The 288,358-nt window shown below is 40.7% G+C and overlaps 2 protein-coding genes across 5 annotated transcripts; one reads left to right on the top strand and one right to left on the bottom strand.

Annotated features, from left to right (window-relative positions):
* The first annotated feature begins 1,497 nt into the window (after positions 1–1,497).
* Positions 1,498–21,914, top strand: LOC132133198 (uncharacterized). Of its 2 annotated transcripts, XM_059545972.1 has the most exons (6): positions 1,498–1,830; positions 18,891–19,046; positions 19,159–20,126; positions 20,279–20,436; positions 20,635–20,730; positions 21,012–21,914. In XM_059545972.1, the coding sequence occupies exons 3-6, from the start codon at positions 19,163–19,165 to the stop codon at positions 21,324–21,326; spliced, it is 1,533 nt and encodes a 510-aa protein (XP_059401955.1). In that variant the 5' UTR covers positions 1,498–1,830; positions 18,891–19,046; positions 19,159–19,162; the 3' UTR covers positions 21,327–21,914. The 2 variants fall into 2 exon arrangements, with proteins under 2 accessions (XP_059401955.1, XP_059401947.1); XM_059545964.1 differs by lacking the exon at positions 1,498–1,830 and having other exon boundaries at positions 18,426–19,046.
* A 69,111-nt stretch (positions 21,915–91,025) lies between these two features.
* On the bottom strand, positions 91,026–213,191 carry LOC132133162 (integrin alpha-X-like). 3 transcript variants are annotated; one of them, XM_059545913.1, is made up of 30 exons: positions 212,989–213,191; positions 212,415–212,535; positions 211,976–212,070; positions 210,498–210,553; positions 171,126–171,240; positions 161,972–162,105; positions 161,679–161,824; positions 161,126–161,279; positions 157,044–157,176; positions 156,885–156,958; positions 150,843–150,978; positions 147,180–147,328; positions 146,892–147,017; positions 145,431–145,637; positions 143,705–143,835; positions 121,223–121,383; positions 120,931–121,097; positions 120,596–120,724; positions 120,075–120,148; positions 119,716–119,848; positions 104,847–104,948; positions 104,224–104,303; positions 97,926–98,012; positions 97,700–97,760; positions 97,081–97,182; positions 96,315–96,359; positions 96,119–96,223; positions 95,890–95,988; positions 95,581–95,695; positions 91,026–91,665 (listed from the first exon to the last, which is right to left on the bottom strand). In XM_059545913.1, the coding sequence occupies exons 1-30, from the start codon at positions 213,095–213,097 to the stop codon at positions 91,655–91,657; spliced, it is 3,357 nt and encodes a 1,118-aa protein (XP_059401896.1). In that variant the 5' UTR covers positions 213,098–213,191; the 3' UTR covers positions 91,026–91,654. The 3 variants fall into 3 exon arrangements, with proteins under 3 accessions (XP_059401896.1, XP_059401888.1, XP_059401904.1); XM_059545905.1 differs by having other exon boundaries at positions 91,026–91,668; positions 95,585–95,695; XM_059545921.1 differs by lacking the exon at positions 97,926–98,012 and having other exon boundaries at positions 91,026–91,668; positions 95,585–95,695.
* Positions 213,192–288,358: the final 75,167 nt, after the last annotated feature.

Here is a 288,358-nt window from a genome sequence, read left to right as displayed (position 1 = left end):
CGGTGCGACCTCAGAGTTTTTTTAGTCGCACTATTGAGAAATTGTTTGAGGCTTTGAATAAACTGGAGCAAGTTTTGTACAAGAAGTCAACCCCAGACCGATATAATAATAATAATAATAGGCCTATTGATGTCACCATTTTACTTGGAACTTCATAAAACAAGATTTCAGTGTAAAATTATGCACCATCATTTAGAGCAGATTCTCCTGATTAAAAAGAGCCCAAAACTATCTGTCAAATCTGTCATTTATATCTAAAGATTTTCCTCATAAATTTATAACACATAAAACTGCACAGAGAGCATGTAGTTTAGCCAAAAATCTATGGTAGCTGTCATGTAGGCTTTTCACTCATAACTTAATGAAAAAAGCATAGGCTATATCATAAAAAAGACACGTCACTATTTGCAGATTAAAAACGGTCAAAACTCACCATAAAACATCATTTAGATCTAAATATACATTTCATAAAGCTAGCAAGAGAGAAAAATTAGAGAAAATTTTTCTCTACAGAGAGAAAAATTAGGTAATGTATCTTAGCAAAAAAAAAAAAAAAAAAAGTGGTTTCAGTCCCGTGCCCTTTTAGCTCTTAACTACACCAAACATGCATAGATCCTTTGATCAGATCGAAAGATTTCGTTCATAGAGCTGTGACACATGAAAGCAGACTGGCGCACTGAGGCTGCAAAGAAAAACAGCTCGATACTTCACGTTTGTTTTGATTCATAGCTTCAGGAATCATGCATAGATCATTATTTTCAGAAAATTATCCCAATTAAAATGAGCCCAGAGATACTGTAATTCATGGATGAGATCCAAATATATTGCTCATATTGCTATAACACATAAAACCCAACAGGCACAGCACGACAAATAACTTTAGTTTCACTTTGCGCTTTTCATTTAGATTTGAAGATATTAGTTGAATTATAAAAAAAAAAAAAACTCCAAATGCGCACATGCTGCAATATTCTCATGGTTTTACCTTTATAACTTCATGAAACATGCTCTGATTGTGAAAAATTGCATATCATTATTTACAGCAGATTCTTAAGATTGAAATCAGTCCAAAACCAAAACAATCCATTACGATCTTTCAAATGTAAATAATACCTAAACCCATGAATCAGTTGGAGAGCTCTTTTAAACATTTGACAGAACGTAGTGTTACAACCCCTTGGCTCAAGGAGTAGCAGCATGAATGGAGAGTCCATACAACATAATCAAATTTGCACAAATATTTATTTTAATCAGAAAACAGACATGTGCCTTGAAACCCTCTGAACACTTTCATATATTTTAAGTCTAATATGGCAAAATGATATAGACCTGTTACGCGTTCAAGTTTTGACTGATGACATCTGTTTTGACATATAAACACTGTGGTCCACAACTATCACATTCCGGCTTAATATTTAACAGCTGCAACTGTCTATTATATAGTAGTCCCCTTTATGTTTGGTGTTACATCAACATAACTTATTTTTTCAGTTTACATGTTTCATTACTGGATAAATAATTCCAATCTCTCACAAATTATTCAGTGAGAATTCCTATTTAATGGTTACTTGTCGGCACCTATTGGCGTAACAACGTAATTGTTCCATGCAAATTGTGATCTTTCAGAATATAGATTGCAGTTTCAATCGAGATCTTTTAACAATTAATCGTGCAGCTCAAGTGGTAGCTGTATTCTCTGGTCATGATCATGTAACCTGTTTGTTGAATTGTACTCGGATAATTAAACTTTTTTTTTTTTTGGAGCTATACACTTTCTAACATTAATTTTGTTTTTCTTTCAGGTTGTTGGCTTCAATATGATTTGGCAGTGTAAGTTGTGTTCAGCTTCTTTTACTGACAGACTGCAAATATTTAAGCACTACAGACTGCAGCAGTAGTATATATTCTACTGCTTATGTCATGATGATTTATGACTTTGACCTTTGACCTTTTGACAGGTTGAACTTCCGGTGACCTTATGATGGATGGTTTGAACTTCCAGAATGAGTTCAGGGGCTAACCTATGACCGTTTCCCACGCATCGATGATGTGGTTTTGACAGAAAGTTTTACCCTATTGATCTAGTTAGTACTAAATTATAGTTTTTGACGGCTAGTTTAAACGGTAAAGGAAACACTCCCCACGCATCGATCAAGTGGTTTTGACAGAAAGTTTTACCCTATTGACCTAGTTAGTACTAAATTATAGTTTTTGACGGCTAGTTTAAACGGTAAAGGAAACACTCCCCACGCATCGATCAAGTGGTTTTGACAGAAAGTTTTACCCTATTGACCTAGTTAGTTCTAAATCATGGTTTTAGGAAACCCTCCCGATGCATCGATCATGTGGTTTTGACAGAAGCTGTTTGAACTTTGTGTCAGTTAGCTTGTTTGAAGTTTGTGCCAGCTAACTTGTTTGAACTTTATCCCAGTTATTACGGCTTCTCCCCCCTCCCATCACATTCCTGAGCAGTGTATAAATGGGATCGGTGTGTTCTACGTTTATATATAAAACATCCTATAATTTATGTAATATTTATATAATTTATATAATATCATTAATTATCATGCTAAGGTTGAAAAACATTTCTGTTATTTCACATTCATATATAAAACATTATATCATTTATATAATATAATTAATTATCATGCTAAGGTTGAAAAACATTTTAGTTATTTCATATATGTGACATTTTAGTTATTTCACATTTATATATAAAACATTCTATAATTTATATAATATTTATATAATTTATATACTATAATAATTATCATGCTAAAGTTGAAAACATTTTAGTTATTTCACATTTATATATATATATATATATATATATATATATATATATATATAAAACATTATATAATTTATATATAAAACATTATATAATTTACTAAAACAATTAAAGGTTTAAAACACATTTTAGTTATTTCATATATGAGACATTCAGTTATTTCACATTTATATATATAACATTCTATAATTTATATAATATAATTAAAGGTTTAAAAACATTTTAGTTATTTCATATATGTGACATTCAGTTATCTCACATTTATATATAAAACATTCTATAATTTATATAATAGAATTGTCATGCTAAAGTTGAAAACATTTTAGTTATTTCATATATGTGACATTGTTATTTCACATATATATATATAAATTATTATATAATTTATATGATATAATTAATTATGCTAAGGTTGAAAAACATTTCAGTTATTTCACATTTATATATAAAACAGCCTATAATTGATATAATATAATAATTATCATGCTAAAGTTGAAAACATTTTAGTTATTTCACATTTATATATAAAACATGCCGTTCTTTATATTCTATCTTTTATATAATATACATAATCTGAAATCAATTTAAATAAGGTTGAAAAACATTGTGTTCTTTTAAAAAGGTTATACATGAAACGTTTATAAAAAATATACCGAAACCGACTGTTTCAGATAAAACAAGATCCATTTTTAGGGGGCAGAAGAAGCTGTTTTCATATCAGCTTTGATCCTGACCCTCTGTGTCCCACTGTCTACGTCTGCACACTACAGTGCACACTCGTCCGAATTTACTACAAAATCACAATATCTTCAAAGCCATTGCTAATTAAAACTAACGTATCTCACGCAGGAGTACCGTGTTTTGACAGTTTTCTGACGGTTCACCTATGAATTACGGTTGGTGCGCGGCTAGCATCTCTTGTACCCCTCTCTCTCTCTCTCTCTCTCTCCCTCTCATACATTCATTCGTCTCCAAGTCTTATTTTCTTCTTTTAATGAATATAAACACATTATACATTTGCAAACAATATAAAACAAAACATTTACATTAGTTTTAGTCATCACTAAAAATATACATTTTACCAGGGAAAAAATATATAATTAAACAGAACAAAGAATATGGTCTATTGAGGAACCCGGATGTGTCGTTGACACAATTCAGTTAAATTCATTTCACATTAATCGTTGCAAAACATTTTCTATATTATATTTAAAACCTTTTATATCCATCTTTATATCATATCTTTTTCAAAAAGCTGTTTAATTATTTATTTTAACCGTACACCTACAGTATCACCACACACTAAAATGCTGCATGCACGTACATTTTTTTAATTAAATTTAGTTTTTAAGCGATCTGAATTATGACTACCCTATACATTTAATCATAAACCACACGTACCCTGATATATCACTATAATATCCATTCCACTATACAATTTTGTATTCTGATAAACCAAATAAACAAGCGGACATACGCATGAACAAATCAAGCTAAAAAGAGCCTTATCTCTATTTTAAAAAATATGAAAAAATAAATAAATACAATTATATATGACAACGTGTTACTAAACCAGAACACACGTTTTAAACAAGTATTCATCATGTTTATAAAACACATCGCAGTAACAGACATGTTACTAAACCAATCCAAATCATTTATCATACATTTTTAATCATGTATTCAACATATACTTATAACACCAATGTCTGGGGGAGGCCAAAATACCTCCAGTCACCCCAAACCCACTCAGACTCCAGGGGTTAAAGAATATGGAAATAAATAATTATATAATGACATCATCATCCTAAAGCAATTCATTAAACAAAAAAAGTATAACTTAAAAAAAAAGATTACTTATTTTAAATGTGATAGCATAGTATATAAAATAAACATTTCTGATGATACATATAAAAAATATCCCTTACATTTTTTTAGACCGGGGAGAGATGTCCAAACATGAATGAAATATCCCAAAATAAAATAATACGACTTAAAAAAATAAAGTAAAATGTTTAAATCATAAACAGAATCTCACAGGTCCAAGTTGGGGTATTCTCCTGTTTGTGAGACCTGAAGGGGTGCTTCACACACCCCGCGCGCAGCGAGGGTGGAGTTCCAAACCGCATGATCTAAGCCAGAGGGGTACATTATTTCAAAGTTAACATTAATGTAATGTTTGAATAATCAGTACCCTCACTACATCTGATGTAATTCATTACATCTGTTTAAATGTTTCTTAATTCAACAAAATGATGATATATATAAAATATTTAGATTTTTATATAATATTATATAATAATTATTTATATCATATCATATATATAATTATATTATATTAGATGCGTTATGCATTAATCACTTTAGATTCTTTAAAGTTCTTATTTTTTGCATGATCTTCAAAGTTTTTAATACCATCTTTCTGTCTCCCTCTCCCTCTCTCACACGGACACACACACACACACACACACACACACACACACACACACACACACACACACACACACACACACACACACACAGACAATGAAACATGATGCCAAAGTCTTTCTGTATGTTTTAAAAATAAAGCTAAAAATATTGATTTTGCTTTAAATGTATGCTGCATTTGTTTGTCGCAGCATAGACTGTGAAGTTTAGATGAAGTTGATTGATCTTTTAGAAGAATTCTTTCAGAGAAAGACCCTCGATCGTATTCACCCATTAAAGATGGTTCAGGAGAGATGGGCTTCTGGACCCACGCATCCTAGAGATGTAATTTATGTGCGTTGCTACGGTCGTAAACCTTTCACATATCTACGGTACTTTCAGACAAAGAGCAGGAAAGACATTTGCAGGGCCTCTGTTTAACCGTTCCAAAATACCTCCATTTAAAAGCAAAATTAAAATATAAAAATGACCGCCTGTACAGCTGTAGTTCTATTTTATATTAAAAGTATCCTTACTATCCATATTATATTCTTTATTTAAAACGATATATTTAACCGGCAGTATCCCCCCAACGTGTTTTCCATCAGTTGTTTGGCCTTCGGGCTTTTTACGTAGTGCTTTTCAGTTACTGTAAGATCGCTTTACACTAGTGTAATGAAAGTTAACTTTTCTTAAAGTTTATAGTTGTATTTTACTGTATCCGCATCCTTCTATCCTGTAGATTGTATGCGTACTGTAAAATAACAAATATACATTTTGCTTAAAGTCAGTAAAATAATTACACCTACAATTTGAAACGTGTTTAAACACATTGTGTGTCACTAAAGCAAGGCACGCCGTCTATCGTCTTATTTTTTTTAAATAACCTGATGACCAGCATTGTTTCTTCATATAATTTATGCCCCCGAGTGCTTTTCTCACACGAGTAGAAAACTCTTTCTCTTTGGATGTGTTTGGCAGAAACATAATTTCTACATCAGAAAATTTTTTAAATGTACGACTGAACTTTTCTCATTCGACAGAAATACTATTTTCAAATTATTTACCCGGCCTATGACACTCGGTGTAAATGTTCTTACCTAGAACAGAAAACATCCACTTTGATTATTTTGTAGCCATCGTGTAATGTTAAATGGTTTACTAAAAAAATTAAAGCACCGGCAGCTGTGATTTTCAAAATGAAAGACATGTACGAGCTAAGGATGTGTCAACTATTATCATCATTTCCTTTTGACCCGGATAATACGGTAATTAATTTTCTATGCGAGTGACACAATATACAGTTCTCATACTATTGGTGTAAATAGCAGTGCTAAAACATTTATGACTATTTTTGCAGGCCAGCAGATCATGTCAAGGGTGTTTCACATCTAAGAATCACAATGTTTTGTAAATGACATTTTTCTTACACCTCGAGATTTAACCGTATCAAGATTTTGGATGGCCGTTCGCAATTTGTTTGTCGGAACGTACGTTTTTAGGCAATCTTTGTGCGGCGTCATCGTAATAGGAATAAATGAAAATTAAGAAATTAAGTTACAGTTTTTCTCTTCGAGATATTTCTTTTAGCGCAACTTCGTGTCTGTCCAAAAAGTGTGATCGCATGAAACATCGACGCAAAAATGAAGTCTAGCTGTTTTACACTTAAAACTATTACAACATCAAACGTTACACTCGTTTAAGTTTCCACACTCTTGTTGAGATACATTTTTTTATCCATAACCTTTCGTGTATTCGAGCGACCAAATCACTAAGAAAGACAGTATAGCAAGAAAACTAACGTTTACAACGCATATAGAATTCAGAATACAATCGTTAAAGTATTTATTTATTTTTTTTGATTTGTAAATGATATTTTTATTACTCCGTTAGATTTAGTCATCGTGTTCGGATAGCCGATGACACAATTCACATTCTGTTTTAAGACTCCTGTAAGTTCATGCTAACTCTCGCGTGGGAAAGAGAGTGGGGTGAACGCATTCTATTCATTTAAGAAAAATTATTAAACATTTGCCCAAACTTTTTTATTATTTTGACAAAACACAACACGACGACATTAAAGAATGTTATCAGTTCCTACGGCCATCTTCTTTGATTCAAATAAAGCAACATCAACAATGATATAACGTAAGAGATAAAATATTTTATGAAATCAAGCACATTCACAGAGATATCGCTGCGTATGAACAAAGGGGTTGATGGCAAAACTAGAAAAACAATCCGCGAGGCCTAGGAAATTACACTTAGTTGGTGAAAATAAGAATGTGAAAGTCCGTTTAAACAAATTTAAACAGAAAGAATGAGCAAAGTCCTGGAAGCGTACGATTGTACTTGTTTAGATTAGATTAGATTCGACTTTATTGTCATTATGCAGAGTACAAGTACAGAGCTAATGAAATGCAGTTAGCATCTAACCAGAAGCGTGAGAATATAGTGTTTTATATTCATAAAAGTGCAGAGTAAGTAAAGCTATGACATACAGAAAGTACAGTGTAGTTGCTATATACGTACAATATCGATCGGAGTATATACAGTATATAAATATGAATGCATTGAAGGATTATATATACATTATGAACAGCAGGAACGTGAGAACGGTGGTAATAAATACAGTCGAATGAGTGTGCAAAAGTATTGTTGAACGATGTATCATACGCAAAAAAAACAAAAAACTGTAGTGCAATGATATTTTTTGTAGAAATAGCTTACTCGGCTTGTACATTAACAACTTTAGACAGTTTATGGTGTAATAGCTTTAACCATGTGCAGTTTCTTAGCGTAATGCGATGAGAAAGTGTGTGGTTTACAGTTCGCTGCGGCGTGATGAGATCTAGAGTCCGTTAAACACGGCAAAGTCAAGAAATCTCGCAATTTTAGGGCGAAAGAGTTAGAACAAACATTTGTCTATGCGGTGTTAGGCTATACTAAACTCGCGGTCATTATAAAGTTTTGTATGTTTATTTTCATTTCAACATATTAATGAACGCTGTTACAGATTTTGTCTTAGTAACGCGCAATACAATAGTTTGTTAAAAGATAATGGTATGGGCTGTTTGAGTAACACCGTCGTCTACGATGCTTGAAGTTTTCACCGCTTACAGGCGCCACACTAACCTAAACCTGTAACTCTATCATAATTATTTAAAATAACTATAAACTTCATGCGTGATGCCTATGTAACTGACTAAAACTAATATGTATGCAAAACAAAACATTTGCGGTTGTGAAAAAATGAAGTGAATTAATAGATGTCAGAAACTGCTCGCCTCGTGTTTTCTTAAAGAACAACGGGTTATTTAGACGTGACAGAGCGCAGTTCCAGTCGTAGCGCGGTTTCCGGATCAGACCTTAAACACGATGAATGACTGAAACAGTCAAAATCATCCCGTCTCTCACTTAAATGAACGACTTATCAACAGTGGTTTATTGATTGAAGTACCGTACAAAGACAACCAAACAATAATGTATACAGTAGTAGAAAAAAAAAGCTATTTACAGAGTTGCATTAAAACTTTCACAATAGTTTAGAATACTGGATTTCACTATTAGGTATTTGTTATTCTGATACGCATTTCCTGTATAAAAGATTATGTCTATAACCTTTTCAGGTGAATGTAGTGCAATCTTATGGATCTTAAACGTAATCACGTTACAACGAGGTGACATAGTCCCTCTAGCAAATCCGTCAAAAGTGGACAAAGCAGAAAAATCTCAGCACGCGGTAGATGATAATGCTTACGACCGAAGGGGCGTACGCATAGGTCTACTCTTTAATGTCAAGCGGAAATGTTGAAACGAGTACGACGAGTAAAATGCGAACGTCGTCATCGGCTATATGAACAAGAGCTCTAGATGTAGGGGTGATATTTTTATGCTGTAAAATTCCTATGAACAGGCAGTGTATGTTTGACCGCGGTCAGAGAAAACTCTTCATCAGAAAACTGCAAAACAACGTGTCAACAGATCGGTCGACTATCTCTGGTAAAAATAAATAAATAAATAAAATTATTCATGTTTACGAGTCACACATTGACAATTTTTGTCTCATGTGCTCATTACAGCTAAAATCACTGAATTATGAAATGCAAAAGTGTGTATGGCATTTTTCTATAACCGTTACAAAAGTGAGAACATCGTAGTTCTCAAATGTGTTTGTATTACAACAGTAGCCCATCTAACAAATCTGTCAGAAGTGGAAAAGCAAAGATGTTTAGCGCATACACACGTACACCAGAGATGTTGCTTTATTTGAATCAAAGAAGATGGCCGTAGGAACTGATAACATTCTTTAATGTCGTCGTGTTGTGTTTTGTCAAAATAATAAAAAAGTTTGGGCAAATGTTTAATAATTTTTCTTAAATGAATAGAATGCGCTCACCCCACTCTCTTTCCCACGCGAGAGTTAGCATGAACTTACAGGAGTCTTAAAACAGAATGTGAATTGTGTCATCGGCTATCCGAACACGATGACTAAATCTAACGGAGTAATAAAAATATCATTTACAAATCAAAAAAAATAAATAAATACTTTAACGATTGTATTCTGAATTCTATATGCGTTGTAAACGTTAGTTTTCTTGCTATACTGTCTTTCTTAGTGATTTGGTCGCTCGAATACACGAAAGGTTATGGATAAAAAAATGTATCTCAACAAGAGTGTGGAAACTTAAACGAGTGTAACGTTTGATGTTGTAATAGTTTTAAGTGTAAAACAGCTAGACTTCATTTTTGCGTCGATGTTTCATGCGATCACACTTTTTGGACAGACACGAAGTTGCGCTAAAAGAAATATCTCGAAGAGAAAAACTGTAACTTAATTTCTTAATTTTCATTTATTCCTATTACGATGACGCCGCACAAAGATTGCCTAAAAACATACGGTCCGACAAACAAATTGCGAACGGCCATCCAAAATCTTGATACGGTTAAATCTCGAGGTGTAAGAAAAATGTCATTTACAAAACATTGTGATTCTTAGATGTGAAACACCCTTGACATGATCTGCTGGCCTGCAAAAATAGTCATAAATGTTCTAGCACGGCTATTTACACCAATAGTATGAGAACTGTATATTGTGTCACTCGCATAGAAAATTAATTACCGTATTATCCGGGTCAAAAGGAAATGGTGATAATAGTTGACATCCTTAGCTCGTACATGTCTTTCATTTTGAAAATCACAGCTGCCGGTGCTTTAATTTTTTTAGTAAACCATTTAACATTACACGATGGCTACAAAATAATCAAAGCGGATGTTTTCTGTTCTAGGTAAGAACATTTACACCGAGTGTCATAGGCCGGGTAAATAATTTGAAAATAGTATTTCTGTCGAATGAGAAAAGTTCAGTCGTACATTTAAAAAATTTTCTGATGTAGAAATTATGTTTCTGCCAAACACATCCAAAGAGAAAGAGTTTTCTACTCGTGTGAGAAAAGCACTCGGGGGCATAAATTATATGAAGAAACAATGCTGGTCATCAGGTTATTTAAAAAAAATAAGACGATAGACGGCGTGCCTTGCTTTAGTGACACACAATGTGTTTAAACACGTTTCAAATTGTAGGTGTAATTATTTTACTGACTTTAAGCAAAATGTATATTTGTTATTTTACAGTACGCATACAATCTACAGGATAGAAGGATACGGATACAGTAAAATACAACTATAAACTTTAAGAAAAGTTAACTTTCATTACACTAGTGTAAAGCGATCTTACAGTAACTGAAAAGCACTACGTAAAAAGCCCGAAGGCCAAACAACTGATGGAAAACACGTTGGGGGGATACTGCCGGTTAAATATATCGTTTTAAATAAAGAATATAATATGGATAGTAAGGATACTTTTAATATAAAATAGAACTACAGCTGTACAGGCGGTCATTTTTATATTTTAATTTTGCTTTTAAATGGAGGTATTTTGGAACGGTTAAACAGAGGCCCTGCAAATGTCTTTCCTGCTCTTTGTCTGAAAGTACCGTAGATATGTGAAAGGTTTACGACCGTAGCAACGCACATAAATTACATCTCTAGGATGCGTGGGTCCAGAAGCCCATCTCTCCTGAACCATCTTTAATGGGTGAATACGATCGAGGGTCTTTCTCTGAAAGAATTCTTCTAAAAGATCAATCAACTTCATCTAAACTTCACAGTCTATGCTGCGACAAACAAATGTAGCATACATTTAAAGCAAAATCAATATTTTTAGCTTTATTTTTTAAAACATACAGAAAGACTTTGGCATCATGTTTCATTGTCTGTGTGTGTGTGTGTGTGTGTGTGTGTGTGTGTGTGTGTGTGTGTGTGTGTGTGTGTGTGTCCGTGTGAGAGAGGGAGAGGGAGACAGAAAGATGGTATTAAAAACTTTGAAGATCATGCAAAAAATAAGAACTTTAAAGAATCTAAAGTGATTAATGCATAACGCATCTAATATAATATAATTATATATATGATATGATATAAATAATTATTATATAATATTATATAAAAATCTAAATATTTTATATATATCATCATTTTGTTGAATTAAGAAACATTTAAACAGATGTAATGAATTACATCAGATGTAGTGAGGGTACTGATTATTCAAACATTACATTAATGTTAACTTTGAAATAATGTACCCCTCTGGCTTAGATCATGCGGTTTGGAACTCCACCCTCGCTGCGCGCGGGGTGTGTGAAGCACCCCTTCAGGTCTCACATACAGGAGAATACCCCAACTTGGACCTGTGAGATTCTGTTTATGATTTAAACATTTTACTTTATTTTTTTAAGTCGTATTATTTTATTTTGGGATATTTCATTCATGTTTGGACATCTCTCCCCGGTCTAAAAAAATGTAAGGGATATTTTTTATATGTATCATCAGAAATGTTTATTTTATATACTATGCTATCACATTTAAAATAAGTAATCTTTTTTTTTAAGTTATACTTTTTTTGTTTAATGAATTGCTTTAGGATGATGATGTCATTATATAATTATTTATTTCCATATTCTTTAACCCCTGGAGTCTGAGTGGGTTTGGGGTGACTGGAGGTATTTTGGCCTCCCCCAGACATTGGTGTTATAAGTATATGTTGAATACATGATTAAAAATGTATGATAAATGATTTGGTTTGGTTTAGTAACATGTCTGTTACTGCGATGTGTTTTATAAACATGATGAATACTTGTTTAAAACGTGTGTTCTGGTTTAGTAACACGTTGTCATATATAATTGTATTTATTTATTTTTTCATATTTTTTAAAATAGAGATAAGGCTCTTTTTAACTTGATATGTTCATGCGTATGTCCGCTTGTTTATTTGGTTTATCAGAATACAAAATTGTATAGTGGAATGGATATTATAGTGATATATCAGGGTCCGTGTGGTTTATGATTAAATGTATAGGGTAGTCATAATTCAGATCGCTTAAAAACTAAATTTAATTAAAAAAATGTACGTGCATGCAGCATTTTAGTGTGTGGTGGTACTGTAGGTGTTCGGTTAAAATAAATAATTAAACAGCTTTTTGAAAAAGATATGATATAAAGATGGATATAAAAGGTTTTAAATATAATATAGAAAATGTTTTGCAACGATTAATGTGAAATGAATTTAACTGAATTGTGTCAACGACACATCCGGGTTCCTCAATAGACCATATTCTTTGTTCTGTTTAATTATATATTTTTTCCCTGGTAAAATGTATATTTTTAGTGATGACTAAAACTAATGTAAATGTTTTGTTTTATATTGTTTGCAAATGTATAATGTGTTTATATTCATTAAAAGAAGAAAATAAGACTTGGAGACGAATGAATGTATGAGAGGGAGAGAGAGAGAGAGAGAGAGGGGTACAAGAGATGCTAGCCGCGCACCAACCGTAATTCATAGGTGAACCGTCAGAAAACTGTCAAAACACGGTACTCCTGCGTGAGATACGTTAGTTTTAATTAGCAATGGCTTTGAAGATATTGTGATTTTGTAGTAAATTCGGACGAGTGTGCACTGTAGTGTGCAGACGTAGACAATGGGACACAGAGGGTCAGGATCAAAGCTGATATGAAAACAGCTTCTTCTGCCCCCTAAAAATGGATCTTGTTTTATCTGAAACAGTCGGTTTCGGTATATTTTTTATAAACGTTTCATGTATAACCTTTTTAAAAGAACACAATGTTTTTCAACCTTATTTAAATTGCTTTCAGATTATGTATATTATATAAAAGATAGAATATAAAGAACGGCATGTTTTATATATAAATGTGAAATAACTAAAATGTTTTCAACTTTAGCATGATACTTATTATATTATATCAATTATAGGCTGTTTTATATATAAATGTGAAATAACTGAAATGTTTTTCAACCTTAGCATAATTAATTATATCATATAAATTATATAATAATTTATATATATATATATGTGAAATAACAATGTCACATATATGAAATAACTAAAATGTTTTCAACTTTAGCATGATAATTATTATATTATATAAATTATAGAATGTTTTATATATAAATGTGAAATAACTTAAATGTTTTTCTTTTTCAACTTTAGCATGATAATTCTATTATATAAATTATAGAATGTTTTATATATAAATGTGAGATAACTGAATGTCACATATATGAAATAACTAAAATGTTTTTTAAACGTTTAATTAATTATATTATATAAATTATAGAATGTTATATATATAAATGTGAAATAACTGAATGTCTCATATATGAAATAACTAAAATGTGTTTTAAACCTTTAATTGTTTTAGTAAATTATATAATGTTTTATATATAAATTATATAATGTTTCATATATATATATATATATATATATATATATATATATAAATGTGAAATAACTAAAATGTTTTCAACTTTAGCATGATAATTATTATAGTATATAAATTATATAAATATTATATAAATTATAGAATGTTTTATATATAAATGTGAAATAACTAAAATGTCACATATATGAAATAACTAAAATGTTTTTCAACCTTATTATGATAATTAATTATATTATATAAATTATATAATGTTTTATATATGAATGTGAAATAACAGAAATGTTTTTCAACCTTAGCATGATAATTAATTATATTATATAAATTATATAAATATTACATAAATTATAGGATGTTTTATATATAAACGTAGAACACACCGATCCCATTTATACACTACTCAGGAATGTGATGGGAGGGGGGAGAAGCCATAATAACTGGGATAAAGTTCAAACAAGTTAGCTGGCACAAACTTCAAACAAGCTAACTGACACAAAGTTCAAACAGCTTCTGTCAAAACCACATGATCGATGCATCGGGAGGGTTTCCTAAAACCATGATTTAGAACTAACTAGGTCAATAGGGTAAAACTTTCTGTCAAAACCACTTGATCGATGCGTGGGGAGTGTTTCCTTTACCGTTTAAACTAGCCGTCAAAAACTATAATTTAGTACTAACTAGGTCAATAGGGTAAAACTTTCTGTCAAAACCACTTGATCGATGCGTGGGGAGTGTTTCCTTTACCGTTTAAACTAGCCGTCAAAAACTATAATTTAGTACTAACTAGGTCAATAGGGTAAAACTTTCTGTCAAAACCACATGATCGATGCGTGGGAAACGGTCATAGGTTAGCCCCTGAACTCATTCCGGAAGTTCAAACCATCCATCATAAGGTCACCGGAAGTTCAACCTGTCAAAAGGTCAAAGGTCAAAGTTATAAATCATCATGACATAAGCAGTAGAATATATACTACTTGCAGCAATGCCACTTTTCCAGTGTATCCCCCCTTCCATGCATCTACAATTATTGCATGTGTACATTTAAGACATTTAATAGTCTTAGAACTCATTTGGCAAGATGTCACACTCACCAATTTGGCAGTAGTGCAGAACACTGTCAGCAGTCTCTGTTGTTTAAATGCCCTTTATGCCCATTTCAGCAGCATTTTTCTGAATCTGTTGTCTTCTGCCATCTTAGAAGGCATTTAAAGGAGTCATAACGTCGTATTACCTTGGATACCTACTGCTGTATTATAGTCTTTCAGGCCCTTCTAAAAAAGAAAAGTGGAAAAAAATAAGCACAGAGCTCCTCAGACCCTTATTTCTGAAGGCATTATTGTCTCGCGAGATCTGATGCGATATTTTGGCTGTCGTGGACGGTCATTATAATAATGCAAATGAGGGGCGCGTTGATTGGTTGCAGGAAGGGGGGGGGGTTGACAACGCAGGTAACGCTTTAGCATATCATTACAAACTGACATCATGGCGCAAGTTGTGAATGAACGCGACCGGCTTCCCGGCCAGTGTATAAGTATGAGGCGCCGTTTAGGGCTTAAATCAAACTTCATTCACGCACACTTATGAAACACGCTTGCATATATACTAAGTACTAGTCACACATAAATGTATATGAACTATCCACGCACATAAAGTTACTCATATGAGACGTGAGCACAGCACACACACCCAAATATAAGACGTGAGCACACACACAAACTAGACGGCGCCTCTAAAGCGTTAGGCAATAAATAAACAATAACCGAATTCATGATGATCTCAGTCATTTGTTTTGTGCAAAGTACTTTAGCAGCCATTCCCCATACCTCGAAGCTAATACTCCCGCCAGAGTTGTGCCTGGACGCGTTCATTGAACGATAGTATGTCTGACTCCCTTGTTCGATCTTTTTTCCAAGTCATTTCGTTCATTTAAGGGGCTTTAAATGTTACTATTAACTGGCAAATTCCCCGAACACATCAACCTACGCAATCTTGATCATATTCTGAATTAAGAAATCATTATAATGCAGTTAAAAGTTCGTTTTTGCAGTCCGTTTACAGGGAACATAAACAATTACTTCACCTCAAGTCTTTCGTTTATTTGTCTAGTGACAGACGCAATAGCATACAATAGCTGCAGATGCTGTTTGTTACACACAGTAGAGCAATAAAAACACAGTCTTACCGTTTCAATTGCCGGCAATTTTGTTGGAATGGCGCTTTTCCAGAGATTCGATGCCAACTTCGCCTGATATTGCCCCAAATTTGTGAAGGATTTCGGCCTACAATGTTTAGCACAAACACGTAACGATAAGCCAGTGGGAAGGGTTGAAGGAACCGCTTCATTAAAAATGAATTTAATCCACTGGTCTCTGATAGCTAGGTCCGTTCTTGGTAGAGAAAACACATTTACATGTTGATTCTGGCAGTCAACCACAGAGCAACTCTTTCTAGACTGAATATGAGGGGGAGAGGGGAAGGGCAAGCTTCCTGCTGCGAGGAAGAAGACGAGGAAGAAATCAAAATCTCGTATTTGAGTGCGCGTGCACGTGGGCTATTTTACAAACCCTGAGGTAAACAAACGCTTCACTTTTAAATATCGGCTTCCCGTCCAGTGTATAATCGTTAGGCAATCATAACATACATTGATTCTCGTGGAAAAGTGAAAATTGTGGGTCATGACTCCTTTAAGAAATCATGAAACAGTGGCTTGCCCATATAAGGATTGTAGCTTTACCACTAATGTGTACTCTACATTCAATTCTCATAAAAGTAGATCACACCAAGCAAGTGTTTCGTCAGACTTTCAAAATGACATTGTCAGTGAAGTTGTTCAACCCAGTATTCCTGCAGTTGATGGTGATTTGAATGAAGAACTTTCAGGCATAGATGAGGATCCAATGGGGGATGATGGTGTGTGTGACACTGACAAACTAAAACAACATCTCAGAATGAATTTATCTTTCTTATTTCTGAAAATGCAGGCAATCCTCCATGTCTCAAACACAGCTACCCAGGAAATAGTGGAGCATTTAAATCAGGTCTGCTTCTTATCTCAGCGTTTGATCAAAGAGGAAATTAAAGATATTTTGCAGAGAAATGGTTGCAATTTGGCAGAATCTGCACTGGATGAGGTTGTAAGTGGAGTTATGGACTCTAATGTTATATTTACTAGTACTTCTAATGCTGCAGAGTTATCCACATCGAAGCGCAGAAAAGTATTTTTTGAGCTATCCATGTGTAATGCCAGTTGAGTATCAGCTGGAGCAACTTGGACATTCCATAATGTATGTTCCTATCCTTCGAATGATTCAGGAGTAGTTTAAGAACATAGACATTTTAAAAATAATTACTGATCTAAATACCAATTCTGGTCAATATGCACCATGCTGCAATAGCTCTTATTTCCTTGAAAATGAATTATTTTCAACCGGTGATCTCATTTTACCACTCCAGCTATATATTGATGATCTTGAAATTGCCAACCCACTTGGCACATCACGTAAAATTCACCAACTTTGTGCTGTTTACTGGGCATTTGCCAATATGCCACCAAAACACAGATCAACTTTACACAATATAAAGCTAGCATTGCTTGCAAAAGTGACAGACATCCATAAGCATGGGTATGCAGCTGTACTTGCTCCATTATTACGTGATGTTCATATTCTTGAACAGGATGGTGTCTTTATTGAAAGAGCTGGTCGCAATGTCAAAGGTACCATCTTTTGTGTTTCTGCTGACAATCTAGCCGCCCATGGATTAAGTGGCTTTGTGGAGTCATTTAAAGAAGGCTATGTTTGAAGATTCTGCTTGGCCACAAGAGAACAGTTTAAAGCAACTGAAGCCAGGCAGTTTTCTCAAAGAACCAAAGACAGCCATGACCTTCATGTACAAAACCTTCTGGAAAGTGACACTTGCTCCAACCACTTTGGTATTAAAGCTAGTTGTGTCTTGCGTGACTCCCTGGATTACTTTCATCCAATCACAGGCTTTCCTCCAGATGTACTTCATGATCTTCTGGAAGGAATAGTTCCTGTGGAGCTTTCTCTCTGCATTAAGACTATGATCCGGATGAAGTACTTCACTTAAGAGTATTTGAACCAAAAGATTGCATCATTCCCATATCAGCACACTGATAAAGTGGATAGACCTCATCCAATTCCCAAAACATTTTTGTCTCGAGGAACGATAGGAGGGAATGGACATGAAAATGCTACTCTGCTCCGACTGCTTCCATTACTTGTAGGCAGTGTAGAACCTGAAGGTGATGGTGAATGGACAGTTTTGATGGAACTGAAAGAGGTAGTGCAGTTAGCAGTATGCCCATCATTTACTGATGAAACCTTAGACTATTTTCAGTCCAAAATCAGTGATAATAAGTAAATACTGCTGAAAACGTTCCCAGAGTTTAACGTTTATCCTTAACATCACTACGTGGAGCATTACCCCACCATGATCAAGTGCTTTGGGCCCCTGGTGCATGTTTGGACAATGCGATTAGAGGCCAAACACCGTTTTTTTAAACGAGTGGTGCATGACGCTCAAAACTTCAAAAATATTTTGAAGACAATGGCAGTCAGACACCAACACATGATGGCATACCATCTTGCTGCCCCATCATTTTTCAACCCTGAAACACAAGCGTCCAGTGTTGACTCTGTTCTGGTTTCAGCTCTACCAGAAGTAGCTCAGCTACACATCAGAAGACTAACAACTAGTGACACAATCTACCAGACATCAAAGGTTACCATCAATGGCACAGACTATGTCTGTGGAATGTTTTTGTCTGTCGGAGAGAGTGGTGGGCTACCTAGGTTTTGCAGAGTAGAACACATCTACCTTGTCAATAGCACCATTTCATTCCTTTGTTCTGATTGTGAGTCCTGGTTTTTAGAACATCTTGGATCCTATGAGCTGTCACCTTCACAGACAAGTCTATCAATCCACCTAACGTCTGACTTAAACGATTCAGTCCCTCTCTCTGCATACGAGGTAGAAGGCTCGCTTCTGTTGACAGCCAAGAGATTCATACAAATAAAACAAGCCAGTGGTGAGTATTTTTCATGAATCAATTACTATTTTTATTACTGTGTTATCTAGCAGTATATAATCTGTGTATTTTAATAAGTATTTATACATGCCAATCTTTTGATTTCCATCAGCATAATGGCAGCTGTATCTCCACAATCCATGATCCTTCGTGTTGTTGAGCCAGACCGGGCTAGAAAATTAAAACTCAGTTCACGACCAGCCTCTGTTGATGCACTGATTGCTGTTATAAAAGAACAGCTGGAAATAGACCTTGACTTCAGTTTAAAATATGAAGACCCCGACTTTGATGGAAAACCTACTTCCCTCTCTGACATTGATGAGTTGCCACAGAAAGCTGTTGTGCATGTGTCATTTGAGCAAGATTCCAGCTCTGTTGCATCAACAGAAACAATGTCAAGTGTATCATCCTCAGAACGTGGGAGAAGATGGCCTTCACATATTTTTCCAATTCCCACATTCTCTTTTGACGTTGAACTGAAACTTCGGGAAGGTAATGCCGATTTTGAGAAGAACAACAAGCACCTTCAGTTAACAAGAGACATCAAACATGACATTTTAGAAAAGCTAGCATCTGTGATGTATGGCTACAAGGCTTATCCCAGTGATAAGGAGATAACAATGGTAGCTGAGGCTCTTGTGGTAAAATATCCTTGCTTGAAAGAAGCAGGATCTCAGACTGGGTGGAATGGGTGGAAAAATAGCCTCAAATTTAAGATGGGGAACTATAGGAGCAAGATGAGAAGGGCTGGATGTCCAGAGATCACTGTAAATGCTGGAAAAAGAAGTGCAATGAATCCTGACAATGAATCTTCACATTCAAATATTAAAAGACCCAAACGAGCAGAAGTAAACTTTTTGCCCAACTTTCCCCAAGGAGAAAATCCCTCAACTCTTGAACAGTTGAGACAGAAAATTATTGATGAAATGAAGAAAGCTGAGAAGAACTTACCACTTATAAAAAAGATGATGCAAACCACCTTTGCTCTGCAGCGACAGACCATAGTGAAGACATGCCCACCAGTAAAAGAGCTAATGGAACTCTGGCCTGCACTCAAAATGGAATCTGAGTTAATGTGGGGTAACACTGTTTGTCCTGTTATTGCTTTCTTGATAACATGTACCACATTCAGGGGCTGTTTTCTGTGAGGGGGTAGTAGATTAACCAGGTTCACATAATGAACATGGCTGTGTTCTCTGTCTGTCATGGTTTTAAAATGTAGGTGTATGCAGAGTTCCAACGGATTACAAACGAGAACCTGCCCAACACATTCTACTCTGAGCTTGACCGACATCTTCCTAGACTGATGACCCTGTTCAGACAGAAAGCATCCAGAACCGGGAAGACATCAGACACTTTAACTGAAATCCTAAGAATCCATGATGACCAGGTAAAAATATTGTTGTACATTTTATAGGCTAAAACTTAATTAAAATATTAAAGTTTGAAAATGTTAGAAAATGTTGATGATTCAAATGAGCTTTGAACACTACAACTTGTTTTTTTTTTTATTTGGTATTTGTATATCTGATTGCATTGTTTAAAATTTACAGTTTAGTTATGTACAGTTCTGTTTTTATCATTATAGGAGTTTCATGACATACACACCAAACGTGTCACTGTTCTTCATGCTCTTCCCGTGTATCTATGTGAGGACGTCTCTGGGTTTTTAAGGACCTGCATGGTGAGTATTTAAAAAAAGAAATCTCACACTACCACACTAAACAGTTCATATAAATACATACATGCTTACTCTTGTTCAGTCTTTCCAACCAAATAGTTTGTGCGATTTGTTTTCTTTGACCCCACTGTAAAATAGTTTTAGTACTAGATTTTTTTTTTTTTTTTTTTTTTTTACGTTTTTATTTGAGCATAGTATCAATCTCTTGCAACTTTTGTTTACTGTTAGCTTGGCTGGCTTGACAGATCTTCGGTTTTTGCTTTAATATCCATTTTATTTTACAGGACACATCTGATGAGCCAGAGCTTTTAGATGTTGCAGTGGCCCTCCTCACAGTCATCAAAGATAATGACACAAGTCCAGTTCACTTCCAGCCTGTAAAAATCTCTGTTGTCATCGAAAGTGAGATTGTGGGCAGCCTCTCCAGATTTGCTGATGCCTTCCTGGTAATGTTTGGACTGATCTATGCACTACACCTCAACTATCCCAGGGGACTGACCAACAATTTTGAATTCATTCAAAAGATTTTACTTGGTCTTGATGAGGGTAAACTGTCACCCATGTTACAGAGTCTCAAAAATGACTTGATGTGTATGTAGAAATGTATTGGAAAAATTACTAAGGCCTGGCAGTTTCTCAGTAGTTCAATGTAAATTATTTTTGTGAAAATAATGGTTGAAAGGTTTCTGCACTTTTTTCCCCCCACAATGTGCACAGTGTGCATTTATTAATGGGCACAATTTTCATTTATTAATGTTATTTGTGATTAATACAGCTCTTGTTCTTTACAGTTGTTAAGTACAGCTGGGTAGTACTTGGTAACAATACATGTAATATAGTTTTAAATGGTTCATGTTTTTCTAAAAGTTCATGCAGGTTCGTGAATTTGTAATGTCAGAGATGTGGTCTTAATCTGCTTTTCAGGTTTTATCATAGTGCATCTTTTTTTTGTTTTTGTTTCTGTCTTTTAAATGAAGTGTTAAATAGGAAAGGGCAAGAACTCGGCACACTGTAATTTTAAACCGTTTAAGTTTGTTGAACTTAAAATATTTGAGGCAACGAGTTACATCAAAAAATTTAGTTTTGATTCATATGATTTTGAGTCTTGTGTTTTAAAAGGTTTGAGTAACTTGTACTTAAAACACAAAGACAAAAATTATAATAAATATTGAGTTCATTCAACTTAAGTGGCTCTTTGTGAATTTTAAAAAAAAATGTATTTTTAACTAAATGTCTTGAGTATGGGAAAGCTAAATTTTAAGTCACTGTAACTAAAACTATTTCAGTTGATTTCATAACATGTTTTAATTTAACTGAAATGAAAAGGTTTATGTAGTATGTAATATAGATATTTAATTTTTGAAAAATTAATTCATTAACTTAAAAAATTTGAGGCAATGAGTTTCATCAAATATTTTGAGTTCTGCTTACTAATTTGGGTTTACAGTGAAGGTATTTATAGTTGTCTATATGATGTAGCATATGTCTATATGTTTGCAACTACTGTGCCTCTACCATGACTGTGTGGCTCTTTTAATTGTACCATTTACTAATAAAGTGTCTTATTTTTTTACTGAAAGCACATCTCTGTTCAGTTCATCTTTGGTGTATATCTATGAACCTGCTTGCCTTAGGTTAGGTATTCAGCAGTTAATAAGCAAAGTATATCTTGGTGTGAGAGGCACCAGGTGGCGTAGTCAAGAACCGTTAAGCCTAGATCTGGTTAAAGTTCTCTAAGGTCACATGGACAACCTTGTCAAATGCCCCTCTTTACTTCTATAGGAGTACTCAAACCACCCAGCCATTCCAATCATACAAGTAGCATCATTATAAAGTAACTGAATCATTGAACAAATATTTTTACCAAACCCAAAAGATTGCAAAGTTTTAAAAAGAAATCAGTGATCTACCCAATCAAAAGCTTTTTCTTGATCTAGTGACAACATACCTACATTACTGTTATTATAATGGCCATAATCTAAAAGATCTCATTAAATGTAAATTATCTGTACTAGATCTACCTTTTACACAATATGACTGGTCTTTATGTATACTTTCATAGAGTACCTTATTCAACCTATTAGCTATACACTTCCAATTTTTACAGTCCTACAGTCCTCCAATTTTTTTTTAACACTGTTAAATCATACTTCTTAGGTAGCAATGCAAATACTGGCCTTTGGCAACTCTTAGGAAGAACTCCTTCATAAATACAGTTGTAACAAGGATCTGGATTCTGAAGTAGAATCCATTTGCAGAGGATTTATTGAGCAGCAACAGCAACAAACAGATATCGTATGCAGTGGGTCAATACCAGAAAATCAGTCCAATCTGTGAACATAAGAAAGGGAGAATCCAAAGGCAAAGTGGCAGGCAGGGAATAGGTCCAAACACCGAGATCCATCCAATCAGGCAGCCAAATCAGAAGGGATAATGCAGACAATCAAAGTCAAACAGGCAGAATCATACATGTGGTCAGCAAACAGGAAAACAAGGAAAACGTTTGGTAAGGCAGTGTAACTGGCAATACTTCAGTGTAACTGGCAATAATGGCGTGGTGTTACAGAACCCCCTTTGGAAGCCTAGGACACACTAGGAAGTGAATTTGGTGCCTCTATCACTGACTATGTCATCAGGTAGACCATAGACTCGGAAGACATGATGAAATAAGGCTTGGGTGGTCTCCATGGCTGTGGGGAGTCCCTTTAACGGTACCAGATGGCAAGATTTGGAGAAGCGGTCAATGATGACTAGAATATTGGTGAATCTATTTGAAGGGGGTAGATCAGTGACAAAATCTATGGAGAGGTGAGACCAGGGACGTTGGGGGTCAGTTATGATCTGGAATGGATGTGCTGCACCTTCTAGCCAGTGTCTCCATTCTTCAAGGGCAGATTTCATTGAAAGAAGTTCCTTGTTTCCCACATCATAGTTTCTTTCGGCTGCCGTTAATTTCCGAGAGAAGAATGCACAAGGATACACTTTGCTGGTGTAGCCCAGTGGTAAACTTGGGTATATAGTGTAATGGGAACAGGGTGGGTTATGATTAATCTCTCTTACTCTCAAAAACAAGTCACATGACTATTAAAAAAAGTAAACATTTATTTACTTTAAATAAATAATAGGGGACATCTGATTTCTAAATAAGGAAATATCAGTTCATTTTACATAAAAGGAGATAAATATTTGGTAATTTTTTCATGACAGTAATTAAAACTAAAGTTTAAAGTTCATATTATTTAGCTGAATAATATTACCAGAGGTTATATTAGCCTTTTATTACTTTATTCTTGCTGTTTTTATGTTACTATTTTATTGGTCATTTGGTATTCATGCTGAATAGTCCACCTATTCTTAACCATAGAATAGTTAAGAATATTCTATGCCGTGAACGCCACCTGGGCCGTGAACGCCACCTGGAGGGCAGCAAAACACTTTAAGTTTTTCTCCCGTGGGACGCAAGGGCCACAGGACCAAACAAGTTACAGACACTAGAATGACCACTGTTATCCATGAGACAGTTACAATACACCATCCCACTACTAGTGGCTGTAATGCCTCAGTTGTTTAACAAGCACTAATAAGCAGAAGACACTCAGTCAACCGTAGCCTGTAGCAAAAGTTACGCCTGTTTCACCTGATTTCCACTGCACACGAATGCGTCTCGTTACGGCTCCGGCGCGGCTCCCGGAGCTGATCGCGGTCACTCTAGTCTATGCTTGTGTTTACACCAGACGCTCCGCGCATCCCAGAAGTAGCTCTCCGCATCGCTTCACTAAAAATAGGCGCCTAGTCTATTTCTGACGCACCCCGCGTCCAAACCGCACAGCAAATACAAAATAGAAGTAAAAAAATAATGTGCATTTCAAAATAAACACCCTGCGCAGACTCCCAATCATATTTCACATTATTATATTCATGCTAGGAGGCCAGAAATAGATGACAAGAGGTTCATCTTTAAAGTTGAAAAACCTCACATTATTATATGACACCACAGATCCCTTTTACAAGGACAATAAAAAAAAGGAAGTGGTGTGGAGTTTAATTGCAGGAGTTGCATGACTGGAATAAACATAATTAAACCGGATAAAACATTAACATTTAGCCAACCATGTTAGAACAAAAAGAAATCAAGAAAAGCTATGTTGGACCATAGACTGTAGTGTTGGACAGGCAAATCATGTGGTCTCGCGAATCCTACCGCTGTGCTTCTGATCCGCCTGTACCGAGTCTATTTTTGCTGTCCTGCACGCGCTGAATTAAAGTGACAGCGCATTGTTCACAGTAAAAATGAACATGGATTGACACGGAAATGCAGTCATTTCACAATACATTTATAGAATTGAAGCCTACTGTGTTTCGCAGACAACATACGGCTTTTTGGCTAGGTTTAAAACAAGAAAAAGAGCACCTTTAGGCAAACAAGGAAATGCAATATCTGCACTTTTATGGAGGCAGAAAAACAAAGCTCATTAATACCTGTGGGATTGCGTGTAATAAAGATTTAAATGCACAAGCCATGAGAGCCGACTGTTTCTGTCAGTGGTGAATTTTAATTTTAAATGTGTGTGATTGTCTAACAAGAAAATTAGGCTAAATGTTGTATTTAAATGTGTTGCCGCTTGCTTGAGCAACTTATTATACAAACCTAGAAGTCAAGTGCATGAATAATACGTTGTTTATATTTGAGTTTATACTAATGTCTATGAAAGATTGTTACTGTACTGTTTCAGTTGCTTTGACGCAATGTATTTTGTTTAAAGCGCTATATAAATAAAGGTGACTTGACTTGACTGTGATAAGAGTATCACAATCATGAAAAAGCTTTTTTTTTGTTTGTTTTAATTTATTTTTTACATGATTTTAAATATAAAATAATGAACAAATGTTGTGCTTGTGGACTAAACAGCCACGGATCAGTAGCGGACTGCAAACGCGTCCTGTGTGAAAGCACAATGAGTATGTGCTACTTCTGCACCACATACGAAACGCACACGGACTGCATACGCACTGCAGACGGAGTATGTTTAAAACAGGCAGAGACATTTTTAAAGTGGAAAAGGGGAAACCAAATTGTATCGCGGTTGTAATATGCCTGACTTGAGCCTTTTTATTTTGTTCTTGATGCTGATTGACTTGTTCCCTGAACTGTTGTGTGTTTGGTATCTTGTTGTATGTGCAGGTTTATATACACAATAATAATGAACTGTTGAACTGCAAGTGAATTTCATGTAGTTATTGAATACAAATCAAACCAAGGGTGAGATCAATAAACCAATACAGTGCTAATATTTGATTGGGCCCTGGGCCACTTTCTAATGTAAAATTTGGGCCCCGACATCAAAAAGGTTAAGAACCCCTGGTATAGTCAATAGTGTTTTGCTGCAGGTATGTAAAACATGTATATCCACGTGACCTGGTGAGAGACGTGTGAGAAAGTGCTGGAAGTTTTTTTTTTCCCTTCCTGCTGGACTCGTGTGGAGCACGGGATGCTGGCATGTTGAGAAGAAAAAAAGAACGCTAGAAAGTGCAAGTAAAGCTGATGTAACTGATCAGGATGCTCAGAGAAGAGGACCGTGGACTCGGGATGTTTGTGAGCATAGAGACTGAGTGAGAAACGAAGCCGGAGACCCATCTGACGGAGCGGGAGAGAAGGAGCGGAAGCCATGAACGGAGGTAGCCGAGATAGCCATGGTGGGCATATGCTGGGCGGAACTGTCGTATAATCGCACCGCACCTGATCATCCGGACCAAAGTCTTTCCACGCTCTCAATTTGTTGCAAGTGTCCGTTCAGCGCACTCAATGTTTTGCAAGACCAAAACAGGCCTGCAACGTGTTTTTTTTTCTTCGTTCAAAACGTTACCGTGAGTTAACTTTAACGTGTGTGAATGTGTGTGTGAGTGGGCCCACCACTGCATTGGCTAAGACTTGCTTCAGGACACTTGGCTCGTTTTTTTTTTTTTTTTTTTGTTATGGTAAAGTTCTCTGTGTTTTCTCGATTGTTAGGAAAAAACTAAGGGAGGGGGACTTTTGGACCACTTATTCTGGTGTAACGTGTGATTGAAACTATTGGGGTTTCAAGCTAAATTTTAAAGGGGTTATTGTTTAAGTGTTTGGGGAATCTTTTGGTTATTTATTTTTTTATAATTTCTTTAATATTGAGTTTTGGGGAAAGCTTTTATATTCTATTTGCCAAATTCTTTTATTCAATTAAACAAGGGCGTTACCCTATTTTTGCTAAAATAAAAATCATCTCTGGGTTAATTATTTTTAAATATTTTATTGTCAAAAGGTTTTACAACTCATTAGACACTTATTAGGTGCACCTTCGTGGTATCCACCTGAACTACACCGAACCCAAGCACCCCCATTCTAACGTAAGTAACTCACATTGTCATTGTCATTGTACGGGTCATTGTACGGGTGCTACACTTGGTTGACCATGTCGTTAAGAAAGTACTGCCCCGATTCCACTATTGGATGCGTCTATCTCCAGATCGGGGTCTGGATGTTTCAAGATGGGTGCTGTGGAGAATCTTTCTTTCAGTGAGTTGAATGCGTTGTTGGCTTCATCTGTCCACCTTAATTTTGTAGGTTTTCCCTTCAGGAGAGAAGTCAGAGGTGATGCTATCATGATATAGTTTTTGAAAAAGATCAGTTATACTACTGTTTACTGTGTTGGTAGGTTTAGGGGGCGATACAATAATCATTAATATGATGTGCATATGAATATAAAAGGTTTTAAATATAATATAAAAAATGTTTTGCAACAATTAACGTGATTTGATTTTAACTGAATTGTGTCGATGACATGTCCGGGTTCCTCAATAGACCATAATCTTCGTTCTGTTCAATTATATATTTTTACCCCGATCCTGGTAAAATGTATATTTTTAGTGATGACTAAAACTATTGTAAATGTTTTGTTTTATATTGTTTATGAATGTATAATGTGTTTATATTCATTTAAAAGAAGAAAATAAGACTTGGAGACGAATGAATGTGTACACATGCATGAGAGAGAGAGAGAGAGAGAGAGAGAGAGATGAATGCAATGTAATACCCGCGCCACGTGGTCCACAGATGCGTCTTCGGATAGAGAGCGCTACGGATAACATTGACGAATCACCGACAATAACCCGGAAAAAACGACAAGCTAAAGCTATGCACGTCAACAGGATGTCGTCGCCTTTTCAAAATAAAATTATTTTTTCATACAAAACAGTCTGGCGATGATTGCGCAATAGATGCGCCGATATTAAGTCAAATAAAACATCGCGGCATAATCATAATTTGTGATAAATATAATATAGAAAATGTTTTGCAACAATTAATGTGAATTGAATTTAACTGAATTGTGTCGATGACATGTCCGGGTTCCTCAATAGACCATATTCTTCGTTCTGTTCAATTATATTTTTTTTTCCCCGATCCTGTTAAAAATTTATATTTTTAGTGATGACTACAACTATTGTAAGTGTAAATGTGCTCACTTATCTCTACTCTCATCATCTTCAGCTGTTCCTCGTTATCTTCCGCTAACCTGCTCTCTATCTCCTATCATTAGGCTCTCTATTTTTAGCTCTGTCTCTTTCCATTCCCTGTTGGATTATTACTAACCACTTCGGATGTTTCTGACGTTTTTGTGCTTTTCCTACAGACCATTAGTCCTGTCCTGTCTAGTCTAGTCAAGTCGTTTGGAGAGTCTTGTGTGGACTGTTTGTTACCTGTCTTGTTCTCCGCCCAGTTTTCTGCCGTGAGGAGTAACGAAGGGTCCGCCGCCTCACCAGTACCCTGTCTCGCTGATCACAGGCTTCCCGGACCAGCCACTTAGGCTTTATTGTTTCGACCAGGAATTATCCCTGTACTCTGCCTTTGTTTTTCGGCTGTTGCGGCTTTGCCTTAATTTCTATTAAAAGAGAATTAACCTGCCATTTGCCTCCTGGGTTCTCTCTCTCTCTGTTCCATGACATGAACACGTCAAATTGCATTTTTATAAACGTGTCCGTATGAAAGAAATCGGTGTTGAGTGACCAGTAGGTGTCATCCTTGTTCTATGAATGGATCTGTACAATTCGTGGAAACAGAGCTGGGATAAGCCGTGTCACCATAAATTCGTGGGCACAAGAGATGCATAGATGCGGACCGACCGTAATTCATAGATGGAACCGTCAGAAAACTGTCAGAAACATGGTACTCCTGCATGAGATACGATGGTTTTAATTAATAACATCTTTAAAGATATTATGATTTTGTAGTAAATTCAGACGAGAGTGAGCTGTGGCGTGCAAACACAGACACAGGGGACTACCGCGGGTCAGAAAAGGTGAAGTGAAAACACCTCCTTCGGCTCTCTAAAAAATGTAGAATGGATTTTGTTTATCTGAAACAATCGGTTTCAGTATATTTTTTATAACCGTTTCATTTATAACCTTTTAAAAGAATAGAATGTTTTTCAAACTTTCGTTCCACTGTACTGAGGGATGAAAAAGGAGGGGGTGTCAGACAGAGAGAACACGAATGCAGGCACGCGCACGGCTCAGTATGTTTTCAGACAGAAAGAGTCCGACAGATGGAGCTGCGAGCCCGTTTCACAAGCTGTAGGTTCTCTCTAAAATAAGGTAAGCCGATTTTATTTTATATTCTTTTAAAGAACAGAATGTTTTTCAACTTTAGTTAAATCGCTTTAGATTATGTATATTATATAAAGGATAGAATATAAAGAACGTAAAGAACAGCAGGGCTGTGACACGAACCATATAACCACACACACACCACACAACCCATATAACTGGGACAAAGTTCAAACAACCGGCAAAAAAACATCTGTTCTCTTCATATAGGGCAAAACTACCCTCGCTGATTCAGAGAGAGTCCGACAGATGGAGCTGTGAGCCCGTTTCACATGCTGTAGGTTCTCTCTAAAATAAGGTAGGCCATTGGTTTTAGTAAGCTTTTTTATTTTATATTCTTTTAAAGAACAGAATGTTTTTCAACCTTAGATAAATTGCTTTAGATTATGTATATTATATAAAGGATAGAATATAAAGAACATATGTTTTCAACTTTAGCATGATAATTATTATATTATATAAATTATATAAAGGATAGGATGATTTACATACGAATGTGAAATAACTAAATGTTTTTTCAACCTTTAATTGTTTTAGATTATATAAATTATAGAATGTTTTATATATAAATGTTGCATCTTTGAAATAACCGACCCATTTATATACTGCTCAGGAGGGGTGCGCAGGCTTGTGACACGAGCCATATAACCACACACGCACACACATAACCATACACAAACCCTTATAACTGGGACAAAGTTCAAACAACCGGCAAAAAACATCTGTTCTCTTCATATAGCGCAAAACTACCCGTCAAAACTATGATTTAGGACTAACTAGGTCAATAGGGCAAAAGCTTCTGTCAAAACCACATGATCGATGCATGGGAGGGTTCATATAGGGCAAAACTACCCGTCAAAACTATGATTTAGGGCTAACTAGGTCAATAGGGCAAAAGCTTCTGTCAAAACCACATGATCGATGCGTGGGAAGGGGTCAATAGGTTAACCCCATGAACTCATTCGGAAAGTTCAACCCATCCATCATAAGGTCACCGGAAGTTCAACCTGTCAAAGGTCAAAGTCGTAAATCATCTTGACACATAGTGTAGTATAAGCACTACTGTCAAGGTAGAAGCAGCAGAGGGAGTTGATCTCAGTCAGAATTCAGGGGATGGCTCCCTCCGCTGGTGTGGCGTTACAACAGTCTTTCACCACTTCAAAATAATCAGAACCTATGATTTTCCAGAAAGTTCTGTAAAATTCTCTGGGGAGACCATTAATACCAGCCGAACGACCTAATGAAAGACTCATAACTGTAGCAGTTAGTTCTTCAGTCTCTAGAGCTTCTTAATGCACTGAAGAAATGCTAGGAAGATGTTTCAACAATTCATATCTATTCTGTTCATCTGTATTGTCCATGGCATAAAGATTGGAATAGGAATCCACAGCAATTTGACTCATTTTGATCGGATCCTCTGTATAATGTAAATTATTGTCTTTTAACCGATACATTTAATTTTTTTGTCCAACTTTATGCTCCAAATAAAAAAAAATACTGTTGGACCATCCATATCCCCTACAGACAAAAATCTGCTTCTCACAAGGGCCACTTTTTCCAGAGTGCGAATTACCCTACCACCATAATTGTGGGGTACTGCTCCTTCACTTCTTCTATGACCATGATGGTCCACTACCATATCAATCCCCACCATGATCGCCAAGTGCAACATTTGTTGTGCAACACACATACAAGTTGTAAACATGCGACAAACCAATAATCAGTAGGCTGCAGAATTTCTCATTGTTATTATATATCCAAAAGAGATCTCAAAAGATCAACTCAAAAGTTAGAAGTTAAGTGCTCTGAAATACCATTCTAATTACTAGTAAAAGTAATACATTTACAAGAAGCCTATTGCCTATTTCATGAAATATTGATTTGGTTTATTTTTAGATTTCATAAGACCTGGAGGTAAGACCCAACCCTCTCATATACTGTATAAACAGAAACCAATTTTCCTTTATAGTCTATGGTAGTCAATGTCAAATCAACACAATTACTTGGAAATATGTGAAACCTGAGCAATCTTTAATGTGATCAAGGAGCATACTATGAAAAACCATACTACCACAGAAGAAATACATAGCAGTAACATACAAGAGCAGGGAATGGAAACGCAGCTGAACGAATATGCTGCGTGTTTTAAATAGCATTAAAAATGAAAGACCTTGACAAAGACGAAAACGAAGGACATTTACTCTATAATTTTGTTTTATTTTAGTTAGTTTTGCCAAACACACATTACAGTTTAAGTTAGCTATTGTTTTTTTTTTTGTAACATATGCCTCATTTTTATTTTTATTTCAGTTAAAGACAATGTTTTTTTTTCACCTAGTTTTAGTTTAGTTTTTTTCATTTGTTTTTGTTAATCATTATAACATTGGACCCCCCCCCCCCCAACTGATATTTCTATCCCTGTAATTCGAACTATGGTTTTTACTTTTACATTTAAAACTGAACACAATTCTTGTTTCAAATCAGTCATACTGATTTATCTATTTATCTAGTTATGTGCTTTTTTAAGACAGAAACGTTTTTGCTGTGATATTTCTTTGTAAGAACAATTTTTCCTTATCCATGCCACAGACGCTTTCAGCTGTTTGTTTTGATGACTGCAACATTTGATCATTAATTTGTTTATGCTGACAAAAAATAAGTTTGTGTCCTAAATCGACACAGTCAAAGCATCTTAAATTATCAGTGCTTGCATAGACCATGTATGAGCTCTCACCATGATTAACATGGGAAGAGATTTCCCATGATTATCTGGTGTGGTCAAAAACTTCTAAAACAAAACATGCTTCAGTATGCTGTTTTTACATCCTAAAGGAATTTATTTCATTGGGCTCGCAATTTTTCCATATCTTATGAGTTCTTTCATAATTACTTCAGAGACTTCCTCAGAGACAGTAATTCTAGTTGCAGGAGCTGATAATGGAGTCACAGAAACAAAAGTTTCCTTCACCCAAATTCCATTTACAGTTAACTCATTAACCAACGCTTCACTTTTAAAAAACACCAGTACCTCTTTTTTCAAACGTGATGCAGAAACGGTATGATCAAATACTAATTGTTCTCCTACTACTTAAAGCCGACTTCAACAGTTACACCAGGTTCAGGCACACACCTGCACCCATTCCGGAGTGATAATGGTGGCGTTCCTTGAACTGAAGGAAACGCCATATCAGCAAACCACGCCACACGGCGAGTCCACTCTCCTAAGTTAAAAATCTACTGACTAGCAAGGGGGAAAAAAACAACAAATAAACCATAAAGAACCTAGAAAATTTAATTGAACAAAAAGCCTAGAAGAGTCACAGTCATTCTAACACGTGCAATCTCACGCAACAACCCACTCCAGAGAGAGAGAGAGAGAGAGAGAGAGAGAGTAAAGTTTTCCGAAAGTAAAAGTAAATGCAAAAACTCTGGGAACTCCTCTCAGTCTGCCTGTGTGCTATTCAGCTCCCCCTCTTACCTCCAATTTCACTGAGAAGGTGAAAATCTCTGCATTCTGAATTCAGCTTATATTATCAACCGGCATTGTGTATGACATAATATAAAATACCAACCCGTGAAAAATGTAAGACATTTTTTCATTAAACTCAAAGTTTCTTATTTTTATTCATCAAGCTAAATGTTTTTATTTCTTTATTTTCAATTCAGTATACAATTGTCAGGGATCTGGCAAGCCCGGTCCCCACCAATCACCAACGCTCACAGTCACCTGATTACTAACCAGCCACACCTGCCATGCATCATGGAACCAATCAAGAACACCATAAAAGCACTCACCTGTACCTCAGTTCCCCGTCAAGCCTCCAACAGGAATGTCCTCCTCAAAGTTGTCTCCAAGCTCCTGCAAGCCAGACGTAACATATACTCACCTTAGTGTTACGCTAACCTGTGCTATTGTTCTGCTGTTCCCAGGACCGTGGATCACCAGGCAACGTCAAGTGATTCGACGGTCGCTGTAGTCTACCTGACAGATGGCTTGACCGATACAACTACAAGGATGAATTCAGCGCAGCCAGAGGACATCGCTTCAGCTAGTCCCACTCCCACGTTGGTGTACATGGCAAGCTCGATTTCCCGACCAGTGCCCTTCTACGGCAGGGAGGAAGATTGCAATGGGTTTCTGCTACAATGTTCACTTGCACTCGAGCAGCACGCACACCAGTACACTACGGAAAGATCAAAGATCTCGTTCATCATACAGCAATTGTCTGGAGCCAGCACTGAGATGGGCCGAAGCACTCTGGTTCCAAGAATCCACAATCACCTCCTCCTTACAGAATTTCATCGGCCATTTCAAGGAAGTGTTTGGACATCAGGTGGGGGATTCCTCGGTCAGTGATCAACTCTTAAATCTGTGACAGGGTAAGAGGGCCGTCTCCGAGTATTCCCTTGAGTTTCGCACTTTGGCCACAGCAAGTGGATGGAATGAAAAGGCCCTACTTACTGTGTATCGATGAGGACTAAATCCCGCACTTCGACTCCAGCTCGCCATATATGATAAAAATTTGAGATTGGAAAAAGTCATGCAGCAGAGGTCACATTCTTGCTATCAAAAAGCAAACCAAGCGATAATGTCCCTCGCTCAAGCATGCCAGAGAAAACTCCTGAACCATCCCCAGAAAATATGCAAGTGGATTCCCAAAGACTATCTCAAGAGGAATGAAATCGGTGTAAAGAACAGAGACTATGCCTGTACTGCGGGAGAGGAGACCATTCCATATGTACCTGTCCATCTCGTCCTCCATGGTTACAGTGGAGACCAGGACAACTAGAGCCCCAGATACAGATCCCCTGTAAAGACCTTGTCTCAGAGGAGCACCAGGACAAGACCACAGGAAACAGATGATTCTTCTGCACAATCTGACTTTGCTGCAGCCTGGAATTGAACTACTGGTTTCGTCTGGTCAGAGGAGAACTGGCCCCCCAACTGAGCCTGGTTTCTCCCAAGGTTTTTTTCTCCATTCTGTCACCGATGGAGTTTCGGTTCCTTGCCGCTGTCGCCTCTGGCTTGCTTAGTTGGGGACAATTCATCTACAGCGATATCGTTGACTTGATTGCAAATAAATGCACAGACACTATTTAACTGAACAGAGATGACATAACTGAATCCAATGATGAACTGCCTTTAACTATCATTTTTGCATTATTGACACTGTTTTCCTAATGAATGTTGTTCAGTTGCTTTGACGCAATGTTTTTTGTTTAAAGCGCTATATAAATAAAGGTGACTTTGACTTTAGTGGTGAGTTCGGTATATCCTCAATCCTTTGTTTCGACACCACTAACTAACCATCTCTGTGAATATAAAGTTTAGAGGCCTCGATGTCGAGGCTACTGCCATTGTTGATTCAGGATCAGCTGGAAATTTAATTTCAGGGAAGTTCGTTAAGACCCATCGTCTCCAAAGGACAAGAACTTCAACTCCCTACTCCATCTATGCAGTCACAAGAGAAGTGATAAACAAGGGGTACGTAACATCTCAGATTGCACCTATTCTCCCTCTCTCTAAGTATTCTCCCCGTTTATACTTCCCAATAGTCATGCAGAACTGATACTAGGCCGCCCTTGGCTAATTCAGCACCAGCCCTTTATAGATTGGAAGACAGGAAAAATACTTAATTGGGGTTGTAACTGTCAAAACGCCCAAGTAAGTCATCCCATGTCCAAGGCTGATAATCAGTCTGTCACTATGCCAGTTAATTCCACGTCCATTGAAAGTCCTAAGGAGAACCAGTCTGTCAATGTCCCACCTTGTTATGCCTCATTTGCAGATGTTTTCAACCCCCTAGCAGCTTCCAAGCTTCAGCCACACCGCCCATGGGATTGTGCTATTAATCTGGTTCCAGGAGAGACCATCCCTAAGGGGAGAATTTATTCCCTATCCATCCCTGAACAAGAGCCTATGAAGGAGTATGTGGAGGAAGCTCTAAGACAAGGTTACATCCGGCCATCCACCTCTCCAGCAGCGGCCAGTTTCTTCTTTGTTCCAAAAAAGGATGGAGGATTGAGACCATGCATCGACTACAGATCCCTTAATAAAATAACGGTAAAGTTCAGCTATCCTCTTCCATTAATCCCATCTTCCCTTGAACAGCTACGGGATGCCCGTATCTTCACAAAATTGGACTTACGGAGCGCATACAACCTGGTTGTAGAATAAGAGAGGGAGATGAGTGCATTCATGAATCCCAGGGCTGTCCCACTCCAGCTGTGGTTCTTTCGTTGGATGCAGAGAAGGCGTTTGACAGGCTGGAGTGGGACTCATTGAATTCAGTGATGTCATCTCTGTTCAGTTAAATAGTGTCTGTGCATTTATTTGCAATCAAGTCAACGATATCGCTGTAGATGAAGTGACCCAAACTAAGCAAGCCAGAGGCGACAGCGGCAAGGAACCGAATGGAGAAAAAAACCTTGGGAGAAACCAGGCTCAGTTGGGGGGCCAGTTCTCCTCTGAACAGACAAAACCAGTAGTTCAATTCCAGGCTGCATCGAAGTCAGATTGTGCAGAAGAATCATCTGTTTCCTGTGGTCTTGTCCTGGTGCTCCTCTGAGACAAGGTCTTTACAGGGGATCTGTATCTGGGGCTCTAGTTGTCCTGGTCTCCGCTGGGCAGTAGAGGTCCATTCTAGGTGCTGATCCACCATCTGATCTGGATACAGACTGGATCTGGTGGCTACGGTGACCTCGGAATAAGAGAGAAACAGACAAATATTAGCGTAGATGCCATTCTTCTAATGATGTAGCAAGTACATAGGGTGTTATGGGAAGTGTTCCCGGTTCCGGTTTACCTAATTAATGCAGCCTAAAAATCCTTTAACGGATTTGGATATTAAAAGCATATTAGTATGTTATGTGTAAGCCAGGTTACAGAGATGGGTCTTTAATCTAGATTTAAACTGCAAGAGTCAAGTCAAGTCAACTTTATTTATATAGTGCTTTAAACAAAATACATTGCCCCAAAGCAACTTAACAACATTCATTAGGAAAACAGTGTGTCAATAATGCAAAATTATAGTTAAAGTCAGTTCATCATTGAATTCAGTGATGTCATCTCGGTTCAGTTAAATAGTGTCTGAGTGTGTCTGCCTCCCGAACAATGTTAGGTAGGTTATTCCAGAGTTTAGGTGCCAAATAGGAAAAGGATCTGCCGCCCGCAGTTGATTTTGATATTCTATATTATCAAATTGCCTGAGTTTTGAGAACGTAGCGGACGTAGAGGATTATAATGTAAAAGGAGCTCATTCAAATACTGAGGTGCTTAACCATTCAGGGCTTTATAAGTAATAAGCAATATATTAAAATCTATACGATGTTTGATAGGGAGACAGTGCAGTGTTGACAGGACCGGGCTAATGTGGTCATACATCCTGGTTCTAGTAAGAACTCTTGCTGCTGCATTTTGGACTAGCTGTAGTTTGTTTACTAAGCGTGCAGAACAACCACCCAATAAAGCATTACAATAATCTAACCTTGAGGTCATAAATGCATGAATTAACATTTCTGCATTTGACATTGAGAGCATAGGCCATAAATTAGATATATTTTTGAGATGGAAAAATGCAGTTTTACAAATGCTAGAAACGTGGCTTTCTAAGGAAAGATTGCGATCAAATAGCACACCTAGGTTCCTAAATGATGACAAAGAATTGACAGAGCAACCATCAAGTCTTAGACAGTGTTCTAGGTTATTACATGCAGAGTTTTTAGGTCCTATAATTAACACCTCTTTTTTTTCAGAATTTAGCAGTAAGAAATTACTCGTCATTCAGTTTTTTATATCGACTATGCATTCTATTAGTTTTTCAAATTGGTGTGTTTCACCGGGCCGCAAAGAAATATAGAGCTGAGTATCATCAGCATCGTGTACGTATCATCGTGCTCTGCTTTTAACCCATCCAAAGTGCACACACACTCATTGTGAACACACACCCGGAGCAGTGGGCAGCCATTTATGCTGTGGCCTCCGGGGAGCAGTTGGGGGTTCGGTGCCTTGCTCAAGGGCACCTCAGTCATGGTATTCAGGGTGGAGAGAGCACTGTACATGTACTCTCCCCACCTACAATTCCTGCCAGCCAGAGACTCAAACTTACAACCCTTGGATTGCAAGTCAGACTCTCTAACCATTAGGCCATGACTTCCCCATAATTGAGGTACTCCATACTTCACTTGTGATCGATATGATACCTCTTCATTCACTGATACAAACTGATGGCGGTCATCAGGGGCGGATTAAGGTTGTCAGGGGCCCCTAGGCTGCTCTTTGTGTGAGCCACCCCCCACTAAAAATGTATATGGTCCATACGCAACTACGGTGATTACAGTGTTTTCTTTACATTCCTTCAAGTGGTGGGCCACAACGGTAAGACAATTACCACCACACCACATAGGTAAAATGAAAAATTTAACATTACAAACAAACCACAAATACAAAAAAGGCTCAGTGTTTAGAATCAACCATTTAATTATGATCAAGAAACACTGGCAGTACAACAAAAACATAAACAGAGGTGTAAGTGGAAAGAATATCAGATAGTATTATCTGCCACAACAGCCCCCAAACAAATGTAACTATAAACATCAAAGCAACAAAATACCTTCACATTTCAACTCTCTTCACTTGCTGTTGTCTCTTTCTCATCACTTGCTGTTGTCTCTCTCTCATCACTTGCTGTTGTGTCTCTCTCTCATCACTTGCTGTTGTCTCTCTCTCTCATCACTTGCTGTTGTCTCTCTCTCTCATCACTTGCTGTTGTCTCTCTCTCATCACTTGCTGTTGTCTCTCTCTCTCTCATCACTTGCTGTTGTCTCTCTCTCTCTCATCACTTGCTGTTGTCTCTCTCTCTCTCATCACTTGCTGTTGTCTCTCTCTCTCTCATCACTTGCTGTTGTCTCTCTCTCTCATCACTTGCTGTTGTCTCTCTCTCTCTCATCACTTGCTGTTGTCTCTCTCTCTCTCATCACTTGCTGTTGTCTCTCTCTCTCTCATCAATTGCTGTTGTCTCTCTCTCTCTCATCACTTGCTGTTGTCTCTCTCTCTCTCTCATCACTTGCTGTTGTCTCTCTCTCATCACTTGCTGTTGTCTCTCTCTCATCACTTGCTGTTGTCTCTCTCTCTCTCATCACTTGCTGTTGTCTCTCTCTCTCTCTCATCACTTGCTGTTGTCTCTCTCTCTCTCTCATCAATTGCTGTTGTCTCTCTCTCTCTCTCATCAATTGCTGTTGTCTCTCTCTCTCTCTCATCAATTGCTGTTGTCTCTCTCTCTCTCATCACTTGCTGTTGTCTCTCTCTCTCTCTCTCTCATCACTTGCTGTTGTCTCTCTCTCTCTCATCACTTGCTGTTGTCTCTCTCTCTCTCATCACTTGCTGTTGTCTCTCTCTCTCTCATCACTTGCTGTTGTGTCTCTCTCTCATCACTTGCTGTTGTCTCTCTCTCATCACTTGCTGTTGTCTCTCTCTCTCATCACTTGCTGTTGTCTCTCTCTCTCATCACTTGCTCACTTGCTGTTGTCTCTCTCTCATCACTTGCTGTTGTCTCTCTCTCTCTCTCTCTCTCATCACTTGCTGTTGTCTCTCTCTCTCTCTCATCACTTGCTGTTGTCTCTCTCTCTCTCTCTCATCACTTGCTGTTGTCTCTCTCTCTCTCTCTCTCATCACTTGCTGTTGTCTCTCTCTCTCTCTCTCTCATCACTTGCTGTTGTCTCTCTCTCTCTCTCTCTCATCACTTGCTGTTGTCTCTCTCTCTCTCTCTCTCATCACTTGCTGTTGTCTCTCTCTCTCTCTCTCTCATCACTTGCTGTTGTCTCTCTCTCTCTCTCTCATCACTTGCTGTTGTCTCTCTCTCTCTCTCTCTCTCATCACTTGCTGTTGTCTCTCTCTCTCTCTCTCTCATCACTTGCTGTTGTCTCTCTCTCTCTCTCTCTCATCACTTGCTGTTGTCTCTCTCTCTCTCTCTCTCATCACTTGCTGTTGTCTCTCTCTCTCTCTCTCTCTCTCATCACTTGCTGTTGTCTCTCTTTCTCTCTCTCATCACTTGCTGTTGTCTCTCTCTCTCTCTCTCATCACTTGCTGTTGTCTCTCTCTCTCTCTCTCATCACTTGCTGTCGTCTCTCTCTCTCTCTCTCATCACTTGCTGTCGTCTCTCTCTCTCTCTCTCTCATCACTTGCTGTCGTCTCTCTCTCTCTCTCTCTCATCACTTGCTGTCGTCTCTCTCTCTCTCTCATCACTTGCTGTCGTCTCTCTCTCTCTCTCTCTCTCATCACTTGCTGATGTCTCTCTCTCTCTCTCTCTCTCTCTCTCATCACTTGCTTTTGTCTCTCTCTCTCTCTCATCACTTGCTGTTGTCTCTCTCTCTCTCTCTCTCTCTCTCTCTCTCTCTCTCTCTCTCTCATCACTTGCTGTTGTCTCTCTCTCTCTCTCTCTCTCTCTTCCTCTTCCGGTGCACGCTGGGGGTGTTTGAGGTGTGAGGTGTGATCACTTGCTGTTGTCTCTCTCTCTCTCTCTCATCACTTGCTGTTGTCTCTCTCTCTCTCTCATCACTTGCTGTTGTCTCTCTCTCTCTCTTTCATCACTTGCTGTTGTCTCTCTCTCTCTCTCTCTCTCTCATCACTTGCTGTTGTCTCTCTCTCTCTCTCTCTCTCTCTCTCATCACTTGCTGTTGTCTCTCTCTCTCTCTCTCTCTTCCTCTTCCGGTGCACGCTGGGGGTGTTTGAGGTGTGTGTGAGGGTTTCAGGAGGAGTACAGGAGTTTTTTTTTCCGTATTTCTATTTTCTACTGCACATAGATTAAAATGTATTAGAAGAAGGAATAATTTTTGAACAAACAAGCAAAGACTTAGTTTATTTGTAAAAGTTTCGCGGCACTGAGATGGCGTCTCACCCCGCGGCCGCGGAGGTGCTGGGGTCACCTGTGTCGCTCCGTCACGGCATCAGGTGTGTGCCTGCTCAAGGCGTGACGGTGGAGGATGTGTTACTGGTGGTTGGAGAAATGATCGGATACGAAAACATTTCCTCGGCGTCGAGGATGAACAAGGCGGTAGTGGTGTTTGTAAAGGAGGAGGGACTGGCAAATCGGCTGATAAGGGAAGGAATTGTGGTAGGTGGAGATTTTCTTACCATTTCACCGCTGGTGACGCCAATGACCAGTATAACCGTGTCTAACGTTCCCCCCTTCATTCATAATGATGAAATTGAAAGAGCGTTAGCGAGATATGGAAAGCTTGCGAGTGGGATTAGAACTATTCCACTGAGATGCAGAAACGAAGCTTTGAAGCACGTTATGTCTTTTAGGAGGCAAGTGTTTATGTTTTTGAATCAACCGGAATTGGACGTGTCGTTTAGAGTTGGCCACGAGGGGAAAACGTATATGGTTTACGCTAACACTGGCAGCATGAGATGCTTTGAGTGTGGGGATATAAATCACAAACGGATTGCGTGCCCTCATAAGGCCCAGGATAGACAGGAAGAGGCAGCTGAACATAGTGCTTCTGCTGAGCATGTTCAGGAACAAGATGAGCATGTTCAGAGTAATACTGATGAAACAAATCATGAGAAAGTATTAGCTCAGGTTATAGAGGAAAGGAACGTTGTTAATGATGAGTTAATTGATAGTAATGATCAGAACGATGATATTGAGGAAAAGAAGATTTCTATTGGACAAAACGATGTATCTAAAATGGAGGAAAGTAGTGTGATGACTGATGATGTCACCAAAGGAAAAATAAATGTTGAAATGATTCAAACTGATAATTCTGAAGTATTTAACAGTGTTGAAGTGTGTACTGGTTCTGAAATGGGAGATGATGATAATGTCTCTGACATTTCAGATATTGGTTCACAAGTCATGGAGGACACATATACACTGCAAGAAATAAATGACTTTCTAGATGCAACTTTTGGAAAGACTGTGGAAGTCAAAGATTTCTTCCCAGACATAAGGAAATGTATAGTGTCTGTGACTTTGTTACAAAGAAACGTTAGTCATGAGGTTCTTAGCAAGCAGAAAAGATTTCGGTTAAGGAAGATCTTAACGAAGTTAAGAAAGAGTAAAGCGAACGCTTCACAAAATTATTAAACACACAGGGTGTCAGCTTTTCTTTGTCCTTTCACTCTTTTTCTGTCATGTTTATTTTTTTCCCTTTTTATGGAGTTTTTGAGAGCAGGCTCCTTAAATATAAATGGGGGTAGGGATGGAAATAAGTTGGCAATGGTGTCAGAATTATTTAGAATTAAGAAGGTGGATATTGTTTTTTTACAAGAGACACATTCTACTACAGAAAATGAGTCGGAATGGGATAGATGGTGGGAAGGAAAGTGTGTGCTAAGCCATGGGACAAACTTGAGTTCTGGTGTAGCCATATTATTCTCAAAAAATATAAATGTAAATATTTTAGTTGTAGAAGAAGTTGTAAAGGGAAGAATTTTATTAGTGCATATAGAATATAAGGGAACTGTGTTTGTGCTTGTGAATGTATATGCACCAAATATTGGGCTTGAGCGGGTGGAGGTCTTTATGAAACTAAAAAATGCTATTCAAAAAATTGGAGATCAGGTGTGTGTTTTCATTGGAGGGGACTGGAATTGTACTGTTGATTTTATAATTGATAGGAATGGGGAGGAACCTCATAATGAGTCAAGTGTGGTATTATTAAAAATAATAAAAGAGCTTAATTTGATTGATATTTGGAGGAAAAGAAATATAGGGATTAGACAATATACATGGGTTAAAGCATCTGATAATAGGGTTAGTGGGGCAAGACTAGACAGATTTTATATTGATAAAGCATGGAATAATAAGGTGATGAATGCTGTTATTTTACCTGTTGGGTTTTCAGATCACCATTTGGTTTTATTTGATTTAAATATGAAAACAATTAAAAAGCCGAATTATTTTTGGCATCTTAATGTTAAATTATTACAAGATGCGTTTTTTTGTGATAGTTTTAAACTATTCTGGAATAGATGGAAAATGCAGAAAGATTCTTTTAAAAACATGTGTCAGTGGTGGGATGTTGGTAAAGTAAATATAAGAATATTTTGTCAAAATTACAGTTCATATAATACATCAAGGGTGAAGTTTGCAGTAGAAAGCTTGGAGAAAGATATTCAAAGAATGGAAAGTACTATTTTTAATAATAATGGAACTGGGCAGAGTGAGCTGTTGAACAAGAAAAAGAAAGAACTTGGCTCGTTATTACAGGAGCAGGTGAAAGGAGCAATTGTAAGGGCGAGGATCTGTTCTATTAAAGACATGGACGCTCCTACATCATTCTTTTTCAACCTTGAAAAGAAAAGCTCCCAACAAAAGCAAATATATCATCTTCAACGGCTTGATGGGACTATAACGTCAGACCCGGTGGAAAAAAAGAAGCTGGCAGCTAACTTTTATAAAAACGTGTATGACGCTGAGAACTGTGACGTTGAGAGTGTTTCTGATTTGCTGAGTGATTTACCTCAGGTGGAAGAAGAGGGGAGAAAATCACTAGACAGTCAAATAACTTTTCAGGAGATTACAGAAGCAATGAAACAGCTATCAAGAGGACGTTCTCCGGGTATTGATGGACTGCCAGTTGAGTTTTACCAAGCTTTTTGGAATATATTAGGACATGATTTGTATGAAGTACTCATTCAAAGCATCAAAAGTGGAACCCTTCCTATAAGCTGCCGAAGAGCTGTACTGTCTTTGCTTCCGAAAAAAGGAAATCTAGGTCTTCTAAAGAATTGGAGACCAGTTTCTCTATTATGCTTGGACTACAAAATACTGTCAAAGTGTTTAGCGAATAGGTTAAAGTGTTATCTAGATTTATTGGTTCAAAATGATCAGACGTATTGCATTCCCAAAAGGTCAATCATGGACAATCTCTTTTTATTAAGGGATGTAATTGATTTGAACCAATTTAATAATTCAAACCTGGGTATTCTTTGTTTAGACCAAGAGAAAGCATTCGATCGGGTTGACCATGTGTATCTTTTTAAGGTTTTAAAAAAATTTGGATTTGGAGATAATTTTATATCTTATATTAAGTTGTTGTATTCAAATGTTTTTGTGATGGTTAAAGCAGGTGGAGGATTAAGTGCACCGATACCGGTCTCAAGGGGGATTAGGCAGGGTTGCCCACTCTCTGGACGGTTGTATAGTCTGGCTATTGAGCCATTGTTGTGTAGGATAAGGAGGGATCTGAATGGAATTTTACTTCCTGGTATAAATAGTAATAGTAGGGTGTCATTATCTGCCCATGCAGATGATATCACAGTTTTTATCACAAATCAAAATGACGTTGACATTTTAACGGGAATTATTAAAAAATATGAGAGGGCATCTTCAGCAAAATTGAACTGGGAGAAAAGTGAAGGACTTATTATTGGTCAGTGGGGAGGGTTAGGACCTCCAAAATTACCGGGTGGATTGATGTGGGTAAGAGAAGGGTTAAAATTTTTAGGTGTTTTTTTAGGAAATACAACATTTAAAGGAAAAAATTGGGAGGGAATGCTAGAAAAGGTGAATGCTCGATTGTCTAAATGGAAATGTCTATTACCACAATTGACACAAGACTCATGGTACTGGAGCCTCCTGATGAGCTGATCTGCAGGATACAAAGGACTTTTGTGAACTTCTTCTGGAGTGGAGAACACTGGATTCGCGCAGCAGCACTATATCTTCCAGTTGAAGAAGGAGGCCAAGGTCTGGTGGATGTGAGGAGCAGAATCTGTGCTTTCAGAATCCAAGCAGCACAGAGACTTCTCTACCATAAGAACTTGGTTTGGTCTCAGACAGCAAAGGCATTTCTTCAAAAAACTGGCGGTCTTGGATTGGATATACATTTATTTTTAATGAACTTGGAGAAGATAAACATGTCTGAGCTTTCGCATTTTTACCGGACAATGTTGCTTTCATGGAGAACTGTTTTTAAAGTTGAAAGACAGTTTGATGAAGCTGGGAGCTGGATTCTAGAGGAACCATTGTTTTTTAATTCAATGTTTCAAACAAGACTTTTGTCTTCTGTAAGTGTGAGTGCATGCCTACAGAGAAATGGCATTGTCAAGCTGGGACACCTCTTGAATAGAGATGGATGGAAGTCATTGGAGGAGCTTAAAGAACTGACTGGCTTAAGATCTTCACGCTTGACAGAAAAGTTGATGGAGGAGATTGTCAGTACCTTACCAAGTAGTTACAGAAAGTACATTGGGAGAGGAACTTTGATGGACATGACGAATGAACAGGAACTCCCAGGAATTAAAATCTCTCATCTTATAAAGACCGAAAATGAAGTGGGGTCAATTCTATCTTTTAAAACCCCGCAGCTAGAATATTTTGAGTCTGCATCAAAAAAAGCAATATATCACTCCACAGTCAAAGTGTTACACCAGAACTCTCTTAAAGGACAGAAAGCCTCCAGTTGGCCAGGTTTGTTGAAGCCAGACTTCCTTGTGAGGGACAGGTGGAGAGCCCTGTATAAGCCTCCCATAGAGAAGTGCACTGCTGATCTGCAGTGGAGGCTTATTCACGGGGCGATAGCTACAGACAGACACGTGGCACACCTGAATGAACAGTGGGTGAACAGTGTAGGTTTTGTGGAATGGTAGAAGATTTGGAACATTTGTTTTTAAGATGTAATAGGTTGAGAGGTCTTTTTAATCTTCTTGATAGATGGTTTCAAGCATTTGATGAGATATTGTTAGAGGAAGTGTTTACTGGGAGTGTGATGTACAGATTATTAATCAGAAGGAAAGCGTGTTTGTTAAACTACTTGATCGGCACTGCGAAATTAGCAATTTGGAAGACGAGAAAGAATGAAGGGCTGAATCTTCTTAGTACTGATGCTGAATTAATGTTCAAGAACCTTGTAGCTGGAAGGTTGAACAGAGTTTGTATATTACAATCTTATAAAAAATGAGGGCTGTTTTGATGATATTTGGTGTCTTAAAAATGTTTTGTGTGAAATTCATGAGGGCCAGTTGGTTCTGAATTTTTTAATTTGATCAACGAGTATTTGATGTTGTGAATAATGATTGTATTATGTAAATAATAAAGTCTTGTTAAACCTCTCTCTCTCTCTCTCATCACTTGCTGTTGTCTCTCTCTCTCTCTCTCTCATCACTTGCTGTTGTCTCTCTCTCTCTCTCTCTCTCATCACTTGCTGTTGTCTCTCTCTCTCTCTCATCACTTGCTGTTGTCTCTCTCTCTCTCATCACTTGCTGTTGTCTCTCTCTCTCTCTCTCTCTCTCTCATCACTTGCTGTTGTCTCTCTCTCTCTCTCTCTCTCTCATCACTTGCTGTTGTCTCTCTCTCATCACTTGCTGTTGTCTCTCTCTCTCTCTCTCATCACTTGCTGTTCTCTCTCTCTCTCTCTCTCTCTCTCTCTCTCTCTCTCATCACTTGCTGTTGTCTCTCTCTCTCTCTCTCTCTCTCTCTCTCTCTCTCTCTCTCTCTCTCATCACTTGCTGTTGTCTCTCTCTCTCTCTCATCACTTGCTGTTGTCTCTCTCTCTCTCTCTCATCACTTGCTGTTGTCTCTCTCTCTCTCTCTCATCACTTGCTGTTGTCTCTCTCTCTCTATCTCTCTCTCTCTCTCATCACTTGCTGTTGTCTCTCTCTCTCTCTCTCTCATCACTTGCTGTTGTCTCTCTCTCTCTCTCTCTCATCACTTGCTGTTGTCTCTCTCTCTCTCTCTCATCACTTGCTGTTGTCTCTCTCTCTCTCTCTCTCTCTCTCATCACTTGCTGTTGTCTCTCTCTCTCTCTCTCTCTCTCTCATCACTTGCTGTTGTCTCTCTCTCTCTCTCTCATCACTTGCTGTTGTCTCTGTCTCTCTCATCACTTGCTGTTGTCTCTCTCTCTCTCTCTCTCATCACTTGCTGTTGTCTCTCCCTCTCTTTCTCATCACTTGCTGTTGTCTCTCTCTCTCTCTCTCATCACTTGCTGTTGTCTCTCTCTCTCTCTCATCACTTGCTGTTGTCTCTCTCTCTCTCTCTCTCTCTCTCTCTCTCTCTCTCTCTCTCTCATCACTTGCTGTTGTCTCTCTCTCTCTCATCACTTGCTGTTGTCTCTCTCTCTCTCTCATCACTTGCTGTTGTCTCTCTCTCTCTCTCTCTCTCATCACTTGCTGTTGTCTCTCTCTCTCTCTCTCTGTGCGCGCATGTGCTGCTGATTGACTGGGCGGAGTTGGCGTCTGAGCAAGCGAGGTTCCAACGGTGTGTGTGTGTGTGAGTGTTTTTTCGAACTTTTCTTATTGTTTTTTTGTTTATGGGTATTTGCTTTATTGTGGTTTATGGTTGATTAAGGAAAGGTTAGTTTGAGAACAGTAGTTTTTTTGATACGCGGCCGCCTGCTTTTGCTGGCTGGCATGGCGGTACCGGCGTTGTCAGCTTTTGATAAGCTGAGTAGACAGCATGGGATTAAAGTACTCTCTGAGACACAATGCTCAGTGGAGCAGTGTAGTTTAGCGGTGGCAGATGTGGTGGGATGTGAGAGTATAATATCTGCGTCTCGGATGAACAGCGCTGTTGTGTTGTTTTTAGACAGCATTGATAAAGTGAATTTAGTGGTAGAAAATGGCATTGTGATCAATGATACTTTCACGCCGGTGATGCCGCTTGTGCAACCGGCGAAGAGAGTAACGCTTTCAAATGTGCCTCCATTCATTAAAGATGAAACATTTGAGAGAGAACTGACAGACCGTTCTCATCCCAAGGCGTCATATACTGACACTCTTGACATTTCGTCAACGTCCTACGCACATGGCACCCTCTAGCGTCAATATTAGAAGCAGATAAAAATGGGCCAGAAGGCGCCTCCTAGCGGTCTAACCCTAACCCTAACCTTAACCCATAATCTGTGTCTCATATTGATGAGGCATGGTAAAATCATGTCGAAGATTAAAAAAGTCCCAATGCGGTGTAATTCTCCCATGTTGCAGCATGTGGTATCTTTCAGAAGACATGTGTACATGATTCTAAATAATGAAAATGAAGAATTAAACCTGGTTATGAAATTCAAAGTTGATAATTTTGGTTATGTGATTTTTGCGACCTCTAGCATGATGAAATGCTTCGGCTGCGGGATGGAAGGTCACACTATTAGAGCATGTCCAGAAAAAGAGATACAAAGTGCAGCTCAGGATAACGTGGCAACGGAAGGGACGAGCGCTGACAGTGTGAGAGCGCGTAATCCCAAACCCACTGCGGAGAGTAATGGTAGTGAAGTTGTGGAGACGATGGGGGTGAATACTATGGTAATCGATGATACAACGGTGGTAAATGGAGATGTAAATAACGTGGTAAATGCTGTCGTAAATATTGTTTCAAACGGTGGTGAAGGAAAAGATGATTCGGTACAGAAAAATGAAGTTGCTGCTGTTATGTCTGAGGCGGGTAGTGATGGTTTGGATATGGCGGAGGATGAATCTATGTTCAAAACCCCTGCAATGAAAAGAAAGACAAGCAAAAGAGGGAGAAAGAAAAAAGCTAAGAAAATAGTGGAGGGTAACGGCTTAAACGTTGAGGAAGATGAAGTTGATTCAGACACTAGTTGTTTTAATGAATCCGCTCAGGGAAGTGAGTGTGAGTCTTCAGACTCTTCTGTGGCTGTGAGGAGGTCAGAAAGAATTGCTTATACTTTGGAGAAAATTAAGATGTTTCTGCAGAATACTAAAGGAATGAAAGGGGTGAAAGTAGAGGAATTTTTCCCGGATAGGCAAAGATTCTTGGATTCAGCTAAAATATTGATAGGAGACAGGGGAGTGTGGATTTACAGATCAAGAAATTTTCAGATTAAAGAAAATACTGCATAAAATCAAACTAAATATGCTTAATGAAGAATTTGAGATGGCTTGAATTTTTTTCCCTTTTGTCTTTCTTATCTTTGTTTGTTGTCCTGCACAGACGTTTTTTCCCCACTATAATGAGCAGAATTAAAATAGGTACTTTGAATTTAAATGGAGCAAGGGATGTTTATAAAAGGGCCACTCTTTTTCAATTGATAAAGAGAAATAAAATTGATGTTATGATGATACAGGAAACCCATAGTGACTGTGCTAATGAAATTGAATGGAAGAAGGAGTGGGAAGGTGAAATTATATTGAACCACAAAAGTGCGGTTAGTGGAGGAGTGGCTCTTCTTTTTCAGAAGAATTTTTTACCAATATCCTACGAAGTTGAAAATGTGGTGGATGGACATTTAATGATTGTAAAGGCACAGTTTGAGAAATTAAAATTAGTCTTTATTAACGTTTATGCTCCTACTTTAGGGGTAAATAGAGTGGCTCTTTTAAATAAAATTGATATTTTATTGTCTAATTGTCTGACTGAAGATTACATGTTTATGGGTGGGGATTTTAATTGTACCGAAAATTACAATTTAGATCGAAATCTTTCAGAGCCACATATGGCGTCACAGAGAGCGATTGTTAAGCTTAGTAATGCACATGACTTGTGCGATATTTGGAGAGCTTTGAATGGAAATGAGAAACAATATACTTGGGCTCAGACAAGAGAGAAGTCTATCTCATTGGCTAGACTTGATAGATTTTATTGTTTTAAACACCAATTTATTTAGTTTGATGCTCTTAAATCCAAGAAAAGAGTAATGAATGATCTGTTAGGTATTCAAGCGCAGGGAGCGTTGATTCGTTCATGCTTTCAAAGTGTTGTACAAATGGATTCCCCTACAAAGTATTTTTTCTGTTTAGAGAAAAAAAGTGGCCAAAGTAGGTATATTCATACCCTCCTTTCAGATAGTGGACAAGAACTCACAGTTTTGAGTGAGATTAGAAAAAGGGCTAGGCTATTTTATGCCGATTTATATAAAAGTGAGGTCAAAGAAGAGGAAGATTTGAATAAAGTTTTCCTTGAAGACCTGCCTAAAGTTTCAAAAGGTGCGAACACTAAATTAAAGAAGCCTTTATCTAAAGGAGAACTTTATGCAGCTCTAAAAAGTATGGAAAATGGTAAAACACCTGGGATTGATGGTCTCCCGGTGGACTTTTATAAAACTTTTTGGGGTGTGTTAGGAGATGATTTACTGGAAGTGTTTGATAATAGTCTAGCTAAAGGTCACCTGCCGATAAGTTGCAGGAGGGCCGTCATTACGCTACTGTCAAAAAAAGGTGATCTAAGAGAGATTAAAAATTGGAGGCCTATTTCACTATTATGTGCTGATTTTAAGATTCTCTCAAAGACTTTGGCGAATAGAGTTAAAGAAGTAATTGGGGACATTATCCATGTTGATCAGACATACTGTATACCTAACAGATCTATATTTGATAATGTTTATTTGATTAAGAATATTTTGGATGTTTCTAGTCTTTTGAACATAGATACTGGATTGATTTCTTTAGATCAGGAAAAAGCGTTCGATAGGGTTGAGCATATTTACCTTTGGAATATGCTGGAAGGATTTGGTTTTGATAAAAACTTTATTGATATTATTAAAGTGTTGTACCAGGACATTGAAAGTGTTTTAAAGGTTAATGGTGGTTTGAGCGGGCCTTTTAAAATTTCACGTGGAATTAGACAGGGTTGTGCTTTGTCAGGCATGTTATATGCTATGTCAATTGAACCTCTTTTAGTAAGGATAAGAAATAAAATTGAGGGGTGGGATTTGCCTTTTTCTGGAATATCCTTTAAATTATGTGCCTATGCAGATGATATTGTTGTTTTAATAAAGGGCCAAAAAGATTTAGAAGTTTTACAGTCAATTATTAAAGATTTTAGTTTGATTTCATCTGCTAAAATAAATTGGACAAAAAGTGAGACAGCTGCGTTTGGAAATTGGGAAAAAGGTTTACCCACATTACCTGGTGGACTATTATGGAATAAAAAAGGTTTAAAATACCTTGGAGTTTATTTAGGTAACAGTGAAATGTTGCAAAAAAACTGGGAAGGTTCTTTGGAGAAAGTGCAAGGTCGACTTAAAAATGGAGGTGGCTCCTTCCGAAACTGTCTTACAGAGGAAGAACTTTAATAATAAATAATTAAGTAGCTTCTGCTTTGTGGCATCGGCTGGCTTGTGTTGACCCCCCTGCTGGTTTTTTTGGAAAACTGCAGTCAATTCTGGTTAATTTCTTTTGGGACAAACTGCATTGGACTCCACAAAGTGTGCTGTTCCTTCAAAAGGAAGAAGGAGGACAAGGACTAGTTCACCTGGCTAGTAGAGGTGCAACGTTTCGTCTTCAATATATCCAAAGATATTAAAACTGGACCAAAAAACCTTGTTTGGAGAGAGGTAACCAGCACAATTTTAAAGCAGGCTGGAGGACTCGGATTGGATTCTACGTTGTTTTTAATGGACTGCAATAAAGTGCCAGTAAATGGATTACCTCCTTTTTATAAAGGACTTTTTAAAGTCTGGAGCTTCTTTATGAAGCAGAGGTTGGAAACAAATGATTCACTCTTTTGGTTATTAGAAGAGCCTTTAATAGGCGGAGCTCGTTTAGATGTGTCTTGTGAAACCATACCTGGAATAAGTTACATGTTGAGGGATAAAAAAGTTATAAAGTTAAAACAACTTGTTGATATTAGTGGAGTTGATTTTAATAATGTTAAAGAGTTAGCCTCACATGTGGGTATGGTTTCTCTTCGAAAAATCAATGTGTTTGTGGATCTGATTAAGCAGAGATTGAATGTGAAGGAAAGAGCACTTCTTAGGAGTTATTGGAGTGGGCAAAGTACTCCTATAGGGATGGACTCATATCCTGATATGTATATCATACCGGATTTGCAAGGATTTTCTGGACCTTTATTACTGTTGAATGGATTACATGATTTAAAACTATATGAAGTGAAATGGGGACAGTTATATAAATGTTTTGTCAAGGTTTTTAATAAAAAAGTGTTAAATGGAAGAGTGGATAATGTATGGAAATCTAAATTGGTAGTAGATGAAGATTGTAAACCAAATTGGAGAGTGTTATACAAACCACCATTAACAAAAAAAGCAGGAGATATTCAGTGGAAGGTTTTACATGGCACAGTTGCTGTCAATGCCTTTGTTTCTGTCATTAATCCTAATGTGCAGAGTGGGTGTCCTTTTTGTGATATGAGAGAGACTGTTTTTCATTGTTTCTTGGAATGTGACAGATTGGTTGACTTATTTAGTGTACTTAAGGGGTTGTTTTTTAAATTTGGAGAAGAGTTCTCGTTTAGGAGTTTTATTTTTGGACCAAAGTATTATTTTTCAATCAGAAAGAAAAGTCAGCTTTTAAATTTTTGGTGGGTCAAGCTAAACTGGCCATTTATATTAGTAGGAAGAATAAAATTGAAAGTAAAGCAGGACCAGAAGTACTGTTAATGTTTAAAGAATTTGTGAAGGCAAGAATTTTAGTTGACTATAAATTTTATAAAGCTATGAATAATTGTGAGTTTTTTCTGGATCAGTGGTGCTATAATGAGACTCTCTGTACACTATCTGAAGACAACCTAATCTTTATACCAACATTGGAATGATCATTGTGTTTTAGTATAGCCTAATAGTTTTTTTTCTGTCATTGCTGTCATGTGAATACTATAATATGCTGCTAATATTTTATGAAAATGTAAGTGTGTAAATTTCTTTCTTTGGATGATTAAGTGAATAAATACAGTTATGTTGAAAATCAAAATCTCTCTCATCACTTGATGTTGTCTCTCTCTCTCTCATCACTTGCTGTTGTCTCTCTCTCTCTCATCACTTGCTGTTGTCTCTCTCTCTCTAATCACTTGCTGTTGTCTCTCTCTCTCATCACTTGCTGTTGTCTCTCTCTCTCTCATCACTTGCTGTTGTCTCTCTCTCATCACTTGCTCACTTGCTGTTGTCTCTCTCTCTCTCATCACTTGCTGTTGTCTCTCTCTCTCTCATCACTTGCTGTTGTCTCTCTCTCTCTCTCATCACTTGCTGTTGTCTCTCTCTCTCTCATCACTTGCTGTTGTCTCTCTCTCTCTCATCACTTGCTGTTGTCTCTCTCTCTCTCATCACTTGCTGTTGTCTCTCTCTCTCTCATCACTTGCTGTTGTCTCTCTCTCATCACTTGCTCACTTGCTGTTGTCTCTCTCTCATCACTTGCTGTTGTCTCTCTTTCTCTCATCACTTGCTGTTGTCTCTCTCTCTCTCATCACTTGCTGTTGTCTCTCTCTCTCTCATCACTTGCTGTTGTCTCTCTCTCTCTCATCACTTGCTGTTGTCTCTCTCTCTCTCATCACTTGCTGTTGTCTCTCTCTCTCTCTCTCTCTCTCTCTCTCTCTCTGTGCGCGTGCGCGAGTGCGAGTGTGGGGCGAGTGGAGCGTGGCTGTGAGAGCGTGGTGGGTGCGTTGGAGATAGAGCGCGTGGTAGTGTGAGTGAGTTTTCTAAACTTTTCTCTTTCTTATTATTTTGTTTTTGATCGTTGTTTTTGTTTGAACTTTAGTGTAGGTTATTGTGAGTTGTTTAGAGCGGCGGCTGCAGCATGGTTGCGGGCGATCAGCTCCGTTTGTTTAACCTCACGTGCCGGCACGCTATTAAGCTGTCTCCGCCGCCTGGTTGTTCGGTGGAGGATTGCAGTTTAGCGGTCGGAAAAGAGGTCGGTTATGGAAGCATCAAATCTGCTTCGCGGATGAACAGCGCGGTTGTGATTTTTTTGGATGATATAGACAAAGCAAATCAGCTAATTGAGAATGGAGTTGTAATTCAGGATACTTTCATACCTGTTCTTTCTTTAGTGAATCCTGCAAAAAAGGTAATTATCTCTAATGTTCCTCCTTTTTTCAAAAATGAAGTTTTGGCTAAAGAGTTACAAAGACACGGACAGTTAGTGTCCCCGATTAAATTGATCCCCATGAGCTGTAAATCCCCTCATTTAAAACACGTCATGTCTTTTAGGAGGCAGGTGCTCATGGTGCTCAAAAACAATGATGAAGAGCTGAACTTGGTGTTTAAGTTTAAGATTGATGGATATGATTACACCGTACATGCCACATCAGAGATGATGAAGTGTTTCGGCTGCGGAACTGTGGGTCACCTGGTCCGGAGGTTAGCGGCGTCAACCGCTGACGTGGTGGAACAACCGAGCACAAGCGGAGCCGCCGTTTCAGTTACAACAGAGGGAAATAAATGAACTGCAAGTGAGGAAAGTGACTTTAGAAACCCTGTGAAGGAATTAACGAGCAAGCAAAGAGAGGTGGAAGTTCAACGAGATCCAAAGGTAGGCGCTAATAGTGTTCATATCGTTACTAGAATAGCTGAATCAGCGCTTCTTGATGAAGAGGATGTTGTGTGTGATAGCGAGCTGGCTAAACAGTCTATCAAAAGAAAGGAGCTAGATAACACGATGAACGTAGATCAGGCCAGTAAAGTATCAAAGCTGACTCTAGCGCAGGGCTCGCAGTCTGAAGAGAAGTCGATGGACTCGCAGGAGAGTGTGTGTGAGTTTAGTGCTGACACACAGGTGGAAGCGGACAGCGTTTACTCTTTCAGTAGACTCCATTCATTCTTACAGGACACTAAAGGCATGAGATCACTTAGAGTTGAGGATTTCTTCCCGGATTTAAAGATGTTTCTTGATTCAGTTAAACTGTGCATGAAAAATACTGATCGGAATGATCAGTTTATTTTCAGTGATCAGGAAATCTATCGTCTTAAGAAATTGATGCTCAAAGTTAGATCGCAAATAGCTAATTATGGTTGATTTTCTTTTGTACTTCTCTTTTCTCTGTGTTCATTTTTCTGGGTTGTTTTACTCTTCATCTAACGTGTGAAGTAAAGCTTGGATCATTAAACATTAATGGTGCAAGGGAGGATGTGAAGAGGGCTGCTCTTTTTAAAGTGAGAAAATGTAATGTTGTATTTCTGCAAGAAACACATAGCTCAGTAGAGAATGAAGCAGATTGGAAGAAGGAATGGGATGGGGAAGTTCATCTTAGTCATAAGAGCAATAACAGTGGTGGAGTTGGCATCCTGTTTTCTAAAGATTTTATACCAATATCTGTTGTTACTGAGGAAATTATTAAAGGGCGGTTATTAAAGCTACATGCTGTCTTTGAACATGTAAATTTTTTTTTTTTTAATGTTTTTTATTAATGTGTATGCTCCAACTGTGGGAACTGAAAGGGTGTTATTTTTAAACACTTTAAATAATGTCATAAGAAATTGTCCTGATGATTGTTATATGATTCTAGGGGGTTATTTCAACTGCACTGCTGCATGTGCTGATAGAAATCACATAGAACCTCATGGTCCTAGCAAAAAGTGTTTAATCAAATTAATTGAATCCAATAGTTTATGTGATGTTTGGAGGTTTTTTCATCCTTCCCAGCATCAATATACCTGGACTCATGCTAAAGATAATTCTCTGTCTTTAGCTAGACTGGATCGATTTTATTGTTTCAAACATCAAACCAATGTTCTGAGAAATTGTTCAATACATCCTGTTGGTATTTCTGATCATTCTTTTGTTCAGTGTTCAATTTTTATCAAAGACGTGAAATGTAATAGTGCTTTTTGGCATTTTAATGTAGCTTTGCTTGATGACATTGTTTTTAGAGATACGTTTAAGTTTTTTTGGGATGGTTTTAAAAATACAAAATCTGAATATGTTTCTTTGCAGCAGTGGTGGGACATAGGAAAGAGTAAAATTAAACAGCTTTGTTTACAATACACTCTAAATGTGACAAAAGATATGGCCAGATCTATGAAAACATTAGAGAATGAAATAGCGGAGCTGCAAGAGTTGGCTGACTCCACGGGAGAAAAATAACATTTTACAGTTCTCAAAGGGAAAAAAACAACTCTGTCCAACCTGTTAGGTTTTTCTGCTCAAGGTGCTTTGGTCCGTTCACGTTTTCAAAATGTGGTTAAAATGGATGCTCCTTCTCATTTTTTCTTTGCCCTGGAACGAAAGAATGGGCAAAAGAGACTCATCCATTCTTTGCGAAGCAATAACGGACAACTACTGCATGAATCTGCAGAGATTCGTAAATGTGCTGTTGACTTTTATGAAAAATTGTTCAGGAAAGAGTCTCAAGACATACAAGAAGAAGCACAGTGCTTTTATGAGGGCGTACCACAGGTATCAGAGGAGACAAATGTGGAGCTGGGTGGTCCAATCACCGAAGCTGAAATGTACGCTGCATTGCAGAGCCTAGAGAGTGGCAAGTCTCCAGGTATTGATGGGATTCCCGTGGACTTTTATAAAGTTTTTTGGAATGAAATTGGCAAAGACTTGTTGCTTGTGCTAATGGACAGTCTTGAAAAAGGATTTTTACCACTAAGCTGCAGGAGGGCGATCCTTACTCTTCTTCCTAAGAAAGGTGACCTGCAAGAGATTAAAAACTGGCGACCAGTGGCTTTATTGTCAACTGATTACAAGCTGCTTTCAAAAATATTAGCTATGAGACTGAAAAAAGCAATGGAGCAAATTATACATGAGGACCAGACCTACTGCATGCCTAACAGGCTGATATCGGACAACATTATTTTAATTCGCGATGTTTTGGACTTCTCCAGTTTTTTGGGTTGTGAACTTGGTTTAATTTCAATAGACCAAGAAAAGGCGTTTGACAGAGTTGAACATCAATACTTATGGCAAACGTTGGAAGTGTTTGGTTTTAGTCCAGGTTTTATAGCCATGATCCAGGTTTTATACAGAGACATTGAGAGTTTACTAAAGATTAATGGGGGATTAAGTGCTCCTTTTAAGGTTCAGAGAGGAATTAGGCAGGGCTGTCCTCTCTCTGGAATGCTTTACTCACTAGCCATCGAGCCTTTCCTACATAAACTAAGAAGGCTCCTTCCAGGTGTATCTCTTCCTGGCTGCAATTCAGTTTTTAAATTATCTGCTTATGCTGATGATGTGGTTATTTTTGTCAAGAATCAAGATGACATTAATGTTCTTGTTGAATGTATAAATGATTTCAGTGTTTTGTCATCTGCAAAAATCAACTGGGGGAAAAGTGAATCCATCGCTTTTGGTGTTGAGTTAGTTAAAAAGGCTGTATTGCCAAATGGGTTGTCTTGGGTTAAGGGTGGTTTTAAGTATCTTGGTGTGTTTTAGGATACCATTCTTTTGTGTGTAAAAATTGGGACAATGTTTTAGAAAAAATTGTAGGATGTCTCAAGAAATGGAAGTGGATTTTACCACACATGTCTTTTAGGGGGCGTGTATTAGTGATTAACAACCTAGTGTCATCTATTTTGTGGCATCGCCTGATGTGTGTCGATCCTCCTGCGCAGTTGCTGGCAAAAATACAAGCAGTGTTAGTAAACTTTTTCTGGGATCATTTACATTGGGTCCCACAGTGTCTCTTGTTTTTGCCAAAGGAAGAAGGAGGTCAAGGACTTGTTCATCTCGCTAGTAGAGGTGCTACTTTCAGACTTCAATTTATACAAAGACTTTTGTTTGGACCAGAAAACCTTGTCTGGAGACCCTTAGCCCATACCATATTGAGCCAAGGTGGTAATTTGGGCCTAGCTCAGTCGTTGTTCTTAATGGATCTGAAGACTCACAAACTTTGCAATCTTCCTAAGTTTTATCATGGGGTGTTTACTGTGTGGGGGATGTTCCAGAAATTGAGGACAAGCAGTGATTCACTGTTTTGGTTGTTGAAAGAGCCAGTGCTGTATGGGACAAGATTCAACATAGAGCTCTTAGCTGGGCCGTTTATGGCACAGCGTTTCATTTCAGCGGGAATTGTTACTTTGAAACATGTCTTTGATATGACTGGGCCAGACTTGTCTAACACTGAAAAACTGGCCTCTCATATAGGAGTCCGATCTATTAGGACTGTAAATCATTTACTAAACAGTTGGAAATGTGAACTCACACAGACTGAACTCTCCTTGTGCAATGAATATTGCAATGGACATTGTCAACCTAATAGTAATGATGTCTTCCCCTCACTAACTCTAGCTCCTGATTTTAAAAACTGCACTGGTCCATTGCTGGAGTTAACTGAAACTCTCACAAACAATGTGGTCACAATGACAGGGAAATCCATGTATACGTCTTTTGTCAAGATCTTAAATAAAGACAAATTGAATGGTCGAGTTGATACTCCCTGGAGAGCAAATTTTCGGGCTTGACGATGAGGTCAAACCTGAGTGGAGAACTCTTTATAAACACCGTTAACGAAAAAAGTGGGGGATTTACAGTGGAGAGTGTTACATGGAATTGTGGCTGTCAATGCTTTTGTTTGTGTTATCAATTCTAATGTAAATGAAAATTGTCCTTTCTGTTTGCAAAGGGAAACAGTGTATCATTGTTTTTCAGAGTGTAGCAGACTTTGTAATTTCTTTACATTGTTACAACAATTGTTCATAATGTTTGGAGAAGTCTTTACTAAAGAGATGTTTATTCTGGGATATAGATACAGTCAAAAATGCAGACAGAAATGTCAGCTTTTTAATTTTGTTTTAGGTCAAGCAAAAATGGCTATCTATATTAGCAGGAGAAATAAAGTAGATGGATCTCTTGATTGTGATGCAAGCACTTTGTTTGTCAGAATGATGAAAGCCAGATTGAAGGTTGATTTTTATTTTTATTCTTCTATTAATAATATAGAAGAATTCATTTTCATCTGGTGTTATAAAGATGTGTTGTGCTCTGTTGTAGACAATATGTGGTACTGTGGAATGGGTTTGAGTTAAATGTTTTTATGAAATCACTCATACATTTTATGTTTTTTAAATTTTTTTATTGTATCTTGTAAAGAAATCTTGTTTGTATAAATAAAGATGTTAAAAATCAAAAAATCATCACTTGCTGTTGTCTCTCTCTCATCACTTGCTGTTGTCTCTCTCTCTCTCATCACTTGCTCACTTGCTGTTGTCACTCTCTCATCACTTGCTGTTGTCTCTCTCTCTCTCTCTCTCTCATCACTTGCCGTTGTCTCTCTCTCATCACTTGCTGTTGTCTCTCTCTCATCACTTGCTGTTGTCCCTCTCTCTGTGCGCATGTGCCGGTTGAGTGGGCGGAGCGATTGTGAGCGAGCGTTTGGCTGCTGTGTGAGGTACGAGTGGTCTATACTTCTCTATCTTTTTCTTTGTCTTTTTTTTTCCCTTTCTTGTTTGTTTTTGTAGAATTAATTTGTGAAGGAGGGAAGTGAGTGTTGTGTCAGACGGGGTGTCGGCTTCCACGTGTTGTCAAATGTGCCACCATTTATCCCAAATGAAGTGTTGATTGGATTACTTGCTCGTTATGGTAAAACAGTTTGACCTATAAAGATGATTCCGATTGGCACCAAGTCTCCTCTTTTGAAACATGTAGTGTCGTTAAGACGTTATGTTTATATTATCCTGCAAGATAATATTGATGAACTGGATTTGTCCTTAAGTTACGACATGAGGAATTTAATTACGTCATTTTTGCCACAACAAATAACATGAAGTGTTTTAATTGCGGCCTTTTGGGGCATATGGTCCGTGCGTGTCCAGGTAGACAGGATAAGTCAAATGAGAGACCTTCACAGGTTTTAAAGGACGGGAACATGGTAAATGAAAATGTAAATCAGAATGCCGCTGTGATAGTCGCGGATGCTGAGGTGCCTGGACAGCTCAGTACAGACAGCGGCTGTCACAGTCACAGTGGACGAGGAGCGGGCAGATAGTTCTGAGGAAGATGAAATGATGATGGTTACGGTGGGTGAAAATAATGAGGTGGAGAATAGAGGCTGTGTTGTGGACACAGTAGACAAACCTCCTGTTAATTTTGAAAGTGTGACTGAGACTGAGTTAGAAGATTGTGCTTTTAAAACGCCACTGAAGCGAAGGCTAGAACAGCGTCCTTCAGATCAGCAAGCGAAAAAAGGGTTAGTTTGCGATTTAAGTCAAACGGACACAGGAAGTGAAAGTGATTTCTCGGAATGTAGTGTGGAGTGCAGTGTTCCGCTAAGTGGTTTTTCCAGTAAAAGTTATAGTTCAGATGACATTAAATCTTTTTTGAAAGCAACTAAAAATGCGAGAAAAGTTCGTATTGAAGAGCATTTTCCGGACGTGCTGCAGTTCATTGATAAAGCAAAAATTTATAGGAGTGTTTTAATGTGTTTTAACAATCAAGAAATATATCGTCTGAAGAAAATACTTGCCAAGCTTAATGCCCAACCAGAGTCCAATAGTTGTAATGAAAAATGAAAAGTACATTTATGGGGGTTTGTGTTTTAGTCTAATCAGCTTTTTTCTTTTCTCATTTATGGGAGAAATATGCATTGCTTCTCTGAATATGAATGGGGCAAGAGAAGGGAAAAAGCGGTTTCATCTTTTTGAAACAATTAGACAGAAAAAAGTGCATGTTTTATTTGCTCAAGAGACTCATAGTGATGAGATAAATGTGAGTGATTGGGCAAGAGAGTTTGATGGATTGTCTATTTTAAGTCATTTGAGTTCTACCAGTGGAGGGGTTGCTATTTTATTTTCAAATAGTTTCATTCCTTGTTCATATCAAGTAGAAGAGGTTTTAAAGGGTAGACTGCTAAAAGTCAGAGCCCGTTTTGAGAATTGTTTTTTTGTTTTTATTTCTGTGTATGTTCCTACGAGAGTAATCGAAAGAATGTGTTTTTTAGATACCTTGAGTCAGGTATTAGCTAATTGTAACACAGAGGATGTTTTAATTTTTTAATCAGGGGGGATTTTAATTGCACGGAAAGTTTAACAGACAGAAATCATGTCGAGCCTCATATGCCATCACGAAAGAGACTCATTGAGTTGATGAAGTCTAATGAGATTGTTGATGTGTGGAAAAATTTTCATCTTACGCAAAAGCAGTATACTTGGACGCATGTTCGAGATAATCTGGTATCTCTAGCAAGGTTGGATAGATTTTATGGATATAAACACCAACTTAATCTTTTTAGGGGATGTTCTATTATCCCAGTTGGTTTTTCTGACCATAGTCTAGTAAAATGTGATGTGACAGTGGGCTCTATTAAGCCAAAAAGTGCTTATTGGCACTTGAATAAAAAACTGTTATGTGATCTTTTTTTTAAAGGTATTTTTAAAGATTTCTGGATTGATTTTAGATCAAAAAATCTTCCTTTCAATCTGTATAGCAGTGGTGGGATTTTGCAAAAACACAAGTGAGACAGTTATGCCAACATTATACCTTTAATGCCACACGAGAAAGAAAGGGTGCAATTGAAATGTTAGAAAAAGAACTAAAAGAGTTACAAGAACTTGCTGATGTCACTGGAGAGTTGACTGCTATCAAGTGTTTTAGAGAGAAAAAGAATGTTTTAAATGACTTGTTAGATGTAACTGCACAAGGAGCTCTCGTCAGGTCAAGATTTCAGAATATTGAGTTGATGGATGCACCTTCTAAGTTCTTCTTCAATTTAGAAAAGAAAAATGGGCAAAAAAGGCTTATACATGCTTTACGTTCTGAGACCGGAGATGTGTTGTCAGATCCTATTGAAATCAGAAACAGGGCAGTTAGTTTTTATGGAAAATTATATGAGAGTGAATTAACACTTGATGAAATGCAGTATGAGAGTTTTTTTGAAAATCTGCCTCAAGTATCTAAAGAAGTAAATGTTGAACTTAGTAAAGCTGTCACTTTAGAGGAATTATAAAAGTATGGAAGTGGTAAAGTACCTGGATTAGATGGGGTACCAGTAGAATTCTATAAGACGTTTTGGACAGAGGTGAGCCCAGATTTATTGCACGTAATAAATGATAGTTTGGTCAATGGACAACTTCCTTTAAGTTGTAGAAGAAGTATTCTCACATTATTGCCAAAGAAAGGTGATCTAAATGAGATAATAAATTGGAGACCTGTGAGCTTGTTATGTACAGATTATAAATCACTTTCCAAAGTTCTGGCTAGTAGATTAAGTGAAGTTATAAATCAAATTATTCATCCCGATCAGACGTACTGTGTTCCAGGGAGACAAATTTGTCATAATATTTCCTTTATTAGGGATATTTTAGATATAGGTAAAAACCTAAAACTGAACTTTGTGTTTTGTGTCCATCGACCAAGAAAAAGCGTTTGACAGAGTGGAACACTTGTACTTTTATTTTTTTTAAACTAATATTTAGAGTATTTTAGCAAAAATTATGAGCTTATTGCCGATTTTTTATAATTCTTGACAAAATTAGAACATTGGTGTCAGTATTTTTTGTTTTTTGTGATTGCACACCATTGATCAAAAAGTATTTCCTTATCAAGTGCAAACTCAGTGTAAGTTTGACCCTTAGTATAGTATCTGAAGCGTTGTCTGTATGCCTCAGGCACCAACTCATAAGCTTTTAAAATAGCAGCCTTTTGTAGCCGCACTGGGTTGTACATTATAATTAACTCAAATGATATATAGGGAATTTTAATAATTAATCAGGAATATAATTAATATATATATCTCATATGACATTAAAATTATTGAAGATGAAAAAAAGGGGTCAATTGTATATATAAATAATTCATAACAAGGGACTGTAATTTACTCATTAATATGTCAATATTCCATTCTTCATATCAATTATAGTGATATCTATTACTGTGAATTACCGCAAATCAAACAGTGGTTTATCCAGAAAACGGCCGTAAGATTAACTTATCAACTTTCAATAAAGTTATCACTTCTTATAATTCAAGGAGAAATAATCTGGCCATGAAAACATTCTTCTACCCTTATGAAATTTCGGTTACTGAAAAGTAACGAGCTTGTAGCTAAGATCAAACATTTCATTGACTCGTGATGTGAGCATTTTAGGCAGAAGCAATCATGAATATATATTGGGTTTTAATAATTGAACTAATAATACATCAAACTACGATTTACACAGAGTAAATATGCGTACGACAATACAGACAGTAAACAAATACAAAACATAACGGAATCCAAATGAGGGAGAGAGAGAGAATGAGTGAGAGAGGATGAGAGAGAGAGGTGAGAGAATAGGCGCGATCACAGAATAATCGCTCAGTTACGGAAATATCACAGACAGTAACCTTTTGAAAGACAATAAGGAATCACATCACCTTGAAAAGGTAATAGACAAACTTTAAGCAGCATTTAAATCTCTCTAGAAAATAATACACGGATGTCGTGGTCTGCGCCGCCCTGGTGGGCTTCTGTCTCAACCGCACGGATGTGGTGGTCTTCTGCGCCGCCCTGGTGGGCTTCTGTCTCGACGGCATGGCTCCAATTCCACCTTGCTCCTCTCTGGATTCCTGCCCTGTCGGTTTGGCCCTGGGCCACTGAACTTTCTGTTCCTTCCTGGACTTGTGTTTTGTTGTTGTTTTGTTTTAGTTTTTTTTTTTTTGCTTTTCTCTCTGTCTCCCTTTATGGACCTGGCCCTCCATCCCTCCCCCTGATCCTCCGCCGGTCCACCTCCCTCCTGGGCTCGTTGTTTTGTTTTGCACTTCTTGTCTCTGTTTCCCCTATTACCTGGCCCTCCGTTCCTCCCCCTGGTCCTCCGACTTCGTCTCTGATTCCCCTATAACTTGGCCCTCCGTCCATCCCCCTGGTCCTCCGCCGTTCCACCTCCCTCCTGGTATCTGTGTTCCTTAGTCTGTTCTTGTGTTCGGTTGGAGCATCTGGTAGCTGCTCCGTGGAGGAGGGGGTAATGTCATGCTGTCTGGTCTCTGTTTCCCTGAGTCTCCACTAGTGTTCTCACTTCCCCATAGGCACCTCACCGCAGGCACTACAGTTCCCACAAAGACTTGTCCCTTCATCACAGTAATTGCACTCCTGTTAATTGCACTCAGGTGTCTTCACTTGATAGTCATTACCCTGCCTATATTAACCGGTCTGTTTCTGTTTGTTTTCATGGAGTCCTTTCTCTCCATCCCCCAGTTTCCTCGCCTTCCGAGTTTCTTGTTCCTATTCCTGTTCCTGTTCCATTCCCTGTTTGTTTGTTGGATTGATTTTTGGTTTTGACCCCTGCTTGTTGGATTCTGATTTGGATTACCCATTAAAACCCACACTGCGTTTGGATCTCTCATCTACTGTGTTTCCCTGGGTTCCCGAACGTAACAGGAACTTAGTACAGAAAACAAAAGAAAGCGGAGATGGAAGCTCCCGAAGGAGCCATGAGAACGGGCTGTTCTCTCAGCCGTCGTGCTGAGATCAGAGACGATAGAAGAGCCGAACAAGAGGACAAGAGAAGAGGACCAAGAGAGGGAGGAACTTCCTGGTTTCAGTTCTTATGCCTTGACTGGTTCACGCCTCTGTTTGCATGAACAACCAATGAACGTCCGCAATCTGAAGTGGGAAAAAATTCCTTTGTCTCTGAGGAAACACCCACTCTGATAAGTTATGGCTTATCAGAATTCAGCAGTTATATTCTAGCAAGGTAATTCCAGATTAATATATTTTACAAACCTTTCCTATAAGTGGATAGTTCAGACACAACATGACGATTACACAGATACCAAAATGACATATATAACTGATAGAAACACGACGTTACATTCATATGCAGAATTACACACATTTAAAGTTTGATTAACACACAATAAACATTATACTCCAATTTGATTATAGAAAACATCTAATGCACAGCTAAAGGCAACACAGTCAATATGTTTAGAAATACATTTGACAAAAGGTACCAGTGAGCTGGCTTTGCTGTTCTGTGAGTTGGGTCCTAAAGTTTTATGACCTGGTCAAGGGTTAGGGTTACAGAATCATGACTCTATTTGAGAACATTAATTAGGAGAAACATTTCCAAGTTATAAATCAGAAAATCATAACCATCGCATAACTAGTTAACTCTGTTAACCCAGCACAAACCTATCAACATACATCTTATTAAGGACTTACATAAAGAGCGTAAAGAAAAGTTTGTGTGTGTGTTTAGGAATGTGGGTGTTTCGTTTCTCCTTTGAGGCTGCTCACGTGACTGTGGAATTTATCACCCCAGAGTGTCATAAATATTTTAAATCCAGCCAGGCTGGCGCCAGGCCAGGCATTTAGTTTAAAGAGAGTTGGGTTTATATGCTTGAATTCAAAATCTACAAGCTTTGGGTTTGCATTGTTTTAGATTCAACAAACCATGATTCATTAGTTCAGAACCAATGAATAGATGAACTGATCATCCGTTACATCCCCCCTTTCCATCAGATGAAGTGCCTGTGTGGACATCATCAGACGGCAATCATCACGATGGGCAGATGACAGGTGTATCGTGATGGTCGTGTAGCAGGTGGATCATGATGGCAGGTGGTTCCTGGAGCTGAGGATTCAGCTTGATGAGGTTCGGTGTGGTCTTTGACTTGGCACCCCCTTTCCGGGGATTCCATCGGAGACCTCCAGCCACGACTGTCATGAGTTTTGAAAAAAGATGTGGGAAGTGTGTCAAGATAGCAGGTTGACGAATTTAGGTGCTGCACTATGTCTTCCAGAATTTTGCTATCAATTGCTTCAAAAATAGACATAGTATCTTTTTGATATTGTGGCCTAATCTGTCTGATATCTGCATTTCTTGAGGATGTGCCAATCGCCTTCCTGATATTGATGATCTTCTCAGAAAAGAAGGATGTAAACTCATTGCATTTGCTGCCTGAGAGCATTTCACTGGGAATCTGACTTGGGGGGTTTGTCAGTCTCTCAACAGTGGCAAAAAGAGTACGAGTGTTAAGTTAGTGTTTATAAGGTTTGAGAAGAAATTCTGTCTAGCTGTGGCTAGTTTCACATTAAAAGCATGAAGGCTGTCTTTATAGATGCTATAGTGAATTCCAAGTTTTTCTTCCACCACATCCGCTCTGCTTTTCTCCATTGTCTTTTCATAGTCTGAACTGCTGTTGATCTTCTCCAAACTGATACCCGTTTGTTTTCTTACTGACTATTATTGGAGCAATATCATCAATAACATTCTTAACTTTTGAGTAAAAAGGAATCAAGGAGAGTATCAACAGAGTCTGCAGAAATGCTTGGTGTTAAAGATATTGTCACGGCTTACGCTGCTGGAAGGAACACGGAGCCGAGGGATAAACGAAACAAGGATTTATTAAATCAAACATAGGCAAGGTAAGTAGCAAATAACAGGTGGCAAGTGGCAAGTGGCAAGTAACAGGTAACAAGTGGACAAGTAGACAAGTTGACAAGTAACAAGTAGACGAGTAGACCCGACCCAACAGAACTGAAAGGACAAGGCTTTTATACAAGGGATAATAGGGAAAACACAGGTGGATGGAATGACTAAATTAACAGGGACATGGAACACATGCGGAAATGACTAGACACACCTGGGAACTAATCAAACCACACACGGAAGACAGAAACTGGGTCACAGGGGCAAAAACACACAAAATGAGTCCAGGTGTGTGACAGTACTCTCCCCTCCCGGTAGGTGCGTCCTCGCACCGTAGAAACAACAAAGGGAGGCCAGCAGACAGGGACCACAGAGGAAGGAGCCAGGGAGGAGATGACGGAGGGAGGAGCCAGGGAGGAGACAGGAAGGATCTGAAGCAGGAGGCACCCAGCAGGACCCAGGCCACAGCCATAACGGCCCAAGGTGGGGCCGACGGAGGAAGGAGCCATGGAGGAGGAATGGTCACCGACTCCAGGGACTCGACCCACGGCAACGGAGCAAGTGGAGGAGGAGCCCGAGGCGGAGACGGAGAGCCGAAGAGCCAGGGTGACGGGGAGGAGCCGGAGGTCCTAGGCGGAACTGATGGCTCTGGTGACTGACGCGGCGATGTGGATCCAGAAGGCCGCGGTGAGGCCAGAGTGACCGAGGACTGAGGTGTAGCCGAGGGGATGAAGGAGCCTGACGGAGCCGGAGGGACGGAGGGATGAGGCGAAGCCGGAGGAGTGGAGTCCCGAGGCATAGGATGGACGACGCCAGACCAAGGCGGAGCCGGAGGGACGAGGGAGCCAGGCAGAGCCTGCGGACTGCCGGGCCACGGCGGAGAGGAAGGAGCTAGGAGCCATGGTGGAGATGACGGGTCAACGGGCCGAGGCGGAGTCCAGGCCTCAGAGGCTGGAGGCGGAGGTGAGGGAGACGCCGACCAAGGCATCGCTGGAGGATGGCGGTCCCGCTGAGCTCGCACCACAATGATGGTAGGCTGAGGGCGAGCAGAGGGGCAGCCAGACGACAGCGGAGGAGGAGGCAGGAGTGGGTGGGAGGGTGGGAATTTTGGAGGAGCAGGCATTGGAGTAAGCTCTTGGGCTGGAGCCCTTCCTGGGCTAAACGGAGGATCAGGAGCCCGTCCTGGGCTTAACAGAGGATCAGGAGCCCGTCCTGGGCTTAACGGGGGTTCAGGAGCCCGTCCTGGGCTTAACGGGGGTTCAGGAGCCCGTCCTCGGCTTAACGGGGGATCAGGAGCCCGTCCTGGGCTTAAAGGAGGATCAGGAGCCCGTCCTGGGCTTAACGGAAGATCAGGAGCCCTTCCTGGGCTTAACGGGGGTTCAGGAGCCCGTCCTGGGCTTAACGGGGGTTCAGGAGCCCGTCCTGGGCTTAACGGGGGTTCAGGAGCCCGTCCTGGGCTTAAAGGAGGATCAGGAGCCCGTCCTGGGCTTAACGGAAGATCAGGAGCCCTTCCTGGGCTTAACGGAAGATCAGGAGCCCGTCCTGGGCTTAACGGAGGATCAGGAGCCCGTCCTGGGCTTAAAGGAGGATCAGGAGCCCGTCCTGGGCTTAACGGAAGATCAGGAGCCCTTCCTGGGTTTAACAGAGGATCAGGAGCCCGTCCTGGGCTTACAGGAGGATCAGGAGCCCGTCCTGGGCTTAACGGAAGATCAGGAGCCCGTCCTGGGCTTAACGGAGGATCAGGAGCCCGTCCTGGGCTTAACGGAGGATCAGGAGCCCGTCCTGGCCTTAAAGGAGGATCAGGAGCCCGTCCTGGGCTTAACGGAAGATCAGGAGCCCTTCCTGGGCTTAACAGAGGATCAGGAGCCCGTCCTGGGCTTACAGGAGGATCAGGAGCCCGTCCTGGGCTTAACGGAAGATCAGGAGCCCTTCCTGGGCTTAACAGAGGATCTGGCATAGGTGAATTGGAAACCCCCTCATTTTGACCCATTTGGCGCTCCACATTTTGCTCCCTCGTGGTGGGCAGTGTCGCCGGCTCTCGCACCTGGTCTGACGGGTTGCTCTCTGGCTCTCCGTCATCGGTGGGCTCGGGCTTATGCCTCGTATCGTGGGGAGATTGTAGGCTGGGCTCTGGGTCCAGAGTGGACCTGGCGAGATCCTCCATTGGGCCGACCGTGAGAGGTGACCCATTTCTCACCAGATTCCACTCTATGAATGCGGCGAAATCCTCCCGAGGACCATCTTCGGGCAACAACGCTCTGCACCTGGAGTTCAGGCTGGCGTGACAAAAGCTGCAGAGCGCGTGGTCCGGGTAGCTGGTGGCATTAGCTATCAAGAGAAACCGTCTGGTATGGTCCTCGAGAGACAGTCCCTCCTGCTCCAGCAGGAGGAGGAGGTATTCGGGGCGATAGAGGGGATCCATGACACACTACGGAAAGAAAAAGACTGTGAAAAAACGGAAAACAAAACGGAGAGAAAACATGCAGTTTTTAACTTTTTAGGTCGGGTCTTCTGTCACGGCTTACGCTGCTGGAAGGAACACGGAGCCGAGGGATAAACGAAACAAGGATTTATTAAATCAAACATAGGCAAGGTAAGTAGCAAATAACAGGTGGCAAGTGGCAAGTGGCAAGTAACAGGTAACAAGTGGACAAGTTGACAAGTAACAAGTAGACGAGTAGACCCGACCCAACAGAACTGAAAGGACAAGGCTTTTATACAAGGGATAATAGGGAAAACACAGGTGGATGGAATGACTAAATTAACAGGGACATGGAACACATGCGGAAATGACTAGACACACCTGGGAACTAATCAAACCACACACGGAAGACAGAAACTGGGTCACAGGGGCAAAAACACACAAAATGAGTCCAGGTGTGTGACAGATATAGCCTCCATAAATAGTACACTTGTGTTCTCGTAAATGAATCTTCTTCTGAAAGAGACCGATCTAGATTCAGTTGTAGCAGACATCAAAATATCAAAGAAAATACAGAAGTGATCAGATAGTGCTATGTCCTTAATAACAATGGATGAAATGTTTAGACCCCTAATGATGATTAAGTCTAGAGTGTGTCCACCTTTGTGTGTGGGTCCATGCACATGCTGAGTCAAGTCTACAAAACTACAAGTTTTGTAGTTTTGTTTCCTGCATTATCTATGTGAATATTAAAATCCCCTGCAATAGCAAAACAGTCAAACTCTGAGGAAATCATTGATAACATTTCTGTGACCTCTTCAGTCAAACAGAATGTGTGGAGCACCTTTCAGCACAATCCCTAGATATTAAAAAGACAAGTACTGACCAAATGACACTTGCTTGCATTGATAGACATCTTTAAATAGAGCAGCTACACCCCCACCTCTCCTAACAGTCCTGCAGACACTCATGTAAGTGAAGTTAGGAGGGGCTGCTTCATTAAGGACTGTTGCATTGCAGCTGTCTTCAAGCCATGTTTCGTTTAGAAACATAAAATCCAGATTGTTTGTGGTTATAAAGTCATTGATTAGAAATTATTTATTTTTTGCGAGCGAATGTTTAAAGATGCTAACTTGATGGCTGTGCTTTGTGTCTTTACATCAATCTTAGTTTGATGCATAATAGGCCGCAGATCAGATGAGTTTGCCCTTCGGCTTGAGATGGCCTTAGACTTTCTATCACTTGATAAAACTGAAATAGAGAAAGCTACAGGCACACTGGGTTCCCGCTTGTTCTGTAGGCATTTGTGAATGTTGCTGTTATTATAGCGGGGACCCGACACATATCACTGAGAGCTGCTATCAGTTGTTTTTGGTTCACCTTCAGCAGAAAGAGGTTTTGGGCCCTGGCGTTGAGGCAGTGGTCAAAGAGCTCTCGCAGGAGCAGGGACCACAGGCTTTGGTGGTTGTGGGGCCCGCCGTTTTTTTGTTGATATCTGCGGGCTTGCAGCAAATGAGTGAGAGAGTTTAGTCCTAGCATACACCAATTCCTCCATTTTCTGTGAAAAGCACAGAAGTGGAGATGCTGGAGAGAGGGATAATGTGTCTGGTGAGATGGGCTGTGTCTCTGGTGTTTCCGGTGGCTGTGATATTTTGTCCTGGCTTCACTGGCTGTTTTCCAGAAAGTCATCCCTGGGTGCTGAATCTTGTAGCTGTTTTGATCCATCACAGTCAGTCTGTGAGGAGCTCTGTGGGCAGCCGGGACAGTGTCTATCAGCAGTGCTTGTTTTGGCTGCATGGTGTTATCAGTGTCCTTGTGGGATATGTCAACCACATGATGTCTCGGACCCGGTGTGTGTGCTGAATGGAATGACACACTCTGCTGAAGGATGACGGAGGGAAAAGTAGATATTGTCCTTAAACACTCTAGCACCAAGTTTGTTTGGGTGGAGGCCATCCGGTTTAAACAATTGTCTATGGCCCCAGAAAAGATTGAAGTTGTCAAAGAAATTCACTCCTTTTATATTACAAGATCTTTGTAGCCATGTGTTCAGCCCAAGCAACCGTGAAAACATATTTGTTCCCCTTGCTGGGAGTGGTCCACCGATGAACGACTGAACTTTGAGTCTTTGAAGTGTTTCAAAGAGTTCACTGAAGCCCTTCTTAAGGAGTTCTGACTGCTCTTTCTGAATATCATTCTTCCCCACATGGATGATTATTCGATTTGCAGTCTTGTGCTTCATCAGAATGCAGTAGGATGGCGCTATCCAGAGAGTTGGCCAGGTGTATTTGTAGCAGGTCAGCTGGTGTGGTGATGGCGTAAAGCCAGCACAGTTAGCACAAGTCTTAAAGGTATCATGTACGATGGGGTTCTACCCGTGGTTAGGCTGTCATTGGAGGAGCTGACCTGCCACAGCATGTCTGTCGTTAACGCTGTAAACAGCTGAGTCTGGGAAAAGTCATTCTGGAAGACAGTAAACAGCGGTTTCATGGAGTTCACGGTCTGGTTCGCTGCATTGACACTGGACATACCAATGTTAAACGTTCTGGCGGCAGCAGCGGCTCTGAGCAAAGCTCCTGGGAACTGTTTGGAGCGGTGGTGGTGTCCACCTAACTCCATTTGTGTAACAGTCACTTTCTCCTGTTGGCTGAACATGTGTTTGACATCGGCCTCAGTGTGAGTGAGGGAGTCCTCTCTCCATCGGACACCTGTCCAGCTGTATTGGGTTACGGTGCTGGGGTAGTGTGCTCTGTCATCGGTGATCTGGAGTCTCAGTGGTTCTCTCTGTGGCAGCTGTCCTCTCGTTAGCTGACAGCACAGCATGGCAAACCACAGCAGCATCCTGGTACAGATAACAGGGAGAGAGAGAGAGAAATGGGAGGAAGAAACAAGGGAGGGTTGTCTTTGGTTGGACAGGGCAGTCTCTTTGCTTCGTGGGCGGCGACTGGGTTTAGCTCGCCTTGGCCCATGTTTTGCCACATCTTGCTGCTGGCATGACGCTTGCTTCAGTGTCTCGTCAGTGGCTCTGGTGCTGCGTTGTGGAGCACATGACGCGTCATGGAAATATATTGGCATTTTCCCCCTTTTGCTCCGTGGCATTACAAGCCCTGGCATTGTGATGTCAGACGGTGCACAACCCACAATGTAGTTCTGTGCACGCAGCATGTGCTTTGTATCATGCAGTGGTCTGGGGCATTGGTTGTCAGTGACTGTAGACTGGTTGCCAGGGTGGATGGAGGGTCTGAGAGGTGGTTAAGCAAAGTCATTATGGAGGTTTCAGAATCCCGCATGTCCGCTATGTTGGTCTTTGTAGACAGCGGAGCCAGCGTAAGCGGTTCTGAGGTAGGCAGTTTAGCTAATAAAGTTCTTATGCTGTGTGTAATCACTTTAACCTTGAAAGTGGGTGGGTGGGTTGGGAGTGACCACAGCCTGTTGTTTAGTGTGCCAGTTTTGGCAAGAGTGTCAGTTTGATCTTTTAAGTCCTTGTCTAGACCTGGTAGCTTCGAGTGTCCTTTTACCTTCTTCCAGTACACAGTCACATTGTGTGTTTTTGTGATGTTATCACATTGCTGGGACAGGTGTTGGTTTTTGACTGGCTTGTTGTTTGCAGTTTTAAAACCATCCTGTTTCCTGTTTGGAAGATGGCACACAAAACTGAGTCTAGCATAGTTAGAGTCTGTACAGGCTTTGTTCAAACAGATGTTGAATTCAGCTGGTGAGTCGGCGTAGTCGAATGGACACCTGTTGAAGGTGAACTGTCGGTTGCCAAGTGTGAATGCCAGCTTGTGTTGGTTTTCCGGGTGCACCAGAATGGTCCAGAATCCAGAGGCCACATCAAGTGTAGAGAAGATTGTGGCTCCTCTGGTTCGGGGCATTTCTTGTTCTAGTTGAGTCCTGGGCCATCGTGACAGCGGCACCTGTTGATTCAGTTTCCTGTAGTCAATGATGGGTCGCCACTCGCCGTTAGGTTTGAGGACGGGCCAGATGGGGGCTGAGTAGGTGCTGTTGCGTGGACGGATGACACCTTTCTCAAGCATAGATTCAATGATCTCCTGCACTGTTTCGTGTGAGGCGATGGGAATCTGGTACTGTTTGACAAAAGTGGGAGGAGCATCATGGTGCATAGGAATGTGCACCATGTGTAGGTAGGTAAGGCCACAGTCTAAAGATTATTTGGCACAGGATTCTTTGAGCTTATACAGAACTTGTCTGAGTCTTTGGCGTTCTGTATTGCTCTGAAGTGCATGAGCGTCTTGTAGAATTTGCTGCACTTGAGATTGAAAACCTGTGTAAAGCTCCTCCATCTGTGTGTCATCAGTCAGTTTGGTATTGAGAGGTGTAGCAGCTTCATCAGTCTCCCTGATGTTCTGGTGGGAGACTGTGTATACTGCGAGGTGTTGGTCCTCTGTCAGATCCATTCTGCACACCTGGTCTTTGGTCACAGACATGACAGATGTGATGACGATGGATTTGAAGGGTGCAGTGAACAATGTGTTGTTTGTACTCCCTTCGTGTATCAGTGCAGGTGGAATGGGCCCAATGACAGGTGGTACAAGTTCAAAGTCATTAAAGTCATGGCTCACTAGCCATCCCAGCCGGTAGGCCTTGGGAATGTTGATGTCAGTTGCCGTGCAGTTGTTGAAAAGGATGTAGACTACACGAGATGACACTTCATGTGAGGGGTGTGGCTTCAAGTGTGAGTCCGAGTTCCACACATTCAGGTGAGGGTTGGAAGAAACCCAGCGTGTGGTTTAAGGTTTGACCACATTGCATGTTGAGCCGAATAGCGACCCCTTTGGTGTAAGCTGGTACCACCGTACCCTGTTCGTTGACTAAGGTGCAGAGAAGTGAACTTGAGCTTTGGTCTGCCGTTGGGGCTGTGTACCCATGGCTGGCTGCTGGGGTTCCCGTGACCTCTGTGACCTGGCAGTCTGGCTCTGTGGGAGTTCCCGTGACCTCTGTGACCTGACAGTCTGGCTCTGGCAACCTGTGTGCCTGGAGGTGAAGAGGTTCTCACACTTGAGCAAAGACTTTTAGCTGTTTGAAGTTCAGTAAAGGGTCAAAGTGGTCTAGCAGGTCTTTGCCGATGAGAAATGTATGAGTGTTCATTGGTGAGACATAAATAGGATGTACTAGACTCATCGGACCGATTGTCAGGTGAATTAAAAAAAAACCTGTTCAAACCTGATGTCATTCTGGCTCTACGACTGTACATTCAGTTCACAAGTTTGAGGTGTAAGAGTTTGATCTTGTCTCTTAACATCAAATTTAAGTCTTTTGAAAAGGTGAGATGAGATCACCGTAAGGTCTGATCAGGTCTTCCATGCTCACTCCTTTTCGGCCCACCCCTTTTTCAACAAGATTGCCCAGGAATGTTGGCATCAGGGCAGGTGTGACGATCGATGGGTGGTTAGGACCAGTCTCGTGTAGCTCGCTTTTTCAGCACCCTCAGGATCTCTGCTGTCTCAGACGTGGCTGCCCTGTGTTTTTCTGATGTGGGCTCAGGATTGAGCTTACCAGTGTCTTTGTCGAGAGTGGTTCCACTGCCGGTTGTCGGGGCTTTGTGTCCTGGATGGTGGGGATCGGCTCTTTTTGGGTCACTGGTCCCAGAATATTTTAGAGCGCTCACTCTGGTGCTTTGGACGAGCACCACCATGATTGTGTTGCCCTCTGCTGGCTTGGAACGGTATTGACTCTCTGTAAAAAGGTCTGTGACTGTTGTGTTGTGAGGCGCCCTCTAGGGTTAACTCCGAGCAGTGCTCAGAGACAGAGATTGTGGGGTTTTTCACAGTCTTTTCAGAAATAGTCTTTTGCTTGGTGTAAGCTTTGTGGGCTAAGTTCCGTAACTCTTGTGTAGTCATGTTACGCGGACACACTGGGACTCTAACTCCAACTGGCATGTAGGTTTCGGAGGAAGTTTTTAAGTCGACATCCTGTTCTATACTTGGTTCGTTGCATGCTCCGAAGTAGGCTTTTCGTAGCTGACTGTAGAAAGTCTGTGGGTTTTCAAGTCGGCCCTGTTTGAGGTCCATAGCAATAAGGAGCCCATGGTCTGAGTCTGGGTCAGAGAATTCAAGAATCAAAGGTTCTCGCAGATGCTGGTAGTCCGCTTTGACAGTCTCTGGTTGACGATCCAGAAATTTATGCACATCATGGCTGGACGTGATTTTTAACAGGTACAATGTGTCCAAAGCTGTCACGTTGGTGACAGTTTGCAAGTGAAAGTCAATGTCTTGTAAATAAGCGTGAACGTCATGTCCTCCAGCAGGATCTGGATTGAACATAGGGATGCTTCTGGCTAGCTTGTCAAGTTCTCGGTGAGCCGTGAAGGGTTTAGTGGCATGCGTTCTCTGGAAGGGCTCTCCCCCCTCCGTTGTTGACAGGTGTTCTTGTAAGCTGGCTGGTGATTTCTTTAGCCTTGGGCTTACACCCCCTTTTTCAGCTCTGGTTTCTTGGCTGAAAGGGTTGGAGTGCGGGCCGGGAGAAACTCTGTGCTGTGCATTTCTCTGATCCAGCCACTCTGTAATCTGTGAGAATGTTTCAGTTCTGCGTGAACAGTGTCAAGTTCATCTTGGAGCTCGTCTCTCTGCAGAGTAAGCTCGTTGATTTTAGCTCGGGCCGCTTGCAAGTGTGTTTCGCAGGCCCAGGTTTTAGAGTCTCTTTCTTTCAGTTCAGTCTCTGCTCTTTTTAGGAGAGCGTCACCTTGCTGGAGTTTTTTGTTGAGTTCTTTTCTGGCTTCTCTCTCCATCTGTTCTCTTTGGTCTGTGTCGAGGCAAAGATCTTGCAGGGCATTGTGAAGTCTTTCTACTTCTTTCTGTAGCTCTGGATCTGTGTCGTCCTCTTTCTCGCACTGGTTCTGGGTCTCGAGGAGGAGCTGATCAAGGCGAATCTGGGTTCGGGCCTGGTCCTCCCAGGCCTCCTCCGCTTGAAGCTTAAGCGCTGCTGCTTGCTGTTCAAGGTCGATGTTGCTCCGTTCGCTGAGCCATGCCTGGGCGACGAGAATGTGAACTAGGCTTCCGAGGATCCTGGCGAGTTCTTTGTAGTAGTCGCTTTGGGTTGGATCGTGTGCCATCAGTTCATCTAGCTCGGTGTCTAGTTGCTCTTGGTGCTGCAGGTTACTGGCGTCCTTGGGCAGGAAGGGGATCGTCACTGCTTTCAACCATGTCGAGAGGTGGCCCCCGTGGGCTGCTGGACTGGATGACTGGAACATCCTGGCTCACTGTAGGTGAGAGAAACACAGTACACACACAAAAAGACCAATGCAAGTTTGTTCTAAGGTTAACGAGCTATATTCATACGGACTGTGCCGTTTATGAGAATTTTGGGGCTAACTGATGCAAACAGTCAGACAGTTCAGTAGCCAATTTACTTGGGTCAACGAAGGACCTGAAATGGAGATTTGACAGGCAGTAGCCTAGCGGGTCGCGTGATGACACCGGCTGCTGGTTGTCGCTCTACTATTTAGCTTCTTTGTTGGCTCTCACAGGTTACTGTCTCTATGTGAAATGAAAGAAACAAATCACAACAGAACAGAGGAAAGAAAAAGATCAAAGTTAAACACAACACTTGAAATGAGATAAAAACAATAGTAACACGATGTGTTAGTGAGAATAAGGAGGCCTAAGCCTACTGCTAGATTTTAAGATAGGGCTAACAGGTGAGTGGGGCTATCTGGGTAGGAAACCTAGAAAGATGGTGTGGCTTGAAGAAGCAATGGGTCATACACTTAAAATGTACCCGGGGGAATATCTAATATTCTGTGGCTTATAATAAGTGGATGGGTTTTATCACATTTGGTTCACCTGGGTGAATTGAAGCCATTCAGGTGGAAACCAGTGGCTTGGTCAACCTCTCCGGCGCTCCCCAAACACTCAACTGCAGTGTCCCCGGCCCTCCGTTACTCTGGCGTTGCGCCCTCTCAAACAGCTTTTGACTTTTAACACAACCTGGCAACACCAAGATGTCAACCGCCAGACAGCACTGAAAAATTGAGCCATTCCCTAGAACCCTCTCTTAAAAGAAAGTGGCCCCCATTTTAGGCCCCGTATTAGGTACTGGTCCCAGAGATTGCGTTGTTTGTGTCGGCTGGACTGATTGACTACCTTTGGAGTGCCAAATTGCTGATGTCTCCACTGCGTGCTGCAACGGACAGAGATAAGAGGAACCGAGTTTCACTCACAGCCAGTGTTGGTAACGCTGGTCGGCCCCCTTGCTGACTGGAAGCCTGAGATGACTGTCCAATCACCAAGGGAGTTCTACAATCAAATACACAAAGGATGAACAAAGGAAACTTAAAGTTAATTAAGGTTTGGTTTGTTTTACATCAACTGAGTAAATATATATGTAGAAATGAGAGGTAACAGCTTTACCTAATAATGATAAAACAAAAAAAGGAATTATGATAATGATGGTAATTATCAAAATAACCTAAGCCAAAAGAGAGAAGAAAAAGAATAAAAATCAAAATAACAAAAGACAGGAATGAAACATGGAAGAAGAAGTAGCTGGTTTTCACCACAAGGGGGCGTACTCCCTCTCTGTGCTTAACCTGGTGAGCAGAAAACTTAATTCAAATTAAAAATTCAAAACTGGTTTAAATTGAAATTTAAAATAAGCTTGTAAGAAAAATCAAAAGGAAAATTAGAATAACATCCTCTAATAACCAATGATAACAGTAAGGTATCATTAATAATTATGAAATTAATCAAAAAGGGAAAAAAATAGAAATATGCAATTCAAAACAGAATTGAAAAGAGATCAAAGAGAGCGGAGAGCTGTGAGTCGATTTAACAGGAGACTGCCACTAGATGGCTTACTTCCTTCTAAGTGGTCAATCAGTGGTTGACCTGAAACGTCTAGATTTACACTATTAAACAATTAAATTTTAATTAAAATCATGTTTGAACCAAACTCAAAGTAAATGTAAACAGTCAAAGGAAGGAAAATTGTCTAACCTGAAATAATATTTGGCCGAGCAAAGCTGTAAATGCAAATAATTATTGAGAACTTTGACAGCTCATTCAATAAATCACAGGGGAATAGAGATTAGAAGTAAGCGAGCATTATCTGAAATGGCCACGAGATGGCGTAATTGCACTCATGAAGGCTGAAATTAGAAGGCAGGGCGTAATTTTGAACTTCTAAACAAAGGACGCTCTCTGGTGTTTAGTCAGCGGAATTACAGCCGACTTCAATGTGATTTAAACTCTGTGCGCTCGTCAGCGCTGATTTGGTGCTACTGCACAAGAGCGCGAGGCAGGATTCTTTTTGATGCACAAACACACAAATGTGAACAATAGGAATTTGTCTGTCTGTTGTACTCCCATAAACATTTATCAAAATAGCACTTATGATTTAAATGTTTTAGGTTTAAAATTGGGTAGCTAAGCCAATTTTTTTATACCAGGAGCTTTATCGTTCATTTTTGAATATAACTGTGGTTCACCACGAATTCAATAACGATATTTAATAAGGCCTTTTTTAACTGAATCAGAGGAACATCGCTCTGTCCAAGTTCATGTCTTCGCAACTAAAAAAAAAGAGTTCTTCCTCTTTTTAATAGGCGGCTTATTAATAGTAAAATGTTCTCACTGCAGAGAGATCTTGGTCTTCTCTTACAGGGCTTTAATATTAAACTGCAATGTACTTTCAGCAAAATAACAGTGACTATACTGTTAGGTATTTCTAGAAACTTAACATGCTGACTGATCAGCTTTTTGCCTCAGTCAGTTAGGAGTGAGTTCGCGTCTTGCGACTTATCTCACGATTACATAATTTTAAATAGCGCACGTGAATAAATTATTAATAACCATATAAACAGATTGAACTGGATTGCTCACAAAACGAAGTTTGAAATGCGCGCGGGTTCCTCCACCAAATAATGTAGCCGCACTGGGTTGTACATTATAATTAACTCAAATGATATATAGGGAATTTTAATAATTAATCAGGAATATGATTAATATATATATATATATCTCATATGACAGTTACATTAAAATTATTGAAGATGAAAAATAGGTCAATTGTATATATCAATAACTCATTACAAGGCACTGTAATTTACTCATTAATATGTCAATATTCCATTCTTCATATCAATTATAGTGATATCTATTACTGTGAATTACCGCAAATCAAACAGTGGTTTGTCCAGCAAACGGCCGTAAGATTAACTTATCAGCTTTCAATAAAGTTATCACTTCTTATAATTCAAGGAGAAATAGTTTCTGGCCATGAAAATATTCTCCTATCCTTATGAAATTTCAGTTACTGAAAAGTAACGAGCTTGTAGCTAAGATCAAACATTTCATTGACTCGTGATGTGAGCATTTTAGATAGAAGCAATCACGAATATATAATGGGTTTTAATAATTGAACTAATAATACATCAAACTATGATTCACACAGAGTAAATATGCGTACAATAATACAAACAGCAAACAAATACAAAACATAACGGAATCCAAATGAGGGAGAGAGAGAGAATGAGTGAGAGATGATGAGAGAGAGAGGTGAGAGAATAGGCGCGATCACAGAATAATCGCTCAGTTAAGGGCAAAAACACAGACAGTAACCTTTTGAAAGACAACAAGGAATCAAATCACCTTGAAAAGGTAATAGATAAACTTTAAGCAGCATTTAAATCTCTCTAGAAAATAATACTTGCATGTGGTTTCTTTGTGATTGGTCCTCTTCTCTTGTGTCTTCCGGGGCTGCTGCGGACTCTCGCGATGTTTGAAAGGTCCAACGAACGTAATGATTCAGAGTTCGTTTTCCTCGTGTAGAGAGGAACTTAGTACAGAAAACAAAAGAAAACGGAGATGGAAGCTCCCGAAGGAGCCATGAGAACGGGCTGTTCTCTCAGCCATCGTGCTGAGATCAGAGACAATAGAAGAACGGAACAAGAGGACAAGAGAAGAGGACCAAGAGAGGGAGGAACTTTCTGGTTTCAGTTCTTATGGCTTGACTGGTTCACGCCTCTGTTTGCGTGAACAACCATTGAATGTCCGCGATCTAAAGCGGGAAAAAGTTCCTTTGTCTCTGAGGAAACACCCACTCTGATAAGTTATGGCTTATCAGAATTCAGCTGTTTTATTCTAGCAAATGGGTAATTCCAGATTAATATATTTTACAAAACTTTCCTATAGGTGGATAGTCCAGTCACAACATGACGATTACACAGATACCAAAATTGACATATATAACTGATAGAAACACGATGTTACATTCATATGCAGAATTACACACATTGCAAAGTTTGATTAACACACGATAAACATTATACTCCAATTTGATTATAGAAAACATCTAATGCACCAAAAAGGCAACAGAGTCAATATGATTAGAAATACGTTTTAAAAAAAGGTACCAGTGAGCTGGCTTTGCTGTTCTGTGAGTTGGGTCATAAAGTTTTATGACCTGGTCAAGGGGTAGGTTTACAGAATCATGACTCTATTTGAGAACATTAATTAGTCAAGTCAAGTCACCTTTATTTATATAGCGCTTTAAACAAAATACATTGCATCAAAGCAACTGAACAACATTCATTAGGAAAACTGTGTGTCAATAATGCAAAATGATAGTTAAAGGCAGTTCATCATTGAATTCAGTGATGTCATCTCTGTTCAGTTAAATAGTGTCTGTGCATTTATTTGCAATCAAGTCAACGATATTGCTGTAGATGAAGTGACTCCAACTAAGCAAGCCAGAGGCGACAGCGGCAAGGAACCGAAACTCCATCGGTGACAGAATGGAGAAAAAAACCTTGGGAGAAACCAGGCTCAGTTGGGGGGCCAGTTGTCCTCTGACCAGACGAAACCAGTAGTTCAATTCCAGGCTGCAGCAAAGTCAGATTGTGCAGAAGAATCATCTGTTTCCTGTGGTATTGACCTGGTGGTCGTCTGAGACAAGGTCTTTACAGGGGTGTTATGGGAAGTGTTTCCGGTTCCGGTTTACCTAAATAATGCAGCCTAAAAATCCTTTGACGGATTTGGATATTAAAAGCATATTAGTATGTTATGTGTAAGCCAGGTTAAAGAGATGGGTCTTTAATCTAGATTTAAACTGCAAGAGTGTGTCTGCCTCCCGAACAATGTTCGGTAGGTTATACCAGAGTTTAGGCGCCAAATAGGAAAAGGTTTTATCAAATTGCCTGAGTTTTGAGAATGTAGCGGACGTAGAGGATTATAATGTAAAAGGAGCTCATTCAAATACTGAGGTGCAAAACCATTCAGGGCTTTATAAGTAATAAGCAATATTTTAAAATCTATACGATGTTTGATAGGGAGCCAGTGCAGTGTTGACAGGACCGGGCTAATATGGTCATACTTCCTGGTTCTAGTAAGAACTCTTGCTCCTGCATTTTGGACTAGCTGTAGTTTGTTTACTAAGCGTGCAGAACAACCACCCAATAAAGCATTACAATAATCTAACCTTGAGGTCATAAATGCATGGATTAACATTTCTGCATTTGACATTGAGAAACATAATATTACACTATATTGCTGTTTGGGAATTTTAATATTTCATATTTTTACCTTGTATATTACTATGATCGCTATTATTAATTTTGTGACATCCGTTAATATACACACAATCTATGCCAATAAAGTACATTAAACTGAATAGAAAATCAGACTTAAAACCCTCACATCATGTATTGCATTGTTTGTTCTAATTATTTTTATAAAGAACAAGTCAACCAATAAAGAGTTAGTGTATAAAGTATACAGTCTATAAGAGAAATGCAACAGATAGACACATGTAACTGAATCATAATAAATTATTACAGATATGACAAAGAGAAGTACCACTGTAGTCCAAATGACGATGCATTGCAGTTGCAGTCCACTCTGGCAGAGTATAATATTAGTGCGAGGAGCAGGGCATAATTTAAGTTGTAAAACACTGAAAATACTATCCCGATCCACTCCCTCAAGGCGCGTGTTTCTCATTCAAAACACAAATCACCGGAAACACGGCATGTCGCAATCTCTGACGAAACTGACGAGAGCCAATGAGTGTTTGATATCGCTGCCGTAAAACTTGTTGTAAAACTTCTTAACGGCATGTTTTTAAATAGTTACTATAGCTACAGAGGAAGGAGAAACATATCGCCAATGAATGCGGTTTGAATTTGGATCTGTTCCTCACACCAAGCATCACATGGATACAGGATTTTAATAAAAATAAAATACTTTCATGATCATTTTATTTAATGCTTGTGCATGACAGCATACTAATAAAAATTATATTATATTATATTATATTATATTATATTATAGATCAGTGTGTGTCCCATTGTAAACCAAATAAATAGTACATGATAACAGTTAAATACTCTCTCTCTCTTTCTTTTCATGTAAGATTATTTGTACCAAGAATACTAATATAAAATTTTATAAAATTATAATTAAGTGCAGTTTAATGCACTTGACTGATTTGCTTAATTTTTAAATGATAATGTTACATTCTGTTTTGACTTGCCATTTCAAAGACTACATTTTAACAATACTACACTGTACATTAAAATGTATCTGATCATTTAACTACGGTGGCTGAGAGAGCTCAACGCGCTGCAATTTCAGAAAACACATGCAAATTGAAAAAACACCAGCAAATTAAAAAAAAAAAATCTTCATCAGTTTGACAACACTAGTGTTGCAAATCCTCACAGCACATGCATATAACGAAACACACTGCAAAATCTCACAACACATGAATATAACGAAACACGCTGCAAATCCTTCACAACACATGTGAAAGAAAACGCTGCAAATACTCACAACACATGCATTAACGAAATGCGCTACAAATCCTCACAACACATGCAAATTGACAAATGCGCTGCAAATAGTACTGACCACAATGGAAATGTTTCAAGGAGACCCCAAAAAGTGTCGGACCTGGCTGGGATTTGCTTATCGTGCAGTGGCTACTGGTCAGTGGAGTTGTTGGTGAACTGAAAGGTGACTTTATTTTTTTACGCCCTGATTGCATGATTAAATGTAAAACGTTACTAAAGTATAAACATATAATGCTAAACGTAAATACAGTAAGATTGTTATTCATGTCGGCGCTAATGATGTTAGACTTCGCCAGTCGGAGATCACTAAAAACAGCATTAAAGAGGTGTGTGAACTTGCAAGCACGATGTCAGACACTATAATATGCTCTGGTCCCCTCCCTGCTTACCGTGGTGACGAGATGCATAGCAGATTGTCATCACTCAATGGCTGGATGTCTAAGTGGTGCCCATAAAATAACATAGGTTTCATAGACAATTGGACAAGCTTTTGGGGCAGACCTGACCTGTTGAAAAGAGATGGTCTTCATCCATCCTGGGGTGGCGCCACTCTTCTCTCTAGAAATATGGCAAATAGTTTTAGTGTTTATACTTGACTAACTGGGGCCCAGGTCAGGAAGTAGACAGACTGGCTAAACCGACCGTCTGCTAGCTGCCCCCGGGGCGGGACACGAGGAGGGCCGGGTGGACGAGACCTAGGGAGAGGGACAGGGCGAGGGAGAGAAGGGGAAGAGAGAGAAGGAGAGAGAGAGTTAGTAGGTGGGGGTGCGCCAACCCCTGGGCACGCCACCATGTGGTCCTCCGCCAGGTGGATGGCCGAGTCCAGCGACGTGGGGCGGTGGCACTGTACCCACTCGGCCGTCTTTTTGGGAAGCCGAGCGATGAACTGCTCCAGCATCACCAGGTCGACGACATGCTCCACGTTGCTTCCCTCGGCTAGTAGCCACTTGCGGCAGGAGTCCCGGAGCTGTTGGGCCATCGCGAAGGGCCGACCAGCTTCGCCCAAGTCCAGGGACCGGAAACGCTGGCGATGTTGCTCGGGCGACCGGCCGACCCGCTGAATGACGGCCCTCTTTAGGTCGTCAAAGACCAGGAGGTTCGCCACCGGAAGTTGTTGGGCGGCCACCTGGGCCTCTCCGGAGAGCTGGGGAATGAGGCGCACCGGCCACTGCTCCCGGGGCTACCCGCACGCCTCCGCCGACTTCTCAAACAGCTTCAGGAAGGCCTCCGGGTCGTCCTGGGGCCCCATCTTGTGCAGCGGTAGATGCATGGGCGCGGCGGGCAGCCCGGCGGCCTCGGCGCGAACCTCCCGATCGATCCAGCTCCGGAACCTCTCGCGGTCCTCCTGCTGGGCCTCGACAATGGCCTGGAAACGCCTCTCCTGATCAGTCCTCAGGTCCAGCAGGGCCTGGTGTTGTTTACGGACTTTGCATGGCGGCGGCGACAGTCCTTCTTCCTCCCGGGTTTCGGCAAAGTTCGTGGGATGAAAGGAAGAGGACAAAGGGGTCGGCTGGACTGCTGACAGGTTTATTACTAACAAAAATAACTAAAAGGTTACAAACACCCAAACGGTGACTTTTATTCTGACACGGTCGTCTAATACTTTCGGTTTACTCCTTCCGGTTTCCGTTTCCGGCTTGGGTCAGCAGTCTGTCTCTCTCTCGCTTGCTTCCGTCTCTCCTGGTGTTTTATACTCTCTCCACGCCAATTACTGGAACAAGAAACAGGTGATGATCATTTTTGCCCAAACCACTCACTTACCGCTCGTCTCCTGATTCTCTCTCCTGCTGCAGACTCCGCTAAACCACGCCCCCCCTGCCACACTCGTTTGAAGTAATGGTGCTTCATATAACATTATCCAGAGAAACAAATGTTAATGATAAATCCCCTGTTATGTTTGTACTGACTACTGTATACAGGCCACCATACAGACTTTATATTAAAGAGTTTGGTGATTTTACATCCGAGTTAGTTCTGGCTGCAGATAAAGTTTTAATAGTTGGTGATTTTAATATCCATGTTGATAATGAAAAAGATGCATTGGGATCAGCATTTATAGACATTCTGAACTCTATTGGGGTTAGACAACACGTTTCAGGACCTGCTCATTGTTGAAATCATACTCTAGATTTAATAATTTCACATGGAATTGATGTTGATAGTGTTGAAATTATGCAGCCAAGTAATGATATCTTAGATCATTATTTAGTTTTGTGCAAACTTCATATAGCCAAAATTGTAAATTCTACTTCTTGTTACAAGTATGGAAGAACCATCACTTCTACCACAAAAGACTGCTTTATCTTCCTGATGTATCCAAATTCCTTAGCATATCCAAAACCTCAGAACAACTTGATGATGTAACAGAAACTATGGACACTCTCTTTTCTAGCACTTTAAATACAGTTGCTCCTTTACGCTTAAGTGACAGTGACACCCTAAAGAGAGCAGCCCGAAAAATGGAGCGTAGCTGGAGGAAAACAAAACTAGAGGTTTTTCGTATTGCTTGGCGGGAAAGTAACATATACTACAGAAAAGCATTAAAACTGCTAGATCCAATTACTTTTCTTCTCTTTTAGAAGAAAACAAACATAACCCCAGGTATTTATTAAATACAGTGGCTAAATTAACGAAAAATAAAGCCTCAGCAAGTGTTGACATTTCCCAACACCACAGCAGTAATGACTTTATGAACTACTTTACTTCTAAAATCGATACTATTAGAGATAAAATTGCAACCATTCAGCCGTCAGCTACAGTATCGCATCAGACAGTGCACTATAGACACCCTGAGGAACAGTTCCACTCATTCTCTACTATAGGAGAGGAAGAATTATATAAACTTGTTAAATCATCTAAACCAACAACATGTATGTTAGACCCTATACCATCTAAGCTCCTAAAAGAGGTGCTTCCAGAAGTCATAGATCCTCTTCTGACTATTATTAATGCCTCATTGTCATTAGGATATGTCCCCAAAACCTTCAAACTGGCTGTTATTAAGCCTCTCATCAAAAAACCACAACTTGACCCCAAAGAACTAGTTAATTATAGACTAATCTCGATTCTCCCTTGTCTGTCCAAGATACTAGAAAAGGTGGTATCCTCACAATTATATTCCTTCTTAGAGAAAAATGGTATATGTGAGGATTTCCAGTCAGGATTTAGACCGTATCATAGTACTGAGACTGCTCTCCTTAGAGTTACAAATGATCTGCTCTTATCATCTGATTGTGGATGTATCTCTCTATTAGTTTTATTGGATCTTAGTGGTGCGTTTGACACAATTGACCACAACATTCTTTTGCATAGACTTGAACACTTTGTTGGCATTAATGGAAGTGCATTAGCATGGTTCTTATATATCTTATATATTAAATCGTTCTTATATGACCGCAATCAGTTCGTAGCAGTGAATGAAGATGTATCATATCGATCACAAGTGCAGTATGGAGTACCTCAAGACTCTGTACTAGGGCCGCTACTCTTCACGCTTTATATGTTACCCTTGGGAGATATCATCAGGAAACATGGTGTCAGCTTTCACTGTTATGCTGATGATACTCAGCTCTATATTTCTTCGCGGCCCGGTGAAACACACCAATTTGAAAAACTAATGGAATGCATAGTCGATATAAAAAACTGGATGACGAGTAATTTCTTCCTGCTAAATTCTGAAAAAAACAGGTGTTAATTATAGGACCTAAAAACTCTGCTTGTAATAACCTAGAACACTGTCTAAGACTTGATGGTTGCTCTGTCAATTCTTCGTCATCAGTTAGGAACCTAGGTGTGCTATTTGATCGCAATCTTTCCTTAGAAAGCCACGTTTCTAGCATTTTTCCATCTCAAAAATATATCTAAATAACGGCCTATGCTCTCAATGTCAAATGCAGAAATGTTAATCCATGCATTTATGACCTCAAGGTTAGATTATTGTAATGCTTTATTGGGTGGTTGTCCTGCACACTTAGTAAACAAACTACAGCTAGTCCAAAATGCAGCAGCAAGAGTTCTTACTAGAACCAGGAAGTATGACCATATTAGCCCGGTCCTGTCAACACTGCTCTGGCTCCCTATCAAAACATTGTATAGATTTTAAAATATTGCTTATTACTTATAAAGCCCTGAATGGTTTAGCACCTCAGTATTTGAATGAGCTCCTTTTACATTATAATCCTCTACGTCCGCTACGTTCTCAAAACTATTTGATAATACCTAGAATATCAAAATCAACTGCGGATGGCAGATCCTTTTCCTATTTGGCGCCTAAACTCTGGAATAACCTACCTAACATTGTTCAGGAGGCAGACACACTATTGCAGTTTAAATCTAGATTTAAGACCCATCTCTTTAACCTGGCTTACACATAACATACTAATATGCTTTTAATATCCAAATCCGTTAAAGGATTTTTAGGCTGCATTAATTAGGTAAACCGGAACCAGAAACACTTCCCATAACACCCTATGTACTTGCTACATCATTAGAAGAATGGCATCTACGCTAATATTTGTCTGTTTCTCTCTTATTCCGAGGTCACCGTAGCCACCAGATCTAGTCTGTATCCAGATCAGAGGGTCACTGCAGTCACTCGGATCCAGTACGTATCCAGACCAGATGGTGGATCAGCACCTAGAAAGGACCTCTACATCCCTGAAAGACAGCGGAGACCTGGACAACTAGAGCCCCAGATACAGATCCCCTGTAAAGACCTTGTCTCAGAGGACCACCAGGACAAGACCACAGGAAACAGATGATTCTTCTGCACAATCTGACTTTGCTGCAGCCTGGAATTGAACTACTGGTTTCGTGTGGTCAAAGGAGAACTGGCCCCCCAACTGAGCCTGGTCATTCTGTCACCGATGGAGTTTCGGTTCCTTGCCGCTGTCGCCTCTGGCTTGCTTAGTTGGGGTCACTTCATCTACAGCGATATTGTTGACTTGATTGCAAATAAATGCACAGACACTATTTAAACTGAACAGAGATGACATCACTGAATTCAATGATGAACTTTATTGAACATTATTGACACACTGTTTTCCTAATGAATGTTGTTCAGTTGCTTTGACGCAATGTATTTTGTTTAAAGCGCTATATAAATAAAGGTGACTTGACTTGACTTGTTGTCAAACTGATAAAGATGTTTTCTTCATTTGCTGGTGTTTTTTCAATTTGCATGTGTTTTCTTAAGTTGCAGTGTGTTGAGCTATCTCGGCCACCGTATTTAACCATTATCATGCAATATTGTATTTATCTTGTTTATGGTTCTTGTCTTATTTGTGAAGAACAGTCATCGTCTGTAAGAGTTGATGAAGGAGGAGGTGGAGGCGGACAAAGAAGAGAAGAAAAAGTTTTTAAAAGTGTGCGAGTCAGAACAGTTGTTAATTTTTTTGTGGCAGTATGATGTTTTAGCAGTGAAGACATTTGCACAGAAGGAAGAGAGGAGAGACTGATACACATTGTGGTCAGCAGAGTTTCTTGATTTATGCCATTTCCTCTCTGCAGCCCTAAGATTAGAGCGATGTTCACAGAGAACACTGGACAGGCAGGGGGCAGATGGGGTGATGCATGCTGGTCTATTCTATGACATTATCGATGTAATTTACTAGGGCTGTAGTCAACCAAAGAAATGCTTAGTCGACCAAAGTCCTGTCCTGCTCAACGATCAGTCGACTAAAAAAAAAAAAAAAAAAAAAAAAAAAAACACAATGTTTTGCGTTTTGATTTAACATTTATAAAAAAATTGTCATAGAGCATTTATAAAACTACAACAAAAAAACATCAATAATACATAAAACTAATAATAATACAATTCTTTGAAAATTAAGTGATTTTTTTTTACTGCAAATTGAGGAGCTCTGTCCTAGGTCTATAGAGACAGTCACAATTGTGCACCTGACCACACCACACGCTACAAAAAATATAAGGCAGCATTTACGCACAGCTGCAGGGTGTGGCCTGCACACCTAACCAACTCCACGTCTGGCCACTGACAGGATCCCTTCAGTAATTCCACAGAGAGAACCGTGTTGGCAGCGTTGTCCGTTACCATTTGACACCCGCTTCTATGGTGGAATGTGGTAAGCGTTCGCGACTTGAGTGAGTCGCGCAGTAACATTTTCTCCCGTGTGCACTTCATCCATCTGCTTTCTTTCTAACACAACGCTATTCATTTTCCAGTCTGCATCGATACAACAGGCCATAACTGTCATGTATGCCTCCATTCTAAGGGAAGCCCACAAAACAGTTGTGAGGCCTACAGCCTCCAAGGATTGGAGTAACGTTAACTGGTTTACATTTAAGTTACTTTAAGTCCATCAAACCACGAACGCAGCGCACGCATGACAGTCTCCCGTGCTGGCACAGTATATCTTGGCTCGACGATTTTAAACATGTTATTAAAGATTTCTTGGACATTTTGTTGACTAAAGCCAAAACAAGTGGTGTTCTGATTGAATACAGCAAATCTACCTATATTCCTTACTGAGCGCGAAGCAGCAGTGCAGCCAGCCACAGGTGCGGTTCCCGAGTGTTCACGTGGTGCGCTAAACTGTGGCGCTGTTATAAAATAGCCTAAAATAAAGCATTTAAAGTTTGGGATAAAACATAGGCTAATTATATTTAAAATACAGTAATATATAACTGCCAATAAAGGAATAAATATCAAGGAGTTAATCAATGAAAATTTCTTTATTGGTGGAAAAAAAATTATGCAACTGGTCGACCAATGAGAATGTCAGTCGACCAAGACGGCATAGACCAGGGATCAGCAACCTTTTCGGCATGACGTGCCATTTTTTATTTTTATGGTTAACCACTGTGCCAAGTGTGCACAGCCCCCCCCCCCCCCCCCACACCCCGATATAATTCTGTATTTAAACGGTACATACACAATTTTTTATTATACGATAAAAAAAGTTTTTTTAACGTTTAATCAACGTTAATGCACTGCTTTAATTGATGAACGTGCACACACAGACACACACACACACAACACACACCACTCGCACACAGAGATCTGAGATCGTGCTGTGCAAAAAGTAGCATTCAGAAGCTCATAAACCTATGAGTGTTGTCACGCTACTTTTATTAATCGATACTGAATCGCTACATTATATTTCTCAACAACAAAGGGGCAAAATTGCTTCATTGTCTGCAGAGAGAGACAATTTACCCCCCCCCCCACTTTCTTTCTCTCAAAATGGCCATATTTCAGAAAATTTTTCATCACTGGATATAGCTTTAGGTCATTTAACATTTCTATGGTAAAACGTATTATTAAAAGTTGACTAATGTTAATTGATTTGCAGCTTCATCTTACCTCACTCTCTTTAACGTTAAACTGACGCTTCGCGCTCTGCTTCTGTGAACAGTAAACACCGCCTACTTTGATCTGATTGGCCATCTCAGTCATTTTGACATTGACGAGTGCTGTTAGACCGAGGCTTTGATCTGAAGCACCTAGTATGTGCAGTGTTTGCACGTGCATCCATGCAAGTTAATTCTCACACTTTAATAGTATTTGTAGCTCCTAACAGGCTGTGTGACTATGAGAAGTTATTACATCAAACTGTTCGTCATTATACAGTTTTCCTTATTGCTTGCGTGCCAGCGATTATCCCTCTGCGTGCCACTGTTGGCACGCGTGCCGTAGGTTGCCAACCCCTGGCATAGACCGATAAGTCGACTAAATGACTAAAGTTGACATGCCTAAAATTTACACTATTTACTTTAATGAATTTTAACGGGAAACAACAAGAAACAGGTGAAGACAGACAGTCAATGTTTGGAAATTATTATTTCAAGAAATATAAAGCATTTTTGCACATTTATGTGGGCCGTCCCGAGCATGGTTGCAGTGTGTTCATTGTCAAACTCCAAAATCTGATTTTATATATATATGTATATGTATATTTATATACAGTGCTCAGCATAAATGAGTACACCCCACTACATTTGTCAGAAAACCTTTAGTTTCCTTTCAGAATCAACATTTTCTATGAGATACTATAATACAAAATACTCCCACAAGTGTGGGCCATTGATTGCAAACAAGATTTGTTAAGTTGCACACACAAAAAAAAATATTTTCCTAACAAATTCATTCAAGCCCATGTTGCAAAAATGAGTACACCACAATTATAGTCTTAGGAGAAAAGCTACACTTAAGACTACAAAATTCTAATTAACAGGCATTCAACCACAGGTGAGTCTAATGATTCATTTAAGAGGTGTCCAGCAGACAGGTGACTATAAAAGCACATTACTTAAAGAAAAGCCCTTCCCATTTCATGCTGTCAGCAATGGCTCCCCATGGAAGAGAAATGTCACAAAATCTAAGAAAGGAAGTAATTTCTTTACACAAAAAAATTCTTTACACAGTCAAAATACTGTAGCAAAAGTGATCCAAAAATTTAAGAAAGATGGAAGTGCAACCATCTTACAGAGACGTCCAGGCCGTCCATGGAAGTTAACATCTCGACAGGAGCGTCTTCTGATGAGAAGGGTTGAAGAAAATCGCCATGCAAATTCGCTGCAGTTAGCTAAAGCAGTAGAAAGCCAAACTGGACTGACCGTTTCCCGTGACACCATACGACGCACACTGCAGGGGAATGGCATGCATGGGTATTGTCCACAAAGGAAGCCTCTCCTAAAGCCCATGCACAAAAAAGCACGCCTAGAATTTGCTAGGGCCCATGCTGAAAAAGATGAAGACTACTGGGACTCTATACTCTGGAGTGATGAGACAAAGATCACTGTTTTTGGAACTAATGGTTTAAAACTGTATGGCATCGTAACGGTGAGGATTTCAAAGAAAAATGCATGGTGCCTACAGTGAAACATGGTGGTGGCAGTGTCCTTATGTGGGGCTGCAGGAGTGCTGCTAGTGTTGGGGAGCTGCATTTCATTGATGGTATCATGAACTCAAAAATGTACTGCTCTATACTGAAGGAGAAGATGCTGCCATCACTCCGTGCACTTGGTCGTCGTGCACTTTTCCAACACGACAATGATCCAAAACACACATCTAAAGCTACTGTTGCATTTCTGAAGAAGAACCGGGTGAAGGTGATTGAATGGCCAAGATGTCTCCTGATCTGAACCCAATCGAACACCTGTGGGGAATTCTGAAGCGACAAGTTGAGAATCACTCTCCATCCAGCATCCAGGCTCTAAAAGAGGTTATTCTTGAAGAATGGAAAAAGATAGATGTTGCAATATGTCGCCAACTTGTTCGTTCCATGCCCAGAAGACTTGGTGCTGTCCTTAAAAATCACAGTGCTCATACAAAATACTGGATTTAGAAGTTTTTGTTGTCGGGTGTATTCATTTTTGCTTCAACTAATTTGAGTAAAACTGAAGATTTTGTGATCTAAGTTAGATTATTAACCTTTAATTTCATGTTATGGAGTTAAATAAGTGTTCAATAAAACTCAGCCTTGTGAAAAGTTCGGAAATTGTTCTTTTGTTCATTGAGCTACTGATTGAATTTGTACTTTTTAAAGGGGGTGTACTCATTTATGCTGAGCACTGTGTATATATATATTATAAACAAAATATTTTAGTTTAGTCTTGCCTATTTTTCACATTCGATCAGATAACATTTTATGCTGTCATATGATCATGTTACAACCCTCAAATTTTACAATGTACCCCACCTACGGGGCATGTTGTCACATTTCACTTCAATTTTTTTTTAGGGTAAATAAAGAAAAATGTATACACTGTATTTATGAAACAAAGCAAAACATTTGTACTAGACAAGTGTAAAATTACTGTGGATAAAAATACAAATAAAAGTTTATTCTGAACCCCATGTGGATTTACACAAACTAAGAAAGTCAAAAAGTGTTACCTTGTGCCCTGCTCTCCCCTACCAAAACATCAGAACTGGTTGATCTAGCATAAAACTTACATATTCTTGTAGTTTTTTTTTGCTTTTTGTAAGTTAGGAAAAAGTGAACTACAGGGTTGATATCTCTTCATTTATGTGTCCAGGTTGTCCATTAGATGCAGTACTCTCACCAGGGGTTCCTGCTGCAGTTTGGTCACTGCTGTAGGCCTATTGGACTGTAGTCAAATCAACTTCACCGGCGGATGGTAATGCTGGGTTGTCTTGGTCATCAGAAGAAGTTGCTTTAAAAAAGCCCTTCTGGAAAATCCAGCAGTGCAAATAAAAAAAAAAAAGATTAATGAATAATAGTAAATTAACAACAACAGATCCACAGGACAAAAAATGCCAGTAGTTTAAGATGAAGTGTGTACTTTCTATGGCACAAAGTAGAATTGTAAAAACAAGAAAATACTTAAAACTGGTTTCCTAGATCACCAACTTCATACCACTGGAAAAGACTGTGTTGCTGTGTTGAGCTGGTTGTCATGGTTGTCATGTTTAATAAATGCTCTTGGGGAGCTACTAACACTAAACAAACATACTTGAACCCGCTAATCAGTGTGTTAAGGATTATCCGAAAATAACAAATGTGTGGAACATGGTTGGAATTGAAGTCTACAGGAAGGAAGCTCTCCGAAAACAGAGTTGACTACCCCCGTTTACACTCTTTAGGGAAATTAACCTTACACCAGGGCTCTTCAACTCCAGTCCTGGAGGTTCAATGTCCTGGAGACATACACCAATTTAACCCATTAAAGCCTGTATATTGTCACAATATCAGAAGATGATGACATAATGAGAACAACTAGAGATTTATTGAAAGGCAGCCCAGAAAAGCAACAATGTAAGTATGAAGTACAAAATGGTCTTGACCACTTATCTCAAACAGTTTTTTGTTTCTGCAATTAGCTTAGCAGATGAGCTGGGTGAAGACTGGAACAGCCAACAGGATGAAAGTAGGTAAGTGTCCAGGGTGAGTACTAAGTTATGTCCTTGTTTCTTAGGCATAACATATGGCATTGACAAGACCAGACAAAGAGAGGACTATGGGAAATGGAGTCTGGGGTGAACAGGTGATAAGACCTCTGGTGACGAGCGGGAGGAAAAGCAGGGGCCAGACATATAACAGAACCACACCCCCTACACCCCACCTCGAAGGAGCAGGTTCCAGATTTTCTAAAAACAAAACAGGAGCAAAGAAGACAGATCCAAAGACCACCAGGGTTGAGCTGACGAGCACCAGGGTGAAGCAGATAACCACCACAGTCAAACAGACGGGTAAGCAGAAGTCCACCAACAATGAGGCAGGTGACCACCACGGCAGATCAAGCAGGACTGAAAAAGGGTTAATGACTGCCTTTGTGGTCATGACAGGAGCCGAGTCTGTCCTGATTTATTGTCTGGGAGGAATTCTCATAAGGACTTAAGGACTGTAGGTAAACAGAGTTAATTCACTGGTACAAATGTGCACTGATAAAGATGTAGGGGTTAGAGTGGGTTCTGGTGCAGACTCAGAATTCTGGGATTGGACAAGACTCTTGATTACGATTGATAAAATGAGTGAACTCAGGGGCTGGAGCCGACACTTGAGTGCACTCAGGGGCTGGAACCAACACTAGAATGGACTCAGGGGTTGGAGCTGACATTGGAACAAATTCATGGCCAAACATACACAGGGGTGATGGTGGCTGAGTGGTGGTGGTGTTTTCATCAACCTCACCAACTATGAGGGAAATACCACCCAGCCACAACACATGGTTTATATACTGAGGGAGGGAACATGTGGTAGCTGTTACAGGTACTTGGCAGAAAAGATGATCATTGAGTCTGAGCCAGAAAAGAGTCTTTAGTGTGCCATTACTCCAGAGTACAAGATGAGTGAGTTCAATAAACTCCATTGCAAATTGGGCTGCCATCTGCACACTGGAATTCACTTTCAGTTAGCTCTGGTCTTCTGCCACAATATCAGAAGAGGATGACACAGGGGTAATGAGAACAGCTAGAGGTTTAATGAAAGGGAAGCCAGAAAAGCAACAATGCAAGCATGTAAGTATGAAGGTCAATGATGGCCTTCAGTACTGAAATGATAACAATTCATTGTTTCTGCAGGTACTGGTTAGTTTAGCAGATGAACTGGGTGAAGACTGACACAGCCAATAGGATGAAGGTGGGTAAGTGTCCAGCGTGAGTACTCGGATAGCTCCTTGTGTCTTAGGCATAGACGAGACCAGATGAAGAGGGTGTGTTTGGTATTGGCTTTCGTAGAGAGGTGCTGATGAAGGTAATCAAATGCATGTTGTAGTGATCATGGAGTGTTAACTGGTGTGAACCAGAGAGGACTATATGTTTGTTAAGTTGGACGTAAGAAATGCTGTTTCCAGTCCAAGCCTAAACTTGTTTCACTTTAGAATACTCAACAGCTGTTTATGAACACTGTTTATTCATATTACACATTTAAGCTAAACATTTAAAAACTTAAGGTGTATACTACAGTCTCAGGTGATAAGACCTCTGGTGACAAGCAGGAGGAACAGCAGGGACCGGACACGTGAAATATATAATATGCAAGTAATTCTGGCCACCATAATTTTGGGTATGTTTGATTTGGGTCAGAGCTCCAGCAACCCACAATCTAAGCAGGATTCAACTGGAGTTAAAGAGCTCTGTCTTGCAGTTTTGAAAATGAATAATACATTTTAGGATAAAAAAAGGACCTTTGAACTAGAGTTGTTCCGATTCCGATACTAGTATCGGAAATATCTCCGATACCACAACAAATTCTGGCATCGGCATCGGCGAGTACATGAACCCATATACCGATCCGATACCATTTTCAAGACCTAGTTATGAACGCTAGCTTTGCCTAACCGCTGCACGGTTCTTCTTCGCTGCTCAGAATGCATTGCAAACACAGGACGATGTGCTGTAATGCCACAAGCAACCCCTGTTTAGAGCAGCGAAGAAGAAATGAAAACGCGTTAGCAGCACTGATCTATATATGACTGGATCGCTCACCGCGTTCTAAACTGCCAACAGACAGTGAAGCCGCTTCTATATTACAGATCAGTGGTTAGCAGTATGTCCGCTGTTTAGCAGTATTTCAGACTGGACCAACCAGACAGTAAAACGGCGACTAGGGATGCCACAAGTACTGGCACTTCACTACCAAGACGGTGCTGAAAATTTTAAAATGTGATGATACCAGCGTCTCTGTAGAACCGGTAGTAAGTTTGAGTATATTCGTTACCCGCAGCTGCGTTCAGTCGCTTCCGTGTTAGTCTAAGCGCAGGGCTCCAGACTGTAGCCGAATATATATACTAGTGTCTGTGAATATTAAACTGCAAAATACTATTTAAATATTACTCCTGCAAAGTCTACATCTCTGTGGGAGACGGGCGCAGATTCACGGGAGCTCGCTGTTTTGTGGCCTCTGCCGTGTGTCACTATATGAGGACACGAACGCATAAACCGTCACTTCATGAGAATTTAACGTTTCATTTGAGAAAACTGTCATATCATAAACACAGACACTCAAAGATCTTCATGGCGAGTAAATTGACAATATATTAAGCTACTGTTGTAGCCTACAGTAGATTTAGCTACGTCTCTATGTAGTAATAATACGTCTCTATTAATAATAATAATTATGCCTAGATGGTTGCTTGTTTTTTACTTGTTTTGTTGTAAAGAGATTATCTGATTAATATAGAATTTTTTATATTCCTAGACTTATTTGTTGCAGTTTTTTATACACTAATATTGTAAAACTAAAATACTAAAATACCTTTTTTACTTTGCGGTGTTAGATTTTTGGCTGCATTTGAAGTTCTTTTTCGCTTAAGAAATTAAATAATATTACTGTCAAATTCATGTCAGATAATAAAAATACTGTAATAAATACAGTAGTTAACCATGTATTTGTTCATGTTTTATCAAGGGATAAGTCTGGAGCACACCATAAAATAATTCTAGAAATTTACACAGGGCTAGTAGTATATACAGCTGTATATACAGATACACACCCAGGTATCGGATCAGTACTCGGTATCGGCCGATACCCTGAGCCCAGGTATCGGAATCGGTATCGGGAAGAGAAAAAGGGTATCGGAACATCTCTACTTTGAACTTCAACACAATAGCTGTCAGTTGTACATATTTTGTGTTATGAACTGACTTTATACAGCAGTACAAAGATGATCGTCATAGCGATGAGTCCAAAAATGACCGACAGTGAGGCAATAAGCATTGCGAGAGTCTGAGATGGGACCTCCAGCTCTGTCACAATCTGCAGAACACAGAGATACAGAGCAGATGAAAATTTACTCCCATTAGGTCAAACATGCCTTCCATAGGTCCCTTTAAAGTGGAAAGATGTGTGTACATTTCCTATTTTACAACATCATCAATGCTCATCCATTTAGATTTTAGAGTAAGAACTTAAGTTTTTATAATCAGTGTAAAATGTTTTATTTTTCTTACAGAGAGCTGGTGAGAGTCATCAGAGGGATACTGGATGTACCTCTCATTGTCAAATGAGAGAAACGCCCAGCTGATGATCCTAACCTGTGAACCAGATCCCTGCAAAACAAAATTAGAAGTCAATGAGAGTCACCTTGCATATCAGAATGTAAAAATAAGCTACTTTGGAGACTATAAGAAAAATAGGTTAGTACCAATGCATTTGATATATCATAATACAGTATTTTACCTGCTTGCCTGAATTGACATTCCCAGTAAACCTGAATCTGATTAGTCCACCAGTCAACAGCTGGATAGAGCAAACAATGAGATGACACACAGAAGCACTGCAATGCTGCAAAAGAGAAAGATACAACTGTAGTTACACAAAAAAACTTGTACAGTGGAGTTAAGGTCTTAAAGATAAGAAAAAAAGCTTATCTCACATTTGTGGAAGAAACTTGGTTTTCACAAGTCGTACTGGTTCCATTCTAGTTTACACAAAAAGGGGAAAATGGTAGTGAGTATTTCACAACACAAACAATTATAGCTTTTCTTTCAGTATGACTTTTAAAGACTCATTCACTTCAGATAGCAGTTTCTACACTTGAAACAAACTTTTGGTTCTTTTAAAATTAAATTGCCAAAGGGAAGTTTAAACAAAGTCTATCAGGGAAAGTTGATGATTTCATCAGGAAGGCATCTGCTTCTTGATGTTTGTGAGGCGTTGTTTCCTGTCCCCTGACAGTTTCAAATAACATTGTGTGATATTTGTGGCTGGTCATGAGGGTATAGTGAAGGTTATAACCATGTTACCCTATGTCTGAGCAATACTAAGCTTCTCAAAAAAAAAAAAAAAAACTGAGAAAAAAAAAAGAATTATATGGATATCTTTTGAAGTTAAAGAATATTTAAATCTTTAAGATCCATGTTTTAATACAAACACTTTGTGTAAATAGAGTAGGTTATTTGCTATTGTTTGAGATGCACAAGGACACATTAATGTTCACACTCCAAATTAGATGAATAAGCCACTGTATGCATCCCTGATCACCTCTGACGGTATTCTGAATGTACGGAATTGAAATCAGTTTATAAGATACCAAATAGGAATTTAATGCTGTGCACTTGTGATCAGATCACTTGACACAGTTTTTGATACCAAGTGTAAACTGACTAAAATGTCTGTAAATGGCCTGTCACAAAACTCACTATTTCAAGAACAGACACACTCCATGAGAATCCTAACGCCATCTTCACTGGAAACACAAAGGAAATATTCACAGGTACAGAATGTTTTCCAATGTTCTCCACCTATTTTTTTTTTTTTTTGAGGATAGAGAAAGTAAAAGGTTATCAATTATTAAAAGACAGGAAATGGATGTATGGAGGGAAAAAAAAGTAAATATGAAACATTTGCCACATATTTTTATTATTATTAAATTTTTTTAAAGTGTGAAATATTTTGCATAGTGAAACAAACAAAAAAATTGACTTGAATGTATTTGCAGTGAATTGCGGAAGAATGTCCTAGCACCCTATAACAGGTACACAAAACAAATTAAAAACAAAGTCTAACTAACGATGTGGCTTTAGTCAACATTATTTTCTCTGCCTGTGTGGCCAGGTTAACATGAGAATATAAAGAGGAAACAGAAAAACTATTCCTTAGGTAGAGGAGCTTATTACTTTCGGATGAAAGATTACAAAAGACAAGGATTTGGAATAATATAGACTGATGAATAATGCACAATAAGACTAAGGGTCATTTTTTATTTTATGCTTCACTTAAAAAAAAAAAAAAACATATATTATGGAATGAATGTTTTACCGTATACACATGCTCAAGTTGTGCACTGTTAGGATATTCAACAAACCGAGTTGACCCTCCACTGAAACATCAAATAAGGGACATTATTAAGAATATGCACACTAAGCCAAAAACACAAGTTACTACACTAAACTTTTAAGATCTGGAAAATGTTAACTAGGAAACACTTGCTCCACAAACTTTAAACTGTAAACACTCATAGTGATAAATTAAATTTGACACTTACTCATTTATCACAACATTAACAGGTAGTTTAACTACCACAGATGTAGTTGCACAATTATCTTGGGTTGTGTCATTGTTCTCATTTTTACTGTGTTGGGCAGAAAAATCTCAGGTTAGTTCTGAAGAAACAGCAAATGAAGCAGGATTTTTATTAAGGTAATTAAAGTTGAAGTGTGTAAAACTTTTAAACTCTGTGGCACTATCAAAAAGTTGATCTATTTGATCAGTCTGGCTCAGCAACCAATGGCAATTGGATTGTGTGAACAATGTTGGAGAGCACATTTTGAAAATAATTTTGGTAACACTTTCTATGAAGCCCATGCTTATAACAAATTATAAATATATTCTTAATTATATATATATATATATATATATATATATATATACTCACTGGCCACTTTATTAGGTACACCTTGCTAGGACCGAGTTGGACCCCCTTTTGCCTTCCGAACTGCCTTAATTCTTTATGGCATAGATTCACTGTTCATGGCTCTGTGCGTTCATCTTGCGTCTCTGTCTGATTGTGTGCATCTGTTAACTAGCGCGCAGCTTTGGTCTATCTATGAGCGCCAGCTGCAACTCATTTGCGCTGCCTTTATGTTTGGCTGGCAATCCTGGTTGTGTTGTCGGTTCGTTAATTCTTGTCCTGTCTCTCTGTCTAGTTGTTGTTCTCATCTCATCTCACCCAATTGGTATTTTGTTGGTTATTTCTCACACACCTTGAATTCACCTGTGCTGGGTTGGAGTATTACGGCGGCTAAACTTTATTCCGCTGGAGTTTATGCGATCGTCTTTCTAACTTATCTCATTTCTTGCTATATTATCAAATAAACCCTTTTTTTTGCCCTCGCACTTGGATCTCGAGACTCGATCATTATGACAGAATGAACCGACCAGGATGGATCTAGCGAGCTCGGCAGAATTACGAGACCTTTTGACCAGCTGTAACTCGTGCATGGAGCACCAGGAAGAGAAGATGATGGCCACGTGCTGATGCCAGGAACTTTAAATAAATCATCTTTTTCAGTCACCCATCTTCCGGTAAGGCTGATATTGCATTAATGTTGCTAAAAGACTTAAAATACCCATGGTGGTGCTCTCTCAGCCCATCTCTGTGGTGGCGCTTAATGGTCAGCCTTTTCCCTCCATCACGCATGCCACGGTCTCATTAAGACTCATGACCTCTGGACAATACTCTGTGAACATTGACTTTCTCTTGACTGACACTCCTGCTGCTCCTGTGGTTTTGGAGCAACACATTATCCCCATTTGAACTGGGGAATGAATGCTGTCTTGGCTTGGAGCGAATATTGTCATGCTTCATGTCTGTTGTCTGCATGCTCTCCTGTGTCTTGCTCTGTGTTTCAGGATGATCACACTGGCCTGTCTAATGTGCCATGTAAGTACCTCAACCTGAAGGGAGTGTTCAGTAAGTCTCAGGGCTGCCTCTCTACCTCCACATCGTCCCTATGACTGTGCTATAGACTTATTATCAAGTATGTCTCCGCCTGAGCATCTGCAGGGGGAGTAATTTTTCACAAAATTTTATCTCCATAATGCTTATCATTTGGTTTGCATAAGAGAGGGGGATGAATGGAAGACCACTTTTAGTACCCCCAGGGGGCACTTTGTCAAGTAAAGTCACCTTTATTTATATAGCGCTTTAAACGAAATACATTGCGTCAAAGCAACTGAACAACATTCATTAGGAAAACTTTGAATATCTTGTTCTTCCTTTTGACCTTTGTAACACCCCTGCGGTATTCCAAGCACTCGTCAACGATGTGTTGAGAGATATGGTAGGGTAGATCAGTTCATTTTTGTCTACCTGGATGACATACTGATATTTTCTCATTCTCTCCAGGAACATGTTCAACACGTCAGGCAAGTACTTCAGAGGCTGTTAGAGAATGGGCTTTTTGTCAAGGCGGAGAAATGGGTTTTCCATGCACAATCTGTTCCATTTTTGGGATATATCGTCTCGGCCGAGGGGGTGCGCATGGATTACGACAAGATTCATGCTGTGGTGAATTGGCCAACTCCAGATTCTCATAAGGCCCTACAGAGGTTTAGCCAGTTTGCTGCTCCTTTGACTTCCTTAACCTCCATCAAGACTGCTTTCAGATGGTCTAGTGCGGCAGATGCTGCATTTTCCAAACTCTAAAGCTATTATGTTTCAGCTCCCATGTTTCAGCTCCCATCCTTATTGCCCCTGATCCCTCCCGGCAGTTTGTGGTGGAGGTTGATGCATCAGATTTGGGGGTTGGCACGGTTCTATCCCAGCATTCCCTCAGGGACCGTAGGGTGCATCCTTGCACATATTTTTTTTTCTATTTTTCATTGCTTTGGAAGATTGGCATCATTGGTTGGAGGGTTCGGGGGATCCTTTTGTCATTTGGACCGATCACAAGTGGGCTCAGTGGGCTCTTTATTTCGGTCGTTTTGATTTTTCTATTTCTTATCATCCAGGTTCTAAGAATATCAAACCGGACATGTTATCCCGTATTTTTGATAATTCAGAGCGCCCGTATTTTTCCGAACCAATTGTGCCGCAGAGAGTGTTTATTTCTGTAGTCGCGTGGGAGTTCAAGTTGAAGGTTCGCACAGCCTCTCAATGGGTAACACGCCCGGCCGGATGCCCACCGGGTCGGTTGTTTGTGCCAGAGGATTTAAGGTCCAAAGTTATCCGATGGGGTCATTATTTCAAGGTAGCTTGCCATCCTGGGGTTAATCGTACCAAGTTCCTTGTTAAACAATGGTTTTGGTGGCCAGCCATTGCTTGCTCGGTCTGTGCTGTTTCGAAGTCTTCTAATCGACCCCCTGCTGGACTCTTTCAGCCGTTGTTAGTACCTCCGAGACCCTGGTCCCAGATTTCATTAGAATTAGGTCCCACATTATTTTGTTTCGGGTATCCCACCCTCACAGGGAAACATGGTGGTTTTGACGTGGTGGATCAGTTTTCGAAAGCAACTTATTTCATTCCTCTGCCTAAATTACCATCTTCCAGATAAACAGCGGTTGCTGTCATGGATCACGTTTATCGCTTACATGGACTTCCGATGGACGTGGTCTCTGACAGGGGGCCTCAGTTTGTTTCAAAATTTTGGAGAGAATTTTGTAAATTACTGGGGGCGACTGTTAGTCTTTCTTCTGGATTTTATCCTCAGATTAATGGTCAGATGGAGAGGGCCAATCAAGATTTAGAATGAGTGTTGTGATGTTTGGTTTCTCAGAACCCCTCCTCTTGGAGCCAGCAGCTCTCATGGGTTGAGTACGCACATAACTCGTTACCAGTCTCAGGTATGGAATCCGAAGTTGCGGTATGGAATCCAAAATGCTGCCCACGCATTTGTCCAGAGGTGCTGATGCACCTGGACCAGGGCCAGATTGACCCTTCTCCAGGTGAGGACACGCACCAAGGTTCAGGTTGATCGCCACCGGTGGAAGCCTCCTGTCTACGTTGTAGGTCAAAAAGTGTGGCTTTCATCAAGAAATATTCCTCTCCGATCCGTCAATGATAAGCTTGCGCCCAAATTTATTGGCCCATTTACTGTCACAAAGATCACTAGTCCGGTGGCAGTCCGCCTCAAACTCCCTCCAGCATACAGGAGAATTAATCCGGTGTTTCCGTTTTTAATTCACCCATTAATCCGCAGATCCCAGTTCCCCCCCGACCAGGTCTTGTAGATGGGGAACCAGCTTATTCAGTTTTTAGAGAGGAGTTGGGTGCTTGCTAGAGACATATTGGACCACTCCCTTGTCGATGATTTCAATCACCAGGTAGGTTCTCCTGAGAATGCCAGGAGGTGTTCCTAGGGGAGGGGGTACTGTCATGGTTCATGGGTCTGTGCGTTCATCTTGTGTTTCTGTCTGAACTAACAATATGTTGTTTCATCTTATAAATAATCATAGCAATTATCAAACATTATTTGTTGTTATAACTTATGAATATAATTATTTATGAATATAATTATTTATAACACACAATAAACAACACCATGTTAAATCCACTTAATTTATAATGGATTATAAATTTCATATCTTGGCATTATTGATCTTAATATCTTACTGATATTACAATAAATATAGATCAAATCAATTCTTACAATTAATCCAGAACGCGGCAGCAAGATAAATTTTTAATGAGCCAAACAAGAATACACGTCACATCTCTGTTTATCAATTTGCACTGGCTTCCAATAGCTGCTCGCATAAAATTCAAGGCTTTGATGTTTGCCTGCAAAACTACCACTGGCTCTGCGCCCATTTACCTAAATTTGTTACTTCAGACTTATGTGCCCTCTAGAAGCTTGCATTCTGCAAGTGAACGTTGCTTGATTGTGCCATCCCAAAGAAGCACAAAGTCACTTTTACAGACTTTTAAATTAAATGTTCCGTCCTGGTGGAATGACCTACCCAACTCAATCCGAGCAGCTGAGTCGTTTAGCCATCTTCAAAAATCGGCTTAAAACCCATCTCTTCCATCTTTATTTGACCCTCTAACTTTAACACTCACTATTCTAATTCTACTCTTAAAAAAATCTTACTACCTTTCTAATCTTTTTGTATTCTATTTTCTTTTCATTTATTATGCAATTGTGTGTGTGTGTGTGTATATATATATATATATATATATATATACAGTACAGACCAAAAGTTTAGAAACATTACTATTTTTTATGTTTTTGAAAGAAGTTTCTTCTGCTCATCAAGCCTGCATTTATTTGATATTTATTTGACAGTAATATTGTGAAATATTATTACAACTTAAAATAATAGTTTTCTATTTGAATATACTTTAAAAAAAATAATTTATTCCTGTGATGCAAAGCTGAATTTTCAGCATCATTACTCCAGCCTTCAGTGTCACATGTAACATCCAGTCTATCACATGATCATTTCGAAATCATTCTAATATTCTGATTTATTATGAGTGTTGGAAACAGTTCTGCTGTCTAATATATTTGATGAATAAAAGGTTAAAAAGAACTGCATTTATTAAAAAAGAAAAAAAAAACTAATAATATATATTCTAATAATATATTTTCTTTACTATCACTTTTTATCAATTTAACACATCCTTGCTGAATAAAAGTATTTATTTTATTTAAAAAAAAGAAAGAAAAATAAATTACTGACCCCAAATTACTGACCAGTAGTGTATATTGTTATTACAAAATATTTATATTTTAAAAACATAGCTTTTTTTTTTTTTACTTTTTATTCATCAAAGTATCCTAAAAAAGTATCACATGTTCTAAAAAAATATTAAGAAACTGTTTCCAACTTTGATAATGAATCATCATATTTGAATAATTTCTAAAGGATAATGTGATAATGATCCTAAAAATGCAGCTTTGCATCACAGAAATTAATGATAATTTAAAGTATAATAAATTTTAAAACAATTATTTAAAAAAAACATTCTGTATTTTTGATCAAAGAATGCAGGCTTGATGAGCAGAAGAAACTTCTTTCAAAAACATTAAAAATAGTAATGTTTCCAAACTTTTGGTCTGTACTGTATATATATATATATATATATATATATATATATATATATATGTGTGTGTGTGTGTGTGTGTGTGTGTGTGTGTGTAAAGACCTCTAACACTAGCTTGCTCTATTCTTTTTTTATCCTATCTGTTTTCTTTTTATTTATTATATTATTTAAAAGCCCATTCTACGTGTACTGTGTTAACCTAACTGAGACTTGTTATAGCACTTATATATCATTGCTCTTTTTGTTGTTTTTGATTGCTTCCACTGTCCTCATGTGTAAGTCGCTTTGGATAAAAGCATCTGCTAAATGAATAAATGTAAATGTAAATCAAATGTGCCATATTACACATTCATCTGATCAGATATCTGATCTTATGGCTGTTTAAGAAATAAAAATAATAATAATTATTATTATTATTATTAGTTGTTTTTGTGTTTTTCATAGGAAAATATTTGTATATTATATATTTTTCAATTTTTTTTGTCTGTCTGCTTTGAGTAAAGTAATAAGCTAACAATGGCAAGATGTGAGACTTATAATACATTATAACTATGGGAAAATACTTTGTAATTTAAGTGGATGCATTGTGTTCATTGTGTATTATAAATCATCATAATCTTAAAAGGTATAAACACAAATAATAAATAGTATAATGCAGTAAAACTGCATAATGTATTATAAATACAGGCTTCATAGAAAGTTTTATCTATTTTTTTTTTTTAAATTAAATTCCTATAGTGCAGAAACACTGCATTTAATCTTTAGAGTTTCACCCATTAGAATCTGTCTTTCTGACCTTGTGACTGATGCATTGACAGTCAGGGGCTCATTCTCAGCCACGGATGAAAACATCATGAATGACATCTTCAGTGTGGTCTTAGAAAAAAACAAACAAACAAACAAAAAAGACAGGCAATAAGCTATTTATAGCACAATTTATGGATGTATTTGCATGTAAGCTGCACCTTAACTAAATATTGTAATATTGAATAATACTGAATCATTATTTTGTGTGAAAATTTAAAATTAGTTTGTCACTGGGGCAGTACCCTCAAAGCGACTTTGTATCTTATAAAAAAATAAAAGAGTAAATGACAGATTTTCAGAATTTTAATCTTTGAATGAACTATCCTTTTAGGGAACATATTACTAAGATACTGTTTACCTTTTACAAGTAGGTAAAGTACAATATTGTCCCTATAATAGTACTGCCCCAGTGACAGGCTGTTGTACCCTGTAGTTACAATTTTTGTAATTCTTTTTCTGAGAGTTGAGTGTAATATTTCTGAGCAATAGTAAAAGCAATGTTTAGCAATTATCAGGTGTTGCGATGTACTCTGAGAATTACACCAAAATAGACATAGTAAAAGATTTATGGTGGCTTCAGTGTTGATGAAGCTCTTCTGGAGGTTTACCAACCTTTGCTCTCTGGCGGAAAACTGTTGCTCCAAGCTTGCATGCTGTGCGTGTAACATTTGAGAGCTCTATCTGACTGGACTCACACCGAACCTGTACACCAGACTAAATGACAAGAACAAGGTTTCAGTTATAGATATGGAGTTTTTTTTTCTGTTATGCATGTTACCAGAACATTGACTAAAGGGTTTTTCCCTGCTTTGGCCAAAAAAGGCTGGAACACACACCTGGAGCAATGGGCAGTCATTTTATAAATCAGAGAGCCGAGACAAACCTGAAGCAGCTCATACTAGGAGCAAATCTACTCATAATCTCATCTAGACTCAGCGTCAAATTTCAGCGTCAACTGGACCTTTCTTAAACACTATACCATAACAACACTGAAATGAAGTCTGAGTAAATGAGAAGTACTAACTGCTCCCTGGAGAACTCACATTCATAATCTCAAAGTTAAAACAACCCAGACATTTATAAAAGTCATTTACAAAGAAGACTAACAACGATCGCAGTGACATTGTTACTTTGGACCACCTACTTGACCATCAACAGTAGATATGCATCAATGTGTTCAGAAAGCATGCAATAATAAATGCCATCTGTGCACAAAACTAATAAATGTTCCAAATATAAAGGCAAATGTCCAAGACTTCCTCCAAATATAGAGTTTGAGTAATACTGTGAATTTGCCCAGAACTGCCCCAAAACTAAGAGCAAATGAGAGGCCTCACCATGAGACATACGACAGTGTTAAAGGAGCTCCAGTCCCCTGTAATAATAAAAGAAAATTTTTACTTACTTTTTCCAGCTTGCCTAGACATAGATCACTCAATGAACAAGGCCTCTCAGTGCCACTACACATTTGAGGTGAGTACACAGGCTATAGATACTAGCGAAGGTGTTAGGAGTCGACCAGCTAGCAGCTCTACAAATGTCTGCTAGCGAGGCGCCATGAGCTAGCACCAAGGATGATGTGACATTCCTAGTGGAGTGAGGGCCTGAGAGGGCAGGACACACCTTGTGCTTCATAGACCAAGGTGATGTCATCCACTATCCAGTGGGCCATCCTCTGCTTGGAGACAGCTTTCCCCTTCCGCTGTCCACCGTAACAGACAAAAAACTTTTCCGAGGTCCTAAAGCTCAGAGTTCTATTCACATACTGTCACAGTGCACATACAGGAAAGAGCAAAGCTAGGGTTGGGTCTCCCTCCTCCAGGGGCAGCTCTTGCAGGTTCACTATCTGGCCCTTAAAGGCCGTGTTGCAGGGTTAATTTTTCAACGGATTTGTGAAATTTGCTTGTTGGTAATAAACATTTCAACTGTTATCCATTGTATTTTATGTTGTTGGGTATCACAAAACGGAATATAATACGAAAAAGTAGGTACTATCATACAGTGGTCTCCTTTCCCCGACAATGCATTGCATTACGTCACGTTGGGGAGAGAATTTACCAAAGACCGCCTTGAGAGCATTAAGAGGGACTAGAGAGACAAGTAGTAGAAGAGAGTATTCAGAGAGCGCAGATTATAGATAAGTAGATAAATACATGGATATATATATATATATATATATATATATATATAGATAGGTAGACAGACAGACAGATAGATATCAACCAACAGTGACCAAAACGCACTACCATGGGACAGCACCACCCACACAAGCACCTGCCAAACACAGTGACAGATACGCAGTTATGTTTGCAACAACATTTTCACCGGAGGAAGAGATAAACGCTTAGAAACGTCCATATAGCTAGCATGATGCCTTCTATTTCTAGATGACAAAGACAAAGTTTACTAGTTATACGACACTATGATAACAGTTACCGGTACTTATCTGAACTAGCGTCATGATCACTGCCACTAGATATAAAGAAAACGTAGATTTTTCACTCGGTGCTATTCAATGACAGTAAAAAATATATGTGTCGTTATAGTGCACTGCTGCTCGTAGACTAGCTCCAGTGCTCATTGCTGCGTTGCTAAATGATAGCAACTCACCAGGATACTTCACCAACTCTCCACTCATTCTCCTCGGACCATGCATTTAATTGGCTTTGACGGACATCAGTACTTGGCAATTCCTCATTTGCCCTTTCACGTCTGGCTGGTTCGAAATTACACGGCTGCGGGCCATCATACATGTTGGCTATTGCCACCTTTTCCTCATCCCAGTCCGTCGCTATAGTTCTGATGCTGCGTTCCAGGCAGGTTTTTGAGCTCGTAATCACTATTTCATACCACGACTAATGACTTTGTACCGTTCCAGGCAAGTTACGCCAAACTTTCTGAGCGCAAGGAAGTGTAGCTAGAGTATTTATTTTATTGCAACGTTACATTGAACTAAAATCGTTTTTTCAATGTGTATAACTTGCATAAACACTGCATCCGTAGGCAGTATTATTTGTAGGGGCTGCCATCGTTTTTTCGCATGCTGTCTGACGTCAGAACTCGGAGTACATCGATCTAGTATGAGTTCATGGGTGGGATGTCACGGGTTTGACTGCCGTTCCAGTGCACTTTTTCACGGGTTTAAGGTTGAAAAGACACGGGTTGCCTGGAACGCGGCATCATACTAGGCTGAGGCTACCTTTCCTCCACTTCTCCCCAACGTGACGTCATCACCGAGTTGCATAAAAAAAAGATAATACCAAAAACGTAAAAAACTGGTCTTTAAGACCATTTTTGAGACATTTTTAAAATGATATACATATCTTGACTGATGTATGTACCCATTAATTGAAAGTGGTGGTTAACCTGCAACATGGCCTTTAAAGAAGTGGTAGGAACCTTGGGCACATAGCCGGGCCATGGTCTCAGTGTTGCACTGGAATCAGCCGGTCCAAACTCAAGGAACTATTCATGGACCAAAAATGCCTGTAGGTTCCCCATTCTTCTTATTGAAAAATGGCATCTGTGAGGATTTCCAGTCAGGATTTAGACAGTATCAAGTATCTTTAGAGTTACAAATGACCTGCTCTTATCATCTGATCGTGGTTTATCTATCTATTAGTGCTATTGGATCTTAGTGCTGCATTCGACACTATTGACCAGAACATTCTTTTGCATAGAGTAGAACACTTTTCTGGCATTAATGGTAGTGCATTAGCATGGTTCAAATTGTACTTATCTGAATGCTATCAATTCGTTGCAGTGAATGAAGAGGTATCACATCTATTACAAGTGCAGTATGGAGTACTTCAAGGCTCAGTACTAGGGCCGTTACATTTAACGCTTTACGTTACCCTTGGGACATATCATCGGGAAGCATGGTTTTAGCTTTTACTGTTATGCTGATGATACTCAGCTCTATATTTCTTCGAGGCCTCGAGAAACATACCAATTTGAAAAATAAACGGAATGCATAGTCAAAATAAAACCTGGATGAGGAGTAATTTCTTACTGCTATATTCTGAAAAAATTAGGAAATGTTAATTATAGGACCTAAAAACTCTGCATGTAATAACCTAGAACGCTGTCCAAGACTTGATGGCTGCTCTGTTAATTCTTTGTCATAAGTTAAGAACCTAGGTGTGCTATTTGATAGCAATCTTTCCTTTGAAAGCCACATATCTACCACTTGTAAGACTGTAAAAATATATCTAAATTATGACCTATGCTCTCAGTCAAATGCAGAAATGTTAATTCATGCGTTCATGACCTCAAGGTTAGATTATGCTTAATAAACAAACTCCAGTGTGGCACGGGAGGCGTGGTTCAGCGAGGTCTGCGACGGGAGAGCGAGGAGGCGAGCGGTGGTAAGTGGGTCAAGTAGAAAACGACTAACACTAACGACTTCCCCCAGTTCCAGCCCCGCCGCTTACATGCCTCTCACGAAGATGGGGCCGACGGACGATCCCGAAGCTTTCTTAGACTTATTCGAAAGAATGGCCGAGGCATGTGGGTGGCCATCAGACAGCTGGCCAGTGCGAGTGATCCCGCTTCTGTTGGGGGAACAACGAGGGCATCATCAACAAGGAGGTACTGGACAAAATCATTTCCCGCCTGCCAAAGAGGACTGCCCACTGGGTCCATTGCCACCATCCGGAGTCGCTGGATCTGGCCATACAACTGGCGGAGGATCAGCTGGCGGCGTGCTCCGGGGTCAGCGAACCCCTTCCATCCGTTTCTCTCTCCCTTCCCCCGTCTCTCTTCCTTCTCCTTCCCAGAAACCGATTCCTGCTCCGAGGACTCATTTTGCGGGGCCATCGAGGGCCGCCCCCTGCTGGAGGACGGGGATGGAGCCAGCAGCCAGGCCACGAGGCCCTTCCAGGGGAATGGGGTCGCCGCACCGAGGAGACTCGTGGAGCCACATACTGCCTTCCCACGCCAATTCTCCGACCCACTTCCTGCCACTAGGGCGGCGGGGAGGCCTGGGCCGGCCTGGGCCGGCCTGCTGGCATTGCGGAGATCCAGGCCATTTCGTGGATTGGTTCCCGGTCATGGAGGTGGGGACATTGGTCCGGATCCCGGACGACCCGCAGGTTTCCCCCGATCAAGCCGGGTTGTACCAAATAACCGTGAGTATTAAGGGGGCTACCTATTGGCTTTGGTGGATTCAGGTTGTCACCAGACCTCCATCCATCAAAGCCTGATACAATCAGGGGCATTGGATACGGGCCGCATGGTTAAGGTGAGGTGTGTGCACGGGGATATAGTGGAATACCCCATAAAAGCCATAGCCATCAAATTTAGGGGAAAAAAGCATTATGTGGAGGTGGCCGTTAGTTCGCACCTCCGACATCCACTAATTTTGGGAACCAATGGGCCCGCTTTCAAACAATTATTGGGGTGGGAGAATCTGTGCCAGGACCTAGTGGCACTGTTTTAGGGGAACCAAGCGGTTTGGCGAGGCTAACCCTCTCTAGTCGCAATGACATCCCCCTGGAACAGTCCCAAGATGCGACCCTCAAACACGCATTCGAGCCAGTCCGTTCCATCGATGGGCAGGTCCTTCACCCTGATCGTGCACTCTCTTTTCCGTATTTTGCCATTATCAAGGATCGGTTGTATCGAGTGACCCACGACGCTCAAACAAAGGAGGATACAACCCAGTTGTTAGTACCTCGGAGCCGTCGGGAAATGTTATTCCAGACGGCACATTGTAATCCAATGGCAGGGCATTTAGGAGTGACGGCGACACTAAATCGTCTAATGACCCGATTTTTTGGCATTCACGAGAACATGCGCAGGTGGAGTGCGTCGTGTCAGTAATGTCAGTTGGTGAACCCACCAGCCACCCCAAAAGTGCCTTTGCGCCCTCTCCCTTTAGTGCAGGTCCCCTTCGAATGAATTGGCATGGACCTCATCGGGCCATTAGAATGATCGGCACCGAGAGATAAAGTACTCGTATTACTGCCAACCTCCAGCTCTAAGTTATTAGCAAAGTGGCAAGGACCCTTTGAGGTCACACAGCGTTTGGGAGATCTCAATTATGAAGTGATACGAACAGAAAGAGGCGACTCACGGCAAATTTACCACCTCAACCTCCTTAAAAAATGGAGCCTGGAGGAATCAGTGTTGCTGGCGATGGCAGTCAGCGGAGAGGAGGATCTCTTGCCAGAAGCGATTATCAAAGACAAATCCCTCGCCCTGGCCCCGGGAGGGGATCACCTCTTGCCCTCGCAGCTCACTGACATCAGCCGTTTACAATTATAATTTGCAGATGTGTTTTCGCCTCTACCTGGTCGTACCAATCTGAGTCAGCACCATATTGAGATGGGCGTGGTGGTCCACAGCCAGCCATATAGATTACCTGAACACAAGAAAAAAGTGGTTTAGACGGAATTAGAGGCAATGCTGGGGATGGGAGTAATCGAGGAGTCCCACAGCGATTGGGCGAGCCTGATAGTTTTGGTACCTAAAACGGACGGCTCGGTGCGGTTTTGTGTGGACTATCGCAGGGTGAATGCAGAGTCAAAATTTGATGTGTATCCAATGCCGCGGATTGACGAGTTGCTCGATCAGTTAGGTACGGCTCGTTTTTATTCGACATTGGATTTAACTAAGGGATATTGAGAGATCCCCTTATCTCCCATATCCAAAGAAAAAACAGCCTTCACCACGCCGTTTGGATTACACCAATTTGTGATGCTTCCTTTTGGCTTGTTCGGGGCCCCGGCTACGTTTCAGTGATCGAGTTCTGCGGCCCCATGCTGCATATGCCTCCTGGATGATATCATCATCTATAGTGGGGACTGGCAGCGGCATATGGAGCATGTGAGGGCTGTCCTCAGGGCGTTGAGATGGGCGGGGCTAACGGCCAACCCGAAGAAGTGCGCAGTTGGGCGGGTGGAGGTAAGGTATCTGGGCTTCCACTTGGGCCACGGGCAGGTGCGTCCCTAAATTAAAAAGACGGCAGCGATTGCGACCTGCCCCAGGCCCAAGACCAAAAAGGAGGTGAGGCAGTTCCTGAGGCTGGCGGGATATTACAGGAGGTTTATTCCAGGTTATTCGGACCTCACCAGCCCGCTGACTGACCTCACTAAAAAGGAGGTACCAGATACGGTCCAGTGGATGGTGTAGTGCCAACAGGCCTTTACCCGGGTTAAGGCTGCCCTGTGTGGCGGACCGCTCCTACACTCTCCTAACTTTTCTCTCCCCTTTCTGTTGCAGACTGACGCATCGGACAGGGGGCTGGACGTGGTCTTGTCCCAGGAGGTGGAGGGGGAGGACCGCCCGGTGCTGTACATTAGTCAGAAGCTCTCAAAGAGGCAGACTAAGTACAGCACCATAGAGAAGGAGTGCTTGGCCATCAGCTGGGCGGTACTCACCCTTCGTTATTACCTCCTGGGCCGAGAGTTCACCCTCTGTTCGGACCACGCGCCCCTCCAGTAAATCACCCGTTGGTATCTGGCTTTACAGCGGTTTAAGTTCAAGGTGATTCACAGGCCAGGGGCGCAGATGGCTGTGGCCAACTTCCTCTCTAGGAATGGGGGGGGGGGGGGGGGTTGGGGGTGGCTGCAGGCCGAATGGCTCCCCGGCCTGAGTCCCATTGAGGTCTGCAATGGGAGAGAGAGCAAGGAGACAAGCGGTGGTAAGTGGGTCAAGTGGAAAACGTACACTTGGTTCTGATTGCAGTGATTGGCGTGGGGAGGCAGTATTTAAGACAACTGAAAGACGGCGAGAGAAGAGAGAGAACTGAGGACTCGCGGGACCGTGAAGCCAGCGTGGAGAAAGAACTATGAAGTGAATGAAGTACATGCGCGTGTGGCACAAGATCATTTTTGTTTTTGAGTTATTAATAAATTTCCCAAGATCCTCAGTACGCCAACTCCGGTCACCTTCCAAAATGCATAACCAACCAAACCAAAATGCCATAACCAACCAAACCATAACCAAAATGCAGCAGCTAGAGTTCTTACTAGAACCTGGAATAATGACCATATTAGCTAGGTTCTGTCAACCTTGCACTGGCTACCTGTTAAACATCGTATAGATTTTAAAGTCTTGCTTATTACTTATAAAGCCCTGAATGGTTTAGTACCTCAGTATTTGGACGAGCTCTTATTGCACTATAGTCATCCATGTCCGCTGTGTTCTCAAAACTCTGGCAATTTGACGATTTTTAGGCTGCATTAATTAGGTAAACCAGAACCGGGAACACTTCCCATAACATGCTGTCTGGTTAAAGGCTGCTGCTGCTGCGGGGGTGTGGGGGCAGCTGCAGAGGGGCACCCATGGCTACAAGCAGACGCAGGGGCTGCAGCCGGTTTGCAAGCAGCAGGTTTACTCTGGCACAGGATGTGTTTGATTCCCTCTGTCTGCTTCTGTGTCACCAAGAACTGCCAGGTGAAGCTGCCGACATTGTCATCAAAAAGTCTGAGACACAGGAGCATTCAGGAACTGCACTTTATCATGCTCCATCATGTCGTCCAAACACAGCCAGAGATGCGCTCCTGGACCACGAACGTGGACATTGCACGACCCAGGGACTGTGAGGTCACTTTCACTTTCACTTTCGAGGTCCGTCGCAGCATGCAGTTCATGTCGGACTGCCTGGTCATGACCACCCACATGCAGGTGTAACACCTCCTTTTCTTTTACAGATGTAACACTGAGGGGGTTCAACAGAAATTTTAATAGTACTGAAAAGTAACACCACTTCATTAGACAAATATTCTTTCTTTTCCTTTTTCTTTATTCCCACCAGTGTATATATTTAATTACCACCAAAATAAACAATAGAGCAGTCTTTGTCTCATATTCATTTGTCTCATGTTCATATTCGTTATCAAATATAAAGAAAACTTAAGTCAAATGAATCAAGTCCAGTCTTTCGGTGAGATGAGATGATGATGATGATGAATCCACAAGGCTATTTGAGTGCGACGCAATGTTATAATCCCTAATCCAGTGAGTGAAGTGTCAGTGTAGAGTCAATGTGTGCAGTTGAAGGCCACGCGTCGTAGCCTCGCTACGCTATGGATGGCAATCCACAACTTCAAAACTATGCTTACACACAAACACAGTAAAGCAAATGCCAAGAGCAGGGAGGACCAATGGTAGTCAACTGATACAGATACTGCAAAGAAAGTCCTTTGTTTGAGCATAAACTCTAAAAGTTCTCAAATTATGACGTCCAACGAGTAAGCAGGTAGCAGCAGTTCCACCATGAGGTTTCCCTCTACCAAACTTGCTCTCTAACTAACAGGCTGATATCCTGTAACAATTACTCACTAGTGCCCTCAAGCGGCTCCTAATGGTATTACAGCTTGTCAAATCTTAAGACAATAGACAAGGAAAATACAATATAAAACCCAAGTAACACTTAGCCTGTTACATACCCCTCCCTGTGGTCTAAAAATTTGACCCAGGACAAATTTTTAAATTCTGGGTATGATACGTATCTACTGGCGTAGGATCAGACAACATGGTTACCTTGTAATTTACTGAACCCAACTTTTTCATAATCTTAGCCCGGCCTTTCCATTTTGGTGAAATCTTAGCCATAAAAGCATCATCTGCACGAGAGAGAGGATGTGTTCGCACCCAAACCAAATCACCCTCACTGAAGTTTTGAACTCTTCTCTTGAGCTCATAGTACTTTCTTTGTTTAGATTGCGCCCTCTCTACGTTCTCTCTTACTGACTCGTACAGACATTTTTGACGTTCTAGAGTACTGTCAGCTGGTTGGTCTGGATCTGGTGGATTCTGTAAGGCTCTCTGCAGAGGACCTTTCAGCTGTCGTCCTAGTGCTATCTCAGCAGGTGAATACCCTGTACTTTCATGCCAAGGAGTATTTAGTGCAAATCTGAACTCACATAACCACTGATCCCAGGTACGATGGTTTTGTTCGACGTACGTGGCAATCATGGTTTTTAAATTCCGATTGACCCGTTCAGTGAGGTTCGACTAAGGATGGTGTGCTATGGGTACACTTTGTAGTCCGCCTGCAGGTTTTAAGTTTGTGGGCTTATGCAGTTAACATTTCTCACACTTTTTGCAGTGCTGCCATACATCAGTACGTTTCGATGGTCAATAAGCAAATTCTAACAGTCGCATGAGAGTTTTAAATTTACCTAAGTGACCACTCAGGGGGCTGTCATGTGTGTAAGTTAAAATTATTTCCTTTAATTTTGCAGGGACAACAATTTGACATTTTTGGCCTCCTTTGGAGTCTGGAACACTCCTAAATAAAACCTCATTTTTAACAATGTAGTGCGTTCTCTTGAGATCTGTGGTTTTCTGGCTCTTGGCTTTAACCATTATCTCTTGGCACTCTGGGTCTTTTTTCTGTTCATCAGCAATTTGTGACAAGTCCAATGGCAGATCACAAGTGACAGAAGTAGAACCACGCTTAGTTGGGGTGTGCAACAACACTGCTGGTGTGCTTCATCCGCATCCCTCCTGGATAATGCATCTGGCACTACATTACATTGTCCCTTTCGATACCTTACAATAAAGTGATATCCTTGTAGTCTGAATGTCCATCTTTCCAGTCTGGATGAGGGTTTTGGATGCTGGAAAAGGCATTCCAGGCATTCCTTTTCTGACAACGAATAGGATTTCTCAGCCCCTCTGAGCAAACTGGATGAATATGCAATTACTCTCTCTTGTCCATCCACTTCCTGTGTCAATACTGCTCCTAAACCCACATCACTTGCATCGGTCTGTACTTTAAAAGCAGAATCAAAGTTAGGTGTAATTAAAACAGGTGCTCTGGTGAGTTCATCTTTGATGAGGTCAAATGACCGTTGACACTCGTCTGTCCACTTCCATTTCACTTCTTTCCTCTTCAACGCATGTAAGGGTGCCTTTTTAGTCGAGAAGTCGGAAATAAACCGATGGCACCAAACTGCAAGGCCTAGAAATCATTGTACCTGTTTTAAGGACTTGGGAGTTGGGAAGGTTCTGATTGCATCCACCTTGTCTGAATTCACCTTGACTCCGTCCGCTGTTATGGTATGGCCTAAGTAGTCAAGTGAAGAACAGATGAACTAACACTTCTTGAGGTTAAGAGAGAGTCCGGCCTTGTGCAGACTAAGAAACACTTGTTTGAGATGGTGAAGGTGTGTTTGGATGTCTGGGGAGTACACAATAATGTCATCGATGCAAACCATGCAACATTTGTTCTTATGCTCTCTGAGAACTTGTTCCATCAGCCGTTGGAAAGATGCTGCAGCGTTTTTAAGGCCAAAGGGAAGGCACAAGAATTCATATAGCCCTGAAGCAGTAATGAAAGCTGTTTTTTCTATACTTGCAGAATCCATTTCAACTTGCTAGTATCCAGTCTTTAAGTCCAACGTGCTGAACACCTTGGCTCCTTGGAGAGAATAAAGAACATCCGTGATCTGAGGCATCGGATACGCATCGAGATGAGTTTTTGCATTAAGCCCACGGTAATCAACTCATAGCCGGGATCCTCCATCTTTTTTATCTACGACCACCACAGGTGAAGCCCACGGAGACGTAGAAGGTTTAATGATTTTTAGCTGAAGCAACTCCTTAATCTGTTCTTCATTAAAATAATTTTTCGTTCTAGAAACTCTGTATGGTCTCAATCTTAAAGGAAGTTCATCAGTTGTTTTGATCTCGTGTTTAATAAAGTTTGTACGACCTAGCTTATGGGTACATACTGAAGGCCAATCAAACATGAGAGCTTTCAATTGGTTCTTTACCTTGGCTGAACAATGCGAGTTCTCCGCTGCTTGGTCAATCAGCTTTACCTTCTCCTCATCGTGAATAATTCCATCTTCTCCCTGTGCAGCATAGAATTGGACAGCAGCATTTTCATGCATTTTGTTAAAACACATAGGGTGACTGGAGTTAGCATCAGGCAAGTATATACGTGAAACGTTAAAATCGATAGTTAGTTTGGCTTCTTTGAGGAAATCCGATCCCAAGATGACAGGAACAGCCAAGTTTTCATCGTCCATCACATAAAATGTGACCTCATGTTTCACTCCGTATACTTTGCATCCCCAGAGTACTTTACCCTGAGTTTTCTGACGGCCATTAGCGAGCATGAACGTTTGAGCACTTCTGGTTAATTGCTCATCCTTCGTCCTCAATCTCTGCCATACTTTTTGCTGCAACATGAAAAGGTGCTTCCTGTATCAATTACAGCATTGAAGTACGAGTGATTTAAAATTATAGGAGCTTGCAATACATTGTTACATTGAGAGCTAAAAGTGGGATCAATAAGCATGAGGCGACTCTGTTGACCTTTCTCACCGGAAGATTTCTTCTTCTGCTCCTCATCTTTTCCTTGACTCCATCTTCTTTTGCCCTCTGCCCAGTCCTTCTCTATTTGCATGCCAATATGAACCAGATCATCAATTGTTTTTACTGTTCCCCTCAACAGTGAAGCCAAGCGAGGACAGCAGTTTCTCAATGTCGCTTGCACTAGCTCATTTTCAGCCATTCTAGGGTTAATCTTTAATGACAACGCTCTGTAGTAAAAAGCAAAGTTTCTTATACTTTCGTTAACTCTTTGGCGAAAATTTCCAATTTCTGAGCAGCAACTTCATTGTGATCTTCATTCAAAAATGAAAAAAGGAACTTATCTTTGAATGAGAACCAATCTCTAATATTTTGCTTCTCTGCTCTCCACCAGCTCTCAGTGGTACCCTTCAGGCTCACAGATAATGCTGCTAGCAATTCGTCATGATGCAGGGGTCTCAATTCATTGTACTCTTCAAAACTATCGATGAAATCAATGGGGTCCTCTGAATCACGATTACTAAAAGTAGGCAATTCAAGTTTAACAGTGGGGAGGGGAGATGATGAAAAGAGGTAAGTTACTTGCTTAGTGGAGTCTTGTGGAACTGAAGCAATTTTGGATGGTGTTTGAGACATCTTATGAGAAGCAGCAGTGCTGGAATGCACAGGAGTGGGTATGATGGGTTTAATAGCTTTGAATTGTTGCTCTAGTTGTCTATCTCTACGCTTTAAACAATCCACAATGCTTTTACTCAATTCATCAACCTTGAAATAACATTGCTGTTTAACACGATCCAGCTCTCTCTGTAAACAGTAGTTAATCCTATCTTCACATGCTTTTAACTTTTTGCTCATGGTTTCTGTGGTGACAAGTTCACTGACTCTGTGCTCAAGATCAACAAGGTGCTCTTCGATACTACACATACGTTGGTCATTTCCATCATTGCCAAATTGAAGTTCATCTTCATCAAACTCAAGTGGTGGAGGGGGTAACGGTAAGTCGTCAGGAGTAACAATACGCTCTGATCTCTGCTCAGGGAACACATCTCTCTCTTCCTCCTCTGAATCTAAATATAACTCACTAATAGTATCTATGAGTTTCGTTACAGGGTCTCTACGATGAACGAAGGCTTCATCTGAATAATCAACAATGCTCTCTCTTCCATGGCAGATACTGGTGTATTATATTTGCTTATGAAGTGTATTCAGTACAATCAAAATTTATATTTTTAATATAAGGGACTCCTAAATAAAGTTCAAAAACGTCCCACGTCGGGCGCCATTCTTTAACACTGATTGGGTTCAACAGAAATTTCAATAGTACTGAAAAGTAACACCACTTCATTAGACAAATATTCTTTCTTTTCCTTTTTCTTTATTCCCACCAGTGTATATATTTAATTACCACCAAAATAAACAATAGAGCAGTCTTTGTCTCTGTTCATATTCGTTATCAAATATAAAGAAAACGAATCAAGTCCAGTCTTTCGGTGAGATGAGATGATGATGATGATGATGAATCCACAAGGTTATTTGAGTGCGACGCAATGTTATAATCCCTAATCCAGTGAGTGAAGTGTCAGTGTAGAGTCAATGTGTGCAGTTGAAGGCCACGCGTCGTAGCCTTGCTACGCTATGGATGGTAATCCACAACTTACACACAAACACAGTAAAGCAAACACCAAGAGCAGGAATGACCAATGGTAGTCAACTGAAATATAAGATTCTGCAAAGAAAGTCCTTTGTTTGAGCATAAACTCTAAAAGTTCTCAAATTATGACTTCCAACGAGTAAGCAAGTAGCACTAGTTCCACCATGAGGTTTCCCTCTACCAAACGAACTCACTTGCTCTCTGACAACCAGGCTGATATCCTGTAAAAATTACTCACTTGCCCTCAAGCGGCTCCTAGTGGTATTACAGCTTGTCAAATCTTAAGGCAATAGACAAGGAAAATACAATATAAAACCCAAGTAACAATTAGCCTGTTACACAGGTCTTTCAGAGCTTTGGCATGATGGACCTGCAGTAACACCATTGGGTGGAGGGCAGAAGTTGGATGTTGGACACAGATCCATAGCCACCAACTGCTCCACAGAGGGAATGCCCGTGTACCCCAAAGCAGATCAGCCATTTAGGATGGTCAGAGGGCAGCATTCCACGATCCTGTAAGCTCCTCATGCACATCCAGGAAGAACGGTACCAGAGGGGGGCACTGAGAACCAGCTCTACCACCACCAAGTAAACCACTGGTCCAGCCTCAAAGGATTGTGATGCAGTGGAGGATTCCACATGAGCCTGACATTCTCAGTGGCTCAGGAAAACATAGCCTTCATCTCTGGGTCTGGCTCGGAAGGGGGTACTGCAGCCTGGTAGTCATCCCTGAAGAGGAGCAATCACCTTCCGATGCAGCGATCGACATCCAGTCTTGAGAGGCTGAGCCAAAGGAAATAGCCGGCTCCCTCCACACTGTAGAGGGGCCAACATGTCCCTCCAGCACCTCCACCAGTTGCGGAGTGCTTGAGGGGTGACAAACTGCCTCTAGGGAAGCCGTCACCTTGATCTTCAAATCACCTTTGACTCCGCTAGAAACTGCGCTGCCCCAATTGCCGGGATGAACACTAGATAATGGCAGAGGTACCCTGCTGTGATTGACGTAGTGGAGTCTTTCATGCTACTCCAAGATGGGCATGTCCCCACAAATGGAACATGACACATAAGACAGCTATCATGACAACCCCAAGGCACGAGATAGCGACCACACCCAGAAACACATGGGTGATGAGCCTTTTTTTAAAAGATGCTCCTGGTGTGGCTGTCTGGATGAGGATGATCTTTTTTACTCTCCACCATGTGACTGTGACCATAGCTATGTCGTAATGCCTGCACTCGCTTTTCTCTCTGCAACACGAAGTAGAGAGCAATAGTGATGCACTACCACTCGGCTCCGAATCGAAAGGATGAATGAATGTGGTGCAACTGCTGCCTCACACTGTGATCAGTGGCAGCTTGATGCAATGATCGCATACAAATGTGCATTGGCTTGCTTAGTTTACACTCAAATTGGATTGGTCTCTCTGGCGAGATCCCAATTTGTGATGTCAAGAGTGACCATCTTAAAAGGAACTTATTATTGCCCCTACACCTGTGTAGTAAGAAAATGTTTGAATATTGTGAATTTTAAGGAAACATTTTCATAGAATATCTCACTGTTTTGATGTGGGTGAAGGAGAGCATGGTGGGATGATGAAGAAAAAGCTCTGTATCCATGGAATCTTCTCCGTTATTGTATACCTCCACTGAGAGATTCACTGGGTAACCAGGAGTACTCACCACAGTATCACTGGTGCACAGATAAAAGATACAGAGTCAGGTTACATATTTTTGCCAAAGTATAGATGTATAGTTCTGGCCATTGTATTTATCACACATGACATATAAATAATGACATTTATTGGCAAACTATTTGTATTTTATCAGTATTGGCCCTATGTGGCCATATGTCCATATTTATATATTGGTCTCTTGAAGGTATCTATAACAAAAGTGAAATGTAATTGTTGTCTAACCTCGTAAAAAAGAGAGACACATTTAAATCCGATATACACACATGATCTTCCCCACACACTTTCTCCAGAACAACCTGAAAAACACAAACCTATTCACTAATAAGGTAAAACAGTATACCATTATGGTAAGATGGGGAAAGATGCCCAACTTATGTAAACATTTAGATGATGATGCATTATAGGAAATAAATAGAAACATTTGGAAATGTATTTGTTATAGCACAAATGTAAAGTATAAAAAATGATGGCTTAAGATGCTTTGATAGAACTTGCTTTGATAAAAAAAAAATACAATATAATATCACTATTTTCCACAGACAAAAAAAAAAAAAAAAATAAGATCAATTTACATCAAAACTGTTTTGACTGACTAAATTCACAAATGTTGATTTTCAGATAAAATGACAAAATTAAAAATAGTATAGTCATTCATCAAAAGTGCTGAGATGAGATTCTGAGACGTCTATGGTCAAGAGAAAAAAATAAGGCATGGGTTGGGGGTGGTGTTACATCCCACACACCATTTCTTTAAATACAGGCCAGCAGTCAGGGCTTAGCACTGGCCTTAAGCCTCCTGTTCCTGGAATAACTTCTGTTTTTACTTTCATCTTCCCAGAGAGAGGAACTTCATGGTAGTCTGAAATACACTCCTGTTGTGAACACACAACATATACACAAAAAAAAAAATATAGTTTTTTCCACAATGCATAACACACTGTTCTGTATTTATTTATTTATATATATATATATATATATATTTTACATTAAAAACCCCTTACTTATATGAATTTTTTTATGTCTTTTGATGCAAGATTTTGTGACATACAATCATATTTTGTTTCTGTTTCACACTGACCGGGATACTGATGTATAGAGTAGTGCAGACAGGAGATATGCTGCTCAGGTTGCCATTTATGGTCCAGAGAAATGAGGCTGATCTGGGACCAAATAACAGCCGAGGTGCTCTGGCCTGAGGGTCCAGCTTTAGCTCCAGAGCCACTGACACCACAGAACCAAAAGGACCTAAATCAATCATATTTATATATACTGTCAAAAAAATAAAATAGAGGTATACAGTACATACAGAACAGTGTGTTAAGCTTTGTGGGAAAACAGATAAAATTTCTCTCTTTCGCCGAATAACTTACCTTGTATATAACCCTTGACAATCTCTTTTACAGTCATACAGATTGTAACCGTGGCAACAGGGGTGTTGAGACCAAGGGGGGCGGAGCAATGAAAGAATTTCTGATGGATGATTGGTGGGTCAAAAGTAACATTTATAGGCAAACACATGACAGGCTGAGACCTATTAAAATGTGATAGAAAAATAAATTTGATCAGTTTCAGGTTCACTTTATTTGTACACATAGGTAGACTAGGTATGCAGTGTTGTGAGTTCTCACATCTTCCACATTTTACAGACATTACACTACAAACATTAAACGATATATATGATACAAGTGCTTTACGGGTCCCAGCATCACTAAAAAAAATTTTCTCCTAAGACCTATCCTTATTTAACTGAGTCAATGTCAAAGTCAATGTCACCTTTATTTATATAGCGCTTTAAACAAAATACATTGCGTCAAAGCAACTGAACAACATTCATTAGGAAAACAGTGTCAATAATGCAAAAATGATAGTTAAAGGCAGTTCATCATTGGATGTCATCTCTGTTCAGTTAAATAGTGTCTGTGCATTTATTTGCAATCAAGTCAACGATATCGCTGTAGATGAAGTGTCCCCAACTAAGCAAGCCAGAGGCGACAGCGGCAAGGAACCGAAACTCCATCGGTGACAGAATGGAGAAAAAAACCTTGGGAGAAACCAGGCTCAGTTGGGGGGCCAGTTCTCCTCTGGTAATTAACACCTCTGTTTTTTCAGAATTTAGCAGTAAGAAATTACTCGTCATCCAGTTTTTTATATCGACTATGCAATCCATTAGTTTTTCAAATTGGTGTGTTTCACCGGGCTGCGAAGAAATATAGAGCTGAGTATCATCAGCATAACAGTGAAAGCTAACACCATGTTTCCTGATGATACCTCCCAAGGGTAACATATAAAGCGTGAAGAGTAGCGGCCCTAGTACTGAGCCTTGAGGTACTCCATACTGCACTTGTGATCGATAGGATACATCTTCATTCACTGCTATGAACTGATGGCGGTCATATAAGTACGATTTAAACCATGCTAATGCACTTCCACTGATGCCAACAAAGTATTCAAGTCTATGCAAAAGAATGTTGTGGTCAATTGTGTCAAACGCAGCACTAAGATCCAATAAAACTAATAGAGAGATACACCCACGATCAGATGATAAGAGCAGATCATTTGTAACTCTAAGAAGAGCAGTCTCAGTACTATGATACAGTCTAAATCCTGACTGGAAATCCTCACATATACCATTTTTCTCTAAGAAGGAATATAATTGTGTGGATACCACCTTTTCTAGTATCTTGAACAGAAAAGGGAGATTCGAGATTGGTCTATAATTAACTAGTTCTTTGGGGTCAAGTTGTGGTTTTTTGATGAGAGGCTTAATAACAGCCAGTTTGAAGGTTTTGGGGACATGTCCTAATGACAATGAGGAATTAATAATAGTCAGAAGAGGATCTATGACTTCTGGAAGCACCTCTTTCAGGAGCTTAGATGGTATAGGGTCTAACATACATGTTGTTGGTTTAGATGATTTAACAAGTTTATACAATTCTTCCTCTCCTATAGTAGAGAATGAGTGGAACTGTTCCTCAGGGGGTCTATAGTGCACTGTCTGATGTGATACTGTAGCTGACGGCTGAATGGTTGCAATTTTATCTCTAATAGTATCGATTTTAGAAGTAAAGTAGTTCATAAAGTCATTACTGCTGTGGTGTTGGGAAATGTCAACACTTGTTGAGGCTTTATTTTTCGTTAATTTAGCCAATGTATTGAATAAATACCTGGGGTTATGTTTGTTTTCTTCTAAAAGAGAAGAAAAGTAATCGGATCTAGCAGTTTTTAATGCTTTTCTGTAGGATATGTTACTTTCCCGCCAAGCAATACGAAATACCTCTAGTTTTGTTTTCCTCCAGCTGCGCTCCATTTTTCGGGCTGCTCTCTTTAGGGTGCGATTATGCTCATTATACCATGGTGTCAAACTGTTTTCCTTAACCTTCCTTAAGCGTAAAGGAGCAACTTTATTTAAAGTGCTAGAAAAGAGAGAGTCCATAGTTTCTGTTACATCATCAAGTTGTTCTGAGGTTTTGGATATGCTAAGGATTTTGGATACATCAGGAAGATAACTTAAAAAGCAGTCTTTTGTGTTAGAAGTGATGGTTCTTCCATACTTGTAACAAGAAGTAGAATTTACAATTTTGGCTATATGAAGTTTGCAAAGAACTAAATAATGATCTGAGATATCATCACTTGGCTGAATAATTTCAACACCATCAACATCAATTCCATGTGACAGTATTAAATCTAGAGTATGATTTCGACAATGAGTAGGTCCTGAAACGTGTTGTCTAACACCAATAGAGTTCAGTATGTCTATAAATGCTGATCCCAATGCATCGTTTTCATTATCAACATGGATATTAAAATCACCAACTATTAAAACTTTATCTGCAGCCAGAACTAACTCGGATGTAAAATCACCAAACTCTTTAATAAAGTCTGTATGGTGCCCTGGTGGCCTGTATACAGTAGCCAGTACAAACATAACAGGGGATTTATCATTAACATTTGTTTCTTTGGATAATGTTATATGAAGTACCATTACTTCAAACGAGTTATACTTGTAGCCTGCCCTCTGAGAAATCCTGAAAACGTTGTTATAAATTGAAGCAACACCTCCACCTTTGCCTTTTAGACGTGGCTCATGTTTATAACAGTAATCTTGGGGGGTGGACTCATTTAAAATAATGTAATCATCAGGTTTTAGCCAGGTTTCTGTCAAACAGAGTACATCTATATTATGATCAGTGATCATATTATTTACAAAAAGTGTTTTCGTAGAAAGGGATCTGATATTCAATAAGCCAAGCTTTATCATTTGTTTATCCATATTGCTTCTGTTTTTTATTTGTTGAACCTCAATTAAATTGTTAATCTTAACTTGGTTTGGACGTTTTTTGTATTTTCTAGTTCGGGGAACAGACACAGTCTCTATAGTGTGATATCTAGGTGAAAGAGTCTCTATGTGCTGAGAATTAACTGACCTCTGTGACGGGAGGCAGCTAGCAGACGGTCGGTTTAGCCAGTCTGTCTGCTTCCTGACCTGGGCCCCAGTTAGTCAAGTATAAACACTAAGACTATTTGCCATATTTCTAGAGAGAAGAGTGGCGCCACCCCAGGAGGGATGAAGACCATCTCTTTTAAACAGGTCAGGTCTGCCCCAAAAGCTCGTCCAATTGTCTATGAAACCTATGTTATTCTGTGGGCACCACTTAGACATCCAGCCATTGAGTGATGACAATCTGCTATGCATCTCATCACCACGGTAAGCAGGGAGGGGACCAGAGCATATTACAGTGTCTGACATCATGCTTGCAAGTTCACACACCTCTTTAATGTTATTTTTAGTGATCTCCGACTAGCGAAGTCGAACATCATTAGCGCCGGCATGAATAACATTCTTACTGTATTTACGTTTAGCATTAGCCAGCACTTTTAAATTTGCCAAGATGTCAGGCGCTCTGGCTCCCGGTAAACATTTCACTATGGTGGCTGGTGTCTCTATATTCACGTTCCGTACAATAGAATCACCAATTATTTGTGCCAGCAGCTGAGTAACACCGCTTAGTTCTACAATACGGAAATATAAATCTATGTCTAGATGGCAGAAGTTTAAATTCATTGTTCAAAGGATGAGAGTCATCATTTAGAATTGAGTTAGTCATCCGCTGTAACTGTCTGGTATACAGGGATGCTGGACTAAGCTATCCTAAGACTCCCCAGTCAGCTTACTAGACCATCTAACAATTTGACTCAGTGAATTCTTGTTCATTACAGACAAGTTTCCAAACCAAGACACCAGAGAAAATGTTTGTTTGTATATGTATGACATATATATATATATATATATATTGTGACACGTGTCCCGAGCGCTCATCAGCGTCGCCCTGGCAATGACGCAGACACACCTGTGCCTACTCATTATGGGCTGAGCGGCCACACCGGCGTGTCATCAGCCGCTGCCCATATAAACCCCGCAAGCGGGCACAGAGGTGAGAGATGTCTCCACGAGAATCGGCTAACATTGTCTTTTCCTTATGTCCTAGACAGCAGCGTGTGACCGCCAGCCCCAACGCCACAGGAGAGCACGGACCCACACTGCACTAGAGCGCTTCCAAGACAGGACAGCGAGCACCGAACACCCAAACCACCTCACAGCACCGCCAGTTCTCACACGGATGCATTTAATAAATCCACCCTTGGTGGAATTTAACCTCCTTCTCGTGTCGTGTCCTACTTCACCCCGCCACACTGGTGGAGAATGCGGGCAACTCAGTGAAGTGGACACGACGACCCTACACCTCACTGCGTGCAACGAGTCAATTGGTTTGGACTTCTTTGTTTGGTTTTTTTCCCTCACAGTGGGGGGGGGGGGGTGACACGTGTCCCGAGCGTTGGCCTGGCAACGGCGCAGACACACCTGCGCCTACTCATCACAGGCTGAGTGAACGTGACGACCTGGGTTTGATTCTGCCTTTTGGCCAACTTTTTTCTCCCTTTTCAAATCACATCAGAAAAGCATTTATTTTCTATGAAAATTAAGTAAATAATTAAAAAGTTGAAAATAAAGTATTGGATAGGGTAAGGGTAGGTGTAGGGAGGGCTTTAGTGTCCCAGTAAGGTGAAATCCATTAAATTAAACAAAAAACAAGTAAAAATACACTTATAATAGCTGGATCTGGCAGCGTCTCGCAGTGATCATTTTCATACCACGGACACTAAACATTCTGAATTATACATGCAGATATTCATATGAGGAGTTTAGCAGCAAATTAGTAAATCAGAGAACAAGTTTTATTTTTCGAAAATGAAAAATTTACAGAGGACCTCAGTGACCTCATAGCTGGCTATGGGCCTTGCTGACGTAGCGTATGGTATGTTAAGATTTATTTATTTATGTTTTTTTCTGTTTCTCAAAGGATGTAGTCTTTTGCAGGCTGGTTGTGTTGGAGTATCTGTGTCACTCTTTTCAGGATCATCTCTTTCTCTGACCTCTCCTCTTCAGAATGACACATCAACTTCTACCTGTCCTGCTCCTTACTCATCTACCTTCTCTGTATCTGCATTATTCAGCATCACCGTGTCCTTATTCACACAGACTACTGTTGAAGAGTATGGTGACTTTGATCTTGTAATCCATCCCTCAGTCAACAGATCCCCTAGTTATTATTTAATCTCTTCGTGCAGCAGCTTCAGGACAGACATGCATGTGTGCTTCATGGGTGTGGTATCATGGAGGAGAATTTTTAGCTAGAGAGATGGAATACATCCCACATCGTTGTCATCGCAGGCAAAAGCAACACTCTCCTCATTTAAAAGCGGTTTTACTTTCTGTTGCTGTTCAGGTGTTAAATGGTCAACATTATCAGGAGGGCCTATAAGCCTTTCCCTTGGGTTGTTAGCATCACCTCAGCATTTTCTGTAAATTTATTAACTTGTTTACTGTCTTTGAGAGGCAAGCTTTGAGTAGTGTGTGCAGTCTCTAACTTGCCTGTTGCTGGTCTCACCTCAGCTGGGTAGATGGTGTTTACTCGCTGTATATGGCCCAGAACTGCACATAGAGCAGAACAAGCAGATGCATGAACAGGTCCCTCTCTGGAGTCGGACAATGTTTTCCTCCACCCTCAATTAGTCTGGCAACCATGCACATACATCCGGCACAAACAGGCCATCTTGGTCAGATAATAAAGGGCCCTTTTTGATGCAACATTTAACAGTTTTAACCTTTTTAACTGTAATTTTTTTATTTCTGGCCTTCATTACTCCATCGATGCACCTTTCATCCTCACTTCTCACTAAGATCAGTAACATGTCTTCTTTCTTACAGTCATAGGAGAGGGAAGTACTCTTGGCTTTGGTTGTTACACCAGCAGACTGCTCGACACCATTATTCAGAAGATACTCAATGACATTTTACCCAATGATGGGTTCCTCTGCCACCCCATCATCACCAGATACTAATACAGGTACCTCCAATTCCAGCAATGTGGCTTTGTCTGTTTCCAGCTTAAAAGTCACTTCGACCCAGCTTTCAAACTGGAAATTTGTTTGATTTACTGCTCGACAGGTGAGATCTCCAGGACCTAGCATCTATTCAAAGTTTCATAGTGTGGTGTGTGGGAGATCTTCTTTTCTCTAAATTTTGTTCATTAGACAGACTTGTGATCCAGTATCCCATAGTGCTTGCATTGCCACACCATCGAAGAAACAGTTCACAATACATTTTTCTCCAATCAAATTCAGCAATTGTGCAATGTGTTTGGTGGATAACTGATTAGCACTTACTGATCTGATCAGCTGAATCAGAATGAGCTTTATTGCCAGGTATGTTCACACATACGAGGAATTTGTTTTCGTGACAGAGCTCCGCAGTGCAACATAACAATAACACAATAACAAAAAACACAATAAGGAATAAAAAAAAAAAAAAAATACAAATAGGTGGGTAAGGATTGACAATATACAAATTGACAATGTATGGCAGGTATATTAAAATGAGAATTTATGTATGTACATGTATATTATGTGGAAAAGTTTTAACTGTACGCTAAGTATGTGTGTTGGATAAATAAGTGTATGTGTATATAAATATAAATATAAGTAGTGTATTGTGTTCCATGTATGTACATGTATATTATGTGCAAAAGATTTAAGTGTACGCTAAGTATGTGTGTTGGATAAAAAGTGTAGTGTATATAAATATAAATAGTGTAGTGTGTCCCACAGTTATTATCAGCTGTTCATAAGATGGATTGCCTGAGGGAAGAAACTGTTCCTGTGTCTGGTCGTTCTGGTGCTCAGTGCTCTGTAGCGTCGACCAGATGGCAACAGTTCAAAGAGGGAGTGTGCTGGATGTGAGGGGTCCAGAGTGATTTTAACAGCCCTTTTGCTCACTCTGGATAAGTACAGTTCTTGAATAGATGGGAGGGTTGTACCGATAATTCGCTCAGCAGTCCGGACTACCCTCTGTAGTCTTCTGAGGTCAGATTTAGAAGCTGAGCTGAACCAGACAGTTACTGAAGTGCAGAGGATGGATTCGATGATGGTGGAGTAGAACTGTTTCAGCAGATCCTGTGGCAGGATAAACTTCCTCAGCTGGCGAAGGAAGTACAACCTCTGCTGGGCCTTTTTCACAATGGAGTCAATGTGAATGTCCCACTTCAGGTCCTGAGAGATAGTGGTGCCCAGGAACCTGAATGACTCCACTGCAGTCACAGTGCTATTCTTGATGGTGAGTGGGGGGAGTGCAGGGGGGTTTCTCCTGAAGTCCACGATCATCTCCACTGTTTTGAGCATGTTAAGCTCCAGGTTGTTGAGAGTGCACCAGACAGCCAGCTCTTTAACCTCCTGTCTGTAAGCAGACTCGTCACCGTCCTGAATGAGGCCGATGAGTGTGGTGTCATCTGCAAACTTCAGGAGCTTGACAGAGGGGTCCTTAGATGTGCAATCGTTAGTGTACAGGGAGAAGAGCAGTGGGGAGAGAACACAGCCCTGGGGAGCTCCGGTGCTGATTGTACGGGTGCTGGATGTGTATTTTCCTAGTCTCACTAGCTGCTGCCTGTCTGTCAGGAAGCTGTTGATCCACTGACAGACGGAGGTGGGCACGGAGAGCTGAGTTAGTTTGGGCAGGAGGAGGTTTGGGATGATCGTGTTGAAGGCAGAGCTGAAGTCCACAAACAGGATCCTCACATAGGTCCCCGGTCTGTCTAGGTGTTGCAGAACATAATGCAGTCCGATGTTTACTGCATCGTCCACAGACCTGTTTGCTCTGTAGGCAAACTGAAGAGGATCTAGCAAGTGTCCAGTGATGTCTTTCAGGTGGGCCAGCACCAGTTTTTCAAATGACTTCATGACTTCATGACTACAGACGTTAGAGCCACAGGCCTGTAGTCATTTAGTCCTGTAATTTTGGATTTCTTTGGGATAGGGATGATGGTGGAGCGTTTGAAGCATGAAGGGACTTCGCACAGTTCCAGCGATCTGTTGAAGATCTGTGTGAAGATGGGGGCCAGCTGGTCAGCACAGGATTTCAGACAGGCTGGTGTAACGCAATCTGGGCCTGGTGCTTTTTTCCTTTTTTGCTTCCGGAAGACCTGGCGCACCGCATCCTCGCTGATCTGTATTACAGGTGTGGGGGAGAGGGGGGATGCAGGAGGTGTGAATGGTGAGAGCGCTTGATTGGAGAGGTGTTCAGGGTGGGTTGCAGGAGTTGTGAGTGGTGTGAACAGTTGTTTGGAGAGGCATTCAGGGTTGGTTGCAGGAGTTGTGAATGGTGAGAGCGGTTGATTGGAGAGGTGATCAGAATGGGTTGCAGGAGCTGTGAATGGTGTGAACGGTTGTTTGGAGAGGCATTCAGGGTTGGTTGCAGGAGTTGTGAATGGTGTGAATGCTTGTGTGGGGAGGTGTTCAGGGCAGGTGATGGGTGTTCTTTCAAACCTGCAGTAAAACTCGTTCAGATCGTCTGCCAGTCGTTGATTCTCCACAGTGCTGGGGGGTGGTGTCTTGTAATTGGTGATCTTCTTTAGGCTTTTCCACACTGATGCGGAGTCGTTCAAAGTGAACTGAGTCCTTATTTTTTCAGAATAATTCCTCTTTGCCACTTTGATCTCCTTTTCCAGTGTGTATTTAGCCTGTTTATACAAGACATTGTCCCCCTTCCTGTAAGCATCTTCTTTGGCCTGACGGAGCTGTCTGAGTTTGTCCACGGTTTGTCATTGTTGTAATTTAGTTGAGTCTTGGTAGGAATACACATATCCTCACAGAAACTGATATATGATGTTACGGTCTCTGTGAGTTCATCCAGATCGGTGGCAGCAGCTTCAAAAACACTCCAATCAGTGAGGTCAAAACAAGATTGTAAATCCTGCTCTGCTTCATTAGTCCATCTTTTTACAGTCCTTAATACAAGTTTAGCTGATTTTAGTTTCTGCCTGTAGGTTGGTATAAGATGAACCAGAAGGTGATCAGAACGTCCCAAAGCTGCTCGTGGAACAGAGTGAAATGCATCCTTTATTGTTGTGTAACAGTGATCCAATATATTACTGTCTCTTGTGGGACAAGTAACATGCTGTCTGTATTTTGGCAGTTCACGGGAGAGATTGGCTTTATTAAAGTCCCCAAGAATGATTAAAACAGAGTCTGGGTGTTGTTGTTCTGTCGTTGTGATCTGCTCAGCGAGTTTCTGTAAAGCTGAGCTCACGTGCGCTTGAGGAGGGATGTAAACACTAACCAGAATGAACGAATGAATCTCCCACGGCGAATAGAACGGCTTGCAGTTAATGAAGAGCGTTTCGAGATTTGAGCAGCACGTCTTCTTTAACACAGTTACATCTGTACACCACCGTTCATTGATGTAAAAGCATGTCCCGCCGCCGCGCGATTTCCCCGTTGATTCTGCGTCGCGATCCGGTCTAAACAGCTGAAAGTCTGGCAGATGGAGCGCGCTGTCCGGTATGGTGTCATTCAGCCAAGTTTCCGTGAAACACAGAGCAGCAGAGTGGGAAAAATCTTTATTTGTCCGAGAGAGCAGAAGCAGTTCGTCCGTTTTGTTGGGTAGAGAGCGGAGATTTGCCAGATGGATGCTAGGCAACGGCGTTCGAAATCCGCGTTTTCTGAGTCTCACGAGCGCGCCAGCTCTTTTTCCCCGTCTGCGCGTCCTCTTGAAGCGTGTGATCAGCGCAGCCGCTCCGCCGACAAGAATGTCCAGCAAAACATCAGAATAGTCGAAAACCGGTGAAATATCGGGAGATGTGTGTTGCCGAATATCCAGCAATTCGTCCCTGGTGAAACTGATTGCAGGAATATAACTAAAGACAGGACAAACTAACAAAAACACAAAAACAACTGCAGAGCACGTCACGGAGGCAGCCATCCTGTATCGGCACCACTCGCTTTCAAGCAAGGTAGCTGTCCTTCTGTTTCACAGTTTATTGGGCTTCCAACTGCTTAATGCTGTCCTACAAGAGCAAACTTTGATGTTTCGGTCACTGTGATGATGTTGTGTGAACTGTTATCGTCAAACTGTTAGCTGAGTGCACCCTTTCTTTTCTTCCTGCAGGTGGTCCTCTAAACCCTCTGAGTCCTTCTTGTCCATGATCTATAGTATTTTTTCAAAGCTTTTACTTGTGTGTGTGGGGGGGTTGTTTTTTACCTGTGATAATCCTGAACCATTCTCTCTTGACCTTGATGTAGTTCTGCCTGGATCTCAGTAACTTTGATTTTTCTTGATCTTTTGCTGTCTATCCCACTTGAGGCTTGCAGCTTTGTTCATTTTTGTGATGAGAACTTCACCCGCGACTGCAGGATTGCCAAGGCAGATTTTAAGTTGGTATTTAATGTGATCGCTTGACAGTCCACATAGGAATCTCCTCTGTAAAAGATCAGAACTCTATAGCCCCTTTCACACTGCACGTTTTGACCCGGAAAATTGCAGAAAAAGTGCCTGATCACATTCTGTGTGAATGCAAACACATCCCGGGGTTAATTTTGGGATCAATCCTGGGTTGAGTACCTAGTAACATTGCCGGGTTCAGTCCTGGAACGAGCTCTGTGTGAACAAAAGCCAGAACCAATGTGTGTGTCGTAGTGATGATGTATGTTGATAGTGATGACTCTTTTATTGGGTGTTTTGAAGGCAGATCAATGTTTGCGTCGAAAAAATATGTGCAAACTGTAACGAAGCAGAGATCAGGTAGCTCCTCACTATTCGCCCTGAAGCTGAGCTTGTTCAAAAGCTTAGGTGAAAGTTAACGTGCCTAGTGTTTTTGACTCGTAAATTACACGTCACATTCTGATATCACGTGTCATTACAGGACAATATGGGTTGTATGTGAACGCACACACATATTCCGGTTAATTACTGGCTGTGTGAAAGGGGCAAAATCTAGCAACCCAGGAACATTGCTGGGTCACATTACCCGTGTATTTTCCGGAATCGCAGTGTGAACAGGGCTTATAATTCTTCTCCATCAGGCTACCAATCATCTGTTAATTAAATACCTCAGAAAAGGAATTTTTGTGGTGACTGATTTGAGTTTACATGAGTTACATTTATCAGCCTAAAATACAGCAGTGTTGAGTACTCGAGACTCGGACTTGGTCTTGAACTCGGTCTCGAGACCATATTTGAATGGTCTCAGTCTTGTCACGGACTTTTGACTTGGTATCCATTGGAGTCCACTCGAGTCCCAATCAAAATATTTAAGGATTATTACTGTATGTTAATATTTCTTTAAATTGAATGATTGTAGGGCCCTATGATTTCCGCGATGCAGAAAACGCGGACAAAATTGCGGAATCCAGTCATAAAAGCGGAATTTACAGAATTTGTCCAATTTTGAATGAATAAATCAAAAGTAGTTCATTGCACTTACATCAAATCACCATATGGAATAGTACCTGTAAATATTAAGCCGGAAAAGTCTATTTAAATATGAATCCTGCATGTTATGCGTGTCTCTGTTAATGAATGGAGCAGAAGCGCGACTACATTTATTACACACACTGAAGCACACGTGACCCTCGCTGTGATTTCAACATCTGCTGTCTCTCTAAATTAGGATGTAAACACATGAACAACATCTCCAGAACTGCTCTGAGAGTCACTTCATGAGCATTTGACCGTTTGATTTGAGTAGAACTAGCGTCACATCACATACACAGAACTGTAAAGGTATTCACAGTATTTGCCAAAAATGTATTACTATTGTTCAGCAGAATGTAGGCTACTACTGCTACTACTAAAATTAAACAAACATTATTTTTTCATGTTTTATTTTTAATAGTAAATCCCCTGTTTACCAAAAATAAAGTTTGCTTTATTTTCAATAATTAAAAGAAAAATTAAAAGAATGTTTTATGTCTTCATTTGATAACCAGAAAATGTAAATACACAACAGAATTTCTGAACGGGTGTAGGAGGATAGTGTGATGATTTAATGTTACCTAAATTAATGATTATTATAATAAGACAACACAATTGTTGTCGCTATTATAAAGCCTGTCAGATTGTCACCTACTGCACTAGCCACTCAGTCAGCTAAAGTCAAATAACACAACATAAGCTATTTTGCATTGTTTTTGTAGCTAGGTTAGCAACTTATTCAATTGAACTTCGGCTGACTATTCTAATGTTAACCCTTTAAAACCCATAATGGCCGTACGGCCCTTCTCTGCAAAAACTTAAAATGCTGTAGCAAATTAAACTCCATGATCACGGGACGAAGGAGGCAGGAACCGGCGGACAATAAAATATAAACTTTAATTCCAAAATAAAGACAAAACAGTGCGTCAGCCCCTCATGGACGACTGACACGCACAAATAAAAACGAAACACAAACTAAAATCCAGGCCTGGTCCTCTCTCATCCGTCTCTGTCGTCGCTCTGGTTTTATATCCCTCCATCTCCTCAGTGGGACTCGAGACCAGTGGGTCGAGCAGGTGTCGCTCATTTCCAATCACTCCACCGGCCTCGCTCCTGTTCCCACGTCTCTCGGCCCTGCCCCACTCGTCACATACCCCCATCGCCCCTCGCAGGCCGGGGGGTACACTCGAGACTGCGCTCTACCCCACCCCCTCCCTCCGGGGAGTACCGCTCATGGGGACCTGCGGGAACCTGGGGGTAGGACAGACGAGGCGAGAGAAAAGGAGATGGAAGGATGAGGAGCGACAGAGACGAGAGAGGGGAGAGAAAAAAAAAATTCGTTTCCCAGATGCACTGCTGCTCGGCCCTCCACCAGCTGGGTGATCTCCTCCGCGGTGCCTGGCGGTGGCACTGGACAGCCCTCGGCGGACTGCACGACACTCCTCCGCTGCCCGGTGGACAGCGACAGCTCCTCCGGTTTTGGGCAGCCGGCAGGAGTCCCCCGTTCCCTGCTCCTCCCCATTCTTGGCGGATGGCAGCAGGCTCCGGCCCCCTGGCTAACGGCGCCGACTCCTCCACTCCCTCACGGACGGCAGCCACCCCTCCTCATCACGGGCAGCCGGCAGTGAGCTCGCCCGTCCCCGGCAACTCAAGCCCACCACCTCGAGTGTAAATGGCGGCACACTTCCTCACCTGCTCGATGGCACCGCAGATTCACCACAGCGGCGAGGGATCTTCAGCAGCGCGTCCCTCCTTCTCCCGGGTTTCGGCACCACTGTAGCAAATTAATCTCAATAATCATCGAGAAGAAGGAGGCGGGAACCGGCGGACAATCAAATGATATTTTAATAATCAAAATAAAGACAAAACAGCACGTCAGCCCCTCACGGACGACTGACGCGCACAAATAAAAAGCAAACACAAACTGACACCCAGGCCTGGTCCTCTCTCGTCCTTCACTGTCGTCGCTCCAGTTTTATATCCTTCCATCTCCTCCGTGGGACTCGAGACCGGTGGGCCGAGCAGGTGTCGCTTATCTCCAATAACTCCACCGGCCTCGCTCTGTTCCCACATCTCTTGGCTCCGCCCCACTCGTCACAGATGCCATTTGATTAGTTTAATTATCACTCAAAATGCCTGCGTCAAAGCGCCCACGACGAGTTACACATTGGAAGAGAGGTATCTAACGCATGCTATTTGGGGATTAAAACCCGCCTTGCATTTTGAAAGCTGTATATTTTTGTTTAGCTGTATATTCAACGAAGTAGATATTTTCTCATGTTTCTAATGAATTTCCAATATCATTAATATGCAATATTAATGGTGAGTGAATAATATAAATATCATATATAATAAAACAAAGTAGCCTATACTTCCAATTGTAAACAAGTTTTTCTGCTGTCTGGTTCACTGAAAAAAAAACATTTCTTTTTAAAATTAGCAGTATTCTACATCCACATTCTATTGGGTTCTAAAGGATTAACTAGCTTTTATAACATGGATCACATTGTCTATCTGGAAATCCTGCTCTTCAAGAATACAGGACTATATAACTAAAATGGATCCTTACTAAGTGTATTTTTAATAACTCTTCCAAATAATTGTAATCATCTCTATCTCTGTCCTTGTGTATATTCAAGCCAGGTTGAGTTAGCAGTGGAGGAGAGCACCTTTGATCACCAGGGAGTCAGTCAAGAGAGAGTGACCAGTACACTGGTCCATGACACTTAGTTCTCAGCTTTGTAGGGGTTTTTGGGAATGGAACGGCGCAAGGATGGTGTACTGGTTGGTTGTGTCCGACCGATTGTGGTGGACCGGTCTGAGCATAAATGCCAGGGCCCTTTTTTAGTCCCATTCCAGCCCTGCATGCCATGTTATATTTTATATACTGTTTGAGTATGGTACCAAATTTATTGTTTCCCCCAAACATTTTACATACTCTTGAAGATTTCTTTAGGTCTTGTCTCAGACCCAATCTTTCTGGTCTCGGTCTTGACTCGGACTCAACCCTTTCTAAACTCGGTCTTGACTCGCACTCAACCCTCTCTGGACTTGATCTGGAATTGAACTCAAATGAGCTGGTCTCGACTATAACACTGCAATAAAGGTCGGTTGAATTTTCATCCTTGAGCTCCTGTCTGTGTCGCCGCTATCATCTTGTTCCACGAAATGTTGCAGTCAAACTCTAACAGCCCTTTCACATGTAGAAGGCAATAAACGTTTGATTTAGTTCTGTTTATGTGTTTATTCAGTCAACATTTTCTCGATCATATACAGATCCTGCCACAGCTCCGTTCAACACAACACATTACTCATAGACTGCATTCCAGGCAGCAAATGCATAACATTACTCCCTGCACTTTTATGTATTACGTTTTTGAACTGTTCGTTTTGTTTATAAAGCTTCGGTACATAACGGCACTTGCGTCTGTCTTATGAATGTACTGAAGATGCTCTAAAGAACGTTGAAGGCGAACATAAATGAGATGTACAGCTCTCTGCTTGCAGCGCGTCAGTCACGCTCATCAGGAAAGTGAGTGAAACACACACACAAACACACATTTTCATCAAATAATTTGTCATTAAAAGTTGTTCACTTCCGCGATTTGGTACGATTACGTTCACATAAGCAGCGAACCATACCAGAGTTCACATGAAGCGTACCCCAGACCACCGTTTTTAAGCGGACTCGGGTACGGTTCGAGGGTGCGCATCCGAGTACGGAAGACAGCGTTCACATCATCCAAACGAATCAAACTCTGACATCAATCGAACCCGGGTGCGCACCAAAAGTGCTAGTGTGAAAGCACCCTTAGACATGCTGTCTCGAACTTCCCTGAGCACTTCCCCTCGGGGGAATCCCCACTGCCATTTTGAAGTGCTTTCCACTTCATCAAGTAGACGAGGGAAGTTTACATGGACATACCCTTAACCCCTTGATTTTGATGGAGGGAGAGAGTCTGCTTCATATGCACACTTCAGGCCACTCTATAATATATATTTATATATATATATATATATATATATATATATATATATATATATATACATTGAAAAGGGGAAAAATGAAAACATGAAATAACTCTATAGCAGATTCTAAGTGATCAATTTAGCCCATTCCTAGGGTTCCGCAATTAGTGGGCACTCATGCAACATAATCAATGACGTACATGTGAGTAAATGAGACGGAGGGAACTTAGCAAATGTGAAGGGTATAAAAAAAATTGACTGGAACCATAGTTTCATTAAAAAAAAAACAGTGTGAACTACTACTAACGCTTCTCTTTTCTACTATAGGGGTTCTCCATCTAGCTACTGCAACCCACTGGACACCCAACACCTAGCTGACGGGGGGAGCTTTTTATACAAAAAAATATCTATCAAGCTTTTGTAGCATATCAGACCTGAACCAGACAAATTAAAGAGTCGATCAGGACTGTGGTTGAAACACGAGCCAAATTCCTCAGGAAGGCAACAGGTTGTAAATTTTTCCGTGCCACAAGTCCGAAGCAAGATAACCAACCAACTCTTTCACAGAACAGCTTTCAACATTAACACCACTAGAACAATTATTGAAAATTTCAATTCGGAGAAGAGATTGTCAAATTTGGGGCAAGTAATTGAGATGCAACGCCGGACAGCACATGTAAACCCATGAAAATAATAAACAAATTCCTTGGATTGACTACCCCCTCACCTAGCAGAACCAGACTGAAATTCTTAAGGGGGCCTTTTAACCTCTGGTCTCCACAGAAATCTTTATATCAGAAAATGGCACAGAAACTGTCTTTTCTAGATATAAATGGACCAAAATGAACTCAAAATGACTTATAAATGAATATCAGTCCATCGCTTAACTCCATATTCATTTATATGTAACCCACACATTGGACTATCATGTTTATAATCACTTATTGTGTATGTATTTTAATAACGATGGGATAGCTTAATGATTCATGTTCATGTTTAGTATATTTGTACTTGAATCTGCTAGCTTGAAATGTTCCTGACCATCAGTTATTTGTCAAATATATCATATTCTCGTTATAGGAATCATGTCCAAAAGTATACCCTGCAAGAGCAGGAAAATTCGGACCACGTGCTTGATAATATAACATGATTTATGATACCCGAGCCAAGACAATATCTATTTGGTCAAGACAACATTTGAGGTGTGGCCAACAGGCCAGTTTAAATACTTTGGACACCTTCAAATCTTGCTTTTAGCTTTGCTTCTGCTATTAGTCATACCTGCTTTTAGCATTTGCTTTTAGTTTGATTTTAGCTTGTAGCTTTGCTTCCTAGCTTTTGCTTTTAGCCATGCTTTTAGTCATCACTGTTAGCGTTCTTTGAGCGCGGTTCCAGTGTGCTTCTGCCTGCACGTCTGCTGCTACTTAGCCACGATGAAAAGAAACACCACCTAGTCTCGTCAAACTGTACTTCTGTCCTTTTTACTTTAGTTTCTTTTCTTTTCCGTTTGAGAGTTTCGTGTTCTGATTTAAGTTTTGTAACGCCGTGTTTCCGAGTCTGACCTCGAGTGCCCGTTCAACTTCAACCAGCCCATGCGCAACACCGCATCGTCAGCCAACACCCAACCACGGGCTTCCATTTAAGTGATTGATGGCTGTTCATGTCTATGCAATTTCACGTATTGCTGTATCCACATTTTAGTTCTCTTAAACTCATTCTTCCATAACTTTCTTTCTTCCTGTAACTTGTATGAATGTGTGAGTGCGTGTGCTTATGTGTTAGATTAGTTTATATGTCTTAGATTTATCTAATAAAGCATTATTCATATTGAAAAGAGAAGTATCTTGTGTTTTGTGCTTACAAGTTAATGTCTTAAACTGCCGATCTTGTTACTGTGCTAATTAATACTGTTTTCACTATAGTTCGGAAATTAATATCCAGTGCAGATTTTATGTTAAACGGCTCGTTCAGTGAATCGCAGGGCGTCTCAGTGATCAGCTGTGAAACAGTGATTCTGTTCAAATTCCCTTTAAAACCTTAAATGATTCCCTTTGAGCTAAATTGACCTGTTTCCCTTACACTTTTAATATGAAATGAATATAACAATATATTCTTGATTTCCCCACACATGACACAAAAGCAGTATTATATATAAAATTATAGCGGATTTGGGCATCCACCATGACACTCGCTATGAGAAATGCTGCTTACGGATTGATACACATAGTGAAACGTTTCCCATGGCGACACTGGATGAATATTGGATAATGAGGACCAGAAAATAACTGTTGTATAAAAGTACATATGAAAGTAAAATGTTTGTGTGACAGCTCCAGCTCACCAACACACAGTATATGTCAACATCTGAACTGACTCACCTTCTCTGTCAGCATTGAGGTATTCACATGATAAATGAGGAGAAATAGTTTGGCTGACAGAGAAGATTTCATATCTAGGAGACACACATCCAAACTTTAATTGAGGATAGTAAGAATAAGAGGGACTTAACATTGTTCAGTTCCAGAGCCCCCGCAGCATGGCGACTGGTACCTCTTTTCCAGTGGGGTCTGCTGCCGGAACTAGAGCCTGTGCTTTGCCAAGAGTGGCATTATTTCAGAATAATTCTGGCGGGGAGGAGATGCTTCTACGTCACCAACCTGTGACTGGAATCACTTATCTCTCGCAGAACTGCTGAACTGACATATTTCATTGTTGTGTTACTGTTCATAATTTACCTGGACCAGTGACAACTTTTAAAAATGCCACAATCCACCTACTGACGTAATAAGTTACCTTGTGTAAGACCAGCAAGCTTTTGGGGCCAGTTCGGAACCAGGATCTGAGAACAACTGGGCAAAATGTATATGTATAATTTTTATTTCCTGTGCCAGCAAAAAAAATATATATATATATATCTTGGAGCCTATGTGGTTTAACCTTGACTGTCAGCTTCAATTACTTTCCATGAAGCTTTAGATTGAGGATCAACCCAAATATGAAGAGACTTATGTTGAAATGACAAAAGAATTTAATAAAAAATTTGGCACAGCCCATCCTCCTGAAAGTATGAATGCTGCAATATGACAAGTTTTATTCTAGGTCATTTACCATTCCAGATAAAGCCAAATCGATGAAAGAATATGAATGAAAAAGGGGATAGGAGAGTTAACTTCAACATTGAAAGATGCCAAAGATTTGGATAGGTGGCTGGAACCCCTCTTGTTTGCTTTGCATTACGTTCCGCAAGCTACCACAGGGATTCCCCCTTTGGGCTTCTCTATGGACGTCAGCCCTGCAGGGTGTTAGACATACTGAGAGAAACTTGGGAAGAGGGTCCTTCTGACAGTCGAAATGAAATTCATTATGTGATGCAACTGAGAACAAAACTCCACACTTTGGGCGGCTCTCAATGGAGAATTTATAACAGGCCCAGGAAAGACAAAGCCGGCTATACAACAGGGGACAAAGCTCCTTAAATTTACACTGGGAGATAAAGTGGTTGTATTGCTCTTTATGTCTAGTTCCAAATTACTTGCCAAGTGGCAATGACCATTTGAGGTCACACAGCAAGTTGGAGATGTCAATTATAAGGTAGTGCAAACGTACAGGTGCGGGGCACAATATGTACTGTACATATACTGTATCAAACCACCTTAATTTTTTTTTATCTTGGATGAGGATGATCTTGGCCCAGACGTGAACACCACAACTCAATCTCTCACTCTGGTTCAGGTTGGAGATCACCTCTCGCCCTCGTAGCTCATTGACATAGCCCAGTTGCAAGCAGAATTGCATATGTGTTCTTGCCGCTGCCTGGTCGAATGACCCTTATCCAGCACCATATTGAGAAAGAGCCAGGTGTGGTGGTACGTAGCTGGCAGTATCATTTGTCTGAACATAACAAAAAAGGCGATGCTAGATATGGGAATAATAGAGTAATCTATTCTCTGTATGATTTAACTAAAGGATATTGTCAGATTCCCTTATCACCTATGTCCAAAGAAGAACCAGTCTTCATAACACCATTTGGGATCACACCAATTTGTTACACTTCCATTCAGCTTGTTCGGGGCATTGGCTACTTTTTAGCGCCTGATGGGTAAAATCCTCCGGCTTCATGCTACATATGCCACTGCCTATCTGGATGATATAAGACTACCTGGATGATATGGAACACTTGAGAGTAGTTCTGGAGGCGCTGAGAAGGGTTGGTTTAACTGCCAACACGAAGAAGTGGGTGTGTGGAAGTTTGGTATCTAGGTTTCCATTTAGGTCACAGGCAAGTGTGTACCCAAATTAATAAGACTGCAATGATTGCAACGTGCCCGAGACATGAAACAAAGAAGGAGGTAAGGCAGTTACTGGGGCTGGCGGGATATTACAGAAAGGTTTGTGCCTAATTATACAGACCTCAACAGCCTGCTGACTGACCTCACTAAAAAGGAAGCACCAGATCCAGTCCACTGGATGGAGCAGTGTCCACAGGCTTTTACCCAAGTAAAGGATGCTTTATGTGGACCGCTATTGCATGCACCTGACTTTTCTCTCATGTTCTTTTTACAGACAGATGTATCAGACAGGCAGTTCTCCCCAACTTGAGTCAGACAGTGGGGGTGTGTGGCAAGGAGGGTGTGGTGGAGTGAAGTCAACGGTGAGAGAGAGAATTGGTAGACTAGTGTGTGTATGTGTGTGTGTGTAATTGGTCTCAGGTGCATGTGTGATTGTTATCAGGTGACTGTGATTGGTGCAATGGAGCATGGGAAATGTAGTCCAGGGAGTACTGTGTAGTGTGAGAGTCTGTGTTGTTGATGATGACCTCTGGTGGTGAATTAAGGAAGTTCAGTGACCGGATCATGATTTATTCTCAAATAAATGTAGAGCTGAGTAACACCATGTTTCCTGAAGATATCTCCCAAGGGTAACATATAAAGCATTAAAAACAAAGGTCCTAGTACTGAGCCTTGTGGTACTCTTGCGATCAATATGATACCTCATCATTCACTGCTATGTATTGATGACTGTCAGATAAGTATAATTTGAACCATGCCAATGCAATTCCACTAATTCTAACATAATTCTCTAGTCTATTCAACAGAATGTTGTGGTAACACAGCACTAAGATCCAGTATCGATAATAGAGAGACAACCACAATCGAATGTGTCATGATCCGGTCACTGAACATCTGTTAATTCATCACCAGAGGTCATCATCCACAACACAGACTCTCACACTAAACATTAAACACTAAAATTTTGAAAAAAATATTGATCTGATTTTTACAGCAGTTTAATTTAGTGGATGTTTTCATCCACGAACATAACGAAAGGGTAGTGAATTTGCCCACAGTGTACAGTTGAGTTTTTGAAAAATTTCAAAGCATTTTCCCAATATATGGGTCAAAATAAGATTTGTCACCAAAAATCATTCCATTAGCACAAAAACATAGACAAAGTTGTGGCCAAAATAAGACTAAACTTTACCCCCTAGTGGACGAAAACGTCTCCAACAACACATAAGGGTCAATGTTTAGTGAACTTCACTAAACAAATGTGTGTGTGCCTAGCAAACCAGCAAAAGGTAAAGATGCAAACACGTATGACAAGTAGAAAAGACTGACTCTTTTTGAGAGACTGACGCGCAGTGCGGCTGTTTGATTGGTGAGCGCGCGCTGTGCTTAATCCATTCATTCGTATCATATCGTAGCCTAAGGTTTAAATCATTGCCTTTTAAACATATACAAATAATAGAATGTCTATGATGTATTATTATAGGTGATATTACCCTTGCAAAGCTCTGATTTCTGAGAGATGCACGGAGAGACAACAGCAATGCTGTGTTTGATTTGTGCTCTTTTCATTCATAAAGTTTAAATTCATTCACTTCACACTAGTGAATTTAGAGGTCTGTTGTAAAATATTGCGCTGATCCCCTGACTCACTTGTTATCTAGAAAACTCCAGACTGTGCCAGCTTCAGCCGAGTATTCAGGCAGAATTATTCTGAATTAATTTGTCTGTTACTCATTTTTTGAAGCCATTATCCGTGCCATTCCGAATGAGGAATTCGGCTTCAGGCTCACCCCTAATTATTACGTTACATATTTTAATTTTACATGCACCTAAAATTCCTAAAACTCATGTCGTACTTACAAACTCTTTGTACGCATTATGGTTAATGAATGCTCGACTAGTCGATTGTTTCTGACCGCGCCGACTAGTAGTAGAAGTAGGCAATCACATGACTACTCGACTAGTCTATGCAAGCCTTACCTAGTGACCTCTACAGCCCTGATCTCTACAGTGAGGTGAGCCCCAGAGACAAATCCCCTGCGAAGACCTCGTCAACTAGACAGCCATCGGCACAAGACCATGAGAACCAGATGAGTCCTTTGCACAATTCTGACATGAGATGCAGTCTGGAATTAAGCAAAACTATGCTGCTTTCTTCTGGCCAGAGAAAAACTTGCTGCCGACAGCCTGGTCTATCCCAAGGTATTTTTTTTCTCAATTTCTGTCACCAATGGAGTTTTGGTTCCTTGCCACTGTTGCATTTGGATTGGTTAGGTAAGGGCACTTAATTTCTGGCAATATTGTCTACTTTATTGTACAGATACTATTTGAACTGAACTGAGCTGGACGATGCCATCACTGAATCAATAATGAACTGACTTTGAAAAAATAGTGAACTATTGTCTTCTTGCATTTTTGACACACTATTTTCCTGTTTAATACTATAAAGCTGCTTTGAAAATCTGTATTGTATAAAGCGCTATATACTGTAAAGGTGACTTGACTTGGATTGAATTAGTGAATAAGTGATTTCAGACACAGAAAATGACAAATTTTAATGACTCCAATCAGGTTGTCTGATGCATGTTTGGAAATCGAGGTTAAAAGGTTTTCATCAGTCAGCAAGGATGACTAATAGTGGAATCCTCTAGCCTACTTACCCATCACTAAACATCTCAAAAAAACTAAAATAAACTGTGACTGGTCACTTTACACGTTAGTATGGCCTTTTTTCTCCAAGTTGGTAAGAATAAGCTGAAAATACACAGACACATGTAAGCACATGCACTTGCCTTAGTACTGTAACTGCACCTCTAGAGCCCACTACTACATCAGTAAGAGCGTCTGAGGTCAGATCTCCCGCAGAGTGAAGAGAGACTCCAAAATACTGCAGCCCACCTCCAACAGCTGCTCCACTCACTCTCTACATGTGAAAGGGGGGGTAAAGGCATATCAGTATTTAAGGCTTTTATACCGCCCCAGTGTAAAAACCTATACATTTAGAAATGTGCTCAGATAGTCATATTCCTTGATTATTGTTGGACAATCTAGCTAAAATCTAGATTTCTCTGCTGGAAAATAGATAGCACTTTATTTTACAGTCCTGTTCTGCAAGTACATACTACTGTATGTAATTATTATATTAATTACAACAACTGGGTAATAACTAGGTACTAACCTAGCCAGAACTCATGTGGCTGAATTATATTAACCAGTGTAAATGTAAATGTAAAAAATTAAATTCAAAATTAGTAAAAATTAGTAAAAAAAAAAAAATATATATATATATATATATATATATATATATCATAAGGTTAAGTTTTTTCATGGTTTATATGGTATACTTATCCTCTGTGGTCCACAAAGGGGACGTTTCCATAAAATGTGTATACAGAATATATATATTTATATATATTAAATGTCAATGTACATTAAGTAGACAGACTTTATTTTAGACTTTAATTTTTTTATCTACAATTAAAGTATATAACCAGGTTAATAATTGCATTACTTTCACAGTAATTTCAATGTGGGTCTTTTTGAGTAACTGCACTCTCAGAAATTTATTGTAAACAAGCAGCATGAAGTTTCTACCGTGCATGTACGATGAAGGCACCCAACATGCACTGCAGCATGAATAGCTCATGTATAGAGTTTTTTTTTTTTTTCAATTCTTGCTTGTTTTATTTGAGCGAGAACTTGTTTTCGGTTTGCTTTTATCAGTTTGTTTTGTTGGTTTTATTTTGAAATGTTGGTTTATGTTGTAAGTGTTGTTTTTATTTTTTAAGAGTTACCATTGTTTTGTTTTGTATGTCAAGAATTGATGTCACATCTTTCAGAGACGTATCTCAGCAGTTGCTTCACGATTGTGAAATATCCATCCACAAACATGAATATGAAATAAGTTATTGATTAATTTTCATGCTCTTATAATGCTAAAATAAAATCTTCATGTTCAAGCTAACAATAGTTTGACTAATTTAAAGTCAGACGATGAACTTATTTCATATTCTAGCTTCTCATAATTTTGACATGTTTTCATATGTCACAGCTCTGACATGACAAGTTCAGACATTTTAATATGAATATGCAATGTCCAAGATCCCAAACAAATCACTAATCACCATTATGGTGACCTCAAAACAATTACAGTAGTAAACAAATACATTTCTCACAGTGGTACAGTTAAAGACAACTTTATAGAGTGAATTCAAAGGAAAACAAGAGCAGTAAATTACTGTGATGTTAGCATTCTGCTTCTGCATTCACAGTTATTTGCAAGAAAATTACCCAGCATGTATTGTTTTCACAGTAAAACAAACCATGTCATTATTTGGTCCAGTCTGGTCTAGATAGATGACCATTTGTTAGTGGGGACATGTATGGACTTGTAGACCATCTTATTCAACATGGTTAAAGTGTGCAGACCACTTTGTAATAGCAAACCAGTTTGCCTACCTTAAACTGCTATTTCAGCAAAGGTTGCATAACTACAAATTATTTAAAACTGTCTCTTACCTGACTGTATTCTGCTCTGATACCGCCTGGTTGTCCCAAAAATATGTAAATGGCACCCTTGCCCTTCTCTTCTTGAGGTGCCCCCACTGCCAACTCTTTAAAGCCATCTCCATTTAAGTCCTGTATGGCTGCCAGTGAAGTGCCAAACCGGCCAAACTCATTTCCCACCACCCCACGAAGGATCGTTGAACAGTTGAGTTCTTGGATCTTGGGAATTTTATGTAATCGTATTAAACACATTAAAAGTTATTAGTTGTGATTATGAGGTTAAATGTGTTAAATCACATGTAAAAATTGCATTAGCTATGTATGTAAAAATGTTTGTATTTAACAATGTTAATAGTAGTTTTTGCCACACAGTAAATAGTGGTTATTGATCAACAGTGTTGTGGGTAACTCTAATTACTTTTTTCCTGAAATGTGTAACTTAACGCGTTAGTTTCGTGCGTAAGTAATCAGTAACTTCGTTATTTTTTTTAAAAAGTAATCCGTTATTTTAAGGAAAGGAAAATCCCAACTGCAGCCTGCTTTTTTTCAGACAGTAGGCCTAGGTCTACTGTGCCACCTGCGGATGTATCAGCGGAGCCGAAGCTCTGTGATCGTAAAGTCAATGGCTGTGATACGTCTGTGCCCTGCGCCTGACCCTGTGTGTGTGGGTTTTTTTTCGAACTCGCGGCAAGATGGCAGAGAGGACAGCGTTTGGTTTATGGACTGTGCTAAAGCGAATTTAGGCTTGTGACTGTGAGTGACACTTTAATAATAATTAGTTCGGCTATTAAGCGATTTGTCATTTGCCTGTGTGGCAGTGAAGGATTTAATTCGGTTTGTTATCATTTTTGTTTGACAGGCAGCTGTTAATTTCTGTTAGATCGCTGGCTGGCTGGCTGGTTGTTCATCATTTCTAAATGGATTTAAATCTGCAAGCCTGTTTAAGGTTGTGTTTACAAGTAAGCATACTTGTACTTTGATAACTGCATTATTTAAAGTTAAAGAAAAATCAGGAGTTATCTTGTGGTGCTCATAATATACAGTAGCCTAGGCTACCCGAGCTGGGTAGGTGCGAATTTTGATTAATAATATGTTCTGTGATAATAAATAAATAAAACGCCATGTGGAATAGCCTATTGCTGACTGTCTTTCCTGTTATTGTTATCCTGCAGTGTTAATTTAGTCGGATGACTGACGTTATTCATTGTCGGGAGTCACGACTTCTAGGTGCATTTAAAAGGGCCGGTGGCTGTGTCTGTCATGTGTGAGCCGATGCAAACGGCTTTTAATTTTTGGTCACGCATGAGTACTCTAACGCGTTACTTTTATGAATAGGTATCGCTGTATCATAACTGATTACTTTTAATTGATGGTAAAGTTGTAACCTAACTAACTACTTTCCAAAGTAACTATACCCAACACTGTTGATCAACTTCTGTATTTATATATCTGTATTGTGTGTATTGATCTTACTGTAGTGTTAATTGGGCATATCTGGACCTCTCCTCCCACTCCATGAGCATGATATAATGGAGCTCCCACTGCTAACAACTCAGAAATGCCAACCACACACAATTCTGCCCCAAAGTATGAGCCCAGCTGCAGAGAGACAAACAAACAAACATCAAACAAAAAAGGTTTCATGTGTTGGTCTATATAAATAAAAGTATTGAAGGAGCCACGCAAATACCAAAGTAACTGTGTCATCACTTATTAATATATATTACATATAATGTGTATAATGTATAATTAACTTTACACCTGTGATCCGTATATCCTATGACTGATGGTCCAACTGTGGTTCTGATCGTTCTGTGTAAATCCCAGCACCAGACCTTTGTGTCTATGCCTTGGTGCTCCCGCAAAGTACACAACATGACCATTTACTGAGGCCACAGCAATTGAGTAACCTGAAACACATTATGTAATTACTTCACCATAACAACTTTTGTGTGTGCATGTGTTTGTAGCATGTTGCAGTATAATTAGGGTTTAATAGTAGTGATGTTAGTAGTGATGTTCTACTGACTCAGGGTCTGTGTGATTTGGTTTCAGCAAAAAAAAAAAATTATATATATATATATATATATATATATATATATATAGAGAGAGAGAGAGAGAGAGAGAGAGAGAGAGAGAGAGAGTTGCAATCAAAATTATTCAACCCCTTTGACCTGCAAGGCATTTTGCTGCGGCAAACAAAATTGTATGAAAACAATTTAACAAAGGCATCAGTAAAGTATTAGAGAAAGTTTGTTAATACACCTTTGAGTGATTCTAAGAATGGAACACTGATGAATCATGATTAAATTTAAATTGGCTCTAAACATTTATGTTCAAAATTATTCAACCCCCCAAAACTGTAATTTTATGCAGAATCTTTTATTCTTTAAAATCACCAATAAACGCTGTATGTAAGTGCTTAGAAGCTCCTGTCATCTCTCTACTACAGTCTTGGCCCATTCATTGCCTGAAAAAGCTTCCAGATCACTGATAATCTTTGGTTTTCACATTCACCACTGCTTTCTTTAAATTCAACCAGATATTTTCAATGAGAATTAAATTCTGAAGACTGAACAGGCCACTCAAGAATATTCTATAACTGACCACTGAACCAAGCAGAAGTAGATTTGTATGTGTACTTTTGGGATGACTGTCCTGCAAGAAAGTCCACTGATCATCAGCTTCAGTCTTTGGACCAAAGACATCATGATTCTTGTCAAAATGGCCTGATACTTCAAAGAATCCATTATGTCCTTCGTACAGTCATGATTTCCACTTCCTGCTACAGTTAAGAAACCCCATAACAGGACTGATCCACCTCCAAGTTTGATGATGGAGATGGTGTTCTTCTGCTTGTGAGCTTTGCCTGTTTTGCAGCAGACATACCGCTGATCCATGGGTCCAAAAAAGTTCCAGTTTGGTCACATCACTCGATAAAACATTCCTCACGAGCTCCACAGTTCTACACAAATGGATTTTATCAAGTTCAAGTCTGCCTTTTGTCCTTCTTGATCAAGAGTGTTATTCATCAAGATGTCTCAACATGTAGGCTATACTTGTCTAGTGTTCTTACACACACTGCATTGAAATGGTTTTCCTCCTTTCATCAGGTAATCTTGCAAGTATTTGGCTTAACATTGCAGATTTTCTTCAGTTGCTTTGATTAAACATTTTATGATATTGTGCTTTTTCTTCAACACAGGTTTTCTGGTACAACACACTTTAAAGGGTACATACCATACACAGTTTCACCTAATCTCATGTTAATCTTGAGTACCTATAGAGTAGTACTGCATCCTTCATAAATCCAAAAAGTCTTTAGTTATATCATATTTATAAAAGAAAAATAAAGCTTCCCGATTCTTTCTGGAAAAAGAAGAGCTCCTGGAGGCGTGCCACGGGCGGAGCTATAATACTGATGTTTCATGTTGGTTCCATTAACATATATTCACTTATGTGCTGATTTCCAACAAAATACAGAAATCTGATACAATTATACTTACATGAATGGGGTCTTTTATCACAGGGACGGCTCCAATTTTTAATAGCAAACGATGTGCAAATCCAGTGTCGACTTGGGCCTTGTTTATAAAACATTTGTCACTCAATTGACAAAGGCACTTGATACACTTCGTTGCTTCTCCGGAAAAACAAACACGGTAAACTTACCCTCACATCCAAAAATGCACTTATTTAGAGGCATTCTCGAACAAATCCTATGCAGAGCTGCCAACGATTTTGTCTCGCTCTCCTCTGGTCAACGTGTGCGCTGGCACACTTTTCTGAGAGAAATGCTCATATAAGGAGTTCCGCTCTCGTCTACTTAATTTGATCCATGATCGAAAAAAAAAAAAAACTTCCACCCCGAAAGTAAGATTTTCAGCACAGAAATTCTCAGTCATTCTTCTTAATTATTTTTTAAAACTTTGGCCATGTTTAGCATGAGAATCCATCTCTTTAACACTGTAAACAACTCTGAATACAATTTAATGTCTTAGAAATCTTCATATAGCCTTAGCCTTTTTAAAGTAATACAATGTTTATTTTCTTTAGCTTTTGTGATATCTCTGTTGACATTTTTGGTACTCAACATCAGCACATGCATGGGCTAACTATATGTATGTGTAACAGCTCAAGCTAATTCTGTTTTTAATAGAGTTTCTAAAGGCTTAATTGTGTTTTTAGACTGTTTTATTCCCCACCATGCAAATAAGTGATTTAAAAACAGCAATGTTGAATAGGGGTTGAATAATTATGGCATAGCAGTATTATTAAAAAATATTATAACTCAAAAATATTACATTATATATTGATCCCTTTTAATATGCCAGTGAACTGTTATAGATGCAATTTTTATTTTATCCAGGATCTTCAGAAAAGCTTGTATTTGTAAAGTACTGCAGTCTCTGAGGGGTTGAGTAATTTTGATTGCAACTGTATACTTACTCACAATACACATTGTTTCAAAGAAGATTTTCTGAAAATCCTGATGTTAATGTTTATAATATCTTAATATCTTCTTGCCTTATCATTCCATTTATCAGATTTAGATGCTGTTTATAATATCTTAATATCTCCATGCATTATACTGTAGTTGCATTTAGTAGATTAGATTATGTCAATGTTTTTTTTTTTATCTTCATATCTTATAGTTCCATCTAGCAGATCAAAATTGTTTTTTTGTTTTTTTATTGTCATTTATTTTCGTTAAATTATTCTATTATTATTTTGACATACTGATCTCTGGTTTTGTCAGGCTATGAAACAGAATAGCACCCGTTACAGCACGTGTGATATCTGTGGTGATATTTGCAGCATATGTAACTGCTCACAAATGCATTTAAGGATATGGAAACATCTGCCGTTAGTTGAGAAATGTCTTACCACAAACAGTCTTCACAATGAGACCACTAAACAGAGATAAGTATTATAATAACTAGAATGAATGCATCATAAAAACACACATGCTGTAATATTGATAAAGTAATTTGGTAAATTTACGTGAAAAACCTTTGCTATGGAGTTTCGTATTTTTAAAGAGCACTGTTATTAATGTAAATTTCAGTAATACACAGATGCATTGTGGAGCTTTGATTTTTGGTTAGCACACTATGATACACAATGGATACAATGTAATCTGACTCATATTTACACTTTAATCCCATTCCATTCTCTTTCCTCCAGTGCAACTTTCAACTAGACTCTAACATTTTGGTTTCTACAAATTGAAGTATCATGTGTGTCTTTAGCATTACTGTGCAGCACATTACCCACAAAAGATTTACATTGAACATTAATTGTTTTTTTTTTTATGTGGAAATTGAAAGTATGTGCAATAGTACACCATAAACAATTATTAAAATAATAATAATAATAATAATAATATATTTTTTATAAACCAATTAATGAATGACAATGTACCTAAATAGGAATCTCTAATGTCCTCCTCCATATTTGTGGCATTAATGAATGATGAATTGAGCAGTTGATGAGTGAGATCCTGCACTATTCCTCCTGACCAGGAGTAAGCCCCAACCGCTCCAAACAACCTTGAACCCTACAAATTAACAAACAGAAATAACACTTTATTTAATATATATATATTTTTTTATTGATATAACTAGGAAATAACCTAGAAAATGCAAAAATCTGCTTGTGAAAGTAGCTGCTTTTACATGGTTTCCTAGATAGTCAGAGCTTTTCAAATGTATTTTATAACCATTTATAGTCATTGGTGTGTTCTAGCCCGTATGCAGTGTACAGGGTACTACGGGTATTTGCTTAAATTTAAACAAAGTTCATCTAAATAATATTTTGATGACTTTTCTCACACTTACTATAAAAAAAAAAAAACTAAAAAAAAGTCACACTCAGGATGCTCTGGGTTTTTGAACCCACACAGGAAATGGGGGAGGGGATAAAAATGATACTTAAAAAAATGCTCACATGCACACACACACACATACACACACACACAGACACAAACACACCTCACCAAACCCCAATTTGTCAAACACAAATCAGTTAAAATGTAGAATGCACACAGAATGAAAGAGTGACCCCATATCACATTCATGATGGAGAATAAAATGAAAACACACAGACATAGACCCACAACACAAGGTTTAGAATTGTCTGTCATATGGCATAATCGCATAACCTGTCACTTCAGTACAAAAAAAAAAAAAAAAAACAATACCGGACAACATAGGGAATAGAACAGGGAGTACTTATACTAACTAAACGAGGGAACTAATGAGATTATTCATGAACAAAGGTGAACTGAATTAACTAATAAAAGGAGAGACATAAACTAGGTCAATGGAAACAAAACTAAACAAGAGAATAGAAAATGAAAGAAAAACAAGTCCATGATGTGACAGATATATTAAAGCTGATTCACAATGGAGCTACTGTAGACATCCATGGCTAGAACAGTTAGATTTGCTTGTTAATTTGCAGCGTTTTGTGCAGTTGTATGTTGTAATAGTGTGTTTATATTATGTAATAGCAGAACACTTCATGTTAAAAGGTGCTCATTCAACTCTTCAGCGCAAGCAACTAAAACAGCAATGCACAAAATTAATAACTATAACTGTCTGTCATATACATAACATTATAAATAGAACACTATCAATATTAAAAAGTTGTCAATTCTTTGGGTTTAGTTGCACACTTACGCCCTAAATTTACCTAATGCAGTTGTTTATCTAATTTACCTAAATTTACCTAAAGAACCTCTACAGCCATAAAAAGACAGCAGAGACCAGGACAACTAGAGCCTCAGATACAGATCCCCTGTAAAGACCTTGTCTCAGACGACCACCGGGACAAGACCACAAAAAAAAAACAGATGATTCTTCTGCACAATCTGACTTTGCTGCAGCCTGGAATTGAACTGCTGGTTTCGTCTGGTCAGAGGAGAACTGGCCCCCCAACTGAGCCTGGTTTCTCCCAAGGTTTTTTCTCCATTCTGTCACCGAAGGAGTTTTTGGTTCCTTGCCACTGTCGCCTCTGGCTTGCTTAGTTTGGGTCACTTCATTTACAGCGATATAGTTGACTTGATTGCAAATGAATGCACAGACACTATTTAAACTAGAGATGACAGAGATGACATCACTGAATTCAATGATGAACTGCCTTTAACTGTCATTTTGCATTATTGACACAATGTTTTCCTAATGAATGTTGTTCAGTTGCTTTGACGCAATGTATTTTGTTTAAAGCGCTGTCTGCCTCCATCCTCAAAATCCAGGTGGCTGCTATTGCTGCGTACCATGACCCTGTGAATGGGAAGTCTTTGGGTAAGCATGATCTTGTCATCAGGTTCCTTAGGAGGTTAAATCCTTCCCGGCCCCCCTCTATACCCTCTTGGTGCTAAAATCACTACAGCAGGTCCCATTTGAGCATTTGCATTCAGTTGAGCTAAAGTTTCTTCCATTGAAAACTCTGTTCCTGCTTGCACTGACCCCTGTATAGAGGTTAGGGTACCTGCAAACATTTTTGGTTAACGATTCATGTGTAGAGTTTAGGCTGGCTGACTCCTAGGTAATCCTGAGGCCCAGGCCCAGCTACGTGCCCAAGGTTCCCTTCAAAGACCAAGCGGTGAAACTGCAAGTGCTGCCCCCAGAGGAGGCAGACCCAGTCTCTGTCCTGTCCGAGCATTAAGATGGTACGTAGGCTGGACACCAAGCTTCAGGACCTCAGGCCAGCTCTTTGTCTGTTACGGAGGCGGGGAATGCCATCTCTAAGCATAGGATGGCCCTCTGGATTGTGGATGCCATCGCCCTGGCTTATCGGGCACAGGGTGTGCACTGCCCGTTCAGGTTGCAAGCTCACTCAACTAGAAGTGTTGCATCCTCCTGGGCACTGGCTCATGGAGCCTCGCTGACAGATATTTGTAGAGCTGTGGGCTGGGCGACCCCCAAAACATTGCTAGATTCTATGGCCTTTATGTAGAGCCAGTATCCTCCTGTGTTCTCACCTCAAACAAATAGTAGCACCGAGAGGCACCGGTTACTGTCGCCTTGCTAAAACTGCTCCAGAGTGTGTGTAATGTAGACCCTGTTGAGATCCTCCATCACCTTCTGCAGCCGGGTGCAGCGGAACGTCTGGCATCTGGCAGCAGGCCTTCACGATGAATCTGTGAGAACTGTGGAAAGCTGGGTTCCATATTAAGACCTAAATGGTACTCACATGTTTATAGTCCATGGTATAGCCTTGGAACACGTGTTTCCCCAGCAGACTTCTGCCTTTCAAGAGGGTTCCAATCACCTCCAATTTTTTCATAAACACCTAAACGGATGCTATATAGTATGTGTATTTGCTTCCGAAATCTCCTTCGGGAAGAATGGGGCTTTCGCAGCTTCCCTGTTCCAAGTGGAATGTGTATGTTTTCCTAGTGTTATCCAATCTCACTCAGTGAGGTAGTGCTTTGACAATGGTGAGTGGAACTACTTGTTCCGAGCCTCGGCCTACACCAAATAGGGCGCAGGCAGCTCACACAGGGCACTGAAGGGAGAGCTCCCATGGTGCTGTTGTAAGGGTCCCAATTCATCAATCACCGACGTGACATCGAGAGTGACCAACTAAAAGGGAACAACTCGGTTACGTATGGTAACCCTCGTTCCTTGAAGGAGGGAATGGAGCTGTCACGTCTTGTCGCCATGGCTGCTGTACCACTGCAGAGTGGGTGGGTCACTGGCTCGGGTCCTCAGTGAAAAGGCAAATTAGTCAGGAGGCAAATTACACAGCAGCCTTTCTGGTTACAGAACCATAGGTTAAAGCCATCATTCATACATTTCTATGTATGATTCATGTATTGCATTTCAAATCATTCTGCTTTTTATTAAGTCTGCAGATATAGCAGAAGTGCGAGATCACTTCTCTTTCAGTGCGAAAACGTCTTCATCTCATTTTCATAAAATACAATGCTATAGTATTTAACTTTTCCTCTCCATTGGTAAATGATGATTCTGAAAGAAAATACGCCCTATGTCTGTTTGCTATAGCAATTAACACTATACTTTCATGCATCTGATTATCAGATAAACCTCACGCTCTTATTTCAAGGTTGTTAAGTCATACGTCAGGATGCTGTTCATAGTTCAGTTCAGCATTCAACACTATCATCCCTCAACACCTCATTCACAAACTGGTCCTGGGGATCAACACTTCACTGTGCAACTGGCTGTTGGACTTTCTGACTAGAAGTCCTCAGGCAGTACAGGTCGGCAGCAACTCATCCAGCACCATCACACTGAACACTGGGGCCCCCCAAGGATGTGCGCTGAGCCCCCTCCTCTTCATTCTGCTGACCCACAACTGCACACCGTCACACAACTCCAACCTCTTTATTATGTTTGCGGATGACACAACTGTGGTGGGTCTCATTAGCAACAGAGATGAGACAAACTACAGGAGCGAGGTTAGCTGCCTGGCCGGGACAACAATCTCTCTCTGATTGTGGAGAAGACGTAGGACTTTGTTGTTGATTTCAGGAGATTGCACACTCAGCATGCTCCTCTGACCATCAATGGTGTGACTGTGGAGAGAGTGAGCAGAGGACATCACAGAGGACCTCTCCTGGACTGAAAACACAGCAGTACTGGCCAAGAAATCACAGCAGCGTCTCTTCTTCCTCCGCAAACTTAGAAGAGCCAGATCCCCGTCCCCCATCATGTACACCTTCTACAGTGGCACCATTGAGATCATTCTAACAAGCTGCATCACTGTATGGTATGGGGCCTGCAATGCGTCCTGCCGGAAGACTCTACTACGCATAGTGAGAGCAGCAATGGTGTCTCTCTCCCCTGCCTACAGGGAATTTTTTGGAACCTGTCTCACCCGCAAAAGCCCTCTGCATTGCAGGGGATCCCACACATCCGTCACACAGCTTCTTCAATCTGCTGTCATTAGGGAAGAGACTGCGGAGTCTCCAGGTCAGGACCAGCAGAATGAAGGACAACTTCATTCATCAGGCTGTCAGGAAGCTGATCTCGCTCCCGAACTTGCCCCCCCCCCCCCCCCCCCCTTCTGCCCCAGGCACCACAAAACTAGAAAACCCACATCCCCAGGTCCCCCCAGAACCTACATCCCCATGTCCTTCCATTCCCCCTGCCACTAACATACGATGACATGCACCAGTTTCTTTGTGCAGCATTGGTCTGCTCACTACCTCATTCAGCATGGAACTGACGTCATTCTACTACCTCTTCAGTCAGTTTAAATAAAATAACTGCTTTTTGAGCTCTTTGCCACTTTAATCAGACTGAATAAGCTTTTTTTGCACTACAATCTTCTCATCTTATTGTATAGTTGTATTTTATATTTGATCTAGATTTTTAGGCTCTACTGTTAGTGTTATCTGTATGCACCATAGGTCTAAAAGTAATGCAATTTCAATTCTCTGTATGGATGTACTGTACATGTGGAAGAATTGACAATAAAGCAGACTTGACTTGACTTTACTTGACTTGTTGTTAATGCTGCAGTTATTTTAACAGACAGTTTCCTTCATATATTCGGTTCAACAACATTGTTAAAAGACATTTATCATTCAGTGGAACTGTGCGTATGCTTTAGACACTTACATTTCTGCTCTGTTTTGTTACAAACTGCACTGGGGCACCGCAAACCCCAGCTACTGCCCTGGTTACAGTGTTAAAAATGTGGAGCGCATGAAGGAGCGATGCAAGGTCTCTAATAATTATTTCTGGTAGTAATTTAATGTGTATATATTTTGAAAGCACTGAATCACTATAGAAATCACGATTTATTCGATTCTTAGTGTTTTAAATCAATAATTGGCGATTCACGATTTAAAACTGTACTGTATATGTTTGATTTATTTTGAAGTGCTTAGGACATTGATTTTAATGGAGAGAATCACCTGGCTTCAGCAGTCACATCTGCTATAGAAAATGTAATAATGTCAATAGTTAGCAACTGACTGCATTGAAATATTGCCCTCTGTGTTTCAGGAAGTGTCAAGCATTTTCAAGGGGAAAAGGAAATAAAGGTTAAGAAGCAAAAAGGAGTTATAAAAAAAAAAAAAAAAACTCCAGAATCTGAATGCATCCATCAAATAGAAATATTTGTGTCAAATGCCAACACCAGGCTCAAAACAATATAAAGTAAACAACAATACTGTTTTTTTAAACACTTTGTTATTATAAAATATTAACTTCTACATGATGTTTGTGATATTACAGACCAATATTAGATAAATTTTAGATCACAGTGAACTCACACTAAACTAACAGAATTTAAGAGATTAACACAATGAGTATCCAGGCAGCTCATGGTGAGATTTCACTGTGAGATCAAATCGTTGATATGTTCATATCAATGTTGTGGTTATTTTAAGTATATATATATATATATATATATATATATATATATATATATATAACAATAATACATGAATATATATAAACAATAATACATGAAATTGTTGCTGACCTCAGAAAGGGCCACACTGAAACCCCCCTGTGATAATTCCATCTGAAAAGAGCTGAAGTTCCCGGTGTCAGTTCCTACAACAACAGAGAGAATGTGCATGTAGGATTTCCTTCAGTGAGATTTATTTAGATATTGTAGATCTCTACTGTTGCTTAGTACCTTCAATGGAGAATATTTTTTTTCTTAGATGATTTAGTATCGAGGTGAGAGCACTGAAACTCTCTGTCTCAAACACAAACTGGGGTGAGGAAGCGATCAGCTCCAGCTCAGGATGAGAATATTCCTTACCAACCTGACAAAAAAAAAAAAAAAATAATGTCAATGTCAATGTCACCTTTATTTATATAGCGCTTTAAACAAAATACATTGCGTCAAAGCAACTGAACAACATTCATTAGGAAAACAGTGTCAATAATGCAAAGATGATAGTTAAAGGCAGTTCATCATTGGATTCAGTTATGTCATCTCTGTTCAGTTAAATAGTGTCTGTCCATTTATTTGCAATCAAGTCAACGATATCGCTGTAGATGAAGTGTCCCCAACTAAGCAAGCCAGAGGCGACAGCGGCAAGGAACCGAAACTCCATCGGTGACAGAATGGAGAAAAAAACCTTAGGAGAAACCAGGCTCAGTTGGGGGGCCAGTTCTCCTCTGACCAGACGAAACCAGTAGTTCAATTCCAGGCTGCAGCAAAGTCAGATTGTGCAGAAGAATCATCTGTTTCCTGTGGTCTTGTCCTGATATATATATATAATATAATATAATACAATATCTGTCAGGATGGGGTGCGGGGATGAACTCAAGCGCAGACAGGATGCACAACACACAGGGTTTATTTATAATCAAAAAGGGGAAAACAAAGCCCACGAGGGGGAAAACAGCAACTAGGGTAAAGACAAAACTGAATTAACAAGACTAGGAACTAACACTTAACAAAAGACTCTTCACACTAGAACACAAACTACAGAGAATCTCTCACAGGACTCACAACGTATCTTCTGGGTAACAATGAGTGACAAAGTTGCATCAACAGTAGCAATGAACCGCACAAGACAGTGAACACAAGGGAATATAAATAGGGAGACTAATAATGACACAACAGGTGGCACAGGTAAATCAATAATGACAAAACTAGGGTAACAAGGGGGGCGGGGCAAGGAAACGAGACAACACAAGCACATGGTCATGTGCTTGTACACAAAACACGGGCCTGTCATGATCCTGCCTCAAGACAAGAGGAAAATCAAGACATGAAGGCAGAATCATGACAGAACCCCTCCCTTAAGGAGCGGCTTCCAGACGCTCCTCAAGGGAACATCAAACACGGGACATGACTGACTGGGACAGAGACAGAAACCAACAAGACATGACAAATAACAATAAAGGTAAACATGAATACACTATGACAGGGTTAGGGTGGCAAATCAGAAAAAACAAACAAGGAAGGGGAGGAGGCGGGACAACAAAGTTCATGGGAGGAGGTCCTGGGTGGGTGGGTGGGGCAGGAGTCTTAGGTGGACGGGACGAAGGCTGACGACGAGGGGTCCGGGCAGGTCTGGGTGGTGTAGGGTGGGGAGTGGTCGCTGGACACTTGACAACATCTTCTGGACAAACGACAACATCTTCTGGACACACGACAACATCTTCTGGACACACGACAACATCTTCTGGACACACGACAACATTGGAGTAGACAGAAACTGGCTCGGGAATAGCGCTCACCGCAGCTGGCTCGGGATCAGCGCTCACCGCGGCTGGCTCGGGATCAGCGCTCACCGCGGCTGGCTCGGGATCAGCGCTCACCGCGGCTGGCTCGGGATCAGCGCTCACCGCGGCTGGCTCGGGATCAGCGCTCACCGCGGCTGGCTCGGGATCAGCGCTCACCGCGGCTGGCTCGGGATCAGCGCTCACCGCGGCTGGCTCGGGATCAGCGCTCACTGCGGCTGGCTCGGGATCAGCGCTCACTGCGGCTGGCTCGGGATCAGCGCTCACTGCGGCTGGCTCGGGATCACTATGAACAGGGTCTGGGGACAAGACAGGGCTGGCGGGGACCTCAAGGATCTGGACAAGGCGAGACAAATAATCTGAAAAGGTCCTGGCAGCAATGACTACAGGCATCTCTTGACTGGCCGAGACAGACTGCAATACTGCTTCAGCTGCAGTGTCAGCCGCGGCGCTCTCCTCAGCACTCACGACTACGGACCTTGACGCAGTACCTTCTGTAGCTGATTCAGGATCAGCGCTCACCGCTGCTGGTTCGGGATCAGCGCTTACCGCAGCTGCTTCGGGAACAGCACTCACCGCGGCTGCGGGTGGGAGAGACATCGCGGACTCAGGCTGAGACAGAGACGCAGGACCAGAAGACCCCTTCTTCCTCCTCTTTCTCCTTGGCCGCGGTGCAGAGGTCACAGCTGGGTCTGAGACTGGTTGGGGAGGTTCGGTCTCAGGCAGGGCTGATTCTGACACCGAGGATTCCGAGGCAGATTCCCACGAAAACCGCCTCCCACGCTTCTTGTGGAGACTGATGGGCGTGGGAGGTGCCTCAGGACTCGAGGAGGGATGTGCCTGATCCCCCAGTATTGCAACGGCCAGGAGACGACCCTCTGGGATCACTGGCAGCTTGGCCGAAGGTGGGGACCTCGAGGGGGAGACCTGCAGCTCCTCCTGGGAGATACTCTCCCATAGCCGGGCATAGTTCCGCAGGATCCACTCACCCTCGGACGAGTATGGGAGGGTGACCCTCTTCTTGTCAGTAGGGGATGACAGCCAGCATTGCTTGCGGAACTCCAGTTGTCGCTGGAGTTCGGAGGACCCCCTGTCTGCTGAGTTCCTTCTTGGGCGGTTCATTCTGTCAGGATGGGGTGCGGGGATGAACTCAAGCGCAGACAGGATGCACAACACACAGGGTTTATTTATAATCAAAAAGGGGAAAACAAAGCCCACGAGGGGGAAAACAGCAACTAGGGTAAAGACAAAACTGAATTAACAAGACTAGGAACTAACACTTAACAAAAGACTCTTCACACTAGAACACAAACTACAGAGAAACTCTCACAGGACTCACAACGTATCTTCTGGGTAACAATGAGTGACAAAGTTGCATCAACAGTAGCAATGAACCGCACAAGACAGTGAACACAAGGGAATATAAATAGGGAGACTAATAATGACACAACAGGTGGCACAGGTAAATCAATAATGACAAAACTAGGGTAACAAGGGGGGCGGGGCAAGGAAACGAGACAACACAAGCACATGGTCATGTGCTTGTACACAAAACACGGGCCTGTCATGATCCTGCCTCAAGACAAGAGGAAAATCAAGACATGAAGGCAGAATCATGACAATATCAGCTATTCACACAATCTATTTTTTAAATACTCTTCATACATCAGCACCAAAATACCAGTCTGTGATGTCAATAATTGCAAATCAAATTTAAAAATATGCACCATTTTCTTTATCCACCCACATGAAGAGAAGTACTTAGTTCTGATGAGTGTTTCTCTAATGGAAGGCTCCATCATAGAAGGGTCATTTTAATTCAAAGGATCCTTGGAAGGCAGTATTGGTTTCATGTCATTACTTATGTATATTTTGAATTGTGCATTAACTGTGTTCTTCCAGTCTTATAATCATAATTACAATCCTTTGCACACATTACAATTCATGAAATATAACGACCAGAAAACAGTGCTGTGCTCATCCAATTTCATTAAGTGATGCAAGACAAACAAAACGATTGTTAAGTTGAAGTCATTATGTTTTCTTTTGTTTGTTGTTTCACACAATGTTAGATTGGCCATGTTGTAAACCACTGGCAGAGCACAGATGGTTGTTATTCAGCTTATTGAAATTAAAGTATTTCTTTAAAATGAATTTCCCAGTACTTATGAGTGATACATAATTTGCACGTAGCATAATAACGATGATTTACTGGTTAAATCATAACTTTTCATCATGTAAAATTGCCAGAACTGGTTTCAAATTATTTCTTAGAAGGTCCCCCGTCATGCAAAGATTTTACACCCTCTCATGTCCTATTCACACATCATCTCGAAATGGATTCCAAGATGTCAGTTCTCAAAAAAATGTAAAAAAAAAAATATATATATATATATATATATATATATATATATATATAAGCTCTAAGAGATGAGTTCTTTACTGACAGCACAATAGATTTTCAGCTGTATTTAAGATGGAACATTATTTTAATGTAACTTAATTATTTGTGTTTACCCCAATGGCAAATCGTTTGATGTCTCGTTCATTGGCTTCCAGGATGACATTCTTAAATTCCTCTTTGGGGTCATTTGATTTTCCATCAGTGATCACCAGCAATAACTTCTGAGAGTTGCTTCGCATTCCCACCTTCTCAGAAAACATCTCTTCTCTGAGGGGGAATAAAGGAGCAGTATAAAGAAATAAACCATAACTCTGGTGTTTGGCTGAGGTTCATATCATAGTAGAACCCATATATACAGCATAATAGCATTTTACCATCACCAAAGAATCACACCATCACTGCATAATCTTTGTTATATGCAACTGCATTATTTGCATTATTTGCATTGGGCAAATGTCCAATGAAATTGTTCCTTTTTATCAAGTTTTGTTGCTTTGGTGTACAATGTTCAGTGTCCTTGAGCTCGAGAAAGGCACTATATAAATTATACATTAATATTATTGTCATTACAACAAAGAATATGGGAATACTGGAATTAGAACAGTGCAAGGAAATCAAATTAATAAACATTACAATTGTAAATATTACAATTACACTTGTACTCACAGCACGAAACGTATTGCAGAAGGTGTGTATGTATGTCCCTGTGCCTGGGTCACATCTTTCATTAGTAGGTCGGGGTCTCGTTTCACTGCAAAGTTCTCAAAGTGAAAGACAGCCGACACTTTTGTGGAGAATTTGGCTACTGCCACCTGAGACACAGATACAATATGAATATAATACTATAGTAATATATCAAATGATACATTATTTGTTATGTGACATTTTTATTCAAGGCATCATTCACCTGCCAAGTTTTAAATAGGCTAAGAAAAAAACTGTCATGTTCACATACACACCTGAGCTTGTGTATCCAAAAACATGGCAATTAAGTTCTTGATGAATCTGATCATTGTTTCAAAATTTTCTGAGGTGATACTGCCAGAGTCATCAAACAGTATAACTGCATCCAGAGGGGGAATAACATGACACTCTGAAATACACAAAAAAAAAAATCTGCAGGATGACATAAAACTGCATTGCAGAAGTGTACTGTAAGTGGTAATGCATAATTTCTAATCTACCAAAAAAGCATATATAATATGCAACATACTCTATTTGGCCACTATTTGTAATCCTGCATTCATTTAGAATGGATAATATAGTCGGAACAGAGGGTTCTCCTTCAGGTTACTTGAGCTGCATCAGAAATGATTTGGGAAAGCCTCTGCGTGATCATGTCCTGAAGCATGTTTGAAATTAGGCCAATGGAATGATGAGATGTCACGTGCGGGGTGACGTAGATACAAGGAAGCTTAAAAGCACTGTTGTGCATCATTGTGTTGTTTGTTTGGGAGTGGAGCATGTACAGTCAGCTCTTCAGTGGACTGGCTGTGTTCATGCATAAATGTCCTGGAATGTTAGCACTGGTCCCGTTGGCGTTTCCTCTTTAGCAAAAAATGGGGCTCCTTGTTGTACCGTGACTCTGTCTAGGGTCTGTGGGAAGTCCACAATCTCACGTGGCAGATTCTTTTTTACATTTCTTTCCGTATTTTGCCCACTTTGTCCCAGGCATTTGTTAGTCCAAAGAATTATCCTACAGTCCAGTCAGTCCCAACTCGCGCGCATTCATTTGAAATTTACGTCACTCACTGACAACGTTTTCCTAACCAGAAAAAAAAAACAGATTGCCCTGCTCTGCCTCTGATTGGCTAGTACTCGTTGCCATCTGGGTCAGAGCCAGTTAGTCAAGTCAAGTCAAGTCACCTTTATTTATATAGCACTTTAAGCAAAATACATTGCGTCAAAGCAACTGAACAACATTCATTAGGAAAACAGTGTGTCAATAATGCAAAATGATAGTTAAAGGCAGTTCATCATTAAATTCAGTGATGTCATCTCTGTTCAGTTTAAATAGTGTCTATGCATTTATTTGCAATCAAGTCAACGATATCGCTGTAGATGATGTGACCCCAACTAAGCAAGCCAGAGGCGACAGTGGTAAGGAACCGAAACTCCATCAGTGACAGAATGGAGAAAAAATTAGAAGCAGGATGTGGGTGGGAAAAAACTCTGCTGTCTCCTGTGTGTATGGGGAAAAGGGAGGGACAGAGAGAACAGGCTAGACAAACTCCCATGTTTAAATAACATATAGAAAATATCTTCTTGGCAACTTATTATGGAGCTGGGCTCAAGCGCAGATAAGCAACTACACTTTAGAAACAAGCCCAAAAAAACGCAACCCGCGACTACCAATATTTGTATGCGACTTTACAGAAAAACAAGCCCAAAGTCGCTTATAGTAAGGGGACTTGGCAACACTGACTTTTTGTTGTTTAAACTGCTAAAATATAACTTAATTTTCACCATTCTGATATTACCTAACATGCTAGTTTGATATTCTTCTGTTTTTAATCCAAATTTGGAGTGCAGCACATTAGCATTCCGTTATGCCTGTTAGCTTGTAATTTGTGCCTACTGTTTCCTTTTTTCCACTCTCACATGCTCTGTTTCTTTAGTCTCTTGCTCTGTTTTTTCACAAGTTCATCAAACAGCTGTGGTAAATCAGAATCATTCAACAATCATGATGAGTAATGGCTTCTTCTGTTATTGTCGCTTGCACTGCTTGCCACTTGTATATTGGAGCTTTCTCTGTCAGCAGCGAGGGATTCACATGTGATAAATGCAGGGATATAATTAGGCTGACAGAGAAGATCTCAGAACTAGAGACTCACAAACTTTAATTGAGGATAGTAAGAATGTGAAGGCCTTAGATACTTCTTTGAATGTGACTAGCTTAATGAGTCCCGTACATTGTTCGGTTCCAGTTGCAGTTGGGTGACTGTGAGGCAGCATAGTTGTGGGAAAAAAAAATCACTCTTCTGTTCCAATCAAAACTTTAAACAGGTTCTCCCCACCCAGTGATGCACCCACTGAAAAACCTTTTGAAAGAGCCCTAGTTTTGGGCAATTCTACTGTACAGAACATGAAAATAGAAACACCACACACTATAGTCCAATGTTTACCGGGAGCCAGAGCACCTGACAACCTGGCAAATTTGAGCAGTATATTAACTTTGCTTTACGGTTGAGTGGATCTGCTTTTACTGTGTCGTGGAGGAGGAACACTACACTTCCTCAAAACTCACATCATGCCTGCCAAGCCAACTACTCATGTCATATCTGCTATGCAGAAGCATGCTAACGTCATGTCTGCTACTCCAAGGTCAACTCATGTAATACCTGCTTCTCCAGTACCTGCTTACATCATGCCAGTTAAGTCAGAGTTTACTCATGTCATGTCCACCGTGTTAAAACCTGATCACGTCATGTCTGCCAAGCCAGAGTCTGCTAACCTCATGTCTGCTACCCCAGGCCCTGCTCACTTCACATCTGCCAAACCAAAGCTTGCTCACGTCATGCCTGCCTAGCCAGCACCTGTTCAAGTCATGCCTGCTACCTCTGCCAAGCCAGAGTCTGCTTAAGCTGCAGGTGCGATGCATACCAGGTCTTCGCTGAGTAGCTGAGACGGTGACCTGGCCGCTCAGCTGTGGTATAGCAGCCACGGCGATGGGACGTGAAGTCTCCGTTCCCCCCTTCAGGGAACGAGGGTCACCATACGTAACCGAGACAGTCTTTCTCTTTCTCTTTCTCTATCTCTTTCAGTCAGTCACTCTAGACGTCACATCTGATGACTGACTATTTGGGATTCCTACCAAAGCTCCATGGATGCTTCCCCTTCCAGTGCCCTGTACGAGCCATCTGCACCCCTTTTTGGTGTAGGCTGGGGTTTGCAACAAGAAGTTCCATTCACTGTTGTCGAAGCACTGCCCCACTCAGTGAAACTGGATAACACCGGTAAAACGTACCCACTTGGAACAGGGACACTGCGGAAGCTCCATCCTTCCTGAAGGAAGTCTCGGAAACAAATACTCATATGAAAATCTGTTTAGGTGCATTTCGACCTATCAAAAGCTAATGCTGTTTTTAAGATGTGCTTTTAAGCTTCCTGGTATCTACGTCACCCCGCCCGTGACATCTCGCCATACCATTGGACTGATTTCACACATCCTACAGGACATGGTGATGCAGAGGCATTTCCAAAGTGTTTCTGAGCAAGCATCACATTCCCATCGGGAACCCATGGTTATATATGTAATCTAGAAATGTTTGTCTATGCAAGTGTATGTCAATAAATGACAAATTCAAACTATGCAAAGGGTATAACTGTGGGTGTCGCTGTTGGACAGTGTTTTCTCTACTTCCTGCTGGACTTGCTGTAGCTAATTGTAGCTCAGTGTAGCTGTTTTTTTTCTCTCTCTAGAATCTTTCTTACTATCACTCTCTGTTTTTTTAAAGTGATAAAATATAACTTAATTCACACCATATTTCTGATATTATCGATCAATCTTATCAGATTAATTTTGATCCTTCACTTTTATTTTATATCCGTGAGTGCAGTACACCTGCATTGCATTAGCATTCGTTAGCTTGTCATTAACGTTTTCAGTCGAACCTATCACTGTTTTCTTTTCTCCTCTCCTCTCTCTCGCTCCAGTTTTTCACAAGTTCATCAAACAACTGTGGTAAGAATATTTCATCAAGCACGGTGAGTAATGGCTTCTCCTGCTATTGTTATTTGCACCTCTTGTCACATGTACAGTTTATCTATCTCTGTCGCAGATGAGGGATTCACATGTGATAAATGCAGGGAAATAGTTAGGCTGACAGAGAAGATTTCAGAATTAGAGACACGCATCCAAACTTTAATTGAGGACAGTAATAATGTTAGGGCTCTAGATACGGCTTTGGATGTGTCTAGCTCAGGGATTCCTGTACATTGTTCGGTTCGGCAACAGAGACCCTGCAGCAGGGCAATTGGGTGACGGTGAGGCAGCATAGTTGTGGGTCAAAACACCACTCTTCTGTTCCGATCAAAACATTAACAGGTTCTCCCCACTCAGTGATGCACTCACTGAGAAACCTGATGAAAGTGCTCTTGTTATTGGTGATTCTATTGTACGGAACGTGAATATAGAGACACCAGCCACCATAGTCAAATGTTTACCGGGAGCCAGAGTGCCTGACATCTTGGCAAATTTAAAAGTGCTGGCTAAAGCTAAACGTAAATACAGTAAGATTGTTATTCATGCCGGCGCTAATGATGTTCGACTTCGCCAGTCGAAGATCACTAAAAATAACATTAAAGAGGTGTGTGAACTTGCAAGCACGATGTCAGACACTGTAATATGCTCTGGTCCCCTCCATGCTTACCGTGGTGACTAGATGCATAGCAGATTGTCATCACTCAATGGCTGGATGTCTAAGTGGTGCCCACAGAATAACATAGGTTTCATAGACAATTGGACGAGCTTTTGGGGCAGACCTGACCTGTTGAAAAGAGATGGTCTTCATCCCTCCTGGGGTGGCACCACTCTTCTCTCTAGAAATATGGCAAATAGTCTTAGTGTTTATACTTGACTAACTGGGGCCCAGGTCAGGAAGCAGACAGACTGGCTAAACCGACCGTCTGATAGCTGTCTCATGTCACAGAGGTCAGCTAATTCTCAGCACATAGAGACTCTTTCACCTAGATATCACACTATAGAGACTGTGCTGTTCCCCGAACTAGAAAAAATACAAAAAACTTCTAAACCAAGTTAAGATTAACAATTTAATTGAGGTTCAACAAATAAAAAACTGATGCAATATGGATAAACAAATGATAAAGCTTGGCTTATTGAATATCAGATCCCTTTCTATGAAAACGCTTTTTGTAAATAATATGATCACTGATCATAATCTAGATGTGCTCTGTTTGAAAGAAACCTGGGTAAAACCTGATGATTACATTATTTTAAATGAGTCCACCCCCAAAGATTACTGTTATAAACATGAGCCGCGTCTAAAAGGCAAAGGGGGAAGTGTTGCTTCAATTTATAACAACGTTTTCAGGATTTATCAGAGGGCTGGCTTCAAGTATAACTCGTTTGAAGTAATGGTGCTTCATATAACATTATCCTGAGAAACAAATGTTAATGACAAAAGTTATGTTTGTACTGGCTACTTTATACAGGCCACCAGGGCACCATACAGACTTTATTAAAGAGTTTGGTGATTTTACATACGAGTTAGTTCTGGCTGCAGATAAAGTTTTAATAGTTGGTGATTTTAATATCCATGTTGATAATGAAAAAGATGCATTGGGATCAGCATTTATAGACATTCTGAACTCTATTGGGGTTAGACAACACATTTCAGGACCTACTCATTGTCGAAATCATACTCTAGATTTAATACTGTCACAAGGATTTGATGTTGATAGTGTTGAAATTATGCAGCCAAGTGATGATATCTCAGATCATTATTTAGTTTTGTGCAAACTTCATATAGCCAAAATTTTTAATTCTACTTCTTGTTACAAGTATGGTAGAAGTTACACTTCTACCACAAAAGACTGCTTTTTAAGTTATCTTCCTGATGTATCCAAATTCTTTAGCATATCCAAAACCTCAGAACAACTTGATGATGTAACAGAAACTATGGACTCTCTCTTTTCTAGCATTTTAAATACAGTTGCTCCTTTACGCTTAAGGAAGGTTAAGGAAACCAGTATGAAACCATGGTATAATGAGCATACTCTCACCCTAAAGAGAGCAGCCCGAAAAATGGAGCGCAGCTGGAGGAAAACAAAACTAGAGGTATTTCGTATTACTTGGCGGGAAAGTAACCTATTCTAAAGAAAAACATTAAAAACTGCTAGATCCGATTACTTCTCTTTTAGAAGAAAACAAACATAACCCCAGGTATTTATTCAACACAGTGGCTAAATTAACGACAAATAAAGACTCAACAAGTGTTGACATTTCCCAACATCACAGCAGTAATGACTTTATGAACTACTTTACTTCTAAAATCGATACTATTAGAGATAAAACAGTAACCATTCAGCCGTCAGTTACAGTATCGCATCAGACAGTGCACTATAGACCCCCTGTGGAACATTTCCACTCATTCTCTACTATAGGAGAGGAAGAATTGTATAAACTTTTTAAATCATCTAAACCAACAACATGTATGTTAGACCCTATACCATCTAAGCTCCTAAAAGAGGTGCTTCCAGAAGTCATAGATCCTCTTCTGACTATTATTAATTCGTCATTGTCACCAAAACCTTCTAACTGTCTGTTATTAAGCCTCTCATCAAAAAAACACAACTTGAACTAGTTAATTATAGACCAATCTCGAATCTCCCTTTTCTCTCTATTAGTTTTATTGGATCTTAGTGCTGCGTTTGACACAATTGACCACAACATTCTTTTGCATAGACTTGAACAGTTTGTTGGGATTAAGTGCATTAGCATGGTTTAAATCATACTTATATGACAGTCATCAGTTCGTAGCAGTGAATGAAGAAGTATAATATCGATCACAAGTGCAGTATGGAGTACCTCAAGGCTCAGTTTCGGTTCCTTTACGCTTTATATGTTACCCTTGGGAGATATCATCAGGAAACATGGTCTTAGCTTTCACTGTTATGCTTATGTTACTCAGCTATATATTTCTTCACGCCCAGTGAAACACACCAATTTGAAAAACTAATGGAATAGTCGATATAAAAAACTGGATGAAAAGTAATTTCTTACTGCCAAATTCTAAAAAAACAGAGGTGTTAATTATATGACCTAAAAACTCTGCATGTAATAACCTAGAACACTTTCTAAGACTTGATGGCTGCTCTGTCAATTCTTTCTCATCAGTTAGGAACCTAGGTGTGCTATTTGATCGCAATCTTTCCTTAGAAAGCCATGTTTCTAGCATTTGTAAAATTGCATTTTTCCATCTCAAAAATATATCTAAATTACGGCCTATGCTCTCAATGTCAAATCTCAAAGCTCAGGCAATTTGATAATACCTAGAATATCAAAATCAACTGCGGGCGGCAGATCCTTTTCCTATTTGGCGCCTAAACTCTGGAATAACCCACCTAACATTGTTCGGGAGGCAGACACACTCTTGCAGTTTAAATCTAGATTAAAGACCCATCTCTTTAACCTGGCTTACACATAACATACTAATATGCTTTTAATATCCAAATCCATTAAAGGATTTTTAGGCTGCATTAATTAGGTAAACCGGAACCGGGAACACTTCCCATAACACCTGATGTACTTGCAACATCATTAGAAGAATGGCATCTACGCTAATATTAGTCTGTTTCTCTCTTATTCTGAGGTCACTGTAGCCAACAGATCCAGTCTGTATCCAGATCAGAGGGTCACTGCAGACACCCGGATCCAGTACATATACAGACCAGATGGTGGATCAGCACCTAGAAAGGACCTCTACATCCCTGAAAGACAGCGGAGACCAGGACAACTAGAGACCCAGATACAGATCCCCTGTAAAGACCCTGTCTCAGATGACCATCAGGACAAGACCACAGGAAACAGATGATTCTTCTGCACATTATGACTTTGCTGCAGCCTGGAATTGAACTACTGGTTTCGTCTGGTCAGAGGAGAACTGGCCTCCGAACTGAGCCTGGTTTCTCCCAAGGTTTTTTTCTCCATTCTGTCACCAATGGAGTTTCGGTTCCTTGTCGCTGTTGCCTCTGGCTTGCTTAGTTGGGGTCACTTCATCTACAGCGATATCGTTGACTTGATTGCAAATAAATGCACAGACACTATTTAAACTGAACAGAGATGACAATACTGAATTCAAAGATGAACTGCCTTTAACTGTCATTTTGCATTATTGACACTGTTTTGCTAATGAAATTTGTTCAGTTGCTTTGACGCAATGTATTTTGTTTAAAGCGCTATATAAATAAAGGTGACTTGACTTGACTATAAAATCACATATATACATTACATTTAATAAAAATACACATTTAATTTTTTTATATTTATATAATATTTACATTTACATTTTTCATTTAGCAGATTTATAATATTAAGACTTATATAATATAATCATACATATTAATAGCTTAATGGCTAACAATTTGATTTGTATTGGGTAAAAGATAATGAATAGTGCATCATTTTACTAGAACACTGGACCATTGGAACATTAAAGGGGTCCTAATTCTGTAGCCTCGCCCACTCACCAAAGACATTGTAGGGAAATAACATAAGTGGCACTAAACCAGACTGAGCAACCAACAATAAACATACCATGAAAGACAGCAAAGTATTGTGCAGTGCCAAATATTAGGAATACGTGGTTGAACTTTTTTTCAATTTCAGCTTACATAAGTAAAACATTTGTTTGTTTGCTTCATTTTCCCGCCAGTTCCTTTGTAAATAAGACATGTCAATGCCTGATTTGGAGAAAGTCTGAGGTTGTATCCACGCCTGTCTTGTCAAGTTCGATAGAATCGAACTCAATTTCGATTCCCCCTTAGTGCAGATCTTTTGGGCAGGTGTGAATACAGCATTCACAGTCAGATGTGTACCATACAACCGCACCAAGACCCAGCTGAAGAAGTGGTCTCAGTCTGGTTCCTAAGGAGTTCTGTATGCTTGAGAATTTCTGTCCAATTAATGGATGACCTTAGCACACATGTGGTTTGTTTACAATTTCTGGTTCACTTGCAAAAAGGGCACAGTAAAGGGAACCACACCAAACAAAATCATCAACAATGTATTTGGTTTGGACCAAAGCAAGTAAACTAGCAGACTTTCCTGGTGTGAATACACCCTTAGATTAAAAAGCAATGCTATGCAAAACTAATATCGAGCAATGCAAAACTAATATCCAGTAATAGCAGTGGGTGTTTACTTCCATGTCTTCAATGCGGCACACACATAACCTAGCATCTCTCGAGCCGGCCACAAAAGTAGCCTATTACTTATTGATTTTGATCCTTTTGAATGGAAAAAAAACAACAACGCAAATGTCATTAGTGGACCTCAGACAGCCGTATAAAATAATTTTTAAAAGCCAGTTCATTATCCCTTTAATATTTTGAATGTTGTAAGGTTGCATTATTAGAAAAGTTTTGCAATACCCTGGAAAGCTGGCTTCATTGTGTCAGCAGCAGTGAAGTGTGGGTTGATCTCCAGACACTGACCATTAAGATAGTTAAACCCCTCACATTTATGCTTCAGATGAGGACCACACACCTAGAAGAGAGACAGAGAGTTAAAGAACAATTTGAGCTTTTAAATTAAGGAAATAATAAATGAGAAATCAATCAAATAAAAAAAATAATAAGTATATTGGACAAATCTGCAAACATACAACCTGTAACTGCCAATGTCACATTGCAAAGAGATTAGCCATTTGTAACAAAGGAGCATTTACAAGTCTTTGTAGTGGGGGGAAAAAAGAGTCGAGAGATGGAAAATGGCCATCCCATAAAATGGGACTTTTTTTCAGCTGCAAGGTAACACACTGCATCCTTTACAGTTCGCTATGGGGAAGGACATCTAAACATGACAATAACATTGACAGTGGTGTCAAACGTATTGGCATTCATTACTCAAGTAGAAGTATAGATACTAGGGTTTAAAAAGACTTTTGTAGAAGTTGAAGTATCAACACAAGGTTTTTACTCAAGTAAAAGTGTAAAAGTACTGGTTTAAAGTATAAAATTTTATATTAGTATAAAAGTAAAAGTAATGTAAGGAAAAAAAATGCCATTAAGAACAAAAGCTTAGGCCACGCTACAGGGGCCTATTGTGCACTACCCCACCTCCTCAAAAAAACATTTTTCTAAAGGCCATAGGCCATAATGACTATAATGTTATATTAAAATGTTCATGTTGAAAAATTTGGGATGCACTAGGCTACATGTTTCAGCCACATATATGCCCATTGAAAATGAACGCACTTTAGTACAATGCAAACACATTAAAGGACTAGAGATATGATGACTGGTTGCCTATAAGTATTGTAATGGTGCAAAAAGTCAAACTTCAGAGGCATGTTATCAATAACCTTTAATGGTAGGGCTGTCGCGATAACCGCAATATTGTAATACCGCGCTATTGACAAGCAAACCGCAGAAGAAAGATAGAAACCGCGGCAACCGCAGTGTTCAGTTTTTTTTTTTTATGAGGCTGTGGCCTTCTTGTTTTTTTCAATTTGTCACTGTGCATTTAATGTTAAATAAATTAATGATACAATATGGTTACGACTGTAATTTTAATAAAAAGGGTGAGCCAGTGAATATAGATGAGCCGATATGCAAACTTCCTGTGATGCGGCAATACATCTAATTTGAGGTCATCGGGACATTCTAAAACACTTAACGTGAAAAATGCTTAACGTGGTTTAATGTACCAATACAGTGATATTAACAGACCAAACTCACCAAACATCATATTAATAAAGTATCTACAAAAAATCAGATGATCCCTGAATATGAATTCATCACGTTTAATAACACGTTAAGCCTTTTCCTCTCATAGAAAACCATCATAAGGCTTAACGTGATATTAAACGACTTGCATTCATAATCAGGGATCATCTGTTGTTTTTTAGTACATCGTATACTTTATTAGTATAATGTTTAGTGAGTTTGGTTTTTAAAAAATCTTAGTCTTAGTACACTAAGCGTTTTCTTATAACGGTTTTATATGGGAGGAAAAGGCTTAACGTGTTATTAAACGAGTTGCATTCATATTCATTTACATTTACATTTACATTTATTCATTTAGCAGACGCTTTTATCCAAAGCGACTTACAGATGAGGACAGTGGAAGCAATCAAAAACAACAAAAAGAGCAATGGTATATAAGTGCTATAACAAGTCTCAGTTAGGTTAACACAGTACACCTAGCATGGGATTTTAAATAATATAATATAAAGAAAACAGATAGAATAAAAAAAATAATAGAGCAAGCTAGTGTTAGAGGTCTTTACACATACACAAACACACACATACAATTGCATAATTAATGAAAAGAAAACAGAATATAAAAAGATTAGAAAGGTAGTTAGATTTTTTTAAAGAATAGAATTAGAATAGTGAGTGTTAAAGTTAGAGGGTCAAATAAAGATGGAAGAGATGTGTTTTAAGCCGATTCTTGAAGATGGCTAAGGACTCAGCTGTCCGGATAGAGTTGGGGAGGTCATTCCACCAGGAGGGAACATTTAATTAAAAAGTCCGTAAAAGTGACTTTATGCTCCTTTGGGATGGCACAATCAAGAGACGTTAACTTGCAGAACGCAAGCTTCTAGAGGGCACATAAGTCTGAAGTAACAAATTTAGGTAAATGGGTGCAGAGCCAGTGGTAGTTTTCAGAGGTGGAAAGTAACGAATTACTTTTCGAGGAAGACCAAACTAGCGGCTTATAAAATCTCGACAAGACATCAACCCTTTGCAAGAATGTAGGTAAGCTAAATAATTGCATCGTTGCATTGGTGGTTAAAATGAAGCTTTGACATTTTAGCAAGAGGTTTTGCACAAATTAGCCAAAAAGACAGTGGTGAGGAGTGTGCTATATATATCATCTGCGATAATATCATGTTTTTTGTTTTAATGATGTGCGCGCGCATTTATAGTGCGTTCTTTCACTGTGTGATTCAGTCTCATAAAATGCATTTAGAATGATCACAAAATTGAAGATATAGGGGCAGAAAATTCACATATTTATGTAATTTCATATATTAAATCAGAATCACACAAAGAAGGCCGTCTTTTCCTCCAAAAATCATCATGAATATATACATACATATATATAACAGTTCAGTAAACAAGTTAATTAAGAGACTTGCGTTTTAGACACCATATTGCCTTTTTTAGCTCTATTTCTACAACAGAAAATAATTCCAAACACAGCCACCAAAGCACAGTTTTGCGTCTCTGAGCAACGTGACAGTGTTTCGGTCCTGAATGAATCAACCGTTTAAATGATTCGGTTCAATCGCAATGACTCACTTATTAACAGTGACTTGCTGACACATACTGGCCATTTTAATTTCACATTTAAAGTATCTTTTGATTTTTTTTAAATAATTAATTTCTTATCATTTCAAATGAGTATTCAACATTTTATGTCTTGTATGTCAAAACATTATTCATGCATTTGTAACTGCAGGTTAAATGCATTCTTGTCCTGCACTAAACAGTGTAATACATCTAAATGCCACTTCCAATGAATCTTCTGCATTTCCTCTGCATTAAAAGATGAGTTTGTTGATACTGATTTGCCTGGTAACAGCCCAAATGTTTTATTATTCTAAATAACTGATTCCTTTAATTAAAAACAACTAGTTTGAGATTAATAGACCTATCCCAGGGGTGTCAAACTCAGTTCCTGGAGGGCCATAGCCCTGCAGAGTTTAGTTCTAACCCTGCTCCAGCAAACATATCATGTAGTTTTCAAATAAACCTAAATGATTAGATTAGCTGGATCAGGTGTGTTTAATTAGGGTTAAATCTAAACTGTGCAGGACTGTGGCCCTCCAGGAACTGAGTTTGACACCCTTGGCCTGTCCCATTTTTGCCTCCCTCCCACTGTTAAAATGTAACTAAGTAATTTTTACTCTGAGTAAATTTTAAATGAGCTACTTTTTACTTTTACTTGAGTAGATTTTTAGACTGGTACTTTTACTTGTACTTGAGTAAAATTTCATTAATGTAATGGTACTTTTACTCAGTGTTGGGGAGTAACTAGTTACATGTAACGGCGTTACGTAATTTAATTACAAAATAAATGTAACAGTAATTCGTTACAGTTACTGAGAAAAAATGTGTAATTAAATTACAGTTACTTATGAAAATTTTAAAGATTACAAAAAGAGTTACATCTGAATGTTTTCTTTAAAAGCCTAGGATATGTAGAATAATATTAATTTGTGGCTAGAATTTGTTAACGCGGCTATTCTGATGCTTTTGATTGGTTCTCTGGTTTGAATTTGCGACGCACCACGTCTACCAATTACGTTTAATCCATATCGCCGCTAAAAGCTTTACAAGCTGTCTGAGAGTTGCCACCATGGCGAGTGAGAAGAATGCATTTCATTGCTGGAAATTTAAAAATAATTTCATCCTGAAGTCCGATAAGGGCGCAAATATGACAGTTCAGTGCAAAATTTGTTTGCCAGCTTTTAAAATGCTTTCGACATCAAAGGCTTCAATGTCGAACCTGAGGAAGCATCTGCAGGTATGTAACAGCCTTTCTTTAATTTTTATAAAATAATATAGTTTTTTATCATTATTGTGAGTGTACAGAAATAAGAACAGAGCCTTTACTTTTGAATTGATGTATTACGCGTTTCTGTATAATTAAAAGTGATGGAGTAGTCAGATGATTTACTGTAGTTGCAACGTGAAAAAAAAAAAAAAAACCCTGCTCGCGCCCATATTCACAGTGGCGTCCGAATAAAATGTGCACGTTCGAAGTGTAGTGTGACCACCCCTTAAGTAATTTGTTGCATAATGCATAATTTTTAATGGGTTTTATTGGTTTTTAGTGATGTCCGTACCGCCGAACGAATCTTTCTATTTAGCCGGATCTTTTTTTCCCACTTTGCAGCTACGGCTGACTACTCGGTCACTTTTTTAATTAGTGTATAGTGTATTCAATACCTGTATTCAAAACATTTATAACAAATTAGCTAGTTTGCTAGCTATACCTTTACCAGACACTAATAAACCCTTTGACAGAAAATATATATCTTACATTTTTTTCCCTTGACAATGTGTTGGTAATGTCAAATCTAATATAACTGACTCACAAAGTCATCGAGTTCTGAAATCCAGGACACCAACAGACTCGACTGGTCAAAGATATTTTACCACTAAGTTAACCTATTTTAATTTTGAGTGTAGTTTGTTAAATCAGTACTTAGACTACTGCATGATTTTCACCTGAAAAGTGACTCATTTGAATGATGACAACTAGCTCCTGTTTCATTTCGAAAAATATAACCTAATTTTTCTCGAGGGTTTGAAACTTTTTTTCTTAGAATGTAAACCTAACGTGCCACCTAGTGGAAAAATCTCTCAATCAGTTTGTTCCATTTTGTCTTGCAAAATAGAGCGATTATCTAGTAAAACAACCCAATTGGTCATTGAGTCTAAACGATGTATAAGATGGAATGTAACATAAAAAAATGCCATGGGTTTTATGACAGCTACACTGGGGAAGTCTGTTTGGATTTTGCAGTATGAAACTAGAATCTACCCTTGCTTCTGTTAGTGAAAAATAAATATTAGGCCTTATGTGTGTAATGTTTTCCCTTCACACACAAATAGTGGTAAAAAAATTGTGTGCAGATTTTAACTATTTTTTATTATATAAAAAAAACATGTTTTACTACAGTGTAATGATCTAGAATTGTGTTTTCTCTTACATATAACTACAAATAACCAACCTGTTTTTTTAGAGGAAACATCCAAGAACTTTATTGATGCAAGACACAACAGCAAGTCAGTCTGATGTGATGGAATCCGCAAACCGCAATGCATCCACAAACTCCTCTACCCCTGTGGCTTCACAACCCCCTATTAAGCAAGCAAGGATAGAATCGGGGCTTAGCGTGTCACAGCAACGTGTGAACCAGCTGGTGTTCAACTTTCTGGTTGATGATGTACAGTGCTTTTCATTGGTGGAGCAGCCGTCCTTCAAAAAATTGATTGAGGGGATCAGTGGCGGGAAGAAGGTAATGTGCCGAAAAACTCTGATGCAGCGCATTGACAGAGAGTTTGCTGTAATGAAGGAATCTGTCATCTCCAAACTCATTAATGTGGACACTGTCTGCACAACAGCAGACATTTGGTCAGCACAAAACCGCAGTTTCTTCGGGGTCACATGCCATTGGATTGACAAAGACACGCTGCAGAGACATTCTGCAGCATTGGCGTGTACACGTCTCAAAGGTCGACACACCTATGATGCAGTTGCAGCAAAACTAAACGAAATCCATGCTGAATACAGGATTCAAAACAAAGTCAAATCAACTGTGACTGACAATGGAAGTAATTTTGTAAAGGCATTCCGTGAGTTTGGTGTAAGAGAAGATGAGTCAGATGATTGCAGTGATGAAGTGAGATTTTTGGATGTGAGTTGTCTTCTTCAGGAAGATGGAGATGGAGAGCAGTTTTTTCTTCCACAGCATCAGCGCTGTGCTGCTCATACATTAAATCTTATTGCTACCAATGAGATACACAAAGCAGCATCAAATGGGCCATCACGTAAGATATACAGAAGTGCCATGGCTAAATGCTCATCTATCTGGAATAAAGCACATAGATCCTCATTGGCCACAGAAGTGATTCAGGAGATTGCCAAAATGCATTTTTCTGTCCCATCAGTCACAAGATGGAACTCAGAGTTCAGGGCTATCACAAAACTTGCAGGGCTCCCAGAAGAAAAGCTGAGGGAGATCTGTGATAAACTTGATGTGCCAAGGCTTCATCCACAAGAGTCTGCATTCCTTAAAGAGTACACAGAGGTTCTGAAGCCTCTAGCTGTTGCCATTGACATTCTCCAGGGTGAAAGCAAGTGTTACCTAGGATTTTTAATTCCTACTTTGCTTAGCCTCAAGACAAAGCTGTTTGAAAAGATGCCTCATTTGCTTTATAATGCACACATTGTCACCAGTATCAGTGAGGCCATAGAACAACGCTTTGGATCAGTGTTAGCCAGCCATGAAGCAAAGATGGCGACCACAACCCTGCCAAAGTTCCGCTTAAGCTGGCTTAGCCCTGAGAAGAGAGAAGACATGAGGAGAACATTACTGCAGGAAGCTATTGCTCTGGAACCACTGCACAGTCCAGCTACAGTGAGAGATGACAACTCTGTGAAATCTGATGAGTCAGAGGAAAACTTTTTTGTCTTTAATAATCCCAAATCATCATCTGACAGCACAACTCATGATGAAGTCAGAAAGTACTTCGAAGATTCAGATAACAACCTGAATTCTCTTAAGGCATTTCCCATAGTTAAGAGACTTTTTATCAAGTACAACACCACATTGCCTTCCAGTGCTCCAGTGGAGCGTCTTTTTAGTCATGGAGGCAATCTTTTGACCTCATCTCGAAACAGAATGAGTGATGACCACATGGAACAGGTCTTACTGCTCCGTTACAACAAACAGCATTGTCCCAGCAACCTAGCCCAAGATGACTGATGTGTTTGTGTGGACACTTTATATGTTGCTCTATTGTCCAGTTTGATTTTTGGAGGATAAAGAGCACACACACACACCCGAGATTTAATTCATTAATTTCCCTAATTGCATTGACGGCTATGAGACACCAGTGTTTTTATTTTTTATTTTATTAACCATTTTAATAATGGTTTTATTGCCTATTTGGGTTTATGTATACGTTTTCAGGTTTTTTTTTTTCAAGGCACTGTTACTCGCCAGCGTGTCCTGTTATAGTTATGCAAAGAGTTGATTCCTAAAACAGTATTAAACAATTTTTTTTATGAACTCTTGAACTCTGGTTTTGTGATGACTGTGCTTTAAAATTAAATTAATATGATCTTAATTCAAGTGATGAAAGATTTTGAAATTCTAACAGTAAACCGAGTTCAGTACTACTATAACATTAACCCTGACTTTTATTATTGTTTGGAAATAGTTTAGTTGAAAATATATATTAGAAACTTAAAAGTAATTAAAAAGTAATCAAATGTAATCAGTTACTTTACTTTTATAAAGTAATTGAAAAGTTACACTACTTATTACATTTTAAATAGGGTAATTTGTAATCTGTAACCTATTACATTTCCAAAGTAACCTTCCCAACACTGCTTTTACTTGAGTAGAATATTTTGTACTCTTTCCACCTCTGGTAGTTTTGTAGGCAAACATCAATGCCTTGAATTTTATACGAGCAGCTATTGGAAGCCAGTGCAAATTGATAAACAGAGGTGTGACGTATTCTTTTTGGCTCATTAAAAATTAATCTTGCTGCCGCGTTCTGAATTAATTGTAAAGGTTTGATAGAGTTGGCTGGAAGACCTGCCAAGAGGGCATTGCCATTGCAATAGTCCAGCCTGGACAGAACAAGAGCTTGAACAAGGAGTTGTGCAGCATGTTCCGAAAGAAAGGGCTTGATCTTCTTGATGTTGAATAAAGCAAATCTGCAGGATCGGACAGTTTTAGCAATGTGGTCTGAGAAAGTCAGCTGATCATCAATCATAACTCCAAGGCTTCTAGCTGTTTTTGAAGGAGTTATGGTTGATGTGCCTAACTTGATGGTGAAATTGTGATGAAACGATGGGTTTGCTGGAATCACAAGCAGTTCTGTCTTGGCAAGGTTGAGTTGAAGGTGATGGTCCATCATCCAGGAAGAAATGTCTGTTAGACAAGCTGAGATGCGAATAGCTACCGTCGGATCATCAGGATGGAATGAGAGGTAGAGTTGAGTGTCATCAGCATAGCAGTGGTATGAAAAGCCATGTTTCTGAATGACAGAACCTAATGATGCCATGTAGACAGAGAAGATAAGTGGTCCAAGAACTGAGCCCTGAGGCACCCCAGTAGTTAGATGTTGTGACTTGGACACCTCACCTCTCCAAGATACTCTGAAGGATCTGATAGGTAAGACTCAAACCATTGAATTGTGGTTCCTGAGATGCCTTTTGCCAGTAGGGTTGATAGGAGGATCTGGTGGTTAACTGTGTCAAAAGCAGCGGACAGATCAAGCAGGATAAGTACTGAAGATTTGGATTCTGCTCTTGCCAGTCTTAGAGCTTCAACAACTGAGAGCAAGGCAGTCTCAGTTGAATGTCCATTTCTGAAGCCAGATTGGTTGCTGTCAAGGAGGTTGTTGTGTGTGAGAAATGTAGAGACTTGGTTGAACACAGCTCGTTCAAGTGTTTTTGCAATGATAGGAAGAAGGGAAACTGGTCTGTAGTTCTCTAAAAGAGATGGATTGAGGTTGGGTTTTTTAAGTACTGGAGTTATACGTGCCTGTCTAAATGATGAGGGAAAAACACCAGTGTGGAGGGATCTGGGGTCTCATTTATAAAACTATGCGTAGGATCTTTACTAAAAGTTTACGTGCGCCCAAAAGCCAAAAATGGCGTACGCCAAAAAATATTCCGATTTATAAAACCGTGCGTACGCACACCTGTAAGCAATGTTCCCTTTATAAATCACAGATCACCCGCAGATGTGCGTACGTGAACCAGCCTCATATCCCGCCCTGTACACGCCCATTTTTAACCATAAATAGTCAATGCAAATCACCTCATGATTGCTGATCAGCATGTAAATGAGAGTGGAATCCCATATATACCTGGAAAACTGGCATGCGACCCGCCAATTAATTAATCCAAGAAAGTGAAAACGTGCATTTCTGTTAGCCTAATTTTAATAATGGCGACAGGTGAGAAAAGAGGAAAAAAACGTAATTTCTCAGATACTGAGATTGAAACACTTGTAGGGGAGGTGGAGGCTCGGAAAACTGTGTTATTTGGTGGCCACAGCAGTGGGGTCACTAATAAAAAGAAGCAGTGCGAGTGGCAAAGTAGCCTATTGCTTCTGCCGTCAATTGTGTCAGTGGGACAGAACGGACAGTTGCAGAATTAAAGAAAAAATGGTCCGACCTGAAGGTATACAAATTTTTTTTTTACCAACATATTACATTTGTGTTTTATTAGGCTATATACCTATATAAATAGCAATATTGATTTTCAAAAAGTTTTATTTACATGTGCTTACAGTATGCAAAATATGTGAAATAAAGATTCTCATTCATTCAAGGTGGAGGCAAAGAGAAAACTGTCCTCCCACCGCCAGAGCGTGGCTGCAACTGGTGGGGGCCCATGTACAGCTGATCTCACATCAGTGGACAGCAAAATCGCGGCTATAATTGGGGAGGTCAGCGTGTGTGGTATTGTGTCGGAAAAGGAGGGAGACACTGACGTGACTGAAACCACAGAGGAGCAAGGTTAAACCGATTTTTAATCATTAACGCTGTACATTTGAGTGTGTGGGGTGATAAATGGATAAATGTTGCCAATTGTTTGTCCTCCAGTCCTTCCGGAGTCTGAAGCTGTAAATGAACAGGAGGTTCAGGGTGAGGGGTTCTCAGATGCAGATGCACAGCGTCCGGCTCAAAGCAGTGCCCCTTCTGCGTCTGGCACGTCCAAAAGTGGTCGGGTACTCACTGACGCAGTCTTGCAGTTACAGCGAGAGACAATAAACGCTGTCAACAGGGCTGCAGATGAGCTACGGCAGATGAGAGAAGTGAAGCAAGAAATTGCACAATCATTAAAAGATGCAGTTAAAACATGAACCTTGAGTTTTGTCTTTCTTTACAAACGCCGCATGACATCCTCACGGATTCTTGCACCTCGTTGATATCCCTCTTGTCGGCCAGGGGGCTGTGGCTCGGGGTCGTAATGCTGGGGTAGAGGGAGATCAGGAGGGAGAGGAATACCGTTTCTCAGTGCTATATTGTGCAAAACACCACACGCCCTGACAATCTTGCACACTTTTGCTGGATGGTATAAAAGTCTGCCACCCGAGGCATCCAGAGCACGCCATCTGCATTTCAGGATGCCGATGGCACGCTCCACAACTGCGCGGGCACGAGAGTGGACCTCGTTATAATGAGTTTCCTCTGCGCTCTGCGGGTTTAAAAATGGGGTGAGGAGCCAGCATCTCAGGGGGTAGCCACTGTCGCCTGCAGGTTATAATTATATTAAAAACAAAATTGTTACAGTTTCTACTTTTTAATATTGTTAAACTCACCAAGAAGCCAGCCATCACGTACTGCGCCTGCATTTAGTCTGTTCCCTACACTGCTATGTGTCAAGATAAAGGAATCATGTGTTGAACCAGGCCAGCGTGCCACAATGTTTGTGAGGGTCATGTTGGAGTCACATATGATTTGCACATTAATAGAATGCACATGCTTTCTATTAACATAAGCAAATTCATTTTCAGATGGTGCCCTTATAGCAACATGAGTGCAGTCAATTGCGCCGATTACATTTGGGAAACCAGACATTGCTGCAAATTGCGTTTTAATTTCGGCCTGTTCTCGCACAGTGTAGGGGAACCTGATGTATCGACTAACCATATTAAGTATACCATTTAAAACGACAGATATTATGGCACTCAGGGACGGCTGTGATATACCAGACCTATAGGGTGAGATGATAGATTCCAATAGAATTATTTCATATACAAAAAGGTCTTAGAGACAAATTTGAGGATTACTTATAGTTTTTTTTATATTATTAATTTACCTGTCTGCCAATTCCCGCTGGAAACAGCCGGTTGCCAAGAACCCCAGAGTGGTGAGGACTTGTATTTGGACTGGGATGGCATGGTTCCGGCGTGTTGCCCTCTCTAATACTGGACCCAATTCAGCACATAGATCCAAGAGCACAGCTCTAGGGAATCTAAATCGGCTTATTAGCCAGTCATCATCATGGGCCAGGAAATCATCATGGTCCCTGAAAACTCGTTCTCTCCTTATTCTGCCATTAGCGTAATCCTCCAACAGTGCCAGGAGTGCCATCATGAAGCATTACATACCCGGGTCACCGGAGAATTTATATGTTTCTAGCAAATAGACTGATCGTTAACACCTTGACAAAATCACTTAATTAATTTGTGGGCGAAAATGTTATAGTGAACACATGCTTCTTGACGGTTTTGTAATGAACACCGTAATAGTTAGGACCGATGATGAGTAGCGATTGTGCTTCATGACTGTATTTGCAGACTTTGACATTTTATGATATAGGCTATGTACATTAAGGAAAATATTTCCTTTTTACACTGTGTTCTGCAGTTCTCTAATAAAAGGGTATTTCATGCTATTCTGTAGGCTATCACATGTATCGCGCCATGTCCTCCTGTGCTCCCGTTGTGGACAATGTGACTGTAAGGCAGCGCTGATTATTATTTTATTTTACTTTTAATACATTTTGAATTACGTTTGGATTTTACTAGATGTATATAGCCTAAAACAATCGGCACAAATAACACTGTTGGATTTAATCTTCATGATAATGTGGATATAACGTATGAAATGGAGTGAAAATTAAATGTCATTCATTCTTATAATCGTTCTTCTCACATTTATTTTCTACAATCTAACTTCAGTTCACGACCTCACCATCGGTGTCGCCAATTCCCTTTGTCTCCAGAATGTGCGTACGCACGGCTCAAAGTTTGCTTAAAGGTGCGCACATTCTCCCGTCAAGTTTGTTTTTTATAGATCACAACCTTTGCGTGGGAACTGGCGTACGTACGTTTCCAGCCCCGTTTTGTGCGTACGCACGCTTTATAAATGAGGCCCCTGTTGATGATGTGAGTGAGTGCAGGTAAAACTGCATATTCAAGGGCTCATCTAATTTTTTTAAAGATAGTATACTTTATTAGTATGATTTTTAGTGAGTTTGGTCTGTTAATATTACTGTCTTAGTACATTAAGCCATGTTAAGCGTTTTTCACGGTAAGCATTTTAGAGTGTCCCCTGTCATCCAGCGCAGCTGCCCCCTCAAGCATCAGGTCGCGGAGCAACATCAAAAAGAACAGCTGAAACCGGCCGACAGTTAGGAGTAGCTGAAGCCTTTGCGAAATCTGTAAAATACAGCCGTGAAAGTAACAGGCATACCTGCTGAAGTCACGGACAACCTCCGCGTCAGTGCCCATACCCAAGAGAGCGTGAGCAGATAACGAGCTCACACACGCTATCTGCTTGAGGAGTGCATCGACTCCAACGTGAATCCACTGTCCTGGTGGGCCAGTGGTGGCGCGATAATCAGTCTAGATTTCCGCTGCTGTCCAAAGTCGCGCGCAAATACGTGTAATACATGTTAGAACTCTTTGATTTCTTAAAAAAAAATTTATTGGAAAACTCATGGTCTTGTTGCTGTTTGGCATTTAACAATAAACAAAAATGTTTTAAACCGTCTCTCTCTGTCAGTTAAAAAAGCAACAATATATGCTACATAACTCAATGATAGAGCTTTGTATGCAGCAAAATCAGGATAAATTAGGTATGTAAAAAAACAAAACGGTGGTAATACCGCATATCGCGCTATTGAGCCACCCATAATAACCACAGGACAAATTTCTTAACCGCGACAGCCCTATTTAATGGAATGTAAATGTACATCCAAGCTTAGCTGCAGGAATCTGCGAGGGCAATGGACAAGAACATTGGTGTACCCAGGGCAGGCTTAGTAACAATTACCCTTGTATGGTTGTCTATTTACAATAAACATTATAGTGCTGTCAAAATGAATGATTAATCCAAGTGTTTAATCAAAAACTAAAAATGAAAAATAACTCATAATCCTGATACCTTCTTGATTGATAGTTTCCTGTATTCGGTACATACGTCTGCTATGTCCAGTGTGGGGGGGTAACGAATTAGAAAGTTGGTATAGCCTACTTATCACAACATTGTCAAACGCGTTGTCAATCGCAAACGATAATTTTTTAAAACGTCTCGCTACCAAACTACCTACAGTAGCTTAATTTGTGGAGGATGAAGAGAAAGCACCCATTTGGTAAATGAGCCAGTGAGAAATAATAACTTTTAAGTAGGGTCCAGCGCCTTTTCGATACTTTTATAATGGTACCGGCGCCTAAACGGTGCCTGAACTGATACTTAAAAAAATGAACCACAAAAAAAAAACTATGGATAACATTAAAGAATATTACAAATATTTAAAATAAATCCATAGCTTTCCCACGCTCCTTGGATGCTCTCATTTCTCAAGTTATGCTTCCCTTAATCTAAGGCTAATAAATGTATTTCACAATCTGGGTCAATATTTAATACAAAACCACACATAATGTTTCTACTGTATTCCTGTCAATCTCTCTATTATTTAGTTAAAATGAGTGCTGTCTGTCACTGTCTTTAATCAGTTCTGTGAATTACTGTGTGCTTCTTTATAAAGTAGCAACAATGTCGTTTGTAAAGTACAGTACTGTGCAAAAGTCTTAGGCACATTTGTATTTTCACCCCAAAAAAGGGTTTTAAGCCAGTTATTTATATCTTTTGCTGTAGTGTGTCAGAAGGAAATATCAGTTTGCCATTCATTTTAATAATAATCTAGTGCGATTTTGAATGCACAAGCAGTCTGACGACGGCAAAATGAATGTTTGGAAATGTAAACTGTTATTTTATACTGACACACTACAGCAAAATATATAAATAACTGGCCGAACGCCATTCTTTTGGGTGAAAATACTAACGTGACTAAGACTTTTGCACAGTAGTATAAAGTACGTATGATTAAAATAAGTATATTTAAATAAGTGTAATTCAAGTATGTGTTCGTTCATATGTGTTAAGGGCTAGATTTTCGCTGGAGGAAACACATGTGGTGTGACAAGCGAAAACTTTACAGTAGCTAGATGAGAAACCGACTGCTCCGTCCCTCGTGACCTTTTGTAAACTGTATTTATGACAAAGAACTGCACAGATACTGATATTCTAACAATCTATCGATAAACACATACCTTGTGTCCTCTGTCTCTGTATGAGTCCGCTCGCTGTCTGCGGTTTGAAGAGCGCGCTGAAAGACGGAGAGGAGACCGGTCTGACGCCGGTTTCATTTGAAATTTAAGGGGACGCTGAGGCGATCGGATACCGGTACCATACCCAACCCTACTTTTAAGAAATATATTTTTGATAAACGAACCCAAAACTGGCTATGTCCTGGCTGGGGTGTGATGTGATTTGTGTCATGTGCAGGTGCGATGGATCGCGTACAAACCAATAGGATGTCGGAATGGTATATGTTTATACTTCTCATCCAACCACAATCAAATTCACTCCATCTGGATGGTGCGATTTATCTGGATAGGTTTTTTTTTTTTTTTTGAATGATGACAAGCCGGAATTGTGATGTATTCCAAGTTTACCATTTTGAGACTTTAGAGATTCCGTAGCTGTGTACTGGGAATGTTGGGTAATGTTCGGGGGCGCGCTCTGCGCAGTTAAAAAAAATAGACAAGAGTAAAGCTGTGGTCAAAAAGACAGACATTTCGTCTCATGTGTCTTTATTGAAGAGATACATCACAGAAAATTGGCGATGAGGATAAAGTCTTGTTCACATTATGGCGCTTATTGGAAATATTAGCGAGTTTGTTCCGAAAGCAGAGTCTTGGTCGGCTTATATTGAACGGCTTGAACAGTTCTTCGAGGCGAACGACAGAAAGACACACAGCAGCTGAGAGGGCTTGACTCGCGCTCGGGTGCTGTGCTAAAGTGGATGCGCGGACGCGAGCAGCGCAACATGAAGATCAGAGAGGGAAAAAGTGCTATAGATGTCATGGCAAAGATCACAGCCCTCAGGTATGTCATTTCAAGGATTCAAAATGCCATAATTCTGGGAAAACTGGCCACATCAAAAGAGCTTGCAGAGGAAAAATGGAAGCTGGGAAAAGTAAACGTTATTTGGAGAAAAACACTAAGTATGTGGGGGTAGAGGAAGCTGAGTTGCCCATGTTTTCGCTACTAAGTGAGGAAAATGACAAAAAGTCATTCTTAGAGGCGTTTAAAGTAAATGGCAAAGAAATTATGATGGAAATTGATGCCGGCGTGGCCGTGAGTATCATATCAGAGAAACTATTTAAAGCTGCGTTTTCAAAAGAGCCACTAGAGGTCGCGGGAGTCAAGCTTAAAACGTACACTGGAGAGATTATGCCTGTGTTGGGACAATTTCAAGCTAATGTGAGCTATGAAAAACAATGTGAATTGCTACCCGTAATAGTAGTAAAAGGGGAGGGGTCAGCTCTGTGTGGCAGAAATTGGCTACAAAAGCTCACCTTAAACTGGAAAAAAATTAAGCATGTCAGTCAATTGCATCAAGAAAAGTCCCTTGAAGAGGTGCTGGATTCGTGTTCAGAGGTGTTCAAAGATGAATTAGACACACTCCGTGAATCCTGAAATTCCCCCGCATTTTTGTAAATCACGCCCACTGCCTTTTTCCATGAAAGCTCAAGTGGATGCTTGAAAAAAAGACAAAACCTTAAGACTGTGTGGAGACTATAAATTAACTGTGAATCAAGCAGCTACTACAGATACTTACCCACTCCCTCAGATTGAGGAGCTGATGGCTACACTGACTGGAGGAACTGTGTTTTCTAAGGTTGACCTGGCTTCAGCATACCAGCAGGTTCTTCTTGATGATGAGTCCAAACAGCTGCTAACCATCAACACACACAGAGGATTATTAGACTTCCATTTAGTGTCAGTTCAGCACCATCAATCTTTCAAAGAATTATGGAGAACATCATGAAAGATCTTGATGTTGTCATTTACCTTGATGACCTACTAGTCACTGGAAGGACAGAACATGAACATCTGCAGAGGCTACAGGCAGTGCTGCAAAGACTCCAGGAGAATGGCTTGAGGGTGAAAAGGTCAAAATGTGAGTTTGGGAAAAAGCAAATTGAATATCTAGGATTTGTGCTAGACAGCCAGGGCCTTCATCCATCTCCGGACAAAGTTGCGGCAATCCGAGATGCACCAGCACCCACCTGTGTGAAGGAGCTGAGAGCATTTCTGGGTTTGGTCAACTATTATGGACGTTTTTTGCCCAACCAAAGTACAGTAGCAGCTCCCCTCTACAGACTGTTGAGAGGTGATGTACCATGGGAACGGAAGCAGTTAGAGCAAAGAGATTTTGGGAAATGTAAAGACTTGCTAACCAACGACAGGGTTCTGGTGCATTATGATCCTAGTCTACCACTCACCTTAGCTTGCGATTCTTTAGCATATGGAATTGGAGCTGTTTTGCAACACACCATGCCCACTGGAGAGGAACGTCCTGTAGCTTATGCCTTACGAACTCTATCCCCTGCGGAGAAAAAGTATTCACAAATCGAGAAAGAGGGGTTGGCGTTAATTTTTGGGGTAAAAAAATTTCTCCAATATTTGTGGGGAAGGAAATTCAAGATGGTGACTGACAATAAACCTTTGCTGACTTTGTTCGGAGAGCATAAAAGTCTACCCACTAAGGCAGCGGCCAGGATTCAAAGATGGGCAATCATCCTTTCAGCTTATGACTACCACATTGAATAATGTCCCTCAGAGAAACACGGTAATGCAGACGGCCTTTCGCGTGTCCCCCTGCCTGACACGACTGATGTGGGCACGGCCGCCTTGTCAGAGAATATTCATGCTCTAATGGCGGAACACTTCGGAGAAGCTCCCTTGAATGCGGACCAGGTGGCACATGTAACATGCAGAGACAAGGTGTTGTCCAAAGTCCTGAAGTATGTTTTGGAGGGATGGCCATTGGATGTGGATGAAAGTTTGAAAGCTTACCACTCACGCAGATATGAATTGTCTGCAGAGAGAGGATGCATGCTCTCGGTGACAAGGGTGATAATACCTGATGATAATACCTGATCAGATAATACCTGATACCTCCATGCAGATCTGGAGCGGGTTAGCAGAGCTTGTGAGCCATGCTAGATGGAACAAAAGGCTCCACGACAGGTTCCATTACAACCTTGGGAATTTCCTGGTCAAAGCTGGAAAAGAATACACATAGACTTTGCTGGTCCTTTTCTAGGACACACATTTATGATACTTGTGGACGCATACTCGAAGTGGCTGGAGGTGTATAGAATGTGTAATATCACCTCACAAGCTACCATCGCAAAACTGAGGAGGGTGTTTGCGGCATACGGACTTCCAGAGCAAATTGTCACTGACAATGGAACACAATATACGGAGTTCAAAAACTTCATGCAGCTAAATGGCATTCTTCATTCAACGAGTGCACCAGGTCATCCTGCTACCAACGGCCAAGCAGAAAGGTATGTACAGACATTTAAAAGCGGAATGAAGAAACTTGCACACTTGACAATGGACTTGGAAGATAAGATCTCTCTTTTCTTAATGCAGAATCGGACCACTCCAAAGTGCACTACAGGCCAATCGCCAGCAGATCTTTTTCTTAATAGGAATGTGCGCACTCGCCTAGACTTTGTTCATCCAGATGTCACTGTTGCTGTTCGCAGGAAGCAATACCTGCAAAAGTTCTATCATGACCAACGTGCTGTGGAGAGGTCTTTTTCTGCAAAGGACGCAGTGTATCTCCGTAACACCACAGGAGGAGGGAACAAATGGATTCCAGGTGTGATAGTAAAACAAACCGGGCCAGTGTCTTACAAAGTTCAGGGACGAGACTCAGATGTCACTTTCAGGAGACATGGCGACCAGTTGAGACCACGGGTTGTGGAGGATGATCTGGTTAAAGAGACTGACTGTTCAGGGACTGACACTCCGATTCAAACCCGAGCTCCCAAGGGGGAAAAACAGGCAGTCCCTGAGCCTTCTCAAGAGGACTGTGGAGGGGTTACAGGGGTGGCTCAGAGTCCACGCCGCTCATCCAGAAGTAGAAAACCACCAAAACATTTGGATCTGTAATTCATGTAACATACACCCATTGCAATAGCACTACGGGATAGGACTGTTATGGTCTTATATATAGGTACAACGCTTATTTTGTTCTCTGATGTTGTTTTTGGAAAGAAGAAAGTAACTGTTCTGTTGTTGGTAAATGCCGATAATGTTTTGTGCCATGCAAGGGTTCAGGTGAATCTGAATGTTCGTTTTTTAAAAAGGGGGGTAATGTGATGTATTCCAAGTTTACCATTTTGAGACTTTAGAGATTCCGTAGCTGTGTGCTGGGAATGCTGGGTAATGTTCGGGGGCGCGCTCTGTGCAGTTAAAAAAATAGACAAAAGTAAAGCTGTGGTCAAAAAGACAGACATTCTGTCTCATGTGTCTTTATTGAAGAGATACATCACAGAATGAAATAGCAGTAACGAAGCTATTTTTAGAATGAAAGGAGTAGAAAGTACAGATACTTGCGTGAAAATGTAAGGAGTAGAAGTAAAAAGTCGGCTGAAAAATAATTACTCAAGTAAAGTATAGATACCCAAAATTTCTACTTAAGTAATGTAACGAAGTATTTGTACTTCGTTACTTGACACCTCTGAACATTGAACATCTTTCTTCATCTTGAGGGACTGTTTTGTCTGCATTAGCACATGTGAAGCGGTATGGAATTTTTCATTCCTATTATGACTAGCACTAGCAAGACATTTTGGAAGTGTATTGATTCTCTGATTCGGCAGCCAGTGCTCTGCGGGTTTCTAGCCATGATGAGCAGGAGATTGCTGAGGAAGATGAAATGTTGATTCTGAGTCTTCTACTCAGCCCTCCTGCCCTGCGTATGCAATGCTGTAGGAGATTAGGGAGCGGGCCACGGAGAGATTCAATCTACTATGGAAGCACAGCAGGAGATAATACTGAAGTAAGTAAATTTGAAGTGTTTGATCTTAAAAGGGACATCTGATGCTCTTTTACATGGTGTTTGAACTTAAATTTGTGTTGGCAGTGTGTGAAAACAAGCACCTTATAATTATAAAAATCCACCCACTTGTTTTTTTAAATCCCCACAAATCATAAAGCACTTAAAAATAAATAAATAAAAACTTGCTATGTGTACTGCATTGAGCTAACCAAGACTTGTTATGGCACTTGCATATCATTGCTCTTTTGAACAGTGCCGTCTAAGGGCCCGAAGATCACGGGCATCCAGTATGGTTTTCCGGCCTTGACTCTTATGCACAGAGAGTGTTCCAGAATCTCTGAATCTTTGGATGATATTATGCACTGTAGATGATGATAACTTCAAACTCTTTGCAATTTTTCTCAGAGAAACTCTTTTCTGATATTGCTCCACTATTTTTCGCCGCAGCATTGGGGGAATTGGTGATCCTCCGCCCATCTTGACTTCGGAGAGACACTGCCACTCTGAGAGGCTCTTTTTATACCCAATCATGTTGCCAATTGACCTAATAAGTTGCAAATTGGTCCTCCAGCTGTTCCTTATGTACATATAACTTTTCCAGCCTCTTATTGCTACCTGTCCCAACTATTTTGGAATTTGTAGCTCTCAAGAAATCTAAAATGAGCCAATATTTGGAATGACATTTCAAAATGTCTCACTTTCAACATTTTATATGTTATCTATATTCTATTGTGAATAAATCATAAGTTTATGAGATTTACCAATTATTCCATTGTTTTTTTACTCAATTTGTACAGTATCCCAACTTTTTTGAAATCGGGTTTGTATTTTCATATTGAAACTGATGAAAATACACAACATAGTAAATTAATCATATGACAGCCTCTGAACTTGGTCAATACTAATTACATTATATAATAATCAATACTTATATACAGGGACTGGACTAAAAATACATCCATCAGTCATCGCTTCCGAAATGAATTCAATGGGTCATCTTGTTAATGCTACAAATTAATTACAGCAACAAAAGAAAATTTCATCATGAACAAGAACATGAACAACATCACATTAGACCACAGAAATTCCAAAATTATATTTCTCTTACATTCAACTTCCAAAATTGCAATCATCTTTCACATGTAACATTCATTTAGTTGACTAGTGCTATATTAACAAAAACATAAATGCCATTAATAAAAACTCTAACAGTGACAAGCAACACATTCATAATCTAATGGGATTCATCTAATGAACGCGATACAAATTAAAAATTAGAGGAGTAAAACTAAAAGGTTGAGTTGTCATGGCACAGGGTCAGGGTCCAAGTGCAGAAAATAACTTCTCTTTCAATAAATAAAAAGCCAACAAGCAAAAACCAAACAGAAACATATCAAACATATTCAAGTCCGTGTGCTGGAGGGCTACCTTGGGACTGAGGCAGAGCCGGTGGGATGGGAAACTAAGGCAGAACCAGTGGTTACCACAGCGATTTGCGTGGAGCTGCCCTCTTGGAACAGGCAATGGCAGACCCCGGCACCTCGGGAACCTGGTGTGCAGAGTCCACTGCCTCGGGGGGATCGTGAGCAGACACCGCAGCCTTGGGGGGCTCGTGAGCTGCCATTGCCACCTCGGAGAGATCATGAGCAGCCACCGCCACCTCAGAGGGATCGTGAGCGGACACCACCACCTTGGGGGGATCCACTGCCTCGGGAGGAATGTGAGCAGTCACCGCCGCCTCGGGGGAATTGTGAGCAGCCACCCCCATCTCGGGGGGATCCGCCACCTCGGGAGGATCGTGAGTGGCCACCACTGTATCGGGGGAACCACAAAGAACATCAGCGGGCTCCAACACTTTGTAAAGGCCAGAAGCAAACCCCACCATCTCGCAGGGACATTCTGAGGGCCAAAAGCGAGCCCCGCCGCCTCGCAGGAACGTCAGCGGGCCCCACCGCTTCCTGAAGGCTGAAAGCGAGCCCCAATGCCTCGGAAGGGTCATGAGTGGACACCGCTGCCTCGGGAGGGCCAGAAGTGAGCCCCGCCTCCCAAAATGCAAAATGCAAATGGGTGGACCGCAAGCAACCTCTGGTGCTCTCTGAGCTGCCACCGCCACCTCTGGTGCTCTCTGAGTGGCCACCGCTGCCTCGGGGGAATCGTGAGTGGTCACCGCCGTCTCTGGGGAATCATGAGTGGCCACTGCATAGCCACCACAGGAGTCTTGCGAGCTGACCACATTGCTCGCACCGACATCAGTATGAAGTAGCAGTAGCAGTCGAAATCCAAAACACAATTAATTCAACCAGGCAGAGTGGTGAGTGAGACGAGAATTTATAGTCCATGACAATGGGGAACAGCTGTGTGTGTGAGTATGTGGCCAGGTGTGTAGAGTTTGCGGTAAATGGGTCCAGTCTCATGTCAGGAGTGTATTCAAAGTGCCAGCATTACTGTCTAGAGTGTGTGGAATGGTGCGCTGTGATTGGTTGTAACCAGGGGCGGATCTACCGGGGTGGCATGGGGTGGCAAATGCCACCCTAAAAGAAAGCCTTGCCACCCCAGCTGCCACCCCAGTTGGCAGCAACAAGTTAAAAGTTATGGCCAATTTGAAAATTTACGAGCGCGAATCTCCAATGTCCGACTGCAGTGAATGCAGCAGCACGAGAAGACGACAAAGCGGGAATAGACTATATTTTACATTTGTTTGGAAAACTTTATGAGATAAAGTTTTAGCGAGGGAAGCGAGGGAACCAGGAGTCGCGATGAGACACAGGAGGAAAGAGGTAAAAAAAAAATTATTTGTCTATCAAGAAATTAAGCTATAATGAAAGCACAGTGCTAGCATAGTTAGCAGTAATGTTGACTTTGAGATGATAAATATCAGGTTGAAGAACGTTATTTCGCTAACTAATGTTACAGTGGTGTAGTCTACTACGTGATAAGTTACCCACTTTGAAACTTTCACACTTTCATTCATAAATTCACCCCGTCTGTGTTTGCAAAGTGACACTGCCATTGGAATTCTGCCATAAAAAGGGCTGTACATTTAATCAAATCTCGATATAGACTAGTGTCTGTGAATATTAAAGGTCAAAGAGACTGCAATTGTTGTTCTAAACGTCTCTGGGATACGTGTGCTCTACTACTACACACACACTGAAGCACACGTGGTGTTTTCAGCTCTTCACTATATTGACACAGGATGTAGGCTTCACATGTGCACGCCAGCACGCTATGAGAGGATTTCACCATTTCATTTGATAAAAGTATCGTCATTCATTCATATCGTACACAAGAAATGATGTTAGAAATTGCACAGTAAAATATACTTAAAAAAAGATCTACTAAAACGTTCTTTTAAAGGAATATCACACAAGTTTTCATAGATGTTTTAATTTCAACTTGCCAAAACAATAACACCAATTTTTTTCAAAAACAATTTCTAAAAGTATATTTCTATTTGTGCCTATAATGTTTATTTATTTATTATTATTGTCAGCTAATAAAACCTATGCTTCAGGGGCCATATTCATATAACATCATACTAAATAGAGCTCTTGATTGGTTGATTTAGATGGTGATAAACACTAAACAGCAGAAAATCAGTTGAGTTCCCCCAGCTGTAAATGTCATTGGCTGTTAAAGTCTTGTGTTTCTTATAATAAATTGACATGTTGATAACACTTAATCTTTCAGAATGCTCTCAATTGCATGTCGATGCACACTGTATGCATTAGTGAGAAACAAAGTTTAAAATGTGACACTGGTGTAAATGGTGTTTTTTTTTTTTTATGTTTCTTATTTTGTATATACAGTCACAGTCAAAAAAAAAAAAGTTTGCTTCCTGTCTCACACATCTGCCACTCATCACCTGTGTCTTAACCTTAATGCCTCTCCTGGCATCAACAAGAGTTGCCATTTACCAACAGCACAGCAGTAATGAGTTTATGAAATTTAGCATCGTGTTAGTTCAGGCAGGCCATGCTTGCCTCAGCCGACAGTCAGCTGTTCCTGACGTATACCAATCCAGTGTTGGCACCTATCACGTGGTCTATTTAAATTCCCATTCTTCAGCATCTCTTCCATCGCAATGCTGCTTGCAATTAACTGATCGTATTACTGCTTGCAAATCAAATTATTGCAGCATGTTTCAGAACACCTGAAATCCGCATCTAAGATAAGTGAATGCTCTTTAAATCCATATGTAAACGATCTAAGCAATCATTGTGCAATAGGATGTGTTAGAAACGTACTCGGTTACTAAACGTAACCTCGGTTCTCTCTAGAAGAGCGAACGAGTACTGCGTCTTAGCTAAGACGCTACGGGAAAAGTCTCTTTTCACGAAATACTGAAGCAAAAAATTATCCTTAATTTTGTATTTTTGTAAAGCGCATTTGCAGCAGTACACAGCCATAGGCGAGACGGCTCGTTCGCTCATTGGCTTGTTCTGCGCTTCGCGCCCTTCTTGCCACTTCCCGCCGAAACGGGTGTGGCCCAACCTATAAAAGGAGCTCGAAAAGGCTGACTCACCTGATTTATTTCATCGCCGAAGCAAACCAGAGTGAATCGTGCGCACGGCAGAGAACGCAGTACTCGTTCGCTCTTCTAGAGAGAACCGAGGTTACGTTTAGTAACCGAGTACGTTCTCTTACGAGAGCTCTCTCGTACTGCGTCTTAGCTAAGACGCTACGGGAACCCAATGTAAAACGCCGTGCGCGCAGGGATCACACACCAATAAACCTGAAGCAACGCCCAGGATTTACAGTGCACAGTCACCTGAGGGACTCACAGAGAGTCCAGGACAGAAAAGGGAAAAAGCCCTCCGTCCCATATCTAGCAGCATCCGTAGATGCGGCAATATGACGTCACACAGCTGAGGCAAGGCCTGACCAATGTGGCAATGCGGGTCTTACGCAATACTGCCCATATAACAGTCGGCAGCGCATAACGCTCGTGAACTCAGAATTCCCCTCAGGGCCCTGATTCGCCTATACCGACAGCAGCCTTGCTTGCAAGGTGGGAACCTCCAGGTTATAGAACCTGATAAATGTAGACGGCGAGGCCCAACCTGCCGCCATACATATATCCTGCAAGGAGATCCCAGTAGACCACGCCCACGACGAGGCGATGCCTCTTGTGGAGTGTGCTCTGACGCCCAGTGGGCACTGAAGGCCCCTGGAAGCGTAAGCTAACGCTATGGCGTCAACTATCCATCTGGATAGAGTCTGTCTCGAAACAGCCATTCCCTTGGAACGCCCACCGAACGAGACAAATAGCTGCTCCGTCTGCCGAAAGGCAGCAGAGCGAGACACATAAGCTCTTAAAACCCTGACAGGGCAAAGAAGACTCGAGTCTCCATCCTCCCCTGACACCGGCAGGGCAGACAGGGCACTAACCTGAGCCCGAAACGGTGTGTTGAGGGATTTCGGCACATAACCGTGCCTAGGTTTGAGTATGACTCTTGAGTCATTGGGCCCAAACTCCAAGCACGACTGGCTCACCGAGAGCGCGTGCAAATCACCCACACGCTTCACAGAAGCGAGAGCCAACAAGAATACTGTCTTGAACGACAGATGCTGAAGGCTAATCGATTGGATAGGCTTGAAAGGGGGACCTTTCAAGGCCTCCAAAACCGCCGCGAGGTCCCACATAGGGACTGACGGAGGTCTGGGAGGATTCAGCCTCCTAGCTCCTCTGAGGAACCGGATGACTAAATCATTCCTTCCTATTGACTGACCGGACGCCGTTTCAGAAAACGCCGCGATGGCAGCCACATAAACTTTGAGCGTGGATGGGGCTCTGCCCTTATCCAACAGCTCCTGAAGGAAGGAGAGGACCTCCGTCACCTCACAACTAAGGGGTGAATAACCTCGAGCTGTGCACCAGCTGGAGAACACCGACCACTTCGAGGCATACTGATGTCGTGTCGACGGAGCTCTAGCCTGAGTGATGGTATTTAGCACTCCCACTGCGAGATCAGCGGGTAACCATTGAGTGCCCATACATAGAGGGACCACAACTCCGGTTGAGGGTGCCAAATCGAGCCCCTGGCCTGCGAGAGGAGGTCTCTCCTCAACGGTACCGGCCACGGGGCGACATCTGCTAACTGCATCAAATCTGGGAACCATGGTTGGTTCTTCCAAAGAGGTGCTACAAGCAGTATTGAACATCTCGTTTCTCTCACCCGTTCTATCACCTGCGGAAGGAGGGAGACGGGAGGGAACGCATAAAGCGGGCAGCACGGCCATCTCCGTGACAGCGCGCTTTCGTTCTTGGAAAAGAACGCGGGGCAGTGAGCGTTTTCGTGGGACACAAAGAGGTCCACCTCCGCCATGCCAAATCTCTCCCACAACAGCCGGACTGTTTGCGGGTGTAGAGACCATTCGCCCGTAGGAACATTGCCTCTGGACAGCCTGTCTGGACCCAGATTCTGCAGTCCAGGCACATGCACTGCTCTCAGCGAGCGCACGTTGCGCTGAGCCCAAATCAGGAGGCGTTCCGTCAGCCTGCACAGGTTTCGGGACCCGAGACCGACCTGGCGATTTATGTAGGACACCACGGACATGTTGTCCGAACGGACTATGACGTGGTGATCCTTGATATGGGGACAAAAGCGCGTCAGCGCGTTCTCCACTGCCAGCATTTCCAGGCAGTTGATATGATGGAGCTTTTCCCGTTCTGACCATAGGCCAAAGGACGGTCTGCCTTCGAGCAGCGCTCCCCATCCCGAAGTGGAGGCGTCCGTCGACACCATTTTCACACTCGGGGAAGTCCCCAGGCTTACACCTGATCGGTACCAGCCGTTCGCTCTCCAAGGTGCTAGAGCCGCAACACAGCTCTGATTGACCTTGAAATGCAGCCGGCCAGACGCCCACGCTCTGCGCGGCAGCCGAGCCTTCAGCCAGAACTGCAGGGGGCGCATGCGGAGCAGGCCCAGCCGCAGAACCGGAGATGCTGAGGCCATGAAACCCAGCATCTTTTGACAGTGTTTGAGCGCCACAGTCGCGCCACAGCAGAAAGAACTCGCTGCACGCTGAATGCCCATCGCGCGCTGTGGTGACAGCCGCGCCGTCATGGAACACGAGTTCAGAACTATACCCAGAAACAGGATCGTCTGACTGGGGTTCAGCGAACTCTTCACCCAATTGACACTGAGGCCGAGCTTCTCGAGGTGATCGAGTAAAACGGCTCTGTGGTCCATGAGCTCCGCTCATGATCGGGCCAGAACCAGCCAGTCGTCCAAATAATTCAGCACTCGTGTGCCTCTGAGTCTAAGAGGAGCGAGCGCTGCATCCATGCACCTCGTAAGCGTACGAGGAGCTACGGACAAGCCGAATGGCAGGACTGCAAACTGGTATGCCTGGCCCTCGAAGGCGAATCTCAAATATCGCCTGTGGTTTGACGCTATCTGTATTTGAAAATACGCGTCCTTCAGATCTATTGACATGAACCAGTCCCCTCTGCGAATTTGCGCGAGGAGCTTCCTGGTCGTGAGCATTTTGAAACTGCGTTTCATCAATGCCTGTTCAGCTGTCTTAGATCCAGTATGGGCCGGAGACCCCCGTCTCTCTTGGGCACCAGAAAGTATCTGCTGTACAGCCCCCCCTCGCTTTGAGACACAGGCTCTACAGCCCCTTTGCTCAACAGTTTTGATATTTCGGCCCGAAGTATGTGTGCTACTTCTGTTTTGACCGTAGTTTCGACGCGCGCTGAAAAGCACGGTGGGCGTCGAGAAAACTGTAGCGAGTAGCCTCTCTTTATAATGCCTAGCACCCAATCCGAAACCCCTGGAAGCACTGACCATGCATCTGCATGAATGGCTAAGGGCTGGATGCGAAACGCGCTCTGTTGACTGGGCAACGGCGGCGCTCGAGTGTGCTGCGCATCTGAGGCGGGGAGCGCGCTGATCACAGCGGGCAGATCGCTCTTCCTCGACCCCGTTCCGGCGCTTAACCGACTGGAGGGAGGCTGAGCGGGTCCCGTGGGACTCGATATATCTGCGAGTAACCGTGGGCTGCATGTGTGCACTTTTACCACTTTCAACTCGCTGTCTGCCTGTGCAGAATGTACGTGCACGGGCCTCGTTTTTACAGAAGCCCCGCGCCGTATGTGACATAGTGTATGTGGGCACTGGGAAGTGGGCACGTTTACTATGCGGCGCGCTCGACCGATCTGTGTGGATCTTATGTGCGCTAGCCCTGTGTGCAGGGCTGTGCTTACATGTGGAGACGGGCACTGGGTAGTGGGCATCGTCACTGCATTTATAGCACCATCGGCCGTGGCCGGACGAGCATGCACGGGTTTCGTTTTTACAGAAACCACATGACGCGTGTGACATAGTAATTGTGGGCACTGAGGGGTGGGCACGTTTACTATGCAGTGTGCGCGACCGACTTGAGTCGACATTATGGGCGCAGGCCCTGTGTGCAGGGCTGTGCTTACATGTGGAGATGGGCACTGAGGAGTGGGCATCGTCACTACATTTATAGCACCATCGGCCGTGGCCGGACGAACGTGCACGGGTTTCGTTTTTACAGAAACCACATGACGCGTGTGACATAGTGATTGTGGGCACTGAGGAGTGGGCACGTCTACTATGTAGTGCGCGTGATCGACTTGAGTCGCTTTTATAGGCGCGAGCCCTGTGTGAAGGGCTGTGCTTATATGCGGAGATGGGCACTGAGCAGTGGGCATCGTCACTACATTTATAGCACCTTCGGCCGTGGCCGGGACACCAGGAATTACACCTTTTTCGGGAAATATCTGGGTAGCCGTGATAACGGTTTTCGTGTGCAGGCAAGCGGGCAACCGTACAGGCTTGCGCATTGCAAACAACGCTGAAACAGTCACAATCTCTGGAAACTGAAACAGCGGCGCGCTTAGGTGAGAGCCCGGCCGCAGCGGAACTCGTACACCGGCGCTTCGATGAAGCAGCCATCGTGTGTAGTGCCGATGCAGCGTCATGCAGCATGCGTAGATGGCTTTCCCAGGATGGCTTCGGGGCTCCCGGCCTCACCGTAATCCTCTGCCGCGGTCCCCGTGGCGCGGGGCGACGGCCAGTAGAGCGAGAACGGGGGTCTCGAGCTGCGTTGCTGAAGCTGTTGTGATAACGGCTTTTGTGTGCAGGCAAGCGGGCAACTGTGCAGGCTTGCGCATTGCAGAAAACGCTGAGACAGTCACAATTCCTGGAACTGAAACAGCGGTGCGCTTGGGTGAGAGCTCGGGCACAGCGGAACTCGTACACCTGCGCTTCGATGAAGCAGCCATCGTTAGTAGTGCCGACGCAGCGTCACACAGGAGGCTTTAGATGGCAACACCGCTTTTGCCGCCGTCCAGCAGAGGGCGGACAAAGGTGCGTCGCTATCGCCTGTTCCACCGGCGGAAGTGAGTGGTAGTTCCTGTTTTTAGCATCATCATTGTGGAGAATGCTAGTGAGACAGACGAACGAGTTCGTGCTGAATATGGAGCGTTCCAAGCCTTCGCCACCTCTTCGTGAAGCTCAGGAAGAAATGAGGCGGGCTTTGAGAAGTACGCTCATCCGAAAGGGAAATACCATCCAGCCGGGAACGAGAGGGGGGTGGGGGGGCGCTGGTGCAAACCACTCGCGGCCGAGACTCATCGCGGCCAACACGAGCCTTCGCCCCGGCTCCTTCTCGATGTCAGCTCGTCTGCTGGGCTTCTGAGCAGAAGGCGCGAGATCCTCGGAGCTCGCCCAGCCCTCACTGCCCGAAGCTAGCAGAGAGCGCGTGTCCTCTTCCCCCGACGCGGCCCTGAGATCGACTTCCTCGGACGACGCGCCGGCAAACAGCGTGCGCTGCCCACCGGGAAGCGATGCAGGGGGGGCCGGTGAAGCAGGGCGAACCGGCGAGCTCGGTTGAGCTGAAGACGGTTCCAGAATCCGCTGGAAGCGATGCTTTTACGGCGCCTCTGCGCAGCGGAGAATGCAGGCTCAGAGAAAAAGGCCAGGCGAGTCCTCAGAGTCACCATGGCAACAGCTCGCAGTGGGGGCATCCGCCGTCAGCGAGCGAGCGCTGCATGATCTTCACCCAGGCAGGAGACACAGATGACGTACCGGTCTCCCTCGCTGAGTGGGGTTCTGACGAGCCGCAGGAAGGCATCTTAAAAAAGACGCGAGCTCTTTTACGAGTGTGTGTCGCAGGGCGAACACACACACACATAAAGAACAGCTTGTATATAACAGGATTGAAAGGATATAGGCGCCGGATAGCGCAGCAGGAACGGCAATGGAAGGCGGCGATGCCAGCAGCTTCAGAATGGCTCGTCCTGCTGATGTGCTTTCTCAGACGGCGCTTGCTTCCTCCGTGATCCAGCGATGCGTGAGCTTCGCTGAAGAGATGAAAAATCAGGTGAGTCAGCCTTTTCGAGCTCCTTTTATAGGTTGGGCCACACCCGTTTCGGCGGGAAGTGGCAAGACGGGCGCGAAGCGCCCTTATTGGTCTGATGTTGCATCAGCCCGCGCTCGATAGGCTGTGCAGTTGCCGCAGAACAAGCCAATGAGCGAACGAGCCGTCTCGCCTATGGCTGTGTACTGCTGCAAATGCGCTTTACAAAAATACAAAATTAAGGATAATTTTTTGCTTCAGTATTTCGTGAAAAGAGACTTTTCCCGTAGCGTCTTAGCTAAGACGCAGTACGAGAGAGCTCTCGTAAGAGAACACCAAATTACCTAAACTTTAGGGTCTCACTGTTTCTAGACGCTATTTTAAACATTTTTCAGAGCAGGCATTTTTATCTGACTTGGCAAGACTGAATTGGGATCATGTTGCACTGTTGATGAAGCTGTTGATTTTTTTCAGCAAGAGTTTCTATTGATTGCCAATAAACACGCTCCTTTTAAAAAGCATAGAATAAAGAATAGGGACAATCCTTGGTTTTCTCAAGAACTAGCCCAGTTAATTCAATTAAGAAATAAACAGTGGTCCCTTGCAAGGAGGTCCAGCAGTAATGTTGATTGGCAACATTTTAGAATTTTGAGAAATAAATGTACCTTAGCTATTCGGCCTCTAAATCAAATTATTATCTTAATGCAACTACTGATAACTTTAACAATTCTTCTAAATTCTGGAAAACAATTAAATTATTGCAGAACAAAAAAGTTTCAGACTTTCCCCCGAAATTGATAATTGGAAATGTAACCATCACAGATAAAAGTGACATTTTAAATGCCTTTAATGCACACTTTGAGAAGGCAGGTCATCTATTTGATCAGCAGTTTCCATCAATTTCAAGTGATGCTTCAACACATTTTTTGCCACCTAGTACATTTTCTCTGATTTGTCATTTGATTTTGAAGCCCTACAAGTTCAAGATGTTATGAAATTATTTAATTCTATAGATCCTAAAAAGGCGCCTGGACCTGATGGTCTGGATCCCTTTTTGTTAAAGGTGGCTGCACCGGTTATAGCTGAGCCTATTACTCATATTTTTAATATGTCATTAAGTTTTAATCAGATCCCAGCTATCTGGAAGCAAGCTTACATTACTCCCCTATTCAAGTCTGGTGATCAATTTGACATGAATAATTTTAGACCCATCTCTAATCTTCCTGTTCTTTCTAAAATATTGGAATCTTTAGTTGCTACCCAACTTAAATCATATTTGCACTCACATAATATTTTAAATGAAATGCAATCCGGGTTCCGGTTGGGGCACAGTACAATATCCGCCACTTTAAAAGTCATGGATGACATCAAAGAGGCCATGGACAGTAAACTTAGCTGTGTTTCTCTGTTCATAGACCTCACAAAGGCGTTTGATACTGTGGACCATCCATTATTGGTTAATACCCTGCTGAGAGCTGGCATTGGATGTAACGCGGTCAAATGGTTCCATAGCTATTTGACCAGTCGTTCACAAATGGTCAAATATGGCAATGATTTGTCAAACCCAGTCCTTGTAACTAAGGGTGTTCCACAGGGTTCTGTTTTGGGTCCCTTGCTTTTCCTAGTTTATATTAATAATGTTTGTGATAATCTTAATTTTTGTAAATATCACCTTTATGCAGATGATACAATTCTGTATTTCTATGCCCCCACAGCTAAATTAGCTTTTTCAAATCTACAGGCAGATTTCAATACCCTGCAACATGCCCTACTAGATTTGAAGCTGTTGTTAAATCCACATAAAACTAAAGTTATGGTTTTTCAAACTGGGCGAACAAAGCTACCATCTTTCTCCATCAAGTCACTAGATGGAATTTAGTACTGTACTAATACTGTACTTACAATGGAAAAATACACAATTTCTCACAAAGTGTTGCTGAACAATGAATCAAAGGAGTGCTCCTTTATGAACACAGATAGTGCTCCCAACAAGCTATCACACAACATTTACAAACAGGTTTTATTATGAATCTGTAATAATACAAATGACAAAGGCAAATTTTGGTCAAGTGTTATTTTCATTGAGCTATTAACTCTATTCATCATCGTGTTGTTTCCAAGCTGAAAAGCAGTAAATTGTGCTTAATTTATTACATCAGCAGACTTGCCATGAACACCAGAGAGAAATGCACATTTCATATGGATTACATAATCCGAGAGTAGCCTATTTATTTTGGTTTGAATATTTTCGTTTAAAAGTAGACATTTCAAGCTTTCGGTAATATTCAATTTTAAATTAAATTTATGCATTTAGCAGATGCTTTTATCCAAAGCGACTTACAGTGCATTCAGGCTATCAATTTTTACCTATCATCTGTTCCTGGGGAATCGAACCCCCAACCTTGCGCTTGATAGCGCAACGTTCTACCAATTGAGCTAAAGGAACACTATATTATAAAATAAAAATAAAATATTAACACACTACCTGACCCAAAATATCACCCAAAGTTTCTACAGCTTTTTTCTTAGCTATTTCAGAATCTTAACATAAAATAACTTAACATAAGTTAACAGTACGCCTATGGACGTATCCGTGTATTTATTAGGCAGGATCAAATGAAAAAGCGGAACAGATGCTCAGTTTGCGTGAGGCGGGACAGAGGGTAAAATTGCTGTACAGTACAACATAAAGCGGGACAGGTGGTCACTCTATTCGCGCCAGTTATTCAGCCAATAAAGTGTAGGCCTATGTACCGTATTTTCCGGACTATAAGGCGCACTTTTTTTCATAGTTTGGCTGGTCCTGCGACCTATAGTCGACATGAACCAGGAGAAATGAACCAAGAGAAAACATTACCGTCTACAGCCGCCAGAGGGCGCTCTATGCGGCCAGAGATGCTGCTCAGTGCTCCTGTAGTCTACACTGAGCAGCATATAGCGCCCTCTTGTGGCTGTAAACGGCAATGTTTTCTCTTGGTTCTTGGTTCTAAATAAATGCGACTTATAGTCCAGTGCGACTTATATAAGTTTTTTTCCTCGTCGTACGGTATTTTTGGACTGATGCAACTTATACAGGCACCCGCTCATTTTGGATCAACCCGCGCATCACTGATGTGTACTACGTTAAGCTTACTGAGACTTGTTATAGCACTTGTATATCATGGCTCTCTGGTTGATTATGATTGCTTCTATTGTCCTCATGTGTAAGCTGCTTCAGATAAAAGCATCTGCTTAATGACTAAATGTAAAGGTAATAAAAACATGGGTGCATTTGATGACAATATGAACAAAGTATTACATTAATAAGGTTAAAATAAATAATAATATATTGGGATATATTGGGATAAATTAAAATATCACATAAAAAGTAATTACATCAAATTAGTTAAATTAATTATTAATTTTACTAAAATAGTAATCCCAGCCATTTAACACTTAATTTGCCACATGGCCCAGCAACTTAATACATGTTATTTTCATTTATTGTGATGTATTGCCTGGGTTAGTTTTGCTGGTTGTTGTTGTTGTTGTTTTTTTGTGTACAAGTCCTCTATAGGAGGTGTGGACTACATCGTCCCATTGGCAAATAATGGCGTTATGTCGGAGTTCTGGGGGAAGCACCGTGAGTGGATATTGGGTGCTTGTCAATGGAAGGCTGCATATCTCGGCTGCCACATCATCAAATGTTGCTGTAGACCATTTAAGTTGGAAGGATCCTTGGAAGACAACCTTCGTTTGGCATCTTTCATACAGCTGAATTTGAAGATGCATGGGATGTATCCTCCATGACCTTCAATCCCACACAATTCTTTGTGTCTTAGAGCTTCAACAACTGAGAGCAAGGCAGTCTCAGTTGAATGTCCACTTCTGAAGCCAGATTGGTTGCTGTCAAGGAGGTTGTTGTGTGTGAGAAATGTAGAGACTTGGTTGAACACAGCTCGTTCAAGTGTTTTTGCAATGAAAGGAAGAAGGGAATCTGGTCTGTAGTTCTCTAAAAGAGATTGGTTGAGGTTGGGTTTCTTAAGTAGTGGAGTTATACGTGCCTGTCTAAATGATGAGGGAAAAACACCAGTGTGGAGGGATGTGTGGATGATGTGAGTGAGTGCAGGTACAACTGCAGGAGAAATGGCTATAAGGAGATGAGATGAAATAGGATCAAGCGGGCAAGTTGTAGGGTGATTAGAAAGGATGAGTTTTGAGACTTCTGCCTCAGAGAGTGAAGAGAAGGATGTAAATGAGTGTAAGTTTGCTGGTGATATGAGCTTGACTGATTGTGGTGTGGAAAATTGTGCACTAATGTGTTTAATTTTATTAATGAAAAACGTTGCAAAGTCGTCAGCTATTAGAGATGAAGCAGGAGGGGGAGTAGGAGGACAAAGAAATAAGGACGATGTTTTAAAAAGCATGCGAGAGTTAGACGAATTGTTAATTATGGTAGTATGTCATTTTAGCAGTGGAGACATTAGCAGAGAAAGAATATAGGAGTAACTGATACACATTAAGGTTAGTAGTATTTTTGGATTTGCGCCACACCCTTTCAGCAGCTCTAAGCTTAGAACGGTGTTTGCGTAGAACATCAGATAACCAAGGGGCAGAAGGGGTGTTACGGGCTGGCCTGGAAGATATGGGGTGTCTAAACAAGATGTAAGAGTGGAGCAGAAAGTATCAGTTAGCACTGTTAGCATCCAAAGATGCAAACAGTTTAGGGGAAGGAAGTGAAGATGAAACCATTGCACAAAGCCGGGAGGGTGAAAGTGTGCGTAGGTTACGTCGAAAGATGACATGTGGAGGGATAAGTGATGTGTCAGGGACCATGTTGAGGTTAAAAGTGAGGAGGAAGTGATCCGACTATTATTATATATATAATTTTTATATATATAATGTACATAATTACAACATTTAACCCTTTCGCACGTGAGTTTAAAATATTCTAGCTCAGCCTCCAGTGTGAGTTTTTTTTTTAGGCAACCGTTATATTCGAATTTACCACCTTATTGTTTTCGTGCCGATGCATCATGCTTGTTATGTGACACATGGATCCCTTTTATTTAGTTTTTCCTGTTTCATTCAAAATATTCACAAACATTCTCTGATTTTGAAATATGTAAATAAGTAAACAACAAGCAAACAAGTAAATATATTTGGTAGTTTAAACGAGTTTATATTGGCCGTGTTACTTGATCTATACCAGGTGATGGGCACGCCATGTTAGTTTGTGCTGAATCAGAGCTGTGGGATTTACAACATGCAAATTCATCCTCTCCTACTCATTATACGATTGGAAACACTGAATTTTTGTGAAAATTTGATAAGCGCTCAGTGCGTCCGATCTGTCTCTGCGCCAGGCAAAGCGCGAAAGCAGATTTAAATTCAGCAGTTAATGAAGAGATCAGAGGTGTCAAGTAACGAAGTACAAATACTTCGTTACGTTACTTAAGTAGAAATTTTGGGTATCTATACTTTACTTGAGTAATTATATTTCAGCCGAGTTTTTACTTCTACTCCTTACATTTTCACACAAGTATCTGTACTTTCTACTCCTTACATTTTAAAAATAGCTTCGGTACTGCTATTTCATTCCGGCTTGTCATCATTCAAAAAAAAAAAAAACCTATCCAGAAAAATTGCGCCATCCGGATGGAGTGAATTTGATTGTGGTTGGATGAGAAGTATAAACATATACCATTCCGACATCCTATTGGTTTGTACGCGATCCATCGCACCTGCACATGACACAAATCACTTCACACCCCAGCCAGGACATTGCCAGTTTTGGGTTCGTTTATCAAAAAATATATTTCTTAAAAGTAGGGTTGGGTATGGAACCGGTATCCGATCGCCTCAGAGTCCCCTTAAATTTCAAATGAAACCGGCGTCAGACCGGTCTTCTCTCTGTCTTTCAGCGCGCTCTTCAAACCGCAGACAGCGAGCGGACTCATACAGAGACAGAGGACACAAGTATGTGTTTATCGATAGATTGTTAGAATATCAGTATCTGTGCAGTTCTTTGTCATAAATACAGTTTACAAAAGGTCACGAGGGAAGGAGCAGTCGGTTTCTCATCTAGCTACTGTAAAGTTTTCGCTTGTCACACCACATGTGTTTCCTCCAGCGAAAATCTAGCCCTTAACACATATGAACGAACACATACTTGAATTACACTTATTTAAATATACTTAATTTAATCATACGTACTTTATACTACTGTGCAAAAGTCTTAGTAACATTAGTATTTTCACCCAAAAGAATGGCGTTCGGCCAGTTATTTATATATTTTGCTGTAGTGTGTCAGTATAAAATAACAGTTTACATTTCCAAACATTCATTTTGCCGTCGTTAGACTGCTTGTGCATTCAAAATCGCACTTGATTATTATTAAAATTAATGGCAAACTGATATTTCCTTCTGACCCACTACAGCAAAAGATATAAATAACTGGCTTAAAACCCTATTTTGGGGTGAAAATACTAAAGTGCCTAAGACTTTTGCACAGTACTGTACTTTACAAATGACATTGTTGCTACTTTATAAAGAATGAGCATACAGTAATTCACAGAACTGATTAAAGACAGTGACAGACAGCACTCCAATCGAACCGAATACAGGAAGCTATCAATCAAGAAGGTATCAGGATTATGATTTATTTTAAATTTTTAGTTTTTGATTAAACACTTGGATTAATCATTCATTTTGACAGCACTATAACGTTTATTGTAAATAGACAACCATACAAGGGTAATTGTTACTAAGCCTGCCCTGGGTACACCAATGTTCTTGTCCATTGCCCTCGCAGATTCCTGCAGCTAAGCTTGGATGTACATTTACATTCAATTAAAGGTTATTGATGACATGCCTCTGAAGTTTGACTTTTTGCACCATTACAATACTTATAGGCAACTAGTCATCATATCTCTAGTCCTTTAATGTATTTGCATTGTACTAAAGTGCGTTCATTTTCAATGGTCATATATGTGGCTGAAACATGTAGCCTAGTGCATCCCAAATATTTCAACATGAACATTTTAATATAACATTATAGTCATTATGGCCTATGGCCTTTAGAAAAATGTTTTTTTTGAGGAGGTGGGGTAGTGCACAATAGGCCCCTGTAGCGTGGCCTAAGCTTTTGTTCTTAATGGCATTTTTTTTTCTTACATTACATTACTTTTATACTTTAAGTAGTTTTTAAACCAGTACTTTTACACTTTTACTTGAGTAAAAACCTTGTGTTGATACTTCAACTTCTACAAAAGTCTTTTTAAACCCTAGTATCTATACTTCTACTTGAGTAATGAATGCCAATACTTTTGACACCACTGGAAGAGATACATTGAAAATTCTAATGACACCAGTGTGTGATCATATGCTTCAGGGACCAGCCAAGACTGATCACACAGGTGTGATCGTACACGTTAAAGGATTAATAAATGTGTTATAGATTTCTGGCTTTTAGAGACTCGAACCCCTTCTGCAGCTTTGTCAAGTTGTTAAGGTTGTCATAAGCTTCCTTGCAAAAATGACCCATTTTTGCAGCTCTTTAGGTTGCTAGGCTCCCAGTAAGCCTTCCAGACACTGACACAAGCATGTTTAGTACTCCTAACATTTTAAAGAGAAAGCAGCCATGTCAGTGTGATGCTGTGTGTTTCTAGGCAAAAGCAAAATAACTTTATTTCACCTTTCGAAAGTAGATGCATGTAGGAATATTTAAGATTACTTATAAGTTACAACAGATCAGCAATGTATTTTCGTGAACCTTGTAGAGGAGGTAATTCTGACTTTGCTACAAGAATCTGGCACTTCTGAATAAGCTACTGTAAGTATGTTTTGTTATTAGTTTTAGTATTTGCTACTGACTGTTCAAATTCTGAGATTGGCGCATCGTGTGTTCGTGTGAGAGAGAGAGCTTGTGTATGTGTATGAGAAAAAGAGACAGGGTCACATCATAGAGGTAGCTGTCTTAACCGTCCGTGGCTTGTGTCCTGGGGTGCAAACACATACGAGCTTCATCAGTGTGCCTGTCATGTGACTCTGTTCCCCTTTTGGACTTGACCTGATGGTAAAACTAAGGACATTATTAACTGTCTTTACATTAATTTTGAAAGATGAAGCTCACGATTATGAGAAGGTGATTGTTACCTTTCCTCTAGCAATTTCCTTCTTTTTTTTTAGAAACCTAAGATGTCTTGAGCCAGAAACTATGCCTTTAGCAGACAGGGCGTTGGCCATTCATTGGCCTCCCTGGGAGTAAGGGGTAGACTTTTAGGCCTGGTAGGAACTAAAAGGGGTCATATGGTGTGATTTATTTTTTCCTTTCTGTTTGGAATGTTACAAGCTCTGTAAAGTTAGACTAAATACTAAAGACTAAAATCTCGAATCCAAAGAAAAATTGTTTATAAAAGTTAAGACAAACACGCCCTCCTAAAAAGGCTCATTCTAACACGCCTTCACATGTCTAAGTCACAATGTGGAAAGATTTGCATAAAACTGCCCAAATGTTCACACAAAGAAAGCATAACTTTCATTCTCACTAGGTCCGTTTACATGGACACTTTTTGCTTCCATCGGAATTAATTCCGTCTGATTGACGAATCCGAACATAGTGTTTACATGAACGCTGAATAAAGTGATTGGGTTGATATGCGTGTTTACATGTCACAAGCTTTTGATCGGATTTACTCTTTTGACATGCGCACACTGCATGAATATACAGAGTTTCCCGCTGCTGATGCATACTGTTTTAAAAAGCACCCGTGATATTTATCTACTTCGGGTCCTAATTAGGCGACGACCAGCACATGAACTGTTGTGCTGCTTAATGTTACTAAAAAAAAAAAAAAAAGGTGTAAAAGTGCCCCTTCCCGCACCCAATACTAGTCGTCTGTTGATTAGAGTCTTAAACAAGGACTGGTGGGATGTGGTCCTGTTCCACTTCACATACGCTGAGTGAAAGGGGAGTTTTATAATGAGAGGACACTTATTTATGACACTTTATTCACCAGGAAGAACAGCTCGCTACACGCGTCATACGCCATTACGCTATTTCTACGTCACTGCGCATGTGCAGTACTTTCCAGTTTCGGTTTTCAATCTGATCAAGTGTTTACATGTCCTCTCGCTCAGATTACAAAAGGAATAAACCACCCCTTACAATCCGATCAAAATTTAGTCGGATCTGGCCAATTCAATCTGATTGACGTGTTTGCATGTGATTTTTTTTTTTTATTCTGATTGTGCTTCTAGTCCTATTACGATCGGATTAGTAGTGTCCATGTAAACGCAGTGAATGTTGCAACCGGCGCCATGTTGTGGAGTTGCTGTGTGTTTAGTTGTAAAAGTGAAACTACTTTGTTTGGCCTTCCAAAAGAGGACACAACTAGAAATCAGTGGTTAAGTTATATTTACAACACTGTTACAGAAAAACACATTTTATGGAGGATGAGGACTGTTTCCTGAACATGCAGACAAGCCCACAATGCGTCTGAGGCACAAAGGCAGTTTCTGTAAGGTGGGGCAGTTTCAACTTTGCAAGGACAGTCTGGCGCTTCTGACTCTGGTCAGAGTCTGGCACTTTTGTGCTGGTGCTAGAGCATACACATGAAGCTATAAGATCGAACATGTAAGCAGTATATAATTTGTTTGTTTTATGTTGCAAGTCAGGTTTTGTTTTCATTTAAGAAATTTACTACATTGAATGCCTCATACAGCAAGTCAGCCTTGGGAAACATTTATGCATTTAAGCATGCATCAGGACAAATGCATTTTATTCACCTCTTCCTCAACTTGTTTTTACCACTGCCATCATAATCAACACTACTTACCAAAGCTTGAGCATCATCACAGGTGAGAGCCAAACCTAACGCAATGCCTGGATCAACTGAAAGTGAAATCAAATTTAGCAGTTAATTCAAATACCAAAAACTTTAAAAAACACCTTTTATAGTTTATATGCATTTGTATGGCATCTTTCACAATACGTTCCAACTTTACAAGAAATAGTGTTGTGTTAAGAGCCATGTGTAAGGACTTTTCGGGGATTTTTTTTTCTGTAAAATGCAGTGTTGAAACTTTGACACAAACATTGGAGATTTACTTCCTCCGTTTGAGTGAGGAAATAATCTATTTCTCATAGTTCTCAATGTCAAAGCTGTAAGTAAACAAATAAATAAATATATAAATTACTTTTTTGTTTGTATTACTAAGAAAAAAAACATTAAAATACATGTGATGACTTTCATATTTTCTATCTCACAAAAGTGGATGTGAAAGAACCAAGCTCAGGTCAAACCAAAATACAGCAGAGCAGTAACTAATAATATGACTTCATAAGAGATTAGGCAAGATATACAATATATCAGAGTTAAAGCAATATGTGTTTCACAGTGAGAAAGTCACAGTTAACAATGTATAACAATGATTAAGCAAGTTTGTTAAATGAAAATATTTTATCATAAGTGTGAATAAGCTTAGTTCGTGCATAATCATATGCTTAAAACATACATATTTTTTAGATAATATTAATTTAACCAATTACAATTTCTAATTGAGTGGTGGTGGAGCACTCTTTTGAATCCACCCCTTGGTCCTTTCAAAATCACACCGCTCCACTCGGCGCTCCAGCCCTGCACGCTCACATACTCTGTGAGTAGCTGTTGCTGTCATGAGATATATCTATTTCAAAACCAGATGTCATCAAAATAATTTGCCTGTGGGCCTGATATTATTGCTGGTGGGCCTGTTTTGAACACCTAATACCAACTACTGCTCCAACCCATGACCAAAACAAAAAGACCTGTACATTTTTTATGGAATTTGTCATTAATTGTAATGATATACACAAACAGTGATTGACTGTCATAAAAACTCTTCTATAATGTGCTGCTGATGTTGGTATCTCTCTGTTATTAGAGGAACATCTTTCCCTGAAATGGATAGGTCAGATAAGATAGATATCCAAAATGTTGGTTGCTTCTAGCAAGCTTTGAAGCATAATACAGTATTATAATGATGTACATGCAAAATTGACATTTACATTGAATCATTTAGCAGACGCTTTTATCCAAAGCAACTTACAAATGAGAACAATAGAAGCAATCAGACCAACAAGAGAACAATAACAGTATACAAGTGCCATGACGAGTCTCAGTTAGTCTAGTACAGAACACGTAGCCAGGTTTTTATTTTTTATTATTTTTTTTGATAATATGATAGATAAGAAAAGAAAAGAGTGGTTAAATTTGATTTAAGATTATAATTGTTTTAGTGTTTTATGTACTGTAATGGTGTTGAGCAATATCACCTGTCACTGGGAGCAGCATACACTGATTACCACTGTAAGAACACCTATAAAGACCACCAGTTCCATTATGAAGGTTAGGTGCCGTCACTAACACACTAAAAAGGGAACAAGACAAATATGGTAAAGGAAGGAAATGCAGTGTTTCAACAGGACATTAACGCAACATTATTGCAACTGTATTAATGTCTGTATATGATGATTCAGAGATGTACTTGGGGAGAAGGAAATTTTAAAACATTTTAGAAGATTTCCTGACTCTGGATTATGAATTATAACCTCATAATTTTCCAGTAAACGGACACAAACTTTTTGTGATCATTTATATAGAGTTAGGAATGAGTGATTTTGGTCACAATATAAAATATTAATGTAAAATAATCTCTAAATTTGGTCATTACCATAAAGAGTTATTTCTACCTTATGAAAATGCAGGCCTCACCTGTCTCCTTGCGTAGGTCCAAAATGACAAACCTGATGGCCGAAATGAGAGCCTACCTCAGGCGCAGTGAAAACTCTTGGATTCAGTGTCTCTAAACTGAACCCCAAGGAATGACATGCCACTGGAAGATACAGAAGTCAGGACAATTAAGACCATTTGTCTTTTTACACATTTTTAATGCCTCTTTTCAGCACGTGGCAACATGTGATATCTCTCTCTCTCTCTCTCTCTCTCTCTCTCTCTTTCGCTCTCTCTCTCTCTCTGTGTGTGTGTCTATATATATGGTAAAAAGAACAATCGTTGTTTTTGTGGGAAATAGAGATAAATTCTTAAAAAAACACATTCATAATATAATACATTACTGTGTTTTAAAAAAAATATATAGTTCTATAAAGTGTTTGGAGTAGGCTATACATACACTGGCTACACATACAGAAACCTCAAGCAGAGTAACCACAGTTGTAGCTCTGATGATCCACTTAATGTTATTCATACAATATCAAGTGTGGAATAAGTTTTCAAAAACTTTTAGGAACACTGTATTTCAAAAAGATAAGCAAAATCGGTTACTTACGCAGGAGAAATCCGAAAAATATATATATAAAAAAAGCTTGACATAGTTGAAAGATACAGCATGATAATGGTTTAGAATCCACAACAGATTTAAATGGATAAATATTCATATTCGAAGGTGATTATAGAGGATAAAGAGGAATTATCTGAGTGAAAGCAAACACGTTCACAGTACGTAAGTTCCAGAGTGAAAGTGAAGTGAAACAAAGCTGCTATGTTATTTTGATGTGAAACATCATGTGGGGGTGAATCATGAGAAAGTTCAGTGAAGGGCGATGAAACCAAGCAGCAGCCAGTGAGCAGATGCAGATATGCAGCAGTAAAGAATCAAGTCTCTACTGACACCTAACAAAATCACACAATCCTGCACTTTCCAAAAAGTCTAAAAGACATGATACTACTAAGGTAGATATCCAAAGACTATTATGTTGTAAACTAGTGAAAAGTGTACAGGGTGTTAAATGTTAAATGCTCTTTCTACCTGTTATGACCCTAATAAATTAATCATTGGGTTATGTTGATGTTATTGGGTTCATGTTATATTTCTGACTTGAATGAAAATTTATTTAAAAGCAATCATTTCGATGTACTTTTAATCCTCTGGTATTGTTCATTCGGCAGTCACACTTGTGTTGTGTCTGGACCAGACCAGACACCTGAAATTTAACTCTTTTTTTTTTTTTTTCCTCAGTAAAATTAATGTAATACATTTTTGTTTGTTATTTTTTCTTTTTTATTTTGAAAGGATTGCATGGTACTATTCAATATTGAAATATTTTTTTATTATTATTATTATAAAAAAATATATATAATAATAATAATTTATTACCTTATTTTTATGGCAGTATTTCATGTAGGGATGTCCAGATCCGATCACGTGATCGGAAATCGGGCCCGATCGCGTGGTTTCAGACTCGATCAGAATCGGACCTTACCTCCCGATCAGGACTCGGATATATATATATATATATATATATATATATATATATATATATATATATATATATATATATATATATATATATATTCTCATTAATTTTTAACACATCTTTTGTTATGCGGTGGCACAGAGTTAGACCCTTTTGACTCCACACAGAAACAGCGACGCGTGCGGCATGACACCACTTTGTTTTCAAGAGCTGGTGTGAATAACATCTCGGTTACGTATGTAACCTTGGTTCCCTGAATAGGGAACGAGATGCTGCGGTGACGTCACCACGTATGGGAACACCTTCGGTGTGACGAATGTCTGAAGCCCTATACCATCCCGCCAATCCTATTGGCCAAATAGCGCGTGGCACCGCCCAGCATGCGTAGGCATATATATACCTGGTGCCGCGCGCCATTTACCTCAGATTTCATGACGAGAAGAGAAGAAAGCTATCAAGGTACTTCACGGCCAGAACCGCAGCATCTCGTTCCCTATTCAGGGAACCAAGGTTACATACGTAACCGAGATGTTCCCTTTCATAGGTCACTTCGATGCTGCGGTGACGTCACCACGTATGGGAACGCTATACCATCACGCCTGACGTACCTGATAGCTTGGATCCAAGGAAGCATCTGCTCAAGCGGAGAGAACCCGGGAGCCAGGAGCCATCCTCACATCCAGACTGTAAGACCTGATAAAAGTGCTCGGTGAGGACCAGCCTGCCGCAGCACAGATATCATCCATAGAAGATCCACTGAGAAAGGCTTGAGAAGAAGCCACTGCTCTCGTGGAATGACCTTTTACTCCTAAGGGCGAAGCGAGCCCGCGCGCCTCATAGGCCAAGGAAATAGCCTCCACCAGCCAATGGGACATGCGCTGTTTCGTAACTGCATGGCCCTTATTCTTATGTCCAAAACAGACAAACAGCTGGTCAGACTCACGCCATGGGGCAGTGCGATCCACATAAGTCTTCAACGCCCTCACAGGGCAAAGACTTAGATCTCCAGACTCTGTCGCAGCAGGAGAAAAGGCCTCCAGGACCACCTGCTGAAAATGAAAAGGATTAGACGCGACCTTAGGAACATAATTAGGCCTAGGTCGCAACAACACTTTCACAGAGCCTGGTGCAAACTCCATGCACGAGGGTGAGACAGAGAGAGCCTGTAAATCCCCAACTCTTTTAAGGGAGGATAAAGCCATGAGAAGAAGTGTCTTCAGAGACAGGAGCTTATCCAATACAGTTTCCAGGGGCTCAAACGGATGCCCTGACAAACCCAGTAACACAATGGATAAATCCCATGAAGGAACTCGCACAGGGCGGAAAGGCCTCAACCGTCGCGCACCCTGTATAAAGCGAGAAACCAGTGGATGACGACCCACTGAAACACCACCTATATGCTCATGGTGAGCTGAGATAGCTGCCACATAAACCTTCAGGGTGGCTGGTGTCAATCCCTCCGAAAAACGGTCTTGAAGAAACTCCAGTACTGAAGCCACAGGGCAGTAAACTGGATCCACATCATGAGTTTCACACCATGTCATAAACAGTTTCCACTTGAAAGCATATAAGCGTCTCGTAGAAACTGCTCTAGAGTTCAGTATAGTCTCGGTAGTTTCAGCAGAAAGACCGGGACATATCAACTCACTCCGCTCAGAGGCCACGCCCACAGGTTCCACAGATCTGGCCTGGGATGCCAGATCCGTCCCTGTGCTTGCGATAATAAATCCCGTCTGAGGGGAATCTCCACCGGAGAGCCCGCTAACAGATTGATGAGATCCGCAAACCACGGCTGTGTGTGCCATCGCGGAGCCACCAGCAACAGCTGTCCCACTCTGTCCCGCCGTATTCTGCATAATACCGCTGGGACCAGCCGAATCGGAGGAAACGCATACAAGCTGGCCCTGGGCCTAGCGCATCCAGACCCAGGGGTGATGGAGGGCTTAGGGAGAACCATAGCGGGCAATGCGTAGTCGTGCTCGACGCGAATAAAACCACTTCCGCTTCCCCGAAAATATGCCATAGGTGATTCACCGTTTGGGGGTGTAATCTCCATTCCCCTTGTTCCAGAGTCTGCCTGGATAATAAATCCGCTCCGAAGTTCAGTCGTCCGGGGATGTGAACAGCCCGGATCGACAGAAATTTGTCGTGAGACCAAAGAAGAATCCGCCTCGCCAGTCTGCACAGAGGGCGAGAACGTAATCCTCCCTGATGGTTCAGATAAGCCACGACCGCAGTGTTGTCCGTTCTGAGAAGCACATGACGGCCGGTCAGTAGACTCGAAAAATACTGGAGAGCCAGAAAAACCGCCAGTAATTCCAATTTGTTTATGTGCCAGCTGCGTTGTGCCGCTGTCCACACTCCGTGGGCTGGGCGCCCCTGACAAACAGCTCCCCACCCGGTCAAAGACGCGTCTGTCGTGACAGTCTCTCGGGAAGCACAAATTCCCAGCCGAACCCCGGTGAGGAGAAATTCGGCTGATGTCCATTGTTTTAACGACATCACACACCTCCGCGTCACCGAGATCGTTCGATGCGGAGAACAACGGGGTGAAATATTCTGTCGTTTCTTCCACCACTGAAACGGGCGCATGTAAAGCAAACCCAGATGAATCACGGGAAGCGCCGCCGCCATTAGACCTAGTAGTCTGAGGCACAGTCTCACTGTCACTGTGTGACCCGCCCTGAAGTGCTGAACGCATGACGTAATCGACTGAGCGCGCGGGACAGAAAGCTTTGCTGTCATCGCGCGAGAGTCCAAATCTACTCCCAGAAAGGTAATCCGTTGAGAGGGGATTAATACACTTTTCTGGAAGTTTGTGCGTAAACCCAGGCTGTGTAAATGATTTAGCACAATATCTCGATGAGAGTGTGCTTGAGTCTGAGATTGCGCTAACACCAGCCAGTCGTCCAGATAGTTTAACACACGGACGCCCCGGAGCCGCAACGGGGCCAGAGCTGCGTCCATGCATTTTGAGAATGTACGGGGAGCTAGCGCTAAGCCAAAGGGAAGAACGCGGTACTGATACGCTTTGCCCTCCAAAGCGAATCTGAGGAACTTCCGGTGTCTCTCGATGATCTGAATATGAAAATAAGCATCCTTCAGATCGATCGTGACAAACCAGTCGTTTGGTTGAATCTGAGACAAAATAGATTTTACCGTCAACATCTTGAATTTGCTCGACCTGAGTGCAAGATTTAGACGGCGTAAATCCAGAATGGGTCGTAATCCGCCGTCCTTTTTTGGTACCACAAAATAACGGCTGTAAAACCCTGACTCCATCTGAGAGGGGTGTACTTCTTCTATAGCCCCTTTGCTCATTTCCTGTCTCAGCACCGCCATGTCCATCGGTTTCATCACCGTGGAGAGAATTCCGCGGAAAGGGGGCGGGCCTTTCCGAAACTGAATGGTGTATCCGTGACAAATTGTGCGTAACACCCATTGAGAAATGCCGGGCAAGCGTTCCCACGCGGCCCGAAACAATATTAGCGGGTTTTTTTTTTTTTCGTTGTGTATAATCCTGAAGCGTATCCACGGCAGGATTTAATCCAACAAAATAAACATTGGGCCACGCTGCTAGCGAGAACGCGGCAGCTGTGTGAGCCGTCATACACTGGCCATCTTTGCCAGCCTCCGCGCCGTCCCTCAAACTCTGAAGGCTGGATTGTGCAGAGTGTCTGAGGGGGCGCGCGAATGAGAGCTCAGTTCAATGACGCTCGAGGTGCCTTTGCTGCGAGACAGTCAATGTTAGAGAACATGAAGGAAAACACATGCATCAAACTCGCTGCGTTTCGTTGTGTATAATCCTGAAGCGTATCCACGGCAGGATGTAATCCAACAAGATAAACATTGGGCCACGCTGCTAGCGAGAACGCGGCAGCTGTGCGAGCCGTCATACACTGGCCATCTTTGCCAGCCTCCGCGCCGTCCCTCAAACTCTGAAGGCTGGATTGTGCAGAGTGTCTGAGGGGGCGCGCGAATGATAGCTCCGTTCAATGACGCTCGAGGTGCCTTTGCTGCGAGACAGTCAATGTTAGAGAACATGAAGGAAACGCATGCATCAAACTCGCTGCGTTTCGTTGTGTATAATCCTGAAGCGTATCCACGGCAGAATTTAATCCAACAAGATGAACATCGGGCCACGCCGCTAGCGAGAACGCGGCGGCTGTGTGAACCGTATACACTGGCCATCTTTGCCAGCCTCCGCGCCGTCCCTCAAACTCTGAAGACTGGATTGTGCAGAGTGTCTGAGGGGGCGCGCGAATGATAGCTCAGTTAAATGACGCTCGAGGAGCCTTTGCTGCGAGACAGTCAAATGTTAGAGTGTGGAAACTGCAGTGAGAGGCTTAGATGTGCATTAGCAGTCCAACAGCGCTCTCTGGAGGCGGGCACAGTCCTAAGCAAACATGAAGGAAAAACGCATGCGTCACATTCGCTGCGTTTCGTTGTGTATAATCCTGAAGCGTATCCACGGCAGGATTTAATCCAACAAGATAAACATCGGGCCACGCCGCTAGCGAGAACGCGGTGGCTGTGTGAACCGTCATACGCTGGCCATCTTTGCCGGCCTCCGCGCCGTCCCTCAAACTCTGAAGACTGGATTGTGCAGAGTGTCTGAAGGGGCGCGCGAATGATAGCTCAGTTCAATGACGCTCGAGGTGCCCTTGCTGCGAGACAGTCAAAGTTAGAGTATGGGGACTGCAGTGAGAGGGTAGATGTGCATTAGCAGTCTAACAGCACTCTCAGTGAAGGGCATAGTCCCTGGCATATTAACATGAAGAAAAGCGTGTGCGTCAAACTCGCTGCGTTTCGTTGTATATAATCCTGAAGCGTATCCACGGCAGGATTCAATCCAACAAGATAACATCGGGCCAAGCCGCTAGCGAAAACGCGGCGGCTGTGTGAGCCGTAATCCACCATTTGAAGAGCAAAAACTGTTGATTAACGCGCTCGAGTGGGGGAGAGCGAGCACATGGAACTCCAGTGCATCACTGTATTCATATTCAAGCCGCACATATCGCCCCTAACCAACACCTCGTGCGGGGCCTCGGCGACCGCAGAAGCGAAACGGTGGGGGTTAGACGCGAGGCGACTTAAGAAATACACTCCAGAGCGCGGATACTTCCTAATGGCGTTAGTGCACAGGGGAAGTGTATGCATATTTTACTGTAGCCATAGGCTATCAAGGAGAGAACCTGTAGAGAGGCTGCAACGAACCTCTCATAAGTGCCTCCTCGTGATAACCCATCATACGGCTCCTACCTTTCGTTGACTCATCGCGTCCGCGGAGAGGAGTATACTGCTCGTAGATGATCGCTGAGAACGCGAGATAATAGGGCACAGAAGATTCGCTTCGTACTGAAGGAATGAAATCTGAGGTAAATGGCGCGCGGCACCAGGTATATATATGCCTACGCATGCTGGGCGGTGCCACGCGCTATTTGGCCAATAGGATTGGCGGGATGGTATAGGGCTTCAGACATTCGTCACACCGAAGGTGTTCCCATACGTGGTGACGCCACCGCAGCATCGAAGTGACCTATGAAAGGGAAATATAGATTCAAACTCAAAGAGACATGATAGTTTGCGCATGACCTGATATTTCATTCGGACTCAGGATACAGCGAGATGAACATCACAGAGCGCTAAACTCTCATGCAGTGTGTGTTTCATTCATACTCGAAGCCGGCGCGCTCTCGCGCTGATATCAGGAAATTCCTAATATGGACAAAAGCGTCCAGCTATGCTGTGGTGCGCACAGGAAAACAGAAACTTATGCAAACACGAAGACGTTAATATACGATCACGACAATAAATTGTTCTTCAAGTCATCTCCAGCAGGTGATAAATAAAGTATGAACAATGCAGTGCTGATTGACATAGTATTTATTACAGTATAGAAACTATTCTGCATTATTATGTGATAAACAGTGTTTGTAGTATATAAACAAATCATTATTATTTGTTATTGTCCAGCATTAATAGATTTCTAAGCCAATTAAAAGCTAGAAATAATAAAGTTGCCTATACTACCAGTCAGAAGTTTTTGAACAGTAAGCTTGTTAAGGTTTTTTTTTTTTTTTTTTTTTTTTAAGAAGTCCCTTCTATTCACCAAGCCTGCATTTATTTGATCCAAAGTACAGCAAAACAGTAAGATTTTGAAATATTTTTACTAGCCTATTTAAAATAGCTGTTTTATATTTGAATATATTTCAAAATGTAATTTATTGAACATCCTGGATCTGTTTTTTCGCTCTTCTTTATTCTGTTTTTATGTATTATAGAAGTATCGGATCGGGACTCGGTATCGGCAGATACTCAAAATCAAATGACTCGGACTCTGACTCGAGGACAAAAAAACCTGATCGGGACATCCCTAATTTCATGTTAAAATAGAGGCCATGCCTTTAAAATCCAATTTTAAAAGCAGATTAGTTCAATCCGGTGGGAGTAAGAAAACAAACACAAAAAATCTGAAATTCCATGTTTTAGCCACTAGATTCCCATAGAGCTCTATATAAAAATGATAATAAATCTCTATTTTTTTATTTTTTAGAAATAAACACGTTTTGGATTTATATTTTAGACTCTCAATGATTCAAAGCCTTTATTCTCATGTACCTAGTGAGAAAAACAAGTTTCCCTGAGCAATGAAATTCTTACTTTGCTGTCCACAATACCAAAACTGTACACACACATACACAAACTATACACACATACATACAACGTAAGTAGTGTTGGGTGTAATGCGTTACAAAGTACTGTACTTAAAATACTTATCCACTGAAAAGGTAAAGTAATGGATTACTTTTCATTTTTAGGTAATTTAATTACAGTTACTTATAATGTACTTGCGTTACATACTGTAAATTAGTTCAAAAGGTTTGCATAAATCAATATTGAATTTAAAATCGAAATGTATCGCCAAAGGTAAAAGTGAACGCTGCCTCTTTAAAATCGTTAGCTGTAGTGCAGTTGCGCATGACGAGTTCACGGCGCGCTAGTTGGTTACGTTGTCTGAAGTGGAAGATGTCGGCAGAAGCGAGTGGTTGTTTTAGTAAATGGAAATATTCCAATTATTTCATTTTTTTGACACAGGTAGACAAGAACATAACGGTACAATGTAAGCTATGTCCCGGGGAGAAAAAACTTGATTTTACACAGGCGGTGCAGAAAGTGTCTGAAGGTGAGCTTAAAAAAAATTATTGCAGGCTACATAGTGGAAGAGATGCTACCTATGCGTACTGTAGAGTCTCCGTCTTTTAGGCGCATACTAAACAAAATACCTGTGTCTGGCAAAAAAGCAGCCCTGCCTGATCGAAAAACGTTTTCATCTTACTTAGATAAGTGTTACACTGACATGGAAATTGAGCTAAAAAGGACATTCGAGAGTTTGGAATATATTTCCACGACTGCCGACATTTGGACGAGCCATAACAAAAGTTTTCTCGGAATGACGGCTCATTGGATTGATCCTTCTACTTTTCTACACGGACACGCAGCATTAGCTTGTAAAAGAGTTAAAGAGAGACACACATATGATGTAATCGCCAATGAAATCGAACAAGTCCATTCAGCTTATGGACTTAACTCTAAAGTGACAGCAACTGTGACAGACAACGGATCCAATTTTGTCAAAGCATTTAGAATGTTCGAGCAATCAGATTCTGATGAGGAGTCAAAGGAAGATGAAGAGGTGACATTTACTGATGTTGCACAGACTCTCTCCACAGACTCTGATGGACAGTTTTCTCTCCCTCCACACATAAGGTGTGCATCACACACACACTGAACTTAATTTTTTATGATGTTGAGAAATGACTTACAGCAAATGAGTCCAAAGTCATCTACAGAAGTGCTATTTCGAAGTGTTCTGCACTGTGGACAAAAGCCAATCGTTCTTCTGTGGCTTCAGAGTTAGTAGATAATTTTTTCAAGAAAAAACTCATAGTGCCTACTTCAACACGATGGAATTCATTTCACGATGCTCTGTCCAGGATCACTGACATTCCAGTTGCTGAGTTAAATACTGTTTGCGCTCAGTTTGGAATAAAATGCTTCAATGATCGGGAGTATCTGTTTCTAAAGGAATATTGTATTGTGTTGAAGCCACTCACTGTAGCGCTAGACATATTGCAAGGGGAAGATAACTGCTATTTTGGAACCCTTCTTCCAACTCTCGAGATTCAAAATGATATGATGGACAATAAAAAAGCTCTCCTGGCTGGAGTCACTTTGCCCAAATTTAAGTTACGCTGGATCAGAGAAGAAGAGAAAAAAGACACTGTTAGGGCAATGCTTACTACAGAGTGCCGTGGTATGCCTCTTGAAGACCAACAGCATAATTATCAACATTACAACAAGCATGCTGACTCCACTGATGACTTTTTTTTCATTTGAGGAGGAGGATTGTGCCTACTCTGCTAAAACAGAGGTCATTGAATATTTGAAATCTGTAGGGTCTGACCTGGGCGTTCTTAGACAGTATCCCAGGATTAAGGCCATTTCTCTGAGGTACAACACAACCACACCATCAAGCGCACCAGTGGAAAGGCTTTTCAGCCTGGGCAATCTTGTGCTCACCCCCAGGAGAAACCGACTGTCAAGCAAACGTTTTGAGAGACTTACATTAATGAGATACAACCACTTTTTCAAAAAGGAGGAAGCACAGTCAGCTGAGCACTGAGCAGTAGAAATTAGTTTTTGTTGAAAAACATATGACTGCATACAGTATGCATGAAATATGTTACTCATTGATTTGAAATATGAACTATTTGCAGCTTGATTAATTATATTTTTTGTAATTCAGATATTTTTCAGAGGAATTCTGACCGTTAACTAAAGGTTACAGTGAACTAGAAATGAGTTAATTTTGTTGAAACACATGACTATATATGATACTCGTTGTTTTGAAAGCAAGTTTCATGTTTACAGCTTGATACATGTCATTTAACTTCTCTTAAGTTAAGCTTTTTTTGTTATTCAGATGTGTAGCAGAGGAATTCTGTTTAACTAAAGGTTACATTTGTTACTGAAATGTTAAATAAAGCTAAAATGATTTAAAAGGATAAACTATTCCATGTTTGACTCATATTTAATTATTAAGAGTTTAATTTCTATTGTCTATCTATTCGGTCGAGGTTTATAGGGATTTTAAGAAGTAATTTGTTTAATTACTTGAGTAATTCAGTTACTTTTCAGACAGAGTAATTAGAAAAGTATTTTAAATACAATATTGATGATGTAATTAGTAATTAGTAATTAATTATTTTTTTAAGTAACTTACCCAACACTGAACGTAAGAAACATAATAATAAAAACTATGCTGCAGTAGTAGGAATAAAGACTAAGATATACATAGCCTATATTTCTATTTTCAATGTATGCGAGTATAGAGTAGGAATATAGAATGTGAAAAATAAAAAATATATGTTTATGATAGGGAGTTCCTTAATGTGGAAGTCCTGGAATTTACACTCCTTTACCTTTGTCCTGAGGGTACCCAGATAGCACACGTCCGTCTGCAAGACGTCTGTTAAAGATCTCTTGATCTGGAAAGCATCTGCTGTCTACAAACGTCTGACAGACGTTTTTCAGATGTCAGTTTTGCATACATTCCAAATCATAAACATCTTATAGACATCTAATAGACATCTATTTGACATCCAAAATGAAACGAGTGTGAACAGTCTGTGTTGGGGGTGGGTGGGGTCTTTAATGATGGATGCAGCTCTTCTGTGGTCTCTGCAATTGTAAATGGCCTGCAGAGAGGGCAGTGTAGCCCTGATGATCTTCTCAGCAGTCTTCACCACTCTCTGCAGATGTTTGTGGTCCCTCACTGTAGTGCTGCCATACCATGCAGTGATGCAGCTGGTCAATACACTCTCAACTACACAGCTATAAAAGTTATTGAGATTCTTAGGTGACATGACAAACTTCCTCAGCCTCCTCAGGAAGTACAGCCGCTGTTGTGCCTTCTTAACCAGCTGGGTGGTGTTCAGTGTCTAGGTGAGGTCCTCGCTGATATGAACCCCCAAGTATTTAAATCTGCTCACCCTCTCCCAGGGCTTAATTTGTGCACCTCCGAAATCGGATCCGGCATCTCATTTTGGCGGATCGCCCACCTCCAGGGGTGGCGTTTCCGTATGGCAGACAAAAATTTACCAAAATTCATATCTCTATTATAATTCGTTATTATTATTTTAAATCAGAGGGTTTTACAAATATTTAACCAATGATAAGTATTTAAAAGAGCTTGTCAGTACAACTTCATTACGCCATTGGATCCTCAAGCTCTAAGCGAAACCTCGTCACTTCCCCCACCTTCACTCAGATTGACATGCGCGCACAGCCTGGAGGAGACAGATCTCCGCTTATTCGCAAAGCAAGGGTAAACAAATAACTGTTTGAATAGTACTGCATTTTCTTTACTCAAACACTATGTCTGTAAAGGCTAATGTCTTTGTGTGTTTGAAGACTGGAGAAGTAAGTTTTTTGCCATCTAGCCAATATACTTTTGTACGTTTTGAATATCCTGTGCATAAGCGTTTTTTCGTTTATATCATGAGACATTGGCCAAGTTTACTAAACAACAAGAAAAACTAAGCACCCATATAGCAACAATAAACGTTATATAGCCTGTAAAAGGTGATGATAGCATATCATGCGCTGCACTTGCCTTAGATGCGGACAAAACACAGATCTCCTCATTCGCCGGCCAAAGACCTTGTTAACTCCATTTGAGCTTGTTTTTCATATAGCCTAATGTTAATTGCATTGTAAACATGTCTGATACAACACCAGCACTGACGACACAGTGCAGTTTCATTTTTGACCCCCTCCCCCCCCTGTATTTTAGTAGAGTGTGCCATGAAACTGTTTTATTTGTCAACAACCATCAGACATCATATTGTGTGTATTTGGTTGCTTAAACTCAACAAACTACAAAAAAGTAACTCTAATATAAGCTAATACTCGCTAGGCGGCTTTATACGCGCGAGCTTTGGATGTTACTGCGAGGGCACATAGCATAATACAGCATGTGGAGCGCGCGAGTACCAAATGGCTTCAAATACTTAAAAGGTGTGCAAATTATACATTTTTGTGGCAATGCAACAATTACCCGATTAGTCAAGTCAAGTGACAGTTCTGTCAGCTGTCCCGATTGAAATACGAGCGAGTCTTGTATGGCAGCTTGCAGCAGGTCGCTGAAGTGCAGACAAGATATGCTGATGAGAAGCGCGCTCCGAGAGAGTTCATGGTTTCGAATTTATTTTATTATTCAAACCTACAAGCTATGTTGAATAAATGCATTGGATTTACCTCATTATAATCTTGAAAGCTGCAAGAATTATGAAAACCACAGATATGTAGGACCTAATTAAATATCAGAGCCGGACAGTAATGGAGTACATTTACTTGAGTACACGGAGACGGAGCTTACCCCAGTCTGATCTTTTTTTTCGTCGTCTCAAGAAATATCCACGTCCACACGAAACCACAAAACGATGTAGTATACATGCCAGACCAGCATGTAAGTAAGTAAGTAAATTTTATTTATATAGCACATTTATCAAAGCAAAGCTGACCAAAGCGCTGAACATAGTCAAAATGTTTATTTTATAAACATAAAATAAACTGAACAAAACAGATTATACAGTAAAACAAAGGAACATAGATAAAATCCAAATTTAAAATGCCTGGGAATAAAGATATGTTTTCAACTTCATTTTAAAAGTTGTGATAGATGGTGCAAGGCGAATGTCCAGTGGAAGTTGGTTCCAGAGACAAGGGGCCGCAATAGAAAAAGCCCTATCACCCTTCGTTTTTAAGTGTGAACGAGGGACAACTAAAAGAGCTCTATCAGAAGATCTTAGAGATCTGCAGGATGAAACAGGTATAAGATGATCTGAGAGATAAGATGGGGCTTGACCATTAAGAGCTTTAAAAACAAAAAACAAAAATTTAAATTTAATTCTAAAATAGACAGGAAGCCAAGGAAGAGAGGCTAAAACTGGTGTAATGTGATCTGTTTTCTTTGCCCCGGTCAACAGCCTTGCAGCAGCATTGTGTACCATCTGCAAGCGTGCAATGGATGTCACGGTTCATGAATTCACCGTCTCCTGCTGGGTTCATGTTACGTCATGTTGATTGTTTCATGTGGGCAGCTGCAGCTCATTCCAACAGCCTACTTAATGCCCTGTCTTTCATCTCCTGTTTGTCAGATCGTTGTTTGAGGTCCTCGTGGTTCATGTCTGTTCGTCTTCCAGCGTTCCTGCTCATGCTCTGTTTCCTGTTCGGTCGCTTCTGGATTATCACCATCATCCACGGATCTATCACCATCACCACCTCCACCAACGCACTCAAGATACCCACTCACCTGTCTGTGCTGCCGTCGAGGTCCCTGCGTCACTCTCCAACATCCACTCACCATAACCTTCCTTCAATAAACATCATTTACTTGCATTTGCCTCCTGTCCTCCATTTCACCGTGACAGAACGATCTGACCAACAATGGAGGCAGCGAGTAATCAACCATCCGCCCTTGAAGATTTTCTAAGCGCCATTGTTTGGAAGATGGACTCCCAGGAGAGGAATCTTAATGACACTGGTCGCGCGGTTCAAGCTTTGGTGACGCAGGTGTCCGAGCTCACCCAACAATTCCAGCTACTACGAGTTCCCACTGCGCCGCTCACGCCGCCTGTTCCTCCAGCACCATCAGAAGCCCCCTCCCAGCCGGAACCACGTCTCCCTATTCCGGAGTCTTACTCAGGTGAACCCAACTTTTGTAGAGCTTTCTTAACCCGTTGTGACATGCACTTTTCCCTCCAACCCAGAACCTTCGCCAACGAGAGAGCCAAGGTGGCCTTCGTATTAACCCTGCTCACTGGGAGGGCGGCATTATGGGGAACAGCGGTGTGGGAGAACCAGGACCCATGCTGTGCCTCTTTTCAGTCACTCTCCGCCGAGATGAGACGGGTCTTTGATCGGGCCGTCGCCGGGAGGGAGGCGGCCAGGAGGCTCGCTGAGCTACGTCAGCACGAGAGATCCGTCTCGGACTATTCCATCGAGTTCCGAACCCTGGCAGTGGACTGTCATTGGAACGAGGAGGCGCTGTGGGACATGTTCCTGCATCGGCTGGCTGACCACGTCCAGAAGGAGATCTACGCCCTGGATCTCCCTACTTCACTGAATGGGCTTATAGAACTGGCTTTGCGGGTCGACGCACGTCTGACGCGGATGGAGAGGCGGAGCTTACCCAGTTCCACATCCAGGACACAGACTGAAGTGAGGTTCGGGGACGCGGCCAGCCCCTCCTACAATCACGAGCCCATGCAGGTAGGGCGAGCTCGGCTTTCCTGGGAGAAGAAGGAGAGGTGGAGGTCCCTGGGCCTGTGCCTCTACTGTGGGGGAACTGGACATCACGCTTACACCTGTCCGGTAAAAGGCCAAGCCCGGTAGTATGTATGAGGCTACTATCGGGTGGGATCTCCGCAGAGAAGACCTCATCATCATCTATGCTCCTTCCGGTAAGACTAAGATGGTCAGCACAGATCCACGACTGTCAAGCACTACTGGACTCAGGGGCAGAAGGTAATTTCATGGACAGTACACTGGCACACAGACTACACATTCCCCTCAGAGCCCTTCCGCACCACATCACGGTTCACGCCCTCAATGGACAGAAACTTCCAGTCATATCTCACATCAGGCAATCACTCTGAAACCATTTCCTTCCACGTCTTTGACTCTCCTCTGGCACCCATAGTCCTCGGTCACCCCTGGCTCTTCCTCCACAACCCCAAAATAGACTGGTCCTCTAACTCTACTCTAACTTGGTGTAACAGATGTCATGAGTCTTGTTTAGTGTCTGCCTGTCCGTCTGTTTCTATATCTGTGTTTCAGGAGGAGGCGGTGGATTTGTCTAACGTGCCCGCAGAGTACCTCCACCTGAAGGAAGTGTTCAGTAAGTCTCATGCTGCTTCTCTTCCTCCGCATCGTCCCTACGACTGTGCCACAGAATTACTGTCAGGTAAGTCTCCTCCTAGAGGCAAATTATATTCACTTTCTGTTCCGGAAAGGGAGGCTATGGAGAAATATATTTCTGATTCTCTAGCTTCGAAGTTCATCAGCCCTTCCTCTTCTCCAGAGGGGGCGGGGTTCTTTTTTGTGGGGAAGAGGGACGGATCACTGCGACCTTGTATTGATTACCAGGGACTGAACAACATCACGGTAAAGAATACTTATCCTTTGCCGTTGATGTCTTCAGCCTTCGAGAGGTTGCAGGGAGCGTTGATTTTCACAAAACTGGACTTACATAATGCTTATCATTTGGTCCATATCAGGGAGGGGGATGAATGGAGGACCGCTTTTAATACCCCCAGAGGGCACTTTGAATACTTGGTCATGCCCTTCGGGCTTTCCAACTCCCCAGCGGTCTTCCAGGCACTTGTCAACGACGTGCTGCGAGATATGATTGATCAGTTCATATATGTCTACCTGGATGACATATTGATTTTTTCTTCTTCTCTCCAGGAACATGTGCAGCATGTCCGACGAGTGCTTCAGAGGTTGCTAGAGAATGGGCCTTTTGTCAAGGCGGAGAAATGCGAATTTCATGCACAGTCGGTTCCATTTCTGGGGTATATCGCGTCGACTGAGGGAATACGCATGGATCCCGAAAAGGTTAAGGCTGTGGTAGAGTGGCCAAGTCCAGATTCCCGTAAGGCCCTACAGAGGTTTCTGGGGTTCGCCAACTTCTACCGGCGTTTTATTCGCAACTTCAGCCAACTAGCCGCACCTCTGACCGCCTTGACCTCCACTAAAACTACGTTCAGGTGGTCAGACACAGCCGAGGCTGTGTTTGCCAAACTGAAGAGCTGCTTTGTTTCAGCCCCTATCTTGATCACCCCTGACCCAGCACGTCAGTTTGTGGTGGGGGTAGGAGCGGTGTTATAGCAACGTTCTCCCTCAGACGACAAGGTCCACCCATGCGCGTATTTTTCTTATCGTTTATCTCCTGCCGAACAAAATTATGATATTGGTAACCGAGAATTGTTGGCAGTCAAGATGGCATTGGAGGAGTGGCGCCACTGGTTAGAAGGATCTGGGGTTCCTTTTATTGTATGGACAGACCACAAGAATTTAGAATACATTAGCACTGCCAAAAGGTTGAACTCCAGGCAGGCTCAGTGGGCACTTTTTATCTCGTACCGCCCGGGTTACAAAAATAGTAAACCCGATTCTTTGTCATATTTTTGACCGTTCCGAACGCCCGTCCACTCCCGAGTGTATTTTTCCTGAGACATTAGTGGTCTTCACACTCACATGGGAGATCGAATCGAAGGTCAAGACAGCCTTAGAAGGGGTAACGCCTCCGCCCGGGAGCCCAGGGAATCGCTTATTTGTGCCGGAGGGATTACGGTCCAACGTTATCCAGTGGGGACATTGTTCTAATGTGGCTTGTCATCCAGGAGTTAACCGTACTAAATTTTTAGTCAAGCAACGGTTCTGGTGGCCACTTATGGCTCGCGACATTCACAGTTTTGTTTTGGCTTGCTCGGTTTGTGCCACTGGTAAGACATCCAATCGTTTACTGTCACCAAGATCGTTGGGGACGCGGATTTCAGTACTTGGTGGACTGGGAGGGTTATGGTTCAGAGGAGAGAAGTCGGGTACTTGCTAGGGACATCCTGGATCACTCCCTTATCGATGATTACAATTGACAGGTAAGGGATTCTGGGGATGCCAGGAGGCGTCCTTAGGAGGAGGGGTACTGTCACGGTTCATGAATTCACCGTCTCCTGCTGGGTTCATGTTACGTCATGTTGATTGTTTCATGTGGGTGTTACCGCTGATCAGATGATCAGGCAGCTGCAGCTCATTCCAACAGCCTACTTAATGCCCTGTCTTTCGTCTCTTGTTTGTCAGATCGTTGTTTGAGGTCCTCGTGGTTCATGTCTGTTCGTCCTCCAGCGTTCCTGCTCATGCTCTGTTTCCTGTTCGGTCGCTTCTGGATTATCACCATTATCCACGGATCTATCACCATCACCACCTCCACCAACGCACTCAAGATACCCACTCACCTGTCTGTGCTGCCATCGAGGTCCCTGCGTCACTCTCCAACATCCACTCACCATTACCTTCCTTCAATAAACATCATTTACTTGCATTTGCCTCCTGTCCTCCATTTCACCGTGACAATGGAAGACTGAGGAAGACCCAAATATAATGAATTACAGTAGTCAAGGCGGGAGGTAATAAAAGCATGAATGACTTTCTCCAGGTCGTTAAAAGTTAAAAATGATTTCAGTCTCGGGATGACCCGTAACTTATAAAAACTGTTCTTGACAACTGTATTAATTTGTTTAGTTAACCCCCTGGAGTCGATTAACGCGGATACGCGTTTTGAGTCATTTTCTCCTGATAACCCCGAAAAGAACTTAAATTACACTTTCAGTTTTAATCATACATATAAGAGCAATACATCAATCGAATCTGTAAAGGGTCTACTTTTTTTGGGATACAGACATAATAACAACAAAACTTTGTGTACCAATTTTCGTACAAGTACGTGAAACGTAGCTCAAGATGCACTTCGTTGAAAATTTATAGGTGGTGCTGTCGAGCCATTTTGCCACACCCACCTTAGCAAACCATATCATACCTAATCTTTTGCCAGTTCTGACGTGTGTGCCAAGTTTCATGACTTTTGGAGAAAGTTTCAGAAAAATATAAAATAAAATAAATAAATAATAATAATAAACGGAACAGAAACAAGAGGGTCCTCGCACCATCGGTGCTCGGGCCCTAATTAAAGCTGCAAGCAGCGATGAACGGGCCCTCGCACAATCTCCACAATTTCCACAATTTCCACAATTTAACATTGCAAAGACCTTTAGATTAGACTGACGAAAATAAAATAAAATGTTGATGTCATTAAATTTATTGAAGTAGTTAGTTACAGTGTAAAACATGACACTTCCTGTTGCCAGCAGGTGGCGCTATGACTATGACTGAATATGGGCATGTAGATCTGTTAAGGGCAGAGGTCTTATCTAACATGTGAAGTTTGAGGCAGATTGGACATTGTATGTCTGAGTTACAGCAACTTCATTTTTCATGGCGAAACATTGAAATTTGTCAGGCCGCCATGGACACGCCCTTTAACGAAACCTCAAGATCTTCGCAATTAACATCGCAAAGATTACACTGACCAAGTTTGGTGTTGATCTGAATAAATCTCTAGGAGGAGTTCGTTAAAGTACAACCCCTGAAAATGGCAAAAACAACACCAATTTTGCAGGGAAAATTCAAAATAACCGACTTCCTGTTGGGATTCGGATTTCGTACCAAGAGACTTTTTTGTAGCTATTGGTGTGTTACATATGTGTACCGATTTTCGTACATGTACGTGACATGTAGCTCAAGGCGAACTCCATTGAATGTGTATAGGTGGCGCTAACGAGCCATTTTGCCACATCCAATGGAATATTGGCCTCCAGATGTGTGCAGGTCAATACTCTTATCAAACATGTGAAGTTTGGGCAAGATCTGATATTTTATGCCTGAGGTACAACAACTTCTGCTCCCATGGCGAGACATCGAACTTTGTCACGGCGCCATGGACACGCCCTTTAACGAAAACTCAAGATTTTCACAATTTAACATCGCACAGGCCTTTAGATTAGACTGACCACAAAAAAGACATTGATGTCATAAAAATTCTAGGAGTAGTTCTTCGCAGCATAAAATATGACACTTCCTGTTGCCAATAGGTGGCCCTATGACTATAACTGAATATGGGCATGTCAATCTATTCAGTTCCAGAGTCTTATCAACCATGTGTAGTTAGTCGCAGTGTAAAATATGTCACTTCCTGTTGCCAATAGGTGGCGCTATGACTATAACTGAATATGGGCATGTCAATCTGTTCAGGTTCGGAGTCTCATCAAACATGTGAAGTTTGGGGCAGATTGGACATTGTATGTCTGAGTTATAGCAACTTCATTTTTCATGGCGAATCATCGAAATTCGCCAGGCCGCCACGGACACGCCCTTCAACGGAAACTCAAAATCTTCGCAAGTTAACATCACAAAGGCCTTTAGATTAGGCATTCCAAATTCGGTGTTGATTTGAAGAAATCTCTAGGAGGAGTTCGTTAAAATACAACACGTGGAAATGACCAAAATTACACAAAATTTGCTCATAATATTAAAAATAACTGACTTCCTGTTGGGTTTATTATTTTGCTCCAAGAGTCTTTTTTGTAGGTATTGGTGCGTTACATATGTGTGCCAATTTTCGTGCATGTACGTGAAACATAGCTGGAAGGCTGTTGATTTTCTTAGTATAGGTGGCGCTGTCGAGCCATTTTGCCACACCCTCTTCTGAATCCTATATCAGACGAAAATTTTCACCAGGTTTGACGCGTGTGCAAAGTTTCATGACTTTTTGAGCATGTTTAAGCCCTCAAAAATGGGATTCATTCGGGAGAAGAATAATAATAATAATTAAAGCTGCAAGCAGCGATGAAAGGGCCCTCGCACTCGGGCTCACCACCAGCCGGTGCCCATAGGAGGAACAGTGAACGTTGGGCCATATGCTTATAAAATAGTAAATATTTGTGCCACATTTCCTGCTGCCAACAGGTTGCGCTATGATTATAACAGAATATTGACATGTAAATTTCTTCAGGCCAGGACTCAGGCAGATCAGACAAGTCATGTTTAAGTTAGTATAAAATAATTCATTTCCTGTTGCCTGCAGGCGGCGCTATACTTAGAATTGAATATTGGCCTTTAGTTGTGTTCGGGCCAGTACTCTTATAAAACATGTCATGTTTGGGTAAGATGGGGAATTGTATGCATGAGTTACAACACCTTCCTGTTTTATAGTATTAATAGCATCGTTTTGCACATACTAAGTGTTGCTAGAATGTTTGAAAATATTTCTAGCATGATTAGCACACAATGGCATATTTTACTGTGTTGCAAATGGTGCATAAAAGTGTTAAAAATGACACTTCCGGTTGCCAGCAGGTGGCGCTATGACTATAACCGAATATGGGCATGTTGATTTATTTATGACAGGACCCTTGTCAAACGTGTGAAGTTTGGGGCAGATCGGACATTGCTTGCCTGAGTTACAGCATCTTCCTTTTTCACTGCATTAGTAGCATGCTTTAGCACTTAGCTAAGTGTTGCTAGCATGTTTTAGTATGCTTCTAGAAGGTTGCCAGCATATTTAACCATTTTTGACACATTTTAATTTGTTCCTAGGAGTCCATAACAGCGTTAACCTTGTCACTTCCTGTTACCAGCAGGTGGCGCTATGACTATAACTGAATTTGGCCATGGTTGTTTGTTCAGGACAGAACACCTATCACTCGTGTGAATTTTGGGGAAGATCGGACATTGCTTGCCTTAGTTACAGCAACTTCCTTTTTCACTGCCTTAGTAGAATGCTTTAACACTCAGCTAAATGTTGCTAGCATGTATTAGCATGCTTATAAAATTTTGCCAGCCGATTTAACCCTTGTTGATGCCTTTTATTATATTGCAAGGAGTCCATAACAGTGTTAAACATGCCACCTCCTGTTGCCAGCAGGTGGCACTATGAATATAATCAAATATGAGCATGTTGATGTGTTCAGGACAGGACTCTTGTCAAACGTTTGAAGTTTGAGGCAGATCGGACATTGCTTGCATTAGTTACAGCAAATTCCTTTTTCACTGCATCACTAGCATGCTTTAGCATTTAGCTAAGTGTTGCTAGGATGTATTGGTATGTTTCTAGCATGTTGCCAGCCTTTTTAACACTTGTTGACACTTTTTAATATGTTCCTAGGAGTCCATAACATGTAACTTCCTGTTACCAGCAAGTGGCGCTATGACTTTTACTGAATTTGGTCATGGGTGTTTGTTCAGGACAGAACACCCATCACATGTGTGAAGTTTGGGGACAGATTGGACATTGCTTGTCTGATTTACAGCAGCTTCCTGTTTCACTGCAATAATATGATGCTTTAGCACTTAGCTAATTGTTGCTAGCATGTATTAGTAGGTTACTAGCATGTTGCCAGCTTATTTAACACTTGTTGGCACTTTTTAATATGTTCCTAGGAATCCATAACTATGTTAACCATGTCACTTCCTGTTACCAGCAGGTGGCGCTATGACTATAACTGCATTTGGTCATGGGTGTTTGTTCAGGACAGAACACCCATAACACGTGTGAAGTTTGGGATAGATCGGACATTGCTTGCCTGAGTTACAGCAACTTCCTGTTTCACTGCATTAGTAGCATGCTTTAGCACTTAGCTAAATGTTGCTAGCATGTATGAGCATGCTCATATAATTTTGCCAGCCAATTTAACCCTTGTTGATGCCTTTTATTATTTTGCAAGGAGTCCATAACTGTGTTAAACATGCCACTTCCTGTTGCCAGCAGGTGGCACTATGAATATAATTAAATATGGGCATGTTGATGTGTTCAGGACAGGACTCTTGTCAAACGTTTGAAGTTTGAGGCAGATCGGACATTGCTTGCATTAGTTACAGCGAATTCCTTTTCCACTGCATCACTAGCATGGTTTAACATTTAGCTAAGTGTTGCTAGCATGTATTGGTATGTTTCTAGCATGTTGCCAGCCTTTTTAACACTTGTTGACACTTTTTAATATGTTCCTAGGAGTCCATAACAATGTTAACCATGTAACTTCCTGTTACCAGCAGGTGGCGCTATGACTATTACTGAATTTGGTCATGGGTGTTTGTTCAGGACAGTACACCCATCACACGTGTGAAGTTCGGGGACAGATTGGACTTTGCTTGCCTGATTTACAGCAACTTCCTGTTTCACTGCAATAATATGATGCTTTAGCACTTAGCTAATTGTTGCTAGCATGTATTAGTAGGTTACTAGCATGTTGCCAGCTTATTTAACACTTGTTGGCACTTTTTAATATGTTCCTAGGAGTCCATAACTGTGTTAACCATGTCACTTCCTGTTACCAGCAGGTGGCGCTATGACTATAACTGCATTTGGTCATGGGTGTTTGTTCAGGACAGAACACCCATAACACTTGTGAAGTTTGGAGCAGATCAGACATTGCTTGCCTGAGTTACAGCAACTTCCTGTTTCACTGCATTAGTAGCATGCTTTAGCACTTAGCTAAATGTTGTTAGCATGTATTAGCATGCTTATAAAATTTTGCCAGCCTATTTAACCCTTGTTGATGCCTTTTATTATTTTGCAAGGAGTCCATAACTGTGTTAACCATGTCACTTCCTGTTACCAGCAGGTGGCGCTATGACTATAACTGAATTTGGTCATGGGTGTTTGTTCAGGACAGAACACCCATCACACGTGTGAAGTTTGGGGCAGATCGGACATTGCTTGAGTTACAGCAACTTCCTGTTTCACGGCGAAACATCAAACTTTGTCAGGCCACCAGGGACACACCCCTTGACGAAAACTCAAAAGCTTCGCAATTTAACGTCACAAAGGTCTTATGATGACCTTCACCAAATTTGAAGATAATCCGAATAAAACTGTAGGAGGAGTTCGTCAAAGTACGAGGCATGGAAACGGCAAAAACTGCACAAAAATCGTACAGGAAATTCAAAATAACTTACTTCCTGTTGGGTTTTGGATTTTGTACTACGAGACTTTTTTGTAGGTAATGGTGTGTTACATGTGTGTACCGATTTTCATGAATGTACGTGAAACACAGCATGAGGCACACTCCGTTGAAATTTAACAGGTGGCGCTATCGAGCCATTTTGCCACACCCACTTCTGAAACCTATATCAGATGTAAATTTTCGCCAGTCCTGATGTGTGTGCAAAGTTTCGTGAGTTTTGGAGCATGTTTAGGCCCTCAAAAATGCTCTTCATTACGGAGAAGAAGAATAATAATAATTAAAGCTGCAAGCAGCGATGAACGGGCCCTCGCACCCGGGCTCACCGCCATCGAGAGGCTTTAGTAAATTGGCGAACGGCGAGATATATGCATTTAAAGTCGTAAATATAAGTGGAATATGTCAAAATCGTTTATATGTGCCAGTCTTCCTGTTGCCAGCAGGTGGCGATATCATTATAATGGAATATTGGCCTTCAGATGTGTTCAGGCCAGGACTCTTATCACAAATGTGAAGTTTGGGGAAGATCGGACATTTTATGCCTGAGTTACAACAACTTCTTTTCCTGTGGCGAGACATCAAATTTTGTCATGGTGCCATGGACACACCCTTTAACAAAAAGTAAAGATCTCCGTAATTTAAAATTGCACAGGCCTTAAGATTAGACTGACCACAAAAAATACATTAATGTCAAAAGATTTCTAGGAATACTTTGTAACAGCGTAAAATATGCCACTTCCTGTTTTCAGCAGGTGGCGCTATAACTATAAGTGAATATGGGCATGTGGATCTGTTAAGGGCAGAAGTCTTATCTAACATGCAAAGTTTGGGGCAGATTGGACATTGTATGTCTGAGTTACAGCAACTTCCTTTTTCATGGCGAAACATCGAAATTTGTCAGGCTGCCATGGACACGCCCTTTAACGAAATCTCAAGATCTTCCCAATTTAACTTCGCAAAGGCCTTTAGATTTAACTGACCAAGTTTGATGTTGATCTGAATAAATCTCTAGGAGCAGTTTGTTAAAGTACAACCCCTGAAAATGCCAAAAAACAACACCAATTTTGCAGAGAACATTCTAAATAACTGACTTCCTGTTTGGATTCGGATTTCGTACCAAGAGACTTTTTCGTATATATTGGTGTGTTACATGTGTGTACCGATTTTTGTACGTGTACGTGAAACATAGCTTGAGGCGCACTCCGTTGAAAGTGTATATGCACTCAGTTGAAAGTGTATAGGTGGCGCTATAGAGCCATTTTGCCACACCCAATGGAATTTTGGCCTTTAGATCTGTTCAGGCCAGGACCCCCTATCACATATGTGAAGTTTGGGCAAGATTGGACATTTTATGCCTGAGTTATAACATCATTTATTCCCATGGCGACACATCGAACTTCGTCACGGCGCCATGGACACGCCTTTTAACGAAAACTCAAGATCTTCACAACTAAACATCACACAGGTCTTTAGATTAGACTGACCACAAAAATAACATTGATGTCATAAAATTTCTAGGAGTAGTTTGTTGCAGTGTAAAATATTTCACTTCCTGTTGCCAATAGGTGGCGCTATGACTATAACTGAATATTGGCATGTAGATCTGTTCAGGTCAATAGTCTTATCCAACATGTGAAGTTTGGGGCAGATTGGACATTGTATGTCTGAGTTACAGCAACTTCCTTTTTCATGGCGAAACATCGAAATTTGTCAGGCCGCCATGGACACGCCCTTTAACGAAACCTCAATTCCTTCGCAATTTAACATCGCAAATGGCTTTAGATTACACTGACCAAGTTTGGTCTTCATCTGAATAAATTTCTAGGAGGAGTTCGTTAAAGTACAACCCCTGAAAATGGCAAAAACAACACCAATTTTGCAGGGAAAATTCAAAATAACCGACTTCCTGTTGGGATTAGGATTTCGTATCAAGAGACTTTTTTGTAGGTATTGGTGTGTTACATGTGTGTACCAATTTTTGTACATGTACGTGAAACATAGCTCGAGGTGCACTCCGTTGAAAGTGTATAGGTGGCGCTATCGAGCCATTTTGCCACAACTGATGGAATATTGGTCGTCAGATCTGTTCAGGCCAGGACTTTTATCAAACATGTGAAGTTTGGGGAAGATCGGATATTTTATGCCTGAGTTATAACATCTTTTATTCCCATGGCGAGACTTTGAATTTTGTCACGGCGCCATGGACACGCCCCTTAACGAAAACTCAAGATCTTCACAACTTAACATCGCACAGGCCTTTAGATTAGACTGACCACAAATAAGACATTGATGTCATAAAATTTCTAGGAGTAGTTAGTCACAGTGTAAAATATGGCACTTCCTGTTGCCAATAGGTGGCGCTATGACTATAACTGAATATGGGCATGTCAATCTGTTCAGGTTCGGAGTCTCATCAAACATGTGAAGTTTGGGGCAGATTGGACATTGTATGTCTGAGTTATAGCAACTTCATTTTTTATGGCGAATCATCGAAATTCGCCAGGCCGCCACGGACACGCCCTTAAACGAAAACTCAAAATCTTCGCAATTTAACATCGCAAAGGCCTTTAGATTAGGCATACCAACTTTGGTGTTGATCTGAATTAATCTCTAGGAGGAGTTCGTTGAAATACAACGCATGGAAATGACAAAAATGACACAAAATTTGCTCATAAAATTAAAAATAACCGACTTCCTGTTGGGTTTCGCACACCGTTGAACGTGTATAGGTGGCGCTGTCGAGCCATTTTGCCACACCCACTTCTGAAACCCATATCAGACGTAAATTTTCGCCAGTTCTGAGGTGTGTGCAAAGTTTCATGACTTTTCGAGCATGTTTAGGCTCTCAAAAATGCGATTCATCTTAGAGAAGAAGAAGAAGAAGAAGAAGAATAATAATAATAATAATAATAATAAACGGAGCAATTCCAAGAGGGTCCTCACACCATCGGTGCTCTGGCCCTAATTAAAGCTGCAAGCAGCGATGAAAGGGCCCTCGCACTCGGGCTCACCACCACCCGGTGCCCATAGGAGGAACAGTGAACGTTGGGCCATATGCTTATAAAATAGTAAATATTTGTGCCACATTTCCTGCTGCCAACAGGTGGCGCTATGATTAAAACAGAATATTGACATGTAAATTTCTTCAGGCCAGGACTCTTACCAAACATGCAAAGTTTCGGGCAGATCAGACAAGTCATTTTTAAGTTAGTATAAAATAATTCATTTCCTGTTGCCAGCAGGCGGCGCTATACTTAGAATTGAATATTGGCCTTTAGTTGTGTTCAGGCCATTACTCTTATAAAACATGTGATGTTTGGGTAAGATGGGGAATTGTATGCATGAGTTACAATAACTTCCTGTTTTATAGTATTAATAGCATCGTTTTGCACATACTAAGTGTTGCTAGAATGTTTGAAAATATGTCTAGCATGATTAGCACACAATGGCATATTTTACTGTGTTGCAAATAGTGCATAAAAGTGTTAAAAATGACACTTCCTGTTGCCAGCAGGTGGCGCTATGACTATAACCGAATATGGGCATGTTGATTTATTTATGACAGGACCCTTGTCAAACGTGTGAAGTTTGGGGCAGATCGGACATTGCTTGCCTGAGTTTGTCCTGTTTGTTGTTGGCGGCTGTACTGCGTTTGAGCTCCGTCACTATATTCTTTTCATTGACTATTTTTAACTCAAAAAACAATTGTATACATCATCGTTTCCGTTTATATAACGTGTGAATATATCCTCTATTGTATTCTACAACAAAAACAATCAGAGCGCCTCGCTATCACTAGTTTTATTTTGATCTCCCGGGTCCGCTATTAGCTTTTAGCCCGTTAGCATCAGCGGCGTGGTTGCAGCTAACTGCGCTAACATTGCTAATACTCTATTCACACACATTACCACTGCTGTACTCACTGTTACTTGCTTTAATGGCGGATGAATGTCTCCACTCTGTGCAGCTCGAGCTCGAGGCCGTGGGAAAGCAGATTCGCGACCTGGAGGTGAGGCAGGCCCAGCTGAGAGAGCGGAGAACCGCGCTGGAATCATCCCGGGCTGACGCTCACAAGTCCGGGGTAAGTATACAGCGATCTGTTAACAGTCCCACCACGTCTACTCCGTGTGTTTCTCTGCACAGGCCCGGTGCACCCAGGACGCGATCTTCCCAGATGTCCTTCACTGCGACGCCGGGACACCACGGACCCTGGGTGCATCCACAGCGGAGGACGCGAGGCGGGTCCCGGGCGACGACTTCTCCCCCTCCTGCCTTCGACATCTCCATCCGGAACCGCTTCGCTCCCCTCCGCGAGACAGGACTGTGATCATCGGAGACTCCATCGTCCGACACGTAAGTGCTACGTTAGCCGAAGGTAAAGTGCACACTCATTGTTTGCCTGGTGCTCGTGTTCTCGATGTTTCTGCGCAGATACCCGCGATCCTGAAGGTCGACGAGAGCCCCAGAGCGGTCGTGCTTCACGCCGGGGTTAACGACACCACGCTGCGGCAGACGGAGACGCTGAAGAGGGACTTCAGCAGCCTGATCGAGACGGTTCGCAGCACGACGCCCGCGGCGACGATCGTCGTGTCAGGACCACTGCCCACGTATCGACGAGGACACGAAAGGTTCAGTAGACTTTTTGCTTTAAATGAATGGTTGTTGTCATGGTGTAAAGAACTGAAACTGCTATTTGTTAATAACTGGAATCTTTTCTGGGAGCGTCCTAGGCTGTTTCGCGCTGATGGATTACACCCCAGCAGAATCGGAGCGGAGCTGCTCTCTGACAACATCTCCAGGACACTTCGCTCCATGTGACTAGTAAGACAATTCTCTAATAACTATTATGATGAGTTTTGTTCCACCCGCTTAAATGATAAAAGTACTTGTGCTGTAAAAACTATTAAGACTGTGTCTGTTCCCCGGATAGTGAGGTCAAAATATAATGTAGGATCTAGAAAAAATCTTATCGTAATTAAACCAGAAAAATGTAAAGTAAATGAACAAAAACAATTTTTAAAGTTTGGGCTCATAAATATTAGATCACTCACACCCAAAGCAGTTATTGTAAATGAAATGATCATAGAAAATAGTTTTGATGTACTCTGCTTGACTGAAACCTGGCTAAAACCAAATGATTATTTTGGTCTAAATGAGTCTACTCCACCAAACTACTGTTATAAGCATGAGCCCCGTCAGACTGGTCGTGGAGGAGGTGTTGCAACAATATATAGTGATATTCTCAATGTTACCCAGAAAACAGGATACAGGTTTAACTCTTTTGAAATACTTCTGCTAAATGTTACACTGTCAGACATGCAAAAGAAATCTAATGTATCTCTTGCTCTGGCTACTGTGTATAGACCACCAGGGCCGTATACAGAATTCCTAAAAGAATTTGCAGATTTCCTCTCAGACCTTCTAGTTACAGTTGATAAGGCGCTAATCATGGGAGATTTTAATATTCACGTTGATAATGCAAATGATACATTAGGACTTGCGTTTACTGACCTAATAAACTCCTTTGGAGTCAAGCAAAATGTCACCGGGCCCACTCATCGTTTTAATCATACACTAGATCTAATTATATCGCATGGAATCGATCTTACTGCTATAGATATTGTACCCCAATGTGATGATATTACAGACCATTTCCTTGTATAGTGCATGCTGCGTATAACTGATATTAACTATATGTCTCAGCGTTACCGTCTGGGCAGAACTATTGTTCCAGCCACCAAAGACAGATTCGCAAATAACCTGCCTGATCTATCTCAACTGCTATTTGTACCCAAAAATACACATGAATTAGACGAAATTACTGACAACATGGGCACTATTTTCTCTAATACATTAGAAGCTGTTGCCCCCATCAAATTGAAAAAGGTTAGAGAAAAACGTACTGTGCCATGGTATAACAGTAATACTCACTCTCTCAAGAAAGTAACTCGTAGTCTTGAACGCAAATGGAGAAAAACTAACTTGGAAGTTTTTAAAATTGCATGGAAAAACAGTATGTCCAGCTATAGACAGGCTCTAAAAACTGCTAGGGCAGAGCATATCCACAAACTCATTGAAAATAACCAAAACAATCCAAGGTTTTTATTTAGCACAGTGGCTAAATTAACAAATTACCAGACGCCACCTGATTCAAATATTCCACCAACGTTAAATAGTAATGACTTTATGAATTTCTTCACTGATAAAATAGATAACATTAGAAATACAATAGCGAATGTAGATTCTACAGCGTCTAACACTTCAGTTTCATCCATCGCACCCAAAGATAAACTGCAGTGCTTTACAAATATAGGACAGGAAGAGCTAAATAAACTTATCACTGTATCTAAACCAACAACATGTTTATTAGATCCTGTACCCACTAAATTACTAAAAGAGCTGTTACCTGTAGCCGAAGAACCGCTTCTCAATATCATTAACTCGTCGTTATCTTTAGGTCACGTCCCAAAACCATTCAAGCTGGCGGTTATCAAGCCTCTTATTAAGAAACCAAAACTAGATCCTAGTGTACTGGCAAATTATAGGCCTATTTCAAATCTTCCATTTATGTCTAAAATTTTAGAAAAAGTTGTGTCTGCTCAATTGAGCACCTTCCTGCATAAAAATGATCTGTATGAAGAATTTCAGTCAGGTTTTAGGCCCCACCATAGCACAGAAACTGCACTTGTTAATAAAATTACAAATGACCTGCTTCTTGCGTCAGATCAAGGCTGCATCTCATTTCTAGTCTTACTTGATCTTAGTGCTGCGTTCGACACCATAGATCATGACATACTCATAGATCGATTACAAAACTATACAGGTATTCAAGGGCAGGCTCTAAGATGGTTTAGATCCTACCTGTCCGATCGCTACCATTTTGTTTACTTAAATGGAGAGTCATCTCATTTATCATCAGTAAAATATGGAGTGCCACAAGGATCCGTCCTAGGTCTCCTTCTATTTTCAATATACATGTTGCCCCTTGGTAATATTATTAGAAAATACGGAATAAGCTTCCACTGTTATGCTGATGATACTCAGCTATATATTTCAACGAGACCAGATGAAACTTCCCAATTATCTAAGCTAACAGAGTGTGTTAAAAATGTAAAAGATTGGATGACAAATAATTTTCTCCAATTAAATTCGGATAAGACAGAGATATTAATTATTGGACCAAAAAACAGTACACAGAATCTTGTAGATTACAATCTGCAACTAGACGGATGTACTGTTACTTCCTCTACAGTCAGAAATCTGGGTGTTATATTAGACAGCAATTTGTCTTTTGAAAATCATATTTCCAATGTTACAAAAACTGCATTCTTCCATCTTAGAAACATTGCCAAGCTACGAAACATGTTATCTGTTTCTGATGCAGAAAAGCTAGTTCATGCATTCATGACCTCTAGACTGGACTATTGTAATGCACTTCTAGGTGGTTGTCCTGCTTCGTCAATAAACAAGCTACAGGTAGTCCAAAATGCAGCAGCTAGAGTCCTTACCAGGTCAAGAAAATATGATCATATTACCCCAATTTTACAGTCTCTGCACTGGCTACCTATTAAGTTCCGTATCTGTTACAAATTATCATTACTTACCTATAAGGCCCTAAATGGTTTAGCTCCTGCGTACCTAACTAGCCTTCTACCACGCTACAACCCATCACGCACCCTAAGGTCACAAAACGCTGGACTTTTGGTAGTTCCTAGGATAGCAAAGTCCACTAAAGGAGGTAGAGCTTTTTCACATTTGGCTCCCAAACTCTGGAATAGCCTTCCTGATAATGTTCGGGGTTCAGACACACTCTCTCTGTTTAAATCTAGATTAAAAACGCATCTCTTTCGCCAAGCATTCGAATAATGTATCTCTTAAATTGTGAGTGTAGTTGCATCTGCATTTTTATTCTTTAGCTTGGGTTAAACTAATTTTACTTTGTTGGATCAGCAGCTATGCTAATGATGTCTCTATCTTGTTTCTATGTTTTGCCACGGGATTTACATCCCGTGGTAACTAGGATTTACACAAGCTCCAGTCTGGATCCAGAACACCTGAGAAGAGATGATGCTGACCCTCAGAGGACCCCAGATGATCCTAACCTTGAATCAACAAACAGAACTAACAATTATTGCTACATGTGTGACTGCATCATATAATTACTATTAATTAATAATATTGATAGTTCATCATCTAGCTGACTACGTCTTGTATTATTATTATTATTTTTATTTTTCTAAAATCCTGTCAAACGTGCACAAACTACTAGCTACTACTAAATATTGTAGAAACATAATTTTCTGTAAAGTTGCTTTGTAACGATTTGTATTGTAAAAAGCGCTATACAAATAAACTTGAATTGAATTGAATTGAATTACAGCATCTTCCTTTTTCACTGCATTAGTAGCATGCTTTAGCACTTAGCTAAGTGTTGCTAGCATGTTTTAGTATGCTTCTAGAAGGTTGCCAGCATATTTAACTCTTTTTGACACATTTTAATTTGTTCCTAGGAGTCCATAACAGCGTTAACCTTGTCACTTCCTGTTACCAGCAGGTGGTGCTATGACTATAACTGCATTTGGTCATGGGTGTTTGTTCAGAACAAAACACCTATCACACGTGTGAAGTTTAGAGAAGATCGGACATTGCTTGCCTGAGTTACAGCAACGTCCTTTTCACTACATTAGTAGCATGCTTTAGACCTTAGCTAAGTGATTATAGGATGTATTAGTAGGTTACTAGCATGTTGCCAGCTTATTTAACACTTGTTGGCACTTTTTAATATATTTTCCTAGGAGTCATTAAGAGTGTTAACCTTGTCACTTCCTGTTACGAGCAGGTGGCGCTATGACTATAACTGAATTTGGCCATGGGTGTTTGTTCAGGACAGAACACCCATAACACGTGTGAAGTTTGGGGCAGATCAGACATTGCTTGCCTGAGTTACAGCAACTTCCTGTTTCACTGCATTAGTAGCATGCTTTAGCACTTAGCTAAATGTTGCTAGCATGTATTAGCATGCTTATAAAATGTTGCCAGCCCATTTAACCCTTGTTGATGCCTTTTATTATTTTGCAAGGAGTCCATAACAGTTTTAAACATGCCACTTCCTGTAACCAGCAGGTGGCGCTATGACTATTACTGAATTTGGCCATGGGTGTTTCTCCAGGACAGAACATCTATCACACGTGTGAAGTTTGGGGACAGATTGGACATTGCTTGCCTGATTTACAGCAACTTCCTGTTCCACTGCAATATTATGATGCTTTAGCACTTAGCTAATTGTTGCTAGCATGTATTAGTAGGTTACTAGCATGTTGTCAGCTTATTTAACACTTGTTGGCACTTTTTAATATGTTCCTAGGAGTCCATCCCTTACGAAAATTAACCATGGTTTTACTACAAATAAAACCAAAAAACCATGGTTCCTATAGTTAAACCATGGTAACCACAAATTAACCATGGTTTTGCTATATTAACCATGGGTTAACCATGGTATGTGTAGTAAATCTGTGGTTATACAAATGGTAGTCAATACGCCAAAAAACCATGGTTATTTACTATAATAAAACCATGGTAATTTTTCGTAAGGGATAACTGTGTTAACCATGTCACTTCCTGTTACCAGCAGGTGGCGCTAGGACTATAAACTGCATTTGGTCATGGGTGTTTGTTCAGGACAGAACACCCATAACACGTGTGAAGTTTGGGGCAGATCAGACATTGCTTGCCTGAGTTACAGCAACTTCCTGTTTCACTGCATTAGTAGCATGCTTTAGCAATTAGCTAAATGTTGCTAGCATGTATTAGCATGCTTATAAAATTTTGCCAGCCTATTTAACCCTTGTTGATGCCTTTTATTATTTTGCAAAGAGTCCATAACTGTGTTAACCATGTCACTTCCTGTTACCAGCAGGTGGCGCTATGACTATTACTGAATTTGGTCATGGGTGTTTGTTCAGGACAGAACACCCATCACACGTGTAAAGACCTTGTCTCAGAGGAGCACCAGGACAAGACCACAGGAAACAGATGATTCTTCTGCACAATCTGACTTTGCTGCAGCCTGGAATTGAACTACTGGTTTCGTCTGGTCAGAGGAGAACTGGCCCCCCAACTGAGCCTGGTTTCTCCCAAGGTTTTTTTCTCCATTCTGTCACCGATGGAGTTTCGGTTCCTTGCCGCTGTCGCCTCTGGCTTGCTTAGTTGGGGACACTTCATCTACAGCGATATCGTTGACTTGATTGCAAATAAATGCACAGACACTATTTAACTGAACAGAGATGACATAACTGAATCCAATGATGAACTGCCTTTAACTATCATTTTTGCATTATTGACACTGTTTTCCTAATGAATGTTGTTCAGTTGCTTTGACGTAATGTATTTTGTTTAAAGCGCTATATAAATAAAGGTGACATTGACATTGACATTGACGTGTGAAGTTTGGGGACAGATTGGACTTTGCTTGCCTGATTTAAAGCAACTTCCTGTTTCACTGCAATAATATGATACTTTAGCACTTAGCTAATTGTTGCTAGCTTGTATTAGTAGGTTACTAGCATATTGCCAGCTTATTTAACACTTGTTGGCACTTTTTAATATATTCCTAGGAGTCCATAACTGTGTTAACCATGTCACTTCCTGTTACCAGCAGGTGGCGCTATGACTATAACTGCATTTGGTCATGGGTGTTTGTTCAGGACAGAACACCCATAACACGTGTAAAGTTTTGGGAAGATCAGACATTACTTGCCTGAGTTACAGCAACTTCCTGTTTCACTGCATTAGTAGCATGCTTTAGCACTTAGCTAAATGTTGCTAGCATGTATTAGCATGCTTATAAAATTTTGTCAGCCTATTTAACCCTTGTTGATGCCTTTTATTATTTTGCAAGGAGTCCATAACAGTGTTAAACATGCCACTTCCTGTTGCCAGCAGGTGGCACTATGAATATAATTAAATATGGGCATGTTGATGTGTTCAAGACAGGACTCTTGTCTAACGTTTGAAGTTTGAGGCAGATCGGACATTGCTTGCATTAGTTACAGCAAATTCCTTTTTCACTGCATCACTAGCATGCTTTAGCATTTAGCTAAGTGTTGCTAGCATGTATTGATATGTTTCTAGCATGTTGCCAGCCATTTTTAACACTTGTTGACACTTTTTAATATGTTCCTAGGAGTCCATAACAATGTTAACCATGTAACTTCCTGTTACCAGCAGGTGGCGCTATGACTATTACTGAATTTGGTCATGGGTGTTTGTTCAGGACAGAACACCCATCACACGTGTGAAGTTTGGGGACAGATTGGACATTGCTTGCCTGATTTACAGCAACTTCCTGTTTCACTGCAATAATATGATGCTTTAGCACTTAGCTAATTGTTGCTAGCATGTATTAGTAGGTTACTAGCATATTGCCAGCTTTTTTAACATTTGTTGGCACTTTTTAATATATTCCTAGGAGTCCATAACTGTGTTAACCATGTCACTTCCTGTTACCAGCAGGTGGCGCTATGACTATAACTGCATTTGGTCATGGGTGTTTGTTCAGGACAGAACACCCATAACACGTGTGAAGTTTGGGGCAGATCAGACATTGCTTGCCTGAGTTACAGCAACTTCTTGTTTCACTGCATTAGTAGTATGCTTTAGCACTTAGCTAAATGTTGCTAGCATGTATTAGCATGCTTATAAAATTTTGCCAGCCTATTTAACCCTTGTTGATGCCTTTTATTATTTTGCAAGGAGTCCATAACAGTGTTAAACATGCCACTTCCTGTTGCCAGCAGGTGGCACTATGAATATAATTAAATATGGGCATGTTGATGTGTTCAGGACAGGACTCTTGTCAAACGTTTGAAGTTTGAGGCAGATCGGACATTGCTTGCATTAGTTACAGCAAATTACTTTTTCACTGCATCACTAGCATGATTTAGCATTTAGCTAAGTGTTGCTAGCATGTATTGGTATGTTTCTAGCACGTTGCCAGCCTTTTTAACACTTGTTGACACTTTTCAATATGTTGCTAGGAGTCCATAACAATGTTTACCATTTAACTTCCTGTTACCAGCAGGTGGCGCTATGACTATAACTGAATTTGGTCATGGGTGTTTGTTCAGGACAGAACACCCATCACACGTGTGAAGTTTGGGGCAGATCGGACATTGCTCGCCTGAGTTACAGCAACTTCCTGTTTCACGACGAAACATCAAACTTTGTCAGGCTGCCAGGGACACACCCCTTGACGAAAACTCAAAAGCTTCGCAATTTAACTTCACAACGGTCTTATGATGACCCTCACCAAATTTGAAGATAATCAGATTAAAACTGTAGGAGGAGTTCGTCAGAGTACGAGGTATGGAAACGGCAAAAACTGCACAAAAATCGTACAGGAAATTCAAAATAACTTACTTCCTGTTGGGTTTTGGATTTTGTACCAAGAGACTTTTTTGTAGGTATTGGTGTGTTACACGTGCGTACCGATTTTCATGCATGTACGTGAAACGTAGCTCGAGGGATACTCCGTTGAAATTTACCAGGTGGCGCTATCGAGCCATTTTGCCACACCCACTTCTGAAACCTATATTAGATGTACATTTTCGCCGATCCTGATGCGTGTGCAAAGTTTTGTGAGTTTTGGAGCATGTTTAGGCCCTCAAAAATGCGCTTTATGACGGAGAAGAAGAAGAATAATAATAATTAAAGCTGCAAGCCGCGATGAACGGGCCCTCGCACCCGGGCTCACCGCCAGCGAGAGGCTTTAGTAAATTGGCGAGATATATGCATTTAAAGTCGTAAATATAAGTGGAATATGTCAAAATCATTTATATGTGTCAGTCTTCTTGTTGCCAGCAGGTGGCGCTATCATTATAATGGAATATTGGCCTTCAGATGTGTTCAGGCCAGGACTCTTATCACAAATGTGAAGTTTGGGGAAGATCGGACATTTTATGCCTGAGTTACAACAACTTCTTTTCCTGTGGCGAGACATCAAATTTTGTCATGGTGCCATGGACACACCCTTTAACAAAAACTCAAGATCTCCATAATTTAACATTGCACAGGCCTTAAGATTAGACTGACCACAAAAAATACATTAATGTCAAAAGATTTCTTGGAGTACTTTGTCACTGCGTAAAATATGCCACTTCCTGTTGCCAGCAGGTGGCGCTATGACTATAAGTGAATATGGGCATGTGGATCTGTTAAGGGCAGAAGTCTTATCTAACATGTGAAGTTTGGGGCAGATTGGACATTGTATGTCTGAGTTACAGCAACTTCCTTTTTCATGGCGAAACATCGAAATTTGTCAGGCTGCCATGGACACGCCCTTTAACGAAATCTCAAGATCTTCCCAATTTAACTTCGCAAAGGCCTTTAGATTTAACTGACCAAGCTTGATGGTGATCTGAATAAATCTCTAGGAGGAGTTCGTTAAAGTACAACCCCTGAAAATGCCAAAAACAACACCAATTTTGCAGAGAACATTCTAAATAACTGACTTCCTGTTTGGATTCGGATTTCGTACCAAGAGACTTTTTCGTAGATATTGGTGTGTTACATGTGTGTACCAATTTTTTTACATGTACGTGAAACATAGCTTGAGGCGCACTCCGTTGAAAGTGTATATGCACTCAGTTGAAAGTGTAAAGGTGGCGCTATCGAGCCATTTTGCCACACCTAATGGAATATTGGCCTTCAGATCTTTTCAGGCCAGGACCCTTATCACACATGTGAAGTTTGGGCAAGATCGGACATTTTATGCCTGATTTATAACATCTTTTATTCCCATGGTGACACATCGAATTTCGTCACGGCGCCATGGACACGCCTTTTAACGAAAACTCAAGATCTTCACAACTAAACATCACACAGGTCTTTAGATTAGACTGACCACAAAAATAACATTGATGTCATAAAATTTCAAGGAGTAGTTTGTCGCAGCGTAAAACATGTCACTTCCTGTTGCCAGCAGGTGGCGCTATGACTATAACTGAATATGGGCATGTAGATCTGTTAAGGGCAGAAGTCTTATCTAACATGTGAAGTTTGGGGCAGATTGGACATTGTATGTCTGAGTTACAGCAACTTCCTTTTTCATGGCGAAACATCGAAATTTGTCAGGCCGCCATGGACACGCCCTTTAATGAAAACTCAAAATCTTCGCAATTTAACATCGCAAAGGCCTTAAGATTAGGCATACCAACTTTGGTGTTGATCTGAATAAATCTCTAGGAGGAGTTCGTTAAAATACAACGCATGGAAATGACAAAAATGACACAAAATTCGCTCATAAAATTAAAAATAACCGACTTCCTGTTGGGTTTCGGATTTTGCTCCAAGAGACTTTTTTGTAGGTATTGGAGAGATACATGTGTATACTGATTTTCATACATGTACATGAAACGTAGCTCGAGGCGCACACCGTTGATAGTGTATAGGTGGCGCTGTCGAGCCATTTTGCCACACCCACTTCTGAAACCCATATCAGACGTAAATTTTCGCCAGTTCTGAGGTGTGTGCAAAGTTTCATGACTTTTCGAGCATGTTTAGGCTCTCAAAAATGCGATTCATCTTAGAGAAGAATAATAATAATAATAATAATAATAATAATAATAAACGGAGCAATTCCAAGAGGGTCCTCACACCATCGGTGCTCGGGCCCTAATTAAAGCTGCAAGCAGCGATGAACGGGCCCTCGCAACCGGGCTCACCGGCAGCGAGTGGCTTTAGTAAATAGGTGAACGGTGAGAAATATGCGTTTAAACTCATAAATATAAGTAGAATATATCAACGTTTATTCCATATATGTGCCAATCTTCCTGTTGCCAGCAGGTGGCACTATCATTACAATGGAATATTGGCCTTAAGATGTGTTCAGGGCTGCACTCTTATCGAACATGTGAAGTTTGGCGAAGATCAAACATTTTATGCCTGAGTTACACCAACTTCTCTTGCTGTGGCGAGACATCAAATTTTGTCATTTTTGCCATGGACACGCTCTTTAACAAAAACTCAAGATTACCACAATTTAACATTACACAGGCCTTTAGATTAGACTGACCACAAATATACATTAACGTCAAAAAATCTCTAGGAGTAGTTTGTCTCAGCGTAAAATATGTCACTTCCTGTTGCCAGCAGGTGGCGCTATGACTATAATTGAATATGGGCATGTAGATCTGTTAAGGGCAGAAGTCTTATCTAACATGTGAAGTTTGGGGCAGATTGGACATTGTATGTCTGAGTTACAGCAACTTCCTTTTTCATGGCGAAACATCGAAATTTGTCAGGCCGCCATGGACACTCCCTTTAACGAAATCTCAAGATCTTCCCAATTTAACTTCGCAAAGGCCTTTAGATTTAACTGACCAAGTTTGGTGTTGATTTGAATAAATCTCTAGGAGGAGTTCGTTAAAGTACAACCTCTGAAAATGCCAAAAACAACACCAATTTTGCAGAGAAAATTCTAAATAACTGACTTCCTGTTTGGATTCGGATTTCGTACCAAGAGACTTTTTCGTAGATATTGGTGTGTTACATGTGTGTACCGATTTTTGTACATGTACGTGAAACATAGCTTGAGACGCACTCCGTTGAAAGTGTATATGCACTCAGTTGAAAGTCTATAGGTGGCGCTATCGAGCCATTTTGCCACACCAAATGGAATTTTGGCCTTCAGATCTTTTCAGGCCAGGACTCTTATCACACATGTGAAGTTTGGGCAAGATCGGACATTTTATGCCTGAGTTATAACATCTTTAATTCCCATGGCGACACATCGAACTTCGTCACGGCGCCATGGACACGCCTTTTAACGAAAACTCAAGATCTTCACAACTAAACATCACACAGGTCTTTAGATTAGACTGACCACAAAAATAACATTGATGTCATAAGATTTCTAGGAGTAGTTTGTCGCAGTGTAAAATATTTCACTTCCTGTTGCCAATAGGTGGCGCTATGACTATAACTGAATATGGGCATGTAAATATGTTCAGGTCAGGAGTCGTATTAAACATGTGAAGTTTTGGGCAGATTGGACATTGTATGTCTGAGTTACAGCAACTTCCTTTTTCATGGCGAAACATCGAAATTTGTCAGGCCGCCATGGACACGCCCTTTAACGAAACCTCAAATCCTTCGCAATTTAACATCGCAAAGGGCTTTAGATTACACTGACCAAGTTTGGTGTTCATCTGAATAAATCTCTAGGAGGAGTTTGTTAAAGTACAACCCCTGTAAATGGCAAAAACAACACCAATTTTGCAGGGAAAATTCAAAATAATCGACTTCCTGTTGGGATTAGGATTTCGTACCAAGAGACTTTTTTGTAGGTATTGGTGTGTTACATGTGTGTACCAATTTTTGTACATGTACGTGAAACATAGATCGAGGCGCACTCCGTTGAAAGTGTATAGGTGGCACTATCGAGCCATTTTGCCACACCCGATGGAATATTGGCCTTCAGATCTGTTCAGGCCAGGACTTTTATCACATACGTGAAGTTTGGGCAAGATCGGACATTTTATGCCTGAGTTATAACATCTTTTATTCCCATGGCGAGACTTTGATGTTTGTCACGGCGCCATGGACACGCCCCTTAACGAAAACTCAAGATCTTCACAATTTAACATTGCACATGCCTTTAGATTATACTGACCATAAAAAAGACATTGATGTCAAAAAAATTCTAGGAGTAGTCTGTCGAAGTGTAAAATATGTCACTTCCTGTTGCCTATAGGTGGCGCTATGACTATAACTGAATATGGGCATGTAAATATGTTCAGGTCAGGAGTCTTATTAAACATGTGAAGTTTTGGGCACATTGGACATTGTATGTCTGAGTTATAGCAACTTCATTTTTCATGGCGAATCATCGAAATTCGCCAGGCCGCCACGGACACGCCCTTTAACGAAAACTCAAAATCTTCGCAATTTAACATCGCAAAGGCCTTTAGATTAGGCATACCAAATTTGGTGTTGATCTGAATAAGTTTCTAGGAGGAGTTCGTTAAAATACAACTCATGGAAATGGGAAAAATGACACAAAATTTGCTCATAATATTAAAAATAACCGACTTCCTGTTGGGTTTAGAATTTTGCTCTAAGAGACTTTTTTGTAGGTATTGGAGAGTTACATGTGTGTACCGATTTTCATACATGTACGTGAAACATAGCTCAAGGCGCACACCGTTGAACATGTATAGGTGGCGCTGTCGAGCCATTTTGCCACACCCACTTCTGAGTCCCATATCAGATGTACATTTTCGCCGGTTCTGAGGTGTGTGCAAAGTTTCATGACTTTTTGAGTATGTTTAGGCCCTCAAAAATGCGATTCATTCTGGAGAATAATAATAATAATAATAATAATAATAATAATAATAATAATTAAAGCTGCAAGCAGCGATGAACGGGCCCTCGCACCCGGGCTCACCGGCAGCGAGTGGCTCTAGTAAATAGGTGAACGGTGAGAAATATGCGTTTAAACTCATAAATATAAGTAGAATATATCAATGTTTATTCCATATATGTGCAAATCTTCCTGTTGCCAGCAGGTGGCACTATCACTATAATGGAATATTGGCCTTCAGATGTGTTCAGGGCTGCACTCTTATCGAACATGTGAAGTTTGGGGAAGATCAAACATTTTATGCCCGAGTTACAACAACTTCTCTTGCTGTGGCGAGACATCAAATTTTGTCATTTTTGCCATGGACACGCTCTTTAACAAAAACTCAAGATTGCCACAATTTAACAGTACACAGGCCTTTAGATTAGACTGACCACAAAAATACATTAATGTCAAAAAATCTCTAGGAGTAGTTTGTCTCAGCGTAAAATATGTCACTTCCTGTTGCCAGCAGGTGGCGCTATGACTATAATTGAAAATGGGCATGTAGATCTGTTAAGGGCAGAAGTCTTATCTAACATTCAAAGTTTGGGGCAGATTGGACATTGTATGTCTGAGTTACAGCAACTTTCTTTTTCATGGCGAAACATCGAAATTTGTCAGGCCGCCATGGACACTCCCTTTAACGAAACCTCAAGATCTTCCCAATTTACCTTCGCAAAGGCCTTTAGATTTAACTGACCAAGTTTGATGTTGATCTGAATAAATCTCTAGGAGGAGTTCGTTAAAGTACAACCCCTGAAAATGCCAAAAACAACACCAATTTTGCAGAGAAAATTCTAAATAACTGACTTCCTGTTTGGATTCGGATTTTGTACCAAGAGACTTTTTCGTAGATATTGGTGTGTTACATGTGTGTACCGATTTTTGTACATGTACGTGAAACATAGCTTGAGGCGCACTCCGTTAAAAGTGTATATGCACTCTGTTGAAAATGTATAGGTGGCGCTATCGAGCCATTTTGCCACACCCAATGGAATATTGGCCTACAGATCTGTTCAGGCCAGGACCCTTATCACACATGTGAAGTTTGGGCAAGATCGGACATTTAATGCCTGAGTTATAACATCTTTTATTCCCATGGCGACACATCAAACTTCGTCACGGCGCCATTGACACGCCTTTTAACGAAAACTCAAGATCTTCACAACTAAACATCACACAGGTCTTTAGATTAGACTGACCACAAAAATAACATTGATGTCATAAAATTTCTTGGAGTAGTTTGTCGCAGTGTAAAATATTTCACTTCCTGTTACCAATAGGTGGCGCTATGACTATAACTGAATATTGGCATGTAGATCTGTTCAGGTCAAGAGTCTTATCCAACATGTGAAGTTTGGGGCAGATTGGACATTGTATGTCTGAGTTACAGCAACTTCCTTTTTCATGGCGAAACATCGAAATTTGTCAGGCCGCCATGGACACGCCCTTTAACGAAACCTCAAAATCTTCGCAATTTAACATCGCAAAGGCCTTTAGATTAGGCATACCAACTTTGGTGTTGATCTGAATTAATCTCTAGGAGGAGTTCGTTAAAATACAACGCATGGAAATGACAAAAATGACACAAAATTTGCTCATAAAATTAAAAATAACCGACTTCCTGTTGGGTTTTGGATTTTGCTCCAAGAGACTTTTTTGTAGGTATTGGAGAGATACATGTGTATACCAATTTTCATACATTTACGTGAAACGTAGCTCGAGGCGCACACCGTTGAACGTGTATAGGTGGCGCTGTCGAGCCATTTTGCCACACCCACTTCTGAAACCCATATCAGACGTTAATTTTCGCCAGTTCTGAGGTGTGTGCAAAGTTTCATGACTTTTCGAGCATGTTTAGGCTCTCAAAAATGCGATTCATCTTAGAGAATAATAATAATAATAATAATAATAATAATAATAATAATAATAATAATAATAATAATAATAATAATAATAAACGGAGCAATTCCAAGAGGGTCCTCACACCATCGGTGCTCGGGCCCTAATAATAATAATAAACGGAGCAATTCCAAGAGGGTCCTCACACCATCGGTGCTCGGGCCCTAATAATAAACGGAGCAATTCCAATAGGGTCCTCGCACTGCAGTGCTCGGGCCCTAATAATAAAAGCTGCAAGCAGCGATGAAAGGGCCCTCGCACTCGGGCTCACCACCACCCGGTGCCCATAGGAGGAACAGTGAACGTTGGGCCATATGCTTATAAAATAGTAAATATTTGTGCCACATTTCCTGCTGCCAACAGGTGGCGCTATGATTATAACAGAATATTGACATGTAAACTTCTTCAGGCCAGGAATCTTACCAAACATGCAAAGTTTCGGGCAGATCAGACAAGTCATGTTTAAGTTAGTATAAAATAATTAATTTCCTGTTGCCAGCAGGCGGCGCTATACTTAGAATTGAATATTGGCCTTTAGTTGTGTTCAGGCCAGTACTCTTATAAAACATGTGATGTTTGGGTAAGATGGGGAATTGTATGCATGAGTTATAACAAGTTCCTGTTTTATAGTATTAATAGCATCGTTTTGCACATATTAAGTCTTGCTAGAATGTTTGAAACTATTTCTAGCATGATTAGCACACAATGGCATATTTTACTGTGTTGCAAATAGTGCATAAAAGTGTTAAAAATGACACTTCCTGTTGCCAGCAGGTGGCGCTATGACTATAACCGAATATGGGCATGTTGATTTATTAACGACAGGACCCTTGTCAAACGTGTGAAGTTTGGGGTAGATCGGACATTGCTTGCCTGAGTTACAGCATCTTCCTTTTTCACTGCATTAGTAGCATGCTTTAGCACTTAGCTAAGTGTTGCTAGCATGTTTTGGTATGCTTCTAGAAGGTTGCCAACATATTTAACCCTTTTTGACACATTTTAATTTGTTCCTATGAGTCCATAATAGCGTTAACCTTGTCACTTCCTGTTACCAGCAGGTGGCGCTATGACTATAACTGAATTTGGTCATGGGTGTTTGTTCAAAACAAAACACCTATCACACGTGTGAAGTTTGGGGAAGATCGGACATTGCTTGCCTGAGTTACAGCAACTTCCTGTTTCACTACATTAGTAACATGCTTTAGCCCTTAGCTAATTGTTGCTAGCATGTATTAGTATGTATCTAGCATGTTGCCAGCTTATTTAACACTTGTTGGCACTTTTTAATATGTTCCTAGGAGTCCATAACTGTGTTAACCATGTCACTTCCTGTTACCAGCAGGTGGCGCTATGACTATAACTGCATTTGGTCATGGGTGTTTGTTCAGGACAGAACACCCATAACACATGTGAAGTTTGGGATAGATCGGACATTGCTTGCCTGAGTTACAGCAACTTCCTGTTTCACTGCATTAGTAGCATGCTTTAGCACTTAGCTAAATGTTACTAGCATGTATTACCATGCTTATAAAATTTTGCCAGCCTATTTAACCCTTGTTGATGCCTTTTATTATTTTGCAAGGAGTCCATACCTGTGTTAACCATGTCACTTCCTGTTACCAGCAGGTGGCGCTATGACTATAACTGAATTTGGTCATGGGTGTTTGTTCAGGACAAAAACACCCATCACACGTATGAAGTTTGGGGCAGATCGGACATTGCTTGCCTGAGTTACAGCAACTTCCTGTTTCATTGCATTAGTAGCATGCTTTATCACATAGCTAAATGTTGCTAGCATGTATTAGCAGGCTTATAAAATTTTGCCAGCCTATTTAACCCTTGTTGATGCCTTTTATTATTTTGCAAGGAGTCCATAACAGTGTTATACATGCCACTTCCTGTTGCCAGCAGGTGGCACTATGAATATAATCAAATATGGGCATGTTGATGTGTTCAAGACAGGACTCTTGTCAAACGTTTGAAGTTTGAGGCAGATCGGAGATTGCTTGCATTAGTTACAGCAAATTCCTTTTTCACTGCATAACTAGCATGCTTTAGCATTTAGCTAAGTGTTGCTAGCATGTATTGGTATGTTTCTAGCATGTTGCCAGCCTTTTTAACACTTGTTGACACTTTTTAATATGTTCCTAGGAGTCCATAACAATGTTAACCATGTAACTTCCTGTTAGCAGCAGGTGGCGCTATGAGTATTACTGAATTTGGTCATGGGTGTTTGTTCAGGACAGAACACCCATCACACGTGTGAAGTTTGGGGACAGATTGGACATTGCTTGCCTGATTTACAGCAACTTCCTGTTTCACTGCAATAATATGATGCTTTAGCACTTAGCTAATTGTTGCTAGCATGTATTAGTAGGTTACTAGCATGTTGCCAGCTTATTTAACACTTGTTGGCACTTTTTAATATGTTCCTAGGAGTCCATAACTGTGTTAACCATGTCACTTCCTGTTACCAGCAGGTGGCGCTATGACTATAACTGCATTTGGTCATGGGTGTTTGTTCAGGACAGAACACCCATAACACGTGTGAAGTTTGGGGCAGATCAGACATTGCTTGCCTGAGTTACAGCAACTTCCTGTTTCACTGCATTAGTAGCATGCTTTAGCACTTAGCTAAATGTTGCTAGCATGTATTAGCATGCTTATAAAATTTTGCCATCCTATTTAACCCTTGTTGATGCCTTTTATTATTTTGCAAGGAGTCCATACCTGTGTTAACCTTGTCACTTCCTGTTACCAGCAGGTGGTGCTATGACTATAACTGAATTTGGTCATGGGTGTTTGTTCAGGACAGAACACCTATCACTCGTGTGAAGTTTGGGGAAGATCGGACATTGCTTGCCTTAGTTACAGCAACTTCCTTTTTCACTGCCTTAGTAGAATACTTTAACACTTAGCTAAATGTTGCTAGCATGTATTAGCATGCTTATAAAATTTTGCCAGCCTATTTAACCCTTGTTGATGCCTTTTATTATTTTGCAAGGAGTCCATAACAGTGTTAAACATGCCACTTCCTGTTGCCAGCAGGTGGCACTATGAATATAATCAAATATGGGCATGTTGATGTGTTCAGGACAGGACTCTTGTCAAACGTTTGAAGTTTGAGGCAGATCGGACATTGCTTGCATTAGTTACAGCAAATTCCTTTTTTCACTGCATCACTAGCATGTTTTAGCATTTAGCTAAGTGTTGCTAGCATGTATTGGTATGTTTCTAGCATGTTGCCAGCCTTTTTAACACTTGTTGACACTTTTTAATATGTTCCCAGGAGTCCATAACATGTAACTTCCTGTTACCAGCAAGTGGCGCTATGACTATTACTGAATTTGGTCATGGGTGTTTGTTCAGGAGAGAACACCCATCACACGTGTGAAGTTTGGGGACAGATTTGACATTGCTTGCCTGATTTACAGCAACTTCCCGTTTCACTGCAATAATATGATGCTTTAGCACTTAGCTAATTGTTGCTAGCATGTATTAGTAGGTTACTAGCATGTTGCCAGCTTATTTAACACTTGTTTGCACTTTTTAATATATTCCTAGGAGTCCATAACTGTGTTAACCATGTCACTTCCTGTTACCAGCAGGTGGCGCTATGACTATAACTGCATTTGGTCATGGGTGTTTGTTCAGGACAGAACACCCATAACACGTGTGAAGTTTGGGATAGATCGGACATTGCTTGCCTGAGTTACAGCAACTTCCTGTTTCACTGCATTAGTAGCATGCTTTAGCACATAGCTAAATGTTGCTAGCATGTATTAGCATGTTTATAAAATTTTTCCAGCCTATTTAACCCTTGTTGATGCCTTTTTGTTATTTTGCAAGGAGTCCATAACAGTGTTAAACATGCCACTTCCTTTTGCCAGCAGGTGGCACAATGAATATAATTAAATATGGGCATGTTGATGTGTTCAGGACAGGACTCTTGTCAATCGTTTGAAGTTTGAGGCAGATCGGACATTGCTTGCATTAGTTACAGCAAATTCCTTTTTCACTGCATCACTAGCATGCTTTAGCATTTAGCTAAGTGTTGCTAGCATGTATTGGTATGTTTCTAGCATGTTGCCAGCCTTTTTAACACTTGTTGACACTTTTTAATATGTTCCTAGGAGTCCGTAACATGTAACTTCCTGTTACCAGCAAGTGGCGCTATGACTATAACTGAATTTGGTCATGGGTGTTTGTTCAGGACAGAACACCTATCACACGTGTGAAGTTTGGGGACAGATTGGACATTGCTTGCCTGATTTACAGCAACTTCCTGTTTCACTGAAATAATATGATGCTTTAGCACTTAGCTAATTGTTGCTAGCATGTATTAGTAGGTTACTAGCATGTTGCCAGCTTATTTAACACTTGTTGGCACTTTTTAATATGTTCCTAGGAGTCCATACCTGTGTTAACCATGTCACTTCCTGTTACCAGCAGGTGGCGCTATGACTATAACTGAATTTGGTCATGGGTGTTTGTTCAGGACAGAACACCCATCACACGTGTGAAGTTTGGGGCAGATCGGACATTGCTTGCCTGAGTTACAGCAACTTCCTGTTTCATTGCATTAGTAGCATGCTTTAGCACATAGCTAAATGTTGCTAGCATGTATTAGCATGCTTATAAAATTTTGCCAGCCTATTTAACCCTTGTTGATGCCTTTTATTATTTTGCAAGGAGTCCATAACAGTGTTAAACATGCCACTTCCTTTTGCCAGCAGGTGGCACTATGAATATAATCAAATATGGGCATGTTGATGTGTTCAGGACAGGACTCTTGTCAAAGGTTTGAAGTTTGAGGCAGATCGGACATTGCTTGCATTAGTTACAGCAAATTCCTTTTTTCACTGCATCACTAGCATGTTTTAGCATTTAGCTAAGTGTTGCTAGCATGTATTGGTATGTTTCTAGCATGTTGCCAGCCTTTTTAACACTTGTTGACACTTTTTAATATGTTCCCAGGAGTCCATAACATGTAACTTCCTGTTACCAGCAAGTGGCGCTATGACTATTACTGAATTTGGTCATGGGTGTTTGTTCAGGAGAGAACACCCATCACACGTGTGAAGTTTGGGGACAGATTTGACATTGCTTGCCTGATTTACAGCAACTTCCCGTTTCACTGCAATAATATGATGCTTTAGCACTTAGCTAATTGTTGCTAGCATGTATTAGTAGGTTACTAGCATGTTGCCAGCTTATTTAACACTTGTTTGCACTTTTTAATATATTCCTAGGAGTCCATAACTGTGTTAACCATGTCACTTCCTGTTACCAGCAGGTGGCGCTATGACTATAACTGCATTTGGTCATGGGTGTTTGTTCAGGACAGAACACCCATAACACGTGTGAAGTTTGGGATAGATCGGACATTGCTTGCCTGAGTTACAGCAACTTCCTGTTTCACTGCATTAGTAGCATGCTTTAGCACATAGCTAAATGTTGCTAGCATGTATTAGCATGTTTATAAAATTTTTCCAGCCTATTTAACCCTTGTTGATGCCTTTTTGTTATTTTGCAAGGAGTCCATAACAGTGTTAAACATGCCACTTCCTTTTGCCAGCAGGTGGCACAATGAATATAATTAAATATGGGCATGTTGATGTGTTCAGGACAGGACTCTTGTCAATCGTTTGAAGTTTGAGGCAGATCGGACATTGCTTGCATTAGTTACAGCAAATTCCTTTTTCACTGCATCACTAGCATGCTTTAGCATTTAGCTAAGTGTTGCTAGCATGTATTGGTATGTTTCTAGCATGTTGCCAGCCTTTTTAACACTTGTTGACACTTTTTAATATGTTCCTAGGAGTCCGTAACATGTAACTTCCTGTTACCAGCAAGTGGCGCTATGACTATAACTGAATTTGGTCATGGGTGTTTGTTCAGGACAGAACACCTATCACACGTGTGAAGTTTGGGGACAGATTGGACATTGCTTGCCTGATTTACAGCAACTTCCTGTTTCACTGAAATAATATGATGCTTTAGCACTTAGCTAATTGTTGCTAGCATGTATTAGTAGGTTACTAGCATGTTGCCAGCTTATTTAACACTTGTTGGCACTTTTTAATATGTTCCTAGGAGTCCATACCTGTGTTAACCATGTCACTTCCTGTTACCAGCAGGTGGCGCTATGACTATAACTGAATTTGGTCATGGGTGTTTGTTCAGGACAGAACACCCATCACACGTGTGAAGTTTGGGGCAGATCGGACATTGCTTGCCTGAGTTACAGCAACTTCCTGTTTCATTGCATTAGTAGCATGCTTTATCACATAGCTAAATGTTGATAGCATGTATTAGCAGGCTTATAAAATTTTGCCAGCCTATTTAACCCTTTTTGATGCCTTTTATTATTTTGTAAGGAGTCCATAACAGTGTTATACATGCCACTTCCTGTTGCCAGCAGGTGGCACTATGAATATAATCAAATATGGGCATGTTGATGTGTTCAAGACAGTACTCTTGTCAAACGTTTGAAGTTTGAGGCAGATCGGACATTGCTTGCATTAGTTACAGCAAATTCCTTTTTCACTGCATCACTAGCATGCTTTAGTTTTTAGCTAAGTGTTGCTAGCATGTATTGGTATGTTTCTAGCATGTTGCCAGCCTTTTTAACACTTGTTGACACTTTTTAATATGTTCCTAGGAGTCCATAACAATGTTAACCATGCAACTTCCTGTTACCAGCAGGTGGCGCTATGACTATTACTGAATTTGGTCATGGGTGTTTGTTCAGGACAGAACACCCATCACACGTGTGAAGTTTGGGGACAGATTGGACATTGCTTGCCTGAGTTACAGCAACTTCCTGTTTCACTGCAATAATATGATGCTTTAGCACTTAGCTAATTGTTGCTAGCATGTATTAGTAGGTTACTAGCATGTTGCCAGCTTATTTAACACTTGTTAATATGTTCCTAGGAGTCCATTACTGTGTTAACCATGTCACTTCCTGTTACCAGCAGGTGGCGCTATGACTATAACTGAATTTGGTCATGGGTGTTTGTTCAGAACAAAACACCTATCACACGTGTGAAGTTTGGGGAAGATCGGACATTGCTTGCCTGAGTTACAGCAACTTCCTTTTCACTACATTAGTAGCATGCTTTAGCCCTTAGCTAAGTGTTGCTAGGATGTATTAGTATGTATCTAGCATGTTGCCAGCCTATTTAACACTAGTTGATGCTTTTTAATATGTTCCTAAGAATCCATAACAGTGTTAACCTTGTCACTTCCTGTTACCAGCAGGTGGCGCTATGACTATAACTGAATTTGGTCATGGGTGTTTGTTCAGGACAGAACACCTATCACTCGTGTGAAGTTTGGGGAAGATCGGACATTGCTTGCCTTAGTTACAGCAACTTCCTTTTTCACTGCCTTAGTAGAATGCTTTAACACTTAGCTAAATGTTGCTGGCATGTATTAGCATGCTCATAAAATTTTGCCAGCCTATTTAACCCTTGTTGATGCCTTTTATTATTTTGCAAGGAGTCCATAACAGTGTTAAACATGCCACTTCCTGTTGCCAGCAGGTGGCACTATGAATATAATCAAATATGGGCATGTTGATGTGTTCAGGACAGGACTCTTGTCAAACGTTTGAAGTTTGAGGCAGATCGGACATTGCTTGCATTAGTTACAGCAAATTCCTTTTTCACTGCATCACTAGCATGCTTTAGCATTTAGCTAAGTGTTGCTAGCATGTATTGGTATGTTTCTAGCATGTTGCCAGCCTTTTTAACACTTGTTGACACTTTTTAATATGTTCCTAGGAGTCCATAACATGTAACTTCCTGTTACCAGCAAGTGGCGCTATGACTATAACTGAATTTGGTCATGGGTGTTTGTTCAGGACAGAACACCCATCACACGTGTGAAGTTTGGGGACAGATTGGACATTGCTTGCCTGATTTACAGCAACTTCCTGTTTCACTGCAATAATATGATGCTTTAGCACTTAGCTAATTGTTGCTAGCATGTATTGGTATGTTTCTAGCATGTTGCCGGCTTTTTCAACACTTGTTGACACTTTTTAATATGTTCCTAGGAGTCCATAACAATGTTAAGCATGTAATTTCCTGTCACCATCAGGTGGCGCTATGACTATTACTGAATTTGGTCATGGGTGTTTGTTCAGGACAGAACACCCATCACACGTGTGAAGTTTGGGGACAGATTGGACATTGCTTGCCTGATTTACAGCAACTTCCTGTTTCACTGCAATAATATGATGCTTTAGCACTTAGCTAATTGTTGCTAGCATGTATTAGTAGGTTACTAACATGTTGCCAGCTTATTTAACACTTGTTTGCACTTTTTAATATATTCCTAGGAGTCCATAACTGTGTTAACCATGTCACTTCCTGTTACCAGCAGGTGGCGCTATGACTATAACTGCATTTGGTCATGGGTGTTTGTTCAGGACAGAACACCCATAACACGTGTGAAGTTTGGGGCAGATCAGACATTGCTTGCCTGAGTTACAGCAACTTCCTGTTTCACTGCATTAGTAGCATGCTTTAGCAATTAGCTAAATGTTGCTAGCATGTATAAGCATGCTTATAAAATTTTGCCAGCCTATTTAACCCTTGTTGATGCCTTTTATTATTTTGCAAGGAGTCCATAACTGTGTTAACCATGTCACTTCCTGTTACCAGCAGGTGGTGCTATGACTATAATTGAATTTGGTCATGGGTGTTTGTTCAGGACAGTACACCTATCACACGTGTGAAGTTTGGGGCAGATCGGACATTGCTTGCCTGAGTTACAGCAACTTCCTGTTTCATTGCATTAGTAGCATGCTTTAGCACATAGCTAAATGTTGCTAGCATGTATTAGCATGCTTATAAAATTTTCCCAGCCTATTTAACCCTTGTTGATGCCTTTTATTATTTTGCAATGAGTCCATAACCGTGTTAAACATGCCACTTTCTGTTGGCAGCAGGTGGCACTATGAACATAATCAAATATAGGCATGTTGATGTGTTCAAGACAGGACTCTTGTCAAATGTTTGAAGTTTGAGGCAGATCGAACATTGTTTGCATTAGTTACAGCAAATTCCTTTTTCACTGCATCACTAGCATGCTTTAGCATTTACCTAAGTGTTGCTAGCATGTATTGGTATGTTTCTATCATGTTGCCAGCCTTTTTTAACACTTGTTGACACTTTTTAATATGTTCTTAGGAGTCCATAACAATGTTAACCATGTAACTTCCTGTTACCAGCAGGTGGCGCTATGACTATTACTGAATTTGGTCATGGGTGTTTGTTTAGGACAGAACACCCATCACACGTGCAAAGTTTGGGGACAGATTGGGAATTTGCTTGCCTGATTTACAGCAACTTCCTGTTTCACTACAATAATATGATGCTTTAGCACTTAGCTAATTGTTGCTAGTATGTATTAGTAGGTTACTAGCATGTTGCCAGCTTATTTAACACTTGTTGGCACTTTTTAATATGTTCCTAGGAGTCTATAACTGTGTTAACCATGTCACTTCCTGTTACCAGCAGGTGGCGCTATGACTATAACTGCATTTGGTCATGGGTGTTTGTTCAGGACAGAACACCCATAACACGTGTGAAGTTTGGGGCAGATCGGACATTGCTTGCCTGAGTTACAGCAACTTCCTGTTTCACTGCATTAGTAGCATGCTTTAGCACTTAGCTAAATGTTGTTAGCATGTATTAGCATGCTTACAAAATTTTGCCAGCCTATTTAACCCTTGTTGATGCCTTTTATTATTTTACAAGGAGTCCATAACTGTGTTAACCATGTCACTTCCTGTTACCAGCAGGTGGCGCTATGATTATAACTGAATTTGGTCATGGGCGTTTGTTCAGGACAGAACACCCATAACACGTGTGAAGTTTGTGGCAGATCAGACATTGCTTGCCTGAGTTACAGCAACTTCCTGTTTCACTGCATTAGTAGCATGCTTTAGCAATTAGCTAAATGTTGCTAGCATGTATAAGCATGCTTATAAAATTTTGCCAGCCTATTTAACCCTTGTTGATGCCTTTTATTATTTTGCAAGGAGTCCATAACAATGTTAACCATGTAACTTCCTGTTACCAGCAGGTGGCGCTATGACTATTACTGAATTTGGTCATGGGAGTTTGTTCAGGACAGAACACCCATCACACGTGCAAAGTTTGGGGACAGATTGGACATTTGCTTGCCTGATTTACAGCAACTTCCTGTTTCACTGCAATAATATGATGCTTTAGCACTTAGCTAATTGTTGCTAGCATGTATTAGTAGGTTACTAGCATGTTGCCAGCTTATTTAACACTTGTTGGCACTTTTTAATATGTTCCTAGGAGTCCATACCTGTGTTAACCATGTCACTTCCTGTTACCAGCAGGTGGCGCTATGACTATAACTGAATTTGGTCATGGGTGTTTGTTCAGGACAGAACACCCATCACACGTGTGAAGTTTGGGGCAGATCGGACATTGCTTGCCTGAGTTACAGCAACTTCCTGTTTCATTGCATTAGTAGCATGCTTTATCACATAGCTAAATGTTGATAGCATGTATTAGCAGGCTTATAAAATTTTGCCAGCCTATTTAACCCTTTTTGATGCCTTTTATTATTTTGTAAGGAGTCCATAACAGTGTTATACATGCCACTTCCTGTTGCCAGCAGGTGGCACTATGAATATAATCAAATATGGGCATGTTGATGTGTTCAAGACAGTACTCTTGTCAAACGTTTGAAGTTTGAGGCAGATCGGACATTGCTTGCATTAGTTACAGCAAATTCCTTTTTCACTGCATCACTAGCATGCTTTAGTTTTTAGCTAAGTGTTGCTAGCATGTATTGGTATGTTTCTAGCATGTTGCCAGCCTTTTTAACACTTGTTGACACTTTTTAATATGTTCCTAGGAGTCCATAACAATGTTAACCATGCAACTTCCTGTTACCAGCAGGTGGCGCTATGACTATTACTGAATTTGGTCATGGGTGTTTGTTCAGGACAGAACACCCATCACACGTGTGAAGTTTGGGGACAGATTGGACATTGCTTGCCTGAGTTACAGCAACTTCCTGTTTCACTGCAATAATATGATGCTTTAGCACTTAGCTAATTGTTGCTAGCATGTATTAGTAGGTTACTAGCATGTTGCCAGCTTATTTAACACTTGTTAATATGTTCCTAGGAGTCCATTACTGTGTTAACCATGTCACTTCCTTATACCAGCAGGTGGCGCTATGACTATAACTGAATTTGGTCATGGGTGTTTGTTCAGAACAAAACACCTATCACACGTGTGAAGTTTGGGGAAGATCGGACATTGCTTGCCTGAGTTACAGCAACTTCCTTTTCACTACATTAGTAGCATGCTTTAGCCCTTAGCTAAGTGTTGCTAGGATGTATTAGTATGTATCTAGCATGTTGCCAGCCTATTTAACACTAGTTGATGCTTTTTAATATGTTCCTAAGAATCCATAACAGTGTTAACCTTGTCACTTCCTGTTACCAGCAGGTGGCGCTATGACTATAACTGAATTTGGTCATGGGTGTTTGTTCAGGACAGAACACCTATCACTCGTGTGAAGTTTGGGGAAGATCGGACATTGCTTGCCTTAGTTACAGCAACTTCCTTTTTCACTGCCTTAGTAGAATGCTTTAACACTTAGCTAAATGTTGCTGGCATGTATTAGCATGCTCATAAAATTTTGCCAGCCTATTTAACCCTTGTTGATGCCTTTTATTATTTTGCAAGGAGTCCATAACAGTGTTAAACATGCCACTTCCTGTTGCCAGCAGGTGGCACTATGAATATAATCAAATATGGGCATGTTGATGTGTTCAGGACAGGACTCTTGTCAAACGTTTGAAGTTTGAGGCAGATCGGACATTGCTTGCATTAGTTACAGCAAATTCCTTTTTCACTGCATCACTAGCATGCTTTAGCATTTAGCTAAGTGTTGCTAGCATGTATTGGTATGTTTCTAGCATGTTGCCAGCCTTTTTAACACTTGTTGACACTTTTTAATATGTTCCTAGGAGTCCATAACATGTAACTTCCTGTTACCAGCAAGTGGCGCTATGACTATAACTGAATTTGGTCATGGGTGTTTGTTCAGGACAGAACACCCATCACACGTGTGAAGTTTGGGGACAGATTGGACATTGCTTGCCTGATTTACAGCAACTTCCTGTTTCACTGCAATAATATGATGCTTTAGCACTTAGCTAATTGTTGCTAGCATGTATTGGTATGTTTCTAGCATGTTGCCGGCTTTTTCAACACTTGTTGACACTTTTTAATATGTTCCTAGGAGTCCATAACAATGTTAAGCATGTAATTTCCTGTCACCATCAGGTGGCGCTATGACTATTACTGAATTTGGTCATGGGTGTTTGTTCAGGACAGAACACCCATCACACGTGTGAAGTTTGGGGACAGATTGGACATTGCTTGCCTGATTTACAGCAACTTCCTGTTTCACTGCAATAATATGATGCTTTAGCACTTAGCTAATTGTTGCTAGCATGTATTAGTAGGTTACTAACATGTTGCCAGCTTATTTAACACTTGTTTGCACTTTTTAATATATTCCTAGGAGTCCATAACTGTGTTAACCATGTCACTTCCTGTTACCAGCAGGTGGCGCTATGACTATAACTGCATTTGGTCATGGGTGTTTGTTCAGGACAGAACACCCATAACACGTGTGAAGTTTGGGGCAGATCAGACATTGCTTGCCTGAGTTACAGCAACTTCCTGTTTCACTGCATTAGTAGCATGCTTTAGCAATTAGCTAAATGTTGCTAGCATGTATAAGCATGCTTATAAAATTTTGCCAGCCTATTTAACCCTTGTTGATGCCTTTTATTATTTTGCAAGGAGTCCATAACTGTGTTAACCATGTCACTTCCTGTTACCAGCAGGTGGTGCTATGACTATAATTGAATTTGGTCATGGGTGTTTGTTCAGGACAGTACACCTATCACACGTGTGAAGTTTGGGGCAGATCGGACATTGCTTGCCTGAGTTACAGCAACTTCCTGTTTCATTGCATTAGTAGCATGCTTTAGCACATAGCTAAATGTTGCTAGCATGTATTAGCATGCTTATAAAATTTTCCCAGCCTATTTAACCCTTGTTGATGCCTTTTATTATTTTGCAATGAGTCCATAACCGTGTTAAACATGCCACTTTCTGTTGGCAGCAGGTGGCACTATGAACATAATCAAATATAGGCATGTTGATGTGTTCAAGACAGGACTCTTGTCAAATGTTTGAAGTTTGAGGCAGATCGAACATTGTTTGCATTAGTTACAGCAAATTCCTTTTTCACTGCATCACTAGCATGCTTTAGCATTTACCTAAGTGTTGCTAGCATGTATTGGTATGTTTCTATCATGTTGCCAGCCTTTTTTAACACTTGTTGACACTTTTTAATATGTTCTTAGGAGTCCATAACAATGTTAACCATGTAACTTCCTGTTACCAGCAGGTGGCGCTATGACTATTACTGAATTTGGTCATGGGTGTTTGTTTAGGACAGAACACCCATCACACGTGCAAAGTTTGGGGACAGATTGGGAATTTGCTTGCCTGATTTACAGCAACTTCCTGTTTCACTACAATAATATGATGCTTTAGCACTTAGCTAATTGTTGCTAGTATGTATTAGTAGGTTACTAGCATGTTGCCAGCTTATTTAACACTTGTTGGCACTTTTTAATATGTTCCTAGGAGTCTATAACTGTGTTAACCATGTCACTTCCTGTTACCAGCAGGTGGCGCTATGACTATAACTGCATTTGGTCATGGGTGTTTGTTCAGGACAGAACACCCATAACACGTGTGAAGTTTGGGGCAGATCGGACATTGCTTGCCTGAGTTACAGCAACTTCCTGTTTCACTGCATTAGTAGCATGCTTTAGCACTTAGCTAAATGTTGTTAGCATGTATTAGCATGCTTACAAAATTTTGCCAGCCTATTTAACCCTTGTTGATGCCTTTTATTATTTTACAAGGAGTCCATAACTGTGTTAACCATGTCACTTCCTGTTACCAGCAGGTGGCGCTATGATTATAACTGAATTTGGTCATGGGCGTTTGTTCAGGACAGAACACCCATAACACGTGTGAAGTTTGTGGCAGATCAGACATTGCTTGCCTGAGTTACAGCAACTTCCTGTTTCACTGCATTAGTAGCATGCTTTAGCAATTAGCTAAATGTTGCTAGCATGTATAAGCATGCTTATAAAATTTTGCCAGCCTATTTAACCCTTGTTGATGCCTTTTATTATTTTGCAAGGAGTCCATAACAATGTTAACCATGTAACTTCCTGTTACCAGCAGGTGGCGCTATGACTATTACTGAATTTGGTCATGGGAGTTTGTTCAGGACAGAACACCCATCACACGTGCAAAGTTTGGGGACAGATTGGACATTTGCTTGCCTGATTTACAGCAACTTCCTGTTTCACTGCAATAATATGATGCTTTAGCACTTAGCTAATTGTTGCTAGTATGTATTAGTAGGTTACTAGCATGTTGCCAGCTTATTTAAAACTTGTTGGCACTTTTTAATATGTTCCTAGGAGTCTATAACTGTGTTAACAAGAGCCTTTTTCGTAGATATTGGTGTGTTACATGTGTGTACCGATTTTTGTACATGTACGTGAAACATAGCTTGAGGCGCACTCCGTTGAAAATGTATATGCACTCAGTTGAAAGTGTATAGGTGGCGCTATCGAGCCATTTTGCCATTTTGCTTCAAATCTGTTCAGGCCAGGACCCTTATCACGCATGTGAATTTTGGGCAAGATCGGACATTTTATGCCTGAGTTATAACATCTTTTATTCCCATGGCGACACATCGAACTTCGTCACGGCGCCATGGACATGCCTTTTAACGAAAACTCAAGATATTCACAACTAAACATCACACAGGTCTTTAGATTAGACTGACCACAAAAATAACATTGATGTCATCAAATTTCTAGGAGTAGTTTGTCGCAGTGTAAAATATTTCACTTCCTGTTGCCAATAGGTGGCGCTATGTCTATAACTGAATATCGGCATGTAGATCTGTTCAGGTCATGAGTCTTATCTAACATGTGAAGTTTGGGGCAGATTGGACATTGTATGTCTGAGTTACAGCAACTTCCTTTTTCATGGCGAAACATCGAAATTTGTCAGGCCGCCATGGACACTCCCTTTAACGAAATCTCAAGATCTTCCCAATTTAACTTCGCAAAGGCCTTTAGATTTAACTGACCAAGTTTGGTGTTGATTTGAATAAATCTCTAGGAGGAGTTCGTTAAAGTACAACCTCTGAAAATGCCAAAAACAACACCAATTTTGCAGAGAAAATTCTAAATAACTGACTTCCTGTTTGGATTCGGATTTCGTACCAAGAGACTTTTTCGTAGATATTGGTGTGTTACATGTGTGTACCGATTTTTGTACATGTACGTGAAACATAGCTTGAGACGCACTCCGTTGAAAGTGTATATGCACTCAGTTGAAAGTGTATAGGTGGCGCTATCGAGCCATTTTGCCACACCAAATGGAATTTTGGCCTTCAGATCTTTTCAGGCCAGGACTCTTATCACACATGTGAAGTTTGGGCAAGATCGGACATTTTATGCCTGAGTTATAACATCTTTAATTCCCATGGCGACACATCGAACTTCGTCACGGCGCCATGGACACGCCTTTTAACGAAAACTCAAGATCTTCACAACTAAACATCACACAGGTCTTTAGATTAGACTGACCACAAAAATAACATTGATGTCATAATTTTTCTAGGAGTAGTTTGTCGCAGTGTAAAATATTTCACTTCCTGTTGCCAATAGGTGGCGCTATGACTATAACTGAATATGGGCATGTAAATATGTTCAGGTCAGGAGTCGTATAAAAACATGTGAAGTTTTGGGTAGATTGGACATTGTATGTCTGAGTTACAGCAACTTCCTTTTTCATGGCGAAACATCGAAATTTGTCAGGCCGCCATGGACACGCCCTTTAACGAAACCTCAAATCCTTCGCAATTTAACATCGCAAAGGGCTTTAGATTACACTGACCAAGTTTGGTGTTCATCTGAATAAATCTCTAGGAGGAGTTTGTTAAAGTACAACCCCTGAAAATGGCAAAAACAACACCAATTTTGCAGGGAAAATTCAAAATAATCGACTTCCTGTTGGGATTAGGATTTCGTACCAAGAGACTTTTTTGTAGGTATTGGTGTGTTACATGTGTGTACCAATTTTTGTACATGTACGTGAAACATAGATCGAGGCGCACTCCGTTGAAAGTGTATAGGTGGCACTATCGAGCCATTTTGCCACATTCGATGGAATATTGGCCTTCAGATCTGTTCAGGCCAGGACTTTTATCAAACATGTGAAGTTTGGGGAAGATCCGACATTTTATGCCTGAGTTATAACATCTTTTATTCCCATGGCGGGACTTTGAATTTTGTCACGGCGCCATGGACACGCCTTTTAACGAAAACTCAAGATCTTCACAACTTAACATCGCACAGGTTTTTAGATTAGACTGACCACAAAAAAGACATTGATGTCATAAAATTTCTAGGAGTAGTTAGTCGCAGTGTAAAATATGTCACTTCCTGTTGCCAATAGGTGGCGCTATGACTATAACTGAATATGGGCATGTCAATCGGTTCAGGTTCGGAGTCTCATCAAACATGTGAAGTTTGGGGCAGATTGGACATTGTATGTCTGAGTTATAGCAACTTCATTTTTCATGGCGAATCATCGAATTCGCCAGGCCGCCACGGACACGCCCTTTAAAGAAAACTCAAAATCTTCGCAATTTAACATAGCAAAGGCCTTTAGATTAGGCATAACAACTTTGGTGTTGATCTGAATTAATCTCTAGGAGGAGTTCGTTAAAATACAACGCATGGAAATGACAAAAATGACACAAAATTTGCTCATAAAATTAAAAATAACCGACTTCCTGTTGGGTTTCGGATTTTGCTCCAAGAGACTTTTTTGTAGGTATTGGAGAGATACATGTGTATACCAATTTTCATACATGTACGTGAAACGTAGCTCGAGGCGTACACCGTTGAACGTGTATAGGTGGCGCTGTCGAGCCATTTTGCCACACCCACTTCTGAAACCCATATCAGACGTAAGTTTTCGCCAGTTCTGAGGTGTGTGCAAAGTTTCATGACTTTTCGAGCATGTTTAGGCTCTCAAAAATGCGATTCATCTTAGAGAATAATAATAATAATAATAATAATAATAATAATAATAATAATAAACGGAGCAATTCCAAGAGGGTCCTCACACCATCGGTGCTCGGGCCCTAATAATAATAATAATAATAATAATAATAATAAACGGAGCAATTCCAAGAGGGTCCTCACACCATCGGTGCTCGGGCCCTAATAATAATAATAATAATAAACGGAGAAATTCCAAGAGGGTCCTCACACCATCGGTGCTCGGGCCCTAATTAAAGCTGCAAGCAGCGATGAACGGGCCCTCGCACCCGGGCTCACCGACAGCAAGTGGCTTTAGTAAATAGGTGAACGGTGAGAAATATGCATTTAAACTCATAAATATAAGTAGAATATATCAAAGTTTATTCCATATATGTGCCAATCTTTCTGTTGCCAGCAGGTGGCGCTATCATTATAATGGAATATTGGCCTTCAGATGTGTTCAGGGCTGCACTCTTATCGAACATGTGAAGTTTGGGGAAGATCAAACATTTTATGCCTGAGTTACAACAACTTCTCTTGCTGTGGCGAGACATCCAATTTTGTCATTTTTGCCATGGACACGCTCTTTAACAAAAACTCAAGATTGCCACAATTTAACATTACACAGGCCTTTAGATTAGACTGACCACAAAAATACATTAATGTCAAAAAATCTCTAGGAGTAGTTTGTCTCAGCGTAAAATATGTCACTTCATGTTGCCAGCAGGTGGCGCTATGACTATAATTGAATATGGGCATGTAGATCTCTTAAGGGCAGAAGTCTTATCTAACATGCAAAGTTTGGGGCAGAATGGACATTGTATGTCTGAGTTACAGCAACTTCCTTTTTCATGGCGAAACATCGAAATTTGTCAGGCCGCCATGGACACTCCCTTTAACGAAATCTCAAGATCTTCCCAATTTAACATCGCAAAGGCCTTTAGATTTAACTGACCAAGTTTGATGCTGATCTAAATAAATCTCTAGGAGGAGTTTGTTAAAGTACAACCCCTGAAAATGCCAAAAACAACACCAATTTTGCAGAGAACATTCTAAATAACTGACTTCCTGTTTGGATTCGGATTTCGTACCAAGAGACTTTTTCGTAGATATTGGTGTGTTACATGTGTGTACCGATTTTTGTACATGTACGTGAAACATAGCTTGAGGCGCACTCCATTGAAAGTGTATATGCACTCAGTTGAAAGTGTATAGGTGGCGCTATCGAGCCATTTTGCCACACCCAATGGAATATTGGCCTTCAAATCTGTTCAGGCCAGGACCCTTATCACACATGTGAAGTTTGGGCAAGATCGGACATTTTATGCCTGAGTTATAACATCTTTTATTCCCTTGGCGACACATCAAACTTCGTCACGGCGCCATGGACACGCCTTTTAACGAAAACTCAAGATCTTCACAACTAAACATCACACAGGTCTTTAGATTAGACTGACCACAAAAATAACATTGATGTCATAAAATTTCTAGGAGTAGTTTGTCGCAGTGTAAAATATTTCACTTCCTGTTGCCAATAGGTGGCGCTATGACTATAACTGAATAGTGGCATGTAGATCTGTTCAAGTCAAGAGTCTTATCCAACATGTGAAGTTTGGGGCAGATTGGACATTGTATGTCTGAGTTACAGCAACTTCCTTTTTCATGGCGAAACATCAAAATTTGTCAGGCCACCATGGACACGCCCTTTAACGAAACCTAAAGTCCTTCGCAATTTAACATCGCAAATGGCTTTAGATTACACTGACCAAGTTTGGTGTTGATCTGAATAAATCTCTAGGAGGAGTTCGTTAAAGTACAACCCCTGAAAATGGCAATAACAACACCAATTGTGCAGGGAAAATTCAAAATAACCGACTTCCTGTTGGGATTAGGATTTCATACCAAGAGACTTTTTTGTAGGTATTGGTGTGTTACATGTGTGTACCAATTTTTGTACATGTACGTGAAACATAGCTCGAGGTGCACTCCGTTGAAAGTGTATAGGTGGCGCTATCGAGCCATTTTGCCACACCCGATGGAATATTGGCCTTCAGATCTGTTCAGGCCAGAACTTTTATCACACACGTGAAGTTTGGGCAAGATCGGACATTTTATGCCTGAGTTATAACATCTTTTATTCCCATGGCGAGACTTTGATGTTTGTCACGGCGCCATGGACACGCCCCTTAACGAAAACTCAAGATCTTCACAATTTAACATTGCACATGCCTTTAGATTATACTGACCATAAAAAAGACATTGATGTCAAAAAAATTCTAGGAGTAGTCTGTCGAAGTGTAAAATATGTCACTTCCTGTTGCCTATAGGTGGCGCTATGACTATTACTGAATATGGGCATGTAAATATGTTCAGGTCAGGAGTCTTATTAAACATGTGAAGTTTTGGGCACATTGGACATTGTATGTCTGAGTTATAGCAACTTCATTTTTCATGGCGAATCATCGAAATTCGCCAGGCCGCTACGGACACGCCCTTTAACGAAAACTCAAAATCTTCGCAATTTAACATCGCAAAGGCCTTTAGATTAGGCATACCAAATTTGGTGTTGATCTGAATAAGTTTCTAGGAGGAGTTCGTTAAAATACAACTCATGGAAATGGGAAAAATGACACAAAATTTGCTCATAATATTAAAAATAACCGACTTCCTGTTGGGTTTAGAATTTTGCTCTAAGAGACTTTTTTGTAGGTATTGGAGAGTTACATGTGTGTACCGATTTTCATACATGTACGTGAAACATAGCTCAAGGCGCACACTGTTGAACATGTATAGGTGGCGCTGTCGAGCCATTTTGCCACACCCACTTCTGAATCCCATATCAGATGTACATTTTCGCCGGTTCTGAGGTGTGTGCAAAGTTTCATGACTTTTTGAGTATGTTTAGGTCCTCAAAAATGCGATTCATTCTGGAGAATAATAATAATAATAATAATAATAATAATAATAATAATAATAATAATTAAAGCTGCAAGCAGCGATGAACGGGCCCTCGCACCCGGGCTCACCGGCAGCGAGTGGCTCTAGTAAATAGGTGAACGGTGAGAAATATGAGTTTAAACTCATAAATATAAGTAGAATATATCAATGTTTATTCCATATATGTGCAAATCTTCCTGTTGCCAGCAGGTGGCACTATCACTATAATGGAATATTGGCCTTCAGATGTGTTCAGGGCTGCACTCTTATCGAACATGTGAAGTTTGGGGAAGATCAAACATTTTATGCCCGAGTTACAACAACTTCTCTTGCTGTGGCGAGACATCAAATTTTGTCATTTTTGCCATGGACACGCTCTTTAACAAAAACTCAAGATTGCCACAATTTAACAGTACACAGGCCTTTAGATTAGACTGACCACAAAAATACATTAATGTCAAAAAATCTCTAGGAGTAGTTTGTCTCAGCGTAAAATATGTCACTTCCTGTTGCCAGCAGGTGGCGCTATGACTATAATTGAATATGGGCATGTAGATCTGTTAAGGGCAGAAGTCTTATCTAACATTCAAAGTTTGGGGCAGATTGGACATTGTATGTCTGAGTTACAGCAACTTTCTTTTTCATGGCGAAACATCGAAATTTGTCAGGCCGCCATGGACACTCCCTTTAACGAAACCTCAAGATCTTCCCAATTTACCTTCGCAAAGGCCTTTAGATTTAACTGACCAAGTTTGATGTTGATCTGAATAAATCTCTAGCAGGAGTTCGTTAAAGTACAACCCCTGAAAATGCCAAAAACAACACCAATTTTGCAGAGAAAATTCTAAATAACTGACTTCCTGTTTGGATTCGGCTTTTGTACCAAGAGACTTTTTCGTAGATATTGGTGTGTTACATGTGTGTACCGATTTTTGTACATGTACGTGAAACATAGCTTGAGGCGCACTCCGTTAAAAGTGTATATGCACTCTGTTGAAAATGTATAGGTGGCGCTATCGAGCCATTTTGCCACACCCAATGGAATATTGGCCTACAGATCTGTTCAGGCCAGGACCCTTATCACACATGTGAAGTTTGGGCAAGATCGGACATTTTATGCCTGAGTTATAACATCTTTTATTCCCATGGCGACACATCAAACTTCGTCACGGCGCCATGGACACGCCTTTTAACGAAAACTCAAGATCTTCACAACTAAACATCACACAGGTCTTTAGATTAGACTGACCACAAAAATAACATTGATGTCATCAAATTTCTTGGAGTAGTTTGTCGCAGTGTAAAATATTTCACTTCCTGTTGCCAATAGGTGGCGCTATGACTATAACTGAATATTGGCATGTAGATCTGTTCAGGTCAAGAGTCTTATCCAACATGTGAAGTTTGGGGCAGATTGGACATTGTATGTCTGAGTTACAGCAACTTCCTTTTTCATGGCGAAACATCGAAATTTGTCAGGCCGCCATGGACACGCCCTTTAACGAAACCTCAAAATCTTCGCAATTTAACATCGCAAAGGCCTTTAGATTAGGCATACCAACTTTGGTGTTGATCTGAATTAATCTCTAGGAGGAGTTCGTTAAAATACAACGCATGGAAATGACAAAAATGACACAAAATTTGCTCATAAAATTAAAAATAACCGACTTCCTGTTGGGTTTTGGATTTTGCTCCAAGAGACTTTTTGTAGGTATTGGAGAGATACATGTGTATACCAATTTTCATACATTTACGTGAAACGTAGCTCGAGGCGCACACCGTTGAACGTGTATAGGTGGCGCTGTCGAGCCATTTTGCCACACCCACTTCTGAAACCCATATCAGACGTAAATTTTCGCCAGTTCTGAGGTGTGTGCAAAGTTTCATGACTTTTCGAGCATGTTTAGGCTCTCAAAAATGCGATTCATCTTAGAGAATAATAATAATAATAATAATAATAATAATAATAATAATAATAATAATAAACGGAGCAATTCCAAGAGGGTCCTCACACCATCGGTGCTCGGGCCCTAATAATAATAATAAACGGAGCAATTCCAAGAGGGTCCTCACACCATCGGTGCTCGGGCCCTAATAATAAACGGAGCAATTCCAATAGGGTCCTCGCACTGCAGTGCTCGGGCCCTAATAATAAAAGCTGCAAGCAGCGATGAAAGGGCCCTCGCACTCGGGCTCACCACCACCCGGTGCCCATAGGAGGAACAGTGAACGTTGGGCCATATGCTTATAAAATAGTAAATATTTGTGCCACATTTCCTGCTGCCAACAGGTGGCGCTATGATTATAACAGAATATTGACATGTAAACTTCTTCAGGCCAGGAATCTTACCAAACATGCAAAGTTTCGGGCAGATCAGACAAGTCATGTTTAAGTTAGTATAAAATAATTAATTTCCTGTTGCCAGCAGGCGGCGCTATACTTAGAATTGAATATTGGCCTTTAGTTGTGTTCAGGCCAGTACTCTTATAAAACATGTGATGTTTGGGTAAGATGGGGAATTGTATGCATGAGTTATAACAAGTTCCTGTTTTATAGTATTAATAGCATCGTTTTGCACATATTAAGTCTTGCTAGAATGTTTGAAACTATTTCTAGCATGATTAGCACACAATGGCATATTTTACTGTGTTGCAAATAGTGCATAAAAGTGTTAAAAATGACACTTCCTGTTGCCAGCAGGTGGCGCTATGACTATAACCGAATATGGGCATGTTGATTTATTAACGACAGGACCCTTGTCAAACGTGTGAAGTTTGGGGCAGATCGGACATTGCTTGCCTGAGTTACAGCATCTTCCTTTTTCACTGCATTAGTAGCATGCTTTAGCACTTAGCTAAGTGTTGCTAGCATGTTTTGGTATGCTTCTAGAAGGTTGCCAACATATTTAACCCTTTTTGACACATTTTAATTTGTTCCTATGAGTCCATAATAGCGTTAACCTTGTCACTTCCTGTTACCAGCAGATGGCGCTATGACTATAACTGAATTTGGTCATGGGTGTTTGTTCAGAACAAAACACCTATCACACGTGTGAAGTTTGGGGAAGATCGGACATTGCTTGCCTGAGTTACAGCAACTTCCTGTTTCACTACATTAGTAACATGCTTTAGCCCTTAGCTAATTGTTGCTAGCATGTATTAGTATGTATCTAGCATGTTGCCAGCTTATTTAACACTTGTTGGCACTTTTTAATATGTTCCTAGGAGTCCATAACTGTGTTAACCATGTCACTTCCTGTTACCAGCAGGTGGCGCTATGACTATAACTGCATTTGGTCATGGGTGTTTGTTCAGGACAGAACACCCATAACACATGTGAAGTTTGGGATAGATCGGACATTGCTTGCCTGAGTTACAGCAACTTCCTGTTTCACTGCATTAGTAGCATGCTTTAGCACTTAGCTAAATGTTACTAGCATGTATTACCATGCTTATAAAATTTTGCCAGCCTATTTAACCCTTGTTGATGCCTTTTATTATTTTGCAAGGAGTCCATACCTGTGTTAACCATGTCACTTCCTGTTACCAGCAGGTGGCGCTATGACTATAACTGAATTTGGTCATGGGTGTTTGTTCAGGACAGAACACCCATCACACGTATGAAGTTTGGGGCAGATCGGACATTGCTTGCCTGAGTTACAGCAACTTCCTGTTTCATTGCATTAGTAGCATGCTTTATCACATAGCTAAATGTTGCTAGCATGTATTAGCAGGCTTATAAAATTTTGCCAGCCTATTTAACCCTTGTTGATGCCTTTTATTATTTTGCAAGGAGTCCATAACAGTGTTATACATGCCACTTCCTGTTGCCAGCAGGTGGCACTATGAATATAATCAAATATGGGCATGTTGATGTGTTCAAGACAGGACTCTTGTCAAACGTTTGAAGTTTGAGGCAGATCGGACATTGCTTGCATTAGTTACAGCAAATTCCTTTTTCACTGCATCACTAGCATGCTTTAGCATTTAGCTAAGTGTTGCTAGCATGTATTGGTATGTTTCTAGCATGTTGCCAGCCTTTTTAACACTTGTTGACACTTTTTAATATGTTCCTAGGAGTCCATAACAATGTTAACCATGTAACTTCCTGTTACCGGCAGGTGGCGCTATGAGTATTACTGAATTTGGTCATGGGTGTTTGTTCAGGACAGAACACCCATCACACGTGTGAAGTTTGGGGACAGATTGGACATTGCTTGCCTGATTTACAGCAACTTCCTGTTTCACTGCAATAATATGATGCTTTAGCACTTAGCTAATTGTTGCTAGCATGTATTAGTAGGTTACTAGCATGTTGCCAGCTTATTTAACACTTGTTGGCACTTTTTAATATGTTCCTAGGAGTCCATAACTGTGTTAACCATGTCACTTCCTGTTACCAGCAGGTGGCGCTATGACTATAACTGCATTTGGTCATGGGTGTTTGTTCAGGACAGAACACCCATAACACGTGTGAAGTTTGGGGCAGATCAGACATTGCTTGCCTGAGTTACAGCAACTTCCTGTTTCACTGCATTATTAGCATGCTTTAGCACTTAGCTAAATGTTGCTAGCATGTATTAGCATGCTTATAAAATTTTGCCATCCTATTTAACCCTTGTTGATGCCTTTTATTATTTTGCAAGGAGTCCATACCTGTGTTAACCATGCCACTTCCTGTTACCAGCAGGTGGCGCTATGACTATAACTGAATTTGGTCATGGGTGTTTGTTCAGGACAGAACACCTATCACACGTGTGAAGTTTGGGGCAGATCAGACATTGCTTGCCTGAGTTACAGCGACTTCGTGTTTCATTGCATTAGTAGCATGCTTTAGCACATAGCTAAATGTTGCTAGCATGTATTAGCATGCTTATAAAATTTTGCCAGCCTATTTAACCCTTGTTGATGCCTTTTATTATTTTGCAAGGAGTCCATAACAGTGTTAAACATGCCACTTCCTTTTGCCAGCAGGTGGCACTATGAATATAATCAAATATGGGCATGTTGATGTGTTCAAGACAGGACTCTTGTCAAACGTTTGAAGTTTGAGGCAGATCGGACATTGCTTGCATTAGTTACAGCAAATTCCTTTTTCACTGCATTAGTAACATGCTTTAGCCCTTAGCTAATTGTTGCTAGCATGTATTAGTATGTATCTAGCATGTTGCCAGCTTATTTAACACTTGTTGGCACTTTTTAATATGTTCCTAGGAGTCCATAACTGTGTTAACCATGTCACTTCCTGTTACCAGCAGGTGGCGCTATGACTATAACTGCATTTGGTCATGGGTGTTTGTTCAGGACAGAACACCCATAACACATTGAAGTTTGGGATAGATCGGACATTGCTTGCCTGAGTTACAGCAACTTCCTGTTTCACTGCATTAGTAGCATGCTTTAGCACTTAGCTAAATGTTACTAGCATGTATTACCATGCTTATAAAATTTTGCCAGCCTATTTAACCCTTGTTGATGCCTTTTATTATTTTGCAAGGAGTCCATACCTGTGTTAACCATGTCACTTCCTGTTACCAGCAGGTGGCGCTATGACTATAACTGAATTTGGTCATGGGTGTTTGTTCAGGACAGAACACCCATCAAACGTATGAAGTTTGGGGCAGATCGGACATTGCTTGCCTGAGTTACAGCAACTTCCTGTTTCATTGCATTAGTAGCATGCTTTATCACATAGCTAAATGTTGCTAGCATGTATTAGCAGGCTTATAAAATTTTGCCAGCCTATTTAACCCTTGTTGATGCCTTTTATTATTTTGCAAGGAGTCCATAACAGTGTTATACATGCCACTTCCTGTTGCCAGCAGGTGGCACTATGAATATAATCAAATATGGGCATGTTGATGTGTTCAAGACAGGACTCTTGTCAAACGTTTGAAGTTTGAGGCAGATCGGACATTGCTTGCATTAGTTACAGCAAATTCCTTTTTCACTGCATCACTAGCATGCTTTAGCATTTAGCTAAGTGTTGCTAGCATGTATTGGTATGTTTCTAGCATTTTGCCAGCCTTTTTAACACTTGTTGACACTTTTTAAAATGTTCCTAGGAGTCCATAACAATGTTAACCATGTAACTTCCTGTTACCAGCAGGTGGCGCTATGAGTATTACTGAATTTGGTCATGGGTGTTTGTTCAGGACAGAACACCCATCACACGTGTGAAGTTTGGGGACAGATTGGACATTGCTTGCCTGATTTACAGCAACTTCCTGTTTCACTGCAATAATATGATGCTTTAGCACTTAGCTAATTGTTGCTAGCATGTATTAGTAGGTTACTAGCATGTTGCCAGCTTATTTAACACTTGTTGGCACTTTTTAATATGTTCCTAGGAGTCCATAACTGTGTTAACCATGTCACTTCCTGTTACCAGCAGGTGGCGCTATGACTATAACTGCATTTGGTCATGGGTGTTTGTTCAGGACAGAACACCCATAACACGTGTGAAGTTTGGGGCAGATCAGACATTGCTTGCCTGAGTTACAGCAACTTCCTGTTTCACTGCATTAGTAGCATGCTTTAGCACTTAGCTAAATGTTGCTAGCATGTATTAGCATGCTTATAAAATTTTGCCATCCTATTTAACCCTTGTTGATGCCTTTTATTATTTTGCAAGGAGTCCATACCTGTGTTAACCATGCCACTTCCTGTTACCAGCAGGTGGCGCTATGACTATAACTGAATTTGGTCATGGGTGTTTGTTCAGGACAGAACACCTATCACACGTGTGAAGTTTGGGGCAGATCAGACATTGCTTGCCTGAGTTACAGCAACTTCCTGTTTCATTGCATTAGTAGCATGCTTTAGCACATAGCTAAATGTTGCTAGCATGTATTAGCATGCTTATAAAATTTTGCCAGCCTATTTAACCCTTGTTGATGCCTTTTATTATTTTGCAAGGAGTCCATAACAGTGTTAAACATGCCACTTCCTTTTGCCAGCAGGTGGCACTATGAATATAATCAAATATGGGCATGTTGATGTGTTCAAGACAGGACTCTTGTCAAACGTTTGAAGTTTGAGGCAGATCGGACATTGCTTGCATTAGTTACAGCAAATTCCTTTTTCACTGCATCACTAGCATGCTTTAGCATTTAGCTAAGTGTTGCTAGCATGTATTGGTATGTTTCTAGCATGTTGCCAGCCTTTTTAACACTTTTTGACACTTTTTAATATGTTCCTAGGAGTCCATAACAGCGTTAACCTTGTCGCTTCCTGTTACCAGCAGGTGGTGCTATGACTATAACTGAATTTGGTCATGGGTGTTTGTTCAGGACAGAACACCTATCACTCGTGTGAAGTTTGGGGAAGATCGGACATTGCTTGCCTTAGTTACAGCAACTTCCTTTTTCACTGCCTTAGTAGAATACTTTAACACTTAGCTAAATGTTGCTAGCATGTATTAGCATGCTTATAAAATTTTGCGAGCCTATTTAACCCTTGTTGATGCCTTTTATTATTTTGCAAGGAGTCCATAACAGTGTTAAACATGCCACTTCCTGTTGCCAGCAGGTGGCACTATGAATATAATCAAATATGGGCATGTTGATGTGTTCAGGACAGGACTCTTGTCAAACGTTTGAAGTTTGAGGCAGATCGGACATTGCTTGCATTAGTTACAGCAAATTCCTTTTTTCACTGCATCACTAGCATGTTTTAGCATTTAGCTAAGTGTTGCTAGCATGTATTGGTATGTTTCTAGCATGTTGCCAGCCTTTTTAACACTTGTTGACACTTTTTAATATGTTCCTAGGAGTCCATAACATGTAACTTCCTGTTACCAGCAAGTGGCGCTATGACTATTACTGAAATTGGTCATGGGTGTTTGTTCAGGAGAGAACACCCATCACACGTGTGAAGTTTGGGGACAGATTTGACATTGCTTGCCTGATTTACAGCAACTTCCCGTTTCACTGCAATTATATGATGCTTTAGCACTTAGCTAATTGTTGCTAGCATGTATTAGTAGGTTACTAGCATGTTGCCAGCTTATTTAACACTTGTTTGCACTTTTTAATATATTCCTAGGAGTCCATAACTGTGTTAACCATGTCACTTCCTGTTACCAGCAGGTGGCGCTATGACTATAACTGCATTTGGTCATGGGTGTTTGTTCAGGACAGAACACCCATAACACGTGTGAAGTTTGGGATAGATCGGACATTGCTTGCCTGAGTTACAGCAACTTCCTGTTTCACTGCATTAGTAGCATGCTTTAGCACATAGCTAAATGTTGCTAGCATGTATTAGCATGCTTATAAAATTTTTCCAGCCTATTTAACCCTTGTTGATGCCTTTTATTATTTTGCAAGGAGTCCATAACAGTGTTAAACATGCCACTTCCTTTTGCCAGCAGGTGGCACAATGAATATAATTAAATATGGGCATGTTGATGTGTTCATGACAGGACTCTTGTCAATCGTTTGAAGTTTGAGGCAGATCGGACATTGCTTGCATTAGTTACAGCAAATTCCTTTTTCACTGCATCACTAGCATGCTTTAGCATTTAGCTAAGTGTTGCTAGCATGTATTGGTATGTTTCTAGCATGTTGCCAGCCTTTTTAACACTTGTTGACACTTTTTAATATGTTCCTAGGAGTCCATAACATGTAACTTCCTGTTACCAGCAAGTGGCGCTATGACTATTACTGAATTTGGTCATGGGTGTTTGTTCAGGAGAGAACACCCATCACACGTGTGAAGTTTGGGGACAGATTTGACATTGCTTGCCTGATTTACAGCAACTTCCCGTTTCACTGCAATAATATGATGCTTTAGCACTTAGCTAATTGTTGCTAGCATGTATTAGTAGGTTACTAGCATGTTGCCAGCTTATTTAACACTTGTTTGCACTTTTTAATATATTCCTAGGAGTCCATAACTGTGTTAACCATGTCACTTCCTGTTACCAGCAGGTGGCGCTATGACTATAACTGCATTTGGTCATGGGTGTTTGTTCAGGACAGAACACCCATAACACGTGTGAAGTTTGGGATAGATCGGACATTGCTTGCCTGAGTTACAGCAACTTCCTGTTTCACTGCATTAGTAGCATGCTTTAGCACATAGCTAAATGTTGCTAGCATGTATTAGCATGCTTATAAAATTTTTCCAGCCTATTTAACCCTTGTTGATGCCTTTTTGTTATTTTGCAAGGAGTCCATAACAGTGTTAAACATGCCACTTCCTTTTGCCAGCAGGTGGCACAATGAATATAATTAAATATGGGCATGTTGATGTGTTCAGGACAGGACTCTTGTCAATCGTTTGAAGTTTGAGGCAGATCGGACATTGCTTGCATTAGTTACAGCAAATTCCTTTTTCACTGCATCACTAGCATGCTTTAGCATTTAGCTAAGTGTTGCTAGCATGTATTGGTATGTTTCTAGCAAGTTGCCAGCCTTTTTAACACTTGTTGACACTTTTTAATATGTTCCTAGGAGTCCGTAACATGTAACTTCCTGTTACCAGCAAGTGGCGCTATGACTATAACTGAATTTGGTCATGGGTGTTTGTTCAGGACAGAACACCTATCACACGTGTGAAGTTTGGGGACAGATTGGACATTGCTTGCCTGATTTACAGCAACTTCCTGTTTCACTGAAATAATATGATGCTTTAGCACTTAGCTAATTGTTGCTAGCATGTATTAGTAGGTTACTAGCATGTTGCCAGCTTATTTAACACTTGTTTGCACTTTTTAATATGTTCCTAGGAGTCCATACCTGTTTTAACCATGTCACTTCCTGTTACCAGCAGGTGGCGCTATGACTATAACTGAATTTGGTCATGGGTGTTTGTTCAGGACAGAACACCCATCACACGTGTGAAGTTTGGGGATAGATCGGACATTGCTTGCCTGAGTTACAGCAACTTCCTGTTTCATTGCATTAGTAGCATGCTTTATCACATAGCTAAATGTTGATAGCATTTATTAGCAGGCTTATAAAATTTTGCCAGCCTATTTAACCCTTTTTGATGCCTTTTATTATTTTGTAAGGAGTCCATAACAGTGTTATACATGCCACTTCCTGTTGCCAGCAGGTGGCACTATGAATATAATCAAATATGGGCATGTTGATTGTTCAAGACAGTACTCTTGTCAAACGTTTGAAGTTTGAGGCAGATCGGACATTGCTTGCATTAGTTACAGCAAATTCCTTTTTCACTGCATCACTAGCATGCTTTAGTTTTTAGCTAAGTGTTGCTAGCATGTATTGGTATGTTTCTAGCATGTTGCCAGCCTTTTTAACACTTGTTGACACTTTTTAATATGTTCCTAGGAGTCCATAACAATGTTAACCATGCAACTTCCTGTTACCAGCAGGTGGCGCTATAACTATTACTGAATTTGGTCATGGGTGTTTGTTCAGGACAGAACACCCATCACACGTGTGAAGTTTGGGGACAGATTGGACATTGCTTGCCTGAGTTACAGCAACTTCCTGTTTCACTGCAATAATATGATGCTTTAGCACTTAGCTAATTGTTGCTAGCATGTATTAGTAGGTTACTAGCATGTTGCCAGCTTATTTAACACTTGTTAATATGTTCCTAGGAGTCCATAACTGAGTTAACCATGTCACTTCCTGTTACCAGCAGGTGGCGCTATGACTATAACTGAATTTGGTCATGGGTGTTTGTTCAGAACAAAACACCTATCACACGTGTGAAGTTTGGGGAAGATCGGACATTGCTTGCCTGAGTTACAGCAACTTCCTTTTCACTACATTAGTAGCATGCTTTAGCCCTTAGCTAAGTGTTGCTAGGATGTATTAGTATGTATCTAGCATGTTGCCAGCCTATTTAACACTAGTTGATGCTTTTTAATATGTTCCTAGGAATCCATAACAGTGTTAACCTTGTCACTTCCTGTTACCAGCAGGTGGCGCTATGACTATAACTGAATTTGGTCATGGGTGTTTGTTCAGGACAGAACACCTATCACTCGTGTGAAGTTTGGGGAAGATCGGACATTGCTTGCCTTAGTTACAGCAACTTCCTTTTTCACTGCCTTAGTAGAATGCTTTAACACTTAGCTAAATGTTGCTGGCATGTATTAGCATGCTCATAAAATTTTGCCAGCCTATTTAACCCTTGTTGATGCCTTTTATTATTTTGCAAGGAGTCCATAACAGTGTTAAACATGCCACTTCCTGTTGCCAGCAGGTGGCACTATGAATATAATCAAATATGGGCATGTTGATGTGTTCAGGACAGGACTCTTGTCAAACGTTTGAAGTTTGAGGCAGATCGGACATTGCTTGCATTAGTTACAGCAAATTCCTTTTTCACTGCATCACTAGCATGCTTTAGCATTTAGCTAAGTGTTGCTAGCATGTATTGGTATGTTTCTAGCATGTTGCCAGCCTTTTTAACACTTGTTGACACTTTTTAATATGTTCCTAGGAGTCCATAACATGTAACTTCCTGTTACCAGCAAGTGGCGCTATGACTATAACTGAATTTGGTCATGGGTGTTTGTTCAGGACAGAACACCCATCACACGTGTGAAGTTTGGGGACAGATTGGACATTGCTTGCCTGATTTACAGCAACTTCCTGTTTCACTGCAATAATATGATGCTTTAGCACTTAGCTAATTGTTGCTAGCATGTATTGGTATGTTTCTAGCATGTTGCCAGCCTTTTTAACACTTGTTGACACTTTTTAATATGTTCCTAGGAGTCCATAACAATGTTAAGCATGTAATTTCCTGTCACCATCAGGTGGCGCTATGACTATTACTGAATTTGGTCATGGGTGTTTGTTCAGGACAGAACACCCATCACACGTGTGAAGTTTGGGGACAGATTGGACATTGCTTGCCTGATTTACAGCAACTTCCTGTTTCACTGCAATAATATGATGCTTTAGCACTTAGCTAATTGTTGCTAGCATGTATTAGTAGGTTACTAACATGTTGCCAGCTTAATTAACACTTGTTTGCACATTTTAATATGTTCCTAGGAGTCCATAACTGTGTTAACCATGTCACTTCCTGTTACCAGCAGGTGGCGCTATGACTATAACTGCATTTGGTCATGGGTGTTTGTTCAGGACAGAACACCCATAACACGTGTAAAGTTTGGGATAGATCGGACATTGCTTGCCTGAGTTACAGCAACTTCCTTTTTCACTGCATTAGTAGCATGCTTTAGCACTTAGCTAAATGTTGCTAGCATGTATTAGCATGCTTATAAAATTTTGCCAGCCTATTTAACCCTTGTTGATGCCTTTTTATTATTTTGCAAGGAGTTCATAACAGTGTTAAACATGCCACTTCCTGTTACCAGCAGGTGGCACTATGAATATAATTAAATATGGGCATGTTGATGTGTTCAGGACAGGACTCTTGTCAAACGTTTGAAGTTTGAGGCAGATCGGACATTGCTTGCATTAGTTATAGCAAATTCCTTTTTCACTGCATCACTAGCATGCTTTAGTTTTTAGCTAAGTGTTGCTAGCATGTATTGGTATGTTTCTAGCATGTTGCCAGCCTTTTTAACACTTGTTGACACTTTTTAATATGTTCCTAGGAGTCCATAACAATGTTAACCATGTAAGTTCCTGTTACCAGCAGGTGGCGCTATAACTATTACTGAATTTGGTTATGGGTGTTTGTGCAGGACAGAACACCCATCACACGTGTGAAGTTTGGGGACATATTGGACATTGCTTGCCTAATTTACAGCAACTTCCTGTTTCACTGCAATAGTATGATGCTTTAGCACTTAACTAAATGTTGCTAGCCTATATTAGCATGCTTATAAAAATTTGCCAGCATATTAAACTCTTGTTGATGCCTTTTATTATTTTGCAAGGAGTCCATAACAGTTTTAAACATGCCACTTCCTGTTACCAGCAGGTGGCGCTATGACTATTACTGAATTTGGTCATTGGTGTTTGTTCAGGACAGAACACCTATCAAACGTGTGAAGTTTGGGGACAGATTGGACATTGCTTGCCTGATTTACAGCAACTTCCTGTTTCACTGCAATAATATGATGCTTTAGCACTTAGCTAATTGTTGCTAGCATGTATTAGTAGGTTACTAGCATGTTGCCAGCTTATTTAACACTTGTTGGCACTTTTTAATATATTCCTAGGAGTCCATAACTGTGTTAACCATGTCACTTCCTGTTACCAGCAGGTGGCGCTATGACTATAACTGCATTTGGTCATGGGTGTTTGTTCAGGACGGAACACCCATAACACGTGTGAAGTTTGGGGCAGATCAGACATTGCTTGTCTGAGTTACAGCAACTTCCTCTTTCACTGCATTAGTAGCATGCTTTAGCACTT

The sequence above is a fragment of the Carassius carassius genome, chromosome 4, assembly GCF_963082965.1.
Source record: "Carassius carassius chromosome 4, fCarCar2.1, whole genome shotgun sequence".
In the NCBI taxonomy this organism is placed as follows: domain Eukaryota; kingdom Metazoa; phylum Chordata; class Actinopteri; order Cypriniformes; family Cyprinidae; genus Carassius; species Carassius carassius.
This window is presented reverse-complemented; position numbering and strand designations above follow the sequence as displayed.

Bases quoted from the DNA above. Each gene is read 5' to 3' on its own strand.
- LOC132133198 (XM_059545972.1), top strand. From the start codon at position 19,163: ATGGCAGCTGTATCTCCACAATCCATGATCCTTCGTGTTGTTGAGCCA. The intron at 20,127-20,278 runs GTAACACTGTTT...AGGTGTATGCAG, and splicing joins GGAATCTGAGTTAATGTGGG to AGTTCCAACGGATTACAAAC. The intron at 20,437-20,634 runs GTAAAAATATTG...TTATCATTATAG, and splicing joins TAAGAATCCATGATGACCAG to GAGTTTCATGACATACACAC.
- LOC132133162 (XM_059545905.1), bottom strand. From the start codon at position 213,097: ATGAATATTTATCCATTTAAATCTGTTGTGGATTCTAAACCATTATCA. The intron at 162,106-171,125 runs GTATTGCAAAAC...TGTGTATTTCAG, and splicing joins AATGAAGCCAGCTTTCCAGG to AGTGTCATGTTATTCCCCCT. The intron at 97,761-97,925 runs GTAAGTGTCAAA...TTGATGTTTCAG, and splicing joins GTTAATGTTGTGATAAATGA to TGGAGGGTCAACTCGGTTTG.